The following is a 288358-nucleotide window of genomic DNA, read 5'->3' on the forward strand; positions in this document are numbered from 1 at the left end:
TTTTTGCCTACTGCCAATCATGTAAGGTGTTACTTGCTCCTCCTTGTCTTCCACCATGATTGTGAGGCTTCCCCAGCCACATGGAGCTATAAGTCCAATTAAACCTTTCTTTTGTAAATTGTTCAGTCTTGGGTATGTCTTTATCAGCAGCATGAAAGCAGACTAATACAGAAATAAATAAAAAATTAAAGATAAATCAGAGGTAATTCTCAGAAGACAGTGGCCTAAATACTTGCTTCTTTCCTTAGCCAGGGTACAGCTGAGGTGACTCAAGCAGTAGGAGGTCTGTAGGACAATTGGGGAGGAGGTGGAGGAAGTGCAGGATACTTTTTAAGCCTGAAGAAAACCCTGCAAACATCTAAGGAGATGCTCTCAATTACAATGACATAGACTTACAGGATCTCCACAACACAATGTGAACCAGACTCAGAGGAAGGATAGTGTTCTCTGGAAAAGCATGGGGCAGATCTCTTCAATCTTGAGGCCAATTAAGGGTTTCAAAAGATTGGTAATAGGATGCACTCAGTTCATAGAAAAACTATCCCAGCCCTCTTGTTCCTCAGTCCTAGAAAAAGACTACTGAAAAAATTTCAGCTATTTAGAAAATTAACTGCTTTCGCTATCCCCACTGCTTGCCAGGATAGCACTGCCCAAGATGCTGAGTATAATAACCTCAACTTACATAGACTTACATAGAAAAATAAAACACAAATTACTTAAGGAGGCTTGGTTGTTTCAAGGAAGCAGACTGTCGTAGTCCATTTTTTGCTGCCACAACAGAATACCTGAGACTAGGTAATTTATAAAGAAGAGAGATGTATTTCTCACAGTTCTGGAGTCTGGGAAGTCCAAAATCAAGAGGTGCATATCTGGTAGGGCCTGCATGCTGTGTCATCCCATGGTGGAAGGTGAAAGGGCAAGAGAGATCCAAAGAAAGAGATATGAAAGAAAATCAGGTAGGCATCAAATTTCTCATTTACTACACAAAAATAAATGAAGACAATGGACTATTTTAAACATTTTATTATTTTGTGAATAAGGAAACAAGAGACACTCTCAGACATACAAGGACTCAGAAAGCATGCAATGTAGAAATCCTTCCCAAGGAAAATCCTTAGTAAGAAATAAATTAATAAAAATAAAATCAGGCCAAATGTCAATATAAGACAAAAGTATACCCCAAAATTACAATAATTGACATTTCCACTTATTCTACCTTCTTAGGTAATTTCCCTATTGCCCAGGAGTTAAAGGTGGGGTCCATTAATTAAATTCAAAGCAGTTGTGGATACATACCTTCTTCTAGTTACAGGAATTAATTCAGAGATGGGAGCTTGACCAAGTCAAAATTGCTAAGATATGACAAGACTCTCCCATTGTCCCTGTGTCTGACTAACAGTAGCAGCATCAGGAGATCTTCAGCCACTTTACAATCAGAAGCAAGATGTGAAGAAAATGCTAACATTTTGCTGAAGAACATAAAACAAGATAAATTTTTGGAATAATGTATGACATGTGAACCCATCTTCCAGGAAAATTCAATATTGTAAATATATTAATTCACCCTAAAGTAACTCATACATGTAATTAAAATCCTAAATAAATTCCTGTGGAACCTAACACTTTTTATTGAAGTCAACAAGATGTTTCTTATAGAACTTAAAAAGAAAATTCTAAAATTCATCTGTAGAAAAAAACATGCTGGAGGATAATTAAAAAAAAAAAAAAAGAACAATGTATTAGTCTGTTCTCACACTGCTATGAAGAAATACCCAAGACTGGGTAATTTATAAAGGAAAGACATTTGTTGACTCACATTTTTTCATTGCTGGGGTGGTCTCAGGAAACTTACAATCATGGTGGAAGGCAAAGGAGAAGCAGGCACCTTCTCCACAGGGTGGCAGGACAGAGTGAGTGCAAGGAGGGGAAATGACAGATGCTTATAAAACCATCCAATCTCATGAGACTCACTCATTATCACAAGAACAGCATGGGGGAAACAGCCTCCATGATCCAATTACCTCCACCTGGTCTTGCCCAGGGGATTATGGGAGGCACATGGGCCTTATGTGGATTATGGGGATTAAAATTCAAGATTAGATTTTGGGTGGGGTCACAGCCAAACCATATCAAACAATGAGAGGCATATGCCCTTCCAGACGGCAAATATATCTTAAAGTTATAGTAAATAAAGAAAAGTGGCACAATGAGATCAATAAAACTGAGTAGAATCCAAAAACAGACCCATTTGTGTATATATATTATAGTAAATATGATGTATCAATTCACTAGAGGAGAGTTTGGATTTGTTTTGTTGCTGTTGTTGTTTTGTTTGGGGAGTTTAGGGGATTTTTGTTGTGGTTAGCATATATTAAGAAGAGTTTACAATATGCCAGACACTATTCTAAGTGTTTTTCATGTAATAATTCATTTTATCAGTCCCACAATCCTATGAGGTAGATAAAAGTGTTATTCGTGTTTTAGTGATAATAAAACTGAGGCACAGACGACACTAGTCATTCTGAACTACCAGCAAACATTAGAGCTGGAAAACAGACCGAGAATTTTGATTCCATTACATCATGTAGGAAAAGACACGTTTGATTCCTACCTATATTATACCAAATGAGAAAGCTCAGATTCCTGGCTAAACCTAAAGCCAAACTATAAAGTATTTGAACAAAATATGGGAGAAAATTCTTACAAGAATGGAATAAGGAAAAGTTTCATTGTAAAACACAAAACCCAGAAGCTAAAAGGAAAACATTTTTCAGATCATTCTATATTAAATTATTTAACAAGAAAAAGACATTATAGTAAGCTAAAAGGCAAACTGCAGAGGGAGAGAAAATGTTTTTAACTCATATGATTGCAACAAAGAATTAATATCTGTACTACATAAACACTCCAAACAAATCAGCAAGGGAAGAATAAAGATAAACAATTCATAGAACAAGAATTCCTAACGGCCCATAAACATATGGAAGGGTCCTCAACATTAGTAGTAATCAGGGAAATGTAAATTAAACCAACAATGGAGTAGCAAGTGCTTAACTGAAGAGTGAGTGACTCTGGGTTGGTGAAGGTAAGAGGAAATGACGACTTTCATACACTGTTTGTGGCCATGGAAATTGGAAAAGGACATTTTGGAGTCTGGTCACATCCAGCAAAAGGTTAAAGTTAAGCCTTAGACTGAGCAGTTCTACTTGTTATGGTAAGAGATTAACTTGTATGTATAAGGAAAACAATGATACGCACACATACACATGCGCGCGCACACACACACACAAGAAACTAAAATTACAAGTGTGAATGTAAAGTGAACAGTTCTCTAATAAATGCACGAATATTTTAGCAGTAGTTCCTGCTAGTGAGGGAAGATTGTGGAGGAAGGGAAAGGAAATTGTGATGTTCACTCTATATTCTCATATTATTTAATACTTGAATGTTTCATAATGCATAAGTGTTTATGTATCACTTGTGTTATTTAATTTTTTAAGGAATAAATCTTGGTTGTTTAACAAAATGTCAAAACTAGGTCCTCCTGTGTGCAAATAAAACTGTATTTCACAGTTTTGCCATTTGCTGTCTCAGTTTGCCTTCTCTGAGACTAGTTATATAAATCCAGACAGAGAATTAATGTAACTTTTTGAAATGTATTTACGGTGGTCCACTTGGGCCGTGTACTGTTAAGTCAAATCTAGTCCAGCTTGTGAATAGTCAAAGGTTTATTCCACCCCTTTTCTCCAAAACCCTCACTATAATTCTGGTATCTCTAGCACTGTCTTTTTAGTTGCTAAGGCCTAGCCATGAGTGCCAGGTCAGCTCCTAGCAACAAGGCCCATTGATAGCGCCAGGCCAGTTCCTAGCTGCCAGGGGCCCCTTTCTCTCTCTCTCTCTCTCTCTCGAGAGAGAGAGAGAGAGAGAGAGGACAGTTAGCTGGCATGCACCTTCTGCCCTTTGCCTTCTGCTTCTTCCTGAGGTAATGCAGGAAGTGGAGAAAATATCTTGAGATCTTCAGGGAAAATGCAAGAGGACAAAATCCATATCCTACGAGTATCTAAGGAACAGACAGAAGGCCATGTGTCCCTGATGGAGTCATGAAGATACTGTACGAGTCTACTTACCTGTGGCCTTCACATAGTGTAAAATAACGATAATAACTCTCCATGTGGTTCTCCACAGATAAACTTGGTTTTCTGTGATTTACAAACACTATCCTCACTTGTATAGAACGCTCAGTGACAATTCAGGGAAACAAGGTGGAATTGGACCAGGTAGAAGGTGTAAAGAGAAGATGGTGGCAGCTCCTCATGTTCCACAAGGCTGGCTGTCCTGTAACTCCTGTGGCATGAGCAGTTGATTCAGGAGCTCTTTTTTCCCATGGGGTAGAACAAATGAGAATAGATGTGATTTTTTTCACTGCCTTTCCCTCCTGCAATGTTCCTTAGAAAGGGTCACAAAAGAAATCCCTATACAAACGTGTAAAATGCACACATGTGGGCCAGGTGCGATGGCTCACACCTGTAATCCCAGTACTTTGGGAGGCCGAGGTGGGCAGATCACGAGGTCAGGAGTTTGAGACCAGCCTGACCAACATGCTGAAACTCTGTCCCTACTAAAAATACAAAAATTAGCCGGGCGTGGTGGCACGTGACTGTAATCCCAGCTACTCGGGAGGCTGAGGCAGAATTGCTTGAACCCAGGAGGCAGAGGTTGCAGTGAGCCAACATCACACCACTGCCCTCCAGCTTGGACAACAGAGCAAGACTCCATCTCAAGAAAAAAAAAGAAAAGAAAGAAAGCACACATGCAATTTTGACTGTCAACTCATTTTCTTTTGGGGGTATTTTCCTCCCACATAATTCCAGTAGGGCTGACCCCTTCAGAGGTCACCAAGGACCCCTTCCAGGCCTGCCAATCAGACCTACAACCATTGGGTCAAGGATGTGAATATGATCCAGACCAAGACAATTGATATCAGATCTGGGGCTTTTGCTGAAACTGTTAGAAGAGATATGCCATTTGCACAGAGTTTACTCAGATGGTAGAATATAAGCTAGAACATCTGGTAACTAGCTTCGCCATCTCCTAGGGACATGAGAAGAAAGACAACACAAAGTAAGACACACTCAGAAGATGGAAAGCGACAAGCCTGATGATACTGTGTGAAGTCCCATATCCCACTGTGCTCCTTCTGGCCATAAGCCAATAATTGCCTGTTTTTCTCAAGCTAGTGTTATTTTTTAAGTGCTTGCTTGTTTTTCTTGTCACTTCTAACCTATAGAATCCTGACCATGTAGGTATGCTACAGAATTGCCTTTCCTTGACAATTAGAATTTCAACAAACCATGAACAAGAGGAGTTGTTCCAAGGAGGAGACTAACATTTATATAATAATAATTAGATGCTGGGTGCTTTTGTATACGGTACTTCCTTTAATTCTCAAAAATTCCTGTTGGATTGGTATGAAAAGTGAGAAACAAGGAAGAGATGGAGTAAATGACCAGTCTCTGACTCTGAATCCTTACCCTTTTCCTGGGCTAATCCTTCTAGCTCAGAGACCTCCATCCTGACCTCATTCTTCTAGCATAGTAAAGTGGTTACAGAGCTCCCTGCCAATGCAGGATTCTGATAAGTCACAACAAATGTCAAGGTTCTAATTAGAAATGCTAGGATCACAGAGAACATGTTAAAACTTCCAAAGATCAAAACTGTGCCACCTTTGAGAAGTTCTTCAAAGAAATTGACTAGGCGTGGAGCTTTTATGATAGGGTTATATCCCTAGAAGACACTTTTCTACCTTCTGGGTTTTCACAGTCACCAAATTAACTATCATATGTTGGGGGCTTCACCAGGGCAAAACCTTATCAGCATTTTATTACACGTAAAAATGATCCGTATCTGTCTATAATCTCCTGTTTGTATTATTATTATTATTATTTTTGAAACAGAGTCTCTTTCTCTCGCCCAGGCTGGAGTGCAGTGGCGCGATCTCAGCTCACTGCAAGCTCCGCCTCCTGGGTTCACGCCATTCTCCTGCCTCAGCCTCCCCCAGTAGCTGGGACCACAGGTGCCTGCCACCATGCCCGGCTAATTCTGTGTTAGCCAGGATGGTCTCGATCTTCTGACCTTGTGATCCACCCGTCTCGGCCTCCCAAAGTGCGGGATTACAGGCGTGAGCCACCGCGCCCACAAGTCCATTAGAACATGTTTTCTATTAAGCTTATCTACAAAATAATTCTGCATTTCCAACATAGGTCACTTTAATCTACAAAAAAAAAAAAAAAAGAGATTTAGCAGAATTTGCAGTTTTCAACTCAAAAAGAAATCTACAGGGTTCAGGTTCAGTGGCTTACACCTGTAATCCCAGCACTTTGGGTGGCCAAGGCGGGAGGATTACTTGAGCCCAAGAGTTCTATTGAGATCAGCTAGGGAAATATAGTAAGACTCTGTCTGTACAAAAATAGAAGAAGAAAAAGAGGAAGGAGAAGGAGAAGGAGAAGGTGAAGGAGAGGAAGAGGAAGAAGAATTACTACCTGGGTGTGGTGGCACACACCTGTAGTCCCAGCTACTCAGGAGGTTTATTTAGGAGGATCACTTGATCCTGGGAGTCTGAGGCTACTACAAGCAGTGATTACACCATTGCACTCCAGCCTGAATGGCAGAGTCTCAAAAAAAGGAAAGATTTATAAATTTGCTTTGTTAAGAAAAAGAAAGCTTTTAAAAACGTTGCCTGACAAATGGAAGTAACCTAAATATCCAATATAAGGAAATGATTAAGTTAATTATAATATACCTGCTTATTTATAATAAATTGTATTAATAATTACAAGATATGTTATAATATTTCTAAAGGACCATATAAAATTGTATGTACATAATGATAATTAAGTAAAATCCTTTTGCATTTGAACAAAATAATGGAAAAAGAGAATATAAAAACAATAATAGTGTGGTTAAATGTGATTTTAAATAACATTTTTGTTTTTCCAGACTTTCTCTGTTGACTATTGTATATATTTTATAAATTTAAAATGATCGTTTTTAAGCAAAAGATCTGAACAAACACCTCACTAATGAAGACATGCAAATGCAAACAAGCATATGGAAAGATGCCCAACATGATATGTTATTAGAAAATTACAAATTAAAATAGCAACGAGATACCACTACACACCTATTAAAATGGTGAAAAGCCAGAACACTGACACCACCAAAGGCTGGCAAGGATGTTGAGCAACAGAAACTCTGATTTACTGCTGCTAGGAATGCAAAATGCTATAGCCACTTTGAAAGATTGTGTGGTGGTTTCTTGTTAAAACTAGGCATGCTCTTACTATGGGATCCAGCAATCACACATTCCTTGGTATTTACATAAATAAATTGAAAATTTATGTCCATTCAAAATCTGCACATGAGTATTTATGGCAGCTTTATTCATAATTGCCAAAACTTGAAAGCAACCAAGATGTCCTTCAGTAGGTGGATAAACAAACTGTGGATATCCAGACATTGGAATAATATTATTTGGTGCCAAAAAAAAAAAGAGTTAGCCCATGAAAAGATATGAAGGAAAAGTCAATGTATACTAGTAAGTATAAGAAACTAATCTGAAAGGGCTCTATACTGTATGATTGTAAATATATGACATTCTGGAAAAGGCAAAACTATGGAGACAGTAAAATGATCAGCGGTTATCAGGGATTGTGGGGGGGAAGGGATATCTAGGTGGAGCACAGAGGATTTTTAGGGCAGTGAAACTTCTCTGTATGCTACTACAATGGTGTACACATGTCATTATAGACTTGTCAAAACCCATAGAATATACAACACAAATTATGAACTTTAATGTAAACTATGAACAATAGTTAATAATAAGATATCAACATTAGTTCATTAACTGTAAAAAAAACTTACCACATGAATGCAAGATATTATTAATAGAGAAAACGGTTGTGGAAGTGGGAGGGTGCATATGGGAACTCTCTGTACTTTCTGCTCAATTTTTCTATAAACCTAAAACTGCTCTAAAAAAATAAGTCTATTAAAAACTCTCAATCATTTTGATGTGATTTATAAGACCATCTTATTAGTACATTTGAGTTTATCTATTTATTTAGTTTACTTAATAGTTTGGCTTTAGGGTATTTCTTTTTGTTTGTAAAATTCCTACAAATTTCCTACTTAAATTATAAAGCAAAATTATATAGGACAATAATTTTTCAGGCTTATCTGTATCTTAGAACATTTTATGGAAGACCTTCTGTTTAAATAAATTTCAATGATTTTTAACAATTTTTACTGTCTTTGCAACTGAATTTACTCAAGGTTTGCCCTTTGTTGAAATGTATAGGAAATTGAAGTGGCAGATTTTACTTAAATCTATATTTGTTGAATCTTTAAATGAATGACAAATCCACCTGTAAATATAGTGATGGCTTTATAAAGTCTGCTTTTTAAACTATGCTTTTCAAAAATAATTCCCTTTTTCCTCCCTAGAGCTGAAGTCATCTCAATCATGTGTAACTACATCCTCCACATTTTTCTCAAGTTCAGGATGCTTGCACAGACACCGAGCTGGTCCCCACTCATCACAGTCCACAGGGATCAAAACCTGTTTCCTTTTCCTTAGGCATTTTAATGTTTCCATTTTCTGTTCTTTTGTCACTGTCAAGTTCATTAGTCCTTTAGAAAAAACAATTCTTGGCCAGGCGTGGTGGCTCACGCCTCTAATCCCAGCACTTTGGGAGGCCAAGGCGGGCAGATCACGAGTTCAGCAGTTCAAGACCAGCCTGGCCAACTTGGTGAAACCCTGTCTCTACTAAAAATACAAAAATTAGCCAGCTGTTGTGGCGGGAGCCTGTAATCCCAGCTACTCAAGAAGCTGAGCCAGGAGACTCACTTGAACCCAGGAGGTGGGGATTGCAGTGAGCCAAAACTGCATGATTGCACTCCAGCCTGGGCACAGAGTAAGAATTTGTCAGAAAAAAAGAAGAAGAAAGAGAGAGAGAAAAAAAGAAAGAAGGAAGGAAGGAAGGAAGGAAGGAAGGAAGGAAGGAAGGAAGGAAGGAAGGAAGGAAGGAAGGAAGGAAGGAAGGATTCTTTCTGGAGAAAGAAAGAGAGAGAGAGAGAAGGAAGGAAGGAGGGAAAGAAAGATCCTTTTTGGAGATTGTAGGGCTTTCTGAGAGCTAGTTTAAGGATCTATTATTAACCAGAAAAGGTAGACTTCCAAGGTTAGAAGGCCAATCTGCACCCAGGTTAATAAAGACTTAGCTATTTCAACATTTAAATGAAACATAGATTTGCCAGGAAAAAAATAATTGACTCTATGGACAGGTAGTAACATATGAGAAATGAATACAAGACATACTATAATAAACTACCCTTGATTAAAGACAACTTTGAAAAAATTAATATCTTCACTTCCCTGATACCTCAGTCATACATCTGCTACTTTAATAAAAATAAAGTGAAATAACCATTAAGGCAGATGAGTATGGTTTGTTCTACTTAATTTTGAGCTCAATGGACTTGAGGTTAAAATAGTGATTTTGGGCCAGGTGCGGTGGCTCACGCCTGTAATCCCAACACTTTAGGAGGCCGAAGCAGGTGGATCACGAGGTCAGGAGTTCGAGACCAGCCTGACCAACATGGTGAAACCCCGTCTGTGCCAAATACAAAAATTAGCCGGGCGTGGTGGCACGCACCTATAATCCCAGCTACTCAGCAGGCTGAAGCAGGAGAATTGCTTGAACCCAGGAGGCAGAGGTTACAGTGAGCCGAGATCATGCCATTGCACGCCTGGGTGACAGAGCGAGACTCCATCTCAAAAAAAAAAAAAAAAGATAGTGATTTTGTAGCCTGCCATTAGCTTCCCACAAATGGGAAGATGCTGGTCCCTATTATTTGCCATCATTGCTGTGTTCAAGTTCTCTGGCTCCTTCTAAACCAATAAAGTTTAGGTGTTTGCTAAATCAGGTCCTGGCACCAGCACTACTCCCTCTGCTGGTCACTGTTCTTCCATTTCCAAATCTCTTGGGGCAGGAAGTTTATGCAAGGGACCCCTTGGAAGTGGCAGAGAACACAAACTTATTTGCTGCCACGAACTCTTCCATTTACCCATTTCATTTATAGCCTGCCCTTATCTCCAGAAGCAAAGATAGTGGATACAAGGGATCTAAGCAAATCTCTACAACTCTTTATCAACTTATCCCCGTTTAAATACATGAAATAACTTCACTAGTCTTCTCTGGGGACACACTGCACATGTGTTAAGTGTGACATGACATGACCAATTATTTTCAAAGCCATGCTTTTCTGCTTCCACTTTGATTACATAATGCTTTGGGACTCAGACCACAAAAAATTAATTCTTTTATAAAATACTTTTGTTCCTGTTCCTGGTACATTTTGAGTATAACAAACCTATTGAAGAAAACAAGAAAAAAGAAGACTCACTTAAACATATTGTACCTTCACTGTATTGTAGCGTCACTGGTATTTGGAAGGAACTCTTTCCCGTTTTAACATATAGTTGTCTCATAGCACTAATTTCATTAATTGTACATAATCCCCAAATGAACAATACCAGCTTTACCAAAATATTTTTTACAACTTCATAAAGCAATTTAGTTAATGGATATGTGCTTGCTTTGCAGTAAAGAAAAACAAGCCTTTCTGAAACTTTTACTGGGGGACTGTGAACATTGCCTTGTATTATTGGTTTCATGTTTGCATGTTGGACATAAACTAAACCCAAGCAGAAAAGCCCATCACTCCCTTTTCCCAGAGTAGACCATGGCTGTTAAAGATAGGGATTGGTAGTTTACAAAGGCCATTAGGAGAAGACCCTTGAGACTTAATTGCAAAAATTACAAACAAACAACAAAAACGCCAGAACTACTCCTCAGGAAAACAGACAATCAATTCGATCCTAAGTGATCAACTCCCCTTCACATAAGCCAATAAACAAAGTAAAAGTTGCCCCTGTCCTTTGTCCTCTTCTCTTTTTCCTTTGTAACCCTCTTCTTCCTTTTCTGCCCACCTTCCTTAGGCATCACCCCTGCTCTTTCTCATTTATTATAGTCAGTCTATAATATGTCATTCTATAATATAAAATTATAGTCATTCTATAATTCTAATATACGAAATATACAGTGCACTTTAGCTACCATTCTCTTAAAGACATATGTATGCCCTCCCTGTCTCTCTCAAGGCCTTTTTAATCCCTTAATTCTCATTCCTTTCCTTATTCTTTATTCCTACCTTTCATCTAATGCTCATTTTTTGTTTGTTTGCTTGTTTTTTTGTTTTGTTTTGTTTTTTGTTGTTGTTTTTTTCTCTCTCCTTCTTCTAAGTCCTGGCTGTCGAGTTAACAGAATTTGCATTCAAATAAAACATTTTTTCCACATTTTGATATAAACTGACTGAGGTTGTAGCCATCCCACTAGGGAGTTCAGGTAGACTTGCTTAGAATTTTTTTTAAAAAAGCATGCTGATTTCATTCCTTTACTCCCAGTGTCCCTTCAAAGAGGAAAAGGGACTACTCTAAAATTGGTTTACATTGATAAAGTATTTTGCTCTCATTTAAAGGGCTCATCTTCCCTCAACTTCTCTTCTCATTTACTAAACAGATTCTGCAGCTCTCCTCATCTGAGAAAATTGGCCTCCCTTATCTGCTTTGATCCAGAAAATTATGCTTTTATTAACACGAACATTTCCTGATCTCTGCCAATGCATTTAAAATTTTTCAAATTATGTATGTGCATCATTTATCAAAATGCCATCAGGTCCCAGGAATGCCAAACATTCAAACTGAGCAACCTATGGCCTGTATGTGGATGCGTTCTAAGGGAGGGACATGGTAATTATGATCTTAGTCCCTAAGGTAGCTGCAGTTAGCTGCACAGTTTTTATTTCAAGGAAAGAAATGTGGCAATAAACTCCAAGGATGAGCTTTCACCAAATTGTAGAATCTCAAGGGAAAACACAGATTCCCATTCACTCCTTTAAGCAATAGAAAAGATAAAAACATTTTGCACTAAGAAATGATCTGATTTTGGTGAGCGTGTTGAAAAGACCACAGTAATTTTAGTGATATTATAAACATGCAGCTATATACCAGTAACAATTTTGATGCTTGCAAAGAGGAAACACATAGTAAGTTCTTTAATCTTCATGGAAAATACCCTGAGTCAAGTTTGGCCTATGTACATGCTTTTCAGCAAAATTTTTTTCAAATTCAAATCTTCAAAATTGTCTTGACTTGTGTTTTCTCTGTTCATTCCAATCTTCTCTGGAACAGAGAAAGAACGCACTACCATAAAAAGCAGCATTTTGATCACCCAGAGATTCTTTAATTTTTATAAACTATGCCCAGAATTTCAATTTTAAAATTCTAGCGAATAAATTAACAATATATCAAATGAACAGACGACCTAGATATTGGAATTATCTGACATGGGCTTTAAAGTAACTGTGTATTCACATGTTCAAGAAAATAAAGGACAAGATGGAGGATTTTATCAGATAACTGAAATCTATAAACAAGAACAAAATGGAAATATAAGACTGAAAACAGTAACTGAAATAAATGCCTCAGTAGATAGGTCTGACAACAGACCTGAAGATGGGACATAGCTGAGGAAAGGATTAATAAACTAGAAATCAGGTAAGTATAAAATATACTGATGGAAATCTAAAGAACACAAAAGACGGAAACTACGTATAAAACTGAAAGGGACATGTGGGACATGGTGACATGGTGAAAGGTTCTAGCATGCATGCAACACCATCTCCCTCCAGAAGGGAAAACAGTGAGAACGAGGTGAGAACTACATTTATGAGTAAATATCAAGACCATTCCAAATGCTAAAAGATACCCAGCCACAGATCCAAGAATTGCTTCAAAATCTAGAGAGAGCAATTAAAAAGAAAACCCACACCTAAGCACATTGCAATAAAACAGCTGAAAACCAAAGACAAAGACATTGCAAAAGGATCCAAAAAATAAGACACTTGATTTTCAAAGGAGCAACCATAAGACTGATAGCTGACTCTTCAGCAGAGAAGATGTAAGACAGAAGACAATGGAATTACATGAATAAGGGCCATCCATTTAAAAGTCCCACTAAACTGCTAAAGATAGTTAAGTAAAATAATCTCAAAGGGAAACACAAAAAATTCAAGAAAACTAGATAGGCTGAGTATGGGGGAAAACTGAAGAAATTCTGACCAGACAAAATAACAACAATAATAGCAATAGCAATTAATATTATCTTAAGGAATAATGTTATCTTAAGGAATAATGTTATCTTAAGAAGGTTAAAATATATAGAGAGTTAACATTGCATGACAACAGTAACACAGCATTCAGGAGGTGAGGAAAGACTATCAGAGTTAAATGTTGAAGGTCTCAGCATTGACTGGAATGTAGTAACAGTACTGATTTATATTAATTATAATAACCCAAAGACACATGTTAATCTCTAGAGAAATTACTAGTAGAATAGTGAAAGAATGTATAGCCAGCATGCAGACAGAAGGAAAGTAAGTGAAGTAACCCAAAACTGATCAATCTAAAATATAATAAGGAAGGAAAAAAAGGGCAGTCATAAATCAGCTGGGAAAAATCAAATTGAAAATACCTGATAATAGGGTAAATATTAAATTAGTTTATACTCTGTACATTTTTTGAGCACTTAACAGTAGCTGTACAGTACGATGAACAAGCAAAGTCTAACTGACCTGAACTGAAAATTTTGCTATTACCAATACATGAAACAGATTTTCCCAATAAAACAATAAAATTTTTCAATAGTTAATGATTTTTGTTTGATTGTGATGTTCTGAGCATTATACTAGTACATCTCATTTCATCCTTTTAAGTGTATTAGCCTTATTTTACATATATATATGCACAGTACATACATGTAAAAAACTGTGTGTGTATTCTATGTGTGTGTGTGTATATATGCACACACAAAAAAAACTACATATATAGGTGACTGCCTCCTGCAGCTAATAATAATATATATATGTACACATATATATATATATGTACACTGAGTTTCAGGCAGTGCCTTAGTCAACTTAGGCTGCTATAACAAAATACCATAGACTGGGTGGCTTAAACAACACTTATTTCTCACAGTTCTGGAGGCTGAGAAGTTCAAAATCAAGGTGCTGCCAGATTTGGTGTCTGGTGAGAGGCCTCTTCAGAGCTTGCAGACAGCTCACTTTCTTGCTGTACTCTCACATAGCAGAGAGAGAGGAAATTCTGGTGTTTCTTCCTCTCCTTATAAGGGCACTAATCCCATCATAGAGGGTGCTCCATCCTCACCGCCCATCTAAACCTATTTACCTCCCAAAGGCCCTACCTCTTTAGACCATCCAATGGGGGTTGGGTTGGAGCTTCAACATATGAATTTAGAGAGGACACAAACATGCAGTCCATAACCAGTAGGTTCACAACCAGCTAGAAGTTACATTGCAAATAGCAGATCTGGGGACAAAATCAGTTTTTATTTGTTTTTGTTATCCTGTTTTATTTACTCACAAACCAATACATTTAATCATCACTATATGTCAGTTGCTTTGAAAGGAAAAACAATATTGCATGCATTTTTTTTAATGCAGCCACAATGAGATCTGGAGACATCTTAGCAAATATGTGAACAAAGTTTTCAAAAAGAAAAGGAATTATTACTTATATCATTTTATTTGTGGCAATTAGTCAAAGTTATCGATTCACTGAACAAACTTACTAAGCATGTACTAACTGTCAGGCATCATACCAGGCACTGATAATACAATACAAAATACAAGAAATGGTGACTGCCTCCTGCAGCTAATAATAATATTAATTGTAAATTAATTGAATTCTTTCATTAGATAATAAAAGAAACAATCATAAATTCTGATATATACTATAAAGAAAACAGACTTTTTATAAAGAACTATAAACGAGTTCTCTCTTAGGTGGTTTTATGAGGGACGATTTCTCTGAGACCGTCATATTTAAGCCAGCAGAGCTTTATTATCATCAGGATAATTCTATTATGCATTGCCCAAACAGGAACACATTCGAAAATGAAAGGGGCACTTTTAATAATTATACAGAGTTAAAGGGCAAACTATAATATATATGCACCCTACTTCTAAGCCACAGGAAGGAGTATGGCTTATTTTCTAAATGCGATAGGAAGACACTAATGTGTTTTAGCAGGGGAATGTTTATTATCTGATTTTAAAAGTTCTAACTGCCAGTTGGGAAATTAATGGGGTGAGAGGCAAGAATGGAGACAGAGAAAATATTCTAAGAATATTATACCCATCTAGGCAGGAGAGGAACTTAGAATGGTAAGTTCAGTCTAAGCAATAGCTTAGATTGATAAGGCAGTGAAGGTACAGAAATGTAGCCAATTCGAGATAAATTTTAAAGACTATCAGTAAGAACAGTGAAGTTATACAAAATATTATTTCTGCATTTTAACTCATATTTTCAATAAATATACTAGAAATTATCCTAAAGCCCTGTCAGTTGATCTGGAAAGGAACTTCTCAACCTTATTCACAGAGCCGTAAACATGAAGAAGAAACTATTCACCTGTATCAAAAACCATAAAGTAAAAAACAAAAAAAAAAAGACATTATCTTCCCTTTCTTCTCTACCAACCTCAGCTTTACAGTTTTTTTAAACCTAATGTTTATCAGTTTGTAAGTTTGCATACATTCGTTATGAAGGCTACTAATCTTTCATCTGTCACATCGGCAGTAAATATTTTCTCCAGCCTACTGATTTTGTTTTGGGGTCTTTGCCATTTAAAATATTTACTTTGTGTATAGGAAAACATATCTAACCTTATGGTGTCTGGGTTTCCTGATGTAGACAAGTTTGACCCTATTTAAAATATCATATAAATATACACAAAAATGTAATTCTAGGCCGGGCGCGGTGGCTCACGCCTGTAATCCCAGCACTTTGGGAGGCCGAGGTGGGTGGATCACGAGGTCAGGAGATGGAGACCATCCTGGCTAACAAGGTGAAACCCCGTCTCTACTAAAAATACAAAAAAAACAAAATTAGCCGGGCGTGGTGGCAGGCGCCTGTGGTCCCAGCTACTCTGGAGGCTGAGGCAGGAGAATGGCGGGACGCTGAGCTTGCAGTGAGCCGAGATCGCGCCACTGCACTCCAGCCTGGGCGACAGAGCGAGACTCCGTCTCAAAAAAAAATGTAATTCTATTATTTTCTATTATTTTATGTACTTATTTGTTCACACTTAAATCTAATATTGTCTCTATTCTCCTTGGTGTTTCTAAATGTCATAAATTTTTTGAGATGGAGTGTCCCTCGGTCACCTGGAGCCCAGTGGTGCAATCTCGGCTCACTGCAACCTCCACCTCAGCCTCCCAAGTAGAGGGGATTACAGATGCCCACCACCACACCTGGCTAATTTTTGCATTTTTGGTAGAGACGGGATTTCATCACACTGGCCAGGCTGGTCTCGAACTCCTAACCTCAAGTGATCTGCCCGCCTCAACCTCCCAATGTGCTGCATTACAGGAGAGAGCCAACACTCCTGGCCTGAATGTCATAAATCTTTACTTTCATCTCTAACCAATTCCCAAATCTCCAGTTCTGTCTATAGCCAACTATCTGCTGTACATTGTCACTGATATGCACAATTGAAAATTAATGTCAATATTTTCCCCTATTTAAACAAGAATCTGCTCTTCCTTCTTTATATATTGATTAGATTAGTGGGATATTCATTCTAGAAGCCTCCTACTGGTGAAGCTTTGGTTTGACTTCTGTCTCCCTTTACCCAACACTCTGTCCGTGAGCACCACTGGTCTAATCATGCCTTAGATATCATAGCTTCTGCCTGCAAAATGTGTCATGCATCCAATCTTTTCCTTTTCCCCCTTTTTCCTGGTGCCCATTTAATTCAGGCTTACATTATTTACAACCTGAAATATTTATTGCAGAAGTATTTTCCTAAACTCCATGATGGACCAAATCAGGCCATCGTTGTTCCATAAATTTTTCAGAGTGACCTTTTATTTTTGAAGTCAAAATTCACTGTTCTTTATTTAATGTCATTTAGTGATGAGAATGTACATATGCACTACTGTGTAGTGGACGAGGATTCAAATGTCTGTTTATTTATTCACAAGTGTATTTTAAACATCTACCATTTATCAGGCAAGAGACTCTAGATTCTGTGGATTCAACATTGAAAAAATAACATAAAATGAAGACAGTTCCTGCACTCATGAAACACATTTTAGTGGCTACTTCTGGGTTTGAACCTTGGATCCAGCATTTTAAGATTTGTGATCTTAGATAAGTTAACTTTTTTAAGCTTCTGGTTTTTTAGCCATAAAATAATTTTTAAAAGGTGGGGAGGAGGAAGAAATATAATGTATAACATGTAGACTCTTGTAAGAAATAGAAATTAGATAGATCAAGAGATCATGTGATTCATCCAATACATGTTAGCTCTTGTTTTCCTGACCTGTATGTTTTGTCCTTGTCCGAAAGCTAGACTTACCTCTCCCACATACTGGGGTTAATTCATGCTTTGGCCCTTATCACCTTTTCCAATTTATTACAAAAGTGCATGCTCTATTTTAATATTTGCTTTTCCTATTATTTTGAAAACTTGTTGAACTTGCACCTATACTTTAAAATGAAGCAGAACTTAAATAACCTAAAGATTATGAAGAAGACTCAGTACCTGGGAATAAAATTGAGAATAGGGATGGGCACAGTGGCTCACGTCTGTCATCTCAGCACTGTGGGAGGCTGAGGCAGGAGGATCAATTGAGTAAGGAGTTTGAGACCAGTGTGGCCACCATGGTGAAATCACATCTCACTAAAATACAAAAATTAGCTGAGCATGGTGGCAGACACCTGTAATCCCAGCTACTCGGGAGGCTGAGGCAGGAGAATCACTTGAACCCAAGAGGTAGAGGCTGCAGTGAGCTGAGACTGCGCCACTGCACTCCAGCCTCCAATGAGACTCCTTCTCAAAAAATTAATTAATTGAATTAGGAATAGTAATAAATATGAAAATAACTAAATTTTAGCTTTCTTTTATAACTACATAACCAATCTCAACCATTATTTTCTGCTTCCCCAAATTAGGAGAGTTTAAAATGCAGATTCTCCCCACCCTCATCTTTCCATTCAACAGAAGCTAAGAAAGAAGGATCTTATTCAGGTCTTCACTCCATTTGTGGTTCACATCCAGTGTCTGAAAGATTAGAAAGCATTCATTCCACCAATAATTATCAAGCACCTATAAAGTACCAGGACCTCTTACAAACTCTAGGGAAATCCTGGCTCCTGCTGTCATGAATTTTGCATTCTCAGGTAGGAAATATGGCTCTGATGCCTGCTGGGGCAGTGGTAGAAACCTTTACTCCATGTGAATACAGGCATCCCTTGGTATGCGTGGGGGATTGGTTCCAGGACCTGCCACCAGTACCAAAACCCACAGATATGCAAGTTTCTGATATAAAATGATGTGTAGTATTTGCATATAACGTATGCACATCTTCCTATATACTTTGCATCATCTCTAGATTACTTACAATGCCAATGTAAACGCTACATAAATAATTATTGTATTGTATTATTTAGGGAATGGTGACAAGAAAAACATCTGTACATGTTCAATACAGACACAATTTATTTTTACTCTGCTCTTGGTTGAATCCACAGATGCAGAACCCATGGACACAGAAGCCAACTGTACACTTAGAGCTACAGAGGATCTTGGAAGTAATCTAGACAATTTCCAACCTAGTATAGAAATCCGTATACTAGAGCATCTCTACCAGAACCTTTCATTCAACCCTTTTTTGGATGCCTTCAGCAACAGGGAGCTCAGTACTTCACCCTTCCCACTTGTAAAATGTTTGAATGTTAAAAGTTCTTACATTTTTCTGGCTTTTCCAATATTTAATAGCAGCTTTATATCTCTTTCCCAATTTTCACAACCACACAGCTCCCTAAATAGAGTTAAACATAACCAATCTTTCAGTCATTCCTAGATGTAACATTGTGATCAGTCATTCCTAAATGTAACATTGTTATCAGTATTGCTAATGTCCCTTCAAGATTCTTAATGATTTAAAATATTCCCTGCCCAGGGAATATTCTGACTTACCAGCTCAGAATATCATGAACTATGACTTCCTGTTTAAGCATTTTAGGATTGAAATAATCCAAAATACCACGATCACCCTACCTGGCTGGCTTACATTAAAACTTTGCCTCTTTCAGGATATTTGTTGTCATTAATATTCCGTGGTACAGCTCAACATGAGGGGTGCTAATGTGTCAGAAAAACAAGTCAGCAGGCAAGCCTAACTGGAATCTTATGTCAGTTCTTGAGATTGAGGACAGTGCTATGTGACTGATTGTCATTTAAATTAATCAAAATGTAACTATCAACTTAGAAAATCCTTCAGGCCCACAGCAAAAAGCAGTTTCAAGCTTATAGGAAACCAAACATAATCATTCAAATAATATTACTGATACTGTACTTCATATGAGCAAGGACATTGTAGTAACATTATTATGCCACTTGAAATATGATTATTTGCTGGCAGATAGGTTACAAAACCATCAGATTATATATATGTGTTTTGTGAGTTCTTAGAAAATATTTCTTTCATTCAAAGTCTTAATATTTATTTTACATAAATGGGCTCCATTCATTTGAAATAAATGTGAAAATTATTAGAAACACTTAACAAACCAGTTTTTAAATTTTTAGAAAGATCCAAAATGTCCCAGGCCTCCACAGTTTAACCAATGATCAGCGTTTAAAGAGAAAATACATACTTTTGCATCACCATATATAGAGATTATATACATAGTTTTGAAAAATGAAATAGCATAGAGTCTTCTAATTAATAATTTCTTCAAAAATACTCAGAAGCAATTAAGAAATATGTTCTAAGAAAATTATGCCTTGTTGAAACTACAAAACAAAGATAATATAAAAATGTAAGGAGGGGTAAATACTTTTTATACATCTGTTGACTACCTTTTTCAAGGATTACAGATATTGCAGAATTTAAAAAAAATTCAGAATTCAATAAATGTTTGGAAAGTTAAAATTACTGAAGTGTTTAAATTTTTGAATTTTGAAATTCCTGTTTACCCTAAAGAGAAATAGAAATCTAAAATGATAACAACAACAATAATAATTACACAATGTTTACAAAGCCTTTGGAATTTTCAATATTCCTGTGTCTCTGCGTGAAGCAGCAAAATTAAAATGATATAGTTACAATTTGTTTCTTGACTATTTTATATTCAGTAATTTTTAATGAAGCGACTAAATTAGGCATAACTTTGTACAGCTTTAACGGGGTTATGATGAATATATTTTACTTGATTAAAAATGATAAAACCAGGGAGCCTTAAATATTATCTTAAAAGATTAACTACTGTGTCAACTACAATTCTAGGAGAAAGGTATTTATAAAGGAATAACTATTCTGAACAGTAACTTCCTTTTGTTCATTTCATTTAATTAATGACTCAATCAACTTTCACTCTTAATACTAAAATTTTCCTAAATCACACATTGGTTTGCAAATGGGATGGCATATAGCAGGGCTACGTCAATTTACACACTGGTGAAAATTCAGCAGATAATTCATTTTTTATTTAATCAGGAAGGAAAAAACTACTCGGCAGTGTAGAGTGACCTAATTAACTAAATAACTGCCAATTCTACATTGTACTTTGTGTTATATGACATATCATGAATAAATACCAGTCAAAAATCAAATTATTTGGATACTTAAGTAATGATGAGGCCTGCTGTGCCAACAGGTATGCTAATGAGTAGACATCTCCCAGCCTCAAGACCGAGTGAATGAGGCAAAAGTTTTCACCTCCCAATCTTTTAGGGTGTTCAATTAACACAAGTATTTAAGAAGTTCCCTACTATTGGGAAGGAAGTAGATGTAATCATTTATATGCTTATTTTGTCAACTGAGGAGGAAAAACTTGCAAAGGAAGTTTTGATATATGTATTAGATTTTTATCAGAATACAAATAAATGGTCATAGATGACAATTTTCACCTAAAGAATACAAATAAGTTGATCTATGTTCAGTTACCAATCTAACTAGGGTAAATGTCTTCTGATAGCAACTAAAGTTAACAATGTCTTCCTTTTAAAACCTTTCTAAGAGCACCCTGCAATCACACCTTCTAGCAACAGCCATTTCTCTTGAATTAGTAAGGTGGCTACACCGCCAGTTTGAGCTATTTTCCTTCAGTCCTGTAGTCCATCTCTCCAGGGGATTCTCCAAATGCTAATAAAAATCAATTTCCCTGACAAAAGAACACATACACGAATTTTTTTTTTTTTTTTTTTTTTTTTTTTTTAGAAGAGGGTCAGGGAGCATCTGACAGACGTTTTTAAAGGAAGGGGATAGCTACTTGCATGGGACTGCATTTTAGTTATGCTAAAAGTGATGGAAGTTGGTTTGCATTATTCTACCACCAACACCCAAACCACCTGCCCACCGAAACCCCTGCCGGAGACCGAAGTTTACCCAAACAGCGCTCGGCAAAGCTCTGCCATAAATTCAAAACTAACTCTGCTGGGCCCGTGGGGGTTGCGAGAGAGGGACCGAACGTGAAACCCGGGGAGCCCCGCGTCTCTTGCCTCCGAAGGTTTTCCGTGATCAGTGTCCCCTTCTCTGCTGCAATCGGAAGTGCCTGTCACCTGCGGATCTGCCCGACTTTCCCAGTCGGCCCTTCTCCTCTGCCCAGTTCGGACAGTGTCCAATTCCCCGTCGCAGCCCCGGCCGCCTCGGAATCCCTCGTCCCCAGCCCCCGCCCCACCCCCCGCCTCCACCGCGTCCCCTCCCCGCGGTCCCAGCCTCTCCAGGCTCTGCTGGGCGCTGATTGGCGGCTGCGCTGACAGCAGGCGGGGCCTGGAAGTCGCGGCCAAGCCCGCCCTCGCGTATAAGCCCCTCTCAGCGCTCTCTCTCCATCTCTCCCCTCTCTTTCTCTCTCGCTGCTCCCTTCCTCCCTGTAACTGAACAGTGAAAATTCACATTGTGGATCCGCTAACAGGCACAGATGTCATGTGAAAACGCACATGCTCTGCCATCCACACCGCCTTTCTTTCTTTTCTTTCTGTTTCCTTTTTTCCCCCTTGCTCCTTCTCGCTCTTCTTTGTAACTAACAAAACCACCACCAACTCCTCCTCCTGCTGCTGCCCTTCCTCCTCCTCCTCAGTCCAAGTGATCACAAAAGAAATCTTCTGAGCCGGAGGCGGTGGCATTTTTAAAAAGCAAGCACATTGGAGAGAAAGAAAAAGAAAAACAAAACCAAAACAAAACCCAGGCACCAGACAGCCAGAACATTTTTTTTCACCCTTCCTGAAAACAAACAAACAAACAAACAATCATCAAAACAGTCACCACCAACATCAAAACTGTTAACATAGCGGCGGCGACGGCAAACGTCACCCTGCGGCCACGGCGTCCGCCTAAAGGGATGGTTTTCTCGGCAGCGCAGCTCTTCGCCGACCACCTTCTTCACTCGTGCTGAGCGGGATTTTTGGGCTCTCCAGGGTTCGGGCTGGGAGCAGCTTCATGACTACGCGGAGCGGGAGAGCGGCCACACCATGCGAGGTAAGCGAGTCTGCAGGCACCGAGGCTCCCCGAGTCCGGCCAACTCCAGCCAGACGGGGAGATGGGGGAGGGGAGGGCACCCAGTCTAAGGGGAAAGAGGTTGTCCAGGCGCAGTTTCCCGAATTCGCTCTCGCAGGTGGGGCTGCAAATGGCCTGGGCGTAGAAAGTTGTGGGAAGGTGTTGATGCCTTTCGGGAGTTCTGGAGGGACGCGGGAGGGCGCTTTTTTGGAGAGGGGAGACAGGCTACTTGGTTCCTACCAGTCCTTGAGTTGCACTGCATCATTTTTGCTTGTCGCTCTCGGGTGCGGAAGCGGACGCGGGATGGAGAAAGCCGAGAGAGGGATGCCTCTGGACAGGAGCAGTTTGGAAGTGCCCCGCGCGCAGTGGTCGCCGGCCGGGGTTGGGCGCGCGGGGCGCACCGGCCGGGGGCAGGGTGGACACGCGCGGGCACACACTCGCCAGATTACGAGGCCCACTAGCGTCCTAGCCAGCAGGCATGTCCCTTCGCAGGAATAGCAAGCAGAAGAGCAGTGCTGCGAGGCTGGATGCGGCTGAGGGAACAGTTAGTTCTCCGGCGCGCGCCTTCGTGCCTGCGCTGCGCCCTGGCCAGGTCCTCGTGCCCGAGCCTGCGCGGCCCAGGGAGTAGTGCGACCCTGGAAAAGTTGTAATGAGAAAGTTCTGGAGGCTTGGAAAGGCCACACTACTCACGGCCGGAGAGCCATGGGCTCCGGCTCTTTTGTCAGATAAAGGGCCAGTAGTGGAAGGAGGTGCTGGTGCACCCTCGGGCCAGGACCCTCGCAGTCGCAGGCGTTGGCGGCGGCGGGACCCCCGGGCGAGCTGGGGTCTGTGGGGATGCGCGCCAGGGACTGTAGCGTTACACCTGCTCCGGCTGAACTCTGGGCCTCTCGAAGGGGTGGCGGGTGGGTTTCGGGGAGTCACTTGGTCTCCTCTCCTGCCTTGCCGGAGACCTCAGGTTTCCTTCGCGCTGTGCTCGGCCTTTCTTCACTCTTTTACTGAAGAGCCAGGCAGGTGTCCGCCTGACATGGGGATCTGTGCAAGCTCTGGGCACCCACCCCCACCCCCAGTCTCTCTTCCTGGCCACACCGCTGTTCATCGGGGGTTCTTCTCTATCCTTCTCAAGTACCACTGGGTCTTGACAACAGAAAGTTAGTAACGGCCAGCTCCAGACCTTCCTGCATCCCAGACTCGGAGAGAGGTGGTCTAGGCAGGGAGCACTTGGGAGAGTTGGGATACAATCACTGGTCTCCTCCTTCCACTGACTGTGATCCTTTCCCACCCACTCCCCCTGTTCCCCTCGAGGAGCACCCCAGGAGGCAGCGGGTCTCACTCCCACTCCCTCCCGCACGCGGTGAGCCCCGAGCCTGGACTCAAGGGTTTGCTGGCTGGACGTTGAGATGTGTCAGGAAAGGGAAGGAGAAGAAGGAACGGAGAGAGATTGTCCATGGGGGAGGGGGTTGACTGTAGATAAGAAACAAGGACGTCCTGATGGGATGGTCTTGATTGGCCGGCTCGCTGGGAGTGGGGCACCCGTGTGTGTGCGCGCTGGCTCCAGCTGATTGTACCGGTTGGGGGTTGGTTACATGCTCCACTGTCTAAATTCTTTCAAGAAACTATACTTGGGCAATTGGCGAGTAGAGAACCTTGGCTTAGTAAGAGACGCCCAGTCTTTCGTTTTTCTTTTCTAGCCCATCTCACCATCCCATCCATTCTTTCGGTTTCACCCGTCCCAGTCTGGAGCTGCCAGTTCGTCCCTCCACTTCTTCCCTTCTAACTTTCCCCCTGTGGCTGGGTTCATACTTTCTTGGAAACCATGCTCCACCTCAACTCGGACCCGGCACTAGGACCTAGGGCATAAAAGCCGCTCACTCCTTACATGGTAGAATGGAGTGCGGCGCGGGGTGGGGGTGGGTTGTAGCTTGATCTAGCCTTTCCTGAAGGAGCAGTTTGCAGATGATTGTCCCAGTTCGCCACGGCGGTCTCTTTGAGGACTCCAGAAGCTGGAAGGATTGAAAGCCAGGCGCTGGTCCTCATGCTTACCTTGAGAAAACCAGTTTAAGCCCACAGACCTATCCCAGAGGGCGCCAGCCTCGACAGGCGTCCGAGGACCCCTTACAACTTCTCATTTGAGGCAGCTCTCAGGCGGCCTTAGGGGAACGCGCTGGAGAAAATGTAAGCTTAAAAGATGGCCAGGTCGCTCTATCGCCCTTCCTGGTTGCCCTTTCCTGACCCCTAGTGTCTTTCTTTACTACCTCTTCATATTATCTCCGGACAGTGCCCTTCCGCAGTATGAGAGGCTGTTCCATAAGAATGGGATTCAGAAAAGATCCAGGCTACTCTGACGTCTTGTGGAGTTGGGGGTTGAACCTGAGAGTGAACTTGAGAAGTGAAAGCGGGAAAAGAATCAGCTTTCGCTCGTGCGGGGCTCCTAAGCACCCTCTGTTGGGAGAGGGACCGTTTTAGACCTGGGCTTTACCGTGGGCCCACTCCATTTCCCTCATCCACACGCGCGGGCTTTCCATTCCCAGGTGGTCCTAGTTAGCGCCTGGGCTCCACAGTTTGCAGCTGACAACTGTCCTGAATCAGGGCGCTTTGCGCGGTGGAAAGGTGATCTGGGATTCAGTGGTCTCCTTCGGGGCCAATCCAGCAAACCTATTCCCACCCCCTACTCCTCCCCCGCCTAGGGCATTTAAGAGACTTTATCCCCAGGGAAGCTACGGGGAAAGAAAGGGGTTAAGAGTCCCTGCTCTTTGACGTCCTTGTCCTGCCCCACGGCTGAACTGAGTCCCGGACACAGCGCGGTGGCTTACTCTGGCCTGGGGCGGAGGAGGTTGTATTTGGTGGCGCACAAAGCCTTTCATCCTTTGTCTGTGAGAGGGTACCACAGAAGTTCCAGAGAGGCTTCTCCGTAGATTTCACTACTGAAAGGAATAACTTCTGAAGGCGGAAGGGAGGACCTTTAATTGGGCCCATCACTAGGTGAGAAAGAAGCGAGCTGAGGTGTGGGTTTCAAGGGTCCTTCTTGAAAGATCTGTGGGCTGTTTATTACACAGGGGGGCGGAAATGGTCGGATTTTTCAGTCCTGCCTCCACGGAAAACCCCGCTTCCAAAAACAGGGGCACAGATGTCGTCGCAATCAATAGGTGATTGTCGCTAGGGCGGATTAGAAATCTGGTTTTATGCTTGCTATAAACAAGGATTGGGTCTGGCTTTTTTAAAGTCTAGTATTCCTCTCTTATTTGCAGGTAGTTAATTTTTACTAAGTGCTAAACTTTAGAAAAGAGGTGGCTTGCTTTCAGAGGTATGGCAGCCCTTGAGAAGTGTGGAGCTCTGAATGTCCTGCTGGCAGAGCCTTTAGATTTCCTAAACAAGTTCTCTCCCTTAATTTCCTCCACAAGTTCCAATTAAATATTTCTAACCAACATTCCACCTCCCGCAATTAAAAAAACATTGCTGGAAGGACATCTCTGTTAGTAGTCCATTAATAATTGCTCATTAAGTAATCATCAGTACTCTGTCTTCATTCCAAGAAATGTAATTATTCAAACAGTTTAAAAGGAAATTCTGAAGCTGTATTTCAAGTATTGATGAAATAATATATAGCCATAAAAATAAAATATTTTCTTAAATGGTACCTTCTAGTGACTCTGTCCTCCTTCCTCCCCCAGCATCATGGGTGAGTTTGTAACAAGTATTATGACACAGAAGTGCTTGACATACTGGACTTCTGGGATAGGTATTATTACCACCAAGGCTTTTACTTTTCAATATTTTCTAACAATCAGAAATTGGGAAACCAGGAGGAAAATGTAGATGAAGAAATTGAGCAGCAAACTTTATAAACCTGAGGGACACAAGATTAAAACTCCTTTGTTGACATTTACTTAAAACTTACTAATCTTTGGATTTTCCGTCAACCACAATATAGCTTTTGCTCATTAAAGAATCCCTAAAAGATGAGTTTTTGCATCATTATTAAAGTGGTTTATGTGATCATTTAACATACATAAAAACATTATTTTATACTCTTAACCAAATATGAATGTTAACATTTACTTATTCTGGCAGCAATTTGATAACACCGAACTATGATCAGCCATAAAAACAACTATTCAGGAGTGTATTTGCATAGATTATATTTTAAATGAAGTGTTTCCAAGCCATGAAACCTAATTTTACAGGAACAAAAATTTTATTACACCAAAAATTTACAAAGTTTTTGGGTTGGTCTTCATGAAAATGACATTTAAATCTCATAATACCTACTTTTTCCCCCAAAAGTAGTGTATACACAATTGTCAACAGGGATTTAATATGATTTGATACACAAAGCTTTTCTACATAAAAAGATAAGTAAATTGCTTTTTCAGCTATGACATTACCTTTTATAAAACTGTATTCACCTTTTAGAAATACAAGACGGCGTATATGGTTTTTAGACCTCTCACTACAGTAGTTCTAAGATATAAAAGTATAAATCACAGCACATTACTAGATTATTCCATTGCAATGAATAATATACCTCTAATTTAAAGTACATATTATAGCATTCAATTAATAGTTTAACCTTATAACTTTAAAAATCATTAGTTAAAAAATTATATATGCATGGGTCTGCTGGGATTCTGCAAATTTGTATATAAAGTGAGGCTTAAAATTGTGAACAATAATATCAGTGCCACTGTGCATTGCTGAAATTTAAGCCTTACAAGTAAACATATTAGGAAATAAGAATTAATTCCAAAGTGAAGACTGTCAAATTCTGGCCAAATTGAAACACATCAAAGGTTCATGAGCACATACGTTGTGAGTGCAAAAGTTATTAGTGATTGAGGTGACATTGTAATAATATGAGAGGATAATTTCTTTAGACTAAACTATTTCTGTGTTTATTCTACAAAGACAAAAAAAAGTAAAGGCTTCATTTATATTGGCATTAGTTTAATTAACATTAACAAAACATTTATTGTGATGTTAAAATATATAGAAAAGTAAATATTAGAAATGGAAATTGTGCTTAATAGTTAATGTATGTTTTTTATTCTAGATGTAGTTCTGTTATTCTATCTATTCTTATCTAAAGGATAGAAATCAAGCCGACTAATGAAATAAATCTTTTGTGATATAATGAATGATGACCTTTGATGAAATAAGCACTCTAAACAAAAAGTATTATTCCTGTAATTTTTTAATCATCTTCCAATTACAGCTTTTTGCAAATATTTATCTTACTTTGAATAGAATCTCTGACTTAACAGAATCCCCAGCAGATAATAGCAGTCTTTGGAGGCGTCTGTTGATACACACTGATACGCAATATGTATATGTATGTGCCTATAACCACCCACTCAGACAAGAAGAATGAATATTTGAGAGAGAAAATCATTCTTATCTTTGCTTTCACAATCCAGACTTCCAAACTCAAACATATTTAGAGAAACAGAAGCAACTTTCCAGAGCATTCAAAGGGAAGATATGAATACACGTGGTACTAGAGTCTCATAAAAAAGAAACTGTTAATAACATCTATTTATAAATAATCTACACAAAACTCCATTATACTACCTAATGATAATTAGAGGGAAAGGGAATCAAAGAATTCAGGACTGCCAAGTAAATAAAATATTCCCTCTCAAATTAAGCAACAAATTCATAGATAACAAGGTTTATGCCATGAATTTGAAGGATGTTTCCTTTGTAGCACAAGACAAAGGAAGCATAGAGGAATAAATATTGATTGAACTAATCATCTGATGAATAGAAATGAGATTTACCAGTGCACCAATATAATAGGCTGTGTTAACTAGTTCTTTCATAGCGCATATGCTGCCCTTTCAACCCCTGACCCCATGCATTCAATTCTTAATGAGGGAAACCACAGGTGTTATAACGGCATTTATAGTGAATCAAGCTACATATAATAACCATGTGGTTAACTAATGGCACTGGGGGTAGATTCTTATGAAAGGAAATATTATGATCATAATGTGACAAAATTATTGTATATTTCAAACCACCTAGATTTTTGGCTTGCTCAGGTAACCTCTAAAATATATCTATGTGGCCATTAATATCTCAAGTCCCAGATTTGGTGGCTCTGTAATAAGTGCAAATTTATTAGTGCATATCTGAGGAGCGAGAATTATTCAATAATATTCTGCCCACGTTGTTGTACACCTTGCATAGTAAGCATTTAAAACATTAAAAAATAACACTTAGAAGGTACAGTATTTTATACTCAATATGTCATGCATGCTGCTTGGTTAGCAGTTATTTTATAAATTTTGTAAATAGATTACAACTTTATAGTAATAATTAAATGATACATTTTGTGTTAAATTTACATTAGGATATTCTTGATACAGGCAAGTTTTTACAAAAGCCAAACCGAACATCTTGCCTCTGCCAAAATATGAGGCTAAAATCTTATTCAAAAATATGCTCTTATAAAAGAACAAAAGTAATTTGCTTTGACTTAAGCATGTTCACCTCTGCGTAGTAAATATTTTATTAACTGGCTGGGTATGCTGACATTAAAATTACTAGAATGGGTATTTATTAATGTCATTTTTTGTGTGATTAGTTATGATATCATGTGGTCCTGGCTTATATTTCTCCAATTTAGGGGAATCACGGACATCAGTAAAGAAAGATCAAATTAATCTGGTTGTTTACTAAATTATGCTTTTCTTACTACCCTACTTATTACTTTGTGCTCATATGAACCAAATATCTTGGCACTGTAGAGTATATTAAAAACTCGGGACACTTAAAGAAAACTCTTACATAGTTTACCTCATAGTAAAGCTTTTTTCAATAAATATTGCAATAAATTAATTTTAAATTGTGTATTTAAAAAATTCTCACTCAATTGCTCAATATAGAATTCTGCTTTTAAAGACTGCTACACCATTAACTGAATTTCACTAGATTATGTTGTAATCATGTGACAACCAGAGATATACAATATTTTAGGACTGAATTAGATGTACAAATGGTATTCTGAATTTAAGCACAAAATTATCCTTAAAAAAGAAACAGCAAGAGCTTTTTAAAAAGGCCTTGGCATTTATAACCAGAACTTGGCATGAAATAAATGAGTATTATTAGCTGCAAAAAATGTAGATTTATTTAATTTTAATTTTCTGACCAGCTTTATTTTGTTTTGTTTTGTTTTAATATTTTCAAATACAAATGTCTCTCCTTATCTGAAACCAACTAAGCTTGATTCTCATCTGTTCTGAAAACTTTGTCAAACTCATTGATCAACTCATTTTTAGGAGCCCAAATTAAGTTATACTCTCAAGTACAAGAATGATACCATCTTCCCCAAAATATTTCAGTTTTAATTTTAAAAGGAATAAGCTCAAAGATGATGTCATCTTTTACAGTCATATATATAAAAAGAAATGTATGTGACTCACATATTTATTTACTAAAGACTTATTGGATACATCCACCCAAAGTAAGGTACAGGGCTGAACCCCAAGGATGCTCAGGTTGATAAAGCACAATCATCTGTATAGTCGAAGCTAGGATCAAAGAGAAAGCACAATGGAACATGGCAAGGACGCTACCAGAAAGTCGGACTAGCTCTCAAAGGGGAAGTGATGTTTGAGATAGGCCTCTAAAGATAAGTAAAGTAGAACTCCCTCTTTGGGTTAATTTGTTCATCGTAAATGAGGTCTATTAAATTACTGTTAGTTGTACTCCCCAGTTGCCTTATATAGTTGGTGTTATGTGAAATTGAGTTTATAGTAGAACTATCCCCAAAAGAACATAATCTGATGTAGCACAAATAATAGTACTCCTCTCAAAACTTTTAGTAGTAAAATTATTCTCAAGTGACAATTGAAAAAAAAATCCTTTAAGGTAATTTTTTAAATTACAAAAAGAAAATATATTGAAGGTGAGATGAATATCAGTGTAAGGAAGAGGGTATAGTTTGTTTTTTTAAAAGTATCACCAAGAAAAAGAAAACGTAAAAATACTTTATAATATCCATATACATTTGTTTTTATAAGGAAAATTCTTATTTATTTTTTAAAAAGGGAAATGGCGGATATATATTGAGTTTCATTTTCTTTAATGTTCAAGCTATGATCTGAAAGTAGTGATATCTGCTCTGGAGAGTATCTTAGATTACTAGATATCAAGTAGAATAAAATCCATTGAAGTAATAGAGTACGCAGGCCATATCTGAGGGCCACAATGATGTTCTTTAAACTCTCCCATTCCACATACTTGGATATAACACTGTACCCTGAAAATTAAGTTATAAAGTCAACACATAGTGTTCTTGCTGACTTTTGAGCTATTCTCTTTCTTCAGCATATTTAAAGAAGGAAAATTCTGGAGACTCTTAGTAATAAAAACCTGAGTGTGAGAGGCAAATATTAGCCAGTCCCACCCCAGCACTGTGAGTGGGTTGCTGATCAGGCTGGGAAAAGTGTCCACTACAGTCCTCAGTTAAAGCTCTGTCATTTCGAAAGGATAGTTTGTCATTCTGGTCTTAGACATTAGCTCTTGTGAACTGAGTTAACATGGGTCCTCATACTAATGTCTGATCTACTCTGAAACGCTGGTAAAATCAAATGTCTGAGACCACAAGCTGAAAAAGAGGCTCTGAGCTGGGATAAACTCACATAAGCAAATGCCTCCATTTGAAACTTGCAAGCAGCCAAATTGTCACTCTTGGCCATAACGCTCTGCATTAGCATGAATCTCATCTTCAAATTTCCACATAGTGGGCAAGACCACACAGTCATACCTTTTAAGTCTTGAAACATAAATAATTGTTTTAAATGCTGAGTATTCATAGAATATATTAGACGAAGGAATTGTGCCCCTCTGTTGTAACGATATCCATATAACATAGTGGCTGTGGTACTTCCAGTTTTTTCTTGCAAATAGAAGAATTTAAGAACTGCATGAATGATTCCATTTCCTGAGGTTTTTCCAAAAAGGCTTGGAAGGCCCCTGTAACTTTTACTAGCCTCGATTACACAGCTATTTAATAAGACAACCAGTTTTCTGGACACTCATTCCCCCACCCCTCACTGCAATTTGTCTCTGGTGTTCCTAGGTTATGTGACAATGGACACATACAACCACTTCATGTTATGCCTGGGCCAGTGTACTATTCTGGTTGGTGAATGCAGGCTAAACCCTTGGAGAATAGTCGTTTTACTTAAAGTGTTACATATAACGTGAGTCTAGTGTTTTTACTCTAGCTTTTATGTAAATATGCGTCATACTTAGTAAACAGTAAACCACTATTTTGGTTTTTCCATTAAAAAGCAATTTAAAGACAATCTTATTAAATAGGATCTAAATGTGTTGTTGCCGGTAATTAGCTCTGAGAACATGAAACGCAGACATACTATTTTTATTTGCCTAGTGTAATGAAAATAAGTGAAACCAGTTGTATTTGACAGGCTACATTTAAAAAGTGTCATTTTACCTGTCCAAGGAAAGGACCACATAGGGCTTCATGTGGGTTTGTAATTTGCATTAGTATGAAAACTCATATTCTAAGTGTCCAAAGTAAAAATTTTATCATATAGCTTGAATCAGAATAAACACTCAAATCATATTTAACCATCCAGCAGCTGCTGACTTCCAGAGTCCAGAACTAAACAATAACACACAAGTTTCAAGAACTTAGACATACTGAGTTCCTAATGAATAACTGGCTTTCATTATCATTGTCAGGACAAATAATAAAATTATTACACAGAACATTTCCTGTTAACTTGTATATAAATTGTGCCTGGCACATGCAAAGGAATTAAAGACTTTTAAAGAAAGGAGAAGAAACCTTGTTCCAAATTTCCACAGTTGTTGAGTATGAGCAAATGCCACACAGTCTGGTAGAATAGAGGAACATTTGTTCAGGAAAAACACATCATATCGTTAAGGTACATGCTTCTTGGCAATAGTTTGTTTTTGACAAAAATAAAATATTTTAAATAAATTATTTAGAATTTTTTAAGATCCCAACTTATTAATCTGTTTGCTCTAAAATTAAATTTAAAACAAACAGTTCAGTATGCTGACTTTTTTTCCCACTTAAATACTGACTACTTTTTAATAAGCTTAATTCTAAGCACTTTTATCCTTGCATATATACTTTCATTTTTGTGATTAAAAAAAAAGTTAAGAACCAAAGGAAAAGAGCTTTTGGAGTAAATTATCCCAAGGACAACTCAGAAATATCCTAGTCAGACAGCATTAATACCCTTCCAGTTGTGTTTTTACTTTGTTTACTAATATTACCAAAGATAAGTTCTGGCTGTCGCTCATGTCAGAATAAATTAAAATTTATGTGATTGGTTTTAGAAAGTGTTCTTTTGTAATAAAATAAATTGATTTGGAATTTTTTCCACCAAAATTGTACTGTATCCTTATGTTCATTAATGACTTTTGAAAGATTATCTAACATGGTTGATTTGTGTACTGATTAAGAGTAAAAAACATACTTTTAAAAAATAAAATAATGCTTTAAAAGTAAAGGGAAATATCTGACAGAGTTGTAGGTGACCCCTTCTATAGTGGAGAAGGTTTAAATGCAACTCAGCAAATCTTAACTATTGAACACTTATGATGTCTAAGAAGCAATACCCTCCAAGGCAACAGTCTCAAGCACAACAAAACTACATTTCTTATAAAAGTCTTAAGGAATTCCTTAGATAACATTTGTTTTATTTGAATTTCTCAAATGTTCAATATTAATTATGTCCCGTTTTCTTAAATGAGAAAAATCGATGACATTTGTTGAAAGAGTCTAATACCAAAATTTGACTGGAAACAAGGGTTCCTGCCTCCAAATCCAGTTCTATTTTTATTAATCTATGCTCTCTCTCTCTCTCTTGCCATACTATTTTTTGCCACCCCTGTATTGATAGTAGATATCCCTAATCAATCATGGCATTAATACTTGCTAAGTCCGAATGCAACCTCTGCTACCATTTGGCCAGCACTGGCCCTTAAGATAAAACTTGTTACCACAACTCTCACCAGTGTTTTGACCACATAAAGAATAGAGAATAATACAGTAAAACTATTATTTAATCACAAGATCCCCTTGGGTAAACCATAGCTCTCCACAGCTTTCACTCCCAAAATAATGATAATGGCGTTTACCAATCTGAGGAAAAACTAAAATAAAATAAGTATTATGGAAACATCTATAGATTCTAAACTGGATCTGTCTAGTCAAAATAATAACAAATTCAATGTATAAGTGGTAAATTTTTTATCTTTCCGTAATTATTCCCTTGAAAGTTCCAAATATTTAATTTTATAAACAAACAGATCTTCTTTCATATGGATTTCAAAATTTTGAAAAAATTGCATATTTATAGATTTTTTTCCTCACTAAGAATCTGTATCCACTTTAAGGCAGCAATTTTGTCAGAAATAGCTATGAAGACAATAAAAAAATTTATCTTCCTTCAATAGCCAACATACACTTTTAGTTTGTGATGTGAATGCACTCATTTGACCCTCAGCTTGTCAATTCTTTCCTCTAGTTTTTACGCCTGTTAAGAGGAAGGTTCTCTATCTTCGGCTATAAGCATTTCAATGAAAAAACTATGTTAATAGCCTAGCATACCACCATTTATCCACCTGAGTTTAATTAATTTTGTCTGATTGACTGAGACTGGAACTCTCATCAACACACTATTTATATCAAAGGCCTATTATCATCCTTCTATGTCATATACAAGCATAAGATGTTTTCTTAAGGAAAGAACCTTGACAACATTAAGAAGGTGCCATGTCTAATTGCGCCCAGCATTATAAAGAAAAAAAACAATTAAATTTGACATTAATTCTAAAGAAATGCAGAGTTCTGCTCCTCCTTAACAATATTGCAATTTAATTTGTTTTGCATTTTGGCTGAAACATAATATTCCTTACATCAAGCTATCATTTATGTGGTTAATTTTTATGCTTTCAAATGAAGTTTATTTGCAATTCTTTAAAGCACAGTTATTAGTCTACTGTTAGTGATTTTTCAGGCCTCGTTAATGTAAACTGTACTATAAAAAACATAGCTTGAAATACCAACCCTACCCTGTCATTTATTCTGCAGGACTCCAACTGATCGTATTATAGAATGGTCCTGACACCCACAACTTGACTCAATTTGACCACAGATGCTATTAGAAAGAAAATGAGCCACATTGGGTTTTCTTCATCTTATACTTAGTATCTACTGTGTTTAACAATATCAGGTTGAAAAGACTTCACACTTATCTCAGGTGATCCTCTTTGTTTCACGGCATGTAAAATATCTTCTTTGCTTGCTCTGTTTTAGATATAGTGGTATGTTTCTTCATATTCACTAATTCTGTCAGTCTGTGTTCTGCAGCTGCTCTTAAGGAAAATTCTGAAAACATTTAAGAGAGGAACTATGTAAACCTGAGAGGAGCTGACAGATGCAGTCTCATCTCTACAAATGTAATAGCAGTTAGAATTTATAATAATCTCTTGCCTGTGTTTCGTACTTCATAGTTCTCAATAAGCTTATGTAGCCACTGTCTAAATGACACACACAGCAATCTTTTGAGATACTCAGGACGGGTATGAATAGGAATGTGCCCAGAGTAGGCAGACTAAAGAAAACTCTAAAATATAAAAGAGCGCTTTTTAAACAGTTTTAAAATGCAGTTTCCACACTTCAAAAAATTGTACCAAATCAAAAATATAAATATTTGATTTATAAAAGGAGGAAATATAAGTGGTTAATAAACATTTGAAAAAAAGAGCTCAACTTCACTTATTAAAGAATGCAAACAGAATGAGTAGCATCTTCACCTGTCAAACAATAGCAGTTGTGATGACACCCTCATATTCTGTAGCAGGAATTTATAGTGGTACAGTCTTGTAACTTAAACCCTTAAAAATAGCATACTCTTTAGCCCAGTAATTCACCTTCCGGGATCTTTCCAAAGAACTAAACTAAAGCACAGAAAAGACTTTATAACTAAAGACCTGTTCCTAAAAACGTATTGCAGCCTCACCATGATGTTTTCAATATACAGGAAAACCTTAGTTGTAATATTCTTTACCACATACTTTCATGTAATGTGTATTCACTGTGTATACTATTATATACTCGTGATGTATTCAATGTACTTCACTAGCATTAAATATCTACATGTACTTAATCATTTATTTTAGGTACCGAGGATAAAATGGTGAGCAAAAAGGACATTATCCTGACCACTAAGCATAAAGACTAACAAAAAATAAGTAAAATGCAAAATTGTTTGTACTATATGACTTAAATTATATAAAAATCCATAAAAGAGCAATTGAAGAAAACATAAAACTGTTAAAAATCAACCCTTAATATTAACATTTTAGAAACTATTTTCTTCTTCTTCTTTTTTTTTCTATCCTTTCAAATTTTCCCACAGAGTCTCTGTAGATCAGTTGTAAGTGTCAAAGTGTGGGAGGCACAGTGGCTCAGGCCTGTGGTTCCGGTGTGTAAGAAGCCTAGGCCAGGAGTTCAAGACCAGCCTAGGCAACATAGCAAGCCCTCATCTATATAGCAAAAGAAAATTTTTTTAAAAAGTGTCAAAGTGAATGAATGCTCAATTACTCTGGCATAGTAATAAGGCTATGCTTTGTCTTTCACTCATTGTGTTTTAGCTCTTCCGTTTGCCTGAGGTCATCTAGTATGATGATAAGGTTAAAGTTGAAAGTTTGATGGCAATTAACTGATTTGATATTGGCACAACTACTCTTTCCTTCATCATCCAACATTCATCAAGGATCTATTATGCACCAGACACTATCTTAAGTTTTGAAGATACACAGGTGAATAGAATTCCATCCCATACTCTCAAGACCTTAGAGTCTGGTCCTTTTGAGAATCATATATTACAATTCACAATAGGTACTAGAAATAGCAATAATACAAGTGATAATAATAATAAGAAGAAGATGAATTTAAAAAAACATTTTCCATCATTGAGAAAAGAAGAATTCCGCCTTGTTAAATTCTTTAGCAGTGGATTAATATTGCTCTTTTTGTCTCTAAAGGCTCATAATTGGGGAAATTTATTTTAAATGTTAGAGGAAAGATCAGGATAGTCATACAGAAAAATTAGTCCACTTGCCTTCAATTTGTGTCTATTAAACTAGCTTGTATCTATCCCCTGACAAAGCTGCAAGACTGCAATTCCTAAGGATGTTAAAGAATACAAACACATACATCCCAGTTCACAAAATATAAGATGAATGATGAATTGATTCCCACTGGCAGAGTTGTGGGAATGCTTTAAATATTCCTACACTCTGTGGTAAATGAAGAATCTCAATTTGCTCATAAGACTGTTACAAACTCATCGCTATTTAATAGGGCAGAATTCATTATGATGTTCACTGCTAAAGTAGTCTTCATATATTAGTACTAACACCCCTAATGCAGTTATTCAAAACAGGCAGTGATTTTGCCCTGCAGGAGATATATGACAATATCTAGAAAAATGTGGAGTTGTCACAACTAAGAAGATGCTACTAACATCCCATAGGTAGAGGTCAGGAATGCTATTAAACATCCTGCAATATACAGGACAGCCCACAAAGCAAAGAACCATCCTGTCCAAAATGCCCGTAATGTTGAGATTGAGAAATGTTGCCCGAGGACTAGATGAAGGTTTTCTGAATAGAATCATTTTAGGATCCTTAGTTTTTTGTGTGTATTCTCTGAGAAAGCTGCTTCCTCTTTTCTGCCTCCCCCTTTACAATAATCTCACTTCCACTCCACGAAAGAAAGATTGAACTCTCTCACTCATTTCAAATCTTATTATGTACATGGTTCCCAACATGGAAAACTTCCACTGCAGTAAAAAACAGACAATTTGAAATATTGATTTTGACGTTGAGAAAATGAGTGATTTTAATGAATGGGCAAAATCGTCTTTTGCAAGTCAGGTAGTTTACTTTCAATGAAATTGAAGGAAGATGTATTCAAATTCTCAGTTATTGGTCATTAAAAATAGTTTTTGATAATAGAATGCTATGTGAATGCTATGTGATTTGAGGCATATATCTCAGAATGAGTTTAAAGAAGTGAGTTCAATTGCTATGGCAAAATTAGTTCCACTTTCCTCTGCATATTTATGTGAATACGTTTTTCAACACTTGCATTCCTAAAAACAAAACATAAATAGAATCGATGTGAAACCCCATTACATTCTAGTAGTAAATAATAGTCAAGCAAAAGTAGCAGAATTAAGTGAAAGAAAAAAACCTAGCTCTGGTCCATTAAAAGGTAAATTTTCTTTTAATATTTACTATTATATTTAGTATTAGGTTGATGCAAAAGTTATTGCAGTTGTTCAGCAAAAACTACCATAACTTTTGCACTGACCTAATAAATATAAAATTTGTAATATATGTATGTGATTTTTATCAATTGTGTTCTAGTGATAATGACAATAATTCAATCTAGAAGGAATTTTAACTCAGAACTTGTGTTCACAGAAGAAAAAAATGGTTAAATCTATAATATATACTTTTTTTGGAGAGAGGTATAACCTAGTAACTAATAAAAGATTTTCAAACATGAGAATTCAGACATTAGAATAAAATCATGTGCAGGAAGTGAAAGCATGAATTCAAGGAGAAAAGTAGATATTGTACAATCCCTGTAAAAAAGTTTGTTTATGCATTTTCTTTTCAAATGTATGATATGGCTATTAAAACATTTTGAGATTTAGATTCTATGACTATATTTAAATAGAAACTCATTAGTTCTATTTTAATATATAAAATCTAAAATGCTTCAAAAATTACATTCTTTGCAGTGTTATTGTATATACTATGTAATCTGCTTTTACAATAGTTCTGAAATAAAAAAGAATGCCGTGGGTCCCACGATTCCTGTTCCACAGTGTTCAGCCATGGTTTTTCTGGTCCATATTAACACAGTATCCTTATTACTTAGAAACTGCATTAGTCAAGTACTTGGGCAACGACTATTTCAAACTCTTTAAAGAACCCAGAATGATAATTCATTCTTCATTAACTTTTCTTAGATGACCAGGCACAATCATATCTGAGAAGCTTTGGACAACAGCTACTGCTTATTTCACTCAAGTTTTTTAAAGTGCCAGTTTTCTGCAGAAATTGTGAATAACTACCAACCTCAGAATCAGCAACCCTGAAATCAAAACAGTATCCTCCTCAAAGAGACGCTTCAGTACATTCCGCTAGACCACATATCTGCAAACCTTTATGTAAAACCCCAAATAGTAAATATTCTAGACTTTGTGGCCCATGGGGTCTCTTTTCTCTGACTTTGTAGCATAAAATGTCAGAGTAGCACAAACATAGCCACAGTCAATGTGTAAATGAACAATCATGGCAATGTTCCAATAAAACTTTATTTACAAAAACAGGTGGCAGGCTTAATTGGAGTGGGCAGTAGTTTGCTGACCCCAACACTTGACTATCAAGTCCCTAAAGACAGGTTATATGTCTTATTGAACTTAGTATTCCCATCACCTAGCACAAAACCTGAAACTCAATAAATGTTGAATAAATGAGTAGAAGCATTTAAGCCTTAAGAGGATAACAGTATATTTAAAATATGCTAAATGATATTTATATAATATATATTTAATAATATATATAATTATATATATGTAAAATGAATGATAGAGGAGAATAAGACAATTGTAAACCTCATTGAGCTTAGATATTGGCCAAGGAGCTCTATTTCTAGAAGTACTAGGCAGCTTGACCACAGTTACTAGAATGAAGCTATAGTATTCAATTATTTCAATATAATTTTGTATATAATTCAATACAGTTATTTCAATATAATATTGACTAATAATTATTAAACATAATATTGAATAATTAATTAACCCTGAAGTATAACTTCTCATATATTTGTATTTTATATTTTTGAACCCCTTGAGGTCAGACAGCCTTGAATCCTCAACTCCAACTCTATATCTTCTCCATAATAGGTCATTGAAAATTCAAATTCATTATGCATGAGGAAAGGTAAATAAAAACCTGGCCAATTAATAAATCAACAAACATCTGTTGTACCTAGTATGCTGTAAGCATTACACAGTTGTTGAAAAAGATCCAATGAAGAAAATGTATTTATTCAACAAACTAACACCATTAAAGCACTTACGTATCATGTTTGCATCTAACTTCTAATAAATATTAACTCAGTTAATCCTCACAGCAAATTTGTGATTAAACAGTGTTTATTATTAGGCCCATTTGATAGACAAAGAGGCTAAGGTACAGGAAGGTTAAGTAATTTGTCCAAAGTCACACATCTAGTAAATGGCAAAACTGGAATTCAGACCCAGGCACTCTATCTCCTGAGTCTGTGTTCTCACCATTCCAAAATGCCATCACTTTTCTTGCAAAGTGAACCTATAATGTTGCAAAATGACAGATGCAAATTGTTAAGTAAGAGTACAACATACTATGGCATTGCCAAATGACATCTGTAACCGGTAAAAGCTAGATGACTTAAAAAGAAGATCAATATCCCAGTGATTAGGAAGAACTCTATGAGAAGTCACTTGAGCCACGCCTTCAAATTGTGTAGAATTTCATTGGCAAAGAATCACAGAGAAACTTTTCAGGTGGAAGGACAGAGGGAACAAAATCTTGGCAGCAGAAATCATGTGTGTGCACCACCCCAAATGAAACAAAGCATAAGAGAGAGAAGTAACACTGACTCTACCCTATGTGTCAGATACTGTGTTTGGTCCTTGACCTCCTAGAGGGGCTAGTTACAATCCCAGGCATAGAAGTAAAGCAGTCCAGGTGCCAGTGCCACCTCTACTGCTTACCATGCTACTTAATTTCTCTAAGCCTCATTTTTTTTGTAAAGTGAAGATAAATAATACCTTCATCATAGGCTCATTGTAAGAATTAAAATCAAATTAGATAACATCATAACATGCTTAGCACTGCACCTGATATTTAGCCCTCACTAAGTGGCTTAACATTGTTCTTGAATTTTTATTGCCACACACAAAAAAAGTGAAGTATTGTTATCTCTACATTGCAAATGAGAAAGCTGAGGCTCAGACAGTCTTAGACTAACATCTATAATATATGTATAATTACCCCAGTACAATAGGCCCCCAAGGGAGTTCTCACTGGGAATTAGAGATTTGGTTATTAGAAGAAAGAATTGAGAGATGCTGAAATGTCAAAATAGGAGTTTTGTTGTACTGAGATAAATTAAAAATGTTGGGGGCCTAGCTTTTGAACTTTTGAAAAAAGGAAATCTGTGACTGTTCCTGTGTTTAAAACTTGCCTCTTAATGATTTAGGGGTCACTGAATAAAAAGAGGAGTCAAGCATGAAGCAGAAAGGCGGTCTGGGGACTTGGTTTGGCATTCAGTGACAGCAATGTCAGCTTAACTGACATATCAGTTACCTCCCTAAAACCTGTCTCATAGTAAGTGTCCTCCCTCCCACCTAACAGTTCCCAACATACCTGGTACACTTGATTTGAGTCTGGTGTTTTTTCCTTATATTTATTTACATTTGTTTAGCACAATCTGGTTGAAAAAATTTATAGACACAACATTTACCAAATATAAATTGCAATGTTTCCTCACATACCATCTCACTGAATATTATTATACCCATTGTGGTTTTTACATAGCTGTGGAAGGGGATTTGTTCTTTCAGGGGAGTATTTTATGAAGGAGTTCACCCCTTTTTCAATGGGAGCTAATTATTATTTTATTTTCTCATATTTTACACATAACTTTTGAAGATTCTTCCAAGAATCTGAAATAGCTGAGCCTTTCCTCTCCCTCCCACTAAAAAATATGCTTTCCATTAGAAAAACTCAAAATTTCATCGGAGTCTACTTTCAAATACACACCTGCAAAATGCACGTGTCATCTTTTAAAAAAACTGAAATTCTCTCATCATTTTTTTCTTCAAATGAATCAATGTTTTTCTTCATCATTTCATTTTGAAGATTCCCTTTATTCCCATGATTCCGATGGTGTTTTCTGCTGTAACGAAAGGTACTGACATCAGGAGATCTAAATTGTGAAACTTATGTAACTTGCACTATACTCAGTCCAACATCTTGTGGTCTAATTAAATACAAGCCAAGTCAGTTGGCAGAAAGGTACGGCGTGGTGGTGTGGATATTAGCACCTTGTTAGCAGTCAAAAACCTGCTTTCTCAGGCAGAACCTATTTCCGAATACAAAGTTTTATATAGATTAATGCTGTAATGTTTAAAAGGCATTTGATAAACAAACTTATATTTGAATCCAGAAATAGAAATATTTTCTTACCAGACATTTTAATCTAATTGTATTTTTTTAAAAAGGCTAGCCCCATACTCTAGTGGGCATTGCCCTAAAACCGTTGTTTTACCTTTTAGTGTTTAATTTCCAGAAAAAGAAAAAATTATATTTAAAATGTCACTATGAGAGAAATGATCTTGGAAAAAATATTACAAATGTGTAATATAAATAAAAATAAGTTATAAGGTTCACATTCCCTGGCATTAGTCTAAATCTTCTTCATCATCATAGGTAATTCTTGTTGAACACTCACTATGTGAAAGGCACTGTGGTGAATACTTCAGATGAATTACCTCAGTTAATCATCAAAATAAACCCTTGAGATTAGTAGTATTTTTATGCCTATGTCACAGGTGAAGAAAATGAAGCACAGAGAGGTTAAGTCATCTGTACAGTTACCCAGATAGTATTTGAAGGAACTGGGATTCTAATTCAGATTTTTAACAGCTCTGCCCTCCCCATTACTGACGTATGGCTGCAAGATGCTTCAAGCTGACCTCCTCCTCTGGGTCTGTCTCATTTGTCTCAGAGGTCCTTTCTGGGGTACACCTCCCTTACTCTAGTCAAGCCATAGCTAAGTGAGTGGTCTAGGGAAATGCACTCATTTATCTTCTTCTTTAAGTCATCCATAAGATGAAAGCTTCCCTCCGTGGCACCGTTAATTGAACGTGTGAAATGAGAGGATGATCGTTCAAAAACATTGGAAAGCATGTCTTTCTACCGAATGGGCATTTAAAAAATTGCCACCAATGACCACACACTGCAACTGACCCTAAGACAACCTGAATTAATTTGAGAACATGTGGCTCACACCCAAGTGCAAGGAGTATCCAACATAGTGGTACTTTGCTATCTCACCAAAGACAGATTGTCTTCTGGGGGTTCCATGGAAAGACTTCTAGAATTTAAATCAAGAGGCGTGTTGCTACCCTTAACTGTGGAGCCTGTGCAAGTCACCTCTTGGCCCCCCGACCCTCTTCATTTCTGAATGAGAATGTGGGCTGTGGTTTTCTCCAGAGTACTTTCCAGCTTTCAAAGTCTGTAAGTTCATGCCCTCTAGTATCAAATTTTTCTTACATTGTTACAAGGATTGGTTTTCAGTTATTTTAGTTTTTGAGGGAGCAGGGGCTGTTATAGACTAGGTAACCCGTCCAAAATCAAACAGATATAAGATGTGCCATTGGGATTCTACCTCAGAACCATGTAATTCCAAAATCCTGAACTACAGTGTCCTTTGTGATCTTAAAGTCTCATAGACCTGTCCCCTAAACTATGCTTTTTCCCCAACTTGTTAGAATTACAGTTAATTTTTACATAGTCTCATTAGCTTACAATACACCAAGAATACAATATTCATTAGAACTGTAGTAAGGTAAGGGTCACATATATCAAAAAAAGAGTATGGCTGTTCTTGAATGCTATGATAAAGTATATTTTATAGAGAAATTCAGCCTAGATTTTATTTATACTCCAGTAAATGAGTTTACCGAATCCTTTCCTAAGAACATATTTTCATAGGGATATGAGGAAAAAGCTCAAAGGCCTGAAAACTTGAAAGATAGTTCCATCCCCTATTGACAAAGTCGAGATGGGGCCAGAAAGGTTGTGCTGATTTCAGATAAATATCCTACCTACTGCACAATTTTGCTGAGGGCTAGTTGGAGTGTGTAGACGCATGCACGCGGGAAGTATTTAGAGAAGTCAGGGTGGGTAGGTTGTGTGGGAGACAGGAGAATTCAATGAAGGGAGATTCTTTAGCCTTTCCTTCAAGTACATCTTTCTCCTGAGTACATTTACTTCCATCACAATGGACTAGAAGAGATCCTTGCTTAGTGGTGCAGAACCCTTGAGACCTAATTTAGCTTTTATAGGAAATTCAAAAAGAGAGAGACGGCACAAGAGCAAGAGAACAGAACAAAGATATGAGTTTGTACAGAGAATATTGATACTTGTGGACTGCTTCTGTAACTCTTTTAAAAGAAATTTTCTAAGTAAATGCTGACGTAGACTTTTCTGTTAGTGGAAGGCTGGGCTCCTCCCGCCAAACAATGCACTGCCCAAATCATCTTTACAATTCCCGACAGTCTGTCGTCTCTGAAGCTCGGGTTCACTGGTTTTTATTCTGTGAAGGTCAGGAAACGTTTTGGAAAAATAAATTTTCCTTTTTAATTTCTTAAATTAAATGTGTCTTCCCAAGGATGCCCAGAAATAGGAAAGTTACATAAATGCTAATTAAAAACATGCCTGACAAGCTGTGCCCACTAGTCCCGTTGATCATTTTTTAATTCACATTTCACAGCAATTTCTAAGAACATCACCACGTCCTTCATTAACTACATATCAATTAAAATACCTCTGAGAGGCAGGTACGATAATGCACTATATATTATCCTTGAAAACTGAAAAGCCCACTTTGCTAACAGCACATAGAGACTTAGAGAGAGAAGTAAAAAAAAAATAAAGTCTGCCCTTAAGGATTTCGCAGACGATGAAGAAAGACATTTTTTCCAATGCTGTACAAAAAGAAAAGAAAGGAAAAAAAAAATCAGCGGCTTAACCAGACAATCAGTGGGAGGGATAAGACCAGACCTAGACATTCTTATTCTTTCTCATCTAATGCAGCCACAAAATCTAAACAGTCATTCACAAGCAATTTTGCCACACAAATATAACGTTGTTAATGTAAAGAGCCCATATTATATTTGTGGATGGCTGTAGCAGTGTAGTAGTAAAAGGCAGACTGACTGAAAGCAAAAAACAACTTTGAAAACCTTGAATTCTGAAAATAAGTGTCTTTCTGCCCTACTTATGTTCGGCGTCGGCTAGGATCGTTTACCCACTCCTCTTCATCTGTTTCCTCACCTGTCCAATAGGATACCAATGACAGCTACATCACTGAATAGGTGTAAGAATTAAATAAGGCAATAAATACCAAATCTACCAGGTTCTTTTTAAAAATCATTTTTGGTTTATCAAATTCAGATGATAGTGAGATAAATTGCCAGATTCTTAACTGGTTGTGTTATTATTTGATAGATAGCAATAATATACAATAGTTCAACTTTTAAAAGTTGGCTTCAAACAGCTACCAAGAATTTAATATACCTTTTATATTTCTGGGCCTGGCATTTTTTTCTGCACATGTGAACCTGCCTGTGGTTCTGTTGATCTTGCATCTTGCCTGATAACGAGCTAACCATTATGACTAACCTTAGAGTCTTATGTATTCTATAGTCTATTTCCTATCTATAGCTCCACACTATTGCAGGTCTGTTAGACATGAAAATAAATGGTAACATTCTGTGATTTGACAGATTAATTAACCAGGTCAAGGTGTTAAATTGAGTCAATCATCTTCATGTGGCTAACCCTGTATTTAGTTTATTAGGCAACCAGAAGCCAATCGGCATTCCCTACCAGCTAGAAAAATACATGAACATAGCGTCTTCCTGGTCTCTAAATCCTGCTATTAACTAAAACTTCATTGTACCACCGCATTAATCACCAAGCTTGAGCTGAAACTCTTGTTTTCCCTCTGGAAAGATAATTTATTCCAAATAATGTTTCACTTGAGGGTCTAATCATAAGCCCAGGATGATTCAGATGGTGAAGTCCAGCTGTAACAACAACAGTATCATCCAGAAAAATAACCACATGTATATTGAATCCCTTGAAAGTTTTCCATAACAGATCTGGGGGTGATAAATCATGCAAACTCATTCTATAATTAACTAAAGTGTTTCTTTTCCTTCACCATAATCCAAAAGGATTAGCCCATGACCTTTTAGTTGGATAAATCAGGGGGCCATAATTTACTCCGCTGTACAAAATTAAATTCAGATTTCAAAATCTAAAAACAAAAAAATCAAACACACACCAAAGTGAACCTTTTCTGAAACTTTAAAAGAAGTCTTCACAGTAAATAAAAGTTTGAACAATGAACAATATCTCTATAGTAAATAGCACAGCTTTCAATAATATATTTCAGAACTTTTCCATAGGATTCTCCTGCAATGTCGTGATTATGTCATCTGGAAAAGTTATTGAACAAGTGACATGGATAAACTAAGAGAGCCAGGCTTCTACAGTTTACTCCTGATCTCGGATTGTCACAGGCTAATTTTTCATCGTTTTATCCCTATTGCTGAATACAGTACCTGTCACGAGTGTCTGTTACATGAAAACACCAAGAAAATTGAACCATACCTTGTTTCCTAATCTGTAATAGTATGAAAGTACGGTTAGCCTCTTTAGATGGTTTACTATAAAATTATAAGGACTAGTGAAGCAACATTGCTGCAGACCTTTGACATTTTATAAATATGCTCCTCATGTATTTTATCCTATACTAATTCCTGCTCTTGTCTGCAACAGGCCTTGGTTCTGTTCTGATTTGGCTTTTGTTTTCTGTTGTCACACCATTGATACATTCAATGAAAATGTATTGAGCAGTCACTTAAGACTTTTTTGCAACAAAGTAGAAGATGGATGGATTAATAGAAAGATAACTTTCTCTAGAAAACATTTATAATTATTGAATGTTAGCAGTAAACTTAGTAAAATTACTGCATTTTAGCATGCCTTCAATTTGTTTTACATTTTCAGCCCTCTAAAAAATTGACTGTCTTTGGAGAATTGCATTGTGTTGAACTTATTGATTTCCACTGAGCATGCTGAAAATGCCCATTATTTAATGCATCATTAATATAATAATAGAAATCAAGCAGTTTTAGATCCAAAGTAACTGACATCAAAATCTTACAAGCATTAGAAAAATAGAAAGTGGAATTCACCTTCTCTCCAGGAACAACTAAGCAAAATTATTCTATACAGTGATTTTTATTGCATTATTGTCTGAGTTACCTGTATGTAGGTCAAATAAAGGCTGAGAAATTGAGTTCACATTATTAACCCAATAACTGATCACAAACTGGTAATACAGCAGTGGATGGGTGTTTGCCTCAATAAGGGTAAATCCTAATTCTTTGATTTTGCTAAAATAAATTATTTACAATGTAGTGCATTGTCTGTCACTTGCTTCCCTAGAGGATAGCGTTGATATTCAGTTTTTAAAAATGGTTACCAAAAAGAGGACAACATAAATCAGAATCCGTGTAGGTTATTCTTCACAAGGAACAACCTGTAAGCCAAAGTCATTGTTTTGGTGCTCCACTGTACCCAGATAATCAACTAAAGAATGGAAGGAAGTGTTTTGATGAATAGGGGCGTCACTGCAAATCACTACTGGCCTAAAAAAAGAAGCAGAATGTAAAATGCACGTGAGCTCCTCTTTTCTTACTTATAGCTCTACCTAATTCTTATTAACCTAGCACATCACACTGATTTATAGGGTAGGGATGGTGCCACTTGAGTTTAAGTGCGTAACAAGCAATAAACATTGGGTAGATATTTCTTGAGGTTTGACTCTAGTTGTTATCTGTTGATTCTCTCAAATTCCTCCCCTTTTAATTTAAAAATTAAAATTTAAATGTGGTCTTTTACTTTGCTATAGTCTTATGTTTTTCCCTTACCTTTTTTTACAAGTCTTTTTTTTTCTGTCATTTCTCAGTTTTTCCATTATCTCATAGTTCTCTCCCTTAAGACTGATTCATTTTCTCTCTTCTTTTGTTATCCTTTCATCTTTTCTTCTTTTTTCCCTCTTTTTCATTGATTTTATCTCAGTAGTCTTCTAATTTTTTTCCAATTTATTTTCAAAGCATTTGTTTGGCCTGAATCTTCCTCTTCCTCTCTTGCAACTGCCCATTTTCATGCTTTCCTTTAAAGAGCTCCACCTTTAGCAAAACTTTATCACAACTGCCATTGGATTCAGGAAAAAAAGATTGCAAAATCTTGTTCTTGTATCTTCGTTAACTGGGAGAGATGCAAAATATAAATCTGTGTTTACAGGCCATGGATCTGATTTAAAAGTATGATTGTCCCATATCTGTGTTATTGTACATATATAAACAATTCACAACTAAAGGACTCAAGCCAGAGCTTTCAAAATAAAATTCTTGGCCTGATTGTCAGTGCCCTATAATCAGAACATTAAAAGGAAAAAAATCACCTGTTATGCTTTTTCCAAACTAGCTTTAACTAAACTCTTTGTCTAGAAGATGGTTATCCAAACACTTTTTAAACTTGATTCTTTTAATAAGGATAAGTAATCTTTTGTTTCCTGTTGAATCTTCCTTCTTGAATCAATATTAAGTGTGGCCTGACTTTTGATGAACTGATACATGCACCTGAGGCTGTTTGGGTTCATAGTCAGTCTTTAATTCCTGAGCTGTGAAATGCTCTTGAGAATGAGTCAATGGCACACCACACCAGAGTTTGAAATTTGCGACATGAAAATTATTGCCATGACTTTATTCACTGAATCAACAACACATTTTTTTTTTTTTTTTTTACCAAATAGTATGTACCAAAACCTGTGCTAATATGAAGGGAGTAAAGAGGAACTAGGTAAATATCTCACCATCTACAGAAAGCCAGAGACATAACCAACCAGTAATTCCAGTACAGTGGGATATACCACGGTGGGGTTTTACGTGAGGTGCTAGGAAGTCACAGGAGAGAAGACTTCGTTTGTCATGGATGGCAAGTGAAGAGAAGACTGTGGAAAGGCTTGAAGAAAAGTGGGGTTCCAGAGGAAGGAACAGTTAAGGTCAGTCAGAGCAAGAGCAATATCCAGAAAGTGATTCACTTTTACTAGATGTTATGGATAATGAAATTGGGAAAAAACTTGCCTTGAATGATTGATACTACAGCAGAGTCATTATAATCTCTTACATGCTAAGTCTTAAGAGATCTTGAAGGAAATCCAAAGGTCTTGACTTCTGCTGAAAAGCTAATTACCTTTATTTTTTGCTGACCTTTTCGTTTCCTCTCTACAAGATGAGCTGTTGATTTAAATGCATGCATAAAAGGTTCCACTAATTTATAGCAGAATGTAATGTTTAAATACCTATCCTATTGTTTGTTCAAAATATGCCTGTGGTGTCTCCTCTATTTGCATAATGTAAATACTTTTTTTCAACCACTATTGATTCTTCCCTTGTCTGGTAATCAAAGCTTAGATCAACCATTATAATTCAAATATGAAAAACCACATTCAAAAAACTATATTTGTCTTTTTTTATGTTCAACAATGAAAGAGAAAAATAGAAGTATTATGTAGCCTGCAAAGATCACATCTGGAAACCTGATTTTTCTTTAAATTTGTTAAAATTTTTTTGAAAAATATGTCCTTGATTCTAATTTCCTAATACCTAACATTTCAAAATTCTAATAATCTAATAAGGAAAATCTTTAGAAAGGGAAATTATTATTTTCACCTGAAATCTGCCATAGCAGAGAGCTAAGAATATACAAAGTACCCAATAATTACTCATCAAATTATATTTAATCTTACTTAAAACTAAGTCCACTTAGTGACTTACATTCTTAATGCTGGTAAATAAACACAAAAGATTAACTCAAAGCTATATAATCTTTAGATCAAGAATGACAATATGAGACTCTTGATTTTCAAAAAACGAGCAATACTTCATTTTGTCAACTGAATGGAGAAAGAAGTGTGTTTTATGTGCCGTAATCACTACTGTGACTTAATAATTCCTTTGTAAGAAAAATGTAGAAGTTATAAAGAGTTGGAGGTTATATTGATTTTTCATTACTAGCTAAAGGCTTGCATGCCATATAAAATGCATTCTAAAGTCAAGGTGGGAGAAGTCATGTTCCCAAGATCCTTTTTTAGAAACCAATGGGAAACCAAACAGCTATATAGTCTAGTTAATAAAGTTAGGCAGTAGGGTGGTAAAACTGTATTGTTACTCTTTCACAGAGAAAGCTAGAGGTTTATCTTTATACATAATTGATCAAATGATCTTCCATTTCCCATCTTACATTTCGCATTTTATTAAACCAGCCAGATTTTCTTCCTGGTCCCTCTTAAAAGGACAAGAGGATGTCATGCCCACACAGAATTTTCACTCTATGAACAGCAAGTAGGCAGGTATGTGGGAAACCGGATTTAAGTTCAGATGTTCCCATGGGAAGATGAATAAATTAAAGAGCATACATTTTCAGTTTTTGTAATAAGTATAGAATTCTACTGTTTTTTGCTTTCCATCCCCATTCTAACAGAACCTCGATGAAATTCAGGAACCCTTTGCGTCCTGAAATTCCCAACCAAATGAATCTGTTTTAAAGATTCCGGTGATTTTCACATAGAGCCAAGGCTGAGAGACATTGAGAAAGCAAATGCAAATGTACTAGAGTTAATTACTAAATTTTTTTAAGTATAGGGGGGAAAATTGCAAAATGACTAGTTAGAAAATACAAGGATGGAATACAGTCACTTTAAGAAAAAGTTGTTTGTGTCGATGAATCTAATTTACAGCTTCTTCACACACGGTCTCTTTCACAATAAGAAACCAAAATGGACTATCAAAAACTCTTCTAATTTGGAATCACTCAAGCTGTAGTAGGCACTCCTGGCTTGCATCAGACTCACAAGGGAATTTATTTGAAATGCAGATTACTGAATCAAAATTTGTAACAGGGACCCAATAATGCAACAAACATTCACTTTCACTTTAACAAAACTCCCCAACATAATTCTGAAGCTAAAGCTTGAGATTCATTACTCCAGTTAACTCTCACACACTTTCCCCTTAGAAAATAAAAGGTTTACATTTAACTTGGCGGCTTGAGCAGCCAATGAGAAAACCCTAAAAGACTTATCCAGCCCCAACAGGGCAGTCAGCAACAGTGATCCCAGCATGGAGCTCGCCTTTCTTCCCCTGCTCAGTGCCTCCTCCATCACACTTTCTCCTTTCTCATCTTCGAAGCTGCTCTGCCACAATAGAATAGGTCTATTTTCATCAAATGCCTACTTCTCAGAATTTTCCATGACTTCTTCTAGCTAATGAGGATGCATCTGTAAGACATCCAACACAAACTTCCTGTCAACTACCAAAAACTCACATTTGTGCCAGAAACTTGAGGAAGGTGTATTTTCTTAGATGCCCAATACACTGTGATCTGTGGTATTGCTGCAGTGGTATCTGGTTTTTAAAATTGTGTAGTTATAACCAATTTCAGAATGCATCACATCTGCAATAATATAAAAGAGACACTTAGGGCAAAGATGGGAGATGCTCATGGCTGATCAGAAGAAAAAAGGGGGCCAATATACCTTTTAGAAATTGATGCTTTAAGAAACAAAAAGCAAGCAAAGGCCACAAAGAGAGTTGCATCAGGCTCTATCACTGGACTTATGATTAGAGAGAGCTTGGAGGGGTTGCATTTCAGGGAGGTTTACAAACATAAGCCTCCCTGAATGGAACGTTGGGATTAAAGAGCTAAATTCCATCAAATGCTAATATTATATGTTGATAGATTTACAGCTACTCTCAAAAGACAACTTGTGAAAGACATCCTTATTAATTAAAGCTAGCCAAAAGACTCATGAGAATTTAGAAACCATAAGCATGAGTAATCGACCATTATCTGTTACTGTAATAGTAATACATTTTTCAGCATGAAAGGACGTTGTTATTCAGATTTCACATTAGAAATTTATTCTCAAGCATTTTTTAGATAGGATGTGAGGAGTAGGTTTAGTTACCATACTCTACCGTGGAAAACAAGATGCTAAATTATGAACAGTTATGAATCATTCATTCTGAAGTATTTACTGAACACCTATTATGTGCCAGTCGCTGTTCCAAAATCTGGGAATCAAGCTGTGACAAAAGAGACCAAAACCCCCTACCCTAATGAAACCTACTTTCCAGAAGGGAAGGACAGACAATAATTTTAAAACAAGTGAAACTGAAAGTATTTGTGATGATAGTAAGTTCTACAAAGAATAATAAAGCAAGGAAGAGGTTTAGAGACTGTCAGAAGGATGCATTGCAGGGAATTATTTTTTATATGACAAAATTTAAACAACATACATTATTACCAAAAATGATCTCAGATTTTACAGACTCGGTATCATTTAGCTCAACCCCCTGTTTTTACAGAAGAGAGAACACAACCGTCCGCGATTCATGTTTCGTCGAAGATTTCCAAGTCTGATCACATGAAGGCCAGTGCTCTTTGCACCGTTTCCTGTGCCTGTCTTGGGAGTTTAGGAGCTGTCCCTTCAAATCCATTTTGTCACTACAAACGAGCCCAGGCTTTGACTAAGAATGTTTTCACTCTTCCAAAATATTTCTCTCTGTGTATCTCACCAGCAGCGTGTTTATAGGGTAGCAGGTTGACTTCATGCACTTGAAGATAGATGGCTGCTAACACCATGCTGTGAGTGGTGACGTAATTTCACATGATTCCAAATGGGGTTTCGGAGCTACTCTTCCAAGACAGAGATCTATATAGACGATCAACAGATGACCATAAATATAGTTTGCTATAATTTATTTTTAAACTATCTATGTGTTTTTAAAAGAAACTCCAAATCTGTCACTTTCTTTTCCCTAAACCTCAGTGGCATAAAACCAGAGATCTTTTTTTTTTTTTTACCAGGGCAAGGACCAGAGAGACCTCAAAGGAAGAGGAGAAAGAAATTACCCAACTTGAGTGAAACTGTAATCTACATAAAGGGACTGAGGGGTTCTTAGAGTCCAAGTGTTGAAACACTTTTAAAGTGCAGTTATTACTAGAAGTAACTGTGAAAATACTACTCTCCTAGCGCAGCTGCTCCCTGCATATTTGCTTTACTGAAAAAAGAAAAATGTTTATTCTGGTTAGTACTGCAAGCCTCAGGCATCAATGTCTCAAGTGTCTCCTAATCTCTCCTCGCACAGCCGTCCGTCTGGCGGTGGGAAAAGCAGCAGCTCTGGATGTTTGAATCCAGGATTGAGTATGCCAGGCCAAAGTCTTGTTACCCTTTCCACTTGTAAACTGTGAACAAATGAGAGAAAGACAGAGACAGACTGTGGATATACCTAAAGTAGTTTTCACACTCTAGCTGTGAGCATAATTGGGTTTTCAATACCGTTTAGGATAACCTGAAAATTGTTTCTTCTGGATGTAACATCTTCTTTTGTAATATTACTGAAATTATTTTCTTCTTCTTTTGTAATGTTGCGCTAGCATTTATTGAAGAGCTACTAGGTGCTATTCCATGTCCTATGCTTTAGGTTTTGTTGCACAGGCCAGAAGAGTGACCAACATTTGTTTTGTGCTTACTCTGTCCCAGGCACTGGATAGGCAATGCCATGAAGTGGATATTGCTATTAATGCCATATTTTCCATGAGGAAATGAGATTAAGGTAGGTTAAATAACATTCCTAAGCTTACATACTCACTCAATGAGTGTTGGAGCTAAGATTTCAGACCAGCAGGAATCAAATTTTTGAAGCTTCTTTCAAAAAATGGTTTATTGAACTCTCTTTTTTTTGACAGCCATTTTAAGGAGAAGTGCCCTATTCATTATCTAGGAAGATAGTTAAAGAGTAGGGAAAATATTATTGCAAGCACCAAATATTTCATAATAAAGAAAAATTCCTCCTGCTATTACAGAATTTCCAAGCATGGACTTTTAGATGATAAGTAACATTTATTTTTCTTGATACAGGGGAGAGATATTAAAACCCAAGGACTTCTAAAGGTTGATTTGTTGTAGAAGAATTAAGAAAGAAAGAAGGATAGTTTGTCATGGAAACAGGACTGAACAGAAGAATGAAGAAGATAAATAAGAAATTTATAATCTAAGAATAGTTAATGCAAAGCTAGAAAAAAAAGTAACACTGATACCAGATTTAATAATTTAGTTCTTAACCATAAAAAATGTCTCCAGGCCAGGTGCGGTGGCTCACGCCTGTAATCCCAGCACTTTGGGAGGCCGAGGCGGGTGGATCACGAGGTCAGGAGATCGAGACCATCCTGGCTAACATGGTGAAACCCCATCTCTACTAAAAATACAAAAAAACATTAGCTGGGCGTGGTGGCGGGCGCCTGTAGTCCCAGCTACTCTGGAGGCTGAGACAGGAGAATGGCGTGAACCCGGGAGGCGGAGTTTGCAGTGAGCCGAGATGGCGCCACAGCACTCCAGCCCGGGCGACAGAGCGAGACTCCACCTCAAAAAAAAAAAAAAAAAATGTCTCCATAGTTTCTGCTCCTTGTAGGATCACTGCATATTTCTCCAATATTTAAATCTTTGAAAATTGAGGTTTTCTTTGTCTCAACTTCTCATCTTTAAAATGGGCATAACAGTAGTACTTGGCTCAATGACTTTTCAGAATTAAAATAGTAAAATTTACTAATAATAAATAGTAAATTTGTGTTTATTTTAAAATATAAACAGTATGTTTAAAAGAGCTAATATAAAGTACCTTAAAAGTGCTTTAAACAGTGGCTAGTACATAACAGCAGGCAATAGATGTTGGATACTGTCATTTTTATTATTACATATCTTTGTATAAAAGCATGATACCTAGGGAAATGAAAACTAGCTCCCTGGTTTCTGTCCTAAATTATAGATTTTTAAAGTTAAATTGCTATATTAGGGTGATGGGTGCACCAAAATCTCAGAAATCACCGCTGAAGGACTTATTCATGTAACCTAACACCACATGTTCCCTAAAAACCTATTAAAATAAATAAATTAAAAATAATAAATTTGCATATTAATTTAGCAACACTTCACAGCTATGTCAAAAAAAAAAAAGTGCATCAGACTGATGGTGTGCCCACTCAAGATTCTGTAGTATAAATATCCTGTCTCTCATCCCAAATGTATAAACACTTCATGTTTTTTCTGAAAATTGATCCTCCCTTTCTGTTTCTACAAATCTCTGAGATAAATCCAAATTCCACTCCAAGTAGGATGAAAGGTCACATTAGCAAAATATTTTCCAAGTAGAAGTAAAATTGTATTCCCTATTAGATTTTGGTGGTTGAGGAAGAAAACATAATTCTATTCATTTCTTTTGGGTGTTGACTGAAAATTCTCCACCTTTTCTTTAGGTTTAGCAAAGTCAAATCTATCATAGTTTGTATACCCTGAATTTGAAGCCAAATACAGCCCCAAGATTAAAGTGAAGCCAGTATCTGTAAAGGTGACACTGGTCGTGTTATGGATGCTGCTGTGAAAACATCGCAATGCTTTCTGCAAGTAGAATTGGCCATATGGCCACCTAGAGAGGAAATTTGGTCTTTCTTGTCATGTAGATCGAGGGACGATGGACCAAGTAGAAGAAAAATTGTCACTCTGACATTTATGCTGATAACCAAAAGGAACTGGTCTGTAAATCAGACCAACACCTATGGCTTGTGGTTTGAAATTACTCATTTTCCTTTGTGTCCTTCCTGGTAGGTATGAATTAAGAACATCGATACTTCCACGCTGGCCTCAAGGTGGCATTGTTTCTAATGTAGGCTAATTGTTTATTTCCCAATGACTGAGATATTTAAAAAATTTTTTTTTCTTTTTTATCATCTTCATTTGTTAAACATTATTCTTATCCCAGAAGTGAATTTATTTATAACTCTTTATTTTTCCTTGTTTCGTAAGGCACTAGGCTATAATATCGTTAATGATACTATCCTGCAATATAGTACTCCCCTAATGATGCTATTTGTATCATGAAAAAAACCTTCAGTACCTGAGAACATTTTGTTAAGGAGGCAGTTTACTTTGAAATAGTTATCAGTCAGTATAAGTGAGCTCACATCTTTGTAAAGATGTAAACTGATGGCCTAAACACTAGGATTTCACTGATTATTGTATCAAAGTGACAATGATTGATCAAAGTCAATTGTTCTGCTTTTTAAAATGCATCCATTACCCAAAAGCTGCCTACCCACAATGGGTGCAAGATGCCACCTTCAGACTAGGTCCATGTGCACAACCAAATCAAAAGTGGCCCCAAAGCTTCCAGTTTTCTATGTATTATCTCCAAGATAAACTGAAGATCTGGAAATACTGAGAAGCTGAATTTCCCCTCCTGAATGAATGGCATTCCCACTTCAGAAATACCAAGCTTGGGGTTTTATACCATTTTATCCCTCTGTGAAACGCAATTCTATTATGAGATCCGTTTAGAGACTCAGACATCTTAGGTTCAGACATCTGAGCTTAGGATATGTATAACCACTGCATAATTGCCTTCTTTAAATAGAATGACAATCAAGTTTTATTGTTATTTGGCTCCTTTAATATACAAGAGAAAAAAATAAGCCCTACATTTTTTAATGATATCTTCTTTTGAAAGAAACATAAGTACAAATGAACTCAGAATAGCTTTTCTCTATCCACCCTCCCCTGGTAAATTTTGAGTGTAAACATACTAAACTTTACATGAGAAATTTTGTATAAAGACTGCTGTCTTCTTGCAGATGGGGTGCAGTTTATCTGGAGGGGTGATGAATTCCTAGTCTTGAAATTCACAGTGTCAAAATCATTGCCATTTAAAGTCACATCTTGAAAATTTTTCATCAGAATTAATGCTATGTGATGTCTGAAGCCCGTGAAAAACCTCCAGTGTTTCTTTTTATCTAAGCTGACACACTGTCACTGTGAATAAAAATAAAAGAACATATAATGCTGTGGAATCATTTGCAATCAGAAATTTTGTTTCAAGCTTACCTGTCCTTGATCAGCTATCTATGATCTCTAGAGTCAATATTAGTTTCTAAGAAGTAAACGACTAATATTTATATAATTATTTCCTATGCTATTCTATACATAAGGGAAGTGGCTAAATGTAAATGTAATCCTATTTCAACAACAATCCTGTTTCAACAGTCACATCACATAGATGTGTATATCTTTGAAGATCATTCAAATCTAACAGATTCTCCAGCTCTCCCCACTTTTGCTTAGTGATCAGTTCTGATACCCAGCTCCAAAGTACCACTCTAAGTTTAGTTTCTATTTTTCCCTTCCCACTCTCCTTCACTCTTCCTGATCTTTATTCCTCAAAAGCCTATTTTAGTCTTATTACTGCTACTAATCAGAGTGAAGAATCCAGTACCATACTGTACATTGTTACTTTCCTTATTGGTTCAGCTATACATCATACTCTTTAGGAGTAAAATTCTTGTCTTCAACATAGCCAACAAATCTTTCAGATCATAAGTAGTGATCTTTATGTTCGGGAGACCCTTAGTAAATGTGGATAGTGTGGTAGCATGTTCCAAGAGCTAAAAATGGCAACTGGTGTGATGAATTCCATATATGTGTGTGTATACATATATAAAATACATATATGTATAACATATATATTATACATATATGTTTATATACATATGCGTGTTTTTTATACACACACACACACAAATATATATATATATATATATATATATATGTATGTGTTATTTTTGGGGGGGCTCATTTTGAATAAGTGACCTTCATTTTAAAATCAGGAAATTTGCAAAAATTCAGATTTCCAGTTTCTCTTTTAAAAAGTTAGGAGATTTGGGCCCCCACTCCCATAAGGCAGCATATCTGGAGCTGAGAAGAGGCTTCCGTGTTGAAACAGGCATCACTTTCTCTGTATTTCCATTGCCCACTGAACTTGCTTTACTCATTACACTACCTGCCTGCATTCTCTAGGCATTTGTGTTTGCTACCTCTGCTCCACATAAATGTTGTTCAAAGACTTTCTAATCCATTTTATGGAATTTTCTCACAAATGTAACTTCCCCATGAGGAAAATGATAGATGCTTCCCCACGAGAGGATCCAGTCAGTGTCAAAATGTTTTTCCTGGGGCTTTCCTCATATTTATGCAAAATTTTGCAGGACTTTATAGTTCCACAGGAGCCCTCATTCAGCTGCTCCCATTCTGGGAATTGATGAGATCCACACTTTTGAAATGTTCTGTAAAATGTCCTGAAAAATTACTCACAGTGGCAGTGACAGCAACATCCCCAACCTGGAGAAGTACGAATGATGATAAAATAGAAGCGGAGTCCCTTCGACATGTATGTTTTTCATCACAACGTGGTTCTCCGAGAGCTAACCAGCTCTAATGCATATGATTTTATTGTCTTTTAAAAATCTACCCCCCAACACACACTTTTTTGAAAAATTAGTTTAATCTGGTTGGACCCGGTCAAGCTTATTTAAATTTATTGCAGGGCTGAGCATCAGTCCAGAGAGATGATGGTGTCAGTTCTCACGTGTTTGGCTTTGTTATTATATCCATCAGCTATAGTAGTTATGATTCCTTAATTAGGAGGAACCTAGAGAAATGTCTAATTCCTTTTTACTAAATATATTCACGCTGAAATTAGACTTTTAAGAATATTGAACTTGTTCTCTTACTGAAAAGTTAAAAAGTTAATGCCATTCTTGAAAAAAACTTGTGCATTAGGGGTTGGTAAAGGGGTCATTAAAGAAGGACACTGTACTATTGCCTTGTTTCTTTAATCTTGAATTGGGGAGAAAATCTCTCCAAATAGTGGATGGCTACTGTGGTGTCAGGATAGCTGTTCTGTTGACTAAATTATTTATATCTCTACTCGGTGTTCTTCAGGACTGAGCCCACGTTTAGGTTTTCTGAAGCCGTTCCTTCTACTATTTCATAATTATCTTTTCCTTCCCTGTTTGATATTTTCTTCCTATGGTTAAAATGGCAAGGTTCATATAGGGATAAAAATAAACTAAATGCCTTTTAGCACTCCCTTAAGGAGCTAAGAGGGTTCTGAGAAAGAAGTTTCTCTCAGATACGGAATCGTGAATGGAGGTTGGTAGTTAAAGGGCACTGGTTAAATATGATTGATAATGGCCTGATATTATTTCTTTGATCTTATTTCTTCTCCCCTCTTTAATCCACATGAATAGTAATGAACACAGCTGAGTGAATGAACACAAAAGCAGATAAGCCACTGTGTGCATTTTATACCCTCCAATCTAATGAGTGCATTGTCTTCAGCATCATTAATGAGTTTTGCAAAATCTGTAATATTTTCATAGAACACCATTGCAGCTTGTTTAAGGGTCATTTGACCATATTTTGCCCCTGGCACCAGAGTGATAGCTTCATTTTTAATGACAGATGCTAATTATAATTAGCAGTCTGGAAAAAGTCAGACTGAGTTCTGGGTGAGCCTGCCTGTCTACCCAGGTACACACTAGATGCTAACTTGAACCCCAGTGCCACCATATATAAATTCCCTCTGCAATGCCTGAGAAAAGATGCTGACGTTGCTGCTGCACCCCCTACGGTGGATACAGACGAAGGGAATATTTTGACATAATGATCACAATAATATTTTCATTCTGCAGCTAGTGTACCCCAAAGTGGCTATGTCAGGACATTACTTCGTCTTTTTCTGTTTTCTCAACCACAAAACCAGGCTCACAATTGGATTTGGCAGCTGCCAAGCTACCCTAATATAGCAGCAGACGAATCCAGGCAAAGAACAGATCTATCACTGTATCTGACTGATCTTTCTGCTTATGCACAGTGACAAATTCTCACCTCTCCATATAGATCAGCGGGCTCTGTAACCAGTCAGTCACGCATAAGTTGTGACAGCGCATCACAAGATTGGCAATTTGAAGCCCTGGAGAACAAGGTGAAACATGCAGTTATTTTACACGAAAACTGCAGTCTTTCCCAGGGCAACATAGGGTTGTGTGTGTGTGTTGTGTGTGTGTATGTGTGTGTCTGTGTGCACAACATTTCACAAAAAGAAACAGATTGTTCTATTCACTATATTAAAATACACAGAAAAAGGAGATGAAAAAACAAATCTTTGTGTTACAGGAGAGGGATTTACATTGCCCATTGAATAAAGACCAGGCAGATCTTTTTCCCACCTGCTTCTAGGTTACTCAGAATGGCTAAATCAAGGGAACGCCCAGCTAATGAGAATATGTGTATGTGTCTCTGGGATTCCAGCGCTGTGCCTAGGATGGCAGAATGGAAAAAATCCTGGAATACATTTTCCAATCTTCCTCTCCCTAGTTCTAGTAAAACACAATCACGGGAGGCTTCTGTTTACCCTAGTAAAATCAACGCCCCCACAGACAATTTTCTCTCTCAATTTAAGAACTCTGAGAAATGGTTTTGATATTTGATATTTGCAAGGATTTTAGAGAAACTTCCTTTGCCATTTTACGGTAAGCATATTAACAAAAGAAGATGTCTGGCTGCTTCAGAAATGTTTCAGGGTATGAGGTGACAATAATTCCCATGAGCTATCCAAATTCAGAAAAAACTTCGGGGACTTGCTAAAAAAATCCAGTAATAATGCATGCGTGTTGGAATTTATAGGTTAGTAGTATACACATTAAATATAGTTTAACATTACTCATTTTTAAGAAGCCAAGTGTAAGAATAAATGACTGGAAAATAAAATGACATAGGATCTTAAGTGGTTGCTGTTGTTGATTATCTATAAATTATGGATATAAGGGATAGTAGGTCCTGGTCTTAGGACATTCTTAGGTCATCGATTCAACAGATACCGCCAAATGGAAACAATAGTCATATCTAAAAAGTAAATTTATTACAAAGTCTCATAAAATATAATGCATTTCTCTGCTTACAAGAAGTATTCTTCTGTTCAGTTACTTCCACCAAGAAAAGACAAGACTTTAGTCAGTTTATGGTTTATCATGATTTAGATAATTAAAATAACATCTTGTTTTTAAAAGGTTTAAAAAACAGAGGAGTCAGTTGCTATACTTACTGTGCTAAAAAAAAAAAAAAAAGCAGGGGGCTAAAATACTGCATTAAAACTGAGTAGGATTCTGATGATGCTGAAGAGGAAGAAGAGGGGAGGGAAGAGGAGAAGGAGAACGAGGAAGAAAAGAGGTAGTAGAAGAGGAAGAGGAAATTAGCAAAATTATATTAACTCTGATGTATTTCTATAGGATAATAGAGAGGATCCTTGCTATGTTAACTAGTTCTTCAAGTTCATCTAAGTCTTTGGAAATACATTAACTAAAATCCTTCACCTCTTTTTGGGACATGACAGAGCCATTAGTTCAAATATTTGTTAAATTAATTATAAACAACTCTAAACCTCCCTTCTCTCACTTTCTAGGGCAAACTCAATTGACTATATTATTCTAAACCAATTATTCACTCTGACTTTCCCGTCGCAATAAGATCAAGTCAGTAACTTCAAGGTTCCAGAAATGGACTGTGTATCTGGAGTCATTTGTTAAGTTGTTTCCATAGCAAGAAAAAAAACATTCTGAAAATGTAAGAACTCCAAAAAGAAAACATCAGCTTACTAGCCCACAGTCACCTGGTGAGACAGCAATAAAGACAGTAGTTTAATCTGTGCCATTCAAAAAGCTTTTAACTTGCAGAGAGAGAGAAAGAAAGAGACTTTTAAAACTTTTCTATAATGTTTTAACTATTCCCATGACCCACACAAGGGAGAATTCTCTCTTATATTAATGCTGCACTTTCATCCTTTGCTCATGCAGTTTACTTATTTGAATTTGAATTGATTCCTGCAACCACTTGGTAATATATATAAGGCAGTGATAAGACCCATTTTACAAATAAGGAAACTGAGCCCACAAGGTTAAGTGACTTATTCCAAGTTATGGAGCCAGTTAAGAGCCAAGCTGAAAATAGAATGCAGCTCTTTATTATCTGAATTTAATGTAGTTTTCTAGACTGTCATGGTGCCTCCTTCATCATTCATCATTGTCTCTTCCCCATGGTTCCTGGCACGAAAATCTGTTTTTGCTTGGGAACTTGAAGAATAAAGACTGTGTATCCTCTTATGTAGTAAACAGAGGTGAATGAAGTAATAATGTATTAAGCATCTGAAAGCAAAGACTTTTTCTGCATATGGCTTTCTAGTTCTTAAAGTTTTTATTTTTTTTCTCTTACTCACTTTTGTTTATTCAAAAGAAAGTCCCCACAGCATCTCCTGAAACTTAAAAAGGCTAATTTGTTTCCCCCACATGAAACCCTCAACTCTAGTTTTTTTTAACAAGAGTTGAAAAAAATCATCAAACAGGTGTTTGTTTTCTTAAAAACACGAATAACATTTAATTTGATTCATTCTGCTTTAAAAATAAGCATTTTATTCATTAATCCAAAATTAAACATTTTCAAAGAGCTTTGTTGCGGACTAGTTGCATGCCATTTGAAGTTTTAAATGTCATTTGATGAGTTTTAGCAGTACAGACATAGAAATAACAAAAAGATGTATGTTAACTAATGAAATACATAATACAGTCATGTGCCACATAGCAACATTTTGGTCTGATGAGGGTATCATCAGACTTTTATTTGAATGAAAAATGGAGCTGAAAAATACCTATCTCCTAGTTATGTCATAGCAGTTGTAACATTGTAGCACAATTACTTTAAAAAATATATCTGGTATAGCCTAAGTGTAAAGTGTTTAGGAAGTCTACAGTAGTGTACAGTAATGTCTTAGGCCTTCATTCACTCAGCTCTCACTTACTGACTCATCCAGAGCAACTTCCAGTCCTGCAAGCTCCACTCATGGTAAGTTTCCTACATAGGGATACCACTTTTATCTTTTATACTCTGTTTATGCTATACCTTTTCTATGTTTAGATATGTTCAGATGCACAACTATTTACCATTATGTTACAACTGCCTACAGTATTTAGTTCAATCACATGCTATGCATGTTTGTAACCTAGGAGCAATAGTTAAACCATATAGCCTAGCTATATAGTAAGCTGTACGGTTTAGACTTGTGTAAGTACACTCTGTGGTGTTTACACAACAATGAAATCACCTAACATGCACGTCTCTGAACTTATCCCCCAAGTTAAGTGATGCATGATTGTATTCTTGTTCTCAAGAAGCACTCTTGGATAATTTTAAAATAGTAAAAGAAATGTTAACAATAAAGAAATTTATTTGGTTTTGTCCACTGTTCACCCCCTCAGTTAAAAAACTAAAGATGAATGAAAGAAATAACACTTTAGGATTTGAAAAGCAGGGAAAAATTTTCAAGAGATTATCTGTTTTGCATAATTTATTGTGAAAGTGCTTCCTCTGTTGGTATTTTGCTTCAGCAATACTATTATAAATGCTGTATACCTCAATTATTATTATTTATTTGCAATTATTAATTAATCAACTAATATACAAATAAAATCAAAAAAATTTGGGAGACATTTATTTATATATGTATATGTATGTACAGATTATACCTGATCTACTTCATAAAGTAATTTTTAGTAGCTTCCAGCAAAAGACAAAGATGCAAAAAAATAAATAAATAAACAGAATTAAAAGGAAGGGTTAATCAGTAAAAGGGAAATAGTCCAGTCATAATTAAGAGCATTGTCTTTAGAGTCAGATAAAGCTGGCAGTTTGGCATTTCTAATCCAAGATTGTCTGGCTGTGTGACCCTGGACAATTCACTCAACTTCCCTGATCCCCAGCTCCTTAATTAGTCAAACACACATCATAATGCCCACCTCAAAGAAGATGATGGTGGCGGCTGTTGTTTTCATTCCTGAAATGCTTTTGCTAATGAACTCTACACTAATTAAATACAAAAACAAAATTCTGACCTACACTCCCTGCCCCACTTACGATTATATAGAAATATATATTTAAAAAGCTAAACTAAAGTTCATGTTTTATGAAGGTTAGAAACACCAAGTTAAATTTTAAAACAAACGCTGTAGAATGGTATTCAGGAGTACACCTCACACGTTGAGGAATACCCTGTGGAAGTAAGCAATCAATTAAGAACCACAGCAGAAAATTGTAAGCAAACATTAGAGATAATGACATATATTTAGTTTTAAATTTATAGGCATGTTTTGCATTAAGATTTCATTTAGACGTTGCTGGTTTCTCTTTATAACACCCCTTGAAATGCAGTCTCTTTAGAGAGACTACTTCTATCATGCTGTAAAAATGAGTGCACAGCTTTCCAAGATTGGCTGTTGTTCGCATGAGAACAAACAAAAGAAACAAAATGTCATGTACAAAATTGCTCATTTCGAATATAAACTGGAACTTTCTATTCATAACTTTCATACATATTTACGGAAAGCAGGCCACATTTGAGACACTGTTTTAAAGTACTAGGCTACAGCATTAAGAAGCCGGACAAGGCTCTTGCCCTCACAGAGTGTTTTGTTCATTTGTAGTGAAGAAGATCATGAACACGACAAGAAAAAAAATGATACAAATGGCATCTATACATAAATGCCATGAAGAAAATAAAGCTGGATAGGGAATAAAGAATGGCAGGGAAGCCAGGGGACAGTGAGATGGGGCTAGCTTTTACCATGAATTCCATGTGTAGGTAGAAGGAAAGTATTATTTCAAGCCCAATCCAGAAAACCTTAAGTTTTGTGGTTAAAGTACCAAATCACCTACCCACCTTAATCTCTCCAAAAAAATTTTTTTTTCCAAAGAAACAGAGTAATTTTGCTCCTTGCCTCAGCCCTAAGTCATCTCCCAGACAAAAAAGCAATCATCATTTTCAAATCTAAAAGGGAAAAGGAAAGACTTTCATTTGAATGAAAAGGTTTTTTTCAGTGTGATAGAGAGGGAAGACTGAAATAAACAAGATTTACAATCAACTTTCGCACCTTTGCACCTTCCTCTACTAGCAATATGGCAAACTAAATAACTTGCACTGAAAACAACTAAAAAGGCTGTATACTTTTTAATATATATATATATATATATATATATATATATTGTTTGTGTCATTGATCCACCCAGTTTGAAGAAAAAATATAACAGGGAATATATTGAGGGCTTTTGCTCCCACCCCTGCCCGATCGGCTCGCTCTGTGCCCCGACCTGCTGCCTCTATCTTATCATTTGTGTTACTTTCTTTTGCATCCTTCCACATCACAGCTGTGTAACCTCAGTCATGTTACTTAACCCCTCTGTGCTTCAATTTCTGCATCTGCAAAAATTAAGAAAACAGTATCCACATCGAAGGGTCTCAATGAGTATTAAGTGGTTTAATATTCAGAAAACACATCGAAGAATGTGCAAGCTATCTGTTCATTAAGTAAATCAACACATACAGCAAATAAGAAAATCTATTGGTAACTTCCTCCTCAGTTGTACAAAAGGTAGAATATAATACCCTCTAATTTGTGATTTACATTTTTTACTTAAAATATCTCATTATTGGTACAGAGATCTTTCTCATTTTTTTTTTTAAGGTGCATCGTATTACACTGAATAGATGTACCGTATTTAATTTAAATGCTTCTCTGTTAATATTGGGGATGCTTCCAGTCTTTTGCTTTTAGAAACAAAGCTTCAGTGGAAAACCACATAAATATATCATCTTGTAGGTATGCAGGTAAATCTGTCAGACAAATTTTCAAAAGTGAGATTGCAGAGTCGAAGAGTTAAATACATCTGTTATTCTATATACATTTCCAAACTGCTCACTGTAGTGTTTGTATCATGTCGTCCCCCACCGGCATCTATGAAGGTGCCTGAGAAAACATCTTTTAAAAATACATTGTTGAGCCGAGCACAGTGCTGCACGCCTATAATTCCAGCACTTTAGGAAGCCAAGGCAGGTGGATCCCCAGACGTAAGGAGTTCGAGACTAGCCTGGCCAACATAGTGAAACCCTGTCTCTACTAAAAATATAAAAGTAGCCGGGTGTCGTGGTGCATGCCTGTAATCTCAGCTACTCAGGAGGCTGAGGCACGAAAATCACTTGAACCTTGGAAGTGGGGGTTGCAGTGAACCAAGATCGCGCCACTGCTCTCTATCCTGGGCAACAGAAAGAGACTCCATCTCAAAAAAAAAAAAAAGTAAAGGCTTTTGAGAAGCAACCAACCAACCAACCAAACAAAAAAACACATGACAAAGCTAGAATCAAGAGAAGTGGGCTCTATATTAAACAATTATATTTTAAAAGACAGATTTATATAATAAAATTCTTGCCATAAAAACTTAGAGTGATGTGCATAATGCAAAAGAACATCCCTCCCCTGTAAACAGCCATCTTATCCTCCAGCCTCCCTTCATTTTCTTAAACTGACTCTATTTAACCTGTGATTGATTCTTTTCCTAAACTATGTGTTGAAGTTTTAGAGATGATGTAGTTCTGGGAACAGGGCTATTTATAAATTGATGTGTGTTTAAACTGTAAGAGATTTGCAAAGTTTAAATACAAAGGTTTGGGTAGAAAAATAAGCTTCCCTTTAATAAACTTTCAAACATACCTAATCTAGAAAGGAGGAGGGCATTTAAGCTTTTATTTCTGAGCTATCTACCAACCCTCATGAGCTTTCATGTCAATAGCTGCGGGGAGTACAAGAGACAGAATAGTAATCTTAGGAACTTCTCCTAATGGAGATTCTAATAGGAGACCTCCATGACGTTTGATCATTTTTGAGATTTAATGGCTACAAAAACATTCCTAAGAATTAATACTACAAAGTTGTCCTCCTGTGGATTTTCAGCCCAAATTTATACTACCTATGTGGGTGAGAGGGAGCCCAATCCAATATAAAAATTTACCTTAAATAAATGACAGTACCCTTAGATACCTACCTAGAAGCAAATGCGATCCTCTTAAAAAAAAAATGAAACTTCAATCCAGACTCCAAAGAATTCACACAAAGTTCTACACAATATAAATTTACAGTCAAAAATGACAAAAACACTAAAGTAAACAAAATACCCTAACTGAAACACAGACAGAAAATCTAGATTCCTTAAAACTCCAGATACTAGAATTACAGGATCCAAATATGAAATTAGTATGCTTCCTATGATTCAAGAAATAAAAAGTGATACATATTATGTAAGTAATAAGCAGGAGACAATGAATAACACCAAACATATTTGCAAAAAAGCAAAAACATTTACAGAAATGAAAAATATATTGATTGAAATCAAATTTCAGTGGACATTAAATTGCAAAGTAGGCACAACGGAAGAGAGACTTAGTGAAGACATTATCCTCGATGCAGCACAGAAAGGCAAGGAGCTAGAAAATATAAAAAACAAAGGAAGAGAAATAGAGATGGAGGTCTAATCTAGAATCACAGAAAGATAGGGAGAGAAAATGAGAGGCAATATTTAAGAAGATACTGTGCAGTTTTTCACAACTGATAAAAGATGTTACTTCTCCGATTTAGCAAAATCATCCCTTTCTTGCTTCTTATCCAGTATCTTTTTCCAAAAATTATGGCTAACTCTACTCAAGATGCTCATAATTCCAATATTAATTATCTAAGAATTCTTCCAAGGATCTCCCAAGAACACATTTCTCAATCTTGTTTCTCAGGGCCCACTTAAAAGGTAGTGGGGTATTGTGGAAAGCCTCTGGGAGTACAAGAATCTGGATCAAGGTCTGGTCTTTGCACAGCCTATCTTTGTAGTGCCAGGCAAGGTACTTAAGCCTTCTGAGCTTCAGCATTCTCATGCTTAAAATGGGAATAATGGAATCTACCTTAAAAGACAGGTTATGAAAATTAAATACTGTAGCATATATAAAATGCCCAGTATACTGCCTGGCATATTTTAGGTACTTAGCACATGTTCATTCCATTTGCACATCATTAATTCTCACAGTCCCTGATTGTGAGAGCCTTCAGACAGACGGGCCCATCAAAGCCCTTCTGTCAGGTACACTCACACCACTCAATCATTCACTGATTTTGGTATTAATCACACCAATGAGCCTGGTAGGCGCCAGCATGCTTCTTTCCACCATATATGGCAACCCATCCTCAAGTGAGAATATTTGTTTTCACCCCTAGCAGTATCTACAGGCTTCAGGTACAGGCAGATATATGAGCAACAGGACGGTGTGGAACACCCCTTTGAGGAAGAGCTGCATCACATGCCACTCATTCAACTCATGCATTGTGGGAAAACAACAGAGGCCCATTTGCTCTTTTAATTTCAAAGAATCCTCTTTGTTCATTCTTTATTATTTCATTCCACGAAGATTTGTTGAGCCCATTTTTGGTGTGTGCCAGACACTATTCTAGCCCTGACTTCAGGACCACATCAATCCCAGAAATCATGAGGCTGTTTTTAACAGACCACTCTAGGTAAATCCAGAAGTTCAACGAATTTGAGTTTAATTTTTTTTTTTTTAATCTTCAATTGATGGAGGAGGAAGCAAAGGAGTTGGAACTATTTTGAAATAACGCACGTATGTCCAAATGAAAGCAAATTGAGTCAGTAAATAATATCTCCCTAATCACTTCTATCAAAAACTAATATAATCCCCTTATCAATGATCTTTAAAAGAGAGTTGGGAGTATTTTTCTTTATAGTAATGCAAAGGAAATTAATGTCACTTCATCAGAGCCTGGGAGGAAATTACTGTGAAACACAGTCTCAGCTAAATGCATATAATATGAAACCTAGTTTCATATATAGGTGTAAACTAGGCTGTGATGTGGATTTGCAATTAAATAGAACACCTTGAAGCTAGACTCAAGCTGCTAGAGGGTTTTGTTTCCAATCCCTTGACCTAGGGTTTAAATTGGATGAAACCTTTCAAGATATTGTACCAGTGACTCTCTTTGGTGGAGGAGAGCCAGTGAAATGTACTGTCAGCAGACACAATACCTTTTCAGTTTCTTATTTTGTCTTCATTACTCGGCCTCTGTTACCCGCCTCCTCCAAACACTCTCAGGCTTGCCGCTTGCCTCGGTGCCTCTGTTTGCTCCATTCTCTATCATTATCCTTCTGATTTGAGGACACAGCTATTGATGTTGATTGCTATCCGGTCACATGACGGAGGCTGAAAAGGCCCACACCGCTACAGCAAGCCCTCATTTCCTCACTCACACACCCGCAAAGATTGTTCTTCAGGTTCCGGAGACCACAGGATGTCTCCGCGCAATTCAGTACCGTACACTGTTAAAGCCAAAGGTAGGGGGAAGGGATGTGCTCCAGTGATTGCTTATAATTTTCTTATTTGCATACAGTGGGGCTAAATTAATAAATAAACGTGCTCTGAGGCTGCAGGCCTGATACAGAGGCCTAGTTCTGTGCTAAATTGACATTCATCTTCAGAGCCTGAATGTCTTCACCTGCCTCCCTTCTTGCTTATTCTTCTCCCTCCAAACACAGCCTTACTGGGCTGTCATGCAATGCTGTAGCTCGTGGAAGTCCCTGACTAGGAAACTGCATCACGACCAGCCCTCCTCTATGCTTTTACCACACGTGTCCTGGCAGAAACAAGTGCACAGATACTTGTCTCCTCTGTGTGCACAGGAATCCTGAGGGGAAAACCCTTCCTCTATCCAGCCAGCTCGATCAGCTGAGTCCACCCCCACCTGCAGAAGGAAACAGATGTCACAGTCAGGTCCCCATCACCTCTAGAGGAATAAACATAAACTTTGAAAGCAGATCTTTAGAATTTGCATTCAGCATGGCCACTGAGTGGTCGGGCACAAATGGGGAGGCCATTTAACTCCTTGGAGGCTCGTTCGCCTCATCCTAAAATCGGTATTAGCAATATGGGATATTTCAGCACTTGAAAGTGGGAACGTATTGACAGTCCTGTGGAAATTGCTATGTACTACAGAACTGCAAATTTGCTCTTCCCTTCTATTTCCACTGAGAGCAGGATTTTTTTGCAGTGCTTATTGGGGTTGAGGGTTCTTCCTTCTGTTTTTGCAAAGTGATTGCTATCTAGTTAACTAGTATTAAGTTGCATGGAGTTCATGGCTTAATTTACTCACAGGCCCTCCCTTCCAATTTTGTGCCTCAAAAGAGATCTTCTGGTACAGTGTTTAACCCAAGGTTACTGCAGGCGTGGGGATTTGGAGCACATTGGTAGTTCTAGTTGGAGTAAGATTGTGCTGCCTTTTATTAGGCATCAAATCATTCCATTATTTTACACAAACAACTAGCCCACAGGATTTTTTTTTTTTTTGAGATAACCCAAGTCATTTATAGTAAATATATCTAACATTATCATAGCTAACTCATTCTCTGTTTCAGAAATGAATGAATCCAATTTCCCAGTATAGGTAATCAGGAGAAGTGTTCGTAAAATAGGTAATGTCTGAGAAAAGCCTTTGAAAATCAGAGAAAGAAGCAGAGTACCCTCAAGAAGAAAAACAAGCAAGGGTGAAGACAGAGAGATGAGAAGGTTGGAGAGAGGTTGTGGAAAACTAATCTGATTAGGCTGGGGAAATTTCTCAGGAGAGAAAGAAGTTCCCAGGTCAATTACATTTAGAAACACTTCAGACACTCTTTTTGGAGACTTGCAGTGCTCCTTAGAATATTAACCTGCAATATGGAAATTACAATTGAGTAACTCTTATTTTACCTGAAAGTTTGTTTTCCCCCCCCCCCCCCCCCCAGAGGACGTATACCTATTATCGTTGGCATAAGCCAATAATTGATGGACCTTTGGTAGAGTCTTTAAATCAGGGCAATGACACAGGCAACATTTTATTTCAAACATAGTCATCTAACAAAATGCAAAGGCATAAAAATAAAAGGAAACTAACTGGCAATAGAGAAATAAGTACAGGTTGTTGTATTAGTCCAGAAGAGTGATACTCATGAAAATTTTTATAGTTATAGACAAAAGGATAAATATAAAGACATGGCAGAAGGAAAATATGTGAGCTTTGGCATCTTATCAATGGGGATGATCTGGATAAAGCAATCTAAAAATGACGAAGATTTCAAACTGTCAGGATGGGAAGCAAAAATTGATTTGATTTTAGATAGAGAAGCTTGGAGATTCCTGTGGGAAAATGGTGGAAATCTGGGTTTACCACTTGAAAGGAGAGATGTGCCAGGGTTTAGGGAATCATCTTCAGAAAAGTCATCATTGAAATTGCTGAAGCAGCTGTATCTCTCATAAATGATATAGTAAGAGAAGCGATCAGGGTTGACATGAGACCTTGGAGGATTGTCTGGCTTTAGGGGGCAGAAAGAGGAAGAGGTACTAACAAAGAATGCAGCAAAAAAAAAAGAAGAAGAGTTAGTGTAGAACACTGTCACCGAAGCAAGTGAAAAAGGTTTTAGAAAATTTAGAAGAAGGACATAATCAATGGCATCATAAACTGATGAGAGTTTCAGGAAGAAGAAAGCTAAGAAAAAGCCATTGGCTTTGATGCATAGAAGTTTAATCACAGACAGCTCAGAGGGAAAAGTTCTCAGAGAGAAGTGGCAGATAGACTGCTAGGAACTGAGACTGTGGTGCTAGGTAGGTCTAGACCCTGTTGTGCATTTGAATCACCTGTAGATTTGATTGCTGTTGTTGTTTAATGCATGTAATCAAAGCCCACCTAGAGATTCTGATGTAGTAGGCTTAGGATGGAGCCTGATTATCTCTTGTGAGTGAGTTTAGAGGTGATGCAAATAAAGGACTATGTTTTGATAATACTGACAATGGGAGTGAAGACAGAAGAATATCGGGATCAAAATTTAGGAGTTTGAGACCAGCCTGGCCAACATGATGAAACCCTGTCTCTACTAAAAATACAAAAAATTAGCCAGGCATGGTGGCACGTGCCTGTAGTCCCAGCTGCTCAGGAGGCTGAGGCAGGAGAATCTCTTGAACCCAGGAGGCAGAGGCTGCAGTGAGCCAAGGTCACGCCACTGCACTCCAGCCTGGGTGACAAAGAGAGACTCCATCTCAAAAAAAAAAAAAAGTTGTTAGATTGTTTTGGTTCATTTTATTTTCAGAGGAGAGACCCAAGTATGTGTGTAGGTTGGTGGAGAGAATTAAAACTAAAAGAAAATATGCACGAGAGAGATCATTGATGAAGCATGGCACAGAGCAAGAAAGGAAGAGATGGGATCTGAGGTATTAGGAACCTGGCTTTAAATAAGGAGGTGGTTTGAACTTGGAGGGAAGCAGGATGAAAAGAAGAAGGATGGTAAAGCCTACTAAGATGTAGAGCTAGAGAGGAGGGAAAATAGGTGATGATTAAAAATCTGTCAGTTAACCAAGGACCAAAGACCTTCTGTCAATATTGAAGGAGATAGAGTTATGATTGGGGAACCAAGATGGGAGGTTTATCACAGACGATTTGGGAAATTCTAATAGTAAACCCAAGAGGCTTGCAATTTTAAATAGAGTTGTCAGGGAGGCCTCACCAAAATGATGATATTTGTACCCAGATCTGAAGTTGGTAAGGGAGTAAGGGATGTGGATATCTGTTCAGTAGCACCCCAAGCAGAAGGAATAGCCCATGCAAAGGCCCTGAGGATGAGGTCACAGAATTAATGAGGGGAGGAGAGGTAGTGACTCCTATGACCCATGGTTACATAAGACCTTGTACAACATTGTAAATAATTTATTTTTATGTTAAGTGAAATAGGAATTCATTCAAGGGTGGAATGGAGAGTGATATTATCTGACATGTTTTTTAAAAATCCTCCTGGCTGCAGAAAATCGGCTGAAAGGAGGCAAGTAAGAAACCAGAAAGACCAACTACCAGGCTACTGTAATAATCCAGGCTAGAAATAAGAGGGACTTAGACCAGAAATGTAGCTCTGAAAATGGTTTAAATTTTTTCTAATGTTGAGTTTTCAATATAGTTTTTAAAGAAAGAACAAATAGGTTGCTGATGGATTAAATATGGAGTATGAGAGAGCACTCAAAGATGACTCCCCATGTTTTTTAGCAAGAGCAGCCAGGTCATAATGTTACCCATAACGGCATGACCGTGTGGGGAGAGGGTAAGGACGGGGCAGATCAAGAGCTAATGAGTGTGAGCTAGCTGTTATTATTGCAGCTTGTCTTATGATCACTTTCTCTTATCCTGGACATTATCTTTTTTTCATTGAATAGTATTGCCTTCATTGAGATTATAAATTAGGTAATTTTTATATTTGGAAAGATTTTCACAACTTCGGCTTCTCTGAAGCAGCAGTTTCTGCTGGCTGAGAAGTATAAGAAAACTGTAACTTCAAAATAATGCACGGACAAACCCTACACTGGAAATGAGCTTTCTGGTTAGAAAATATTTTCTTTATCCCATGGAATTCACTACTTCTTGTCCAGATTAATTCTTTTTAGTGTTTCTTATTTTGCAATTTACTTTTTCAGAATAAGTGGATTTACAGCATAATCTGGGTTTGCTGCACAAACAGTACACTGCACAACTTCACTTACGTTGCGGCTTCTTGCTCCCTGGAGTGGCTCAATGCAGCTACCCTGAGAGCAGCGTGAGCTTCAAAAGTGATAACTGGGCATTGCAGAGAATGTGGAAAATGCAGAAACATAAAGAAAAAATAAACATGTTAAAATATGTCAGTGAATTCTTTTCCAACCTTATTTTCTAAACATAATACCGTAAACAAAGTTAGTATTCTACTCTTTTCATTTAAAATATTATAAGGAATTTTTTTATGTTTTTTGTTATTTTTCATGAACTTTCATGGTGATCCATAATATGGATAATGAATACCTCATATGTGTTTAATAGCTGCATCATTATTGGATATTTGTGTTCTTTTAAATAAAATATATTAAAAATAATGCTCTTTCAATCTTTTATTTAAATTGTCAATCCTTTATTTAAATCTTTGACCACATGAAAATGCAATATTGCATCAAATGGTATCAGTATTTAAAGACTTTTGAAATATGCGTACTGCTTAGTTGCTTTCTGTGAAAAGTTGTACCTGTTTATATTCTCATCCATATTGCTTAAGACTGCTTGTCGACCAGCCGCAGTGGTTCATGCCTGTAATCCCAGTACTTTGGGAGGCTGAGGCGGGTGTATCACCTGAGGTCAGGAGTTCGAGACCAGCCTAGCTAACACGATGAAACCCTGTCTCTACTAAAAATACAAAAATTAGCTGGGCATGGGAGCAGGCGCCTGTAGTCCCAGCTACTCAGGAGGCTGAGGCAGGAGAATCACTTGAACCCGGGAGGCGGAGGTTGCAGTGAGCCGAGATCGCATCACCACCACCACGCTCCAGCCTGGGCGACAAAACAAAAATCCCTCTCAAAAAAAAAAAAAAAAAAAAAAAAAGAGAAAGAAAGAAAGAAAAGAAAAAAAGACTGCTTGTAGCATTATGCGTATTTTTTGACTGTTGCAGGATTATGTGTCTGTGTTTTTGAGACAGAATTTTTCTCTGTCACCCAGGCCGGAGTGCGGTGGCGCAATCTCGGCTCACTGCAACCCTCCGCCTCCTGGGTTCAAGCGATTCTCCTGCCTCAGCCTCCGGAGAAGTTGGGATTACAGGTGCGTGCCACTACGACCGGCTAATCTTTTGCATTTTTAGTAGAGACTGGGTTTCACCATATTGGCCAGGCTGGTCGCGAACTCCTGACCTCAGGTGATCTGCCTGCCTCAGCCTCCCAAAGTAGGATTACAGGTGTGAGCCACTGCGCCCGGCCGACTGTGTGTATTTCTAATTCCCTTTCTTCTGGCCACACTAAGCAATTGCATCAATTTAAAAACATGAATTCAAAATGTTCTTATCAATATTTTCTTAAGTATTGTAAAATATTTTATGTTGTCCCACTGTTAATTAATTTGATATTTTTAAAGTGGAATGTGTTTTTAATCTCTGGCATTTTTTCACTTAAAGAAGAAAAAACCAATCTATGTATGAAAATATAGATTGTTTAGTCACTTGCAAATAGCGATCTAGATGACTTTAGAGAGCAGAACTCACTCTTTTGGGAAAGACACACTTTTTCAGCCCTAAATGACTATAATAAGTGGTTCTTAACTTTGGCCACAGATCAGGATAACCTGAACTCTATCTCCAGAAATTCTCATTTAGCAGACCAGGGTGGGGCTTGGGTAACAGTAAGCTTTGAAAGCTCTACAAGTGGTCCTATTGCCTAGCTAGGGTTGAGAAATACTTTTCCATTAGTTTCCAATGTTAGAGAAGTAGTTTTTATTTCGAGCTCTGTGCAAGTTTCTCTTAATTGGCCAGTGCCAACTTTGGTCCCTTCCACCTTTCAATTACCACTTGACAGTACATTTGACAGAAAAGGATGTCACTTAAAACCGTTTGCTCTTTCCTTATACAGCTACTCTGGAAGAAAGCAATTGTCAGGTTGATGCTATATACTGGTAATCATAAATAGCAAACTCTAAAGGGCAGCCCGAAGAATAAATATCTGCCAGGCATTATCTCTTCTATGAGCATTTATAGCTGCATTGTCCAATATGGCACCACTAGCTGTTGGGCAGTTGAAATGTGGCCAGTCCAAATGGACATGTTCTATAAGTATAAAATGTACCATTGATCCTGAAGACTACCAAAAAACATTAACTATGTTATTAATAATTTTTATATTGCTTGCATGTAAAAATAATATTTTAGATATATTGGATTAACCAAAATACATTTTAAAATTTTATCTATTTCTTTTTACTTTTTTAAATGCAGCTACTAAAAAGTTTTAAATTGCATGTAACATTTGCATTCTATTCCATGGAACAGTGCCGATCTAGAGATAATGCATGTGCACTGACATAAATTAAATTTGTTGTTTTCGTATTATGGTATTCCTCATTTATCTGAGGGGGGAAATATTCTAAGAACATCAGTGGATTCCTGAAACTTTGGATAGTAGTGAACCCTATATACAGTATGATTTTTCCTTATTGTAAGTCAAAACTTTTACACTTTTCGCTTAAAGAAAGTGCTTTATGGCTTCTTTTGGCATGTGTAAATCGCCAGCAAATGCACTGGGGCCATTTTTAAATGAAAGAAGGGTGACTTGAACACAAGCACTGTGATATCACAATAGTTGATATGATCACCAGGTCAGCTACTAAGTGACTAAGGGGCGGAGGGCGTCAACAGCATGGATACAGTGGACAAAGAGATGGTTCATGTCCCAGACGAGACAGAGCGGGATGGCGAGAGATTTCAACACACTACTTAAACCTTATGAAGTGTTCATTTATGGAATTTTTTATTTAATATTTTTGGACCAAGGTTGACCACCAGTAACTAAAACCACAGAAGGCACAGATTGGGGCAGACTACTATACTGGAAATTAATTCAGGAATCCCAACTTATACAATATAATTAGAGACTTAACAGTAGGTAGTTTCGTTTAACTTAATCTTAGGTTTTTTCACAGTGTATATGGAAATCTCTCAGAGTAAACTGGAATGTAAAAGTTCATCCTGGGAAAAAAATTATAGTGGTCGCCACTCGTTTGATTTTCAAAAGTTTATTATAAAGTACTTTTTCACCCTTTTTTGTTGACTGGATCATACCAAAAATATGGTATCCAATGCGGGGACCAAATTTTTAAAGGATATACACTGGATGGAGCATGTTCAGGAAAGAGCAGCCAGTATAGTAAGAGAGCTAAGGTATCACTACACAAGAGGCCATTGAAAGAACAAGGGATGGTCAGTGGAGAAGGAAAGATTCAAGGAGGCAATGCTGAGTGGCTTGCAACTGCTGGGGGGCAGGTGGAAGAAAGGTTATAGTTGTTCTATACGCCTCAAGGAGTGAAGCTGCACCTAAAGGGTGGCGGTAGCACTGGGAGAAATTTGTGGTCAGAAAAGGGAGAATTTCTCATCAGAGCTTTCACTGTAAGAAATGGGCTAATTCTGCCGGGCACGGTGGTTCACGCCTGTAATCCCAGCACTTTGGGAGGCCGAGGCGGGTGGATCACGAGGTCAGGAGATCGAGACCATCCTGGCTAACAAGGTGAAACTCCGTCTCTACTAAAAATACAAAAAACTAGACAGGCGCGGTGGCGGGCACCTGTAGTCCCAGCTACTCAGGAGGCTGAGGCAGGAGAATGGCGTGAACCCAGGAGGCAGAGTTTGCAGTGAGCCGAGATTGCGCCACTGCACTCCAGCCTGGGCAATAGAGCGAGACTCTGTCTCAAAAAAAAAAAAAGAAAGAAAGAAATGGGCTGATTCTAAGGTAATGAGAATCTCATCAGCAGAGGTGATCCAGTGTTATTGGGTAATCGTTTGGCAAGGATATGTTTTGTGGGGAGGATTTTCAGAATTTCACCTTATCATCTATAACCTAATGATTAAGAGCACAGTCTCTGAAAACAGACAACCTAAGTTTGAATCTTGGCCATGTACTTCCTGGCTTTCTGACTTTGAGCAAGTCAAGTAACTTCTCTCCGCTTCCATTTCCTCCTTTGTAAAATGTGGAATATAATAATGGGACTACATCCTTAAGTATGTTATGAGAGTTAAATATTAATATATTAACAAACAGAGAACTTTAAAAATGCCTAGCATGTAATATGCACAGTATAAGTGTTTAGCTATTAATCGTTCAATGTAGGGTCATGTTTCTATACTGAGCAAAAGGGCTTCTTCCATATCATGTTTATAATATCACTTATTCATTCACTCATTCATTCCATAAACTAATATATTGAGCACATATCCTGCACGGTGCACCCTTCTAGGCTCTCAGTATAAGGTGGTCAATGCAGAGAAGATTTCTGCCCTCACAGAGAGACAGGCAATAAAGATATAAAGACATAAAATAATAATAATGGTAAGTGCTATGCCGTTAAAACAGGGCAATGTAATGGAGAAAGATTGGCAGTCACGGAAGAACTGTCTGAAGATCTGAATCAAAGGGCAGACCTAAGCAAGAGAGCATTTCAGACAGGTGTTTTTGGTGGAAAAACCAGGAGGAGGAAATAAACTTGGAGTGTTCAAGGATCAGAAAGAAGGCCACCGTGGAGTTTAGGAAGCCACGGGAAGCTGACTTAGGACGGATGAGTTTGGAGAGGGGAAGGAGCCTTGATATAGAGTTTGGGTTTTATTCTGAGAGCAGGGAGAAGCTGTTGGAGGATTTTACACAGAGGGGTATGGAGCAGAAGTGGAAGCAGGAAGACCAATTTTGGGTAGTCCTGGTGAGAGCAGATGGGTTTTAACAATTATTTTTCTTCCTGAATCTGGAGCCACCAGATGAGACTTACGTAGTTTGCCTCTTTTTTCATTTGCATTTTGGTTCTGTTTCAGGAACCAAACATTTCATCTACTTACATATTTGAAAATTCAGAATCATAAATAAATATTAAGAATTCCGGGTAAGAATGCTCTTTTTATCCATAAGAATTTTGAGACCCGGAGTAGTAAAATTACTTCTCAAAGGCTATATTTTATCAGTAACAGAACTATAACCAGAATTGGCATCACATACCTTACCAGTGACTAACAGGTTACCACTTATGTATCAGGCACTGAGGGTAGTATTCAACAGTGAGGTGAAGTTTATGTCAAAAATGTGATTTTTAAACGCAAGGAGCAAATGGATTCAAAGAGAAAGCACAAGTTCTATAAGCATGAACTTTAATGAATCACCAAACCTATCTTTGCAGGCCAATTTGTACAGCCACTAATTGATAGATCATTTACCTGTTTGAAAAAATTACTTTGCATTTTCAATTATTTTACACCCTCTGTTTTAAATATCAAGCAAATGACTTCAAAGAAAATTGGGATCTTATGATTTCCTACTAAAACCAGAGTAGGCTGAGCTGTGGGGCCAGTCTTTAGTTTTTTCGACCCAGGCGTAAACAATATGCAACCATCTAGAACTGACATGAAATGATCTGTAGCACTTTAGAACTTGAAGATCTCTTGGAAATCATCTAATTCAACAGTTCTCAATGAGTGACTCCCTGACCCACAGTGTCAGCATCACGTGGGAAATTGTTAATTTCCAATTAACAGTTGGAGATCGTGAATTCTCGGGCCCCACCTGCTGAATCAGACCTTAGAGATGGAGTCCAACAATTGGTGCTTTAACAAGCCCTTTTGTTAGGAGCTCTCAATCCACACTTAAGTTTGATAACCTCTGATTTACTCCAAACTCTTGATTGCACAGGTGAGACAACTGAGAACCAGAAAAGTAAAGTAATTTGCTTGGGGTGATCCAGCTTAGCATCAAAATCAGGACCAGAACCCGGACCTCCTGACTCCTAGTGCCATGTATTTGCATTTTGAACTGGACTTCCTTCCTTTCTCTGCCATTGCAACCTGAGAAGCCCAGGTTAGGTCCAATCATCATTGCTTTTTGTCTGTGCCCTCCTATCCTACATCAGGGAAAGTTATGCTTCACCGAAGCACCTGGGCTTTTCATTTCTTTTTGGACAGTTGCAGGAGTTTGTTATTTAAAAGCTGCATAAATAACAAGCAGACACAGCCAGCCCTGTTTAGCCACAGCTAAACCTTAGAAGGGAGTGTAGAACAACCCAAAGTCCAGCCTCTTCCAGATGTAATTTGAATAACTTAAAAAAAAAAAAAAACAGAATAGAAGGCCACTATCTATCTTCACAAGCATTTATCTGATCATAGCTTCAATACAAGCTTTCTGTTTGTTTGTTTATTGAGGACTGAATTAATACAAAGGTCTCAGTAAAAGTGGAAAGATAGTTGAAATACTAGCCTGAAAATTCACATGACCAATGAATATTTGGTAGCACCAGGCCACAGCAGCGTGCCCCCTGCTTTCTCTGCTAGTAAGATGGCATTAAGAATTCAGTCCCCACTAAAAAGATATCTTGTCATCCTAGAACGTTGCCCAGCATCTCCTTTCTATAGTTGTGAATATAGCCAAATACGATACAGTTACCCAAATGGTTGGGTGGTGTTTCTCTCAATCAGAATGTGTCTGTGTACAGAAGAGGAGAGAAGGAAAAAAAAAAAAGACCTAGAGAGAAACGTGGGCACAGAAGCAAAATCAACACTGGGAATTGGCTATCTGAGGAAATCAGTCATTAAAACTAGGCACATGCTAATTGCATGGCCTGGCCCCCATTTTTCTCCCTCACAGCCCCCCTCTCAATTCAGTTTATTCTCCTAAGCACTGAGGCTACAGCCTGGCTGGCCTCTTATGTAAGTCTGAAATCAGATCTGGCATGCGGTTTGTTTTAGCCTGTCACAGACGCAGGGCACTGTGTTGCCCTCGACAAGGCTGTTCAGCATAGCATATGACTGTAAATCTTCTTTTTCATGCACCACAGTGGGGACCTTTGTCCTAGCAGTGATTTAGCAGCTTTTATTAGCCTGAGAAGCAGCCAGTAATCAGGAGACATTTAAAGTGGGAGCTTGCTCTTTTCGATGGAGAAGAATCCAGAAACCAACGGCTCTTTGAAAATTACTTTTGATGGGAGAGAAATAAAACCTTAACACATATAAGTATATGGTACGTTTCCATTTTAAATTTGTTATTGCTCAAACAAATCTATACATAATTCAGCAAAGACTTGAAGTCACGTATCTTTAAAACTCTGCATTCATCAAGTCATGAAGTTCAAGGGTTTATTTAACTTTGAGTTTTCAGAAGTATGCATTTTGAAAGAACGTGGGTCTTGGATGGCAGCTCCCTGTACGTTATTCAGATCCTGGAGTGTCCACTGCTTTTAAATTCACTGTAATTCCAATTAGAGCTTGGGCTCAGGGGTTGGCAGCAGCTGCAAATAAGAACTAATAATGTTTCATTCCACTGCTTATGTATTCTGCAAATGCGTTCTTGACATGGTAGTTTGCATATGATGTCAGCGTGGGAAAATAAGAAGGTATTAGCATCTGTAAGCCCAGCAGAAATTTCTCAGAGAAGTCACTTCTCGAATTCATACAGCTGATTCCACAATTTAGGCAGTGTTCACATTTTTAAAATATATTTTGGTGATTTTTTAAAATTAATTGAGTCATAAAATATCAATGGTTCCTTATTTGCATGTATTTGCAAAGTTTAAATTCACTTTTTCTGAGATGGAGTTTTCTATTGCAAATTGTTGACGTTGTTACTTTCTGCCTTTGTAATTTTGGTGCTGATATAACATAATTATTGTTAGAAATTTAAACATTTACGTATAGCCATCAATGTGAAGGCTAGTGGTTGAAATAACTTCTGTAAGTCCCTGGAACTATTTGTGGGAAGACAGAGCATTATATGAATCCAGTTCGTTTATATACTTATTATTATTCTTATTACTGAGATATGTTATTGTAGAAACACAAGGGCCTCTGCTGTAGGTCGTAGGACCCTCTGGGATGGTGAAAGAGTGTCATATGACACTAAAAGAGTAAAATGAGCCTTTCAAAAGGAACTCTTGCTTTTAAAATGTGGCATAAATGATCTTATCTCTACAGCAAGGAGTTTGATCCTGATTCACAAAGAACTGGAGTTATGCAGCCAAAGAAAAGTGGAGCCCTGTCCATTTATCTGAGGATTTGGGGACCATCCACAGCGACCAGGCAGATTGTTCAGGAAACAAAGCCCACCCTTCCCTGCATTATCTGATGGCATAGATGGTCTTATATTTCCCAGATAATTGCACCACACACTGTTTTACTTTGCTGGGTCATAGCAACTGGCTGATCTGCCATAAGATAAATGGCAACAACAAAAAAAAATTCACCAGGAAAGTCATTCCTTTAAAAGTATTTACCTATATGCTGTAGTGGGTGCTTTGTGTGCTGGGGAGCAGGCAGCCAGGATGGGGGCGGTAGGAAATGAGTAATGATCTGATAATGGAGCTGAATGGGGCCATAGAAATATTTTCACACCATCCTGCTATTGCTACAATAGCTGAAACCCAGAAATTTTGTGGCTTTCTTCACAGTCAAATGATGTGTTAATGTCAATAGATTCTGGTTGTCTTGACTCATTTCTTGATAATTTTTTTTTTACTCTGACTATACTATCGTGTAGTAGATATGTCCTTGCCTATTTAGTGTTCATTTCTCCTTTTTTTCTACCCACTAGTGCCTCCCCTCCCAGCCGTTCTTCCAGGAGCAAACTCCCCATGTAGCTCATAAGATGCAGGTGAAGTTGATCCTATTCTCATCCCCATTATCAGATTGAATCAGTCTAAATGAATCAAGGTAACCTCTTCTCCTTTGCCTGGGATTGCTCTGGGAAACAGGCTTAAGCCAGTCATCACATGGCATTCTCTAACATCATTGTTGGCTCAAATAAATAGATGAGAAAACTACCCTTCTATACTTGAGACAGAGCTACTCCTGCCCCTCCACAGACATGAATGAGGAAGCAGGTAACCCCTGTTGCTGCTGGCAAACATCTGGAACCATGCAGAAAGCCAGCTTGAGGAACAAGCCTTACACACAGAGGAGAATAGTGCCAAGAGAACAATCTGAACCTTAATTGCACCTTGAGCTTTTCCTGTCTCTGGATATTTTAAGGGAGTTAATACATTTTTTAATTGTTTCAGCCAATTTGAGTCAGGAGTTCTGTGACCTGTGGTTGAAACATCCAACCTCATGCGCACTAATGTATTCAGGTATGCAAATATACCAATACTTATGATTTGGACTAAGGAAATGATTTTGCTTTTACAGAAGATCCCACTATCATTGTTAACATGGTTTTCCACAACTTTGGCCTTAATTATGTAATGGCTGAGGATTTTTTATAATATCCCTCACAACTCAAGTAACCAGGACAAACTTATTAGGGCTTCAGCACAAAATTGCAACAAGCAGAAGCATAGAGACTAAAATTCTGTCTTGTTCCTTTTTTTGGTTTTGCTTTTGACTTCCTAACAAGGAGGAAACATCATGTTTGATTTCTTTCTGGTTGCTCGTATGAGGCACATTTATTGGTTCATGGTGTATTTTTCTATAAGTTTTAAGTTTATACAACTTAAGATATGATAATCAATTACTGTGTAAAACTTAGAAAATATTTAAACAACAAGAAAATAAAAATGACCTGTCATAGTCTTATCCTCCAGAACAATTATTAGCAGATACTTATATATGCTTCATTGTGTACACATTTTCATTAATATTTACTTTATGTAAATATTGCTATTTTTAAAACTACTGTATTTTTCCCATACTGTGAACATCTTGATTAATGTTATATTCCATTTGAATTCTCACAACCCTCAGAGCTACCCTTCCTTTTGCGGCTGTTCCTCAAATAGCTACATCCAGCCTGTGTGCCTACGGATTGAAAGGATATTCAGTTGAGCTTGAGCAGGACGGGTGACTGTCAGAGCTGGGGACTGTTATTATTCATCATTCAGAATCTGTTGTCCTTGTGTGGGCACTTCTTTGAGATAGGCCTATTACTTCTGCCAGTTTTCCCTCTTTCACTACCTTTTTAACTTAGTTCGCCTTCCCATTTTAAGCCTATATTAAACAGATACATATGTTGACTTTAGAACTCAAATGAACGGAAGATTCACTTGTTATCAGAAACTGCATCCATTCATTCGCCTGTTCATCCAGCTCATATTTATTGAACACCCTTGTAGGGAGTGAGTGGATTATGGTACCTGACCTTCAGAATTTCCAGTGTATTTGGAGAGACAGAACTTTAAAAATATCACAGTAATGCAACGTAAGAAGAATAAGGACAAAGTGCTGCGAAGAGATAGAGGGAGAAACAATGAGAATCTGCAAGCCCTGCTTGTCTTCAGGAGCTTTGCAATCTGTATGATGTCATTTTACATAAGCCTTAAGCCTGGTTATTTGCCAGTTATCCTGGGACTTTTAGCTGTAGAAAGGATATAAGTACTTGAGTGCTATATTAAATATCCCTCTTGAAGAGAGTCTATTAAAATCAGACACATGTAAGTGGTCATTGCTAGCAATAAATATGAAAAGAAAATTCTAGGGAGAGTGTAACTGATCCATTTAATTAAGACTTCAGTCTCTTGGACTGGAGCATGGTTGTCCACTTTAAAATGTGGTATTTGGTAGCCATATTTTCCAAACTCTGTGCATATGATTTGATAACCACCATGGGCCCAGGGCAGGGGGCAAAATATATGAAACTACTACTGTTTCGAAAAATCCAAGGCACCAGATCTCTATAAACAATATTGCCCAATATTTCCTTGTATATTTGTGTCTTTTTAACAAATCATTTTCTTTACCGTATATACCAGAATGCCAGCCTTCTGACACCCTGGAAGAGGTGGAGTGAGTCATTAAACATTGCCTCCCAAGCTCCAAGGTACAGAAATTAACGGAAGGCAGACACGTTAGACCTAGCTGCTCCTACCAGAATCTGAAAACGAGACTGGTATTGCGTGGAGTTACTGGATGACAGCTCCCTCAACCCAGACCCATGAAACCCATTTCATATAACCTTAGCTACCATGATTCCTTGCATGTTTTTAAACCTTGGTGAGTTGTTTTTCTTTTTAATATAGCTACGGTTTCACCTTTGACTTTGCACATTATTGACAGAGCTAAAAACCTGATGAAATTTAACAACAAATCCAGATATTTCAGACTGGATTTTTATACACAAAGACAGGACCTTTGGACTTTAAAGATCACTCAGGCTAGACAGGATAATAATAGTAATATTCTGGTTTTCTATGACATTTTCCTACCAAAGAGATGAATGCACCTTGATAGCAATATTGAAATATTCATAACCTTCTCATACAGTAGATGTAATACTGTTATCCTCCCTTGTTTATGAAAAAAACAAGGCCTGCTTTTTTTAAAGGCATTGTTCAAGGTCATATAGAAAGTATTTAAGTTAGGACTCTCAGGATCTTTCCAGCAAGGACAGTAAGGAAACATCTAAGAATTCCACATAAATGTCATATGACCACATTGCAAATCATTTGCAAAATGTCATTTGAATGTATTAATATTGAATAGTCATATGGAATGAATCCTGCTTGAAATTCACATCTCAAAAAACTAAAGCAAAGGTATTCAGAAAATGCCAAGAGAATTGGAGCATTTGTTTCCTCTACAATTTACCCATTTCTATTCACTATTCTTCAGTGACATGTGAGAACCTCAAGGTTGTCATACAATATGTCGTTTAGGAGTAAGAAACCGTCTCTAGAAGCATCGTTTGGGTGTTTACCTTACAGCTTAGTCTACAAAGTTCAAATTGCAAGTCACCACTTGAAGTGCAAAATGTTTTTAATTTGTTGTGTGCTTGTCAGTGTGGCTTAATGAAAGTACTCAGAATTCGAAGTAGGGTGGAGGGCTCAATGTGCCACATCCCTTAAATTCTCTAGCAATGTAAGAACGTCATCCACACAAAGTGTGTTAAAGAGCACTGTGTCTCCATCTGTGAACAATCACTTCCAACTCTAAACCAGGTTATTGAACTGAAAACATCAGGGAAAATGGCATGAGTAGGGTTGCTTTTTCATAGATCTAAGAAAATACATATATTCTCAGAAGTTTTTAGATTTGGTAGAAAGATTTGATATCTTTCCAAAGAGAGACCAAAAGTGGTTGGGTTAAATTTTAAGGCAGATTCCAAAGATCTTAGTCATTCTTTTGAAATTTTTCTAATAAAGTTGTCTAATAATAATTTATATAATAAAATAATAAATTTATATAATAATAAACCTAAACGTATTTCAGTATAGATAAATGGTATGTGATTATCACAGTTTATTTGTAATTTCATAATTACTTGCCCTCACTGAAAATCAAAAGTAAAACACATAAATGGTTCTTTCATACAACAACATGGGTTTCTGTTTCTGTTCCACAGTCCAGTTAGAGCCATGGGAATATACACTGTTTGCCTTCATTCTATCTGAAAACACATTGGTTATCAGGATTAAACCTTGAAATCCAGCATGAGACTGTAGTCTTTGCTTTCATTCTATAGTGTGGATAAGAAGCAGTTATTCCTCCCAGCTCCTGAGTCAAATGAAAGATGATGTTGCTGCCAATAGATTCAACTTCCCTTCTTCTGTAAGAGAGTAAGCCACACTCTTCTACATACTCCCAGAGAATTGAATGAGAAGAGGAAATATTAGAATCAAATTGTAGGAGTAGAAATCTCCAACTTCCTGAGAGGCCTTCACTGAGTCTCTCCCCGAGATGGGAGGAATGGACTATTTCAGCTCATTAAATAGTCATCGCTGCATTCTATGTTTCTCTCGTTCTTGTTCTAAATGTCAATCAAAAAGAGGAGTGAAATATCAGGAGAAATAGTTAATAAAGAAATACACTCCCTTGAAAGGTACTAAAGTAAATATCTTTTTTTTTAATAAATAACATAAGCCTATACAATCATGTTTTGACATCTGTCTCTAAGTACCAACTACATGAAATAAACAATAGAAATAAAGCAAATCTTTTATTTCTAGTATAAAATAACATTTTAGGATTTCATGTGCCATGTTCATCCACAAAATTGGAAACATTCAAACTAGAATTGTGATAGTTTTATTAGGAAGAATGAGTCCTTAGTCATATTTTATTTTTTATTTTGAAATATCATAATTTCAGACTTACAGGAAAGTGCAAAAATAGTACGAGAGTTCACACACAGCCTTTACTCAACTTTCGCGGTTGTTAACAATTTATATAACCAGAATACTGTGATCAAAACCAGGAAATTAACATTGGTAAAATAATACTAATTAAATCACAAACATTTTTCAAATCTCACCAGTTTTTGCTCTAATGTCATTTTTCTCTTCCAGGATCCAATCCAGAATTCTGTGTGCATTTAGTTGATGATGTGTTTCTCTAATCTATGAGAATCTCTCGGTCTTTCTTGTCTCTCATGACCTTAGCACTTTTGACGAGTACTGGCCAGGTATTATGTAGAAGGTCACTCCACTCAATGTGGGTTTGTCTGATATTTTCATGAGTAGATTGCTTATATGCATTTTTAGCCAGAATATCATAAAACATTGTATGCCTTTCAGTGTGCTACATCAGAGGATGGTGCATGTTGTCAGTATGTCATATTGCTGATGGTGTTTACTTAGACCATTTTCTTAAGGTGGGGTCTTGCAAATCACTAGTAATCTTGACTCTGTTACCCTTGAACCCTTGAAAACTTCTATGCCCAAATGCACTATATATTTCAGTCTACTGTCTTATCGTACACACAATTATATGTCAGGTGTGACTCCATATCTTTCCTATAAGGATATGCTCAAATATTATTCTTGGTATCTCAAAGTTAGATCCAATGAAGTAGGAATTCAAGTAAAATACTTTATAATGTACTGTGATTCCTGTAATCTTCTCTGTGTGTATGTATGAATAAATTGTTGTATCTCTAATATATAATATTACTGCAATGCATTTTTATACCAAGGATATCAAGAAATTTATACATTTTCATTTGTTTGGGAATCCCATCTGAGACCAGAGGTGGAGCTCTGAATGCTTTGGAAGCACTCCAATCACTGTCTTGCTAGTTTGCCTCTTCTTAGACCGGATGTACTAGGAAGCTCTCTTATATTTTTCTCCCTACTCTTTCACCATGACCCAGTGTTGGCTCATGTACCTCTGAAGCAATAAAGGAGTTGAATGGTGGGATCATTATTTCTTAACAAACATCAGTCAACATGGACATTGGAATCCATGTCAGTGAGGAACTTAGTAAGAATGAGACAGCACACAACTAGGATTTTTGAAAACTCTTTTTAAATGTTTTTTATTTTGAAGTGCTGTCAAACTTACAGAAAAGTTGCAAGAATAGCAAAAATACTCCCATGTTCACCTCACCCAGATTTCCCAATTATTAACACTTTATCACTGTTGCTTTCTCATTCTTGCTCCCTTTCTCCCTCTCCCCCATCTAAAAATCATTTTAAGGCAGGTGGAGACATGTTCTTTTACTTCGCTAAATACTTCAATGTGCATTTCTTAAAATAAAAACATTATCTCATATAATTACACTACACTAATCAAAATCAAGAAATTAACAATGATATGTTGCCACTACCTAATGAACAGACCTTATTTATATTTCACCTACTTTCCCAATAATGTTGTTTTTAGCAAAAACTAAAAATCTTAAGTGGAGTCCAATCCAGGATCACGCATGCCTTCAGTTGTCATGTCTCTTCAGTCTTTTTTTTTTTTTTTTTTTTTTTTTTTGAGACAGAGTCTCGCTCTGTCACCAGGCTGGAGTGCAGTGGCACAATCTCAGCTCGCTGCAACCTCCAACTCCCAGGTTCAAGCGATTCTTCTGCCTCAGCCTCCCGAGTAGCTGGGACTACAGGCACCCACTACCACGCCTGACTAATTTTTGTATTTTTAGTAGAGACAGGGTTTCACCATATTGGCCAGGCTAGTCTCGAACTCCTGACCTCATGATCCACCTGCCTCAACCACCCAAAGTGCTGGGATTACAGGCATGAGCCACCACACCCAGACCTCAGTATCCTTTAATCAGAACTATTTCCTCAGTTCGTTTTCTTCTTTTATGACATTAACATTTTTTAAAGTGTAAAGGCCAGTTATTTCATTGATGTTTCCTCCGTATGGATGTGTTCAGTGTTCCTTTGTGATTAGATTGAAGTTGTGCATTTTTGACAGTCATGTGTCTTGAAGAGACTTGTAATGAAGGGACTACCTACACAGGTATGGGCAGGGCTAAGGGATGCTGAGGCACACAGAACTAACAACAGAGGAAGTGGCTACAACTCTAGGGGAGCCTGTTTCCAGGTAGAACCTTGGAGTGAGTGGGTTAGAGACTGAGGAAAGCAAGTCTTAGAGGGGTGCAGACACTGCCACAGCTGTGCCAAAGACAGGAGCGGAAATAGATGCCTTCCAATGGTGACTATAACGCGAAGCCAGAAGGCAGGAAAGACCAGTGATGTCCGTCATAAGCACCAGCCTTCTGAGGCCCAAAGCAAGACAAACAATGGCAAGGGAATGCAGCTGTAGGTAAATGGAGAATAGCCACTGCAAAATTTAATATGCCTGTTTCTCATTTCTCTTCTTCGACACATATCATCAAGCTGTCATGTGCAATGTCCTACACAAGAAAATATATAAAGAATTCTAATCTATGAATTAGAAAACCTGGTCTTAGTTGCTGGTACCACCTGCTTTGGGCCATGTTACCTTAAAGGAGACACTTAGCCCCTCTGAGTCTCCGTAAAGATGGTATTCTAACATCTGTCCATCTCCCCCATGATGTAGCTGCAAAGATCATTATCATTGCTATGTAATAGGCATAAAACTAGGAAGTTAATCACAATTCATTAACTTACAGAAAAAGCAAATGAAGCATAAGGATTTGTGTTTATGCCTCATGTTCAAAGTAATAATGCCTATGCCTCTGTATTTGAATTGTTTTCCAAGAAAACCATTTTCCAGTGTAGTTTTCCTTTCCTGCATCTACTTCCTTGTGAGTTATGTAACTGCAAATTACTGTAACTTGCAAGCCCACCATTTTCTCCCATTTGGGTAGATTGCTGAAAAGAATTGTACTTTTTTGGCTGCTGTATCTCTTGGTTGCTCTGTTTTCCTTCCCCCTTTGCATTTCTGCAGTCATTACTTTGTATAGCCAACTCTGGTTCTTTGAGTAGTCAGTAAATATGCAGCTGGTGAAAGGTAGGTAGAGTTAATGTAAACATGGTTTTTATTTAAGTCTCCTTTTTAAAAAATATAGCATTCACTAGGATTCAAAAAACCTTAGAAATGAAAAAGAAGATTTTAAAAAAGAAATAGACTAGGAGAAAGCACTGACAGGTTGAGATTTAATGGGATCTCAATTTCTCAGTTTTAGTTTTAGTTTTTTTTTTTTTTTTTTGAAAGGTGTAAAGAGGCCAGAAGCTTAGGCTTGGGTTGGTGGCATTGAGAAAGTGTGGCTTTCTGATTGGCAGCAAACATTCAGAACATCTTTCTGCTTACAAGTTCTCAGCATGGGTTGAGTAAATATTGGTTCACTGGCATTTTTGAGCAGTGGCGACTATCACAAAGAAGATCTCTTTACTGTAATGGGCACTTGTCAGACACAGAAAAAGAAAACAAGCATCTCTTTAAATTTCCTATTGTGTTGTTACATCTCTGTCAGTGGTGGTTCCTATTATGTGTTACTTGAATCTGGTATTCAGTAACTAATGACATGAATACCAGATATCAGGATAACTCTGAGCTAAAAACACCCACTCTTTGCAAAGGCACACTCTTTGCAATATACTCACTCAGCAGAAAGGGCCCTGTGCAAAAATCCATTTGTTCACAAATTTATACAAATAAAATTACTATTTGAGAATTGCTAGGCAGAACCAACAGGTGGATTTCTGACTGTTTCTTCTTTGGTTGAACATCTAGTGACTTTGAGCAGAAGAACAATGAATTTTGAGACATAGTAACATCAAAATCAATATGTTGAGTAACGTCACATATATGATGTGTTTCGTCACTGTTCACTGCCAGCTCTCATTTTTGCTGGCAAATATCAGCATCAAACTTTTTTCATAAGAGTTCTGTACCTTAGAGATCAAAGTGGTTTTGTTTATTTTTAGTTTGATAGGCAGACGCATGACCCCTCAGTAGTTAAATTTTTCAATTGTGAAGATGAAAATTATCTATCTTTACATTTATTCAAAAAGTGAAATGTAAAAATGTGTCTTAATATCTTAGACCATGCCTTTCCCTAAAAAGCATCTTTTTTTTCATATATTTTAATTTAAACTTTTCTGCTTGTATGTTGGCAAAATAAATCTTTTTCAGGTTATATGTGATTGTCCTATGGATACGCTGTTGAGTGAGATCTCCTAGTTTCATCGTCTGTACTTAGACTTAGGTCAGAGTCCCCTTCATGTCTCTTACATGAATATCAGAATTGCCGAATTCGAATAAAACTTCCCTGATTAATGACAAGTGCTCTTTGAAGATGTTCTGATGATCTCCAATCCTAAAATTCCTCGTTCAAAGGGTTGTGTAAAAATACTTCATACATTCCAATGTTGCTCTTAGGCACTGACAAAGGGTTAATATAGGTGAAAAAGACCATAGTCATCAATGTATGTGCTACCTATTGAGGGCAATGGTAAATCTGCTTCCTTCCTCTGCTGTCCTTTACCAACCCCTGTCACCTCAAACGATGAAAGGAAGAGTGAGGAAATGATAAAATCCAAGACCCGACAAATTCATTAGGCCAAATATGCTCTCCATTAATGCCTTTCATCAAAAGCTTTTACAGCAATTCATTTTTTTTCTGGCTCTGTGAAATCTAAACTTTTTAAGTTAGAATCTCAAAATCATTCTGCTTCATAGAGTTGTTGGGAAGATACTAGATAATGCATGTACATTTCTTCTCATGTCTTGAGAACACATTATTTATGTTATTTTCTATTATTTTGTTAGTTGTATTTGTTGTATTATTCTGTCTCTACTACTATCAACAGTATTGTGTTTCCACAGTGGTTCTTTATATCTTCTTCTCCAAATCTTCATCTTTTATAAAATAAGCCCTTCTGGCTGGGCACAGTGGCTCACACCTGTAAGCCCAAGACTTTGGGAGGCCAAGGCGGGTGGATCACCTGTGGTCAGGGGTTCGAGACTAGCCTGGCCAACATGGTGAAACGTCGTCTCTACTGAAAACACAACAATTAGCTTGGCCTGGTGGCCTGTAGGCTCAGGTACTTGCAAGACTGAGGCAAGAGAATCGCTTGAATCCAGGAGATAGAGATTGCAGTGAGCCGAGATGGTGCCACTATACTCCAACCTGGAAACAGAGTGAGATTCCATCTCAAAAAAACAAATAAATAAAATAAAGAAGCAGGGTAAGATGCAAGGCTGATAGCCCCAAATAAATCAGAGATGTCATAAGTTTATCAGTTATTCAGCCATATTGACATTGTCATTTGTTTATGTGGGTGTTCTTTCTATGTAGGAACCTAAAGTAACCCAGAAGTTTCTGTGGGTCTTGGTTTTCCAAAAGCTGTTGTTTGCCTACCTCATTTGGGGCAACAAGTGCCCCCTGCCAACCCTTTTTTTTTCCTCTGAGACAGAGGCTCGATCTGTCACCCAGGCTGGAGTACAATGGCGTGATCTCGGCTCACTACAACCTCCGTCTCCTGGGTTCGAGGGATTGCCGTGTCTCAACCTCCTGAGTACCTGGAAATACACGCACACACCACCACACCCAGCTAACGTTTTGTATTTTTAGTAGAGATGAGGTTTCACCATGTTGCCCAGGCTGGTCTTGAACTCCTGTTCTCAAGTGATCCACCCACCTCGGCCTCACAAAGTGCTGGAATTATGGGTGTGAGCCACCGCGCCTGGCCGGAATGCCCTCTACTTAAGAGGACACTCTCTAGTGCTAGGAAAGCTGGATGGATTCCAAAGGAAGGAAACAGAGATTGACACAAGACAACATTGAATTGGACCTTCACATCTTCTTCTTGGTTACTGAGCTCACATAACCAAGATCGGGAAAGGGGTAGGAATTCAGAGTAGGTAATGGCGAGGACAGAGAAGTTGAGTTCTTCACAGCTCTCAGGAACAAGAACATGATAAATGTGGTGGGAAATGATGATTTCCACAGAAAGCATAGTTTTAATAGATCCTGTGGTTTAATAGAAACCATAGTTTTAACAGGATCTGTTAAGTTGAATTGAATTCAGCACCATAGTCTCCCCTCATTCTGAGACTTCGTTCCCAGTCATAAGGAAAATGGTACCACTTACGACAGACAAAGATGGCAGCTCCATTTTCAAAACTCTGAAGTGTTCCTCTCTCTGAGCCAATGGTTCCTTTCATTCGAAGACATTGCATGTATGTGTGCTTTCTTTGGAATGGAAGTGCCATGAAAGAAAACACATTTTGACGAATTCCAGAGCAAGCGTCAAGAACTGCCAGGTGACTTGTCATAGAGCTTTTAAGCCTACTGTCATTTTATTTTTACAACCCAGGGTTTTAGCAACTCAAGAGGCTTTTATATGTGGTGTTCATTAACCATAAATCTGTAATTTAAATGGACAAATTATCCTGGTTAATAAGCTAACATATCATCCCCAATTCTTCCTGCTGTCAATATTCCAAACAGAATTCAATATTCCAAATTTTTATAACACCTTTCACATGTTAAGTGTGTGCAGTTTTGACACACAAAACAAAATAAAATAAAATTCAGTACTGGACAACACTCCCAGAAGCTGCTTGATTCAGGTGAAAAGTATTTTGCTTCCATATCGGCCTAGAGCATCTATTTATGTATTTTTTTTTTTTTGAAAATAGAAATTCAACAAAATTATTGTGGTATGTTTTAGGTCATTTTATAAGGGATTGAGAGAGGTCACCTAAAATGATGAAAATTAGCACAGTAAATGACTATGAGAGGAGCAATCAATTCTTTCCTTAAGAAAATTAAACTGGAGCCGGGCACGGTGGCTGACGTCTGTAATCCCAGCACTTTGGGAGGCTGAGGTGGGTGGATAATGAGGTCAGCAGTTCAAGACCAGCCTGGTCAAGATGGTGAAACCCCGTCTGTACTAAAAATACAAAAATTATCTGGGTGTGGTGGTGGGCGCCTATAATCCCAGCTACTCGGGAGACTAAGCCAGGGAATGGCTTGAGCCCGGGAGGCAGAGGTTGCAGTGAGCCAAGGTCATGCCACTGTACTCCAGCCTGGGCAACAGAGAAAGACTCTGTCTCAGAAAAAAAAAAAAGAAAATTAACTGGAAGTTTGTCTTTAAAAATGTTACAGTGGTTTGTACTAGCATTATCACTTAGAGTGAAATGAACATTTAAAATCTAAACCTAAAATCATAAGTATAAATATATATTAAAATATTTGCAGTTTCCTCAAGATATTTATAGTGTCACAGTTACAAAGTTATGAAAATCTTTCATCTTTTATCAAATATTGACAATCATACACTTGAAAAAGCCCTTATTAGAAGAACTCTTCTAAGAAAACATAATGTGTTTAGCTAGACACATTAGTGTGAATGTACCAATGTTAAGGTTTTTGTTAGCTGAGCAGGTTGTTGCTAGGATAAATATAAACCATTGATATGTTATTGTGTAAATAACCATATATGAATCCACTTCAGTCACCAGACACAAGTGGAAAAATTCTTAATAGATCATTATAAAATGGAATAATTATTACTGTTATGCAAGTCCAAATTGGGAGGTCATTAATTAATACAATGGTATATCTGTCATTATTTCAAGCTTTATTTTATAAAGCTCGTGTTTATTTTTCTTAGTTTTTATGAATACATGAGATGCTTTTTTAACTTTGTTGTTAAAAAGACGGTACTCAAAGACATTAGGAATGTATATGTATATTAAAGTATATAGTGTATAGTGTAGCCATAGGCAGGTTTATTTATAAATGTCAATGGTATTTTTTTGTGAAAGTTCATTATGATGACAGTTTTAAAAGTGAGGTCAATTCAGGAGTGTTTATTACATACCAAAAAAAGTAAAAAATATTTACCTTGTATTTTTTGATGTCTGGGGATAAGATTAATTTGTAAATCTGACGTGTTGCATTGAAATAGCAAATGTAAAAACCAATCACAAATCCTAGCCTTAAAGGTAAAATGTGTGCTGTTTTTATAAGCCCCTGCTCATCACTGAAACCAGGTGACTTTAAAAATAATCCACAAAATTAAAAAATTTGAAGTTTGGTTTATGATTTTTAAATACCTCAGGAAAATAATAAAAAGAAAATTACATACTCCATTTTTCACAGATCTATCTATCTGACAACTCTAATACAAATATACATTTCTCTTTCTTTGATTGTATATAAATAAGGCCAAATATCTAGCTTATTAAATTGAAGATTCACCTGCATGTTTTCTCCACTAAATATTTAGAAACTCTTGAAATTTTTATTCTGTTTTTTTAGATCTCATTAAAGTTTTTGATTAAGATCTTTTTTATTTTCTCCTCCCCTCCTATGTTACTTTAAAAATAACAGTATATCCATTTTAACAATATAAAACTTCAGTTGATATTTTTTAGAGCGAGTAAAACTGTCACTCTTACAACACTAAAATTCTTCCTTCTTCAGAAATCTTCTTTGGAATGACATAGAGAATAATCCACACAATACATTTAATTCCTTAGAGGTTTGTTTTTAATGGAAGGACGTTTTCCATAAGCATTCTTCAAATAGCTTTGTTCCATACCTTCTCACTTTTTAATATTTGTATCATTACATGTATCACTTTATTTGTAAATTAATTGAATTCTGCATACAGACATATATGTGCTGAATGTGTAAATGAATATGTATTTGTCATCTTTAATGTATTTGAATTTGGCTGATGCATCCATAAAAAAAGCCTCCAGCATATTTGCATAATTAAGCATAATATTATGATAAACCATTTCAAGGGAAAAAGTTGGTCTTACAATCACAATATGTTTTTTTTTTAACCTTGCAAATTCAGAATACATTTGTGGGAAGAATTGGAGATAGAAAAGATTGTCTTTACCTTCATGGAAAGAGGTCAAATGTTACTTTAATTAATATTGTGTTGTGCCAAAAAGAATAATTATAGAACACAAAAATATTATGTGGTACGGTTTCAGGGGTGCAAGAGTCTTCTATTCTTTCTAGCTTTCACATAAGAAAAGAATTCTAGAAGAATTCTTGATTAGGACTCAAGTGTACTACAGCTTATGAATTTGTGTGTGCACACGTGTGTGTGTGTGTGTGTATGAATGTGTCTCACCACAGAGCCTGAAAAATAGTGTTCAATACATGCCCTTTGATTAATTCTTATTATACTTCTGAGTTATAGCATCAGAACATATGTGAAGGTGACTAAGCAAATGGATCTTTTAAAAGGATATTACTTTTACATTTTATTATTAATATTTTTAAAAGTAAACCTCAAAAATTGTAAATTCTGGGAATCGCACTAGTGGTATAAATTAATAATAAATAATATAAGTAATATTAAATGCTTGTTAGTTTTATAGATGGAAAAGTCATGAACAAAATAGAAAATAATTTAACCTATGGAGAAATGTGTGCATTAGTTTCTTCCCAAGGCTGTCGGTACTGCAGTTATTGGTGACATCGTGTGGTTGATGTTGGTATCGACAGCAAAGTCAGAGCATTTCCTAAAAAATGGTTAAATTACTATAAGCAGAATTAAAATCTTAAAATGCATGTTGTCTCGATTAAATTTGAAACAAAGAATGTCACCTAAACCATGAGTAAATCATTCATCCCTCAAATTCTAGACTTCGAATTTGGACGTTAGAGTTTAGAAGGCCTTCCCCAGGTAGAGAAAGAAAGTTCCCCAGAGGTCTCTGCATTATGCAATATCATGTTATGCAGAAACCAGGTAAGAGCCTCAGGAGGGCGGAGGGAGGTGCATTAATTAATATTAAATGCTTGTTAGTTTCATAGATAGAAAAGTCATAAACAAAATAGAAAATAATTTAACCTATGGAGAAATGTGTGCATTAAAGTTTCGTGGTATGCACGAAATATTGTGGTATGCAGACACATGAAAATTGATGCATTACAGTACTACACAGTACAGAGTACTCTGGAGCAGTATTTTTCACGACAGCACGTGCTACTTTCCTTTAAAAAAAACAGATAGTTTTAATTACTAGAGTTGGAGAACAGTTGTTCTCTCCAAAAAAAAAAAAGATAGAATTCTCTATTCACTATCTCACATTTTTACTTGAAAAAGGTTATCGTTGTTAAAAGAATTTTAAAAACTAAATTTGTATCCTGTTTTTACTTAAATTACCTCTGATATTTTAACCAAATAATACCACTGCCGGAGAGCATCTAATATTACTCAACATTATTTTTTCATAATAGTAAAAGGTGAACTAATTTCTTTTAAATTTGAGGTTAATTTTTTAAATGAGAGTTCTGGTTTTTAATATGGTAACTTTGACCTCCACAATGTCATGCTCCTATAGTTTGATAAAATGAGAGGTTGCAGATGTTAAATATAGCCCTGTTCTCGTAAAGGAAAGGCAAGGCTGCAAGGCAGGATTTCCAGCACAGGTTGTAGTAAATGCTTTCTGAGCCATCTTCTTCACACAAAGAAGCAGTGATAATTCCTTCCGTGGACATTCCCAGTCGGTGCGCATCTCTGCACCTCCCTCCGCCCTCCTGAGGCTCTTACCTGGTTTCTACATAACATGATATTGCATAGTGCAGAGACCTCTGGGGAACTTTCTTTCTCTACCTGGGGAAGGCCTTCTAAACTCTAACATAATATCACCTGAGATATTAATTTTCGACTCTTGCTAGCTAATTCCCTAGAGTAACTATTATTGTACCATGCGATACTACATGAAAAGTTCCATCATTCTGTCTCTTTTTAAAATTCAGACTGCTAAATTCAACAGGATAGGGAAGCACAGATAACATTTATTAATATAGACACTTTTCACTGGTTTTAAAGGAAGATGGTTATCATAGGTACCGATAGGAAAAAAAAAGTATTATGGTCAGTTATGTCTCAAGACCAGTCACAGGAAATATAATCCTTATTTGACTATGAACATGTCCCAAAGAAAGCACAGGTGTGAAGTTTTTTTCCTGAGCTTAGATGACTGAGGAAATCTGGGGTTACCTGGCACTGCATGCAGGCTGTTTTTGGAGACAGCCAAGATCTGCTTCTCGTCAAGAAAGATGCCCCACCTTGATAGCTGGTTATTGAACTGGTAGCATTGACAATTGATGAGGTGATGGTATCACCCTTGAAGTGCGGGTCACAGGAGGGAAAAAGGGTGCTCTTGAGGGTAACAAGATACAAAACCAGCAGAATCACACTGCCATTGCCCAGAGCTAAATTAAAACTGGTAAGGAAAACCCCTTGGAATATTTTTTCTTTCTACACTTGATTCAGCCGCAATCCCTGTTTTCCTCAGTAGGTTTCACTTAATTACTTTATATGTTTCCTCATCCAGGTGTAACATGACAATATAAGTTAAAACAATTCCCAGTGCCACCTTGTGAAAGATACTCCCAATTTTCCCTTCACGTGTGGCACAAGGGGTAAGAATGTGAGGAAACTGCTTATCAAACAACTGTTTCAAAATTAGCAAATTGTAGCTGAATTTGAGAGGGTAATTTTTCACCCTTCAGAATCTTTTAATTGTAGATCACAAAAATCTTATCTTCTTTGTATTAAACTATTTCGGTAATTTAGTCAGGTGCCCATTTTCCCAACCTATCAAGTATGTAACTTGAGGTAAAAGTAACAAAAGTTTTACACATACTTCAATTACTGAAGACTAGAGAGTTTTTCAATGTGCTTTTTTTTTCTACATCTTAACTCCATGGACCTCACTTTTTTGAACACAGTATGTGGTGCCATTTTGGACATTTCATTAACTGGTACATGTTGTAAAGAATTCAAGCATGATCTGTAACTGTTTTGAGGGGGTTGCACATCAGATATCAGTGAGGGGCCACTCAGCCACTTGTGCATGTCACTTGTACAAGTGTGTTTTCGCATTCAGTTTTGGCTCCACTCTAAATGACAACGTCAGTGCTTGAATTTTTTCCATGGAAGGCCAGGAAGCACTGCATTCCCTGAGCTTGATGTGACAACCTTCAACCAAAGGCCGAGCTTTTGTTATTTAAAAAAAAAAAAAACTAGGCCTAATGATTGCAGCAAACAGCGTTGGGATTTTATTGATGCACTCTATGTGACTGTGACAGTGTTGACATGAAATCAAATTCAATTAGCAGGGGCTTGCTAATGACTTACACTGCTTCAAAAACTCACAAGGACAAAGCACTTGGCCAAAAATCTCCCGGTTACTGTCTGGTTTCCAACTCCTTTTGGTTGCTTTTCAGAGCAATAACCAACTGCCAGATTGTCTCCATAGATTAATGTTAAAGAACTTCACTAATGAAACTCTTGACAACATCTGTGTGTGATGAGAGGGAAAGGCTAGGGAAGGCAGAGGGAATTTCTGTCCTCAGGTGCTCTTGAAGCAGTTTCTAAAACCACTGTGGAGCACATCGAAAGAAACAGCAACTGTGTCTCTGGAGGATAACTTGGCTGGACAGGGTATCAAAGCTGCAAGGGGAAATAAGGTCTGTGGTCAGGATAGGGTTTCAGTAAGGCTAGAGGCACCCTCTCGGAATGCGTGGGAGGCCAGGCCATTATCTGAGCAGTATTTTAAAGGAACAGAGGCGCCATTATGATGCCCGCATCAATCCAGCAAGATGAAGACGATGTCCATTCTAGATTTCCACAGCTTTTATTGACGGCCTCCTCATTGTGTCTTTCCCAATCATCTGGCAGTCTCATTATCATACCCACTCCTTCCCCTGAAAAGGAGCAGGAACAGCTTTGATTCACACATACAACCCCCACTACCCGATTAGCAAACAGACCCAGCCCTGAGTCGGTTGCAGAGTCCTCTGTAAATACAATATCAAATAAATAAAGTGTGATCTTAATTAACAGAAAGTTTACGAGGGGAAATAAGCCAGTATTCTGCTGTGTTGTTATATCACTTTGATACTTCAAGATGGTTTACTTCAATGTTTGTCCTCAAATTATCTTCTCCATTTTACCTCATAGATATTTTCCCTTAATATTTCTTTCTTTATTAATTTAAATATGCTGCTAACAACAATTGCATAAATAGTAGTGTTAAAGAGCTCTAAGAAATAAATAAGTAAAGCATGGAATCTGGTAGAAATATGGCTGTTTGTGTGTCCTTAGGCCTTCACCACCAACCACATTATAGTGCAACCAGATTATTGTCAAACAACAAAACCTTGCAGTCAGAATTGGGCACAAACTCCAACCTTTTGGGATCTCCCATGACTCATAGGTAAATTTACCATGTCAACCTGCAACTTGAAAACGTCATTAAAAAACCATAAACTAGCCATACGATTGAGAATCCAAGCCACTAGTGATATGATTTTCACAAGCAGGAAGAAATCTTAAAATTCTAGTGACTTCTGAGATTATAAAGAGGAAAAGACAGAAAGCAATGCCTCAGGAAGGAGTTTTGTGGTTTTTTTTGTTTTTTTTTTTTTTTTTTTTGAGACGGAGTCTTGCTCTGTCACCCAGGCTGGAGTGCAGTGGCCGGATCTCAGCTCACTGCAAGCTCCTCCTCTCGGGTTCACGCCATTCTCCTGCCTCAGCCTCCCAAGTAGCTGGGACTACAGGCACCCGCCACTTCGCCCGGCTAGTTTTTTGTATTTTTTAGTAGAGACGGGGTTTCACCGTATTAGCCAGGATGGTCTCGATCTCCTGACCTCATGATCCGCCCGTCTCGGCCTCCCAAAGTGCTGGGATTACAGGCTTGAGCCACCGCGCCCGGCCAGGAAGGAGTTTTAACACAAATGAGAGCCCCTTCCTACCATCAGTCCCAATCACACTGCTCAGTGCTGAGTGAAGCTTCTGTGAGACTGAAACTTAGCACTGATGGGAGCCAAAAGAGTATTGCATAGGAGGAATATGGAAGTATAAGAAATTGAAATTACTATATGGAAGTATAAGAAATTGAAATTACTATAAGAAATTGAAATTACTTCAAGTGTGTCCTAAACCCTTGAAAAATGGCTTGTGTCATGTTGACAATGAGTATGGACACCTTGAATACCTGGACTGATACAACAAAGGTAGACCGTGCCTCTCTCAATAACAACAACTGCAAGACTATAGTTTTTTGCCCAGACGTATAACAAATCACATTGTTTACCCTTTAAAATGACTCTGGTAATTTTACATTACCAGGTATTACTCTTCTCATTTTACAAACAAGGAAACTGAGTCTCAGCCTCCGTGAGGGCTCCAGAATTGCTCAGGAAAATGTCCATTTGTTGGAGACAGTCCCGGGACAAAGGGAAGATGGAAGACCTGCAGGGCTTTGCATTCGCTTCGCAGTTACCTTCTTTTCACCCAAGTCGATTGTTCATTTGACACGGCTTAACACTGCCATTCTCTCCACCTGAGCGCTTGAGAAACTTTTCTGAAGCCCCCGGAGCAGTACAGGAAGTGGTAGAGCCAGAATGATTTGTATTCACCTGCCTGACAGGAAAGCCTGTGTTTTTATGGATTGCCTGCAAATTTTTCTAACTTTCATTTACTATTATTATCTTCCAGGACAAATGTATATGCCTGGACACTCACCAAGGAATAGGCTCATTATTTCAAAAGGCCCAATTGTTAAAAAATCTGACTACTAGAGCTCACAAGGCAGTTGACACAGAAAAATGTTGTGCGGTTTGCTGTATAAGTTAGAGATCTGCCTCCTAAAATCTTGCATAGATTAAAAGTCAAAAGGAGGAGGGATAAAAGTCTCCTTATAGAGTGGCACAGGGAATATTAGACTCCACAGAGTAGGAAGGACAAATCAGACACAATGTTATGAAGATCAAATGAGATGATGCATGTAAAAGCACTTTGTAAATGAAAAAGCGCTGTGAAATGTGAGCTGGTGTTATTATTAATAGTATCACGCAGGATTTCTTTGCCTCCTTCTTAATAAAATAATGGTCTTCTTCAAGGTCTCTCGAAGCCAAACCAAAGGAGCGTGTTTCCAGAGAAATGAAATGTAAAGGTAATTGTGGGTGTTCAATAAATATTAAACAGCCTCGCTATTTGTGGGAAGCTTCAAGTACATGATTAAGTTGCAGGTGATAGTAAAGGAAACCAGCATGATCTTTAATTATAAAATACTTGTTAGGTTTGATTCCAGTAAAATGCAATTACCTTGAGACTTCTGGTAATATCTCACAAGAGGCTATGTTCTCGAGATGAAAGCTTTTGTGGATGCATGTTAGACTCCATTGTTTGGGACCATGTACACCCATCCTGGCTCCTGTCTGTAACAGCTAATCACTATTAACTTGACGAGCCTTGCAGGAATTCCCAGTTGTATGCCAGCCATTCTGTGGCCTGCCTTGAAGTATGGAAACATCACAGAAGTGGGGATAAGGGCAACAGTGGCAGACCACAGCATTAGCTAGGCTTAGGGAGAAAGAGACTTGAAGGGAATTCAAGATTTCATAGGGGACAAAAGAGGGCTCAGTAGGAGGGAGAAAATGGAATTGTCCTTGTACATGTCACGATGATTATAATGCAAACAATTTTTTTAAGACTAGCGGGGAAACCTCTGGATTTCATTTTGGAAAATTATCCATCAATCTTTATAGCTTCATTTTAAAATGAAATTTTTAATCAGTGTATATTTTTTGAACCTGCCCGGGAAAGCAATTGGTGGGCTTAGAAAATGTTATTTTGAAAGCCTTTTTTAGTTTCATGCTGGTAGGGTTCCAAAAGCCTTTTTTAAAGAACATTCTTATATAATAATAATAGCTAACACTTCACTAGTGGGTCCTACGTGCCATGTACCGGCAAGTGCTTTATATATGTTAACTCTGTCAATACTCATAATGAACCCATGGGGAAACCGTGGCAGTAATGCTCATTCGTCTACAGTCGCACAGCCTATAAGAGGAGAATCCAGTTTTCATGTCCAGGCAGTCTGGATGCAGAAATAATGCTCTACCCCACCAACACTGCCTCCAAGGCCAGTGCTCTAGAGGTTTCAAGTATATGCAGGTTGCAAGAAAGACTGCTTGTGTGTGTCTATGTATTCTGCTTAAGTGAGATGCTTAAGATGAAAATGTTTACCCATTAAAAACTATGTTTCTTATCTTCTTACACACTGAAGCAATTGAATTTTGCTGGGTTTTCTTTTTTTCTCTCTATGTTCATCAGTTTCTTCTTGTACCATCAGTTCTATGAATTGGATTTAATTTCTTCTCTAATGTCAAAATGGTTCTGTAAAAGAGTCCCATCCTCCTTTTAAGAATGATCTTAGTGTCTTTCCTTTGTCTTCCAAATTATTACTACCTCCAATTGTACTCAAGGGCTTTAATGCAAGTCAGTCTACTTTTAGGAATCTACTTAGTTTCCTTTGTTCTTCCTCACCCTAAATTTGCTCTAGGGAGCACTATCGGGCATCACAGTACATGACTCTTCAAATGGAAAATACCTCTCTATAGGCAAAGTAATGTGTATCTTTCTATTTGGAAGAAACTGTGAGCTATGGGCATGCAATTGCAAGGTGAATGATAGATGGCCTCCAAAAACAAGAGCAAAACACTTCCGGAGAGAAAGTTAGCAGAAGGTGACACCCATTACGGATGCAAAGTGAAATGGGGCAGAGACACCAAAACCAAATAAGCGGGTTTGCCCCAGCTCTTTTACTTCCCAGTTATTTAGCCTCACTGATCCCCAGATTCCCACCCTATAAAATGGAGGCAAAAACATTGGCTCTGTTGGTTTGTTATGAGAACTAAATGAAAACCTGTATAAAATGCCTGACACACTGACAGATTAGTTATGGTGCCAAGCAGTGATTGCTTTTGTTCAGTTTGGTTTCTTAACTAAAAGGAACCTTGGGACCCTCCTTGAGACTGTCTCCACAGCTCTCGGGTCCCAACTCAAAGAATCCTAAGTAGCAGAACTGAAAGAAATCTGAAAATATTATGCAGCCTAACTGGATAAAGTATTAATCCCCACCCACCCTCCCATTTTACAGATCAGGAGACTGAGGACCTGAGAAGCTAAGTGGCTTGCTCAAGGTCATACAGGAGCAAATGAGGAAGATAAAATTGGGACTAAACACTCTGCCTCCTTATCGGGCATTTTTCACTAGGCTTGCTGTTTTTCTTTGTACTAAAAGTCTTAGGACAGTAGGGGTCATCCAAGAGCAATCCTCTCTAAATTTTTAGTGTTTCCAGTCACCAAGATCATATGATAAAAACAGGGGTCTAGGAAGGGGACAAGATAGTGATTATATTAGGTCGTTAATGGCTCATGTGAGAAAGAAAGCAATAAATGTTTATAGAGAGCATTAGGAAGATCCAAACTGAACATATTCCTAGAGATGGTCCTATTGCCACATTATTTGGTTGAGTGAAGTTTGTTTAGGTTTAGGGAATGAAGGACTTTGGGAAGACAGAGACAACCACATAAAAACACCGATGACACACAGTTTACCCATGTAACCAACCTGCGCGTGTATCTTCTGAACCTAAAATAAAAGATGGAAGAAAAAAAATTTAATGAAATTAAAAAAGACAACCAAGTGATACAGTTGCCTTATCAAATGAATTCTTTAAATTGTGACATAAAATGCTGTAAAAGATATTTTATTTGGAATTTTAAGGTTTATTTGGGGTAGAAGATTCTTTTAAGCATAGCTTTTTAATACCATATACCACCAGTGTAGTTAAAATGGTACAAGACTTTAGTCTTTGGCACTGTTTCTATATGAAGTATATTCTGGTTAAATTGCTACTGGGGTTCTATCTTTCCACCCAAGTCATTTGCACGAGTTCTGATTACCAATCAGGTACTCTGCTGGTTGATGTGTTTCAGCATGTCCTCATCCCTCATCCTCTGCCTGCCCTGCTGTACTCCAGCTCGCCAATCAGCAATTATCTGCAAGTGAAAAGAGAGCACTCACCGACCTTGATTTTATGTATATGAATAGACGAATGTCTCTTCCCGACGAACCAGTGTTTATACTGTATTAATCCTATGTATGAAGATTTTTAGTTGATCATTAAATTATATTTTTGAGATTTTCTAATGTTTACTCCATTGTTTCCTCATCTAGACTAATAAGCAACAATTTACATTTAGTAAGTAATATTTAGTCTTATAAGAAGCATCCCATTTCATAGGACTTTCAGCAAGTCAAGCAAATGAACATAGAACTTTAAACTAAATAGATATTAAGTGCTGGACAGTAGCAAAACTGCTGTTTTATTATTTATTAAACACATTAATTAATTAATTAAACACATTAATTAATGATTTACACACTGCAAAGTGTACTTTCACAGTTTTATATTTCTTTCTTTTTTTCAGTTTGCCTGTTTTAAGTTGCTGGCAGCATCTTTGAGCATTTTAAACAGGCTGAACTTCCAAAGGCTTTCCTCCAGGACAACAGAATTAAATGAATTCTGAGGGGTGGGTCACTTTTTTTTTCTCCTGGTTTTGTTAAAAGCTACAATGTTGCAATACACAAAACTTGGATTGACACAAGATGAAAATATTGATGGTTAACAAAGCTTCTGGATAACCAGCTTATTTGCCTAAGAATGTAAATTGCAAACCTGAACTTGAGAAGCCCTTTCATTGACTTTTCCTATGGTATCACACTCACCACAAAGGAACTGAGTAACATAGAAAGCCCCAGCAATATGAAATGGAAAATACCAGATTTTTATTTCAATTTGTACCACTCAGCCTTGGCTCTCATCTGTCAGTGGACAGAGTTTCTTTTGGGGAAGCCTTATCTGACCACAGAACACTGGGAGTGCAGGGGTGGCATTTTCAGAGAAGCCTTAAAGGGTTTTACAGTAGTGCCCTCTTATCCACGGTTTCGCCTTCAGCAGTTTCAATTATACGCAGTTAACTATCATCTGAATATATTAAGATATTTTGAGAGAGAGATAAACCACATTCATGTAACCTTTTACAGTATGTTGTTATAATTGTTCTATTTTATTATTGTTGTTGTTAATCTCTTATTGTGCCTAATTTGTAAATTAAACTATCATAGGTATGTGTGTATAGGAAAAAACATGGTATTTAGAAGGTTTGGTGCTGTCTGTGGTTTCAGGCATCCGCTAGGGGTTTAAGAACATAACTGTTTGAATAAGTGGTGACAACCGTATTTAGCAGGAGTAAAACCTGGAAATGGCACAGATATAATATACCTCAACAAGAGTGTAACTGGAGGGATGAGGAAGTCATCAGCCAGTGTAAAATAAACTTCCCTGTGGCACAAAGAATCTCCAAAATATGTATAAAATACAGTTGAATGTTTTTCTGCGGTAATTTGCTAACCCAGTGTTACCTTTTGCCAAGATTTGCATGGATACTTAAGAAAGTGAAATTATTCTAATAGATCTTGTTCCTTGATTGGGATCCAGAATCATCTTTCTGCGAGATACTGCCTAGCCAACGGTGTAAGACCAAGAGTAAAGTCTTGCTGGTACACTAATTGATGGTGGCTAATGGGAAGACTAGAGAGAGATTATCCCTTCTTGTGTGTCACTGCAGTGCTCCAAAAATAATTCTATAATGATTTTTGAGGAATATACTATTTTTTCTGAAAAGAATTAAGGCCATCAAAATATGTCCATCAGGGATAGTAAATCAGTTAGTTGCATTTTCCTTAAACTGCTGATCCCAACCAATTCACAGAAATCAGCCCACACAGGTGACAAGAAAACTCAGCTAGCCAATGTTTTATAATGATGTCATCTTACCTTGAGGAAGAAACTGAAATAAACTGTGCCTTTGTTACTTTTACTGCATAATGGGAACGTTTATAACAGCAAAAGTAGTAACAGGAAAATTTCTCTAGAAAGTCCACAAGTAAATAAGGGGAAGTCATAGCTCGCTCAGAATCCAGTACTCCATTGAATCTCCAGATGTGAATGAAGCTTTGCCCCATCCCGCTGTGGGGAGGAGCCAGAAGTTCAGATGGGGATGCAGTCTGATTTCTTCCCTCTCAGGCTTATTCCTGAGTAGTCCCTGAACTTGGTTGCACAGAATCACAGACATCTTACATAATTTCTCTGTGTCCCTAAGTTGAAATAAGAATGTATTTCCCAAAACCACAGTGAGATACCATCTCACACCAGTCAGAATGGCAATCGTTAAAAAATCAGGAAACAGCAGGTGCTGGAGAGGATGTGGAGAAATAGGAACACTTTTACACTGTTGGTGGGACTGTAAACTAGTTCAACCATTGTGGAAAACAGTATGGCGATTCCTCAAGGATCTAGAACTAGAAATATCATTTGACCCAGCAATCCCGCTACTGGGGATATACCCAAAGGATTATAAGTCATGCTGCTATAACGACACATGCACACATATGTTTATTGCAGCACTATTCACAATAGCAAAGACTTGGAATCAACCCAAATGTCCATCAGTGACAGACTGGATTAAGAAAATGTGGCACATATACACCATGGAATACTATGCAGCCATAAAAAGGATGAGTTCGTGTCCTTTGTAGGGACATAGATGCAGCTGGAAACCATCATTCTCAGCAAACTATCGCAAGAACAGAAAACGAAACACCGCATGTTCTCACTCATAGGTGGGAATTGAACAATGAGATCACTTGGGCACAGGAAGAGGATCATCACACACTGGGTCCTATTGTGGGGAGGGTGGGGAGGTATAGCATTAGGAGATATACCTAATGTAAATGACGAGTTAATGGGTGCAGCACACCAACATGGCACATGTATACATGTGTAACAAACCTGCACATTGTGCACATGTACCCTAGAACTTAAAGTATAATAATAATATAAAAAAGAATGTATTTCCTAGCTTCCTTCTTCCCTCATGAATATTCACCAGCCCCTTAAGAACCTCAACCCTTGAAACCTTCTTAAAGATCCTAAGCCCCAGAGAAAAGGCTCCATGCAATCTCAGAGACCAGAAAATGCACCCATGACATATACAACAGATAGTGGGAAAAGGTTAGGAAAAGGTCTACTCTTTCTTGAGCTGTAAACAAACATTCTCCATGTGCTCTACTGCTACATCAGCTGACTGATAAACTAAGACTAGTTTCAGGGGGAAAACGGGGAAGAGATCATTTACTAAGGAAACCAGGTTTGTTTTGTTTTTCATCTCTTATCCCAGGAACTTAAGACCAAAGGAAGGCTTCTATTAACAAGTGAGGGTTGCCAGAAATGAATTGATTGCCTTCACAACCTCACCACACATTTGGAAAGTGTCTCCACCTGCTTGAGCAGGAAGTCTGCAGACCTCAGACCAATATACAAAGGAGCAAGAGACATTAACCATAAAATGTGACCCTAAATCTTCCTCTTTTAATCTTCTACTCTCCCTACAAAAGTCGGGAGATCTGCATCCATCTATTCAGAGGCTCTGGTCTGCAATGAAATTCTCTCTTAATAAACTGATTACCCCCTGAGAACCAAGCATCATTTGTTATTGAATTCATGAGTGCAAGTAGGCATGAGAACACAGGGCGTTCCTCTGATGGATTATTACATTATATATTTTATGCCACAGTTTCTATAGGGCTTCAGAAACTCAAAGGTGCCTGCTATGTACTTTATACATGTGTAGATTATTATTTTATGTTCTAAAAAATAGCATTGTTATTTTAGCTCTTAAAGTCTATACTCATGAAGTGAAATGAAGAATTTTCATCTGTATCAATCAGTTCAAAGAAAAATCAGATTCCTTGGGTTTGTGGTGACAGTATAAATATTCTATCATCTATTCAATGTCTATTTATATCTCTTCTTGAAGTTACCAGCATGGATGAAATAGTGCATTCTGTCAGGAGAAATAACACTCAAAATAGCATTGTGCTTTAAGTGGAGTGGGAAAATTATAAGACTAAAAAGTTTATAACCATATTTAGTTGTTTAGGCCATGATATTAATCAGACCAAGATTTAGGGTTGAATTTATGAGCCAGTTAACCATTCTAGGGTAATTGACTTCCTACCTTTCTCGATTATGAATTTCCAGCTGGCTTTTGCTATGTGTACAATAAAGAACTAGTCAAGATGGCAAATGGGCCACTGGAAGATTTCCCCCATATTAGAAAAATGGCTCAGAGCTCATGCCCCATGAATGGCAGATAAGGAATGCCATTGTTACTCAAAAATGTGAGCAAATTATTAAATTGAAGAAAACCTTACAGAAGTTACAAACTGGCAGATTGCATGCCAAATACCCTTCACAGTGTTGTTGTTGTTGTTGTTTTTGACCCTTACAGTGTCCTTAAAACACTAGGATTAGTTACCAACAGTACAAGATTGGAAGATGTCTGAGTCTGCATACTTGCTTAGCAACAATCAGCTGGATCTGAGCAGCCACTGCTCCTTTGGACAGAGCAGGTACTTACTAGTTCACCTCAGCCCACACACCCTGTAGTCTTGTGCCCATCTCCCTTCAACTGTGTCTCAGAAGGCACTTTAGCTTGCAAATTCCTAAAGATCCTGTATGCATGAGACAAGCAGTAGTAGGATCTGAGCAGTGTATCTTGTAAAAAAGAAAAAAGATTTTGGTAGGCGTCAAAATTTTCTTTGTAGGAGGGATAGAAAAGTGAGAGCTACTAAATGTTCAAGAGATGACCCATGAGCTTGGACCTGCTCAGGTGTCTGTATGGGATCATATGTCCTACTCATGAATAAGGCAGCAATGTGGCACATGGACTGGCCCCCATGTACACAAGGGGAAGGTTGGGGAATGCGTACGTTGCTCCCTGTACCCACCCTCTTTCCCCAAAAGTCTGCAAGGCATACCAATTCAAGGACTGACACAAACCTACTTTTTAATGTAGCGGTCATGTAAGTGTTTCTTTTTACCAACTTACTATTGCCTCAGTAGATGCCTATAAAGCAGCTGATAGACTAAAGAGGAACTGCCACGTGCCCATGCAGACAACTCTCAAAGCTGCACGTGCCCCCAAGCACCTTCCCCGAACACCCAAACAGTTCCTCCAGAAACAATGGATCCATTTTCTGTACAGTCATGGTAATTCTGCAAAACAGACACTCCTTTACCTCTCTCTTCAGGATTGTTTCTATTTCCGAATATTTATGATATCCTTAATTTGGGTTACTAATTCTACAGGCAGTTATTTGTTTGCCAAATGATTGTTTTGTCCAGGGAGCATTTTCAGTCAAACAGATTTCCAAAAGTTAGCCCCAGGTTGATGTTCTGTCAGTTGTAGAAGATGAACAGTTCAGACCAGAAACCAGCTCTATCCATCCTTAGAACTCAGGCTGGAGTGAGGATATTGGCATATGGCTGAAGTATAACATCTAAGGAGTAAATATTATTTAGCACTAACCCTCTCAACTTTTTTGAGATTCTCAAAGCTGAATCCAAATATGCTCAGTGTTAGTTCTGGTGGGCCGTCTACTAGTAAAAGATGTCTCTTCCCTCTATGAGGCAGAATTCAGCATTTGCCAGCCAGAAAATCAGCTCACTACGAGACAGACTGAGTACTTTGATGGTGTTGCTCAAGCTTATGCAAATGTTGTCTTTGTGTAGAACTGGTACAAAAATGCAACTTTTTCTGTGAGATAACATTTCAGAGGACTTAGCTTGCGCTCTCTCTGTGTGCCAGTCTTGACAGCCACAAACACTTTCTCTAACCTCAAGACTTTGGCTGGAGAAGCTGAGAATTAAAAAATGTTAATATCATGAAATAGGCTATTACTGGTAGACTCAGTGCAGCAAATCATACAGAATTTTATTGCTATTCCCTGTGCAGTCTTACCAATTATGTGGGTTTTGTTGTAGTTTTTAAAAAATACTGCTGTGTCATTACTGCAGCATGTATAGATAGTATGATGGAGTGGTAGAGAGTTTCTTGGGAGCCAGTCTGTCTGGAGTTGTACCGGCTGCATAATCTTGGGCAAAACATTTATCCTCTCTATGCCTCTCAGTTTTCTTATGCAAAATGGGTATTATGATAATATAATTACTTATAGGGTTGTTGTGAAGATTAAATGAGATAATAGATAAAACAGGACTCGCTACAATGTTCAGCTTATAGTCAGTACTCAGTTAAATGTTAGTTTCTTATTATTTCTGCAGGAAGGGTGGTCTGCTTTGTTCTAAAGAGCAGGCTGGGACTTTCACCATGCCATTCATTGCATCAGAAAGGTTATCTGTTGGTTCTCAGAGCCCAGAGTCTACTGTTCTTCATTTCAGCCCAGTATCACAGAGGACAGAAAGCCATTAATGGAACACACCCAGGAAGACTTTAGTTTATTCTATTTAAAGTCATTGTTCGTTGCTATTGGAGATACATCATTGGTAATGGAGACAGTAGCTACTGTCAAGACCCTCAGACTCATGGAGCTATTGGAAAAAGGGAGGCAGGAGCCACAGAATGAGTCTGGGAGCTGCCTTCAGAGTGGATAGCCAGTTACGCTAACCAAAGCTTCCAGCACTAGCACTGGCTCTCAATGGATGGGAAGTTGGGTTGTTGGAGACAAAACAGCCATACAAAAACAAATGCTATGGAATGTGTTGAAAGTGATGATACACCCAGGGCTCTGGTGGACTGGGTCCCCATCCCCCTTTCAATCTCAGCCCTAACGCAGTGGTCCAGCCAGAGATCTTCAGGGTAATGGCAGAGCCACCCAACCTATACCCACACCAAGTGTTGCCTGCAGACTAAATAACTATCATCTCAAATAGATAAGTATAGTCATTTTTCAAATGTAGATGTCTTACCGAGGGCATTGATAGCATTTTATAATTGTTAATCCTCCCCATCGACAGCTTCCAAAAGTACGACTCAGGATGGGTCTGAAAACGTACCTATTCCAAAGCAGGCCTTTTTATTCCAAATTTTGGAAACTACTCTCCCTAGCCTAATTTCAAAATATATTAAGGACTGAAAGAGTAAAAATATATGAAAATGCAAAAGGAAATGGAGTTCTCCAAAGGTTGAGTAACATATTCTATATGAAACTCCACACTTTTATTTTCTTTTAATGTAAGCAGGTGTCTGCTATCAAATTTTTTAACCGGTTTATAAATTATTCTGAAGTGGTCAAACTGAAAATGTAGTGTCTTTTGGTAATCTTGGTAAAGTCTTCTCCTCTTTCTGAATTCTGTGTTAGAAAGAAGGCAGCTGATAGCTATAGTCCACCTTTTGCCTTGCCCTGACCAATAGATTATGAAGAACAGCCTCATTGGTACTATACCATCAACTAGTCCCTTTTTTCTCCACTATAAAAAGCTATTCACATGGTTTGTGCATATTGCCACTCAACTCTAACCCTATGTAAGCTCATGAGCATTCAGCTATTTTAAAAATCTACACAGCACTTTTTTCACAGGGGATATTTAAAGAGCATAAGATACTTATAAATTTACCAAAGTGTTAATGACCCGCAGATGTTAATGGCATAGAAAATCTAGAGCTAACAGATATATTGTAGAGAATTGTATTTTGGGCCAGGTGTGGTGGCTCATGCCTGTAAACCCAGCACTTTGGGAGGCCAAGGCAGGTGGATCACTTGAGTCCAGGAGTTTGAGACCAGCCTGGACAACATGGCAAAACCCAGTCTCTACAAAATATATAAACATTAGACAGGCATGGCGGCACATCCCTGTAGTCCCAGCAACTTGGGAGGCTAAGGCAGGAGAATCATTTGAGCCTGGGACGTGGAGGTTGCAGTAAGCCAACATCGTACCACTACACTCCAACCTGGGTGACAGAGTGAGACCCTACCTGAAAAGAAAAAAAAAAAAAGAGAGAAGCGTGTTTTATTTATTTGTATTTGTACTATTGTTTTGAAAACAATAAAATTGTATGCAAATGAGTATGTACGTAATGTCCGTGTGTGTGCGTGTGTGTGTATTTTCAGAGTATTTTATTTGGGAATCATTGTTCCTACTTTTTATGCTACTCCACATGGACAAAGTTGGAACGTTTTCTCTAAATCTGGCAAATGTTTTTGTTTGTGTTTTGCCCTGTATTTGAATTTAGAGTAGAACAGGGATTACCAGAGCATGTGCTAGTATCACTCAGGAGGACAATGAGATTGAACAAAATTTTTTTAACTTTGGTTTAATCATGTAACACTGTAGCCTTCTCCTGTCCATGTCAATGTGGATGCATTGTTCAGTTTTTTTTTTAACCTCATGCTCCATACTAAATGTCATATCTGATACCCAGTGAGCTCCTAACCAATCTGTCCATTCTCTTGGTACAGATGTTAGCTGGTACTGCCTTACAGATCAGATTGTTTAACTTTGAATTTTAACTTTCTCCATCAACAAATTAAGCAACTTCATCTAAACTGAAAGTAATACTATGAATGATATAAATACTTATGAATTAATAATGATCAAATAATTAAAGAGGTCCAATATAGTCAATCCACGGTGTTCTGAATCGATAGTTTCAGGATTTGAGCTTTCATTGGTTAGAGCTTTATTGCTCCCATCAGACACGATACATAGCATGTCTTTTCCTAACCATCTTCCAGTGGAATATGTGAAATTCTTTATCAGAAGTTGCTGTAATATGCAAACTTCTGTCACCTCTAAAGATAAGAGGCATTGGATGGTTTTTATTTTTGGAACTATTGAAGATTGCCAGACTACATGGATTAACCTGGAATCGCCCTCTTGCCTATTTTATATATTGTTCTCTATGTTTTTCAGTCATAGCCTTACTGTCCCCCAAACTACCCCAAAACTTAAGAACCTGTAAAACAAACATGTATTATTAATTGTGAGTCTGTGGGTCAACTGGGTGGTTTTTCTTGTCTGAGTCAGTTTAGCTGATCTCTGAGGTCAGCTGAGGACTCAGCTAGGGATGGATGATCCAGGATGGCCTCACACACATGTTTGGGGTTGGGAGGATGGTTGGTGAAGGGAAGGGAGCTTCAGCTGGCATGACTTATCCTCCAGTAGGCTAGCCTGGGCTTTTTCACATGTGATGTTAGCATTCCAAAGAGCAACAAGTGATGGCAAGGCACAATGTATGCTCACATGTCAATCTCTGCTACTCTTAGGATTGCTATTGTTCCATTACCCAAAGCAAATCACATGGCCAATTTTAAAGGCAGAGTGGGAGGCACTACCAGAAAGTGTGGATATAGGGAAATGTGCAACATTGGGAGCCATTACTGCAATAATCTACCAGATTAAACTGGCGTGAATTTAGTCTAAAAAATCCTTCCAATATAAATGTGCATGATTTGTCACTAGATTTTGATTCTTGCTCCCCTTTCACACATGGCTCTTAGGTTATAGAATTCTATATTGCTCATAGGAGTTTTTTAAACAGTAAGTTTTCTCTGCGTTTAGAAGACACTTTTCAAAATATTTAATGAAGGTGGGGGAAATGGTGGCAAGAAGAGTAGACTAAATTTAAACAAGCATGCTTTTCCACCAGCGTGATAGTGGGGCAAGCGTAATAATTAGGGCAAGTCTCTCACTCTCAGTGAGACTCAATTTCCTCGTCTGGAAATTGAAGGATTTGAGCTAAGCTTCCTTCTGACTCTAATATTCTTTAACTATAAGACATCTGGAATATGTAGAACAGTACAAAAAGGGATTCTGTGGTTCAGTAAACATATGGATATACTGTCTTATGAGGAAAATACTGACTTTTACAAAGTCAGGTCAATGAATTTTGATGTTTGCCTTAAAAGAAATCAATACCTATGTTTTTAATCTACACATAAAATAATGCTTTTAAGAGCCAAAGTTATTGATGGAAATAAGTCTACCTCTCATCCTAATATATGCCTTATATATGGTGTAATATTACTATAGATCATCATTCATTATGGTTGAGCATTCTTTGATTTAGAACAAGGTATTATACTCTTAATTCATCACCCAGTTAACTTTTCTTCTGAAAGTAAGATAAAAAACATTTCTCATTCTTTTCGGGCCATTAGTACATGAAATAGTATATTCATTACATAAGAACCGGAGCTTTTAAGCTATCAATGGAATCTTGTTTAGTCAGCTAAAGCACATGTATTACCTTGTTGCATGGGTACAAAGTGATTCAAAGCAAGATATCTTTTAATCCTCTGAGGAAAACAGTTGTATATTTTTCTCTGGCCTGCTTTCCCTGTTAATGTTTCTTATTTCTTTTTGTTCTCCTCTGGATTTGGCTATGACTATTAAATGATGATTTTTTTAAAAAAACAAAGGGCACAAAAAGAAGTGAAGGCTTCATGTTCATGCTTAGGAAAATCATTATTGTAATCATAACTTTCCTTTAAAATGAAACATGATGTTAACATTCACAGCATAGTACAGGGAGGACTTATTAGACGTCCAATTACAGAGCGTCTCAGAAACATCACTTGAAAATAATTGTCCATGTTTTAGGTCAGAATATTCCTTGGAATCATTTGTCCACAGTTAGAGTCAATCTAAGGATTTAGTAATTTTGCAAACAGACAGGAAAGACAGAAAGTGGAATGAAGGAAGTAGAGAGTTTCAATGTTTAAATAAAAGAATTTGTGGCCCTAAAAGAACAAAAAACTTTAAGTGCGTTCCTGTGTCTTTCTATTTCTTCCATTCCGGAAATATGACTACACAGGTTCCCACCTCCCGCCCCCAACACACAAACCATGGCCCCAAATTTTCTCCTCAAATAGGGTCCCCACGGGTCAGTGATAAGAGCCCAGACCAGAACTGGATGCAAATCCTAGCTTCAACCTATGAGACAGTGGGCAAGTCACTTTGTAAACCTCATTCTTAAAATGATGTAAACCTCATTCTTAAAATGATACCAAGCCTTATCTCATAGGACAGTTATGATAATTTAAAATAATTTATTGTACAGCTGTGGCTAACAAAGTGCCTAAAACTCAACAAATATTAGTTTTCTTTTCCACTCTTAGATGTTTCGTCTCCACATTCATGTAAACAAAATTTAAAAAGAAAAGGAAAAAAAGCACAGGATGAGTGTCACTGGAGGCTCCTCATGTGCCCTCACATGAACCCCACGGTCTCCTCCCCCAGGGGCTTGCTGGCCTTGCGTGTTCTGCGCTCCACCCAAACCACAAGCATCAGGTCTTCCTCAGGGCAGTCCTTTCTAACCACAGACACCAGGTTGCGTCTCCAGTTATACATGCCCTATTCTTTGCCGCAATTTGCACACTTGCTATTAATTAATTTATTATAGTTAGTGGCTTTCTGTGGTGGATAAGAACATAGACTTTGGTGTCAGACTACTTAAATTCACATTCCACCCCCTCCATTCACTACCTGTGTGACCTTGGGCAAGTTACTTAATATTTACCTGCACTTCAGTTTTCTCATCTGTAACATGTGGATAACAGCATTACCTATCTCAATGAGGCAATGTATAGAAAGTATTTAAAATCCTGCTGAGCACATAGTAAGCTCTCAGTAGTGAAAATAATTGTAGTAGTAGTAGTAATAGTAGTATTAGCAATAATAGTAGTAGCAGCAGCAGTGCTGGGAGTACTAAGACCTCTAGGAGTAGCAGTACTGTCTACTGGACTGAAATGCAGTGTCTTTTGTTTACCACTCTAAGTGCCTAGGTTTGTGCCTGGTGCACAGTAACCTCTCAGATACATTTGGTGACAGACTGATTGCTTTCAGAGCAATTATGAGTCTTTGTAAATTATAATAGAAATACTTTATTACTTATATAATCATCTGGGTTATAGTCTAAGAGTTGTAGTGGTTAAAATGCTGTACCACGGTCTCAGTGTAAGTCCTGTTTCTGCCATATACATATTGTGTGGCTTGAAGAAATTCACTAAGCCTCTCTAATCTTCTGTTTCCTCACCTGTACATGAAAATCATCATGAGGATTGAATAAAATAATCCATATAAGATGTCAAGCAGGTTGATTTGCACACAGCGAGCTCTTTCCACAATATGCTTTCATATCAAGTGAGACCTCTGGTCCAGCCAAATAGCGGTTCTGTATGGACCTCACAAGGCCCCAAGGGGGATTTTAGATTTTGCAGACATACATCGTTGCCCTTTAGGAGATATTTGTATTTTCACTTCAAAAATCTTCCTAATCTATTTTTTTGTTTTGTTTTTGAGACAGAGTCTCGCTCTGTCACCCTGGCTGGAGTGCAGTGCAGTGGTGCAATCTTGGCTCACTGCAACCTCCGCCTCCCGGATTCAAGTGATTCTTCTCCCTCAGCCTCCCGAGCAGCTGGGACTACAGGCGTGTGCTATCACACCCGGCTAACTTTTTGCATTTTTAGTACAGATGGGGTTTCACCATGTTAACCAGGATAGTCTCGATCTCCTGACCTCGTGATCTACCCGCCTCAGCCTCCCAGAGTGCTGGGATTACAGGCATGAGCCATCATGCCAGGCCAATTTGGTTATTTTAAAAGAAGCTTCAGAGCAGAGCCAGCTGAATAGAGTGAAAAGGGGTAACGATGAAGATCCCTTCTTCCAAGCATTAGAAAGCACTGAAATTTCTAGTTGAGTTTTTGTAAAAAGGACCTTAGGGTAGACTGAAACTTCTAAAATTCAACTAGCTTTATATTGCCTTTTAACAACGGCCCCAGTCTAGATTTGGGACTGTGATATCCTATGCATGTGAATGAACCACTTTCCACTGTGTGAATCGGTGTCTATTCAGCAGGTAAACCATCACGGTCTCCTCATTAACTCCTTTTTCAAGATGGAGTCCCTTCGCTTTGAAAACATTCTAGAACACAAAAGTTACACACACTGTAGTTACAAAGAAAAGAAAACTCCAGATTTATGGCAAATAATCTAGATAAAACAAAGCCATAAACACTCTAATTTACTGTGGATAGCTGATACTACGTGGACGTAGATAATAAAATCCTGGAGACTAGTCTGATTATTTATTTTACTGCCCTAGTGTGATATGATTGACATAATAAGTAGATGCTTTCATGGAATTTGGAATTGTTTTTCACATAAAACATGTTTTTCTTAAAGCTGGATTTACCTAAATTCACTGACAGCTGGAAGCCAAATGTATTCACACTAAATTGTTTATATCACAGGGATTCCAGTAGATAGATTAAATATGTTTTATTTATTAATGTACAACAGGTAGAAGAGACCCTGGCTTTCATATTTTACCAAACATTTTTCTCATTATTTCTAAAGTTTAGAACGCTACTGAAAGCTCGTATGGGGTGTGTGTGCATGTGAGAGTGAGAGAGAGATTGAGAGAGAGAGAGAGAGAGGATAATTGCTTGTTTTGACAGTGTGCCATTTTTATGGAGCGTTTTCTCTTTTTGGTTTTGCAAAATAGGAAGTAGATGACTGTTTACAATGGCTCAAATTTTGATAGTTCAGAAACTGACCATAGCCATCCATACTCACTTGGATCTTCTTGGAACCCTCAATCTCCTGCTTCAGGATTCTCACATCCCTAGAAAAATAAACAGTGGGAATGCAGAACTTCAGGAATGATAAGACAAGAATTTGCTTTCTTGCTACAGAAAGTGTAGTACCTAGAGTGGAAGGATTTATTAAAAATTCAAGTTCTCAGGCCCCATCGCATACCCACTGAACCAGAATCTGTTTTATAAAAGTTATTTTTACATACATTAAGTTTGGGAAGCACTGCCCTGGGAGATTTCCTACATGGCTGGCCACCAGGTACTTTGGAATATCCTCATGACATTGCTATAGAACTGGATAATAAGAAACAGCCAAGGGCATAGAGAAACCCTTCTTTTACCACCCATTGCCTCGGAATAGATGACTTACATGCTGATGAAAAGAAGAGTACTTCAGAGAGAAAAACAAGTACTACCTGTACATGATCTGAAGAGCCAGACCCAAATGGCTAGTAATGGTCAGCAACACGTCTCAAAACCTGTGGTGGGTGATAAGGAGGCACTGGGAGTCTATCAAGAGCATTCCAAACACCATGATTCAGGGATGAGGAGAGCTAGGGGAAGCCGTCAGGAGGCCTGCGAGGAGCTTTCTGATCCTTAGGAAAGTCTTCCTTGTATCTATTGACTGTTTCTTGGGCTGATGAGAATCACAGCAGCTTTCTACTCAAGGTGTCTTCAGGTACAGCCCTTTGTCCATCCATTACTGAAACATCTAGTGATGTTTTCCCAAGATACATACCGTAAGTTTTGCTTAATTCAACTCAACAAATTGTTATTGATGGTAAGTCAGGCACCATAACCATGACTTGATTAAAACAGAAGAGGAAGAGGCCAGGTACGGTGGCTCACACCTATAATCCCAGCATAGGGATTATATGGGATTATATATAATCCCATATATAAGGGATTGGGAGTCCAATCGGGCGGATCACGTGAGGTCAGGAGTTCGGGACCAGCCTGACCAACATGGTGAAACCCCATCTCTACTAAAAATACAAAATTAGCTGGGCACAGTGGTGCACGCCTATAATCCCAGCTACTTGGGAGGCTGAGGCATGAGAATCACTTGAACCTGGGAGGGGGAGTTTGCAGTGAGCCAAGATTACGCTGTTGCACTCCAGCCTGGGTAACAAGAGCCAAACTCCATCTCAAAAAAAAAAAAAACAGAAGAGGAATAAGAACTTCTAAATAACCAAAATAGATGGCAAAGTTCATTCCTAAAGCTCATCACTCTTCCGGGATGTAAAATCAGGCTGGGCCTATGCTGAGTCTATTTTTATTTTTCCATTTTATTCTACATTACACATAATTCCGGCAAGCTTGGATATCTGCTTTCCAAGTCCTCCATAAGAAGGGGTGAATTGGAGTCAATGGAAAGGAAGGGACAGGACAGTGGATAATGTTGCTGCAGGAAAATGCACTAATCCAGCCAGAAGAGCAATAGATTCTCAGCAAATAGAGGAACAGAGACCTACAAATAGAAGACACAAGAGCTTATAAAGCATGACCATCTGGTGCCATTTTTGTGTAAACACCAACGTTTCTACATACCTCAAAAGACCTGGGTCTTGATATATTACATCAGTGCAATGGGTTCTGAAAAGGGAGCTGAGTCTTCACAAAAAGTTAACTCATATTCAGAATACTATAATCAGAAAAAATAAAAATTATGTAATATATTTTAGAAAGCACTCCATGCAAAGAGCCTCCAGTAGAAAAATAATGGTGCTTGAAATAGCAACCACAGTATTTTTGGGGAATTTGCAAAGGCTCCATCTATAAAATTCTGGATGGCTGAGACTTCAGTATGTTTTTATAAGAATAAAACTTACTTAGCATAATGTCAATTGACTGAAATAAGGAACATTCACCCTGATGGACCCTGAGTTATCCATATGCCTTTTGCACGAGTGAGACCTTTGCATTACCTGCACCAGCTGTGCAGGTATAAACACTGCATAGCACTGCCCATGATGCATCCAAGCACTCACAGCTGTCAGCACACCCCTCTCATACTTCAAACCAAATTTCCAGGTCCTTGATAGTTATTTCAATCAAACCTCATGGAAGCTCCAAACAAAAGAACCACAGTCCTTATTTGCCTACTCCTTAAGGCATATTCAAAACTGGGGCTATCTGCATCCAAAATATGAAAATCATATACACAATCTATATGTAGTATATATGTTGATATAGTATACTTAATACAATTTTTTATATCATCACATTCATATATATGAGACACAGAGACAGAGAATAAAACAGAAAGTTGGGAATATGCATAGGGAAAGTTCATAAAAATATATTCTAAACTCTTAACAGTGATTGTTTTCTGGGAAATAGTATTACTTGCAGTTTTACTTTCTTCTTTACATCTCTGGCTGCAGCCTATAAAGCTTTTGTAAAGAATACACACATGCACACGAACACATGCATATAAAATTCCACTATTTTCATTTGAGAGGAAAAGAAGAAAGAAAAAGAGAAAAAGGAGGGAAGGAGGGAGGGAGGGAAGCTGCTTCATTGATATCCCAATTTTCTTCTATCCTATAGGTTCCAATTCATCTTTCTCGACACCAGGATATCCTTCCCTTTTTACGTGTATGTCCCTATCCATGCCATTGATTATTCTATACATCCAGTCCCTGAGGGTGTCCCTTTTTGGTGGATGATAAAACCCAGGCCCTAAGGATAAAGAACATCCTGAAGCCATAAATCCAGCCTTGGACATAGCCAAAAACTGGGGAGCCTTCACCAATTGAGTCACTCTCCCAGAGCCATAAGGTATGCTGTGACCCTCTGCTTCGGTTCCATAATGCAGTCAGGTTATCTTCCTATTCAGAAACATACCTACGAACTGAGACCAATCCTTGGCTCAGAATGACGATCATCCTGTCAAAGGTTAGTACACATGAGGACAGGCAGTAGAAAGTGACAACTTGGGAGACAGGCTCCCTGAAGCTCATGGCTCACCAAAAGTAAGCAGAGCTTAAGTAACCTAACAAAGCAGTCTTACTTTATTCACTCCTGACCATGCCCTTTCTTTGTATGCTGTTTAAGACTAAACTGTATAAAACAAGATTGACATTATGTAATTACTTGCCTTTTACACTGTGCTAACTTAATTTGCTTTTCATTCTCAAGTATTTAAGAAACCATTACTTTCCCATCAGACTTCACTGTCTGCCAATTAAAGCATTAGATCGATGAGGTAGAGAGAGCACAGCGTTTGGCAAGATTTCAGGTGGAGCAATTGAAAACAACAGCTTGGTATCCCTTTCCTTTTGTCAAAGAAAGAATTGTTTTGCCAGTTTACCAGTTTATGTGACACCCTCTGTTCATCATATGTTGTTTTTTTGGTTCCACTTGCAAGTAAGGATGGTCTAGCCATCATCTAAGATTTACAACTAAATACAAACTAAATTTCCTCTCTATGGGAAGAGTAGGTGGGTGAGGATCAGGTTGAGGAGCTGGAGTGTTTTGGGGGTCATATTTACTCTTTTAGGGGCACCTAATTTACCAAGCATGTGGCAATGGGCTCCTCAGAGGTCCCACAGAACTGTGTGGTCCCTCTGTCTTAGTTAGTAAATTTCCACAGGAGCTACATCCCAGCTCCATAGAGCCCACTTCAATCTCATGATCAAATATGATTTGTGTCCGGGGAAACTCAGAGTTTGAGTTGGTTTAAGTAAGGCATGATGACCTGAACAAAAAATGTAAGTCACTTTTCTTCTAATTCACTCTTATTTTGAGTAATAAGAGCTGTAGCACTGAGGGCTTTCTGTCTCATCCTCATCCCTTGAAATCCAGTCATTTTCTTTTTCTCTATGTCATTATGGAAAACACCTGTACTTTAGAAGCACAGGAAATCATAGTAATTGCCCCCAAGAACAGCAGAGGGATGAAGAGTCCAGGGCAAAGGTAGAGAGATTTGTCAGCTCCAGAAAGCACTTTTCAGAAAAGAGAATTAACAAATAAAAAGGGTCACCATCAGCACAGCCAGATAGCCTGTGTCATTAAAAAATTAATAGACTTCCAGTTCTGATAACTCAGGGACCAGGGGATGGGAACAGCTTGTCCAATCACTAAATACAAAATATGATTATTGTGTATCGTGGCCTCCTTGTGAGATTTCATGGTTCTTCTGCTGACCTAGAAAATGTAAGTCCACAGGTCTCGATCAAACAATGGGCTACGGGTTATTTTGATTACCCTAATCCTGGATTTGGAACACACACTGATTCAGTGAATCCATTTTTTTCTCCATTCTCAGAGAGTATCCCTGGAGAAGACAGGGCTGTTGCCTCAAAGATTCTGCCTCAGACTTAACCCTGAGCTCACTCCAAGTTTGGATTGATGATTCCTCACTACAATTACTGAACCCATGCTTTCCCCACTTGTTGGTAAAAGAGGTTAATTAGATAGCCACTAACCACATGCAGCTCTCTAAATTTATATTTAAGCTAATTAAAATGAAAGCGAATTTACAACTTAGTTCTTGATTTGCATTAGCCACATTTCAAATGGTCAATGGTCATGTGACTAGTGGCTACCCTATTAGACAGTGCAGATATAAAACATTTCCACTATCACAGAAAATTCTATCAGACAGCACTGCAGAATGAGAAGCTCTTGCTCTCTCGGCATCCCTTCATTCCCAGGGAAAGCCCTAGGGAAAAGAAGACTTGTTTAGACCTACAGCAGTAGTTCTCACAGATCACTGGGGCCAACCGCAAGAGTTTCTAGCTCAGTCGGTCTGAAATTAGGTCCCAAGGATTTGCATTTCCTACAAGCTCCCAGGTGATGCAGATGCTTCCACAGGAGACAACGCTTTGAGAACCACTGCTCTATAGGAAGTAGGAGAAACACCAGATCATTGGTAACTGGTACATCTGAAAAATGAATTCGAATACCCAAGTTTTAGTCTCAAGTCAGTCAAAACTCATTTGTTGAGTTTCTCCTGTAAGCCAAGCACCAGACTGCAGATATCAAGTCTTCACTCTATAACGGAAAAGGAATATTATGTAGAGAGGCACCAGCAAATACAGCAGCCACAGGGCCACATGGGGCGAAAGAGCCCTTGAAACATGCACAGAATAAATGAAATTTTTAACATTATTAAATTTACATATCAAAGCGATTGAAAATATTTTCCATTAAGCATAACTATATCATTTTGGCAGAACTATGTCTCACTTCAATCTTTGAAAATTTAACGTTAAAAGAAATTGAGAAAATTCAAATGAAAACAAGTTGAGATGTGGTCCAAATGTAAAACACATACTGGAAATACAGTATGAAAAAAGAAGGTAAAAAGTCTCAATAATTTTATATTGGTAGCTGGGCGTGGTGGCTCACGCCTGTAATCCCAGCACTTTGGGAGGCCGAGGTGGGTGGATCATCTGAGGCTGGGAGTTCAAGATCAGCCTGACCAACATGGAGAAACCCTGTCTCTGCTAAAAATACAAAATTAGCTGGGCATGGCCCCAGGCACCTGTAATCTCAGCTACTCCGGAGGCTGAGGCAGGAGAATCACTTGAACCTGGGAGGCGGAGGTTGTGGTGAGCCGAGATAGTGCCATTGCACTCCAGCCTGAGCAACAAGGGGGAAACTCTGTCTCAAAAAAAAAAAAAAAAAAATTATATTAGTTACATGCTGAAATGATAATAGTTGGTATATAAGATTAAATAAATTACATTAATGAAATTATTTTCAGCTGTTTGTGCTACATTTTTAACGTGGCTACTAGAAAAAATTTGAATTCCATGTATATTTTGCATTATGTTTGTATTGGACTGTGCTCATCTGCAGCTTGAACTCACTCTCTTGGCGTGGCATGTCAATTGCCCATCAATCGATTGGGGCCCTGGGTGTTGGAGGTGAAGAGCAGTAGATTAATGACCTCTAAGGCCACTTTATCTCAAAATCTGTGATTCCTAGACAACCTACTAGGAGATTATCTTTTTTAGGTTCTGTTTTTCCTCCAAACACTGGGCAAAATCTACCATTCCTTCCCCTCTGAAGATCATGACAGCGCACTCTCGATCTGCAGTTCAGAGAAAAAGAGCAATCATAACCGAATCTCCTTCAGCCACGGAGTGGGTCAGCATGTTGGACCCACACACATTTTTCCAACTGGGCTGTACTTTTTTTAATTTTTTTTAAATTATGTATTGACAAAGTATGGTTTATAGTTGTATATATTTGTGGGTACAAAGTTGTGTTATGATTTCCAAATACAACGTGGAATATTATACTAATTCACAGTTTTGTGTTGAGAACATTAAGAAATTTCCTCTTAGCAATATTGAAGTATACAGTACTCATTTGTTAACCGCATTCAGCATGCTGTGCAATTGATATAATAATAATCAGACTCATTCCTCCTAATTGAGTGTCCTGTTTAGTGTCACTACAACAGAATACCTGAGGCTGGGTAGTTTAAAAAGAAAAGAGGTTTATTTATTTCATGCCTCTGCAGGCTAGGAAAGTCAAAGGTATGTCCCTGGCTTCCGGTGAGAGCTTTAATGATGTATCATAACAGCAAAGAAAGTCAAAGGAGAAGCAGACACACGCAAAGACAGGACCAAACCAGAAGAGGAACCTCACTTTACAACAATCCCCTCTCTCATGAATAGTCTATTCCCTTAATAACTTGTTAAATCTCTCTCACGACCATGAGAACAGCACCAAGATATGCATGAGGGATCCACCTGCATGACCCAAACACCTCCCACTAGACCGCACCTCCTGACACTGCCACAATGGAGATAAAATTTCAGCCAGAGTTTTGGTGGGGACAAACTCAAACCATAGTACAGAGGCTTTGTACCTTTTGACTACTATTTCCCCATTCTCCCCACACTCCACCCTTTGGACCATACTTCTTAAACACATACTTATGTAATTAAGTAAAAATAGGCTTGTTGTCTTGTGTATAGCAAGACATTGGACTCCCAACTCCAGTCTTTCCACCAGAAAAAAATGCCACAAATTGAAATGCTAATTATTATTCAACGGCCTCTAAGGTCAAAAATATGGAAATTACTTCAATCAGAATGAATAATATAGACACATTTAAAAAAATTAAAACAAGCCCACAGATTTTCTAACATTTTGAATGCTATCTACTATCTCCTTTCCTCTGCTGTCCCCAAAGAGCACTCAATCCCAGAGAATCCTTACTAATAGTAGTAATACTAACAATAACATTCATTCTAGAGTTGTGTTGTATTTAGCATGGTCTTTTAAAAGGCTTTGTAAATGCTAAAATGTTTACAAAACTTTTAAAAATACAATATTTCAATTTATACCACCAACCACATTGTAACCATGTAGCAATACATAATTAGCTACATTGAGGAGTAAGGTTCAATGATGTGCCCAAGGTCATAAGGCTGAGTCGTGGCAGGGCCAGAACTGTGTCTCCATGCCCTGGCTCTTTTACCTGCCCCGTACCTGACCTTCCTCTGGGGTGCTAATGACTGCCCAGGTATAGTGATTGAGCCAGACCATGGGATGAACTTTAAACATTCCAGAAATTCTAGTTATTTTACAAACTACTAGCTGTGGAGCCGCTAAGAACCAGGTAAGAAACTTGAGGACTAGCACTAGACAAATCATGAAGTTGAGATTTTTCTCTAGTGAATTTCTACCTTCCCTTTTTATGCTGCCATCTCCTGCCCAGACTTATGTCTGCCTCTCAAATAGCCAACAATTTAGCAGTCTTATAAGGACTAGTTTCCAATAATGACACTTAGGGCAGCTCTGGACATGTCCCTCTCCCCAGCTACATTAAAACTTACCCATCCTGTGTCTTAGCAATAAGCTCCAGACTCGTAAAAGACTAATTCACATTCAAGATTGCAGTATTTCTCCTAGAGGTGGTTTTATTCTTGAAAGTAATTCCTGGGCAAAGACAATGTCTTAAAGGAATAAATGATCAAAAAATCTTGGACACTAGACAGACCAAAAGTATTTACAGACTTGATGGTGTCTTTAATCACATTATGGAAACATTTTTTTATAGGTGAAGGTCATATTCAAAGTGAATTAAATTAAACCTCTCTGTTCATCACTGAGGTGCTTTGGCCATCTTGCTGAAAGTTAATGAAGATGCAGAAAAGTTCATGAAGTTCTTCTGAGGCGATTGGTGTTTCTGGGATCACTGATGGGCTGCACAGTCCATCATCCCCAACGGTCATTTCAGATCATCCTCTGAGTCACAGCTGGTCCCAACATAAACTACGGAACTGAGTTTATGGTCTCCTGCTAGATTTGGTATAGTTTTCTTACTGAGATAGCCTCAGATACCAAGATATTAAAATATTTCAAAGGCTTTACAGTTAACAACATTAATATACAAAATTTTTTATTGAAGTATAAGTCCTATTTTATCAGTACATCTTCTACATTGATAATTAGCTCTATTCTTTACCCAGCAATATCTAAAACAATGCATAGTTTACCAAAATTATGGGCAATCTACAGATGACTTCTATCTAGCGTTGAGCAGATTTCCCTTTAAAATTATAATTCTATTAGACTAATGCTTGATACAAAACATATAAAAGCCAAAAATTCATGTTAAATGGCAGGTAGAAGGCAATCCGGAGTAAACTATGTTATTGTATTATAACATGAAGTTTTCAAGAGGCCATTGTTCACCTATTACATTAGCAATTACTATTTTTTAAAAATAATAATATTCAATGTTAGTAAGAGGCATAAGATAGGCATGCTCATGCAATGTGCAATGTTTCAAAGAACTTTCAAAATAATTATGCTCCTTTTCTTAGCTATTCCTCTTCTAGGAATAAGAGAAGTAAACAGACATGTGCAATCTATAGTAGAGAAAAGAAGCTTAGAAACAACTTAAATATTCACTTATGAAAAAATTTGAATAAATTAAGGCACATTACATGAAGAAATATTACATATCCACTAAAAGTAATCTTTTAACAATTGTGGTTTTTTATTTTGAATTTTAATTTAATTTAATTTTGCATAGAGAATATTTGAATTATATATATATATAAAATATTTTAGTAGTACAGAAGGTTTTCAATTATATGTTCCCCTCACATGCCTAACCATCTCCCCAAGGCAATCAGTTTTACCAGTTCCTTGTTTATCATATCAGAAATACTTTATGCATAAACAACTTCTAACATGTGTGAATAAAAGTTCTCCTCAAGGGCACCACATTAAATTTGGAACTTTAAAAAAGATTACTACTCAATTCTCTATGATTTCTCACTACAAAGCTTCCTGTGAGATTTCCAAATTTTTCCATACAGAAGGACTTCCTACCGTGGGACATTGCTAGAAATCCTATTTGCCCACCTGTCTATAGAGACCTTCTGATTAAGAGCAAAAGAAATAAGGAGTTGTAGTCATGCGGGCACTTGCCCTCCAAATTCCTAGTCGCTGGTTGTATTTTAGGGGGTGAATGGAAGTGAATGAGTTTTCCTTTTTCTCAGCCTAGATGAGATTCACTCACCCACTAGAAGAGATGAGTTGAACAAGCAAAGCAGCTTCTTAATTTTGTCACTGGCTACAGTGACAAGGAAACACCTTAAAAGCAAAAGTAGACCTTGAACTTAGCTTCTCACACGGTCAGCAGAACGGTGTGCTGGCCAGTCCCACGCCGACACTTCCTGCCCTCCATCGTGCTGAGCCAGGGTCCCCACTATGTCATCATGGCACATTTAACTTCCATCCAGGTCCTCCACCAACACCACTGCCCTCATTGTGTTTAGAGGAAACATCACAAACCTTGGAAGACAACCCTCACGCACTGTCTCCCCAGGCTGAACAAAATGTCTTCCACAATGACCTTTTTGCCAAAACTTTGTGCTTTTCCCTCAGATCAAAATCCCAAGATGTAAAACTTGTTATAGAAACTGTTTAATGAGTTTCTGGACCGGAAGCATTACAAGCACTTAATAATTTTCCAAGCAATGACTAAATGAAGGAATCCTGTCTTGTTTTAAAGAATAAATGTTAAAGATGCATGCATGATACCTTTCGGCACTGTGTATGGTACTAAATGAAAACAGCAGAGGTGGACATTCTGATAGTGAGAAAAGGACTTCTGGATTTGTATTTGAGAAATGCTTGATGCAGTGTTCGGTTCCAAAGCCCTAATGATAACAGGATACACATGATGACAAGTGACTATCTGTCCTTGGCAGCTGACCTTACTAATGGACTGTTATGTCCCTAAGCTATTTTGTTTGAACTGAGCCGTACCCACAGAGGAGAAGAAAATTAACAATTCTTGAGTAATATAGCACCTTTCTCCCCCAAAAGAAATCCTGTACTTAGTTGGCAATGTCTTTCCCTATATCTGGCTATTGAATGCCTTTCTTTCTGCTCTGTAGAGAAATTCTTCACTGTATAAATTGGTTTCATTTATAAATGGTGAAAAATTTTAAATTAAAAATGTACAGTGCCATTTAAATATAAAGTATTATTATTTATGGTAACAATTATTGCTGTTATAATTAGTATAAGAATGATAATGTTTATAATGTTCTCCCAAAATAACAAGCAACTTGTTAGCTGGATAACTAGCTAGTGTAAATGAGTATAAGCCCAGGCATTTAGTATGCATTTGGTAAGAATTTATTGCTGAATTAATCAGTAGGTGTGATTTTCCCTGTCTTGGAATTGTAGGGAATAAGAACTAGCTTCTAGGGGAAGGAATGCATGGTCTGTCGGGACAGCTGTATTTGGTACATGATCTGCCAAGTCAGAAGAGTTTCAGGTACTCAACCCCAAAACATGCACAAGCCCAGTAGTGGCTCTCAGAGAGGATGCCCAGCCTCCGGTGATGAAGAAAACACAGGCACTCATCATGTCCAGGCTTTTGCAGCTCTTTTTGATGCAGTGGCAGTGAGCTCAGCTATAGGATGAGGCTCAGTAGTGACCACCATCTATCTGCTCACCGCTTTCTATTTGCCAAACATGAGGAAGGAATCATGGCACCAGTTTGATAAATGGGGAAAGTGGGACACAGAGAGGTTGATTCTGTTGACTAAGGATGCATCTCTTAAGTGGACTAGTCATAACATGAGTACAAGTCCAAAGCTCATGCCACAAACTGGTGTTTCCCGAAGATTCAGTCTCAGTCCACTGGGAGGATCATGAATTCCTCCAGGCAAGACTCTAATTAGCTATCACAAGTCCTTATCGCAGGTCTTATAATACACAAATAATTATTCTGCTGAGTTTCATTTTTATATAAGAATAAGGACCAATTCACTAGAAACTTACTTAGTTGATTACTAGGAGTTATTAAAATGTTGGTATTCACAAACTAAAATGAACATGCTATTATATAGTTTATAGATGCTCTAATACATCACTCTACCAAAGGTTCAGGCTAACATAACACATTGTAAAGTTGCTATTTCGCCTGTGTGACACACAGAGAGCTAGAAATCCACTAGACAGTGATAATTGGTGGGGTAGGCAGACTGTGAGGTCTTTGCCTTGCTTAAGTGAGCTGTAATAATTTTTTTAAAAGGTTGAGTGTCATCATCCTAACCATTATGCTAAAAGGAAAGAGGAGAGAGAAGTTTATTCCCTTCCATGTGAATGGAGCAGTGCACGCTGGTACTATGTTCTTGTATATGTAAAGGTAGCTTAAGCACTAAATATTATTTTATTTTTCTCATATCCCTATAATTTACATAGAACACAATTCTTTTAAAAATGTTCTATTATTTTCTAAACTAATGATCTAAAATCTCAAATAGGGCAAGATATATCCAATGCTGATGAGGTCTTAATTCACAGGTTGATTCATTTTTTGAGTAAATATTATTTGAATCTTTACCTGTTTTGAGGTATGCTAAGGAAGCTGTCTTTTTTATACTCTAAGCAATATAAACTCCTTGGCAAGGCCATTTAATCTCTTTTCAGAAAATCAGAATAAGCACTTTTCTAAAACATACCTAAGGCAGCTGTGCATTCAACACATCACCCATCAACTGCCTTTAGCAAACAGAAGATCATTTTTACATTCCCAGCATTAACTATTCTTGGACCCATTAGTTGCAAGGGCATGGGCAAATTGGGTTATTCATTCTATGAGTGTTTTTATCACAGAGTTGAAAATATATATTGTTCTTTAGTAAAATGTTCCTACTCATCTGAAAAATTCTTTAGCCATTGGGATACAGCCCTTAATTTTCAACCATAAGACAATAATTCAACATTTATTTATCTAGATCACCCAATTATTATTTGTTAGTAAGTGTAGTGGTGTTAAATAGCAATTATTTCTACTTGGCAATTTTTATCTCAGCTCAGGAAAAAATAAATTGTTTAAATAAGGTAGAAGAAGAAGTCTTTTAAGTCTTTGATATGACATTTATCACTGAAGATTCCCCAGGCTTTGTTGACCTCCAAAGCAGCTATATTTTAATAATGCTTTTCAAGCAGTTTGAAAATAATTTTCATTTACCAGTTAAGGGTACTTAGGACAGCAACTTGAACAACTGGTAAGTATTAGGGATGCGAAACAAAAAGTAAATAAAATGGAAATGCAAACGCTACTACATTCGGTAAATTGTATTCACATTCAGTACTTTTTCATTTGTTCTGATAAAATAGGGTAAGCCCCCAAGTTTTATGTAGTAACCCTCCATACTAGAAAGAAAAGGAGAGAGATCATTGTGCATATGTATTTCTCTTTGTACTTTTTTCTTTCTTCAGGGAAACCAGAGTTTAATATGTTTTCATTCAGTCCCGAAATAACATTCAACATTAAGTATAGCATAGGTATTAATGATAATAAGCAAAAATGGTAATGATGAAAATGCCAACCCAGCCTAATGTCTGTGATTAAAAGGTAGAAAGAAAAAACAAGTGACAATTCTCATTCGGAAACACGGATTTACGGCAGGCAGTCAAATTTCATGAGGGTTAGGAGGATTGTAGATAGATTTTCAAACCAAAAACTCATGGTATTTTTGGTCAGTAACCTCCTATGGACAAGCAGTATCCCAACAGAGGCCTTTTGGGGAATTTAAACTTCAACAACAGTGACATACTGTATTTTCCACAGTATAGGCGGTGTGTCTACCATGGTAGCCACCAAACTTCTCCTAGCAAGGGGGTGACCCAGTGTCCGTCTGCTCCTTAGATTAAAGAGGAAAAGGCTTGTGTAATATGTAGTTTGTCTTTGTTGGCAAAGATCACCTAGCCCTACTGAAAATATGGGGGTTGGAAGCACAATTCTTCAAGACTTCCTCAAATAGAAGAAATATCAATATTTAATACTTAAACATTAAAAAGTATGTCTTTCTTGAAATGCTCTAAATTCACTCACCTTTGTAAACGAGTCTATATATAGTGTACGTGATTTAGAGAACGGGCTTAAACGCTCAAACAGACATGGATCCACCTTATTAATTATGTAATATAAGCCATTCTTCACAGATGTTAGCAAGCATTAGAATCAGGCTGGAGATGTTTTAAGACACAGATTGCTATAATTTTCGTTCCTAGAGTTCCTGGACCACATCTCAGTAGGTTTGAGGTGGGTCAGGGAATTGACATCTCTAACAAATACACAGGAGCAGGAAGTGGTACTGATGCTACTCATTGGAGGAACACATGTGGAGAAGCACCAGTCTAAAGTTCCATTCCTTAGCCCTGCTGTGCCTCAGTTTCTTCACCAATTACTTGAGAGTACTAACATCTACCACCCAGAGTTGTTGTGATTAAATAAATGAGATAATGCATTTAAATATCTTAACACAATGCCTGGCACCTACTGTAATATGTTCTCAACCCATGCTAGCTATTACTACTGTTTAATTCTATGGACCCTGGAGAGATCAGAAAATGAAGACAATGAATGGCATGATATATTTGCCTTTGGTTGCCTCTCTGAATTTTCTGCTTTTACCTTTAAGTAAACTAAACTCCTGTTTTCACTTTTGAGTTAGAAAGATGTAGTTCTTCAATGACGCTAAGTCCGTATTTAGTTTGGCAATGTGAATTGTTCATATGGCTTCACATCCCTCATTTGTTTCTCACTCTGTTCAGTAAAATATTCATGATTTTGGTTGGCTGTGAGATGTCCCAGGATGAGTGAGGGAAAAGAACCGTACACAGTTCTACCTTGTAAGATACCTCAGGGACAAATTTCTTTCAACGAATGCAAATTTGGGCTGCACACAGAGATAATGCTACCATTCTTGGACTTTTCTACATTTTTAAGTAAATTTACTGTAGTTGGTTGTTAAGCTGTCTCCTGGTGAATATGTTCCTTAGAAGATATAAGATGAGAAACTCAACTCTCTTGCTCGTTTTGGAACAGAGCTGAGGTGGTTTAACCTTAATGACTGTACTTGTATTCTTTCTGACAGGATTGTTGTGTTCTTATGTAAATGAGTACATGCTGTTGGTGCCTTTGTACAGAAAGAAAAAAAACAGAATGAGATCTAAAGAATAGCAATAAATGAACCAAACCTACACATTTAGGGTTAAAAAGTACGAATGTTTATAAAGAAGCAGCTATTCTATTTGTTGTTGTTCTTGTTGCTGTGATAACCACAATGGAAGACCAGACTCATGAGAGATAGGAATGGTTTTGGTAGAAAATTCTGAGCTAGCACGGATGAAACCCATGCACGAATGTGTAATAATATAGGTCCCGGGTGCAGCAGCTTATAGCCATGTATCCTGGATTAAAACAATCAAAGCTCATCCTGTGATGCTGCATATTCAGCACCATGCAAAATTACTACCTTCACCCATGACACCAAATAACAGAAGTCTTCATCATATATGGGCTTCTGAAGGGACTTATCTGAAGTCAACTTCCAAGTTAAGATCCCCTGGGAAAGATTCTTATGTTATCAATTTCTTTCTCTATTTTTTTGAATGGTTTCTCCTCCTCTCAGGGAAACGACTTCAGATTGCAAGGAGGTAGAACAAACATCATTAAGGCAGGACTGAAGCTCACCACTGAGGTGAGGGTTGTAACGGTGAGGCTTGCCACTTTACTTAAGCATAAGTGTCCAGATGAAAGGTATATTGGGGGACTACAGATGTGTTTCTTCTTTGATGGCAATCTTTGTGATTCCTGGATAAATGAAAACGTTTCAGAAGTTAGAAATAATTGAAATGTCCTACATTCAAAACAGACAAAGATGCGTTTCACATAGATACATGTTTATACTGTATATATATTTATTTGTATAATACATATACACACATAAGTGTATCCATATGTACATAAGTATATATACATATATACATGTATTCATATAGACACACATGCACTACAGACACTATAGACACTCTACACCATGGCTGTAGGACGAATTACTGACTAGAGCCTTACGACTTGGGAAGTAAAGTGGTATCATTGGTAGTCATCTTGGGCGTACCAGATATTACGTAATGACAAACTCATCTCATAGCATTTCTGATAGGGTTTACTATACTGATAAGATCAACGAAGCAACACAGAAATTGTGTTTTTATTTTAGCAAGGTTTATGGGCATACTACCTACATATGGGCTGGAGGGAATCGTAATTGGTTGCAGGAGAATGCAACAGGGGAACTTGTTTTGCAACGTGCTGAACTCCCCATTGTTGAATAGATGCTGAATGAGAACCAGGAAAGTCTATTTCTCTTCCTGCACAATAAGCTTATGGGCTGAAAGTTCCATGAAGTGAGGTACTTAACTCGGGTACTAGAATATCCACTCAACAAAGAGGTATTTGGTAAATGAACAAATGTCAAAATCTAAGAAGTGATTGTTACAGTCTTTTTCTAACATCCAGATTTCTATTCCTAAATAGCTTCGATTTCTACTGAGTTAGGGGATGCTTACTTAATATAAAAAATGTTTAGCACTTTTTATGCAAACAAAAATTATTCCCCAAAATCTACCTTACATATTTTATCTATCTAATAACTTATACAATATAATGGAACAGAAAGACTCTATTTTACGTGATATTGTGAAGTCATTCTTGTTTTCTTATGATTTAAAATAAAAAATATTGGAAAGAAGCTGGGAAACATATTAGTAAATGAGCAATCAGGGCGCAAGATTTCTGCTGTTTGAATTTTGGGTTCTACTCCTAATGTCATCCAATAAGAAAATCGCTAGTTTTTTTGTTTTCTACTCTATTATCTGTGTAACTTTCCCTTTGATGAAAAGTAAATAGAAGTACTGTTGGGAAAATACTTGAAACTGTGAATGGTTTTTTATAACATGGATTTGAATCAAACTTAAGATATTTGCAAACCCAGTCACCAGAATAATTTTACTACTAATTAAAGCAATAATCCCTATTCTACATTGCACAAAAATTAAACTGCTCAAGTTTCTTAGTGAATTGTAAAAAATAATTAGTGCTGAATAGCACAAATGATGCGTTTACCAAACTATAAACAGATTAACCCATTCTTTTAGCCTTCTAAAGAATTGACTACATTAATAATACTGAATTTTAGTAAGTACCCTTCAGATACATTTTGCCAATGCAGATTTGACAGAACAAAATGCTGTCATGATTGAAAAAAATATTTTTCACTGCTTACTCATCAATTCAGATGAAATGATGTCATACGAAGTTCAGAAAGACACAGATACACCCACATTATTCCCACACTGTTTCCTTCTATGCTCTCATCTATAATTTTAATGGAATTAAATGTTTAATGAGTGCCTACTATATACCAGGATATTGGCTTAAGTGCATTCACATATATTATCTGATTCAATTATCATAACAAATACACAAAATAGTAATTATTTGTCCTAATTTACAAATGAGGAAACAATGGTTCTGAGGAGCTGTAACTTCCCAGCATTGCATAGCTAGAAAAGTGTAGAAACAGAACCCTTTTCTAATTCTGACACATCCTTTCACCCTTGCTTTTTTCTTTGTCACCTACCAACTGTTGACCCTAGGAGGTAATGAGTAGTTGGTATTCTGATTCTCAACTCAAAGGATGAATTAATGAATGGACTCACAACTTCTTTTTTTTTTTTTTTTAAATGACCCATACTGCCTCCAGAAGGATACATGGCTTCAATGTAAAGACTTCAGGAGAAGATTTTTTTCAGTGAATGGAATCAAAATAAGACTATCAATAAACATATAATTGATAGCTGATATTTACTGAATATTTACCATGTTCCAGACACTGTCACCTGTGCTTCATATGCATTTTCTCTTTTATTTCTCAAACAGCAAAACTGAACTTTATCAGTTGGGTATAATTTTCATCTCTACTTCACAGAAGAAATTGAGGCACAGAGGGATTAAGTAACTTGCACTAATCATACTGTTACATAGTAAAGCCTGGATTTGGGTCGAGGCACTGAAACTCTAGAACAGTGGTTGTCATCTGGGGCCTATTTTGTCCCCAGTGGGTATTTGGCAATATTTGGAAACCTGTTTGGTTGTCATAAGTGAGGGACGACACTGGCATCTAGTGGATAGAGGCCAAGGATGTTTAAAATACACAGAGCAGCTCCCCAGAAAAAAAAAAAATATCCAGTCCAAAATATCAATGACAAGCATAAGAAACCCTGCTCTAGAACCTGACTTTCGGCATTTCTCTGGACTTCTGTACTACTGAATTTGGGCAAAATCATGGAAATAATGAATACAACATCTCACATTATTGATGATTAATTCTCAGCTGCTTTTAATCTCATGACACTTTCTCATGACAATATTAATTATAATACATTGCAACAGCAGATTTTACTGTATCTCATAATGATCTTGGTATCTTCTGTAAAATAAAAATGCCTGGTTTCAATTCCCAAAAATTCTTGCTAAATTAGTCTGATGTAAATCTCTTAGGAATCAGATATTTTTTTAAAAAGCTCCCCAAGTGATTTTAATGTGCAGCCAAGTTTTGAGAAACGTGTAGAGAAAAATAACAGAGATTTTTAAAGTATGGAACACTTTCTATTCTCCACTAAAATAGTATTCTAGTAATGGCTCAAAGTTATTGAATGTTTATTATGTGCCCAGGGCTGGACTGACTGCTTTGCAGGAATTATCTCACTTTAAATTCTTCAACACTTCTATCAGGTAGGTGTTCTTACCACCTGTCTTAGTTTGTTTGGGCTGTTATAACAAAGTACCATAGACTGTGTGGCGTGTAAGTGACAGAAATTTATTTCTTACCGTTCTAGAGGCTGGTTAGTCGAAGATCAAGGTGCCAGTAGATTCAGTGCCTAGGTCTTGCTTTCTGGTTCACAGTCTTCTCCTCGGTCCTCACATGATGGAAGGGACAAGGCAGCTCCCTTGAGCCTCTTGTACAATGACACTAACCCAATTCATGAGGGCTCCGCCTTCATTCTCTAATCACCTCTCAAAGACCCCACTTCCTAATACCATCATCTTGAGGGTAAGAATTTCAACACATTAATTTGGGGAGGATGCACACATTCAGACCATAGCATCACCATTTTACAGATGATGAAACGGAAACATCTGAAAATTAACTTATCCAGACTACACAGCTAGTGAGTAACAGAGCTGTTTATTAAATCTAGCTCCTTCTGACTAGAAAACCCATGGTGCAAACCAGCAGTTCTGAAACATGAGCATGCCTCAGAACCATCCAGAGAGCTAGTGAACACATAGATTGTTGAGCTCAGTCCCAGAGTCTCTGATTCCGTAGGTCTGGAGTGGTATCTAAGCATCTACATATTTAACAAGTTCCCAGTGATGCCGCTGACTTTGCTGGTCTGGGGACTACACTTTTCAAGAACCACCGTGGGATGGGTTCTATAAAATCAAGCTATTTTTTATGACATTTCTTCTATTTAAGGGGATTCATCCCTCATTTCCCCCTGAATCTTGGCAGCAGTGAGTGGTTGGAGTTTCTGTCCCTCCAGCGTAATGTCTTCTGATACTAGGGACGGCTGTAAGCACCATGTTAGTGTGAAAAGTGCATAATAGCTGCTGCCTACTCTGAGATGGGGTCAAGGGAGAGCTACCCAGGGGAGAAATCAACTCCCTCTTGCCTCTAAAGTTAAGATCCCTAACGAGACAAAATGAAATCTACCAACAAGACAGAAACAGACCTAAACCATTGGGACCAACAGTTCAAAGTGACAATTAAATGCCAGATCAAGGGAATGAAGGGACAGGTTGTATATTAAGGGAAAACAGGAAATCAAGAGAAGTTTTTTTTGTTTCAACTTCCTTGTTCCTACACTTAGAACCACCTATGATTAAATTAACAATAAAAAGAGGCAAGTGCTTTTCTTTTTAAACTATCTCTCATCCCCACTAAACATCGGCAAGCAAGCAAACAAACATATCCCAATCTCCACCTCCCAGGTTCAAGCGATTCTTCTGCCTCAGCCCCCTGAGTAGCTGGGATTATAGACACCCACCACCATGCCCAGCTAACTTTTTTGTATTTTTAGTAGAGACGGGGTTTCACCATGTTGGCCAGGCTGTTCTTGAACTCCTGACTTCAGGTGATCTGCCTGCCTCAGCCTCCCAAAGTGCCCAAAGTGCTGGGATTACAGGCGTGAGCCACCACGCCCAGCCAACTCCATATTTTATCGAATCCCTTTGTTAGACACTGGGAGACACATAAAGAGAGGGTTTTATCCCTAAGGAGCTTATAGTCAAGGTGAAAGAGAAGCATATAAACAGGATTATTGAAGAGTACCAGGACCAAATGAGTGGTGGGGACATAGGATCCCAGGGTAAGCAGAAATTACTGTGGGTGAATGGTCAGGGGACACTTTGCAAACGTGGTGGGAGTTGAGCTGGGTCTTCAAACTCAGGTTAGGTGCAGGTGATTGGAGCAGAGTGGAGAGAGGCTGTCAGGAAGTTCAAGGAGGAGATAGAGGTGGCATGAAAAGGCAGAGACGTGAGGCATTTGGGATGGCTCAGGTGAATGGATGGCTTTGGTCTAGGATCAGAGGTGAGTGCCTGAAGACAGAGCTGGCCCAGGTTGTAGAAAGGTAGGCCAAGGAGGAGCTTAGGTTTGTTTTGGGGAACCTAGAGGGCTGAAAAGTTTTTGATAAGGAAGGTGATGTGATAAGACTGAAACTTTAGAGAGATACCAGCCATCCTCCTTTTTACCTGAACACAGGCTAGATCCACCCCTCCTATCTGAGCTCCTATCTCCAACTCTGCCCTTTGTTTCTAGGCAACGAGCATACTGTGCATCAAGATGCTATTAATTCTCCTTTGATGCTCTTTTGTACCCACTTCCTGGTTGCAAGAGCGGGAGTTGGATTTTTATCAAGGCTCAGGAGACATAAAGATGTATAAGTTTCTATGCCTAATATTTGGCTTTCAGCACCCTGTGAAGGGTGCCTACTAATTTCATTTACTCAAGTTAATATTTAATAACCTTTAAATAGTTCACAGGGAACAATTCTGTCTCCACATTTGAACTATAACACATCAAATATTTGATATCCCCCAAATCGATTTTCTTTCCGACAAAAAAAAAGAAGTTCTTAAATGGTTTTCTTACTTATCCTCATTACCTACAGATCTTCTAAGTTAGAATGTTATTTCTTGTATAATACAGAAAACTAACAATTACAATGAAAACAATCAAATAGGATTAAATCCATAGGATTTAAATACACACTGGACTGTGAGCTTCCTCATATTTATTTCCAAATACAAATGATGGGAGTTACTTATGAATTAATTAATAAATATTGAATGAATGAATGATAACCAAAGTCAACAGCCAAAATGCATATCGCCACAATGAGCAAAGGCATAAAGATTCATATTGAACTACATTTACTGATTCCCAAGTGTTTCAGACATAATATTAAGCACTTTCACATTTACTCCTTTTATGATTTAATAAGTAAGTGTTACAATCCTATTTCAGACATGAGTAGCCTGAGGTACAAAAAGTTAAGTAATTTACCCAAGAAGTGACAACCAAATGTGTTAACTCAAAGCCCAAGATTCTTTGCTAAAGTTTTTACCAAATGTATCTAATCATAACGAATACCTAAGTGCTTATGAATATAGATCCCCAGACCCCCCCTCAGATTCTGACTCAGTAGTTGCTGGGGTCAGCAATCTATGCCATATGTCTCCGGTGATTCTGAGGACCATTCCAAGGGTCTTCAGTCCCTGCTGCCCATTAGAATTACTTTAGAAGTGTTTAAAATTCCAGATGCCTTGGCCCAGCTCCCCCCCACCCGCCCACCAAACAAATCAATGAGAGTAAGAAGGAAATCCCTGGACATCAATATTTTTAAGCTCTCCGGGTTATCCCAGTGGGCATCCACAGCTGAGAACCACTAAGTTCAGCTCTACCATGCCGAAAATAATCTTGAATGGATTTCCCAGCCTCCTGTCCACCCCTTGCCTTTCTCCCCATCAAAAAGCAGTTCTACTACAATGTAAGCCAGGAAAAAGTGGAGACGTTTAAGAGAAGACAGGAACAAAAGGAGGGTTCATAAACCATTTGTTTTCTGTTCCTGTGTTAATTTACTTCGGATAATGGCCTCCAGCTGCATCTACGTTGCTATAAAGGACATGATTTTATTAATTTTTATGGCTGTGTAGTATTCCATGGTGTATATGTACCATATTTTCTTTATCCAAGCCACCATTGATGGGCATCTGGGCTGATTGCATGTTTTTGCTATTCTGAATAAAGCTGTGATGAACACATGGGTGCATGTGTCTTTGGTAGAATGATTTGATTTCCTTTGGGTATATACCTAATAATGGGATTGCTGGGTTCAATGGTAGTACTGTTTGAAGTTGAGCAATATCCACCTGCTTTCCACAGTGGCTGAACTAATTTACACTCCCACCAACATACATGGTTGCATATGCATAGACTTGCTCTGAAAAAAAAGCAAGGAAACATCAGTCGGTAACTCATTGGGGTAGTACTGAGGGCTGAGGGTGGGGCTCATGCAAAGAGATTAAAATTTTCCCTTTATACCTTTTTGTATGTTATGATTTGTTTCATATCAAATACCACTTTTTTTAAATTAAAGACAATCTCTTTTTAAAAAAAAAAAAAAAGAAGCCATTTGTCATAATAGTGTATTGTATTTTCTACTAAATGAGTAGTAGACTAAATGCTCTTGTCACAAGGAGGGAATGGGTAATTATGCGAGATGATGGATATGTTAACTTATTCCACTATAGTAACCATTTTACTACATACACTACATGTGTCCTATAACATCATGTTGTATATTTTAAATATACATAATAAAATTTATTTTTAAAAACTTAAGAAGAAAAATGTTTGTGATAAGTGATTAGTGGAAAGAAATCAAGAGCTGTCAAAGGGGGTAGGGGATGAGAAGAGCAAAGAGAAAGATCTGAGATTCATCATGCAAGCAATTGAGCAACCCTAAGTAAAGTTAAATAAAGCTAATACATATGTAGGCATTTTGCTTTCATATAAAGAACATATTTTGTTCCCATGGAAGTTAACGCAATTTTTACCTATTCATATATTTAGCCTTCCTAGCGAGGATCAGAAATTTCTGTCTTCGTTTCTTCATCATTCTTGCAAGTGGGAGCACCAGGGCACACTGGGGAAATGAAGTTACTTTAGACTTCAGGTGTGGGGCCGGGTGAGGTCACCTGGTGGTGTCTCTACACTGGTGTTCACGCTTTCTTGCTGCTGCTACTCCTGTTAGGTACGCGTATTTTCTTAGACTCTAAAATGCTCCTCTGCTGTATTAACTACTTCATAGACAACTGTGATCCAATATCTGACAGGATAGGAACATGGTAATACCTTGATGCAATCCTTCATCCAAAATAATTTGAGACAAACTAATTCTGAAGAAAATTTATGTTGTACTTTTATAGTCACAGGGATAACTTTTGTTACATGCCATATGCATATCAAATCTGTTTCCAACAGGATGAAAACAAAGGGGAATTTAAGTGCAGAAATTATAGGGATCTGTATAATTTGGGGGTGGGAACATCTTGAAGCTGCTGATTGCTATTAAGCAAATGCTGCATTCTTTAGCGAATAAGTAGCATCAAAAAGAAAAACCGATATTCTCCCTCCCACCTTCAGCGCCTGAGCAGCCTTTCACCCTTACTTAATGAAATGGAGCCGTTGATGCCTTTAACTCCTCTTTCATTTAATCTCATTAATGCAGTCTGTTAGGACTGTAGTTGTGGGTTAACGCAGGGGCAGTCTTCAGACCTCCCCAGTGAAAAGTGTCACATTTTTCAGTTAGACTTTTTTCATTGCTACGTCAAAATGTGTGAGAACCAGCTCAAAACTAAAGCTGACGCCACTGGTGAGTTTTACATTTTCTTCTCTCTTCTGACATTTAACTGTATGGACCATCCCCCAGGCAAGGAAGTAAGCATTTATAAGCTCTCAGCAAAATAAATTGATAGCTAGGTGTGGGAACAATACAATATTTTCTGACTCAGGAATGTATATAGTGAAACAAGTCACTCAGGCTTAATTTTACACTGGAGAAGATATTTATATATAAATACTGTCATATCCTGGAGTGAACTACCAAATGCATAAATTTTGAGATTAAATTCAAGTAGTTATCCACCACATTATACTAACATTAGGTTAATCATATGAATATCTTTCTCACAGTTTTGTAGCTTTGATTTTGGTCATCGGCATTGCTATCATAGTCATTTTACTCTTTTAAGTTTTAAAAAAATCCATTTGATTTATATATATGATACCAGATGCTTTATCATACGTAAGAAACATATTTTCAAACATAATAGCTATTTGGTTGAATGATTATTAACAATGAGATGAATTACATTTCAGTTTTTCTCCAAAATTTTTTACAAGTTAGTGCATAATTCCCTAGACACACATTATCTCATAACATAGGCAAATTTGGAGCACTGGTTTTAAGAATATTTTAGTGTAAAATGATTTATTGTCATTTCCTTGCTAGTACTAGATAGCAATGCACCACAGTTGGAAAAATTAAAATGTAAATTGATAAAATTGTTTCAAATAATATAGACACTGCATTGTTCAAAAAAGATACTTATCAAACTAGAACTCCTTTAATATATAAACTCAGAATCACATCTTTTCACAGTGCTTATAGCTTCCTGGCGCTTGTATTTGCAGGGAAAAAAGTAAATACTGTTTCTATGCAATTACCAATTTCAAAATATATGCATTTAAAGATTTTATTGGTGAAATAAGCTATAACCAGCAGATTGCATTTCTGACATCAGTGGAGTCTTTAAGTACTTATCCTTGCTACTGACAGATTTACTCAGGATATTGTTGCTGCTATTGTTTAGAAATTAATAACACTAGACATACTAACGTCTATGTACTTAATCTTCTTTGGATCTGAATTACAATAAGCAGGGGCTCAAAGGTGAACAGAAATGTTTCTTTCTCCTCTGATTTTGCATTTAAAAAAACATGAAGTTATCTTCTACTGTAAAATTATATAAAACATAGTGGTCGATTTTTGGGATTTATGTACACATACACACACACACACAAAATTCACTTTTTAAATGAACTATATGAACAAATGAGTTTTTGCTTTTTGCAAAGAGAACCAGATATTTCTCTTTCTCCACTTAAATTTTAGTAGAATTAAAATGAGTATCCCAAATGAAAGCTGTAGTTTAAAAAAAAAAATTCCTACAGTAGAATACCTGGTGTTATGCTTAGTAATTCCTAGTTTTCGGTAATGTTTTCTCGTCTAATATTGCCCCCCAAAAAAACTCTGCCTCTTTAGAAGTAATTCAAATGTCTAAAAAATGGAAAAGACATGTTTTGTACCAATCCAATTTACATGGTAGCATCAACATGCCTTTGCTACAAATTAACGTATAAGAAACATAGCTAACAAACGGAACAACCATAAGTATCTCCGTTCAAATGTTAGTATAGATCACCAAAAGATCATTAGATTGTTCTACTTGTAATAAAAGCAATTTGAAAGACGGAAATTTGTTAAAGTGAAATTTGAAAATTATAATATCGTTTCTCACTACTTTTTGTGGCAATTATACACAGTGATGTTGTCTCTGGGAATAAGGGACAGTCGACATGTTCATACAACTTCACCAGCTTACATAAACACTGAATAAAGCTGTTAGGGATTAGGTGCAGCATGCTGGATCTGATGCGCTCAAATATAAGATATCTCGGGTCCCATAATATTTAGGATTATGTTGGTAATCTCTTTAGAGAAAGTGTGCAGTATCAGCAGAACAGACACGTCAGTCTTTGAGGGAGCTATTCACTAATTCTACATTTGCTGGGTGACTAAACCTCCACCTCAGTCCCACACTGACACCGGGCCTTTGTGACATTTCGCATAGGGTGAAATTATAAGAGGGAGCTTCTAGAGTAGCATTCTAAATTATCATTTTGCTCCTGAAGCAATTTCTGGTATGGCGTGCAAATGAGAATACTTTCCTTTAAATTCTGTATGTCTCCTTTTCAAAAAGACCCCGTGGGTAAGGATAAACTAAACTCAAACTTGCCTTTCTCTGACCTCTAAAGTCATTCTTATCTCTAGAGATGAAATAAGAACTAAAATTATCTCTTTAATTCTATAATTTCCTTTTATATCAAGATTCAATTCCGAAGCAATGGAGGCTAAATTGCAAATTTGCTGGAACATAAATTATGTAACAACGTCATTTTCAGTGCAGAAATTGACAATATAGTCGTAGCATCATCTATGTTCAAAAAAAGTCAAAGCTCTTTTAGATAATCCAAACAATCACACACACACACACACACACAGACACACGTGCGCATGCCAGTAAATATCTCACCTATGTTCTATAGTTTGTGTATATAAGTATTTGGGGCATCAGTGGCTAGAGGCACATTAAAAATCAAAAGTGTCTGTAAACGTGAAAAAGGGACAAATAACACTACAGGCAAATTGGTAAGATGTTATGAACCAGTTAAATAAAGTTACTATTAGATTAGGAAGAGAAATGTTAATAGAGTCCTAACATTCTAATCTTACATGGACATTATCTCAGTGTGGGGTGATAATCCACTCACACACCTCATGAGAAGATATGATGTCACTTTTATTTTACAACGTTTCTTTTTTCTAAAACAAAGGCATTGAAATTGGTTCTGACCACTATATTTTAGAACATAGCCTCCTTCTTTTCTCTGCCGTCCTGTCTCGTCTCTTTTTTTAACACACTCAAGAGATTTAGTCTTTCTTTGCCACCAACCAGAAAAAGACATGTTTTGCTTATTTTCAAACTCTCTGAACAAGTGCTGAGAACTTCAGGAATGGTCTCTACTGTGTCTATCAATGAATACAATGAGAAACAGCATGTATGCTTTCTACACCAAACTTTAGTCACTTGACTTTTGCTCGTGTGTGTGTGTGTGTGTATGTGTGTGTATATTGTGGGGGGTGGAGGGCCAAAGGTTATTGTCCCAATCTTTGAATTGTCTGACTCCAAGTATCTAATTTAATGGCTTTATATATAGAGTTAGCAAGCATGCATTAAATCCTTGGTCTTTTCAAGTATTCTGGAAAACAATGCAGTACAGGAATTACATCTCAGAATACAGTGAATAATACTTGGTCGAACTATATGAAATTGGCAATATTAACCATTTTTTGCACAAAAAGGTGGCAATTTCATATGATTCAACTTGATATATGGTTAGTGACTACAGATTAAGGCATGATTGATAATTCTGGAAGCATTCTGCTACTAGTTACTTTTCATTTAACCCCGTTAACTAAGTCTCCAAAATAAACATGTCATCTGGAATTTTGTTCTTGTTATTAGATATTCCTTTTTCACTTTTTAACCACCAACTTTAAGATTGCCCTTTCCCATCAGTATTTACTACTTGAAACTTGCTCAATTTCCAAGACCTGGCTCAAAAGCCACCTCAGCACCAAAGCTTCCCAGCTTCCCCCAGTTCATATTAACATCGTCTTCTTCCAGGTTTATTTAGCAGTCATCTGTCTGCCCTGCATTCTGGTGACATAAACGTGTGTGGCTGTAGAATTATAGTATTAATTGGGAAGATAGAAACTTGGTTTTGCACATAACTGTGGTCTAAAATAAACAGATGTTGGCTGAGTTGTTTTTGTTCTCTTGGGGTTTTTTTGTTTGTTTTTGTTTTTGAGACGGAGTCTCACTCTGTCGCCCAGGCTGGAGTGCTGTGGCGTGATCTCAGCTCACTGCAACCTCTGCCTCCCAGGTTCAAGTGATTCTCCTGCCTCAGCCTCCAGAGTAGCTGGGATTATAGGCACACACCACCATGCCAGGCTAATTTTTGTATTTTTAGTAGAGACGGGGTTTCACCATGTTGGTCAGACTGGTTTCAAACTCCTGACCTCGTTATCTGCCCGCCTCAGCCTCCCAAAGTGCTGGGATTACAGGAGTTGATTATTCTTAGCATGAAGGGCTGTTGAATTTTGTCAAAGACCTTTTCTGCATCTATTAAGATAATCATGTGGTTTTTGTCTTTGGTTCTGTTTATATGCTGGATTATGTTTATTGATTTGCATATGTTGAACCAGCCTTGCATCCCAGGGATGAAACCCACTTGATCATGGTGGATAAGCTTTTTGATGTGCTGCTGGATTTGGTTTGCCAGTATTTTATTGAGGATTTTTGCATCAATGTTCATCGGGATATTGGTCTAAAATTCTCTTTTTTTGTTGTTGTGTCTCTGCTTTGGTATCAGGATGATGGTATCTAGATGATCAGGCTTTGGTATCAGGATGATGTTGGCTTCATAAAATGAGTTAGGGAGGATTCCCTCTTTTTCTATTGATTGGAATAGTTTCAGAAGGAATGGTACCGGCTCCTCTTTGTACCTCTGGTAGAATTCAGCTGTGAATCCGTCTGGTCCTCGACTTTTTTTGGTTAGTAGGCTATTAATTATGGCCTCAATTTCAGAGCCTGTTATTGGTCTATTCAGGGATTCAACTTCCTGGTTTAGTCTTGGGAGGGTGTATGTGTCCAGGAATTTATCCATTTCTTCTAGATTTTTTACTTTATTTGTGTAGAGCTGTTTATAGTATTCTCTGATGGTAGTTTGTATTTCTGTGGAATCGGTGGTGATATCCTCTTTATCATTTTTTATTGCATCTATTTTATTCTTCTCTCTTTTCTTCTTTATTAGTCTTGCTAGCAGTCTATCAATTTTGTCGATCTTTTCAAAAAACCAGCTCCTGGATTCATTGATTTTTTGAAGGATATTTTTGTGTCTCTATCTCCTTCAGTTCTGCTCTGATCTTAGTTATTTCTTGCCTTCTGCTAGCTTTTGAACGTGTTTGCTCTTGCTTCTCTAGTTCTTTTAATTGTGATGTTAGGGTGTCAATTTTAGATCTTTCCTGCTTTCTCTTGTGGGCATTTAGTGCTATAAATTTCCCTCTACACACTGCTTTAAAAGTGTCCCAGAGATTCTGGTATGTTGTGTCTTTGTTCTCATTGGTTTCAAAGAACATCTTTATTTCTGCCTTCATTTTGTTATGTACCCAGTAGTCATTCAGGAGCAGGTTGTTCAGTTTCTATGTAGTTGAGCGGTGAGAGTTGATTGTTCTTAACGTACTCCTTACTTGTCTTTGCTGGACCATCTCAGATGCTCCTCACTACCTCCAGCAAAAGAAGCACCTCTGTGCAATTCACTTTTTTGAAAAATTAATAGACATTTTTAGCACCACTTTAGATTTACAAAATAATTGAGCAGATAGTACATAGAGTTCTATGCACTCACTAACCCCCAGACACAATTTCCTCTATTGTTATTTTGCATAAATATAGTATACTTGTTACAATTATAAATCAATACTGATACATTATTATTAACCGTTTATTCTTCATGTTGTACTGTTCTATAGGCTTTGACAAATCTGTAATGACGTGTACCTGTCATTACGGTACTGTACAGAATAGTTTCACTTCCCTAACAATTCCCTGCCCTTTACCCTTCATCCTCTTCCCCCACTCCAAACCCATGGCAACCAGTGATTTTTTAAATTATCTTTGTAGTTTTGCCGTTTGAAAAATATTATGTAGTTGGAATCAAACTGTCTTCTTTCACTCAGTGATATCCATTTAAGTTTCCAACATATATTTTTCTTGGCTTAATAGCTCTTTTTATATTGCTGAATAATGTTACAATGAACAAATGTACCACAGTTGGTTTGTCTGTTCACCTGGTGAACGACATCTTAGTTGTTTCCAGTTTGGGGTAATTATGAAGGAAGTTGCCATAAGTATTTGTGTGCAGGTTGTCATGTGGACGTAAGTTTTCAGTTCAGTGGTAAATACCTAGGCACACAATTGCTGGATGATTTGGTAAGACTATGTGTAGCTTTGTAAGAAACTGTCAAACTGCATTCCAAAGTGGGTGTACCATTTTGCATTCCTATCAGCAACAAGCAAGCATCCCATTTGCCCTGCGTCCTCTCCAGCATTTGGTATTATTGGTTTTTTAATAGGTTTATAGTGGCACCTCATTGCTTTTAATTTGCAATTCCTTAATGACTTATGATATTCAGCATCTTTTCATATGCTTATTTTCCATTCATAAATCTTCTTTTGTGAGGTGTCTATTCAGATATTTTACCCACTTTTTGAATTTTAAGAGCGCTTTGTATATTTTGGATTCAAGTACTTTATTACATACATGTTTCACAATATTTTTTCTCAGTCCTGACGTCTCTCCATTCTCTTAATGCAATTTGATTTTCGACATAGAAAAGCTGTATTTTTTTTTTTCATTTTCTGAAGCGACATTTTTTGCTCTTTTTGAATTATTCTCCAAGGAATAAACTCTGCCTGGTCATTCTAAATTATCTCTGAGACCTGGTTTTGTGGTATGCCATATCCCTGTCCTTCAGTGAAGGTGATGCTGTATAATCACAAGCTTCCTGTTGAAGGTTTTAACTAAAAGTAGTCTAGAGAAAGGAGTTTAGAAAAAGAATAAGGAACTAAAGAGAGACGAGTTTTATTTACTGAAGCAAATAATTCTGTTTCTTCTTTTCATAACTGGATAAAATGAGCTATCAAGTAGAGTACATGTCTTCATATAGAAAGCAAGAGATAGATAAAGTTCTCTTCACAGAGAGGAGAGGTTTGGGAACAGAGATCCTGAGGGGTAAATTATAGAATGTATTGCTTTCCTCTTTTTTAGAACCTCTCAAATGTTATCGTGTATATGAATCACAGAGATGCTGTTACAACCCAGATTCCTTTTTTTTTTTCTTTGAGACAGAGTCTTGGTCTGTCACCCAGGCCAGAGTGCAGTGGCATGATCTCAGCTCACTGCAACCTCCACCTCCCAGGTTCGAGTGATTCTCCTGCCTCAGCCTCCCGAGTAACTGGGACTACAGGCGCACACCACCACACCCAGCTAATTTTTGTATTTTAGTAGAGACACAGTTTCACCATGTTGGCCAGGATGGTCTCCATCTCTTGACCCGGTAATCCACCCACCTGAGCCTCCCAATGTGCTGGGATTACAGGCATGAGCCACTGTGCCCAGCCACAACCCAGATTCTTATAGGCCCAGGGTAGGAGCAAAATGCTGCGTTTCTATCAGGCACCCAGGGAAGGCCAATGCTACTGGTCAGGGACCACATTTTGAGTCAGCAAGTCTCAGGACAGCACACGACAGATGAGAGGAATGCCATGAATATCCATCATGACCACTGAACTCCGCGTTAACTAATCTGCCTCAATGAGACAGGACAGCTTTTCAAATGTTGCATTTCCAGAACTACCGTGAATCGCTAAAATGAGTTCATTGCTTGGTTTCAAAAAACTGCTTGATCTCCCTTACCTTTATCAAAAGAAGTAGACTTTGTACCATTCAATTTTCAAAATAGAAAGACTGTATGTTTTTTAACTTTCTCAAGAGAGCCTTTGTCAGTACTGAGTATCCAAGGAGCGAGCTAGTTGCCACAACCACAAGAGTGAGTGTACAGAAGAGGGAGGTGTCATTACCAAGCATTGCTAGAATGTGGAGAAAATGTGGGTGCAGGTAACAATCATTAAATCTGCAAAGGAAGCCTGGTACACTGGGTGTTAATTACAGTAACGCAAGATATTTCAGGAGTATGCTGTGTTCTCTTTTTTCTGCCTTGTCAATTAGTGACCAGAGTTTTCTCTCTTTTTTTATTTTATTTTATTCTAACCTTTCACTTATCCTACTGCCTTTATAATCCAAAGGAAATGCCTAAAAGGCAAAAGCAGAAACCACTTTTCTAGAATCTAGGAAAATTTAAAATGCCATCAGTTCTTACATTTGCTAAAACTGTGGCTACCTGGACATCACAGAACAGTGCTTCTCAAACTCGAATGCTAGCCTCGGGATCTCATTCTAAAGCAAATTCTGATTCAGCTGGTCTTGAGTGAGTCATGGTAGTCTGCAATTTTACCATGATCCCTGGCAATGCCAATGCCACAAGTCTGTGGACCACACCTTGAGTGATCATGGAAGACATTCACTCAACCTGAATAACGTCAGGTTCCACGCACAAGTTACCCCAGTATAATTAAAATGTTGACAGGACAAGAGGAATTTAATGGGAATTAATTCCTAAAGTATGAGTTTAAAGCCACTGCAACTTATAAAGTGATTTACTTTGTTTACAAGGGGAATATTTAACTTATCAGTATTTTCTCTTAATGATTATACTAATTGTTGTCGTTATTTGTTGGTCTCGTGTTCTATTGTTTCAGTCCTCTGGGGAGTGAGCGAACAACCTTTCAGGGGTAAATGTTCACGTGTAAAAGATAAATCAGCCTCTATTGTGATAATCCTATACATGATGCCTTTGAAAATGATCTTCTTTTGTCATTATCATACGGTAGTAATTTTTTTCTTAATCTAGCTTTCAATGATAAATGGTATAGGGAATTAAAGTAATATAAAGCTAATATAAAACCAAATGTATCTTTTTTTTTTTTTTTTTTTTTGAGACGGAGTCTCGCTCTGTCGCCCAGGCTGGAGTGCAGTGGCCGGATCTCAGCTCACTGCAAGCTCCGCCTCCCGGGTTCACGCCATTCTCCTGCCTCAGCCTCCCGAGTAGCTGGGACTACAGGCGCCCGCCACATCGCCCGGCTAGTTTTTTGTATTTTTTTTAGTAGAGACGGGGTTTCACCGTGTTAGCCAGGATGGTCTCGATCTCCTGACCTCGTGATCCGCCCGTCTCGGCCTCCCAAAGTGCTGGGATTACAGGCTTGAGCCACCACGCCCGGCCAGCCAAATGTATCTTTAAGTTATTTAGGAGCTATCAGCCATTGGAACAGAAAATTCACACAGCCCACCACCCAGAGTATTACAGAGAAGACCCCAGGTGCTGATAGACGTGAGAGTGTTATAGTAGAAATTAGAGTGCACTGAATTTCATGCACTGTATTGCATATTTAGGCAGGAAGCTGATGTTGAGATGCACTCTGCACTGATGAGATACACGTGGGCACAATCCAACGACAGGAATCTTTTAGAATCACCACCTTCTAGCATGGTATACGGGCCGAAGTTCAAGACTTTTATATTTGTCCTCTGAGGATCTTATTTTTCCAAGTTCCTATCGCATCCCAACCTTGGGGCTACTGTCTGATGAATCACAGTTACAGTGGAACTGGTTCCTAGGGATACCTGCTGCATCACAGACCTTTGGGTTTGTTATTAGGTGACATCAGAATATTTTGTACCTAATAGAGATACTTATCAGTCTGCCAGTGAGAGAGGGAAAGAGTACAAACAGAGATTTTAACTTGGATTTGTCGCAGATGGTAGATGAGATACAATTTGGGTAGATGAGATACAACTTGGGCTACTGAGACCATCTGCAAAAGGATTTTTAACCAAAATAGTCATCTTTATTGGAAATTTCTACATGTGTAAATTGTGCTTTACTCAGACATTAAGAGATTTAATTGCACTGCCCACTTTTAGCATAACTGTAAAAGTATGGGAAACAGAAGCTGACAGGTGAATCCAATGTTCAGGAATGTAGTCTGTGTCGAGGAATACAGTGTCCGGTGTCCAGGAATCATAGCTGGGTCAGATGTCCTTAAGGCAAAAAAAAAAAAAGAGAGGGAGAGCAAGAGCAGAAAACAAAGATGCTACAAGTATAGCCCCAAACCAAAAGTGAGAAAACATAGAGAGAAATACTGTTGACTCTTTAAAATGTTCAGATCTGGCCTGTCCCTGAGTTTTTCCACCTTCACAGGTGATTTATATGGTAGAGAAAATTCCTAGCTAATAACTTAACTCATTTAATTCCCAATGGGAGCCTTCTCATGTACAAGAATCACTTGGGGGCCTTTTCCAAAATATATATCTCCCACAATCTCTGGTTCATTCTCTTTACCCCAAATATGAAAAATCAGATCCAGCATGGTGGCTCATGCCTGTAATTTCAGCCCTTTGGGAGGTCAAGGCAAGTGGATCACTTGGGGCCAGAAGTTAGAGATCAGCCTGGACAACATAGAAAGAGTCTATCCCTATGAAAAAATGTAAAAATTAGCCAGGCATGGTGGTGCACACCTATAGTCCCAGATACTCAGGAGGCTAAGATGGGAGGATACCCTGAGTCTGGGGATTTGAGGCTGCAGTGAGCTACAATCACACTGCACTTCAACCTAGATGACAAGGTGAGACCCTGACTCAAAAAAAATTAATATTGCCTCTTGCCTCTTTTATAAGAAGGAGCATATCAAATCTTGTGGTTATACTGAAATAAATAAAACATTTAGAACTACTTTAAGGAGTTATAAAAATTCTCCTTTAGACACAGTAGAAAGCAAAGTATGATCTTGTCTCTGTCTTCAATTGATTTAAAATGCCCAGAATATAGGAATGGGCAAGTTGAATTGTAAGAGTTGGAATGGTGAGAATTGGGAGCCATAAGAACAAACACAGTAAAAATGTTTCCTCCAAGCAGAAAGTACGTGAAGAGTCTATTATTATTACCATTCTTAATGGATGCTTTTAAGAGTTAAGGTATTTTGTTGCATCAAAGTGATACATATTCTAGTTAACTAATTAGCTGGATTAGTTTATATAATCTTAACACCTGCTGTTACTAGCAGAGGTTCTGAGGGGGCAGAACTAAAAATATGTGTGTTTTGATACGCAGAAAGAAGTGAAAACATGGTAGATTTGTGCGAAGTTGTGGCAAGGAACTCTAAACAAAGAAGGAGTTTTCAGGGGGAACTCGGGGGAGAGAAGTGCCATCTTCAGAGGGGGAAAGAAATTTGGTTTATTCCATAGTTGTTGAATAGGCTCTGCCTGCCAGATCGCTAGACAGTAAACTAATTGTACTTCATCAATTGTTCTAATATAAAATAAAGCAGCAAATTATTTTAAATTTTTCACGACACTCTTTGACACTGTCAGAATATTGTTTCAAAAAAGATAAAACTATATAGCATTGATTTTATAAACAAAAATATTAGTTAATACATAACATTTTAACCATAGCCTCCACAAAGGATTACCAATAGAAAAATGTAAGTGAAATGAATATATAAGAAATTGAAAAATATGAAAAATGAATAAACTTCACTAGAGCCATCTCTCAGGGCATTTCATTTCCTCTAAGTTTGTCTCTTGGGGAATACTATTGTTGAATAAATCCATGAGTCAAGCAAAAGTACAAAAGTCAAACTCTTTCCTCAGTTTCCTTCTATTACCTTCATTGTAACAGCTGGTGAAGTCCAAACAACCGAATCCTCCCAAGATATTCAGTTGGAAACCACAGTCAATAGCATGTCACTAGATCTGTATTAACCGCAAGACAATTCCACCAGAGGCTATGCCTGTTATAATGGCAAGATATTTAGAAATGGCAGGCATTGAAGCAATAATGGGATTTGTTGTTCCAATCAGTTTGTGAAATGCTGTCTGGAAGATGTGCTTTATAAAATACATAGTATAGGCCAGGTGTGGTGACTCACGCCTGTAACCCCAGCACTTTGGGAGGCTGAGGCAGGCAGATCACAAGGTCAGAAGAGCGAGACCATCCTGGCCAACACGGTGAAACCCCATCTCTACAAAAAATACAAAAATTAGTTGGGGGTGGTGGCGCACACCAGTAGTCCCAGCTACTGGGGAGGCTGAGGCAGGAGAATCTCTTGAACCAGGGAGGTGGAGGTTGCAGTGAGCTGAGATTGCACCACTCCACTCCAGCCTGGCAACAGAGCAAGACTCTGTCTCAAAAAACAAACAAACAAATAGTATAAACTATAAAACTGTAGCTCAGAAGCAGTTTATTTCCTTACAAGAGAGAAAAGAATTAGTACTTTAAATGACTTTAATCTACCTTTACCTATCATAAACCTCAGATGATTTATTCTATTGCAATAAGTTAAAATGGTCACAGATTTCCAAACTGATAACCCCTTTCCACACACAGCTGTACACATATACCATTTTGAGTGACTTACTTCTCTTTAAAAATGCTGTTAAGATGTTTATAGTTCTTCAGGATTACATGTTGAGCCAGGATTATAAATATGTATAAATATGCAGATGCTCTATCGAATGTTCCTTATCTCATTTGTATTTCCAAAGTTGTGTAAGATAACCTCTGTGGCTTTCAAAAACATCTTGTCACACCCCAGGGGGCAAATTATCTCTATTTTCATTTCCTTTAAAGTTAGATCATTTTATAATTAAAAACGTATTGAAGCAGATTCTCCTCACGTGTAAGCTACTCCCTGGGGAGTAATTTATGCAAAGAGAACCTTTGACTTAATATTATATAAGCCAAAAACCATACGATGGATACCTGAGGTTTTCAGTCAATTTTATAATCGCTATAAACAATCCAACATTTGAAAAGTTATTGCAAAAAAAAAACCTGTAGTACAAATGACTTGCAGTGTCATTCATTAGATTATTTTTAAATGAAAAGATCTGTGATAAAGGAATAATAATGTGGCTTGTCATATTTTGTGTCCAAAAGTTTTAGAAAACCAGTTAACAAGGATGATTGATGTGATGATGATGATGATAATGAAGACTAACATTTCCTAGCTCCTTAACCATTTTACAAGGTGCTTCACGTAAAATATCTATCTGATCCTCCCAAATCTATGAAGTTTGTCAGTTATGCTTTACAAACCAGAAAACATAAGATCAGATATTTTATCTTGGCCGTGGCTCCAATCATTAGCAGACTAAGGACTGGAGTCTGGAAGGACAGAATAGAATAACATCAAATCTCATAGTTTTCTCCTATCACAAAATCTTGAAAACAAATACTAGCTCACGTAATCTAAAAGCTAAAATAAAAAGAAATGAAAAGAAACGTATACTTAGTCTCCTAAGTATTTTAGGTGACTTTGTCTCTTCTGATGCTGTTTGTCTTTAGCTCTTTAGCTGGAGCTATTGGAGAAATACAGGAATTTAAAACTGTAATCTTTTTTTGTCTGTGTGGAAGTCAGAGAATGGTTACTGAATGAAGTATCAGGATATTTAGCTAATTTCTGGTTGTCAATTCCCAGTTCAACTCAGCAGAATTTAACCTGTATCCTCAATTTTTTCACATGAAAAATAGGCACATAACACTGAGGTATTTTTGCTTACAAAGATGATTTGAAATTTCTGTGAAATATTTACTTTTAAAAAAATGTAATGTACTACCCTAAAGCTAACTATTGTCTTTTTTAAAAAATGTAAAATAATAAGAAAAAGAGGGCAATGTCTTGCATTTATTTGTTTTGTATATTCAAGAGTGAGAAACTGTAGAAAAGCATCCAAGTGGCAGATTGATATACAAAGCATTTTGAAGTATATTTTGCATAATTATTTTAAATTGGAAGAGGAAATAGCAGATCTTCTAGTGTGTGTAATTTTAACAACTCTTAGAATACTATCAGACATAGGAATCACTACATTCTAAATAAATTTTATCTCATGGATTCATCCATAACCTGTGTGCTGATTATTTAAAATCATCTTACCAAGAGGTTCTATATACAGGACATTACACCAAATTGCACACATAGAAAATAGAAATCCCATGCCTCACCGTATTCCGCCAAAGTAATTGCCTTACCAACAACCCCATTTCTGTCAAACCTACTACTTTATCTCAGCCTCTTGGCTAGGAAGCTAGGAGTCACCTTTGACTCTCCATTTCCACGTCTGTTCCCTTTTTCAATTATATAATCTAGCTTTTGCCTTTGAACCATCTTTCTATTTATGTCTTCCTCTCCATTTATCCTGCCACTGATGTAATAAGCCATGTTTTTATCTCCTAACACACAAGTTAGAAGTAATCTTTAGTTGGTCTTCCGCTAGTTTATGGGTAGCCTGCCAAACTCACCTTTCTAAGGTGAGTTACTTTCATCATTTATTTACCCTGTTCACTTCATTGATTCCTTATGGCCAGTGAGATCAGGTGAAAACCCCGCTGCCTAACCCCAGGAACTCCATAATCTGGCATCATCCCTCTAGCCAATCATCTGACCTAAATTTGCATTATAGCCAAGTTATTGTCTCAATGATCACAATCCACAATCATCCCAGGCCTCCAATCTTTTTTCATTTCCCTTCTGCCTACAGAAATGCCCTTTGCCTTTCCCTTCAGCCTAACTAAATCCTTCAGAATCAACAAAAATCTTCAGAATCAACGAAAATGCCTTCATCTCCAATGAAACGATTTCAGTTTGTATTGAATTCATATTTAGTACCCTCATAATTCATCCTGATTTCTCCTTGTATTAATTTTATTTTATTAATTAGATTATTTGTATAATTAGCATATCTTATCCTCCATCAACAGCCTTTATTATCTTAGAGAACATATACAGCATGCTCAATAAATATTGGACTGATTTATTATTGGCATTTTTGTAAGTAAATATCCAGCCACACAATGTATAAAGCTACCATGCACTGCCCCATCCCATAGTTTTGCTTTATTTATGTATTTATTTTAAATATCACTGAGATAAGGCTATGTGAAAGCTCTCAGTAACTTAATGTTTCAAGTGCAAAATAAGAAAAGAAAACCCGTGGGTTCAAAGGCTTTTTGAGTCCCACTATTTTTAAGGCCAAGTTCACAAAGGAGAAAACAGTGAATGCAAGACTTTGGAAAACTGGTTCTGGTTATATTTTTTTAGTTTGAGAAAAACAAAGCAAACAATGGCGGAGAAATGTGCTTTGACTTAGAAGAAGTTTAGGACAGCCATGCAAATACTAGTGGATGACTCCCATACCACCGCCCACACCCAGTATTTTCAAATACAAACATCAAGGCAGAGATAGATGGGGAGATAGGAAGAGTGAAAGGAGAAAGAAAACTTTTGTATGCTCAAAATGTGTATTTTCTCCTTTCAGCACAAATTGAAGTGATACCATGCAAAATTTGTGGCGATAAGTCCTCTGGGATCCACTACGGAGTCATCACATGTGAAGGCTGCAAGGTATGGGACTTTCAGACCGCACGGTTCTGTATTTGCCTCAGGCATCTGTGTACCTCACAAGACGAGGTGACACCTTTTTCAGGAAGGCTTGCTAAAGGATCCTTCTGCCTGCTGCTGACATTCAGGAATTCTCGCATGGTGGGTGGGAGGGTTGATTTTCTGTTCTTTCGCCTTTTACCTTTTTGTTATTGTCTAACTGGTCAGCAGCTCTTTGAAAATGGATTCGTATTTAAAACCTTGAATTATTCACATTTACAGAGATATAAATACTGACTCTTGCTGTTTTAGCAGTATTGTCTCCAGTAAATTCCAAGGCACTTATTACTATATGAAAAAACTAAAGGTTAAAATAAAGATTATAAACTAATAAGTACATATTTATCTGCTTGAGAAAAGGAAGTGAAGGTTACAGCTACAATATGCATATGGCCATCCTTTATTCTCACATTACAGAAAAAAAAAAAGAAAGAAAGAAAGAAAGAAAAGAAAACTGGAAGCATGGTATGTTAGAAGCCAACAAGATTATCTCTAAATCAACTAAAATTCACCTACCCCCACCCACCCCTTCATTTTCCAATGAGGTCCTGAGGTATAAACAAGATTATGTCATCTGATCAACATCATTGATTCAGACAGTGAAGAACAGAGCATGGCCAAAAACACAGGATTTTTCAGTCTCAATCCAGCGTTCCACTTCCAGACAGATTCCACCCACCCTTCCAGTGGCAAACTAATTTCTGTAAGCAAGTTGCTCTCTTAAATAAAGAGCTGGAGGAATAGCAGTAAATGTAGACCGAATCTGAAATAAAAGAACTTTGAAACTTAACAGTAAGTTTTAATAATGAATCCTTAGAAGGAAAGAAAGTGAGTGTGAGAGACATAATAGCCAGGGAAAATCTAAACAGTTCTATAGCTATAGTTAAAGCACCATGTGTAAACAGAACAAATAAAATGCAGCCACGGTCTGGGAGGGAAAGGTAATATGCTGGTAAAGTTATTGGCAAGAGCAATTGTGTTTTTGATCAAAGATGCAAGCAAAGTGAATTATTCTTTTAAGATCAGTAAACTGAAGGAGGGGTAGTACAGTCATAGAGTCTAAGATCTAATCTTAATCTTAAACAGGTTTTCAAATGTACACAAGGCAAAACATACTGTAACTGTCAAATACTGGTACTGTGTGATAAATTGACAGTGTCTTCATAATACTCTCAAAAAGGCGTGAGTCCTGGAATTAAAACCGGAGTGAAGAAAAGGAAATAAATAAGAATAAAGTGGGAGAGGGAAGAAGAGGGAGCGTATTAACATACTAACCTGTTAACACACTGCTGTACTTTAAAGATGATTAGTGATAATCTATTTGTGAATATCATGAGCTGTTCTTTGCATTCTGTTCCTCTGCAGCCCTATAATTAAGAATTGCATGTTATCCACTTTAATGCAATTTTTCAACTCATCAAGAATAAACAAGAAAGCAAAATTATGTCAGCAATTTTTTACCCTCCTTGAATAAGTTATTACATCCTCTAGGCAGAGACACAAATATTTTTCTTCATAAACAATAATAACTTAGGAGTCAGAATCTTCTCCATTGAAAGTATTTCTACCATTATATTGGCTTGTTACGCAATCTTGAGAGCTCTGGTTTACATAATAGCTACTAAAACTGATTTTTAGATCAATGTCAAAATGGAGATGTTTGGCATTTGATTGTGTAAGCTCTATTTGAAAAATGTGTGATTTCAAAAGATGGGGATATGTACAGGTTAAAAAGCAAAATATTTTAAACAGTAATTTCCAAAAGATATAACTAATGTGCAAATATAACCCAACAGGCCAACAGCCAAGAACAAGTGTCATCTTTTCTATGTAAAGGAAGAATCCACAATTAAAGAAATTATGTTGTTATTATGAAACATACTCTGAGGTTTCAGTTAAAATGGCACTATACACCACACTATTTTTTTAATTCATGGAAAAACTCACATTTGTATATATGCTACAATTTTCTGCAAATAGAAAACTTCAAAATTGTCTTCAGAATTTGATGTCAATGTCAGCACATTCAGTATCAACCTCTGAGTTTTCATAATGCTGTTTTCAAGTCAACATAAACAACCCATTCTGAATAACATCAATTCAGCTTGTGCACTTATTCAAATTTCTATTCATTCAATAAAATTTGGAACACAATCTCTCTTTCATGCCAAAAACCTCATTTGCAATAATGAGCAACAGATAAGCAAGAAACGTGTCGTAATTAATGTCAAATTGGTCTTAAATTAGGGCTGTAGCTGTGACTTCAGAAAAGTCTTTTCTGTCCTGTCAACTCTTTTGCTAAGTAGCACTAGAGTATCCAAAGATAAAAACCACACAATTCTGTCTTAAAATGTAAATTTCAACTCATCTTTAATCAAGACTGATGGGCTGAGGTTATGCTTTCTGACAGTTTTCACAGTATATAAAGTACATCATTTCAATCCCTGGGGGCTTACGTTTGATCTCTATTCTAAGATGCTCCATGAATTCAGTCAAACTGGACAGTCAGGTGTCTCATTCTGCCATCACTGGTTTATTAAATAAGGAACGCACGTGGATGTATGGGGATGAAACTAGTCCTTGTTGTTGAATGGCGAAGCCAGTTGGGACTCTCTCTGAGGAGATCCTCGACCACACCTCCATGTTTGAGATTCCTCACAGACTGACTAAGCTCTCTTCACCAGTGCCATGCTGAGCCATATTGGAGCTCAAGACAAAAGGAAAATCAGTAACACAGATCCTTTCTTTAAGTTATTGGGTATTTTTGCATTAATGTTGATTTTTTAACACATTATGTTAAAATATTGTATTTTCTAATTACAAAAATTTTAGGTGACCTTTAAATGTTGTGGGCAAAGTGTTTGCCTCACTAGGCTCACCTAGCCCTGGCTCTGCTTCTTCCTGTAGATAGTTGAGGAAACAAAGAAGTTGTTTGAGGGAAGTCAGAGGATCTATTCTAGGCTTCTCTGCAAGAAAGGCATTGAATCTACCATTCCTGAACTTTTCTAGACTTCCTCCTTCCAAAAGATGATGCTGTGGGATATCTTTTCCCAAAATTTGTCTTAGAAAGCTTAATGTAGACCATCATTTTGCTCATGATACATTGCACTTTTCCTTTTTTCTCTAGACAATTCAAGAGCAAAGAGTGATTAAGGAAATCGATTACATGAGTCAATGAATGGATGAATGATAACTTAATCTATCTCTGGAGAAAATGCTTATTTTCCCCAATAGAGTTTTCTATAAGACAACTAAGGAAAAATTTTTTAAAAAATCAACTCAGCTGTGGATTTATTTAGAGAAGCAGTGTGTGGTCACTGGCAGTTCATTTTGTACCTGATGAACCCAAATGTACTTGCATGAAGACATCTTACACCGAGTAACCTGAGGCCAAGTAGAGACCATTCATTCAGTTTTTACTTAATACTTTTTGTTGTTGAACAGCTTATATATAATATTTTCTTTTTTCAAAAGTATGGTTGATTATTAAAAACAACTTTCCAGACCCAGCCACAGTGCACACACACACCTGTAGTCCCAGCTATAGGTTGAGGCAGGAGGATCACTTGAGTCTAGGAGTTTGAGGCCGCAGTACACTATGATCCTGCCTGCAAATAGTCACTGCACTCTAGTGTGAACAACATAGCAAGACACCTCAAAAAGGTAGAAAAATAAAACACTTTTCAGCTGCATTCTAGCCAAATTCAAAAAGTTTGTGGTGGGGGAAAACACATCTTAGAAACTAAGAAAACAGTAGCACATACTCCTCAGTGTTGCTTTTTCTTACCAATACCTCAAGTTCCTCACCACCACAGCACTTGATACAAGCCTATGTGATTGTCCCCACCAAGTTCTGTCATGTTTGGTTTAGAACTCTCCTTTGCTACTCCTTTCCCGCTGCTCTTTGCGGGACAGAAACTTCTATTTATTTCTGCATAGAATAGCACAGCTGCAAATGTCTTTAGCAAACATTTATTCAAGGAATGAATGAATGAGTGAATGGGTAAATGAATGATACCCTCATATCTCTGCAGATAGCATCTATTTTCCCCAGCAGAAATATCTGCAAGCCATACGAGAAGAGGTATCCAAAGAGCTTTAAAAATTAAACTCAGTTATGTTCACTGCAGAAAATGTAGCAAATGTATATGTTAATGTTCTCTGTTTCCCTTCTTATAAATCTGTTTCTCTCCCCTTCTCTTTTTCCCTCAAGGGATTCTTTAGGAGGAGCCAGCAGAACAATGCCTCTTATTCCTGCCCAAGGCAGAGAAACTGTTTAATTGACAGAACCAACAGAAACCGTTGCCAACACTGCCGACTGCAGAAGTGTCTTGCCCTGGGAATGTCAAGAGATGGTAAGGCATTATTACATTCCTGTTTCTTACTTAAGCCCTTTCAAATGGATGCTTTGCTGGAGTCTATTTAAGCTGCTGGAAGAATTCTAGACGAGGGAATTGGGGATAAGAAGAAAAGAAAATCATCGCGCTGGTAGTGCATTAAAAGGAAAAGTAAGAATATACAAAAAGAGAGCATTGCCTACGAAATAAGAAGAAAGCAAAGACTTTACTGTAGCTCATGGAGCAACTTGTGCTAACTAGGTTTAGCGGAAGCCACATAGGCCTAGGTTGAAGGTGACCATCTGTCTAGGTTTGACTGCAAATGAGGGATTTCCTGGGACATGAGACTTTCAGAGATAATGCCCAAAAGTCCTAAGCAAACCAGGACCACATCCGAGAATGTTCACTGGGTAGGTCTGACTGGGCTTGCTTACTGTGTGGAGACACTAAGGAATGGCATATGCTTCTATGGGAAGCCTGGAAGTCCTGCTGGCTGGTCATAGCTACCCAGAGGAGGAACTGGACTATCTGAGCCCATAATGAAGTTTCCAAAGACTAGAGCGAAGTCCAAGTCTTGGAAGGGCTGTGTAGGTGATGTCCTCCTCAGAATATGATACCATCTGCACTCCAACTTCACACCTACCCACACTGAATTGCTTGGTTTCCTGAGGGAACATCTTAGAGTAATGAAAGAGGACAAATGAACTCAAACAAGATGAACGAAGAATTTCACCTAGCTTTGTTTCCATTTTCAGTCATTCATCCAAAGTAATTCTTTCCCTGTTGACATTGGACACATCACCCCTGTGTCATACAGTGAGTGGTCCTGAGTCCTGGGGCCATTTCTGTCTTGTTCCCACTAAAACATCAGGCTCTGCTTAAAAGCACACACCTAAATGTTTATTGAATGAACAATGGAAATCCCTTCTACCTAGAGACTAAGACATAGACAATGCCCCGACACCTTCTGTTTTTATGTCAATCACCGTGGATTCTGCGCATCTGGTCGCACTCCCTCTGGTGAAATTCAAGGCTGTATAAACGCACACAAAACAAGAAACTTCCAAATTTTAAAAAGATGTGAATAATTGGCATGCATTTAGTATAAAGGGATTTCATGAGTGATTAGATTCTTTACCTTTTCTCTAATTCCCAATCCATCTAAATTTGTCCTGCACAAAAGTACACCTATAAAATAAATTTGACCAAAAAAAAAAAAAAAAAAGAATCTGACCTGAAACCCTTCAGTTTATAGGTAGCTTCTAAAGCTACAGAGATGAGGTTTCCAAAATTTTTCTATTAACTGACTTTTTTGTTTTATTTGTTTTACTTGACTCACTAACCACATGTATTTACTCCTAAGATAAATTTATAGCAATGGATACTTCTCTATAATCAAGGCAAATAAATTAAGAGAGAGGATTGAGTAGTTTCGGATACTTATTTGGTATAATTATATGGGAATCTGAGTTGATGATTTTGTACTTCATTTCTACCATATGGCAGTAGGTAACACATTAATTCACAGTGTCCTAAAAGCCCCATTAATAATTGTGCAGAGATAAGCCATAGGGTATTTGTTTTTGTTACTTCTTCCTACACTAAAAGGAAGTATCTTTCTGGAAGGGCAAGTCTGTGTCTGTGCTGGTGAACAGAATTATGGGCAAGAGATGAATATATGACCCAAGGCAGATTCAGCAGATTTAGTGACATCAGCCCACAAAATCTAGACGGTCTGAATCCCATAACATAAAAGAAATGTGTCAGGAGGATGGGAGGGTCATTTGACAGAGCCACAATTTATGCTCAATGAGGAAGGAATTCATTGCAGCACATAAACCTCTATGCAAATAAAAGCAATATAGTGTCTAAGGACACTGAGGATTAAGAATGATTCATTTCAACTTTAGGTCCAGAGACAATCCTGAGGCTGTCTGGGACATCTTCAAAAATGCCTCCTAAGCACATCTTACGTGAAATTTATCATGAGGAGAAATGGTCAGGGGTGTGGGTGGGGTGGGGAATCTGGAGAAGAAGGGGCTCAAGCAGATGGGTGGGGTGGGGAATCTGGAGAAGAAGGGGCTCAAGCAGAAGAGAAAACAAATGATTCTCTATAAGAGAAAAAGCTGCCTCTTCACTATATCACACAGAGAAAGTTTGGTCTGAACCTTAATTAGAACGGGTGCCTCATGCCAAGTAAATTATGCTAATACCAGGGAAGCCGAATAGGTTTTCTCTCCTATTGATAAGTATTGCCTAGTATGTAGTACTGAACGATTCAAAAGCCCTGAAATTATGGTTGATTACCTATGTCTAGTAAGGGGTCAAGAATGAAAGGCAGGGTTATTTCTGAATCAGAAGAATCCCTACCTTCTTCTGATTCAGCAAGTATTTTTAAAGTACTTTAGAAATTGTACCAATAGCCAAAGTGAGATGCCCTCATACCTAACCGCTTTCTACAGCCCCCTGCTTCCCTCAGAGATAAAGTGGCATCTTCATTTTGGTATATGCATTTGCTCTCTGTCGATTAGGCTCCAAGAATGTTTATTTCACCATACCTGGCTGTTTACTGTGGCCCCTAGGAGACAGCTTAAAATAACTGTTGAAAACACTGGATTTTCATTCTCTCCTGAAATTTCACTGCTATATTGGTGTATTAGCTATCGAAAATATATCAGTAGTCATCAAATTTATCAATAATGAATTTGTTCAAATTTAGCTTAAGCGAAGAATCAAACATCAAATCCACTTGGAATACACATACATGTGTCTTTATGCGTATAAAAAGGTGAAGGCATGTGTGCATGGGTGTGTGTGTCTGTGTGTGAACTGGTAGCATGCATAAGCCCACTGAATCTTCTCTGTCATTTTATTTTTTTTCTTTTTCCTACACCCTTTACAAAGGAATCTTCAGGATAACTGTTTCCAGTTGTGCTACTACAAATTGATACTCACTAGAATATGTCCTCCCGAGTGGCATGTCTCTACAAAAAGACAGAAATTGCCCTAAAAGGACAGGTGTCACAGATTAAGCTGCTTCTATCCAGAACTGCATTGCCCAATCCACATGTCACTATATAAATAATTTAAATGTAAATGAATTTAAATTAAATAAAATTTAAAATTCAGTTCTTCAGTCACACTAGCTATATTTCAAGTGTTCATTAGGAGCATGCAGCTTGCAGCTACCATATTGGAAAGCACAGAGAACATTTCAACATCACAGGGAGTTCTGTTGGAGAAAAAGAGGAAGGAGAAGAGAGGGATTTTAAAATAATGAATAGGTTTAGCTAGATTGAATCAGACTTCTAATACAAAGCCTACAGCACTAAAAAAAGGGTGGCAGAAGAGGCACATCTCTGAAGCTGACAAGAGTTAAATTAAGACCAGTTTCAATGGTAAGCAGCAAAACGTAAATATAGAGAACTTTACAACCAAAGGTAGTAGATAAAATAATTTTAGAAATTTATAGAAAGTCATAGATGACAGTCAGTTGGGCTCTCTTGAAACCGAAAACACATGTTCATGTGTTATGTAAATAGAAATCTTTGAAGGAGCTATGACTTTATTTTTCAAATATCAAAAACTTCCATTCCATTTAGAATACCACAATTCAAATAAATATAAAATGATTTCCAATATTTTCACATAAAATTGTTCTTTGCTATTATGGGATCAAAAGGAGGGTTAAGAGCATATCATGAGCAAATACCATCATCGTTGAATATTTATAAAGCACTTGCAATGTATACAGAATTGTGCTGGTTTCTTTAAGAGGTAGCAGTTTAACAAGAGGCTGTCTTTACAGTCAAGTGAATGTCATTAACAGAATAATTCAAGTTTGAGAGGGGCAAAGAGTTAAAATATATGCCAGTCTGATTAATATGTAGTGATAAGAAGAATGCTAATATTTGAAATATTAACATGGCCTTTGTTAAAATAGTTCTATGCATTCAACAAATGTATTTACAAATAGTGAAAATGAATTATGTTAAGAAAGTCAGTGGGTTTATTTTGGCCATGTACTGTAATTTTTTCCCAAATTTGTCACCACTGTTATTGCAAGAAGGGGCATAAAACTGAAACACTGACTCATCAATGTTTCTGAAATAAATGAAAAATTAATCATAGAATAGCATTCTAGTCATTGTCAGTGAAGTCTTTGATTTAGGATTACACCTGAAATAACTCTAAAATGTAGTAGTTTTAAGTTGCTTCTTTGAAAGTATTTCAGTTGCTCAGTGACCTGATAAGTCCATTTTGTAAAAAATGCAGAGCTTTTCTTTGTTGAGTTTTTAGATGTTAACCATGGCAGAGGTCTTCACAACATACTCTTTTGACATTGTTAGCTTGTGATTATGATGTCTGTAGTTAACAGCAGATTTCTGCGTACATCAGCGGCAGGTCAGTTCTATGGCTCTGCTGATTGTAGATGGCATTGCCTGATATGACCAAGGAGGTTTGGCTCTGCTTCACATATCCCCCAGTAAGTTTACCCTCCAACAAGATAGCTCAGGCATGTCCTTGTCATGGTGAGGTCCACAATCACACAAGCCTTTTTCAAGTCTCTGCTGTGTCACATTTGTCAATATTCCATTGGTCCACAGTAGGTCACATGACCCTGGGCAGGATGCTTGCAAAGAATGAAAGAGCACTGCAAATTGACATGTGGAAGGGCGTGGAAAGAAATAGATAAGAGGAATCAGGGTCATTAATGCAATCAGTCCTCCACAAAGTATATTTCACCTAAATATAGAGTAAACAGAAATCTAAAGCAAGGATTAAATGGAAAAAGGGTTTTAAAAAAAAAAAAATAAAACACACATTTCTGTAGGTATGTTAGAAGAGTTTCTTATTCTCAGTCTTTAATTCCTATAAATTTCAAACCAATAAAATGCAAAATTACTATACTAAAATAAATCAGAAGGTAGATCTACCCTAGCTAAAACAAAAAATCCTGATCTATAGCAGTGGATACAAACCTTGTATTCACTTCCACAACTCTACAACAAAGAGCTATTCTGAACCTACCCAAATGCAAAGGGCAGAGGGGCAGCAAATACAGAGCCCTCCTTTCCTGGGGGAAAAGGGGAAGTTCTTTCTTAATCAATATTTATAGTTGTTTATTTTTTCCTATACAAAAGGTGTTTTTCCCCTAGAGAATAATATGTAATAAATTGCTTAGAAAGATGTAATATAAAGATACAGAGGAAGCTTGCCTTACAAGTTACTGTAGAATTCGGTACATAGACAAACTGGAAATGTCACCTCAATTAGTAAGCAAATAAATTTGTCTCTGAGAATGAGAATCTAATAAAGGTAGTGTCTCTACAAACAAAGTTAAATACAATGATCTAAATAATTCAAGACCATATAAAACCAACCACTAAGATGGAAAGGGGAGTTTAGTCTGAATGAGTCAGATTGTTTGTCTTCACACAGAAAAAATTACTAGATAATTATCACTTTGTTTTCCTACTTAGGCAGCATCAGAAAGCCAGAATGTACGGTTTTTTGTTTGTTTGTTTGTTGTGTTTTGTTTTGTTTTGTTTTGTTTTTTGAGATGGAGTCTCCCTCTGTCGCCCAGGCTGGAGTGCAGTGGCTCAGTCTTGGCTCACTGCAACTTCCGCCTGCCGGGTTCAAGGGATTCTTCTGCCTCAGCCTCCCAAGTAGCTGGGACTACAAGCACATACCACCATGCCCACAAGCACATGCCACCATGCCCGGCTAATTGTGCGTGTGTGTGCGTGTGTGTGTGTGTGTGTATTTTTAGTAGAGACGGGGTTTCACCATGTTAGCCAGGATGAGCTCGATCTCCTGACCACATGATCTGCCCGCCTTGGCCTCCCAAAGTGCTGGGGTTACAAGTATGAGCCACCACGCCTGGCCCCAGAATGTAGGTTTTTAAGAAGGATTAAGAAGATACAGAAAGAGTTTGGCTTCTTCAAGCCCAGCCCTCACATCCACAATCCAGCAGGCAAGAAGGAGGAAAACATGCCCCAATACCCACAAGTGAATGCGACACTTCCATTTACTTCCCGTGAATCAGAACTTAATCACCTACACACCTGCCAGTGAGGGGGATGGGGAAGTACAATCTCCACTCTGATCAGCCTATGCTCAGATAAATATGGTAGCTCTGTACCCAATGGAAAAAGAAAATGAATTTTGGAAGAATATTGGAGGAGAAGGGTGAATGGCAGCTCTTTCAGACTGTGGGAATCTCTTCTGTGTTCCCTTTGTGCTAGAGAGTTCTTAAGCACTTCACCGTTTAGATATTCTCAGAAGAGCATCAACCCTTGTGATTGAATCCAGGAACTGAACCTTTTTCTAAACTCCATTTCCTTCTTTCTCCATTCTCTGAGCTCCTAGCACCAAGAGGTAGTGGGCATACCATCACAAAAGAACAGAAAACAGAAACTCAGACAGGAGCCTCCAAGTTCGCCATAGCCCCCACTATTAACATGAGCTGAACAATGCTTGATAATTCAAAGAAAGTAGGCCTGTGACTCAAGATGTTCACATCCTAAAAAGGCAGTTGACAACCTGTGAGGAGAAATGTCAATATTCACAACAGTTCAGGAGGTTAAGTATCTGAAGAAACAACACATTGAAATGAAAGCACCTTGATATTACTCTGTGACTACTTGCAGCACTTCTTCCTTCTTTTTCCTCAGACTGCCTGAGAATATTGCCAGAAGAGATAGGAAAAATAAAACTTGGGAGTGGTAGAACGAGAAAAGATAGTTACTGTTTTGATCACTTGCTGGGCATCGGATGACCCAAATTGCTATTTTCCAAAGATTCTTATCATTTGATCCCAAAAGCCAACTGAAGGCAAATGATGCCGTCACTTAAAATTATGTTTATCACCCAGCCCCATGCCTTTGGTCTTACCCAACACACTATTTAGAAAATCGACCTGGCCGGGTGCAGTGGCTCACATCTGTAATCCCAGCACTTTGGAAGGCCGAAACAGGAGGCTTGCTTGAGGCCAGGAGTTCAAGACCAGCCCGGGCAATGTAGCAAGGCCCCATCTCTACACAAATTAAAAAAAAAAATAGCTGGACCTGGTGGCAAGCACCTGTAGTCCTAGCTACTCAGGAGGCTGAGGCAGGAGGATTGCTTGAGCCCAGGAGCCCGAGGTTTCAGTGAGCTATGATCATGCCATTGCACTCCAGCCTGGGCAACAGAGCAAGACCCTGTCTCTTAAAGAAAATTATTGTAAAAAGTAAAGAGAAATTTAAGAAAGAAAACAGAAAATAGATTTGAAAGTGAAATACTAGGGTCCTATCTAGCGATCTAGTAATCCTAATGAATAAAAGTTAGTTGGTTAACATTTTAATAGTGGGTACTATTGCTAATTTGGTATTTGGTTTTTTTGGTAATTGGTATTTTGGTTTTTTGCGATTTTTTTTCACAGGTAAGGAAAAAAGAGGAAAACATGCTTTCTATCTTCATGGCAATGAGAAATACATACATACGTTTTTATATTTCTTCCTGGCTTAGATTTATTTCTCACTGTGGGCATCAACCAGGACAGGAACCCTCTGAATATAACCTTCCCCAGATGTGGAGTGCAAACGAATGGGTTCTTAAGTGATGGTGCTAGACGTGTGTGCATCTGATGTTGAAGGGACAACCATCCCGTGACCCGTTGTACCTGAGGTGGTTAACACGAATGATAACCACAAGTGCTGTTTTCTGCTTTTCTCTCCAACCCAGCTGTGAAGTTTGGGAGGATGTCCAAGAAGCAAAGGGACAGCCTGTATGCTGAGGTGCAGAAGCACCAGCAGCGGCTGCAGGAACAGCGGCAGCAGCAGAGTGGGGAGGCAGAAGCCCTTGCCAGGGTGTACAGCAGCAGCATTAGCAACGGCCTGAGCAACCTGAACAACGAGACCAGCGGCACTTACGCCAACGGGCACGTCATTGACCTGCCCAAGTCTGAGGGTTATTACAACGTTGATTCCGGTCAGCCGTCCCCTGATCAGTCAGGACTTGACATGACTGGAATCAAACAGATAAAGCAAGAACCTATCTACGACCTCACATCCGTACCCAACTTGTTTACCTATAGCTCTTTCAACAATGGGCAGTTAGCACCAGGGATAACCATGACTGAAATCGGTAAGTGGAAGTCTCCTCCCAGTGGCTTTTTTTGAGATTCTGCTTTGAATTTACCTTGGTCCTATTTAATATGGTCATTTTCTTAGATTTAAATTGAATTACTTGGATTCACAGCTTCAACTGAGAAAACAAATTTATTTTAAAATATATTCTAATAAATGTCATTTTTCCCCGCCCCATAAAAGTTTATTTCAAGCAAAGGAAGAAAGAAGAAATTATAAATAGAAAGATGCTATCTGTAAAGAACAGATGCTATCTGTTGAATTTGGGTTCTCACTGAAGGGAAAATGTTATTGGTATAAACAGGGAAATTTCGGCATGTATTCAAAGTTGATGCTATTCAAAGTGAAATTGCTGAAGGATATAGAAAAAGTGGGAATAACCAAACGAACAGGGGCCCAACTCTTCCTCTAAGATAAATGGGGACAAACTTTAAGCAAACAGTATCTCAGCTTCCTTCTTGGTGAAGTCAGGGCGATAGACCAGAAGACCGCCAAGGCTCTTGTAAATCTGAATTCAAGAATTCCATATGGGATTCTGAATTACAGCAATGAAAAGAGTGTAGTCTGGAATGTTACAGAACATGAGAGTAACAAATAAGCTAGTCACAGGCATGATTGCATCAGAAAGCTGATCCTCTTTCCTTCGATTCCTAAGGAGCGATCTTCAAGAGTGCCCTGTCTTAGGCAAGCTCTCTTCTGACCCGCTGCAACTTTGTTTTACTCCGTCAAACTCAGGAGTCTATTAAATGTTTAACCAGTTAATCTCATCAACTAACTGCCATAAAAATATCGAAGTAGGTTTAACACATTACTCTCCTGGGTAACAGGGTGGCATGTTAACAGTAGCCTAGAAGAGCTAAGCAAACAGTGGCGATGTGATCCCAGGCTTCACTGCAATATTTAGTGTACTAGAGAAAGCAGGTTAGAGCTCAGGAACCTTCGAGGGCTTTTGACACGTTACCCAAAGAGGTGGCGGAGCAGAGCGATTAAGAATTGTGCTGCCTGAGGTTAAATCCTGGCTCTTTGGCTTATTATTTAAGCTGGAGCAAGTTTCTCAATCCCAGTTCCTTCATCTTTACAAGGGGGAAAGCATGAGTTTGTAGCTCACAGGGACATTGTAAAGCTTAAATGAGTTAATACATGTAAAACATAGCAATGTGTGGCACTCAGGAAGTGCTCAATAACTCTTAGCTATTACTGTATTATGCTGCATGCTCAGTCACCTTCTCTGTCTAACCTGCAAATAGGAGCCTAAAGCCTACAAGTGTTTTAAATTAAGCTTCTGTGAACACATCATGAAATACATGGCCATATTCTTGGCTACTTGTACCATCTGGTTGAGGAAGAAGCGATGGTACACAGTTATAAACCTGAAGTGTTGTTTCTCCCTTTTAGCGATTCAGCAGGTGACAGTGAGTAACATTGTTGACAAAGCACCTGTAATGACTTTCACAGCTGAGAGACATAAAAAAAAAATCAACTATAATAACAAAAATAGTCAATTATTACTGTCATCCTTAACCTTGTTTCTACTATATCATGGGCCCTTCACACATTTACTTTTCATGAACATCTTAAAAGATAAATCAGAAGAGTATTTCTGTTATACAGATGCTGAAACCAAGGCTTAGAGATGTCTCATAATTTCCCAGAGTCCTATAGTTACTAAATGACAGAGCCAGGGTTCACCTCAGACAGTCTGATTCCAGAGTCCCTCCACTCCTCTGTTAACCTGCTACCTGCCATGGGTCTCAATTCATAAACTGCATTGTCAACTAATAGGGATGGTCATTTAAAACAGTCATTCGATCTTTTCAAGAGGGAAAAGGCACCTTCCTTTGCATTTATACTACTTAATATCTAAGTTCCTGAGTCTACTATTAATTCGGGAGACATGTTTGAATCCTTATAAAACAAAAACTCGCAACAGTGGAGCGATCTTCTGCCCTACATTCAAAAGGGGAGTCTTCTAAGAATTCAGAAATCACAACTTTTTTGTGATTTAGCAACCATAGGAAATATTATGGAAAGAGAACTACAGCCAAACCATCAGGTCTGGGTTACCCTGAACAAGTCATTTTTCCCCTCTGACCCTGAGTCTATTCTGTGAACTGATAGAAGACTAGAGAATCTCAAAATTTATCCAGATAGTCTGCACAGACATTGACATGCAAAATAAACTCACATATATTTTTCTCAATTGTTTCAACCTCTAGTCTTCAGATATCTTTAAATATGTTTCAAATATTGGAGGATTTTTTCATCAGACATTTAGGGATCCAAATGTACCGTCCTGCCAGTGCTCTCAAATTTAGCAGACCCCTAAGCCTAAATATTGGCTTGGTTCACATTTCGTTAAAACAGCAATGCCACCTAGTGGACACAAACACATTCTATGAGTGTTGAATCTAGGTACCTATGAAGAGCCACAATAGTATAATATACTATCTTTCCTGCACCGTCCAAAACATTGACATTCATTTCACTAAAATATTAAATCCTTGACAGTATCACTGGGCAGGAAGGCATCTGTGGTATAGTGTGGTGGCTAAGAACTCTGCTTCTGGAGTGAAAGTGCCTTTGTTCAAAACCCAATTGTGCCCTTTCCCTTAAACAATTTACTTAACTTCTCTGAGTCTCAGTTGTCAACCCAGGGCAGTAACAGTCTTTATCTGTGTGTGTGGATTAAATGAGTTAATATTTATGAGTTCTTAGTACAATACCTATCATGTGTAAGCACCATTATTATTAATAATATAACTGATATTTTATTGGACTATTACTTAATATCACTGGTTATTGCAGATAATATAATTACCTTTGATCGAGCACCTACACTGTGATGAGCAATGTCCTATTTTAATCCTCATAACAATCCCATTATGCCTGTTATGTAAGTATTTGTGTATTTATTTTACTGATGGAAAAATCGAGGCTTAGAAGTTATATAACTTGTAAAAAACAAAGAACACATATGAGCCCATATCTAAGTAACATCAAAACCCATTCTTTTAACCATTATACTATATTTCCTCCCACCAATGGCAGCTCCTCACAAGCTGACTGCCATTCTCACAGCAAAACAGGTTTGGTGTTTGCTGCCTACCTGACCTCCTTCTAGGCGCTGCAAACCGGAGCCTTCAGAGTACGCACGCTGACATTTTGACTTGATTTGATTAATGGGCATCTAAACCAATCTGGTTGGTGGCAACTTGCCATAGAAAAAAACCCTATGCATATAAAACTGAAAATCTGATTTTGCCACATCCCGACTGGGTGAATTTGAGATTATGTCACACCAAAAAAAAATTTAACATCACCCTTGGCTACCAGAAGTCCTGATCTGCTTCCTCTGGATTCTAAGAGAATAATGAAATGTGTGCAACTAGGTCACTATGCTTCTGATATCGGGTCATCTTAAAAGCAGATCGATTTTAAAAACCAGTTTTTAGATCAGTCCATATAGAATAGATATCAAGAGTTTAAAATATTTGATAAAAACACACATGTAAGAACCATAACACAACTGTATAAGCAACTGCATGCAGATCCCAAAAAGTCAGTTTTTGAATATTAGCAGAGTCAGGAATATTCTCCCAAAAACCAAACTTGTCTTGCTGAAAGTTCACCAACGAAACTACAAAATTCCTAGGTTAAGGCCCCTCATGATAATGTTTGATATATGGAGAAAAATGTAGAAAATCCTTTCACGCATTTTAGTGATTTTGAGACTCACGCCAATTCCTTCAGGTGAGCAGTGAAGAAACCATTTCATTGTACAGATGAAGAAATTGAGAGTCTGAAACAGTGAGTGATGTTCCTAGGATACAGAGTTAGTTAAGCCATAAAACTTAAATTCTAAGGTTAATGTTAAGTCACTGTCTTACACTGCCAGGCATTTCTTCAAATACCTATTTTTGAAATGTGCCGTACCCTCAGGAAGAGCAGAACAAGGTTTCTGCCCTCACCATCTAGGAGATACCATGAAAATGAACAGTCATGGCAATTCACCACATCCCATAGAATGCGTTCTGGGCAGGATGCTACCACATTCTTCTGGAGGTGAGGGAGATGGCAGGTATTGATCAACCTGAGCCACATCTCTTATCAGGAATGTTTTATTCCCCTACTTTTGAAGGGAATACAATGTGGGTAAGCAAACAGAAAACCATGAAACATTTCAGGAGTTACATTCTTGGGTTTTTCTAAAACTGTAGGAAAAATAAGCCATGAAATAAAAGAATGGCAACAAGTAAGCTGAAAATTAATATTTAGACAGCAGTATTAACTGGGTTTAGCTGGAATTTTACTTCAAGCTGGCGTGATGGATGTGTTACATCTTTAGGGATGAAATTTTGCAGTGGTTGGTGGCAAGGAGAGGAAGCTAGCTAAAAGATGCTCCGTAAACATGCAGAAAAGGAAAGTAGAACATCTTGTCTTTGCTCCACCACTAACGAGCTCAGATGAGCTGGGGAATTCTGCAGGACTAATACTCTTAATGAAAGCTCATTTAAGCTGGAAGTGATTGACAATGTATCTACAAGATCCCAGATAACAAGACAATTCAAACAGCCAAACAACACGCTTTTTTATATTTAAAAAATCCATCAAATTAGCTACAATGCTAAGGGTATACATTGCCTTTTACAAACATTGCCTTGGTTTGCTCTTCTATTCAGTAATTCTCTCTCCAGATAAAGACAATGAAATGTGAATTAATTGATCTCTTCTTGTATAGTCTTTACCATAGACTTATTTTCATATTGCTTTTGTGTTCTATTTATAGAACCTGGAATGTTAAGCATCATAAATAAATATAAATCTCTTTTTAAAAAATTCACCTATTACAGAAACTGAGTATTAATAGTTAAAGGAGATTACAAAGAGGTATTGGCCTAAAAGCAATCTAGTCCCTGTAATGTACTACTTCATTCTATTAAGGCTACATAAAAATACAGAAGATTTTACTAGTAGTGTTTTATTTTGCAGAATTCTATTAAAAGTGGTGGTGTTTCGATTGTGGCTTATTAAGAACCCCAAGAAGATGCTTTGGTCTTAAAGCAGCACCTTTAATGGCATATGCTTTTAAGGATAAATATCTTATACTGTTTAAATCTATTATGCACATCTAACTACCCATGCAGAAACGGTGCAGAGAATAGAACTTAACTCTCGCTATATATTTCCTGTGTCCTGTGATAGAACCTGTATCAAATACAGGTAGGCATTCCATTTAGAAGTAACTGTCCAATACATCATTAAAACAGATAGAAGTAGACCAAACTAGCAAGAAAAATTATTTGAACAATATGGGGACAGGAAAATTCAGTGTTTAGCTCTTTCTTCCTTGCCTTGAGAGGAGACATCTTGTGAACTTTCATTGTCATCTAACCCTTCTCTCACCCCCACCCCAACCACACACCCTTTGCAAGCAATTTAGGGAAAGTACATTGAGACTGGGGGTCCTAACTCTGCATACTAGCCACGTGAACGTATTCAAAATTAGTCCAGCTGTCTAAGATTCTGTCTCACGATCTGAAAAATAAGACAATTGGACCAAATGACTTTTAAAGACTACGGTTCTCTCACCTTCCAGAGAGCTTTGGTCGTGTGCACTAATATTCCCCCCTTGTTATAGCCACGGACACAGATAAGAATAGGGTAGAAGAGAGGAGGTGACTGGGAAGCAACTAAGCAATTCCGAATGATGCTGAATAACTTGTCTATGGCAGTAGCCAGCACACCTCCCTCCTGGAGAGCAGGACGATGCTCGGGGCTTTCACTGAGTGAAATGACAAACATGCAGTTAACAACCCACTGCCAAGTCAGAACTGTACACCAGCCTCTTCTCTCCATCCACCCTCCTGAAAAAAAAAAAAAATCAGATTAAAATGAATGTCAAAGACAACCAGGAGCAGCTCAAGGAAAGGCTTGTAGCCAATCCCAAACCACTCCAAGTTCATGTACAATCCAGTTAAAGAGTGAGCTGCTGCACAGATGCAGCTTTAGGGCAAACACACCTGTCCCCCCTAGTTCACTACAACCTGATCACTTCCAAAAGCACATATGTTCATAAAATGAGGATAGGTTCTCTTTTTTTTTTTTTAAACCGAGTCTGCCTGTCACCCAGGCTGGAGTGCAGTGGTGCAATCTCAGCTCACTGCAACCTCCGCCTCCCAGGTTCAAACAATTCTCCTGCCTCAGCATCTCAAGTAGCTAGGATTACAGGCCTGGCTAATTTTTGTATTTTTAGTAGAGACAGGGTTTCACCATGTTGACCAGGCTGGTCTCGAACTCCTGAGCTCAGGTGATACACCCACCTCAGCCTCCAAAAAGTGCTGATATTACAGCTGTGAGCCACCACACCTGGCAGAAGATATGTTCTTGACTACTAAGGAACCCACCTACCTGGGTCACCTGGGTCATTGGAGAGGGGCTTACTTGACTCTTCTGAAATTTTAACACCACCTTGTTCTGTGCCAACCCCAGAATATCTCCCAAAGCCTGCTTAATTTCAAAATTCTGCTTTCTATCTCAAAAAAGAATTCTTCCAGTTTGGGGCCAGTTTGTCATATTCCTAGGACCCCTATCATGGTTACACCTATAGTATTAACCAGTCTATGACCATGAGTTATTGTAGACGATACCTAGAACCACGGACTCTACAGTTAATCCCTAGGGTTATATGAATGCATATCTTTCTAGATATCCTCTCATAACCCTGCAATGATGGTCTACAATCACCTAATAACATGTGCAGTGCTTCCCCACAACTGCAATAAATGGTAGAATGTATACAAAGCACTTTGTAACCAGCTAGTTTCCAAACAAATATAAATATGATTTACGTCACAAATAACACACACATATATACTCAATTCAAGTACTCATGGACATACATATCTACTTACAGTACATGTGTGCATATCAGTCACTACATGCTTGTGCCTCTGTTAATACAGTTTTCCCAATGTGCTAGCACTTCACTAGATTACATTAATCTTCGAAAACACCTTTTTTATTTTGAGTTGAAATTGTGAAAAATTTATCTTCCTCAGTGTATTTCTCCTGGAGATAACTAGTTTGGGATCACATTTTGTCTTAGAATTCAGAACCTCGAAAGAAGATTCTAGAATCTACCAACAACAACAACAATAACAAAATGTTATTGAGAAGCTACTGGAAAGCCAACTCCATTTTATACATTCAATTTCAAAAGCCATAGTAATTATAAAATCTTCTACAGTAAGCAAAAGGAAAGGAGATTTCAAGAGGTTCTGCCTGTGACTTGGAGGAGTAGGAAATGTTTCTATTTATGAAGTGACCTCAGAATCAGTCCCTAATGACAGTTTCCACATTGAATCGTATTTCAAGATGTTATACTGCAGAGAAGCCATACTTTTAAGGCATTGCAGGGTTTGACATTGGCTCTCAGAGCTCTGAATTACTTTTCCACTGGTGGGGGTGAATGTATTAGCCACATTTTCAAGCACCCATTTTTGGAAGAGCTGGTAAGGGTTAAAATACCACATGGGCTATGGAACACAGAAATGCCAATGGATCACAACGTTGATGGAGATTAGTATACTCTGGTGTGATTACCATGGTATGCAACCAATGTAACGGGTGCTCTCTGCTAACCGATACAGGATTTATTTCTGTGATGTTTGCAAATGTGGGGAAACCTGTTGGAAATTGTCCCAACTGGAAAAAAAAATTTTGTTTGTTTTATTTTATTTTTTGTTTAGGTAAGCTTTCTCTTGACAACATCATCTTAATACTGAGGAGAGTGAATTTGCTGTTTATATTTGAGGCATGTTTATGAGGCCTATTGGGAACTGCTATGTGGTTTTCAGCGAGGTTTGTTCTGGAACAATTTGACACAATAGGAACCATAAAAAACCCACTATTTTAAAGCATTAGTCAATTAAATGCATTATTTAAATTACCAATGTACTTTTTAAAATTTAGGATGTTTGAAAATATAAAAATGGCCTCCAAAGATTACCTCTAAATTAGTTCTTCGAAAGGTCAGAAATGAATTGGCTAAACCTCCAAAAGGGTGGCGAGGTGGAGGAGAGATTGCATCTGTTTAAATCAATCCATATGTCAACAAAATTCAAATGGTGAAAAATCAATCCTAGTGATGGCCCTAAGCAATTTTCATAATGAGGTTTCATCATCTGTGACCCATTTGTTGTCCTATGGTTGCGTGTGGAGGTGTAGTTTTTAAGGAGACTGAAGGAAGATTTTCATGGCCTCTGGATTGTGCTGTTTTGGTTTGTCCTATCTAAGACTCTTCAAGTGCTTTTAAGCCTGTAAACTGTACTCTCACCCTCTGTAACTCTGCAAGGCTTCTCCCTCATGCGTCAAAACAAAGAAAATTCTCATGTCAGCCAGGCACCGCGGCTCATGCCTATAATCCCAGCACTTTGGGAGGCCGAGGCGGGTGGATCACATGAGGTCAGGAGTTTGAGACCGGCCTGGCCAACATGGAGAAACCCTGTCTCCACTAAAAATGCAAAAATCATCCAGGTGTGATGACATGTGCCTGTAATCCCAGCTTCTTGGGAGGCTGAGGCAGGAGAATTGCTTGAACCTGAGAGGTGGAGGTTGCAGTGAGCCAAGATCGCACCACCGCACTTCAGCCTGGGTGACACAGTGGGACTCCACCTCAAAATAATTGGAAGAAAATTCTCATGTAGCCTCTCCAGACTCAAGTTGTCGAGCTTCACACAGCGCTTAGAAAACATCGCCGATGCCAAATCCTCTTGCAGATGGAGGATCAAACCCCAAAAAATGGAGTTAAATAGGTTAAGCGACTTCCCCAAATGCACAAACTAAAAGACTGAAAGGGGCCATGTTGGCTTCCTTGGTCTTACTATAAAACTCCCTTAAAATTCATCAACTGCCGGACATTTAAGTAAATTCATCTTTCTGATTGTTCTGTGAAGGAGATCTTTTACTGTAAAAGTTCACTTTTAAATGTAATCTTTTTATAATAGATTCTTTCTCAATTTCGTCACCGGATTTCAAGAAAGGAAACTCTAATTTCCCAAAAATTAGACACACACTTGCAATACAGCAAAATGCTTGTGATCCAAAACAGCTTTCTCTTATTAAATAAAGAAAGCACCCTCTTAGATAGTTAACTTGTTTTTGCTGCTTGTGCTTTTTTTCCCCTCTTTGGATATACTCTGTTTAAACACAAATGCTATGTAGATTCTTTCAGCTTTACTTCCTGCTTTCTTACCTTCTATTAGAAAATGCTGTCTTACTTGAAGCCAGGCATGGTGGCTCACTTTGGGAGTCTGAGGCAGGCAAATCACCTAAGGCCAGGAGTTCGAGACCAGACTGGCCAACATGGTGAAACCTCCTCTATACTAAAAGACACAAAAATTAACCAGGTGTGGTGGCTCGTGCCTGTAGTCCCAGCTAGTTGCAAGACTGAGAAAGGAGAATCCCTTAAGCCAGGTAGACAGAGGTTGCAGTGAACCAAGGTGGCACCACTGCACTCCAGCCAGGCGACAGAGCATGATTCCAACTCAAAAGAAAAAAAAAATGCTATCTTACTTCAGCTTCCTAAAATTCGAGGAAATGTTAATTACTTTATTAATCTATTCATTCGGTTTTTGCCCAGCTATTACTATTACTTGCATCAATCTGATTTTTTAATTTTTTTCCATTTCATAGTTTATTGAACTGTATTTTATTATACTTTTATCGTTTTTAAAAGTTAACAGCATAATCTTACATTTTGTCAACATATTTTTTTCTGAAGAACTCTAGGAGCAAATTGGTTTCAGAATATTCAGGTCTGCTTGAAGTAAAAATCAGTTATGCCATTCTCTGATATGTGAGTTGGCAATAGAATTTGCATGTAAAGGAGACTGAAAGCTATCCCGATTAATTGAGGAGGAAGTAATGAGCGGCTGGACCACGAACTGAGCCAACAAATAAGTTAGAAATTATTGATGCCCCCAATTTCTGCTTAGAAAAACTTGAGGAAAAGAAATTCTAAAGCTACTACTCTTCCTTTGAATCTAGAGATCACTAATAGATTGCTGTTTTAAGCTTAAATATATTGATGGTTTTATTCTGACAGCAGAATTCTATTTATGCTAAAAATAACGATCTCTAGGGATTAGAAAAATCAGAAAGGTCTTTAAATGACATTGTCTTTTCTGACATTGCCATCAGTGACAAACCACTAGACTTGTTCTATATAACGACAGAAAACAAAACTGACAGTCTGTTTTGACAAAGGAAAAATGTGTGTGCATTTGGTTAAATGTTTCACCTTTCAACCAACTGTTTTTATATGTTTTAGTTACCGCCTAAGAGTACAGATTATAAGAAATCTTGATATTATGAAAACCTAATGTAGGCACTTAAAACATGCCTTGAGCAAGTCCATAGAGATATCCTGCCACTAATTCAAAGTGAATCCCCTAAGAATTCCATTTTCGCACTAGCAGTATAAACTAAACAGAGAATTCAGTGGTACTCTAGATCCTTAAGGCAAGTGACAAATTAAAAATTCATTAATCACTTCGATTGAGGCTGAGATACGGTACTTTAGGAAGAATACTTAAAACTTAAAAAAAAAAAAAAAAAGTCCCTTGTGGAGAAAAATGAATAGAGGGTATAGTTCACCAAGAAGAAACCGTTCTTTCTCATGAGGAAAAAAAAATGGAGGGAGGAAGTGGGGGTAGAGAATTAGGAAGTTCAGGAGCAGCACCCTCTAGCGCTATATATAGCTCTGAGTCTCAGCTTTCTCGCCTTGCTGCAGTTGGGCCTCGGGTGCTGTTGGCAATAACACTGAAAGCAGCAGTTTTTAAAGATATACTCAACTTTCCCCACTCCCAGGATGTGGGATTCTAATGAAACTACCCGTGCAATCCGTGTCTGAGACACCGTAGCCTTTGGAGAGCGCCATTTGCTGAAATGTCTAGTGAAGCTAAAATAAGCCGCTTTGGTGGAAAAAACCCGCTGAGTGGTTGAAATCAGAGCTACAGAAGGTCACTTGCTATTTTAGTAGCTGCAAGCTGGTCCTCATTTTATAACATCACAGTTATAAACAAGACATTGTCACCTTGCTTGTCAGTTTACTTCTTTCTCACCAAAATAAGCAGATGTAGGCCTTTTTCTTTCTACATAGAATTAGGTAATTTGGATGACTTGTTTCCAAACTTTGCTTAACTATGTGGATCAATATGTAAGAGAAGTTATTTTTCATGTATTTCTTTAAACATTGCTTCAAAATATTATTCTTACACCTTTTTACATCGTCTGATATAATTGACCTTTTAAAACTCTATTTACCTGCCTGTATAAACCTTATCACGCACATCTCAATCATGCTGTAAATCCTAACATTGGACTTTCTTCTTTGATTTATTAATAGATCACAATGAAGAGTATTGAGGATGGGATAGGATATGTAGAAGTCCTTTACAGTCTCAGGGAAAGACAGAGAGAGAGAGAGAGAGAGAGAGACAAAGAGAGAGACACAGAGAGAGAGAGAGAGAAAGGAGAGTCAACTAATTTCTAGGATTATTTAGATACAGTCCATTTGCAAATGGAGGAAGGAGGTTAGTTCCAGCCCCAGGGTTCTATAATTACTGCACACACTATTGAGAATTGCCATCAATTTTATTCTAGTTTTCCCTTCAAAAATTTAATTTCTCTCTTCTTATTGCCCACATCAAAAGTAAAGATTACCCTTAAGACTTCTAGGGAGGTGTGACAATTTTAACAATATTTTAAAATATTTTTTTCATCAAAGTGATACAGAAGTATATTTACCTATATCAATTATTTTAACAATTTCTAAGACTTTTTTTTTTCATTTGAATCACACATTGCCATTTCTATCCCATAAAGTTGCTTAATATATAAAGTTACAAATTCTGTTAATTGAATATAACTCTTGGATTCAAATAAGCCTTCCACAAAGAATAGTATCAGGGCCAAAGTTGAAAACAAAACAGCAGTTTTGCAGAGGGGGAAGTTTTACGTGTTTATACATATGAGAATGTAGAAGGGAAAGGAAGAGAAAGAGAGAAAGTGATAGCAAGTGATTGTTCATGAAATTAACAAATAGAAAATGAGGAATGTGGACTTAATATTAACCTGTAATACACACCCAATTTTTCCTTGCCTGCATCAATGTTCACTTTTTCCTTATCATGGTTAAAGGGAATGACTGGACAGACTGAGCATATACGATTGTTTTTCTCTTTCCTCTACATGATTATATTAACTATCAAAGCAGCCCACATACTCTTAGTAAACTGAACAAACCTCTGTCTCACTGAACACATGTAGGGAATCTTAACTACTGAGAAGATGTAGCTGCATTTTCATTACAAGTTTTCCTTCACACCCACTTAAGAATTCTCCAGCCTCATCTCTGGTCTCAGGAATCGCAGAGCGTAGGGTTTGTGTGCATCTCCTTTGGAGGTGGTGGAATTTCCCATCAGTTAGTTATCTGGGCAATATTCCTGTTGGACTTACTGTTCCAGCACAGAGCATGCTGACTACTTCTTCGACATGTACCATCTGCAGCCCAAGCCAGTCAAAGAATCCAACAAAAACTGAGCTGAAAACAGCTGCAATCCAAGTTAGGGTAACGGATGAAGGATGTGAGATTGCCCAGAAAGATTCCATATCCTCTGCTCTTTTACCTCAGTCTCTTTTGTCTGGACTTTCTCATGTGGCTGGTCCCTAGAGAGGACTACATTTACTTTTACGTTTTCTACTTTTCCAAGCAAGGACTCTTGAAAGTTCCTTTGGCTCCCAACAGGAACTTTGCATACTGTATTCATTGTCTCTCCTTTGGCCTTTCTTTTTAAATCCTTCTCTTTTCACAACTGCAGACTCTCAGTCTAAGCAAACCATCTCCTTGGACATTCAAGCATCTTTCTAATTGACAGAATGAGCCCTCCAGCCTTGCTCCCATGAGACTAAGTCTAGCTGTACCGTGTCTTGTATCAACCTGAGATTTGAGAGGGTCAAGTTGGCTTTTGCACGTGGCTCACCTCTGCACTGCAGAACAGTGAGAGAAAGTGGGGGAGGAATGTGTCTGCAATTGCTGCTACTGTGCTTTTGCCTTCATTGCCATTCATAATAAGTCTTATGCTCAAAAGAGATTTGACTTGTATTTCCCACCACAAGGATATGGAAAATAATTTTGCATGCTTGCCATTTGACTTCAAAGCCATCTGAGTGCTTAGGCTTTAAGATCATCAAACAAAGGATCAATCTTAACTCTTACAAGTCCTTTGCAAAATAAAGCAGACAATTGAAGGAAGGAAGAGGGGATGGACGGATCATCTTTCAGCATTATCTTCCCTAACTCAACATTGGTTGAGCACCTACTATATTTAACATTTTCTTTCAGTGCCACATCTGCTGGTCCCATGTATTCTCCTTCAAAATTGTCTTGAATCTAGCTCCTCCACTCCACCTCTGTCATTATGACCTAGTCCAGACCTTCCTCAGAGCTTGCCTGAATTTTCGCAACAGCCTGATTAATTTCATGTACTCACTAATGCCATCCCATCTTTACCATGACCAAAGTCACCTTTCTAAAACAAAAACCAAAGCCAGGCGTGGTGGCTCACGCCAGCAATCCCAACACTTTGGGAAGCCAAGGCGGGCAGATCACCTGAAGTCAGGAGTTTGAGAACAGCCTGGCCAACATGAAGAAACCCGGTCTCTACTGAAAATACAAAAATTAGCCAGGCATGGTGGTGTGCACCTATAGTCCCAGCTACTCGGGAGGCTGAGGCAGGAGAATCACTTCAACCCCAGAAGTGGAAGTTGCAATGAGCCACAATCACGCCACCGCACTTCAGCCTGGGTGACAGAATGAGACTCTGTCTCAGAAATAAATAAATAAGCCAAAAAACAGATAATATTTTACAACTTTGGTTGGTTACCAGTTATCTCTGAATTGGTAAAATTCAAGCCAGGAAACACAGACTCGGTTTCAAAACATTGCTTACTAGCTCCATAGAAACTGGTCTAGACTCATTTGGTCTTTTTTTTTTTTTTTTGACAGAGTCACGCTCTGTCACCAGGCTGGAGTGCAGTGACCTGATCTTGGCTCACTGCAGCCTCCGACTTCCTGGTTCAAGGGATTTTCCTGTCTCAGCCTCCCGAGTAGCTGGGATTACAGGCACCTGCCACCATGCCCAGCTAATTTTTTTTTTTTTTGTATTTTTAATAGAGATGGGGTTTCACCATGTTGGCCAGGATGGTCTCGATCTCCTGACCTCGTGATCTGCCTGCCTTGGCCTCCCAAAGTGCTGGGATTACAGGTGTGAACCACCGCACCCGGCCCTCACTTGCTCTTTCTACACCTCACTTCTCTCCTCAGTAAAGGGGAGGCTGGTTGTAAAGAAGTAAAGGTTGTAAATATATAAGATGTAATGTCAGAAATTACCTAGCCTACAGCTAGCTTTCTATCATTCCCTCTACCTGGGATGCATCTTTCTCTTCTCCATGTGGCAAACTGTGCTCATCCTTCAAGACCCAGGCATCTCCTCTATGGTTATTTTCCTGCCCCTACCCCCAGACTAAGTGAGCCACTTTCTTCTTTGGGCTCCCACAATAACTGTGGGCATTTATTGCATCATGATATGAAATTATATTGTTGTAAAATACTTTAAAACAAAGGCAAGAGTAGGGGATGGTGGCTCACACCTGTAATCGAAGCACTTTTAAGAAGCTGAAGCAGGTGGATCACTTAAGGTAAGGAGTTCGAGACCAGCCTGACCAAGATGAGAAAACTCTGTCTCTACTAAAAATACAAAAATTAGTCAGTCATGATGGTGGGCACCTGTAATCACAGCTACTCGGGAGGCTGAGGCACGAGAATAGCTTGAACCTGGGAGGTAGAGGTTGCAGTGAGCCAAGGTTGTGCCACTGCTCTCCAGCCAGGGCAACAGAGTGAGACTTGATCTCAAAAAAAAAAAAAAAAAAAAAAGATAAAGAAAGAAAAGAAAGGAAAAGAATAGAAAAGCCAAAATCTTTGTTTCTTAATCTATACCTTGACCTGATATAGAGTACCTTCTCAAAAATATTTGGTGAATGAATATATGAAGGCATTATACTGGGATCTGCTATCCAGTTCTTGAAGAGCTCATAATCTTGAAGGGTGTGGGACAAACATAGGGATTCAAATAACCACAGTAGGAGTCTCACTGGAACAAGGGTTCAATTAAGGCAGAATCAAAGTGTGATGGCAGCCAGCCCTTCTTCCTGAGGACATGGTTGGCAGGGAAACTTTCACCAGGCATGGCCAGCCGGGTTGAGTCCTGAAGCATGCATGTGGATTTAATTTCCTATTTCCTTAACCTTCCCACGTATTTATTGTACCTACCCTTCCTCGTAAACCATAGACTCCTATATTTTGATATCAGAAGGCCAGAGAATTCTTAAGCTTCGGCCAACAGTTCCAGGCAGATATCATAAAGGAACAGATAGAGTTTTTCATAATACAATTGTAAGTGGCAATGATCGTCTTGTTTAAAAACCTTGAAGCCCAACACATCAGCATGTCTTTGAAGATGAAAACAAGCTACACCAAGAAGATAATAGTTTGAAAACTATAAAGCTATAAAATCTTCTGTTATCATTATATACCTACTGGAGAGCAAATATGTTTTCTAGATTCTAAGTTATTAGACTGCCCCAGTGAAATTGAAAAATGATGAGCCATGACATACCAATCTATTTTAATATGATGGATAGAGGAATTTTTATCCCTTTTATACTATAGGAGAATGTTCAATAAACTTCGAATACAGGATTTTCTAAAGAAAGGATTTTGTAATATCATAAGCAATGCAAGTCTTGAAATGCTCAATGCTGAACCCAATAGAGTAGAACTATCATCAGAAGTTAGCATTTGGTAGCATCTTCTACATGCATTATTTTATTTTGATTGAAAAACTCTAATAAATATTGAAATATCTTCCTTCAGTAGGATGGATTGCAGAATTAAATATATCCCCTGAATTTTATCTCCATTGGAGTCATCATATTGCTCCCCTGAGGACAAACTCTGTAGACTGTCCTAATAAGGATAACGGTGGCTACCATTTATTCAGTGTTTCCAATGTGCCGGGTGATGGTCTATAGGAGATTTTTATTTAGAAAATTTATTAGAAGCTTAAATTTACAAATTTTTGTTTTTTACCTCACTAAAATGTAATTTACTTCATACCCTGTATACCAGAAGCTGAGTGAGATAGAAAGGAGACACCCAAATGCTGCTTTGAGGGCTGTCCTGGAGAGATGGGGTTGGTCATTTAGAAAGAACAGAACTTACGTTTGAAATGGCACACCCTGAAATACAAGAAAATTTTATTTTAAATAGCAGGTGGGATGACAAGGGACCACCTCCTAGCTCCAGCCGCCTTCAGGGGACTCACAGCAGGCTGGTTTTGTTTTGTTTTGCTTTGTTTTTGAGACGGAGTCTTGCTCTGTCACCCAGACTAGAGTGCAGTGGTGCGCCCTCCACCTCCCAGGTTCAAGTGATTCTCCTGCCTCAGCCTCCTGAGTAGCTGGGATTACAGGAGTGTGCCACCACACCTGGCTAATTTTTTGTGGGTTTTTTTAGTCGAGATGGGGTTTCACCATGCTGACCAGGAGGTCTTGATCTCCCACAGCAGGCTTTTTTTAAGGACAGCTCTTTTATCTGGTTCTATTGCTCAACTTTCATGTCTCAAAACCCAAAATGATTGGTATTTAAGATACAATGTGAAGTACAATTTGATTGAGATAAACTACCCAAAACTGTGCTTGCTACTAATTTTTGTGAATATAATCATTTAATCATTTTTAAACTTTTTTAAAAAAAAGATTATTATATAAAAAATTAAAAAAGAGAATATAGTGGTCCCTATGACCCAATTCCAATCATTATCAACTCATAAGCCAATATTGTATTGTGTATACCACCTCTCCTATTATTATGTCAGATGTTTACATTGCCCCAAAGTCAAATCTACAAAAATATTATCAGAAAATTTAATTTCTTTCCTTGTCCCTGCATTCTATTCCCTATTTCCTCTATACATAGCCTTTCTTTTAGTTTATTCTTTAATGCTTCCTTTTAAAAAATATATAGGCAAATAAATTTATATTTTAATGCCCCCTTTCTGAGATAAACAATAGGGTTCTAGTGATTTTCAAAACATTTTAAAGTGTTTTGGAGTACAAGTGTTAAGACTGTTAGTTGACTTTCAAGCCAAAAAGCAAGAAATATGATAATTTTATGTCTTTTTTAAAAATAAATACCTTCGAATGGTTTACAACTTGTAAAACCCCTAAGTTGTGATCAAAAGATCTGGGGGAAAGCAGTAAATTTTGATTAAAATACTGAAAGTTGAAAAAAGGCAATAAAGAGTTTGTCTGAAGATTTTAAGATAGATAGCAATGTTGAAGACACTTTAATACAGTTGGAGTATCTCCAAAAGGCATTCTTATAGTAAACACATTAAAAGCTAATGAGCAGAGTGATTTTATTCACAAAACTTTGACTTGATATCTTTTCTCACAGATCGAATTGCACAGAACATCATTAAGTCCCATTTGGAGACATGTCAATACACCATGGAAGAGCTGCACCAGCTGGCGTGGCAGACCCACACCTACGAAGAAATTAAAGCTTATCAAAGCAAGGTACTCTGGGCAACCATGAGAAAGTTTTTCTGTGATTACCCTATTGCTGTCTTGCTCAAACTCAGCACTATTGGCACGTTGCGCTGGGCAATTCTTTTCTGTAAGGGCATCCTGCAAATTGTTCGATACTTACCAGCATCCCTGGCTCTACCCACTAGATGTGGCATCGCCCTCACACACACTTGTGACAACCAGAAATGTCTCCAGATACTGCCACCTGTTTCTAAGGAGGCAAAACTACCCTGATTGAAAACCACTGCCCTATTTGAGTGACTACAGAGACTGTGCCTTCATCAAATGACTTTAGGACATCTCTTGATGACTTCTTGGGTCAAGGCAAGGAGCAGGAGCAATGTAATAATCACAGCAGTTGTAACTGTCACAAACTTACACAACAAATATATAGAACAAAGCTTTCTAAATTTTCTTCTTGCCCTATATGTTAAAAAGAGTCCAAAAAAAAGGAACAACTCATCCCGTATTTTTATTATTACACTATGTTATTTCTTTGGGTTTATTGAAGAAGTTTTTAAGAGGAATTTATTGTTGCTTTTCAGCATTTACATTATATTACTTTGGGATAGAGATCCCCAATTACAAAATCTACCAGTAGATGGAACTTTAATAACTTTAATAAAATATATAAGTATGTGTATATCTAAATAAATGTTTACAATATGCTGATTTTTCTCCACCAGAACAATTAAATCTTAGTATTTTTATATAAAGAGGGAAACAAAGGTATTGGGTCGCTATGGTCAATACAAATTAGAATTAACACATTTCAAAAAATAACCCGAGGACTAAAATATATCTGGGGGATTCTATTGAACTTAGGAGAATGATTTGATTTAATATAATGCCTTTTTCCTCGGAATTCTTTTTATGCCAAAAAACAATCTCTGTAGGTCTGGAAAAAAGACACAACATAAAAATGTTACAAATTTAGTGTCCATCAGGTACCCATGAAAATGACGTCATGGAAGCCTGTGAATGAAACCGCTATCCCTCAATGCAAAGCTTTGCTTTTTATATTAATAGTATATTAAGATAGATCTGTTATTTTCTTTACAAACTCAGGCTTCGTTTAGGTGAGAAGGAGGAAAAGGAGGAAAAAATAGTAAAGAAAATAACAAAGCTATCCTTACATACTATAAACAATGTTGCTGTTATTTTAGCCTCAGTACTTTGATCATTTTGGCCTACTGAGGTCCAAACAGGTCAAAATGTTATCTTAGGGGGAAAAAAAAAAATAAAAGTAGTGCCGTCTTCTTTTAAAGGAATCCTATAAATTCCCTCCTTGGGCCCCAACTGACAGGTGAACACCAGGAAGGCAAATCTGAGTGTTCTGTGGACTCTCCATAAGTCGTTTGCCCTCTTTACATTGCGTGTCTTCTCTCCTGAAGTCCAGGGAAGCACTGTGGCAACAATGTGCCATCCAGATCACTCACGCCATCCAATACGTGGTGGAGTTTGCAAAGCGGATAACAGGCTTCATGGAGCTCTGTCAAAATGATCAAATTCTACTTCTGAAGTCAGGTAAGCAAGAAGATTCATGAGGGGCCTATTTCAGATAAGGATGTGGTCAGCCCTTAGCACTGTGTTGGTTCTAGAAAATCCTCCTTCCCATATGCAGCTCGTTTCTGCCACCCACATTGTCAGCCAACTCCCCGAGGAAACGCTCAGTAATAAAAATGCCCTGATACTCATTCAGTTCCCCTTTGAAGTCAAACACAATTTTGCTTATTGAAAGTGAAGCTATTAATTGCAGAGGTTGAGATACGCAGCTTGACAGGCAGTGCAAGTAATTAGCGTGTCAAGGTGGCTGAATTGCTGAGCCGGCGCTAAAACGTACTCCTTGCCTTCTGTGAAAGGAAAAAAAAAATGCAGGCTAGCTGAGTTCTGCCTCTGTGGTCATTTCCAATCATTTTAATGAGGATAGCCTGCAGCCAGTATACACCAGGAGAAACTCCACGGTACTCTAATCTTTCCCTACCCTTCCCTCACACACTCTCTGACACACACAAATTTAACGGAAGTAGCTCAAGAAACTCTGCATATGATTGACTTTGCAGATGTTATTACCAAACAGGAAAAAGAAATTATTTGTCTTTCTTGGGCCCCTTTGAAAACAGAAAATAAGAACCACGATGGTGTTTATGTGAATTTTCATAGACCTAAGCCATGATAATAATAATAACATACTCATATGTAAAATAACACACATATATGTTTATGTTTCCCTATGATATCTCAAGTAATCTTGTGAGATCTATATTATTATTTCCATCTTACAGAGGAGGAGGAAAAGATTCAGAGAAGTGAAGATCTATGTTCAATATTACAAAACCAGTACATGGCAAAGTTGGCATTTGAACTTGGGCCAAATATAACTGTTATTCTAAGATATTGCTGCTTCTTTACCCAATGATGCAACTTGATGAAAACCTAGACTTAAGTGCCAACTTGATGTACCAGTCATCTAAACCACTGCAAAATTTAACTAAAACAACAGGAATTATTTATTCTGCTCTCAAAGCTACAATTTGGGCAGGGCTCAGCAGGGATGACCTTATCTCTGCTCCATGTGGTATTCACTGAGTCAGTTCAGCTGAGGGCAGAGGAATCCACTTTCAAATTGGCTCATTCACATGGCTGATGAGTTGTGCTGGTTGACAGCCTGGAACTGGGCTAGGGGCCTCAGTTCCTCTCCATGTGAGACCCTCCATAGACTGCTTGGATTTGCTCACAACATAATCACTATGCTCCAAAAGCTAGCACCCCAAGAGAACAAGGCAGAAATGCATAGATTTTTCTAACTTAACTTCAGAAAGCATATATTGTTATTTCCATTATATACCATCAGTCATGAAGGCCCACCCAGATTTAAGGACAGGAGACATGGATTCTACGACTTGATAGGGGAGTAGTAAGATCCTAGAAAACATATAGGATGGAAGATATTTTTTCTGACCCTCTTTGAAAAGTGAAATCTTGATATGTGACCTTGAGCTAAACTCTCTAGATAGCAGTTTCTTCATTTATAAAATAAAGAGATGGACTAGAAACAATGAATTCCAAACTCGGAATTACATCAACAACATCAAAGGAGACTGTTGACAGTTCAGAGACATGGGCACTGTGAGTCCCATGGAATCCAAATCTCCTGGAGTGGCACTGTGAGTCCCATGGAATCCAAATCTCCTGGAGGGGAACCCAGTTCACTGCATCTCTAACTAAGACTCAGATATAGCCAATCCATGGGCTGACATTTGGGAACCACTGAACCATATAATCTTTAACATCTCTACCTGGTGTAAAAATGTTGACTCTAGTCAAAAAGGTAGGGTACTTAATATTTTCAAGCCTCGCGTAACTCCTCCATAAAATAGGGCTAATAAACTCATCTGAAATAGTTACTGTAAGGAGCAAAGATAAAAAATGAATGTAAGAGGCCAAAGAAAGTTCCTTCCATTGTGTAGATACTCAATAAATGGTACCCATCTACTGTGTGTGTCAGAAAAGCATTCCTTCAATTAATACTTGCAAATCCTCCCCATGTATAAGCCTCTATGCTAGGTGACATACCAAAGACAAGCAGAGAGAAATCAGCAAACATATTTACAGCAAAGGAAATAAAACAGAGACACAAAGATAAAGTGGTGGACTAAGACAGGTACCAAAGTTGTAGGCTAATCACCAGTATGATGCTCTCATACAAATCTGTGGCTGCTGAGTCTGGCTGTTAATTTCAACTACACTGTGGGGCAAAAGTCCATTTCTCCAAAACATGGAGAGGCTATGCAGCAGTATTTCCTCAGGATGTTAATAGTGCTCAAAGGGAAAAACAATGGTAGTAAACAAATTCATTCAATAAATATTTACTTAGCAACTACTATGCGCCAGAAAATTTTCTTGGTCCTGGAGATGCAAGAGTGAATACAATAATAATGGCTGCCTATCACTGCAGACAAAATTCTTGCCCGCATTTCATCAATTGTGAATTCAAGAATCGAACTAGCTTTAATATTAGTCAAAAAATAGAGAGAAATTTATTTTCAACAAGTAATGTCACTGCCCTCCAGCTTAGCCACCTGTAAAATATATTTTCTCCTTAATTCTTCATGTAAGTATCAAGAAAACTTTATTTCTAACATATTAAGTTGGTGCAAATATATTAGGTTTTTGCCATTACTTTCAATGGCAAAAACTGCGATTATTTTTGCACCAACCTAATAGTTATTTTAGGGGAAGGAACTTAAGGGATTTCTGCAGGTGTGTGCCTGTGTGTCTGTATGTGTCTCTCTGTGTGTTTTAAAGTTCTTGAAAGTCTCTTAGCTATATGCAGTAATAACTTCTTATTATTGGATATATATGTATATTTTTACTTTATTTTTATTTTTATTTTTTACTCATAGGTTGCTTGGAAGTGGTTTTAGTGAGAATGTGCCGTGCCTTCAACCCATTAAACAACACTGTTCTGTTTGAAGGAAAATATGGAGGAATGCAAATGTTCAAAGCCTTAGGTAAGTTTCCCTTTGATGAGGACACAATTTTATTAGCTACCATCAGTTTCTCCACTTAGATTGAAATTGGCAAATGAAATGCCTTGATTCTTTGATGTGAACTAGTATCTCATTATTCGATAAGGGATGGACCAGGTGAGCTTCTAATTCAGGTGAGCCTCTCCTGATCTTGTAACTGTGGCCTCCAATACAAAAGAAAGAGAGAACTGAAGACCCTCCTGAAAACAACCCTATTGAGACATGGGCATGGTGGCTCACGCCTGTAATCCCAACTACTCGGGAGGCTGAGGCAAGAGAATCGCTTGAACACAGGAGGCGGAGGTTGCTGTGAGCCGAGATCATGCCACTGCACTCCAGCTTGTGTGACAGAGCAAGACTCCATCTCACATAAATAAAATAAGTAAATAAAATTAGCCAGGCATGTGATACACACCTGTAGTCCCAGCTAGTTGGGAGGCCGAGGCAGGAAGAGTGCTTGATCCTGGGAGATCGAGGCTACAGTGAGTGATCTTCACACCACTGCACTACAGCCTGGGTGACAAAGCGAAACCCTATAAAAAAAAGAAAGAAAGAAGGAAGGAAAGAAGGAAGGAAGGAAGGAAGGAAGGAAGGAAGGAAGGAAGGAAGGAAGGAAGGAAGGAAGGAAGGAAGGAAGGAAGGAAGGAAGGAAGGAAGGAAGGAAAGAAAGAAAGAAAGAAAGAAAGAAAGAAAGAAAGAAAGAAAGAAAGAAAGAAAGAAAAGAAAGAAAGAGAAAGAAAGAACCAGAGACTGATGCTAAAAGAGCTGGGCTGAATTACAGATCATTCTTTGTGAGATCAGCTTTTTTTTTTTTCAACTTTATTGTATATTGCGTAGACCCCTGGTCATCCATGGGGGTGACCTCTTAAGTTTCTTATGTCAATTTATCATCATGAGTTAAGATAGTTAATTCAAAGAGGAGCTCCTCTACTTGTTTCTCACCCACAGAAGTTAATTCACAAAGTTCTGGGAGCACAGAGAGTTCATGCCAACCTGTCCACAATGATCCCAGACCATTCCTGCGGGAATGCACTAACAGAGTCAGTCTTTGTTTGGAAGTGTTGTATATCATCACATCCAGTCATCAGTGCATGGCATGGATAGGAAGAACATTAGCAAAGATGGGCTGATGCCAGGAAACGTTTTAACGATTGATAGTGCCATTTGTTCCATATCCTGCCCGTGGACACCAAAGAAGGCCACTGCCCTTTCACCTCTTGTGCTGTTAGTTGATATGGCAGCCAACAACAAGTCCATCAGGGCTGGCAATGTTTCCCTTCTACAGTTGATACACATCCATGTCATCTCCAAGGCTAGATTTTCAAGAAAGGAGGAAAAGCCTTGGCAAGCAACCTCAGTATATTTCCAGCTTCATCAAATAAACATTTACCAGGGATCAGTGTAGAGATGCAACATTATTTTCCAAAATTCACAACAGCTAAGCAACTGACCTGTGAGTCATTCATTAGAAGGTAATAAGAAATGAACTCTAGCTCCTTAATCAAATTTCCAAGGAAACTGCAAAACTGAAGTGTATCTCATTCTGTTCCATAAGATATTTCTAACGTCTCAGTTTAAAAGACCAGAATACCTTACATTGCTAGCTTCAAGTGCTACGAAGACTGACAATTCTCAGCCCCTATATGTAATGTTTTAGGTTTTCTATGAATACTATCTCTCTTGTAAAGGATCCCCAAATCACTTATTTTATATTCTTTAATGTGAAAGCATTTCAAATTTATAAGGATATAATCATAGTATGGACTCTTAGGCAGATGTGACACTGCTCACGCACCAAGTCTACTTGCTTGTCGTTGGTAGGTAATGTTAACTTCGATTGCCTGGCCAAGATGTTGCCCAATTTTCTCATTCTTTGACTAGTGTCAATCACTTTTTACAATTAGAAACTTAAAAAATATCTTTTCTAGAAGTCTAGTATGCACCTCCTTGGATAGCTTATTGATTATGAGATTTTTCTTACTCTTGCCCCATTTCAAGTTCAAGTATTTTTATTCCATTTTTCTTCTCCTTTATAGGTTCTGATGACCTAGTGAATGAAGCATTTGACTTTGCAAAGAATTTGTGTTCCTTGCAGCTGACCGAGGAGGAGATCGCTTTGTTCTCATCTGCTGTTCTGATATCTCCAGGTAGGGCAGTCTCAGTTCTCTTACCTTTTTAAAAAACTTGTTTTACTATTTTTAACATTGATGACACCTGCCTAAGCCAAAGTGTTCAGGAGAAACTTTAACAGAACTGTATTTTCTTTACCAAGCTTTTGATATTTTTGGACAGTGTAAAGGGAGTAGCCTCAAGTTTATTAAAATGACCAATTTTGGCCCAAAAGCAAGAGTAGAGCATGGGGTAGGGGTTATTCCAGATTCAGATAAGCAGAATCATTCCTTAACAAATAAAGGAAGACAAATAGTGGCCTGAGTTACAGCCAAGTTCTATTTTGACTTTAAGAATAAAGTACCTAGAAAATAAATGTCCAGTTGGATGAGACACAGTAGAAATGTACCTACATGAAAGCTCCAGAATGGGGACCTACATAAGTAAAAGGAACACTTACTACTCTTTAAATACCTCTTGTGTTGGCATCTTTGCCCAAATTCATGTTGATGTGCTCACTTCAGACAAATGCTAGTGCCTATTTTCTTAGCAATACATTGGACCTTGAACAATGCAGGAGTCAGAGCATCAACCCCCTGCATGCAGTCAAAAATCTGCATGTAACCTCTGACTCCAAAAAGTTTCACTACCAATAGCCTACTGTCGACCAGAAACCTCGCTGATCACATAAACAGTTGATTGACACATACTTTGCATGTTAAATGTATTGTATACTGTATTCTTACAGTAAAGTAAGCTAGAGAAAAGAAAATGGTACTCAGAAAATTATAAGCAAGAGGAAACAGATTTCCTTTTCATTAAGTGGAAGTGGATTATCATAAAGGTCTTCATCCTGGTCATCTTTATACTGAGTAGGTTGAGGAGAAGGAGGAGGAGGAGGGTTTGGTCTCGCAGTCCCGGGGTGGCAGAAACAGAAGGAAAATCTTCATATAACTGGACCTACACAGTTCAAACCCACGTTGTAGAAGGGTCACCTGTATCAGGAGTTTTAAAAGGAGGTGAGGACAGCAGAGGGGAAAATTACTCATACTGAAGACTGCCCGGTAGAAGAGGAAAAACTTCAGACATGGAGGTGGACATTCTGGTACCAGCTCTGTCACCATGTATCTGTGTGATATTAGACATTTGACCCCTCAGAGCCCTAGTTTCCTCGTCTATAAAGTAAAAAAGATGGACTCCATAATAACTAAGACCTCTGCTGGCTCTAAAATGCACCGAAATGCCAAGTTTTCAAAGAATTCAAGGTATGACAATATTTATGGATCGACTAGAACTGTAGTGAGTGAAATACTTTTTAAAAGTATATGCTACACCTGGCGTGGTGGCTCATGCCTGTAACCCACACTTTGGGAGACCGAGGCCAGCGGATCACCTGAGGTCAGGAGTTCAAGACCAGCCTGGCTAACATGGTAAAAAACCGTCTCTCCCAAAAATACAAAAACTAGCTGGGTATGGTGGTGGGTGCCTGTAATTCCAGTTCCTTGGGAAGCTGAGGCAGGAGAATCACTTGAACCCAGGAGGCGGAGGTTGCAGTAAGCCGAGATTGTGCCATTGCACTCCAGCCTGGGAAACAAGACTGGAGTCTCAAAAAACAAACTCTGTCTCAAAAAAAACAAAACAAAGCAAAACAAAGTATATGCCAGCTTAAAATATAATAATAAATAATATAATCATAATAATATAACGACAATAATATAGTAATAAATACATGGCTCTTTAGCCAAAATGAGAATTCAGTTACTTACTCAGCTGTTGTTTTGTTACATTTTGAGTTAAGGGACAACAGCATCACTGACAGGTCTCTACAGAAAGAAAAACAAATTCCTGCCTAATTTTTAAGGCAAGAGACTCATTTCTTCTGTTAGCCATTTATCTGTAGAGACCAGAACTCTTTTCTTATATATGCCCTATTATATTTTTCAGTGAAACTGAAAGAAATTAATCTTACCTGTGATGTAAGATTACACATTATAATTTTTAACATGCCATTGTAGCTATATTTTCCAGTAACACCAATGTCTACAGTTTTTATCTGTTAGGCTTTATTATTCCTAATACAATTCGTGATGGTCTTATCAGGATATTTTTAATTTGCTACTGTTTTTTATTTAACCACTTTATCAAAAATGGAAATTAGTTATCACATAGAGTGTTTTTACTAACAGTTTCTTTTATGGCTCTGTCTAAAATCAAGCTGTTCCTCTAGGCCTTTTTTTTTTTTAAACCCTAGAAAGTTTCCCAGGCTTGGAAGCACAAAGATAGATGGAAGAAGTGACAAGAATACTTTTCTCTGTTAGCAGCCACATGCCAAATAATTTTCCTTCTACCATTTTCTCATTGCATTTGATTATTTCCATTGAGAATAGTTCAATAGAAAACGAAATCTAAGCCAGTGGATCTATAGATGAGGGAGATGGTTTTCCTCTAGTTCTTGTGTGCTCAAAGGAAGCGTTAGAGTCACTCTTCTCTTTAGGTATATTTGTAGCAAGTCAGTAAATTTTAAGCAGCAAATATTTAAGACATGAAATATTAAATATATTAAATATGAACGATCTGTGAAAATGATCACTCCAGAAGAAAAGCTAGCCTCTTCCTTCTGAATTAGAAATCTGCTGAGCTGTTTGGCCTTTTTCTAGAAAAAAAGACATGCTATCATCATTAAATTCTGAGAAGTTTGGAAGCATGCAATTTGGTTTACTCTACCTAGTGGGGACTCTTCCAGTGCTGCTAGCAGACCCACACTGAGAGGCTTTACGAACTCCAAATACCTCATTTGCCACCCTGGCTTAGTGCCATATTCAAAAAGATTTCCAGCCTATGTAGGCTCCATCTCCTGCCAGACAGCCCCCTATTCTTTCTCCAGGGTCCTGACATAAAAGCCACTGTTTATTCAGCTCCAAACAGCTTAGGGAAGGGAGAGGGAGGGGAACTTAATGTATTCTGATTGACAATTGTCACTGAAAGCTTTTGTACTCACTTACGTAAGGGTTTGCTTAACTGTTGGCTAGACTTGTCTTCATCCTGTCTAGGGTTACAGAATTGAGTTTCTTACCTGACCTGAACTGTGTTCAGGAAGATCATGTTCGAGTTCTTTTCCATGAGTATTTGTTCGGCATTTGAAGATTTGGAGTGTCTCTTCCACAAAGGTCCAAACTAAGGCACTGGGCTGAATTTTGTCACCACGGTGTATAAATCTTCTAGGAAGGAAGGAAGGAGAGAGTGAAGGAGAGGGGGATGAGGGAAGGAAAGAAGTGTGGGAGGGAGGGAGGAAGGGAGGGAGAAAAAAAGAGAGGAAGAAAGGAGGGAAGGAAGGAAAGAAGGGAGAGAGGGTCTGAGGGCAGGGAGAAACAGATAAAGAGAGGGAGGAAGGAAAGAAGGGATTATCCTATTCACCATTTAAGAATTCAATATAGGAAAATAGAACTTAGAAGTGAATTTTTGAAACTGATTTATGTTTATGCTATATAAATTCTAACATAGCTTCAGCTTTATATCTGATGAGAAAATAAGCTGAGAAAAGGAAAAGGGATCCTGAACACCAAAAATATTCCTGTGATTTTCTTCACTTCTATAATTCTTCTTCACAAATCGCTAACTTCTACTTTGAAAGAAAACCTAAGCATATGTCCAAAGCAAAGAGTGAGAGATGTAAATTGTCACAGACAATAAGAAACAAAGAAGCAGATCATCTGAACCATTGTGTCCTTTTCTGCAAAGTGATTTCCTGTGTCATAATATTGTGCATTCCTGGCATCATGGTATTGCCTATGAAATACTTATGTTTTATGTAAATAATGACATGTCTTCAGAAGCAACTTAGAACTAAATAATATGAAATGGGTCTGAAGTTTGGCACTTATATATGTGGGTGAAGCAAAATAAAGTTGATGTTCCCTCCACTTATCTACTCTTTCTTTCATCAGACCGAGCCTGGCTTATAGAACCAAGGAAGGTCCAGAAGCTTCAGGAAAAAATTTATTTTGCACTTCAACATGTGATTCAGAAGAATCACCTGGATGATGAGACCTTGGCAAAGGTAGGTCCCCAGATCACAGAGCCACCACAATCAAAAGAGAGCACAGTGAGCAAAAAGGCCTGCTTATAAATCAAGGGAAATTTCTCAGCAGCAGCAATTTCTGAAAGTCACCAAAGACTGCATAAATTTTGAGGTATGCAATTTAAAAGAGAGACTAGTGAATTGTAATAGATTGCAAAAAGCGCTTTCTTGTAGAGGGATGATATTGACAGATCTGAACCCAAGGTGCAGGAAGACAAATCAATGAAACCAAGGGTGTTTTATCAGAAGAACAAACACTCGAAGCAAGGAAACAAGTCTTCAAAATTCATATGTGAAGAAAGAGAGGGCTTTGTGCTGGTTCAGGAGCCAGGTCTTGGACAAAGTTAAAAGTAGGTAGATTTTTATTCAAAATAAGAACCATCAAATGATAAGAATGGTTGCACGGGGGGATGGACTACTGTGTAAAGCAGTGAGCTCCGTGTCATAGGTCATGTTCTAGTAGGTACTACCTAGTCACTTCTCAGGTATGTTATAAACGACATTCCTACCCAGAGTGCAAGATCAGACTGATGACTTGTAAATTTCCCTGCAACGCTGATCTCTTCATGCTGAGAGGTTCTTTCAAAATGAGCAAGTTTCCCTGGAACAAAATTCATGCCACATGCCATCAATTTCTTGATTCAGCTTAATTAAGAATGATCTTTAATTAGAGTACTGAAAAAAAGTGTTTACCAAAGTAAAATAATCCCAAAGGAAAAGGTAATTCTCAATGATTGGTATTCAGCATTATTTTATATCTTAAAGTACCTTTGATTTCTCAAGAACTGAAATTTTTGGGCAGCCAGAATTATCTTAGATTTTAAAGTATCTTTGATTTCTTAAGAACCAGAATATTTTAGAGGGTAAGAAATTAAGAAATTTGAGCTTATTCTTCGCTAAAGATCATAGGAATCCTACTCTTTATATTTTTATCATTAAAACCTTCCCACTCTGCCCTTGAAGTTCTTTGTTTTAAAAAGGGGGATGGTAAAGACTCTATTTGGAAACACCATCAGATTTTACTTTGCACATACAGAGTACTGCTATAAAAAACCTCCATGAGTTAAATATGCTGCTTCATTATGGCAACATTTTGTTAAAATTAACGCATCACTAGCAAGAACATTTCCACATTATAGAGCAATAGTTCTCTTTGACGTAACTTTTCATTTATTAGGTGGTCAAGGACAAATCACCTACTCTCTGCACCTGTATTCTCCCAGTCAATAGCAGAACTTCAACATGCTTTCTTTCAGATTCACTGGGCAGAAAAGACAATAATGTAAATATATGCGTGTGTCTCTATAGTTGCCTGGTAGCGTATCTGCATAAATACATCTTGTTAATTAATGTGGAGGGATGTTTTCTGCATTTGGGATCTCCTGAAGACTTTTGTCCCCATATTTACCATCCTAAAATTAAAGTCTTGAAAAAACACAAAGTTAGATGAAAATTCTTGCTATTCTGCTTGCTTGGGAGGATTGTCTGCTTGTATGAAAACCATGGTCTCATCATCTAGAAAATGAAGATTACCATTTCTTCTCCTGTACAGATGTGCTGTGATGTTCAAATGAGATTCTAGCACGTTGTGAAATGGTGATTATTGCTCCCCTAGGAGGGTAAAATGTTTGTGCTTCACCACTTTCTACCTCTCACTGTCCTGGTTATGATTTGAGGTATGTGAGGTAGGAAGAAGACAGAAATTGAAGAACAAAAGATATTTGAAGGCAAGAAAGAAAATTATGTCAGCTGTAGATCAGATTAACTTCCCTTTCTCCATCTTTATTTGGAAAAGTACACAATTCGGTTCTTTTCTTATAGACAGGTAATGTTGCAAAGTTGAAAAAGCATTGGAAGAGGATTATTTCTTGGATAAAATTGGCTAGAACCAGGTGACAAAGCATTGCTTCTGTAGGCCACATGCAGATATTGGGTCTTTGTGTGGCTCCTTTCTTGCAACAGTTATCATTTTAACAGGGTGTTATCTGAACGAATGCGGACTGACCGTGAAATTGAATGAGAACTGAATTTTCATTTATCGCAGCTCTGATCTTTGTGGCTTCCGATAAGTCACTGCATTTGTCTAAGTCTCAAATGTCCATTATCAAATGCTGGAGGGTTAGGAATAGGGAGCGAGCCCTGTTAGCTCCTGGCTGCTTTAACACTCCGGATAAATGTACTATCACTGTCTAGGATGCCCTCTCAACAAATTCCCAGAAAGGAATATTTTATTTAAATGAGAGAGAAACTGTTTCATCCCACCACAGATTCTTCTTATCTTTTCAGAAAGGCTCCTTATGCCATCGTAGTCATGGAGCTCTTCTGCGTTCCACAATACCTCTAAAACAGGGCCATTCTTAATATTTGTTATTCATAGATCCCTTGGGGACTCCAGTGAATTTTGTGAAACCTGTCTCTAAAAAAATGCACATGTGCCCAAAATGTTGTGTTGAAATCCAGGGGCTCCAGTGAAATCTCCAGTAGGTAGAGGGTACATCTGCCTTCTGTGACGTGTGCACAGATTATTTCTACCGCTGACGTATTCAACCCTGAATAGGTGTTAACAGACACCAGGTTAGAGGTACAGGGCTCATCCACAATCACTGAACTGCATCCTGCAAGAGCACACTTTCCAACACACTTTCCACATGCCTACTTCCTGAAATTAAAGTTCAGGTAGCAGTGCCTTCTACTGTGGGCCAAACTTTAACCTTAGAAGGTTTGAAAACGTGCGGATTATGTATCCTAATATTAACTAGAAGATTTCAATCCCCATGTGTTAACCTGTATTTTGGTTTGGGGAAAAGAGAGAGTTGATTAGGGGGAAAAAAACCCTATTAAAGAATCTAGTTTCTCCTCTTTATCAGCATAATTATGGTACATAGCATATTTATAATAAACCTTCAAAGCCACTTGCTAGCTGAGTGTCCCTGGACATGTGACTAAAGATATACCCAATATATGGCTATTTTGAGAACTAGATGAGATAAAATGTAAGCAAGCTGCCCAGTCCATAATGGGTCATATGTAAGTGCTGTTGCTGTGTGGTAGCTGTTGTTGTTGACAGAAAAAAATATTATTTCACAGAGAAATTTTTATCTAAGAGATGGCATATTTGAGCTAATCACTGATAGATGAAAATTATTGCAAAAGATGGAAGTTGGGAGGTTGGAGAAGTGCAGGATGACATTCCAAGTGATGGGGGCAAAGGCATGGAGGTAGGAAAGCATAAGGTATATTCAGTCTATAAATAATAGATTTGGCTGGATCTTGGATTTGAGAAGCCAGGAAATGAGATAACACTGGTCACTTTCACTAAAGCTCATGGAAAAAAAAAAAAAACATATATATATATATAAAAAATAAATATACATATATATTTTTAATCCCCATATGACTAGAGGAGGCAGCCCATCTGTTCTCTGGGCTTCACTTTTCTTGTCTGGAAAATGAGTAGGTTGGGCTGCATGGTCTTTAAGGTCTCTTCAGTATTATCTTCTTTGACTCCCTAAAGAGACAAACAAAGGTTCTTCCTGACATCTTGTGCTGCCTTCCAACATCCAGTCCAGTGGGATTGTTTTAAGGACTCTTTTGATATTTTCCTGTTATAATAAGTGAAGAAAAAGACTGATTTTGCCAAGTCTTGTGGATCCAAATTAGTACTCAGTGCACTATGGTCATTTAGTTGAGAGCAATACTCCAGCCTCAAAGCTGCAAAGCGTCCAGGGTGTGCAAAGCCCAGGTCCAGAGGTCAGCATGCCCGTGAGGCTTCCAGGAAGAGCTCCGTGACTTGTGCTTTGGATGTCGCCATGACTCACTTTCGGAGGTTTACTTCCTCAGTGAAGACAGCTGTGGGGATTAGGAACCTGTGATGCTCTTTCCCCACTCAGTTTAGCACAGCAGGACCACTGCCAGTGGTGGAGACAGGGTGAGAGAGAGGGCAGTAAATGTTTGAACTGTAAAGACTGTTGATGCTTCCATTCTAGGGCTTTCTCTATTAAAGTCACTGAGTCTGCCATTCTTGTTGCCCTGACGGGAGGTGCAGAGGGTGGAGGATAAGGAAGGCCAGTCCAGCTGGGACCAGGCTGTGGCAGTGTGCTCACAGCCAAGGCCAAAGCTTGGATCTGTGGTGTCATGCTCACATCTTGTCCTCAGATGCATGTGTCCAGCCCTTTCCCAAATGCAGCCTCCAGGTCAGGCCCATAGCTGGAGCCTTGCTTAATGTTGGCCTTCCCCAGTCTAGCCCCTCCTTTTGTGCCTCCTGGTTAATTAGAGTCATGAAATATTGTTAGATAGCATATTTATTTTTCCCAGCACTCCTGAAAATAGATACAACACTCCTGGAGGTGTGTTCTTGCCCAAAGCTGTATTGAGAAGTTTGAAAATAGCTAACTTTATAACAACACATATATCCAACAGGAAGGCATGGAGAACTGCTGATATCCCTCAGAGGCAAAGCCCACTCAGCTCACCATATGCAGGCTTAGAGAGAATGTTGCTTTTTATTTTCTCACAACTAACATTCAGCGAGTACCATGCCTTGAATTCACTTCTGAAAACATGTTCAAGTGCCTGTGCCTCACCATGTGCTTTACATGCAAGCTTTCCAGGAATCATGGGCCACACCACACCTCTGGGTGGTTTTAGGCCCATAGCTCTATGCTGATAAATCCTTTCTAATTCTCCTAGGATGTAGAGGAGTCTATAGTTACTTCGCTGAAGTTCACAATCTCCCTCTCTCTCTTCCTGTTTCTGGCTGGTCAGAAAGTTATATCCTGTCCCCCACGGGGCTCTCTCTTTTCCCGTTATTCTTTCTAAGCTCCTGCTAACCATGTAGATGTCCTAACCACACACCTGCATCCACAAGGAATTAGTGTAGTCTAAGGTTATGTCATGTTAATGAAAATGCAGTGGGAATCTAAGGGTAGCCATGGAAAGAGAATGACTTAGAAGAATGACTGAAGCCTGTGCTAACTTTGAACTTTGAAGTTCATCTCCTCAAATAGTTTGCTTGATTCGCTGCCATTGCCACGTGGGCCACAGAGCAGGCAGATCCTCCCTCACACAGCTGAGCCCCAGAGTAAACACTAGGCCTTTCCCTGGGTCCCCCACAGACTGCTAAGAAGCCAGACTTCTCAAAAAGACGTAATCCATACAGGCTACAACATAGAGAGAGGAGATTGGTCTAACTCCGGATAATCAAGTGTACAAAGTCCACCTTTCCCCATCACGCACCCATCCCATTCCAACAAGGTGCAGAAAGACGAGAAAGGGAGGCATTCCCTTGATTTCCTGACTTCTGACCTACTATGCCATGGCCAGCACTACCTTGGGCATCTACGGTACAAGATTCTCCTTCCTAGGCCTTTAGACTTATATATACTAATTTCAAAGAGTTCAGATTTAAAACAGAATGGAAAATATCTCATTCATACTTTTTATGATTCTATGTTGAAATAATAATGTTTTAGGTACTTCAAGTTATATAAAATAGATTATAAAATTAATTTCCACCTGTTCTTTCTTTTAACTTTGTATAATGTGGCTGCTGCAAAGTTTTAGGTTACATCTGTAGTCCACATTTTATTTTTATTGGACATGGCTGATCTAGAATCTCTGAGGTTCAGACAAGAGGGAGATTCACCTGCCTACTCCAGACACATTCTCTTGCTTCCATCATTCTGTCTGAGCAAAATCCTCTTATCCAAGTGAGGAACCTGAGCATTACCTTCAGCTTTCAGGTGAGACACTATCTAGAGTATGCAGCCTTCACTTTGCAGGATATAATGATAGTGTGATATATTAATACAACATCAGAGCCACGGCTTTCATTTTGCAAAAGAAACATTCACGTGGAAATAGGGCAAAGTAGGAAGTGTTTCTAAAATTCATTTTTATCATTTTTGTTCACTCAATAAATATTTACTGCAGGTCAAATATGCCAGATAAATAGACATAGATGAGATACAAGTTCACATGCTGTGGAGGAAAAAAATAAGTGCCTCACTGACTACAGTGAAAAGAAATACACGGTCAGAATCACATGACGGATAAAAAAGAATGGCAAAAGTTGAAAGGAATTGAGCATTTACTTTGGGCCAGGCACTGTGCTGATAGATTCTAAATAGATTAACATTTAATTCTCAAAACTATACTCTCATTAGTTGAGACTTCAGGTGATTACATATCTTGCCTAAGGTTAAGCAGCTTCTAAGTGGGAGAGCCAGAATCTGAACCCAGTTAAGCTGCTTCCAGCACCTGAACTCTTAATGTTTTGGCAGCTACTCCTAAATGTTTGAGAGGCCCAGAAAAAGTCTCTTTCCAGCTCAGACCTCTGCACGTTCCCAGGGAGAATTGCAGTAAGCTGAGCTGGGAAAGGTACATGCCAACAGATTCACTAACTTCTTAACTCCTATGTTTGTTTCTAGCATAAAGATGACAAAACTATATCATCAATATGAGAGAGAAGCTTGTCTTCCTGTTATAACAATGATGAATTACTGAAAAAAAAAAAAAAAAGCTTAAAAGATGGAAGGCTTAAACAATCCTATTTTGCATGTTAATAATTGAAATTGTACTTGAAAGAAATCATTTCTGGTCACATTGGTAGTGCATTATCATTCAGATTTGGGGAAAACAATCATGTTGATTTGCAGATGGAGTCTATGGACCAGTGATTGAGAGATCAATGAAAACTGCAAAAGATCATTTATAGGCCGGGCGCGGTGGCTCAAGCCTGTAATCCCAGCACTTTGGGAGGCCGAGACGGGTGGATCACGAGGTCAGGAGATCGAGACCACCCTGGCTAACACGGTGAAACCCCGTCTCTACTAAAAAATACAAAAAACTAGCCGGGCGAGGTGGCGGGTGCCTGTAGTCCCAGCTACTCGGGAGGCTGAGACAGGAGAATGGCGGGAACCCGGGAGGCGGAGCTTGCAGTGAGCTGAGATCCGGCCACAGCACTCCAGCCTGGGCAACAGAGCGAGACTCCGTCTCAAAAAAAAAAAAAAAAAAAAGATCATTTATAGTGATTTTTATCACTTTCTCACTGAGATCAAAATAGACTTCACTATGATTAATAATGGGATGGGCCAGGCACCATTGCTCATGCCTGTAATCCCAGCATTTGGGAGGCCGAGGTGGGCGGATCACCTAAGGTCAGTTCAAGACCAGCCCTGGTCAACACGGTGAAACCACATGTTTATCAAAAATATAAAAAATTAGCTTAGCATGGTGGCAGGCGCCTGTAATCCCAGCTACTCAAGAGGCTAAGGCAGGAGAATCGCTTGAACCCACGAAGCAGAGGTGGCAGGGAGCCGAGATCGCGCCACTACACTCCAGCCTGAAAGACAGAACAAGACTCCGTCCCAAAAAACAAAACAAAAAACAAAACAAAACAAAACCTGGGTGTTATATTAGAATTCCTAGCAGGTGTGACTAGAGATTTGGGTTCACTTTCATCTTGAACAGCATAGTCTGTCTAATCAGCACTCAAAGAGCCCTTACCCAGACAATGTGACTCGTGGTCTCAGTCTCCCCATTCGCATTTCTATTTGGTCAGGACTTTGTTTTATATTTCGAAATGTCTATACTTTAAAAAAGTATAACACACATAGGGAAAAGTTCCCAAGTCGTAAGTACATACCTTAGTGAATTATCACAAAGTTAGCATACCCGTGTGACCACTGCCGAGGTATAAAACTGGCATCCCCAAAGCCTCCCTCACGCTTCCTCCCAACAGTAAATATACTTTAAACAAATGCAAGAATAGGCAAAATTATAGAAAACAGTTCAACAGATCCCCCAAGTTTTTAAATTTCAAATCTAGACTGAAGAAAGCCAGCTCTCTCCTGGGATAGTTTTCTGTTTGAACCTGCATTTATTAGGAATAGGTACTACGTGCCAGGTGCAAGGAGACAATGGTGAATAACACATGGTGGGTTTCCTTGAGGAACTCCACTGATAAGCCAGATTATTTCAATGTATTTTAACTGTTTACGGTTTGCTGGCATATACTATAGGTACAACATCCAGAAATTCCAAGGGTTGTCCATCAGATTAATGGCCTGTAAATGAGAAGAAAGCTTTTGATATTACTCCTCATTCATCAAATTGCAAGTTGATGTATTCATTAAGACTCTTTGGCCTGTAAGTCCAGCACTTTGGGAGGCTGAGGTGGGTGGATCACAAGGTCAAGAGATCGAGACCATCCTGGCCAACATGGTGAAACCCCATCTCTACTAAAAATACAAAAAGTAGCCGGGCATGGTGGTATGCACCTGTAGTCCCAGCTACTCGGGAAGCTGAGGCAGGAGAATTGCTTGAACCCGGGAGGTAGAAGTTGCAGTGAGTCGAGATCACACCACTGTATTCCAGCCTGTCAACAGAGCAAGACTCTGTCAAAAAAAAAAAAAAAAAAAAAAAAGACTCTGGTTACAAGAGGAACCAACTCCAACTAGGTTAAGCAAAAGTATAAAAAATAAAAATAAAACAAATAATGAAGCAATATCTCACAGAACCCAAGGTTTAAAATGCAGCCATCAATCAGGAAAGTACTGGAATGATGAATTGGGAAGCCTTCCAAATTATTCATCTTACACACTTATCTCTCCATAGGTATCTACTTCATTCTTCTCCCTCTCTGAGTACCAGTTTTCTGTGCCTCCCTGGTTCACGTGATGAAATATGGCTAGTTCTTTGCTCCTTAGGTTATGGGTAGTTTCTGCTACAATTAGACAGCAGCTTGCTGACTCTCAGTCTGATTTCCTATTCCAGCCCCAGCTGAGTCAAGTGTCCACTTCCACTTTGGTCAGCCATGCCCAGGGTAGAAAGTACAGGCACTGCCACACAGATACTAAGGATGGAGTCAGGATGGTGGGGGCAGGGCTTATGACCTGGAAAGATATCTCAAGTTTAATGTTATAATTCGAATCCAACTAGATTTGGCTCAACAAAAACCAAAAACAAAAAAGAAAAAGAAACAAAGAAAAGAAAATCAAATGGACATGTGAAATTGATGTGTTCAGCTTCACTTTATGTGTCCTGTTTTCATTAGTGCTCCTGAAGCTTCTTCCAATTTGATCAAACCATTGCTGGCTTCCTGGTTTAGGTTGGAGGGCACTTGGTGGCCTGGAAGCCCGCATGAACAAGATCACTAGTTTTACCCTCTGCATGTTCCATTTTTCTAACATCAAATGTACCAGTTAGAAAATTGTGAATTTTCTCATAAAACCGCCCTCTGGAGAGAAGCATAGGATTATTATCTCTTCTCAAACAGCTGCTTTTTCTTCTTGTAGACCCCTGTAGGTAGAAGCTAAAGCTCCCTTCTCATAAGAAATGTTTGTCATAAGAAAGAGATGGGTGTGAAAATGCCTTTTGATAGACCCTCTGTCTACTTCTGCTATGGGGATTATTTAAACATGAAGGAATGTCACGATGATTTAAAATTGACTACCCCCTCCATCTCCAAGTGCTTCTGGATCACTTCCCCAGCTGTTTAAAAAGTTGTTGAGCTATTAACTGCTGTGGAGGCTGCTCTGAGCTCCCTTTGAAATGGGGGTCCCCTGGCTGCAGTGCATAATATTAATGAGCAGTAAGTGATTGCCTGCTGCTCTCTACACCAGGCTCTTCTGGGCTCTGACAAGTGCTGCTGCCGCCTCCGCATGGCCTCCTGGCCCACCATGCCTCAGAGTGATGGATGCCCCTGTCGGCACTTCTGTTTCCACAGCTGACTGGGTGCCTTGCAGTCAGCCTATTCCGAGAGCACGGACGCTGGGAGAGCTCTTTGCCTTCTCGGTGCTGTTTGCTGAAGCGGTCTGGGTGCTCTTTAACAGAAAGCAATTCCCACCATCCGGCCCATTCTACAGATGAGCAACAGGAACTAGATCCAAATTGCATAAAAGAAGGCAGAACTGGGTCCTGAACCAGACTCTTAAATCCCAGTTTTCTTCCAGGAAAGGAGGAAGAGTCCATATTAACATCCCAAAACCAGACACGTAATTCAATATTTCCAGGGCAAATGAGCAACTATAAAAGGGTTTCAGTCATCCTCTTATACATTTCATGTCCCACACCACCCTGTCACTAAAGGAGCCAAAAAATGCTTCAAGAATTGTTATACATAGGATTCTACATTGTGAGTCACAGTTAGTAAAATAAGCAACTTACTTGAATTGCTATAAGAGAATGAAAAATCAATATGATTTTGCTTTTTCATTTCAATAAACGTCAATGGCTGACTTTGCCATGCATTAACTTTTGGTTAATGACTCCACTTTTGGAGTTTGGTTCAGAGCTAAGCTGGCTTCCTGCCCTCCATGTCCTTGGACTGAAAAGCATGGCCTTGACTCTTCCTCTCCTGAAAGGAAGAGAGCTATCTCAGACTGTGGGAGTGGAAGCATGACAGCTACCACACAGATCACCACTGTGTGTCAGGAACCACTATAAAAAAATTTTTGTTGACTCACTTAATCCTCACAAACTCCCTCTGAGGCAGGGACTGTTATAATCGCCATCTGATGGATAAGAAAGCGGAGAGGTTAAGTGACTTGCCCGAGATCACATAGCTGTAAAGGACAGAAATAGGATTCAAACCCAGGCAGCCCAACTCCAAAGCCCATGTTCTTTATCAGCAGACTAATCCTCTCTATGTAGTATTTGTGTATCACAGGGAACTCAGGAATTTCATTACTTGACCCCCACCAAACTAATAGCTCTAAGCACATGGAACCTTCCCTCTCTACATGTGAGAACTTCCATGTCTGCCTCCTGGAAAACCAGCTAATTCTACACATAGTTCATAGGACTGTTTCAAATTCAATGTATAATTTACTTTTTAAAAATGTTTTAAGGTACAAAGTCTTGCTATGTTGGCCAGGTTGGTCTCGAACTCCTGGCTTCAAGCTATCTTCTTGCTCGTGCCTCCTGAGTAGTTGGGATTACAGAACTGGGCCACTGTGCCTGGCTCAACTTTTCAATTTTGAAAACCAGTTGTAAATTTATAAAATTTGAACCCCGGAAGCCGTGTTTTTCAAAGTCGATCCCATGAACCCACTGCATCGGTGTCTGCAGGGAATGTTTGTTCCAAACATGGAGTCTGAGCTTCACCCAAACTCACTGCAACTGAATCCTCCAGGAGTAGGTCCCAGTAATCTGAATTTTTAAGAACTCCTCAGTCACTCTTATTGACAAGATTGACAATAATTATAGAGTTGCGTCTGGAAGTTTCAGGAGCTCTGCACTTCATCAATTCAACTGCAGATGATTGTAGAAAGCGTTCAAAGCCACTCTGCATTCAACAGCTATTTCTGGGAGAATTACAATGTACAAGAACTGTTCCTAAATTCTTGTAGTCTCCTTCTGTGTGAGCCAGCTGGTTAAGAGAGTTTGAATAATTTCCCAAGTGACTCTAGTTAAGTGGACACTTGAACACTGTGTACCTATGAAAATATAGAAAAGACACAGTTTTCCACCCTGGACCCAAAGTGAGCCTTTCAGAATGGGACTCTGAATCATCTTTCTTTTTTGCTTAAAACCCTCTCAGAGAACATAACGTGAACTATGAGGGCTTACATAATCTGGCCATGCACACCTCTCTGGCATTACCTCACCCACTGCTCCAGCGACCCTGAACTGCCTTCGGTTCTTCCAGAGTGCCAAGTGCTACAGCATCTTTGCACGTGATCCTAGGGCATGTTATGTATGTACCCTCTGCCCCAGTTCCTAATTAGCTCTCTCACTCTTCCATCAGAGCTCAGCTTCAATGTCACTTTCTCAGAGCAGCCTTCCCGCGCCTGCCACAAGTCAGAGCACCTTCTTCCATCCCACTTTTCCTCCCGCTATTCTTCCTTGGCACTCACCGCAGTTTTTCAGTCTGCTTTTGACTGTGTGGTAAACTTATTTCATCAGTCTCATCAAGTAGACTGGAAACAAGAGTCATAGTGTTTTGTGCATTCTAGTGTTTAGCCAAGGTGCCTGCTACCTATTAGGCATGCAATTCCTTGTGGTGTATCAAGAATGAAAAAAACATTCATAATGTTGGAGATAAAGTTTTGATTCTCAGTCTAAAATTTAGCATCCATTCTATTGACAAAGATTCCTCATTTTTCATGTCTATCCCCGTCTTTAAATAGCAGTGGAGATGGTCAAGATTGGAAAGTCTGAACTCTAAACTTCTTTACATGTTCCTGATGCTGTTTTTAAATTGCTCCTAGTATGGTTATATAGTCATTAATTGTTAAAAGGAAAGTTAATGAAAGAGTGGAAGTTACTGATTTTTAAAAACCACAAGGCAACTAATTATCTATTTCCTCTTTTATTTCAAAGGCTGAAATGGATTCTTGTTATTGAACAGGGTAGGGAATATGATGATGAGCCTAACTGGTGACGAGAATAGGTTTTGTTTAAATGTATTTTTCATCACTTTCGAGTGTGTCTTTAGTCAGCTATATGAGCTATCATGCTTACCTTTTATAAGAGTGTTCTCTACACAAGAACATTTCTCTCACAATAATTTAATCACAGTGACTTTTGTTTAAGCTAATTTTGACACGAAAGTGATGGATTCGAAGTGTTCCTATGCTATAAGTGTGTTAAAAGCTGGAATTGTTCATCTCCTAAGACCCACACAGCATTTAAATTATTATTAAACACTGTCTTCTGGGTATCTTAACCCCAAAAAATTACATCTTACATGATACGTATATCAAAACCTAACAAGTATAAGTGGATATCCTTCCACTCATTTTTAGAACACCTTCCTAAGGAAGCTGAGTGCCAGTGACCTCCCAAATTCTCCATGTGTTTCATATTATGCATTACAGTGGAAATGGATTAGAGAGCCACTATACAAGTGGGCTAGTGAGCTTGATAGCCAAGCAGTCCAGATTATTATAGATTACACCTCATACAGTTTGGTTGTATATCCCTAAATATTATCATCTTCCAAAGCTACAAATTCATGTCGCGAAAATCTATGGGAAATTACGGGTGATAATAGTGTTCACTAACAATTACACTTCACATCTCCAGTGTTCTTAACACTTTTATAGGAATTACCTCCCTCAGTCCACACAACAACCCAATGAAGTAGGTACTGTTAGTAAGCCCATTTTATGAATGAGAAAACTGAGACACAGACAAAGTGACAGCTACGCCATTACTAAGCTCTTTTTAGAACTCAGGTTGCCTGCCTACAGAGCACCCACTTGTAACTATTAAACTGGAAAACTATTAAACTAGAAAACCTCTCATAAATACTTATTTAAGAGCAATGAATCAGGGATCTTGGTCCTGTTTTCTTGCTTGCTTCCTTACTCTTTATTTTTCCTTTAGGAGATGGAGTGGCGAGGGGCAGGGAGTACATTTTATTTTGTTTTGTTCTAAGAGAAAAAGCTGAAAGTGAGCCTTCTTTCTTTCTGAACATCTTTTTCCAAAGCCGTTTACCTTCATCTGGGGCCAGAAAGGACACTGATTCCACTAATGAGCTTCCCTCTCTATCTCCCTCTCTGTCTCTCCGTTCTGCAGTTAATAGCCAAGATACCAACCATCACGGCAGTTTGCAACTTGCACGGGGAGAAGCTGCAGGTATTTAAGCAATCTCATCCAGAGATAGTGAATACACTGTTTCCTCCGTTATACAAGGAGCTCTTTAATCCTGACTGTGCCACCGGCTGCAAATGAAGGGGACAAGAGAACTGTCTCATAGTCATGGAATGCATCACCATTAAGACAAAAGCAATGTGTTCATGAAGACTTAAGAAAAATGTCACTACTGCAACATTAGGAATGTCCTGCACTTAATAGAATTATTTTTCACCGCTACAGTTTGAAGAATGTAAATATGCACCTGAGTGGGGCTCTTTTATTTGTTTGTTTTTGAAATGACCATAAATATACAAATATAGGACACTGGGTGTTATCCTTTTTTTAATTTTATTCGGGTATGTTTTGGGAGACAACTGTTTATAGAATTTTATTGTAGATATATACAAGAAAAGAGCGGTACTTTACATGATTACTTTTCCTGTTGATTGTTCAAATATAATTTAAGAAAATTCCACTAAATAGGCTTACCTATTTCTATGTTTTTAGGTAGTTGATGCATGTGTAAATTTGTAGCTGTCTTGGAAAGTACTGTGCATGTATGTAATAAGTATATAATATGTGAGAATATTATATATGACTATTACTTATACATGCACATGCACTGTGGCTTAAATACCATACCTACTAGCAATGGAGGTTCAGTCAGGCTCTCTTCTATGATTTACCTTCTGTGTTATATGTTACCTTTACGTTAGACAATCAGGATTTTGTTTTCCCAGCCAGAGTTTTCATCTATAGTCAATGGCAGGACGGTACGAACTCAAAAATAAGTCTACAAAGGAATAAACATAATGTGTGGCCTCTGTATACAAACTCTATTTCTGTCAGTGACATCAAAGCCTTGTCAAGATGGTACATATTGGGAAGGGGGCAGTATTTGGAGCCATTTTCCTGTTTCAAGAATTAGGCCACAGATAATATTGCAAGGTCCAAGACTTTTTTGACCAAACAGTAGGTATTTTCTATTTTTCACCAGAACACATAAAAACACTTGTTTCTTTTGGATTTCCAGTTGTGAAGGAAGCTTAATTTCAGTGCTTATTGTGTCTTCAACTGAAAACTACAATCCATGGATTATGACTACCAGCAATTTTTTCTAGAAACATTAAAAGAATAAATCAGAACCCAGGGCAACAATGCCATTTCATGTAAACATTTTCTCTCTCACCATGTTTTGGCAAGAAAAGATAGAAAGAGAAGACCTAAAGTAAAGAAGTAATCTTTATATTCCTTCTCTTTAATACCTTTATTAGGAAAAGTGGCAATAAAGGAGGAGGCATATTATAAAATGCTATAATATAAAAATGTAGCAAAAACTCGACAGATTAGAAAAAAAAGATCTGTGTTATTCTGGAGATCTAATGTACCCCAAAGGCAAAACTAATTCCTATGCAGTTTACAATTATATCATCCATTTACCCTAGAATTTTTTTTTAGCAATTTTTAGAAGTAAAGAATACAAGGATGACATTGCGATCAGAGATTTTAGACTTCCTTGTACAAATTCTCACTTCTCCACCTGTTCACCAATGAAATTAATCATAAGAAAAGCATATATTCCAAGAAATTTGTTCTGCCTGTGTCCTGGAGATCTATACCTTTGGTATTTTCTGATTCAAAATAAAACTTTAAAAAAAAAAAAAAACTAGGAGAGAAGTTTGTGTATAAGACAATGACAATTATGGTCTCCTTTAAGCATATCCCAGCCACCAACTCCTAAAGAACTGCCCTTTTCTCCTTGCTAAACACACACACACACCTGCTTTGTAAAGTTTCCATCAGTGGAAACTTTGATTATTATTTTTTTTAATCTCTGTGCTCTCCTGAAGTTCATGGTTGAGCAGCATCTCCAAGATACCACAGAACTCTTGATTGATGATCAAAACAGTAGTGTCGCCTTTTCCTTTTAGAAAACGGAACATTTTCTCACCTCATGATTGATGAATTCTAAACCAATGGGGAAAAACAAAAAGGCTTTAAAATAATGAATCTGTTTCTCAACTACTGTTATATTCAATTAATTTAACTACATTGAACCAAATTACCTTTGGTTCTAAGAAGACAGCTGTAGACTGCTTATTATGCTGCTACAGGGACTCAATTCTTTTTGGTGTAAATGTCACTCCTGCTAGCTCTTTGTATAAAGAATTAATTCCCAGAGTCATATTTCCTTCTAATGGAAAGATTACTCTACTGATTGCTAGGAAAACAGGGTAATGGAAGGCACTCAATTAAACCAAGCCATTTCCAAATGCAATGTATGTTTTATGATTGGCTTGTGATAGGCGATGCTTCATGTGTCTACTTGGTGTTTCCCTTTGAGCTTTGAACTTATGTCAAACTTTGTTTTCATTGTTCTGTTGGCCTGGTGTTTTCCATTGTCAGCCTGTAATTCCTGCTCAGTTGCAGAGGGAATTATTTATTTCCTCCAATTTACCTTAGAGGATTTAAATTGGCTCAATTGATGAAGTGGCTCAGAATTTTTTCCTCCCTTTTCCCATGGGTGATATAGGAAAAAGATTGTTCCCCACATTTACCTTGGGAGGTACTGCTTTTGAATTTGTGTTGTTTCCACTAGTGTAAGCATTTCATTGGGACAGCATGGACCTTTTGAAGCTGGGAGGAAGGAAACAGAGCTAGCATCTGAACCAGAACAAAACAATGGCAACCAGGACGTACTCAGCCCACTTAGTTGAGAGAAGAGATTTCTAGTTTGGGTTACAGTCGCCCAACCTTCCCTTAAAAGAGAATCCAGTCATGTTTTCAATGGTAAAAAGCCTTAAAAAGCTGCCCTTCGAAGATCTCCTATGACTGTATGTCAAGGTATTTTGTACCTACAATCCCAGAACTTTGTTCCTTCCCCATGAGGACTAACAAATGTTCACAACACTCATGATCAAGTGTGCACTGGAAGAAAAAAATCCACAATCTGGGCTTCTCACTTCGTGCTTCATAAATGACAATCACTGCTCGATGCAGATGTTGCACTGTGTCCACTCAGGGATGTTTCGTTAAAAAAAAAAAATACATCAAGAAGGAGGAAAAAATTAAAAACGGGAAAATGACAACAAAACGTGAATGGCATACATTAACTATGCCGCTGAGAGCACCTCTCTGACAAGGCTTTCAGGCCAACAAGCAGTAACTTCATGTCATAAACTGGACTGAATTATTTGGACTTGCTGAAAAGTTGCACCCAAGTAAGGACAACTTGGTCTCATTTTCTAAACTCCGCTAAGAGCCAAATAATCTAGCTGTCCCATTGAGAGGAATTTTTATCTCCCTGCAAATCCAAACTTTTCTGTACAAATCCTGAACAAGGAAATTACAGAAATCTAACTGGCATTAGATAAAATGGACAAGGGAGGTGAAACTGGGTGAATTCAAACTTCAGTGTATTTGTGGTCCATAAAAAGAAAGGGAAATTTTGGAGGGAAAATAGAACAGGAAAGGATTCCAAATCTGGGTTGACACCCGCATATACCCGTACTGTCCATGACTCAGCTAATCTTTGTGCCCCTTGTTCTGTGGCTCCTTTTCTGTTTTGAGACAGATCTTGTTCAACATGTTGCTCAGGCTGCAGTGCAGTGGCATGAGATCTCGGCTCACTGCAACCTCTGCCTCCTGGGTTCAAGTGATTCTCCTGCCTCAGCCTCCCGAATAACTGGGATTACAGGCACATGCCCCTACACCCGGCTAATTTTTGTATTTTTAGTAGAGATGGGGTTTCACCATGTTGGCCAGGCTGATCTTGAACTCCTGACCTCAAGTGATCCACCCACCTTGGCCTCCCAAAGTGCTAGGATTACAGGCATGAGCCACCCCGCCCTGCCTTCGGTGGCTCTTTTATCCCCCAAAGACTGAAAGCTGAAGGTGGAGACGTTCTCCACAAACATACCCTTTCTGAATTTCCCTTGTTTTAGCACTGCGTTCAGGGCTCTGGACTAAAGTACCTCGGAGTAGGTAAAATCAGAGACTATAACGATCTCCTGAGTGATTAGATTTCTTTGGTAGATTCTAAGAGATCTTAAATCATCATAAACTCTGCATATTAACAAGAGGTCCCAGGGAGGTGTCAGTACATTTCCTATCGTAGCTGCCTTGTTCAAAGCGTAACTTCACAGCAGTCAAGTTAAACTGTTTGTAGAAAACCACAGAGATCAACTCATGCTCACTCTCTACAATGCAATGTGTCCCAGGCTTGAAGGCAAAAAACAAGTCTTGGGTCCCAAGGACAACCTAAAACCTACCAGCTTTTTTCAAAAACAGCAATCAGATGCAAATAATGGCAGTGTTGTTCTATGTTCTTTGTTTCTGTTCATTATAGAAGCAAGGAAAAAGTCTACTTCTATTGGAAATTAGAAGAAATAATTTCTTCCTGACTCTTTTTTTTTTTTTTTTCTATAAACTTTTATTTCCAAGGAAGCTGCTACAATTGACAGTCAATTCAGGCCATGGATGTCTGTGCCCTGACAGAAGCACCGTCCAACAGAACAGCAATAATTTTAAAGTGTGCTTCTGTAGTGAAACTCTGCACAAAGTCCCCTGCATAAAGAAGAGGGGAAAGCCTACCATCTGCTTTAGACGAAGTGCTATTTCATGTTCTGTTTCCAACTGCCAGTATAAGCAGCAACTAGAGTAAAGACCTGATGTGGGAAACTATGGGGGTCTTTCAAAAAAAAAAAGCTGACACTCTATTCATTTTTGGCTCTCAGGACCAGAGGGTACAGGGTAGAGGGTAGTTTACCATTTAAAGCAGGGGCTGAAAATTCGAAAGCCTAAAAGGGCCGGGGGGCTTAATGCAAATGGGTGAAGCAGCCCAGTGACAAGCTGGCCAGGAAATGCCCTGTGGAAAAAGGGACATCCACGATTTAGCTGAAGCTGAATGCTGCTAGAGCTTCCGAATTTTATAAAGTCTCTGAAATTATACATAATGGCAGTTGATTCAGAGCTTAGTGCAGACCAAACAAATACATCACTGAGCAGAAGAGGGCCCGTAAATGGTCAGCTTGCAGCCTCTGGTTTAAAGCAACATCGCATCTGGGACCAGCTCAACGGCAGCAAGTCCGGCCAGATTCAACCCTGGGTGATATTAGAACGATATTAGTTTTGGAAGGAGGGGATGGAGATCTTCCCCTTCTGATACCTATTTTGTTTTCGTATGTAATTGTCACAACTAGAGGATATAACAGGAGGTCAGTTTACAAAATAGCCAACAGTCTAAAAATGAAAACAATTCAATTTAGTGATGGCTTCTAAAAGGCACTTCAACTTGTCCTGCCCACACTCCCTTCTTCATAGAGCCAGGGGGCTAGATTTCTTGCCACTTTTTCTGAAAGGCAAATACGTGACTTTGATTCTTTTGGGTCTCGACGTGTTTCTTTAACTGTGTGACTTCAATATCTGTGACAAGTGTTTCTTTTCCCTTCGTCGTATGTGAAGAATCTATTCTATAGTCGTGATCATGTAGTCCTCCATTGTTTGGAAGTGCAGACCATGGACCTATGCAGCAGATGGGGGTTTTCTATTTGTGCACTTTTTTCCTAAGCTGCTGAAATTCCTCCGATGTGAATGGGCCATAGCAATCTTTGCCTCCTGCGTGACCATAAGCATGGCCTCCAGTGGATCAGAGAAAGCAGCTCAGTGATTGTTCTCATGGCCAAAAATAAAGCACAAGGGTTACCGGAATTGAATGAGCCCCGCTCAGGGCCGCACGGGGCATCTGCACCCCAGCTGGGCAGCACGATCCTTGTATTCAACTATACTCTTCTGGCGGTGGTTGGTGGCAAGCATTCGCGTGCCTCTGTCACAACCATACCGTAGACACACATTAGGTATGTCTGGAAAGCTACAAATCCCACATCCAAGCACAGTGCCGTCTGCTTCATCTGATTAACACACACACAAGAAAGAAAAATTACACCCACAGAAAACTGAGTATGTATTGTAGAAATGTAGAGGAAAAATAAAAATATTTTTTCAAATGTAATTACTTTTAATATATGCTTGTGGAAGGTCTAATACAATGTATGCTGTCTCTGTAATTTTTGCTGTAAATAACTGGAGACAGTGAGTACACTGATTTTTCTATGTCTCTGTTTAAGCATAAGACTTTGTAACAATTTTTTTAGAGGGGGAAATCAACAAAGAGCAAATATGTACTTGCTTCCTTTCTGCGTGTTACGTACTTCTCAGTTTTTTAATGGAAACTGGTTGTAACAGTTTAAGCATCTTGAGGGGTCATTGGTGTTAAGTGTATGCTTCTTTTTGTAATATGACTGAGAAAGGGACAGGGCTGTCAATTAAATCTGCTCCAAAGAGTTTGTATTGAAGATTGGCCTAAGACCTGCAAACTCCATCTCTAACTAGACAATATGAAAAAGGAAAATTTAAAAAAAAGAAAAAGTTGCCTGAGTTAAGTCATCTTTCCTTGTAGCAAATGGCTTTGTCCAAATCCTTTCTGCATGGAATAGCTTAAAGAAAACAAACTCCGCTTTCTGATGAACAAAATATTTTTGTACACATTTATTTCTTATTAATAACCTGAGGTCAGACCACACATTTGCTGAAGCCATAACTGACCTTCACCAAATAAATGTTGTAAAGAACCTGGGGGAGGGTTGGGGAGAGACTGAGAGGGAGGAAAATTCAAGGTGTCATGAGCTATAGCAACACAGGCAGGAGCAAGTTGTTGAAACTGATGCTTTTCCTGCATCCCAAATATGACTTTAAAAGGCTAGTATTTTATGATGATCGATTTATAATAATAAAAAGATATTTAGATTTAAATGAGACATTCCAATATTTTTGAAATCCCTGACAATGCTTCCTTGCTTTTAGGATTGAGAGAAATGATTTTCATATACTTCCAACATTCAGAGATTTAATGTTTTCACCTCAGCTCCAGCCTACACTTGTAAAGTCAAGAGCGACTCTAAGTCCTGTGAAACCTTGGGCTGCCTGGGGCTTGGCTGTGCCCATTAACCTACTGCGCCTGGGGGGCAGCATGGGAGGGGTACAGTTTGCATCTCATTAGCATGCACACCACTGTTGGCAATGCATAAAAGTTGTGTTGCCACAAGTATGTAAAATAAAAATATTCACTCTAAAAAGCATAATAATTCTACTTTTTTAAAACAATAATGTCTCTTATAGTCACCATTGATTTTTCTGGAGTTTAATTACATTATTACCATGTATTCTTATTGGCCTGTAGAGGCAAAAGGCAAATCACAAATAAACCCAGTGACAGATATAGTTTTAAAATCTACAATTTTCTGATCTCTCTCTCCTTGTTTAATATATAAGCCCTAATTTCTGTGTATGTGAGTAAAACTGCAGCCTGAGTCATTTAGGAAGTAAGCATTGAGTTTTTTTAATTATAAATATACTAGAATAAAACAGCACTCCCTAACAATTAAAAAAGAGTTTTATATTACTTTAGAATGTAATAGGTTTTTGTCCTTATTTTATGTCCTGTAAATTATTAGTTCAATACTGTTAGCATTCCTGGATAATGCACACATGATTTCTGAATGTTTTCTGTAAATGACAATCAATGTTTATGAAGTTCCCTCCTTTAATGCTGAACAAAATTAAAAGAAGAAAAAGAAAAAAGCACTTGCCTAATGGTTTTCTTTCCTCCCCTCCCCCCAATTCCCACTCTCACCCCTGGGAACAACGAATGGGTAGAAAAGATAAGATTCAGCTTTGAAAACATTACCCCATGGGTTCTTACCTACAGAGTTCTCCTTTTTCTAGTAAGTAATGGTTAATTTTTTTTTTTTTTTCAGGAAATTCTTGTGTCCTCAGGGACCTGGCCTGTGTTGGAAATATTCATTGAGAAAAGACTCAGAGTCCATGCTAGCCAAATAGCTTACCAAGTTACAATTAAAATGAGAGCAGCGTCTCTCAAAGATAATAACTCTCTTTTTCTCAGCACATTAATAAAAGGAAGCCCCAGCTAGCAGAACCATAAGCAACTCCCTCGCAAGCACTTTGTTGAAATAACGTGCAGCAGGTTTGAAATGGATGTGACAATCCCTACATCTGATGAAAGCTTTCAGATAATTAATGATTAAGTCTCTGGGTCTGATTTTTTTTGTTTTGAATCAAGCTGCTCCACTACCAAAATCAATGCCCACCAACATATGAATGCTCTGAATCTCATTTGGAGCTGGATTAGGGAGCATTGAGGATAATCACAGACTCATAGTGATGTTGAAAAAGGTAGCTCCAAGAGAGGTCAGCAATTTTTCAGGTGCTTGGAAGTTGCTGCAGATTGGGGTCCCCAGAGCTGAAATGCTCCAAGTACAGTAGTTTAAAGCAACATTTAACAGATTTTAAAAGTAAAAGCACTGATGCAAGTGACAGGATGAGCCCTGGAAACCCTTCTGTAAAGTTTCTTCAAACCTTTGCTGGTCTTTGGAACCAATGAAAAGATTTCCAGTATGTTTCAAGCCATATCTCTACTCAAGACATTCAGATCCCATGTGGCTCTGCTGAGAGATTACAGAAACAGAGAACTGCACTGATGGTTCTGTGAGAGCACCATGTAGGTCCCTTGGTTTATAATGAGGTCTTCAAGTGTCTAGTCAGAGATGGCAAACATGTTACCTCAACCTATCCCAGGCCCATGTCAATTGTCGTCAATGACTGGTCCTAGAACTCTCGGCTAAAAAGTCATCTAAAGGTTTTTCAGAAACCTAGATCTATGCAGCATTGCAATACAAGATAAAACTTATCATTTTAAAATTCAGCTTGGACCATATAGCATGATAATTATTAGCTTTTGATAGAGTTATCAAAAATTATAAATTAAGCCCATTTTGTGCACAAAGCTTTGTTCTGTTCATAGATCCTCTTCTTTACTTAAGAGCAAGTCCTGGCAACACACTCCCACAATCACACTAGGCTAGTGTGCATGAGGCATGGCAACTATCAAAGGTATAGCCCGGGTGTGGCATATATTCCAGGTGGCAGCAGCTCCTTGATCCATTTAGAGAAGAGGCAGAAGTGAAGTGAAACTTCTAATAACATCTTGGCAGTGAGGTGCCTCAGATCACAAAGCCACCATGCTATAAGTTTTCTCTCATTGTTTTCTGAACTTGAACTTGCTAAGCTTAACTGGTTGACTCAATATTATTCCAAGAGACTGTAAAATTCTTGACAGCTGTATCTCAGAGACCTTTAAACCACCCGGGATCATGAGGTAGGCCATGGCATGGTGGCACTCAATAAATGTGTCAACTACATTTATTGGAGTCTGCTCTCCTTTTCTACTTCCAGCTTCCCAACTATTAGCTGTGATTTCACTGATTTTGCCCTTGAGAAAATCACCCTCCAGCAGAGTCATCAGACATAGACATGCTTTTCACCACAAGCAATGAGAAGGAAAGTGGTGGCCCATTGGCAATGGACATTGAAAGAATGGTCTTTCCCTTTCTCCAAAGATTTAGCCAAAAGCAACAAGAGAAGGAGCTTGATATTAGACATATCTTCTCGGATTTTCACAGAAGACTCAGCTGGGCAGGAAACAAGAAACAGAGAGATCTGGGAGGCTAATGTGTAAAGCAAATTCGGAATCAAAGCCTGGTATTGGCATGCCCTTCTCCAACTTTCCAGTCTGGTTTGATCAAATCACAAAATCTCAGTCAAAAAGTAGAGAATCTGGATAACTGATTACTTACTGAAGTATATCCCTGCCCAGGTAAGAAATTTTAGAAAAGGTCCTACTTTTTAAGAGATGGAAACCATTATATCTGTGATCATATGTTCTGTTACAGCAGTCAAAACAGCAGATCAAATGTCATTTTAGATACCTATCTAGTCGCTAGATGCCTTGCATGTGGCTAGAAGATGAAGGAAGCAAGAAAGAACATGCAGGATTACACAGCAGATTTACATGGGCTAGGCCTACCCACACTTCATCACCCAGAATTAATCCCATAGCACCACAGCAGTGGAGGGGGCTGAGATACATAGCCTAGTTAGTTCTGTGTGCCCACAGAGAAAAGTAAACAGGGTTTAGGGAACAGTTAGAAGTCCTGACCCAAATATGAAAGAAATTCAGGAAAGTCTCTAATTTCATCTTCCATCAGATACTGCAACAAACATGTATTCAACTTATTTATTCAACAAGTATTTATTGACCCACTACAATGCCAACCAAGTCACTGATAATGCAATCGTGAAATATGACAGGTACAGACTCTGCCCTCATGGAATCTATGGTCTGGGTCAAAAAGATATAATATAAATAATTATAAAGAGTAACCCTTATTACAACTGCTACACCAGCTACAGACAAAATCATAAGATGTCACTACAGATTATCTGTTATTTTCTATTTAGCTCTACTCTTGAACTCGTTATCACCCACCATAGCCCATTTGGTTTTTTAATAATGTTAATTGTTTAATTAGTTTCTTAATAGTGAGATAAAATCTTTCCTCTCATATCTTTTCCCCAGGTTATAGCTAGTTCTGCTCATTGAGACTAAGCAGAGCAAGTGCATGTCCAAACCTATCTCTGTCTTATTAACTCACATGCCTGTCGTGGGGTAGGGGGGAGTGGGGAGGGACAGCATTAGGAGATATGCCTAATGTCAATGACGAGTTAATGGGTGCAGCACACCAACATGGCACATGTATACATGTGTAACAAACCTGCACACTGTGCACATGTACCCTAGAACTTAAAGTATTTTAAAAAAACCTTCAATAAAATTGATACATCTTTCAGTCCTTGCTCGCAGTCTGGCTGTTTGCACAATAAAAATTCTCTCTTATCCCTGCTATCCCTCACAATTTAATCTGCTCATAAAAACAAGTTGTGTTCATTTGAAGAACATCATCAGAACAACCAGGAACACAGATTCTTGACACGGAGACCAATCAGGGACCCTGTCTATGTCATCGATGCCAGTCATACCCATTTAGAACACGGTTTTTGCAGGCACTTGTGTTACAATGTAGGTTTTATTAATATTCAGGTATTGTGAAGCCAGGAGATCAGGAGACAATTACCATTGAGAAGATAGTTTGTTACTCACAGTTTCCAAGAGAAGGGGACACGCCACACCACACGGGGCACAAGCGGAAGCACCGGTGTAAGTGCCAGGAGGCAGAGGGAACAAGGGGGACATGTGGGTAAGACCCTTTATTGTGGTTGTGAAAAGGAACAGGTAAAGTAGACTAAGGAGGTTTAGGATTGACTAATTTGAATAATTTCAGTTGACTCTGTGGTGTGGTGGCTGTCTCTAGTTGTTTAGTACTTGGCTCTAGGCGATTAGGCAAGGGGGCTAATGTCATCCTGTGTGAGAGCTCAATAAAGATGGTGGGGAGTATGGACTCTGGATTGGTGAATTTGCATTCAAAAAGTGGGCTCAGAGGCAAATAATTAACTGTCTCAAGGAACCGAGTAGCCCTGGAAGGGGCAGTCTTTCCTGCATCAGTGAGGCCCACGATGTCAAAGCACCAGGATAAAAAGATGCTCAACACAGATTGATTTGTGCATGTTGGCCCACGGTGGGAAAATACCTGATCTCAAACCTTATGTATGAAGAATAAAGGAATATCTGTCCATCATGGAAGAGAATTTTTTTGAGAACTTCATCTGTACTTTTCTCCCTTTATTTTCCTTCCTCTGACTCATACCTAAGCCTCTTTGTACTTCCTTTCCTCAAAGACTTTTACTGGGTAGAAAGCTGACTCCCAGGCTCCTGAGGGTTTTGCAAAGATTACTGTGTCTCACACTGGGCACCAAAGAGAAGAATTTTCAATCTGCAAGGTTTGGATCATGAAGGAATATGCAGTGATTAAGATGACTCTAGAACACAGGCACTTAATCTCAATTTCTAGATACCACAGAGGCCTCCGATGTGAAGAGGGTATTTGTTTATTAACTCTTGCAGATTTCCCAGGGATCGAATGACCCACTGTGTATTTAAACATGAACCAAAAGAATTTACAACACCTTCTCGCAGCAAGGTAAAAATATTTAACCAGGAGGATGAAGAAGGCAATTAAGAATTCCTTTACAGCTCCAAGTGGCAGCAGAAGAGACTCACCAAATGGCAGGACAAGTTCTACCCGAGCTGTGAGCCATACTGAGCTACCACCTGGTATCATCTAGACTGTTAACAACTTCCTCCTCTGTACTTTCCATCCTCACCACATGTTACAAGCCTAAAGTCCTGCAGTCTTCAAACTTGCTTGGCTTTAATGCCATTTGGATTTTCCCCCTTTGGAAAGATTAAACATTATTTTAAGGTGGGATGGGTTGGAAGTAGGCGAGTGGAGAGAGAAGAGTCAGGAAAGACTTTCCCAAAATAAATAGCAACTCTCACGCCCCTCAGTTGCCGGAAACTTTTTCTTCTCAAACCACACATCCACATCATTGGCTAGAGAATTCTTGTTCATTACACCTCAAAATTCCCTGCACACATAGTAGACAATCTAAAAACGTGACATACACAGAAACTTGATTTTTTTGTCTTATGCTTAAAGCCATTAAGCCCTAAAATGTTTCTAGTCTTGAAGAAAAAAGTCATAAAAACGTTTGCTATTAAAATAATCCCTTGGCACAGATCTTAATTCTACATCTTCCAACTAAAAGAAAATCTTCACGTTTATTGATTTTTTTAATCAAATGAATTATTTCAGGATAACAGGGAGGGGGCTCCAAGTTTTCTCTATTTAAATTCTCCTTTTGAAAATACCATTCCTCCCTGAAGTTAGGATTTTAAATTCTAAAAGTAATTTTAATCTAAACTTGTGGAGACCTCAATTCTCAGATGGTTGAATGACCATCTGAGAGTATTTTGGGGGAAATACTAATTTATTCCTTAGTAAAATTTAAATATCTTTTTTACATAGATTCAAGGTAGCAGTTAAATTGCTCTATCTAATTCACATTCCAGAAAAAAAGAGTTCCAGATGCTTACAGTTTCATCCAGCTTCCACCTTGTACCTTGCTCACACATTCCCCCCCACCCTGGCAAGAACAAATGCCTGCCCAATCGCTGTCAATAAACTGCACAGGAAAATACTCTTCAAAAACAGACTTTTCAAGGAAAGAGCCCAGACATTTGATCAATACAACCAGTAAGTTTTTTTCACATTAGTTTTCCACATAGATTGTGTCAGCTATTTGTTTTGCTTGCCCCCAAAGATTAGGAATAACAATTTTTCAAAGGCAATGTACATTACACTTGATCACAATGCCTTGCCTTATAGCAAAAAGAATTTGAGAGGTAAAGCAGAAAACAGATCTCAGGTCTCAGATCCCAGAATCACGTCTATTTCCTTCATGCATTCAACAAATGTTGAGAGCTTACTATCTGCTAAGTACTATGCCAGATTCTAAGGATGAAAGGATGGTTAACATGGTCCCCATCTTTAAGTTTTTCACAATGTAGCAAAGCAAGCAGACCAGCAAAAAAAAAAAAAAGAAAAAAAAAGAAAAAAGAAAAAAATGCCGTGACACATTTAGAAAGAGGTATTTGAAGAGATAATTCTGGGAACCGCAAAGAAGTACCAGTCTGATCAACATGGCAAAACCCTGTCTCTACTAAAAATACAAAAATTAGCCAGGTGGGGTGACGGCGCATATCTGTAATCCCAGCTACTCAGGAGGCTGAGCCACAAGAATCACCTGAACCCAGGAGGCAGAGGTTGCCATGAGCTGATATCATGCCACTACACTGCAGCTTTGGTGACAGAGCAAGACTTGGGAAAAAAAGAGAGAGAGAGAGAGAAGAAGGAGGAAGAGGAGGAGGAGGAGCAGAAGGAGAAGGAGAAGAAGTAGTAGTGGTGAAGAAGTGCGTAAAACTATTTGGGAATATCTATAGGGCAGAATGACAAAACAGAGAAAAGGGGCCATTTGAACTGAGCCCTGAAGGATGCCAAGATGTTTGTCACAACATGTAGTGAAAGAAGCATGTTGAGACAGAGAGAAAGGTCTAGAATATAGAATAACTGGCAGCTGCATTCTAAATATTGCCCCCAGACATGTTTTGTTAGGCTTATACCTAATTAGAAAATTTTGTATCAAATCAAAATTTCTAGATTATTTTGTAAAAACCAGAAGATATGGCAACATGGTTCCCACATTCCCACATGCAAAAATTGATGAGAGCCCAGTCAAGGCTGTTCCCTTTAGAAAGGACACATTTTCTCTGGTTTTCTTCTTGTAAGCATTTGCTACCTGCTTGGCTCCATAGGCAGTTGAATACATGGTGAGCAATGATGGAGGGAGAGTGGAGGAGGAAGGTCAGAAGTAGGCTGGTTACAGAGGCTCAGTATACCTACCTGAGAAGCTTATTTTTAGCCCAGTGTTTCTACCACTATTCCCTCACCAGACTGGTCATCCACAAGCTAGATAAACCGTTGATTGTTCTCTCTTATAATTCTTTTTTAAAACATTGGGACTGGATGCCACTCATCTATATTGGTGAACCAGGAAAAAATATCTGTTACTTAAAATCACAACTACCTGCTCAGAAAGACAATGTCCATTGAACATAAAATGTTCCATTCTGTCCATTAAGTACAAAGCCATTCTATATGGCTTTGTACTTAAAAGTTTAAGAGAATAATTCAGTTTCCAAGGCTCTCTAAGACAGAAGAAGTGCATAAAGAAACCAGGGGAGGAGATACCAAGAAAAGACTCAATGAGATCATGCAATTTGGGCACTGATGAACCAACAGGTCAATGAGAAACTCTTGGTGGCAGAATGACCCAGAGGATTTTAAGAACAGGGATGGCTCAGGTATAGTTTTTAAGTTGTTTGCTGCTCAGTGAACAATGTCATTCCCATGCACTTTCAATTTTTTTTAAAAACCTCAAAATGATTTCTGTGATGCTGAGGATTTAAATACCCAGAAACTCACAGAAATCTTGAGAAGAGTTTTAGCTGTCCGTGGGCAAGGAATTGTGTGTTGAAGCTAGAGCTCATAAAATAAGAAACCTTTGGCTAATATTAAGTTTATACTAGAATTTAACCACCCATGAAATAATATTTAAAACCAAAATGTTTATTAAATTATTTTATGACTAATAGTAATATTTGATAATGAGGTATTATTTTTCTGCAAGGAACATGTGACTCCCAGGAGCTCTGATACCTGAACACATCTGATGACCACAAAGCGGAAGAAGACATTCTGAGGTTCTTTACTTGGGAAATGGCTCATGAAACTCAACCTAGGAGAAACCACAGGGAATATTTTCTAAGTCTCCACTTACCTTGTGGAAAGATATTTCCCTGGTAGGTAAAGACTCTGGCAAGGTCTATGCCAGTTTGCCTGATTGCCCTCTGTTAATGAATGCAGTTCTACCTGCATTGGAATTGAATTGCAAAGTCTCACCAGCTGGTGAAACAGCTTTAGTCTATAATTCACCTTCTGGCTCCTGGTCCTTGTGCCCGATGGATACAAATCCCCAAGCTTCCCATTTCATTCCGAATATAAATCCCTATAGTAAACCTTGGGTCTCACAGCAAATCATCAACACATAATCCTGCCTTCAGCTGGAATGAAATGTGTTCTTCAAATTTCCCAGCCTGGAGACTCTTGCCAAGTCAACAAAGGCCTGCCAGGTGGTTGGAGCTCAAGCATGCATCTGCTCAGCTTCATGTTTGACCAAAATGACCACTGGGAAGCATGTATTTCACAGATGTGTTGTCAGCATCGACTGTAAAAACAAGCCCCAAAATCTGCCTTTAGAAAAGGCTTTATGTTGTAACTCATCTGTAAGTAAACAATTCCTACATACCTAATGCATCCCTGGGCACAGGATCACGTATTCCTTTTTAAAAGGACATAGATCATTGAAAAAGGAAATATGCTGTTAAGGTGGCCAAGTTAGGTATCAAACTGAATTAACAGATACTGACTGAGTACTTAGTATACTAACAGTGAATAACCACTGCAGAGTTCTTTATATCTTATGACATCTTTCACATATATTTTTATCTGAACACAACAGCCCCTTATGAGAAAAACAAGTATTACAGAAAATTAGTATTTGCAAACAGTACTTCCAAAATCCAGCTTTGAAGTACAATTTCCCACTATAAAATGAAGTAAAGTACAAATGAGAAATATAAAGACCTTGAGATCTTTAGATTACTAGAAATTTAAGATTAAGATCATTTATAAAGTTATTAAATTATACCATTAAATAAATGATACATCACATTGTATTATTATTGTAGTAATATTACCTGCTTTATTGTCTGCAGATGCTGAAAGGAAAGAAAAATGATTCCTAAAAGCTATAAAATAAACTTTCCACATAAAATTTAGGTTGAAATAAATGTTATATAAGAATTGATTAAAGAAGAAGAGCCTACAGTTTTACTAATAGCCTCCAAAAAGACATACTTCATAAAAAAACCTCTGACTAATATATGAATAGAAGGAAACTATATATACCTGATAAAAAGAATTATATATTTGGAATAAATATCAGAATAAAAGAAAAAAATCATCTTTGTGTTATAAGCAATATTATTGTATATCTACAAAACACAAAAAGACTATTTTCCAACAATCTATTCAAAGTAAAAAGATAATTTTATTAGATAGTGGCATTGATGAAACATACACAAAAATCTACATTTTAAAGTACTGTATCAGTAAGAAATGAAATGAAGAAAATTCACTGACTACAGTAATAAATACCATAAGGTACAAAATCTCATATGATCACACTTACAAACTCTTATTGTAAGGTGGAAAAAAAAAAATTGAAGTACATGGAGAAGCATACTACATTCCTGGAAAAAAGAGAAACAATAGACAGCATAATGAACAGAAAACATATAATAAAATGACACAAAATAAATTTATACACACTAATTTGTAACAGATATGTTACTTACCCTTTATAGAGTTTTATAGCAAGGCAAAGAATGAAAAAAAATTAAAAAGAAAGAATATATAGAATCATAAATCAGGTTGTTGTTTTTTTTTTTAATCTAAATATGTGTTATTTTAAAAGAGAACCTTAAGAGAGAAGGCGGAGCAAGATAGTCTAAGAGAGCCCTCCAGTGATTGTCTCCCTGCAGGAACACAAAACTGAACAATTATCCATGCAAAAAGCACTTTCATGGGACTAAAAAAATAAGGTGAGCAATCACAGTACCTAATTTGAATATAATTTCAAGGAAAGAGTCATTGAAGAGGGTAGGAAGGACAGTCTTGAATTTCTGCTCCACCCATCTCCCAACCCCAGACAATGCCACACAGAGAGAAAATCCGTGTGTTGGGGGAGGGAGAGTGGAGTGAGTGTGGAACTTTGCATTGGAACTTAGCATTTCCCTATCACAGAAGAACACAGCACAGGGAAGAGTTCTGCAAGTGCTCACTGGGGAAGGATTTTAGCCTGGAGGATAATTCCCTGCCCTGGTAGGAGGAGCTCAGTCCTAGCTGGCTTCACTACTAGCTGCAGACCAATATCTCTGGTGAACATAGATGTAGAAATCCTCAACAATATATTATCAAACCAAATTCAACAGCATATTGAGAAGATCATTCATCATAATCAAGTAGAATTCATCCCAGGGATGCAAGGATGGCTCAACATATGCAAATCAAGAATTGTAATACATCATATCAACAGAATGAACAACACAAAAACCATATGATCATTTCAATAGATGCCAAAAAAGCATTCAGTAAAATTCAACATCACTTCATGATAAAAACCCTTAAAAAACTGGGTATAGAAGGAACATACCTCAACTTGATAAAAGCTATATATGACAAGCCCATATCTGGTATCATACTGAACGGGAAAAACTGAAAGTCTTTCCTCTAAGATTTGGAACAAGACAAGGATGCCCACTTTTACCACTGTTATTGAACACAGTACTAGGAGTCCTAGGCAGAGCAAATAGAACAAGAGAAAGAAATAAAGGACATCCACACTGGAAAAGAAAAAGTAAAATTATCCTTTTTTGAAGATTATATGATCTATATTTTGGAAAAAAACCTACAGACTCCACAAAAATCTATTAAAACTGATAAATTCAGTAAAGTTTCAGGATACAAAATCAACGTACAAAAAATCAGTAACATTTCTATATGCCAACAGTGAACAATCTGAAAAATAAACCAAGAAACTAATTCTGCTAATAATAGCTACAAATAAAATACCTAGGAATTAACCAAAGCTATAAAACATCTCTACAATGAAAACTATAAAATACTGAAAGTATGTTTTTCATATCATGATTTCTTTTCCTCTGGGTAAATACCTAATAGGGGATTGCTGAATCAAATGGTAGATCTACTTTTAGTTCTTTAAGGAATCACCACACTGTTTTGCACAGTGGCTGTACTAGTTTACATTCCCACCAACAGTGTAAAAGTGTTCCCTTTTCACTGCATCCATGCCAACATCTATTATCTTTTGATTTTTTATTACGGCTATTCTTGCAGAAGTGAGTTGGTAGCACATTATGGTTTTGATTTGCATTTCCCTGATAATTAGTGATGATGTTGAGCATTTTTCCATATCCTTTTTGACCATCTGTATATTTTGAGATGGAGTCTTTCTCTGTCACCCAGGCTAGAGTGCAGTGGTGTGATCTAGGCTTATGGGCTCAAGCAATTCTTGTGCCTCAGCCTCCTGAGAACGTGGGATTACAGATGTGCACCATCACACTATGAAAAACAGACATAAAAAAGGATACTTGCACACGCATGTTTATAGCAGCACTATTGCAGTTGCAAAAATATGGAACCAGCTCCAATCCCATCAGTCAACAAGTGGATAAGGAAAATGTGGCATATATATACACACACACACACACACACACATATGGCACATATATGTGGCACATATATATATATATACACACACATACACACATGTACATACACACACAATGGAATACTACTTAGGAATAAAAAGGAATAAAATAATGGCTTCTGCAGCAACCTGGATGGAATCGGAGACTATTATTCTAAGTGAAGTAACTCAGGAATGGAAAACTAAACATCACATGTTATCACTCATATATGAGAGTTAAGCTATGAGTATGCAAAGCCATAAGAATGATACATTGGACTTTGGGGACTTGAAGGAAAGGGTGAGGGGTGGAGAGGGATAAAAGACAACATATTGGGTACAGTGTACACTGCTCAGGTGACGAATGCACCCAAATCTCAGAAATCACCACTAAAGAACTTATTTGTGTAACCAAACACCACCTGTTCCCCCAAAAACCTATTGAAATAAAAAAATTTAAAATTGTTTTAAATGTTTGTGCTATCAAAAGCAATCTCCAGATTAAGTGCAATCCCTATCAATGACATGCTTCACAGAAATAGAAAAAAAAATCCGAAAATTTATATGGAACCACAAAACACCTAGGATAGCCAAAACAATACTGAGGAAAAAGAACAAAGCTGGAAGCATTACATTACCTGACTTCAAATTATACTACAAAGCTATAGTAGCCAAAACAATATGGTATTGGCACAAAAAGAGACACACAGACCAACAGAACAGAACAGAGAACACAGAGATAAATCCATGTATTTAAAGCCAAATCATTCTTGACAGAGATACCAAGAACATATATTAGGGAAAGAACAGTCTCTTCAGTGAATGGTGCTCACAAAACTGGATATCCAAACACAGCAGAATGAAACTAGATGCCTATCTCTTGTCATATATAAAAGTCAAATCAAAGTGGATTAAAGACTTAAGTCTAAGACCTGAAACTAAAAATATTTCTTGAGAAGAAAACATTGCAGAAACACTTCAGGACACTGGTCCGAGTAACGATTTTTTGAGTAAGTGTCTGTTCATATCCTTTGCCCACTTTTTGATGGGGTGGGTTGTTTTTTTCTTGTAAATTTGTTTGAGTTCTTTGTAGGTTCTGGATATTAGCCCTTTGTCAGATGAGTAGATTGCAAAAATTTTCTCCCATTTTATAGGTTGCCTGTTCACTCTGATGGTAGTTTCTTTTGCTGTGCAGAAGCTCTTTAGTTTGATTCAATCCCATTTGTCAATTTTGGCTTTTGTTGCCGTTGCTTTTGGTGTTTTAGACATGAAGTCCTTGCCCATGCTTATGTCCTGAATGGTATTACCTAGGTTTTCTTCTAGGGTTTTTATGGTTTTAGGTGTAACATTTAAGTCTCTAATCCATCTTGAATTAATTTTTGTATAAGGAGTAAGGAAAGGATCCAGTTTCAGCTTCCTACTTATGGCTAGTCAATTTTCCCAGCACCATTTATTAAATAGGAATCCTTTCCCCATTTCTTGTTTTTGTCAGGTATGTCAAAGATCAGATGACTGTAGATGTGTGGTATTACTTCTGAGGGCTCTGTTCTGTTCCATTGGTCTATATCTCTGTTTTGGTACCAGTACCATGCTGTTTTGGTTACTGTAGCCTTGTAGTATAGTTTGAAGTCAGGTAGCGTGATGCCTCCAGCTTTGTTCTTTTGGCTTAGGATTGTCTTGGCAATGTGGCATCTTTTTTGGTTCCATATGAACTTTAAAGCAGTTTTTTTCCAATTCTGTGAAGAAAGTCATTGGTAGCTTAATGGGGATGGCATTGAATCTATAAATTACCTTGGGCAGTATGGTCATTTTCACGATATTGATTCTTCCTATCCATGAGCATGGTATGTTCTTCCATTTGTTTGTGTCCTCTTTTATTTCACTGAGCAATGGTTTGTAGTTCTCCTTGAAGAGGTTCTTTACATCCCTTGTAAGTTGGATTCCTGGGTATTTTATTCTCTTTGAAGCTATTGTGAATGGGAGTTCATTCATGATTTGGCTCTCTGTTTGTCTGTTACTGGTGTATAACATTCATACAGCCAACAGAACATGAAAAAATGCTCATCATCACTCTCCATCAGAGAAATGCAAATCAAAACCACAATGAGATACCATCTCATACTAGTACACCAGTTAGAATGGCAATCATTAAAAAATCAGGAAACAACAGGTGCTGGGGAGGATGTGGAGAAATAGGAACACTTTTACACTGTTGGTGGGACTGTAAACTAGTTCAACCATTGTGGAAAACAGTGTGGTAATTCCTCAAGGATCTAAAACTAGAAATACCATTTGACCCCGCCATCCCATTACTGGGTATATACCCAAAGGATTATAAAACATGCTGCTATAAAGACACATGCACATGTATGTTTATTGCAGCACTACTCACAATAGTAAAGACTTGGAATCAACCCAAATGTCCATCAGTGACAGACTGGATTAAGAAAATGCGGCACATATACACATGGAATACTATGCAGCCATAAAAAAGGATGAGTTCGTGTCCTTTATAGGGACATGGATGCAGCTAGAAACCATCATTCTGAGCAAACTATCACAAGAACAGAAAACCAAACACCGCATGTTCTCACTTATAGGTGGGAAGTGAACAATGAGATCACTTGGACACAGGAAGAGGAACATCACACACTGGGGCCTATTGTGGGGAGCAGGGAGTGGGGAGGGATAGCATTAGGAGATATACCTAGTGTAAATGACAAGTTAATGGGTGCAGCACACAAATATGGCACATGTATACATATGTAACAAACCTGCACGTTGTGCACATGTACCCTAGAACTTAAAGTATAATAATAAGAAGAAAAGAAAAATAAAAACAAATATTTAAAAAAAAATTTTTTTTGAGTAAGACTTCAAAAACACAGGCACAGAAGCAAAAATGGATGAATGGGATCATGTCAAGCTGAAAAGCTTCTGCACAGCAAGGAAAACAATTGACACAGTGAAGACACAACTCACAGAATGGAGAAAAACATTTGCAAACTACTCATGTGACAAGGGATTAATAACCAGACTATATAAAATATCAGTAGTTCAAACAACTCAATAGCAAAAAATTAATAATCCGATTTTAAAATGGGCAAAAGATTTGAATAGATATTTGTCAAAAGAAGACATACAAGTCAGGCACAGTGGCTCAGGCTTCTAATCCCAGTACTTTGGGAGGCCAAGATAGTGGGATCATTTGAGGTCAGGAGTTTGAGACCAGCCCGGCCAACATGGTGAAACCTAGGGTCTACAAGAAATACAAAAATTAGCCAGGTGTGGTGGCGTGTGCCTGAAATCCCAGCTACTCAGGAGGCTGAGGCATGAGAAACACTTGAACCGGGGAGGTGGAGGTTGCAGTGAGCCGAGATCGCATCGCATCACTGCACTCCAGCTTAGGCGACAGAGCAAACTCTGTCTCAAAAAAAAAAAAGAAAGACATACAAATGATTAACACGTATGGAAAAAAATGCTCAATATCACTAAAAATCAAAGAAATGCAAATTAAAATTACAATTAGATATCATCTTACTCCAGGTAAAATGACTTATCCAAAAGACAACAATATATCAAAGAGATATCTAGGTCAGGCACAGTGGCTCATGCCTATAATTCCAACACTTTGGGAGGCTGAGGTGAGCAGATCACTTGAGACCAAAAGTTCGAGGCCAGCCTAGCCAACATGGTTAAACCCCATCTCTACTAAAAATACAAAAAGTTAGCCAGGGATGGCAGCGTACACCTGTAGTCTCATCTGCTCAGGAGGCTGAGGCACGAGAATCGCTTGAATTCAGGAGGTGGAGGTTGCAGTGAGCCGAGATTACACCAGTGCACTCCAGCCTGGGCAACAGAGTGAGATTCTGTCTCAAAAGAAAATTAAAAAAAAAAAAAAAGAAATATCTAGACAGCCACACCACCATATTTATAGCAGCACTATTCAAGATAACCAAGATATGGAATCAATCTAAGGGCCCATCAGTTGATAAATGGATAAAGAAAATGTGGTACATATGCAAGATGAAATATTACTTAGTCATGAAAAAGAACGAAATCCTGTCATTTGCAACAACACAGATAGAACTGAAGGATATTATGTTAAATGAAATAAGCCAGGCACAAAAAAAAAAAAAACAAATATTGCATGTTCTCACTAATATATAGGAGCTGAAAAAATAAATGAAGGTAGAGAGTAGAACAATGGTTACCAGAAGCTAGGAAGGGTAGTGGGGATGGGGAGATAAAGAAGGGATGATTACTGGGTACAAAAATACAGTTAGGGAGAAGGAATAAGGTCTAGTGTTCAGTAGCACAATACAGCAACTACAGTTAACAATAATTTATTGTATATTTCGAAATAACTAAAAGAGTGAAATGGAATGCTCCCAATTCAAAGAAATAAATATTTGAGCTGCTGGATACCCCAATTACCCTGATTTTATCATTACACATTGTATGTTTGTGTCAAAATATTACATGTACCTGTAAATATGTGTAACTATTATGTATCTATAAAAATCAAAAATTAGGCCGGGCGCGGTGGCTCAAGCCTGTAATCCCAGCACTTTGGGAGGCCGAGACGGGCGGATCACGTGGTCAGGAAATCGAGACCATCCTGGCTAACCCGGTGAAACCCAGTCTCTACTAAAAAATACAAAAAATTAGCCGGGCGAGGTGGCGGGCGCCTGTAGTCCCAGCTACTCGGGAGGCTGAGGCAGGAGAATGGCGTGAACACGGGAGGTGGAGCTTGCAGTGAGCTGAGATCTGGCCACTGCACTCCAGCCTGGGCGACAGAGCGAGACTCCGTCTCAAAAAAAAAAATCAAAAATTAAATATTGTAAAAAATATCCCATAGGTTTCCACCAATGGAGAAAAACCTCTTCAAATATCTAATTGGTATTTGTGTTGACCTCATAATTTACAGAAATTAATGGAAAAAATGTCATAGACAAATGCTAGCAAGAAGATTTTTTTAGTATGCAGAAATAGTAATCAGACAAAAAAATCAAGAAAATTGTAGTTTGGATTATTTAGCATTTTAAAAAGTTAAATTCACCTATAGTCATTTACTTTTTTTTTTTTTTTTTTTTTCCAAGACACGGTCTCACTCTGTTGCCCAGGCTGGAGTGCAGTGACGTGATCACGGCTCACTGAAGCCTCGACCTCCCAGGCTCAGGTGACCCTCCCACCTTAGCCTACTGAGTAGCTGGAACTACAGGTGCACATCATCATGCCCAGCTTTTTTTTTTTTTTTTTTTTTGGAGATGGGGTTTTGCCATGTTGACTAGGCTGGTCTTGAGCTCCTGGGCTCAAGTAATCCGCCCACTTCAACCTCCCAAAGTCCTGGGATTACAGGCGTGAGCCACTGTGCCCGACCATTATCTACTTTTGCTGTGTACCTGACGGGCGGATCACGAGGTCAGGAGATGGAGACCATCCTGGCTAACACGGTGAAACCCCGTCTCTACTAAAAAATACAAAAAAATAGCCGGGTGAGGTGGCGGGCGCCTGTAGTCCCAGCTACTCAAATCTATTTGCGTTCCAAGGGGAAATTGAAAAACCCACAAAAGACAAAAATCATACAGTTCTCAGATCCTAGATCAAGCAGGTTTTTTTTTTTAATAAAATTTAAAAAATATTTTAATAACACAGTTAACAAGTTTAATCTACTACATAAAAATATTTAACTCTGTACCCAATAAACAAAAAATGGACATTATTTTCTTTTTTTAAAGCCCTGGGAAAAATGCACATTATTTTCAAACATATGGAACATTCACAAAAATTTACTTTGTATTGAGTCACAAAAAGTCTCAATAAATTTCCAAAAGCATGAAATTACCATAATGGAAAAATCAGAAGTTAAACAAGAAAATAAAGACCCCATCATCACCACCACCAACAACAAAAAATCAAAGCACCTAGAAATTTAAGAATAAATTTCTAAGTAATTATTGGATTAAAGGAGAAATCAAATTACAAACGATTTAGAAATGAAAATAATGTGAGTTCTAAATACCAATATTTATGGGATGTAACCAAGTGGAACTTAGTGGAACATATATATATGTGTATACAGTTTAGAAAGCAATATCTAAACTGAACTAAGTTTTCAGCTCAAGAAGTTAAAATAAACACAAATAAAATTGAAAAAGGAAAATAATATAAAGAGCAGAAATTAATCCAAACTATGTAGAATTGATCAATAAAACAAAAAGTTGACTGAAAAAGCTGTAAAAGAAGCTTCTGACAGATCAGATTATTGGGTACAGTGGGAGAGAGCTACAAACAGATATCACCAATTAGTATGAGAATTTAATTACATATACATCTGTGCTGTTGATTTTGTCATTTTCTTCCTCTTGGGCTTCTAAGCAGCACAGCTTTTAAAATAATTTTTTTAAAAAAAACTCCTAGCAACTGAGTCTGCTTGAACCCTGTTTGCTGACTCAGAGAGGAGAATCTATGGGATCAAGCACTATCTTTGACAGGTAAGCATGAACTCTCCTTGCTGCTGATCCCGTGTTTCCATCTGCCAGGATCCCTAGGCTTGAATGCCCTCCATCTGCTGAAGGTTGGGGCCCTCTGTTGCTATCTCCCTCCTTGTCCCCAATCACAAGACTGCAGTCTACCATGTCTCAGGAGTGACCACTGATCTGACGGTCTAGCCATGGATGCATCCCTTGGGACTGCAAAAATGTCAACCCCTGATTAACAAAAGAAACCAACAAACAAAATAAGAAACAAACCTGAGAAGCACTTAGGGAATGCAAAGAAAAGAATGAAGGGATAAAAATGATTTGAGAAAATAATAACTGGATAAAAAGAACAAGTCAGAGGGATCTAGCCAATTAAGAAAGAGAATAGAAAAAAATTGGAATAGGAGGAATAATTCAGGCTAAATCAAAAAAGATGTTTCAGATTGAGAAGGGTCAGTGTGCTTCAGGCCAATTACTGAAAAAAAAAAAAAAAAGCATGCCTAATTAAATGCAGTAAATGTTTACATGGTAAAATGAGGAAGCTTCAGGAATCTAATCTATCAGCAAATCCTGATTGTTCTTTTCTTTAAAATATACCAGGTCCACTGTAATCCAAGCTACTCGGGAGGCTAAGACCAGAGAATCACTTGAACCTGGGAAGTAGAGGTTGCAGTGAGCCAAGATTGTGCCACTACACTCCAGCCTGGGTGATAGAAGATATTCCATCTCAAAAAATTTAAAATATATATATATATTCCATATATATATTCCATACATATATACACACACACACATATATATATTTTTTTTCTGGTAAAGTATCCACCCACTTCTCCCATCTTTTGTCCCATGTCAGCTCTGGGACATTATAAATTATGTTTATTACTATAAATAATTGTTACATTGACTGCTTTCTATATTTTTGTTTTCTATTTTATTCTACATAGCTGTCTTTGGGTCCTGTTAATCCTAAATCATAATATATTAGCTAGAGATTCTCTTATTTTATGTTATGTCTTTATCCAGTGTTTTTAGATGTCTTTCGTAGATATTTGATCTGAATTATAGCTAGATATTCTTTTAAATATTTTATGAGTGGTTACAGTAAATCTTTTCTTTAAGAATGTGCTTAAGCCTATATTCATGTAATCATCAATTTCAAAGTCAAAACAATTATTTTTTATTTTTTGTTTTAAGCCATATATTTAGTATCTTTGCTTAAAAGATGAGTTACTCTACTTCCTTTGTCCTTATTATTTTTTTCTTGGGTTTTGCAGCATATCATTTAGAACAAAAATATTTTTAGCATTCAGTTTTGTAAATAATAAGTGAGGTAATAATTCAGAATCATCAATATTAATTTCTGTGATCATGTTTAAAGTCTTATTAGGGGCAGCATAGTGTCAGGGTTAAGAGTGCAAAGTTTGAAGCCCAAAATACTGGGGTTCACATCCTGGCCCCACCTTTTATTGGATGGATGGTTTTGAGCAAGAAAGTGAGCTTCTTTATGCCTCAGCTTTCTCACTGGAAATGGGGAATAATAATAGTAGCTACATCTCATTGGTTTGCACAAGAATAATTAAATAAATTAATATATGTACCCAGAAGAGTGCCTAGCACATAGCAAGCACTGTTAAATATTATATTATTTCCTCCTTTCTTTGCATTTGATTCATCTTTCAATGGTCTGACAAATGTCTTTGAAAATAGTCTTTTTTTTCATTATCTAAGAAAACCATGTAGTTACTATTCTTTTGCAATCCTGCTTATTTGGATTTTTTTTTGCATTTTCACACAGTAACAAGAAATTAGTGGAATAGAGGATTCTTGGATAATAAATTTTAACTTTTTCCCTGAAAGCTGGTAAATAGCATTTTATCGTCTTCTAACACTTACTGTTGCAGAAGTCAGTGAAATTTTTGTCCCTGGATGGGGAAATGTTTTATCTTCTTGGATTAATGAATCAATTCAATAAATATTAATGGTGCTGATTCTTTGTATAAGACAGCCAAAGCCTGTCTATGGAGTAGGTGTATATGTGTGTTATATATGTAAGTTTCTATGAACGTGTGTGTCTGCAATCTCTAAGTTTCTATGAACGTGTGTGTCTGCAATCTGTATCAGGACTTAGCAGGTGCCTTCCACATCAGTGCTATATGGCATCTTGCAAAAGAGCCCTGCCTTTTAATGAGTTTACCTTTAAAAAAAAAAATTGGGACACTGCCTGGTTCCACAGTGTTAAATGAAAATAACATTCAGAATTGAGTTAATCTGATTGCATGGGATCTCTTTTCCCCCTTGCTGCAAATCAGAGCAGTTTTCAGCTAACAAGAATGGGTGCCCTACTTGAATGGGCAGCAGGCACGGCTGCTAGTCAGAGCGGCACTTAGCATGGCATTGCCATCATTACATCCCCAGGTTCGCAGCAATGAAACTCCAGGAGTGGCAAAGTCAAATCAGTTCAATTGTCTGATTGTTCATACTCATAAAGTGGGGAAGCTGGCAGGGGTCCGGCATAAAACTTGGAGTTCTGCAGTGGAGCTCCTTTAAGGTAATTCATTGCCCTCTGCAGTAGCTTAAATCAGAGGGGCCAGCATGGTCACAGTAAATGCAGCTCCCCATACTGCTTGAGAGCAATATCGCAGATAGCCGGCTGCTATGCCAGATGTCAAAGGTGCACTAAAAGCACTTGGTTTTGATCTACCCCATTCCTGAGAAGTACAATGGATGGGCCTTTAAGCGCTGCCATAAAAAAAGATTGTGATTAATGAAGCAGCACAACTTAATAAACCAAGTTGACTCCCGCTTCCTTCTCCTAGGCATTTTCACTGTCCACAAAGCAGTTCTTTTACTTAGCAGCAGGGACATGTAAAATGTTAATCATCAATCTGTGGGCCATTAAAGAAGTTGCTTTCCCTTTCTCAAGTTGAAAACCAAGGGGGAAAGATAATAGGTTTGGTTAACAGAGCTGTTCACATAATGGAGATGTGCACAGAAAAGCTTTGATGAAGTCAGCATGGGAGCCCTTGAGCACTAATCCATTCTGCTCTCGGGACCATGAGTTCAAATCCTAGCTGGGGCTGGGAGGCTCAGGATAGAGGCTGGGGTGAGTGTCTTGATCACAGCGGGACCAGCAGGAGGTTACTGTAACTGAGTGAGGCCAAACACAAGATGAGAAGGCACAGAAGCTTTCTGTGTCAGCGGACAGGGCAAGAGCTTGCTGGTACTGCCTTAACCTTATATGGCCTTCTTCCTCCCAAAGAATGCCAAATCTTCCCAGGTAGGCAAGTGGCCTCGAGCAAAGCCCTGGGCAGTTAAATCCTCCCTCACCCAGAGAACAGTGCAGAGTTTTTGGCTAATTCACCAAAGCCTATTGAAATATTTTCTCTGTGGACTCAAAAGTACATCAGTCAGAGATACACAATTTTATAATCTACTCATCATTTAGGAATTGCTTTGAGCAGGGTCAGGGGTCAGAGGCCTGAGGAAATTCTACTTCCCTGCTTAGAACTTTTAACATTTAGTTGTCTTTCCTTACTCTAAAAGTATATAGGGGCAAGGCCATTTTCTATCTTTTAAAATTATGCACACCTGCAGGCCATTGTTTATTTGTTTGTTTGTTTTTGAGACAGAGTTTCTCTCTGTCAACCAGGCTAGAGTGCAGTGGTGTGATTTTGGCTCACTGCAGCCTCCGCTTCCCAAGCTTGACCGATTCTCGTGCCTCAGCCTCCCGAGTAGCTGGGATTACAGGCATGAGCCACCACAACCAGCTAATTTTTGTATTTTTAGTAGAGACGGGGTTTCACCATGTTGGCCAGGCTGGTCTCGAACTCCTTGACCTCAAGTGATCTGCCCACCTCGGCCTCCCAAAGTGTTGGGATTACAGGCGCGAGCCACCACATGTGGCTCTGCAGTCCTTTTTAAGTGTTTTTTTTTCTCAGCATGCTTCTCCTGAATGTCCAGGTTCAGACTCTCTGGTCCATTCAAAATCTATCACTAATCCAGGCGGTTCATTCAGTCCAAGGGAAACCAAGCAAAGTCAAATATGTGACGCTCAAAATCTCAGAAAAGACAGGTCATATAAAAGATGCCAACAACCTTAAAAACTAGACTATGGCAGAAGAAGTGTTTGGTAGTTTATACTAGGGCCATGATTTTCATTGTTTCATGAGATTTCTTGAAGCAAGAATATGCACTTATGGGAAAGCTTTGTTGAGTCAGTAAGAGTGTTTCCTTTCTCCCTCTCACATCTCTCTTGAATTCACTGGATGGCCATAAAGGAAGAGACGTTGGTCAAATGAACCTGAGCACTATCTTTAAAATCTTGTATTTATTAAGATGACCACATCATTCTCCCACTTTCAGCCTCTAATCTCTCCTCCATGAAGCAAACAAAACAGTCGTTCTGAAACATTTGATGCTCCAGTCAAAGCAAACCACTCCTTTTCCCCAGACATACCTTCTGCTCAAAATGTCCTTTTCCTATCTTCTTCCGCAATACCTTCTCCAGGAACCCTCCGCATGCCCCTACCCCCAACCCCGGTTACACATACTACGTGCCCACAGAATAGCTTCTGATGTACCTTGTCTCTCTCTCTACATTTACCACCTTGTGCCAGAACAATTAATTTGGGGCTGTGTATCCCTCAGTGCACACATAGTTACAGCAACTTGTTGAGGAGGGGACAACCAGATTGAAAGGGTGGATGAGGGATATTTTTCTTGCTTGTACATGAAGCACATTGTTTTCACACAGGGTTTACATTATAGATAAACAAGATAGCAGTATTTTCAAAAACGCACATGACAAAGATTGAGGAAACTTCCATCAGCCACATAAAAGTTAATAATGAGATTAATGGTGAAATCAAATGCATTTGGAAGAGGTTGATGATATGAGCAACTAACGCTCTTCCCAAGAAACCTTAGAACCATCTCTGCTGGTTGTAATCATTCACCAAACTATAAGTTCCCATGGGCGGAGTCCACATCTTATTCACTGTTACACTTCTAAGGCCAAGCAGTTTGCACTCAGTGGACGATTCATAAATGTTTGCAGAAGTAATTAATTAGTAAATTGACCTAGAATTAATTATGCTTAAAACATTTGCTAACTTCTCTAACCTGCGTGACAAAACTTAACTCCTTATAATTACATAAAAGGCTTTTAACACATTTACCCATTCTTTCCACCTTCATCTTTTGCTATCTTCTCTACCTTATCCCAAGGTATGCCCTATGAACTAGCCACACAACTATTCACCATTCCCTAAACATCTCCCCCAGATGCTGTTTCCTCTACCAAGTAAACCGTTTATCATTCTTTGTTAAGCCCTCCCTTCCCACTTGAAAAAGAAAGTCTCTCCTTAGCTAAACTCCAATAGCATTTTGCAAATGCCTCCACTATAGCTTTTGGTGCAAGGAGATTATTTTATGTCTGTCTTCTCATGAACCTATGAGTGTCCACCTTACTAATCAGGGCATAGTGCCTCGCAAATACTAGGCACGAAATTGATCTTAGTTAAATCATAAGTCAATAATTGAACAAATAAAAACCAAGCAGCCACCAGGGAGTTATGAAAAGATCACATGCTCTGTCTCAGCTATGTTCTGTCATCTGTGGTTCTTGGGGCTTAAAAAAAAGGTAGATCATAAATGTTCTTTTCTTTCGTTTTGTTTTTTTTTTTTGAGATGAAGTCTCACTCTTGTCCCCCAGGCTGGAGTGCAATGGTGCGATCTCGGCTCACTGCAACCTCCGCCTCCCAGGTTCAAGCAATTCTCCTCCTCAGCCTCCTGAGTAGCTGGGATTACAGGTGTCTGCCACCATGCTGAGCTAATTTTTGTATCTTTAGTAGAGATGGGGTTTCACCATATTGGCCAGGCTGGTCTCGAACTCCTGACCCCAGGTGATCTGCCTGGCTCGGCCTCCCAAAAATGCCAGGATTATAGGCGTGAGCCACCTCACCCGGCAGATCATAAATGTTCACAATAGTACTCTAGAAATGTCTCCAATTTTAAAATTTGATGAATTGTAACATTTCATTATAAGATTTCAATTCCCCACCCATTGCCCTTCAAGAAATGATCCAAGCTTAAAAATCATTTTCAAGCTTATAAATACAACCTTTAAAGTTGGAGCGCTCTTTAAGGTCTTCTACTGTATGGAAAAGGTACATGATCATTAACTCTCTTTGGCAGGGTGTGATGGCTCACACCTGTAATCCTAGCACTTTGGGAGGCCGAGGCAGGCAGATCACCTGAGGTCAGGAGTTCGAGACCAGCCTGGCTAACATAGTAAAACCCTGTCTCTACTAAAAATACAAAAATTAGCTGGGTGTGGTGGTACATACCTGTGATCCCAACTACTTGGGAGGCTGAGGCAGGAGGATCACTTGAACTCAGGAAGCGGAGGCTGAAATGAGCTGAGATGATACCACTGTACTCCTGGGCAAGAGAGCAAGACTCCACCTCAAACCCCAAACAAACAAACAAACAAAAAAACTCTCTTTATAAAATTTAGTCAATTACCATCTCTTACGTATATCCAAGCTTTCCACTTCCATATTAGGTCTTACCATGGTGAAAATTTACAGTGATCATGGCCATTCAGTATAGGAAATGAATAAACATTCTCCACAGGACCCTCATTTGTATGGTATATTAATAGGATCCTTATGTAAATTTCTGCTTTTACCTCACGGCCTATTTGCCTGCTAGCTGATTGTATGCAATTTAGAAAGGAGGACAAGAAATGTTTGATTTCACATGATGTTGCTTAGAGGGATGGGGAGGCAGAGGGTACAGATAGGTGTCAAGCAGCAAGAGGACAGTTACAATGGAAATATTTTATAGCTGTCAAAAACCAACAGTACTCAATAAAGCCACTCTCATTACAATTAGATTTTACTTCCTGGATCCAACAGATTTGGCCATTATAAGTGAATTATGAGAAAATAAAAGGGAATATGTCTCATGAGATTTTGAAGATGCCTAGTGCAAGAAGACATGGAGAGCTAATAGAAAGGGTATCATGTTCCAACTAAGAAAAACTCTGTGTTCGGTACTTCTGAACAAAGAAAAAACCCACTTGGAAAAGCCATCCCCAAAAAAACTCCAACTTCCAGAGCCACACACAATTAAATGAAGAATTAGACCAGAATAGGTAATCCTTAATTTTGCAGAGATTGCTAACTGTTCATTAAAATCATTTTTCTCTTTTTCTTGGACACACTGCTAGAAGGCATTTTTTGTGGGTGGGCATGGCCTTCTGATTGAGTTCTAGCCAGTGGTATGTGAACAAAAGGATGTGTACTACTTCTAGGGCTGGCCCCTAAAATTTCCCATGTGTGTTCCTCCATGTTCTTTTCCTCTTCAGGTGACTGGGCTGAGAAACCCCAGGGCCACCTTGAGATCCATCTGTTGAAGACGGCAGAACCCTGTCAGCCTGGATCCCAGAAAGACTGTGTGGAGCAGAGAACCCAATGACTTGCCACTGCCCTGGACTTTTAAGTAGGCAAGAAATAACTATTCACTGTGTTAAGTCTTCACATTTCGGTGCCTATTTATTATGTTGCCTAGCCCACATCATAGAGAACCATTTCAATACTGACATACTAATATCTATGTCATGAACTATTTAGTCTTTGAAAAAGAGAAGCAGCTCCAGCTTTACCAATCTTGGATTTGAGATAGCTTTGGTGATTTAAAAAATAACTTAAATAATAATTCATAATTTGGAAATAAAATTATTCATCATATGACATTTTTCATAATTTCCCATCATGCCTATTTGTGTGCCAGACACTGTACCAAGTGCCTTATGTACATCATCCCTAATTCTAGCAATAATCCTGCTTGTTAGACATTAAGTTACACAGATGAATTTGCTTTATAACGCTCTGTCGCAAGAAATGGCACACTACCTTATTTGTCTAAATCTAGATATAGGTCCCCTATGATGAGAGAATTACTGTCTGTCAAATTTGGGTGAGGACAAAGGTAGTTCACAGGAGGCCTGGAAGATATGGGAGGGTTTCTCACCTTTAAGTCATCAGGCCTACGGTTCAGGGCCCCGTAGTTGATTCCCAGGCAAGTGACTCCATCTGCTCCATGATTGGCATGGACATTATCGCTTCCTATGACTTCTTAGGCTATAGCTATGGTCAGTCCTCCTGATATCTATGCACTAGCCTACACTTCTTACCAAAAACATCATCGTCTTCCCTATCTCCGTAAATGAATCTCTCTTCTCTTTCCCACAGGAAGGCACCTTCTGCCTCAGCAACTCCAATAACAGCTCCATTCCATTTCCAGAAGTCTCGGAGGGAGGTTGTCATACTGGGGCCTTGCCACCTCTGTGGTATGCCATTAACGTCCTGAGGCATGACCATCCACTACCTTGTTGGGATAGAAAACAGCAAGAAGGAATAACAATTCAGTATATTTACAGATTTTCCTGCCACGTTCAGATAACAGATTGAGGTTCAGAGAGGTGAAACGAGTTGCCTAAGGCCACAAACTACTCAGCGGCAGAGCTCAGCGGCAGAGCTTCATTTCAAACCCAAATCCATCTGGCTCCAAGGCCTAGAGAATTTTCTATAATCCCAGTTTTTCCCTAGAAAAACTCAAGGTACCACAAGCCTAATAGGTTTTTTTTTTTAATGACAATGGAAAATAATTATAAATGATTTAAATAAAATGAAATATTTGAAATCCAAATCTTACAGGGCTTTTTCACTTGAAAAATCACCCAAATAGTTTACCTTTTATTTATATGCACACACACGCACACACACACACACACACACACACACACAGAGGCACATACAAATAAGCAAAGAGAATTGGTAAAAATCATTAATTTGTAATATCATTTTGCAACTAGAGTTCTGAAATCACATATCTAATGAATTATCCTCATTAAAAGACATAGACAACTAAAATATCACTTGGCCCATCTTAATGACAGTCTTAAAAAGATCTCCAAGTTTAAAATTTAACTATATACATATCTGAATATTTTCCAGGAAAACTAAAATTTTAACACAAGAGAAAATTATTTGCTTTAACATACAAATGAGGCTATTATTAGACTAAATAAGGGTGACTTAGGAGGCCTGAGTTATAGTCTGTCTTCTAACAATAGTTATAGAAATTAACTTGGGGTAAAACACAATTTCTTTGGATTTAATTTTTCTTATTTATCCTTTTAGCTCTCACATTTTCTGATTTTACATTTTTGGGGAAATTGGTATCTCTTAAAATCAGTGATGTTTATTGATCCACATTTGTAGCCAATAAGTGTAAAAAGAGGTAACATAAAGAGGGCATCAGAGAAAGAAAAAAGGAATAAAGAAGGGAGGAGAAAGAGACAAAAAAGAGAAAGAGTGAGAGAGAGGGAGAAAGGTGAGAGAGGGTGGAAAAAGAGAAAATAAATATTTTCTTATCACAGTCCATGTTTCTCAAGGCTGATATAAGAGTTGCTTGAAATTCTGTTGCATCCTTTGGAATCAGTCTGAAGTATTCCACTCCCACTGGCAGGCCCATTCTTCCAGAGAAGATGAGATGAAACAGGATGTCTTAGCCTGACACCAGTAAAAATTTGATTTATTTACCTCTCTTTGTTCTGATTCCATGCACTTCAAGCAACCTCTTGATTATAATCCAGCTTCCATGGCCTCCAGGGACACCGTATGATGGTCAGGCTGATAAAAGTTTTGTAACTTGCATAGGTTCTATTTCTCACTATAAATTGATACACTGCAGGTCACTAAATGCTTTCAAATGGTAAGTATTGTTGTGTTGACCAACAAATTGTCTAAGGAGCCAAAAAAAGGAGGGGAGGGGCAGACATACAAATGGAGGCAGAAAAATTCACCAGCTGACAGTACCAGATTCAAAAGAACCCACCCATTCCCTCACGACACGCCAAGAGGGACTGGCTTTCCCGTGGACTCACGGGGTCCACAGATGGCCATTAACTGTGCAAGAAAGGTTTTCCTGACATGACAGGAGCAGAGAAGACATCGGGAAACATTCTATAGACTTCATTTTGTTTTTTCTCTTCTGATAGCCTAAGTTAGGTCTTGATTTTCAAATCTATCGTTCAAACCATCATAGGGATTCATGCTCTAGTACTTTTAAGTGTGCTGGCTAGCATTGCATAGAATTCTACGTCATCAATTTGATCTAGCTTCAAATCCCAGCTCTCCTTTTGGTAGCTGATTTAGTCAAGTTACTTAATTCATAAGCAGTATTTTAAAATATTTATAATGGGAATAATAGTCCTGGCCCATTAAGTCATTATTCAGATTAAATGAAATTATGTACAGTGCACATTTAGCACAATGCCTAAGACATAATGACTGCTCAATACGTATTACAACCATTATAATGATCATGGCTGAGCAATGATGAATCAGCATATTGTAAACTCCTTATTTGTTTTAGAGATCCTTAAAGGCAGAAATGGATCTTATCTAATACGTTTAATCTTAGTGTCAGTGCCTAACATGTGGTAATGCTCAAAAAATATTTCTTAAGTAGGATATACAGTGAACAGTTGCACAAAACTAAGGACCTAATCACAGATCACCACCACACCTTTCTTTCCACCCCACCTTCTAAGATATCCCCAGAAGCCCTTTCATGGTAGGCAAACATCCCATCCCATGAAGCCCAGCCTATATTTGTTTTCATCTGCAAGATACATGTGATCTTCCAGAACACACCACGCCCTACTTTCCCAGTAAAATAATTCACCAATCCTGCCACCATCCATGGCACTCTCTAACCTCACCCATAGTAGACACACACATCTGATGACCGTTTCTCCTCCTCCTCTTCATCGTTTTTACCAGCACCTCTGCTCCCCAAGTCCTCATCGACAAAATGTCCAGGCTGACTAGGGAGTTCTAAAACATGGCAACATACCAAGGGTTTCTTTTGGTTACCAAAGCATCCTGAAGTCCTGTGACCTGCTGGGGGGTGACCATTAGGATACAGAAGAAAAGATTTATTCAAAGCCAAAGTGCAGTCACGAGACATCACTGGTGCTTTCCCCAAATCCCTCCAACCAAAGGCAATTGTTATGTCCACATTGGGAGAGCCATTAGCAAAAGAGTCTCCACCATAATATTTGGAAGAACTTTGTGACTAATTTAGCAGATGGAATTTTTTAAAATGACAATGAAAAAATGCACTATAAGATGAAAATCCTAAAGAAAGTCAGTTGCTAAAAGCAGATGCCGGTAAGTTATAGACCAGAATTTTCTTATTCCTAAACAACCCAATACTGACAAAATTTAAATCACCATTAAAATTAATTTTTTGTTTGTTTGTTTTTTGAGATGGAGTCTCACTTTGTCACCCAGGCGGAGTGCAGTGGTGTGATCTCAGCTCACTGCAACCTCCGCCTCCCGGGTTCAAACAATTCTCCTGCCTCAGCCTCCCAAGTAGCTGGGATTACTGGTGCCTGCCACCACGCCCAGCTAATTTTTGTATTTTTGGTAGAGACAGGGTTTCATCATTTTGGCCAGGATGGTCTCAGCCTCCTGACCTCCTGATCCGCCTGCCTCGGCCTCCCAAAGTGCTGGGATTACAGGCGTGTGCCACTGCGCCCAGCCAAATTTTTTTAAACCTTCAAGTTTTATACGTATCAAGATTCTGAACCTACTCTCTTTTCATGCCTCAAAATGCCACCAATGATGGTGCCAGCTTGGCGCTTTACTTTTTCTCCTGGAATGCTTTCTTTGGGCAAAGGATGGCAAAAGAAATTAGCTGAGTAAACTCAAATCCATCAAAAAGCAAAATAAATAAGACATACTGTGAAGTGGTGAGTTTTCTTATCTTGAACTATTTAATTAAGTTTTAAAACAAAAAGGCAGCAATGAGCTCTTTCCCCTTGGAAAGGGAGAAATAGCAGAAATCACTTGGGTTCATGCTGAAATAGGTCCACCGAGCATCCTCTGTAAATATTAAATCACTACCACATAATATCAAAAATGAAAACCTCTTATTATTTATTGAACTGAATTCCATGCTCACAAGAAGCCTTTTAAATGAGATTCTCAGAGAACTTCATAAATGGTCTCTCATTATCACTCACCTTCAATTGAAAAAGTATCTTCATCTCCATTTCAGCATTAGGGGTTAACAGAAAGGTTAAATGAATTATATAAAGTTATATTAAATGCTTGAGAACAAGAGACCAAGGTTTATTATCCCTTGAGAACTAAAAGTCTTTCTTTGAAAAATTAAGCAACTTATCTAATTATTTTTAGGAGGATGTTTCACAAAAATACAGTACTTTATGTCTACATCATGGTCTATAAAGAAAAGTCACAAAATAATAACCATGCTTAATGAAAAATCAGTGTGGTTTCCAGAATCCTTTCTGTTCTGTGTACCCACCCATGTGGCTAGAGATTCGAAATGCTATTTAAGTCTCATTTTCCTTCAGAAGTTAACCTCTGTGGAATAAAATGCTGTTAAGGGGGAAAAATCCTTTCTGTCATTTGACTTTAACTTATGATAAATTAGCTTCAACTAGTTTCTTAGAAAATTGCCCAAGAAATGACTACAGAAAATTAAATACCAAGACTTCAAAGAGGCAAACACACAGCCTTCAAATTCCGACCTCAGAGAATAATCCTCCCTTTCTCATGCTTTAGAGAGATGTGAGTAAAGAAATCATACTAGGGTATGGTAATGAACCATCTTTCAAATGACTTTTCTATCAATCTTCTTTTCAAAAGGTAATAAAGTGATGATTATTTCTAGGCAGTTTCTGGAAAGTTATCATCTCATTTCAATAGTCACCAGTGAAGGACCGCACTCTGGTATGCTCACCAACAGTGATAAGGGCAAGAACTGGGTGAGAATTCAATAGACAAGGTGTAGGTTGTTAAAAGCTATTTCCTAGAAAATTAAAACAGAGAAAGATCAAAAGAATTGTGTTGGGTCTTAAGGAATTGGTAATTACTTCCTTCTAGATTAAAAGTGCAAATCTGGTTTATTACCTAGTGAATGAAATCCACTATTATTTGAAGATTTTTTTCTTTCAACAAATATTGTTGAAAGCATATTATGTGCCTTCCTTTGTGCTCGATGTTGGTGACAAATTGAGAAGGACAACGAGAGACAACAAGGGAATCTGTGTCATGATTTCTAGAACCAGAGCAATAGATCTCATCTAAAACTACAGTAACAAACAACAACAACTCAAAAAAATTCTTTGAAAGCATTGACTAAATGGTTGCTGGGAATTCTTAGTCACCTGGTATTTGTTTTGCAAAACTGCAGAAAATAACAACAGGGCAAAAAACACCCAAAATTATATCTGATTCCATTCCCCAGAGCTCTAAGAAGCTTTAAGATAGCATGGGGCAGGAGTCACTCCAGGACCATATGGCCTTGTGCAAAGAAAATCCTATGCACTGGATGCCTTCAGGAGCGGTCTCTCTGGAACGTGGCTGTTTCTCTTGTTGCCAAAGTCAAATTCAGATCCCGTCTGTGATATGGCCTTTGTGCTCAGACAAGGATTATGCGGTCTGCTTTTCCTCAGTAGATCCTAAAACCAGCCCCAGCCATGGCTTCTTATTTGTCCTAATTCTCTTACCCAGTCCAAACCTACTGCCCACTGGCAGATAGGATATGAAACACATTTCTGAATTTGACATTTGGCCAGAAGTTAAATTTCTTTGCTTAGAAATCCAAACGTGGAACAAAACAAACAAACAAAAAGAAACATGAGACAAAGCTTTCTGAGGACAAAAACATGCCATGTGCACCACCACATCCTCATCACTAACACAGTACAGAGAAGGCACTTAATATCTGTTGAATAAAATCGACTGACTGAATGAACACTCCACCCTTTTGTGGTCATGGACCACTCAAAGTCAAGACTGCTGCATTGGTATTTGCATTCATGTATTCCCACAATGACTTTTGCTCAGCAATTCATCTTTTAAAAATGTTATTCTGTTGATTTTTCTTAAAACAAACAAAAGAAAAAGCACACCACAGAAATGTGAAATCCAAATGTATTTGCTTTCAAGTTCCATTCCAGGTAACAAATATTTGACCAATGCACTGATGTCTTTACTTTGGCCATTGGGCAAGCAAACTCTGCCTTTTTTCATAGTTGAGTGCAGCACTGAGGTGAGTACCAATTGTTCCTTTACTGATTTGTAGAATGAGATAAAGTTGTTAAGCCCCTAAAAAAAATTAACATTTTATCCTCATTGCCAATCAATAAATCACCCAAATTTCCCACCTTCCACCAACCAAAAACCCAAGTAAAAGGGGTATAAAGTAACCCTTGTGGAACTCAAACTTACAAGAATCAGAGGCAATCATTGGCATACTAAATTCTTGGTTTTCCACCCTCCTATTCAACATTTCCCCTGTACACCTAAGAATGTAGGAGTATAGATTTTTAAAGCAAGCTCAGTAGCAAGTCAGCTAATGTCAGGATTAAAGATAAAAATAAGTTGGAATTTTTCAAACCCAGGAGGTTTGCTGCCAGTGGACTGGGGCACCTTATAATAAGAAAGGGGATGCAATAGGATGTGGAGAGGACTCCCAGCCCCGAATCTCTCCTTATGTGAAAAGTTGGTGCTTGTTCGAGGTACGGCAACCAGGCCCAGCATACAAGAGGGATGACTGATCCCTCAAATACGCTACACAGTGTGGCTTCCAGGAGTCCTTCACCTTGGGCCTCATAAACCAATGACATGTTCTCAGCCGTATTTCAAAATATATATACATTCTTTACTCCAGGGGAATAGGGACTCTGCCCTGGAAGGAAGCAAACACCTGTGAAACATGTTTTCAGTCTGAAACCGTATCTTTCTTCATAGGACCTGACATAGAGTAATTTAACCTTCAATATTATATATACAACTTTGGAAAGAGGAGTGGTGTTTTACAGGCTGAGCTAGTCAACTCCTAACTAATTGTACCCCTGCGCTTAAAGGAAGGGAAACCCTTTTTTAGTAATTTCCAGTTCTTCATATTCTTGTTCTCTTGTTTAAAAAAAAAAATAGGCCAGGCGCAGTGGCTCACGCCTGTAATCCCAGCACTTTGGGAAGCCAAGGCAGGCAGATTACCTAAGGTCAGGAGTTTGAGACCAGCCTGGCCAACGTGGTGAAACCCCGTCTCTACTAGAAATACAAAATTAGCCAGGCATGGTGCACACCTGTAGTCCCAGCTACTCGGGAGGCTGAGGCACAAGAATCACTTAAGCCTGGGAGGCAGAGGTTGAAGTGAGCCGAGATCGCACCATTGCACTCTAGCCTGGGCCTAAAGAGTAAAACTCCATCTCAAAAAAAAAAAAAAAAAAAAAGAATATATATATATATATATATGTGTGTGTATATATATAAAACGTATACCCCATGTATACTGTATATATTATATATGGAAGGGTATTTGTTTTAAATTTCCCTTTCTTTTACAGAAACCTGAAATATCCAGGCATTATATGATTCACTGACAATATCTGAAACCCATCTAGATTTCGCCAGTATACTTGGTAGTTTGTGCAGGAATGTGCTCCAATCTGTGCAAATCCACCCTCATTCCACTGTTTTTCCTATCATTGCTATTCAAAGTCCTATGCCGTGGAAAAGACAGAGGAGGAAATCACATAACTTTTTATGAACATATATATAGATATAAATACAATCTGTGGGTGAGGTGACAAACAGTAGTAGGGGGTCCGGTCTGCACACATAGTAAGAAAATAAAATAAATGTATCTCCCCCTCACCCCATCCTTTAATGTGCAGGATTCTGCTCCAAGGTTCCAAGTGACCAGCTAAAGCAATGAGGTATACAAGAACAATATTCCCAGCTGACTCATCCAAGCGTCTTCATGTGGAACTTGAGGATGGAGTTGCAAAGTGCCCTGGACAGAGGTCAGTGTCTAGGAGAACCCATTGATCATATACCAATGAGGCCTTTGGACAGAAGGAGATGTGAGGCTCAGAAGGCGTGTTCCAAGGAGATGCTGATGTAATCAATGTCACATCAATCAATCTATGCTATCACAGAGTTCCTGGAAGGCAGGGCAAGCACTGGGATCTTCTTGCTCCTCCCTTTTTATAGTTGCATATCATCTTCTGGGGAATTTCTACCCCTCTCCCTTGCTGGAGGCTTCTCAGCTGATTCTATTTTTACCTCAAGTCCAAAGGTGGAATTTATCCTTTCAGGGGAATAGTCATTTCTTTTTAAATCTGCAAGGAGGACAGGTAAAAAGGTTATAGTGGATCCCCAAGAACCTACTGCTTATGAAGAGAAATGGGACTTTAGGCTTTGCCAAGTGTTCAGAGCGATCTCCTCTTCCTCAGACCATAGATATGTCGAACTCAAACCCTTGACCATGTCTAAATTAAGCCTCCTTTCCCACCCCAATATCCCCTTTCCCTTCCCTATGCTGTTTGGGCGCTGTTTATGGGGGCAGGGAAGAAAGACTTGCTTGCTTGCTTCAATACACAGTGCCCTATAAGGCATAATCTGGCCAGAGTTAAGTGAGACCAAATGGGAAACGGGGCATTTTACTGTTGAATGACAGGCAGAGGCAGAGAGGTCAGCCAAGAAGGCTGACTCCTCATCTCAGTGGTCAGCTTTCTGTGACAAAACCTGCACCTCAGGTTTGGTACAGCCAATAAAAGTTCCATCCAGTTATCAGATCCTATGCTTCCTAAGCCCTCCTTCCATTTGAAAAGAAAAAAGCTAAAAGAAAATATTAAGAGGCATAACCTTTGTAAGATAGGTATGGAGGAAAATGGGGTTAAAATGTTTGTGACCTTTTTGTGCTATACTGATTGTATTTGCTAGCCTAGAACATGTATTTCTTATATTATTTTTAATGCTAAATGAGGATTATGTGGACATAAAACTAATACATATTATATATTAATAATAAAACAATCAACATTTATTGAACATGTATGTTGATATGGTTTGGCTGTGTCCCCTCCCCAAATTTCGTCTTGACTTGTAACTCCCACAATTCCCACATGTCATGGGGGGAATCCAGTGGGAGGTGATTGAATTATGGGTATGGATCTTTCCTGCACTCTTTTCGTGATAGTGAATGAGTCTCACAAGATCTGATAGTTTTAAAAATGAGAGGTTCCCTACACAAGCTCTCTCTTTGCCTGCTGCCATCCATGTGAGAAGTGACTTGTTCCTCCTTGTCTTCTGCCATGATTGTGAGGCCTCCCAGCCATGTGAAACTGTAAGCTCATTAAACCTCTTTCTCTTATAAATTGCCCAGTCTCAGGTATTTTCTTTATCAACAGCATAAAAACAGACTAATACGTATACTACATAATTCAGTCTTCACACAAACTTTATGAAACAGGTGCTATTATGCCTGTTTTACAGATGAGGAAACTGAAGCCCAAGGTCATATAGCTGGTAAAAAGCAGAACTGAAATGTGAGTTCAGCCTCTCTGGCTACAGAGCCTATGCCCTTTATACTATCCTAAACTGCCTCTCATATAAAAAAAAATATGAAGGGAAATGTAATCAAACAAAAATGAAAAATTACCTCTAATCCTATTTTCCAGACAAAACTCTTTTTTTATTTAGATTAGTAAATGTCTGAATAAACAAGGATATTTCTTATTTCCACTTAAATGTTGGTCAAAAACTAAGATTTTGAAAGAAAAGATGAATTAGGACTAGAGATGGTGGAACTGCTGAATTACTCAAAACCTACCAGTCTATCATGCCTGTAATCCCAGCACTTTGGAAGGCCAAGGCAGGTGGATAACCTGATGTCAAGAGTTCGAGACAAGCCTGGCCAACGTGGTGAAACCCCATCTCTACTAAAAATACAAAAATTAACTGGGCGTGGCGACAGGCACCTGTAATCCCAGCTATTCGGAAGGCTGAGGCAGGAGAATTACTTGAACCCGGGAGGCAGAGGTTGCAGTGAGCCGAGATTGCCCCACTATACTCCAGCCTGGGCGACAAGAGCAAAACTCTGTTTCAAACAAACAAACAAAACACCTACCAGTGTAATGTAAAAAAATTATCTCAAGCTTAATCCTACAGGACTACTAACTGAGCTCAAGGATTGGAAGCAGTGAGTTCTGTCTCAAGTCTCCCTGTGTCCTGGCTCCTTAGATGTAGTCCTACATCTAAGATGTATTCTACATCTCCTTAGATGTAGAATGCAGGCTACCCTTCCAGGGTAAGAATGAATCAGACCTGGGAAAAGGACAGTACTGGAGGATGCTGAGTGAATGAGCCGGACTCTGGCCTGCCATCAAGAAATGACTCTGATCGTTGTCAGCTCCTGCCTTCCAGAGGGCCCTTACCTGGAGGTCCTGATGACTCTCAGTCCAGTCCCAGTCCCTTCCTGAGCTCCTTTTGACCAGAGAAGCCAGTGGGCAGTTCGGTTGTGCACAATCTCTTTGCCACGTCAGGTATGTGATTTCTGAGAGTGAGTCCTGGCCAGTTGTGAGAGTTATGGCCCTTCCCTCTCTGACTGCTGCATTTTGATCTCCCCATCGCTGACTGACCACTATATTGCCAGTGGAACTGGAAGCCTGCTCCAGCTCTGTCTCTCTATGCCTTCACCACAGGAGCTCCCCCTACCTCTAACTCCAACAAGATTAGAAATCACCCTTGTGGCTGGGCACAGTGGCTCATACCTGTAATCCCAGCACTTTGTGGGAGGCTGAGGTGGGCGAATCACGAGGTCAGGAGTTTGAGACCATCCTGGCCAACATAGTGAAACCCCATCTCTACTAAAAATACAAAAAGTTAGCTGGGCGTGGTGGCGAGCGCCTGTGGTCCCAGCTACTCAGGAAGCTGAGACAGGAGAATCGCTTGAACCCGGGAGGCAGAGGTTGCAGTGAGCCGAGACTGCGACACTGCACTCCAGCCTGGGCGACATAGTGAGACTCCGTCTCAAAAAAAAAAAAAAATCACCTTTGTTTGTTGTAAATTTACACCTGTCCCATCCCAGGTTACGATGGATGGTGCTCTTTCACTGACTTCAAATTCAGGGTATGATCATTTATTATAAGGCAAGAAGAGCTACTCGCTTAAGATATGTGAAATCCCACTGTAAGGACAAGTTTGGTGTGACCAAAAGTAGTGGGCAAGCTGAGGTACACATGATGCTTCCCTTCTGGGACAAAATAAAGGAATGCAACAGGGCTGGGACTGCCCATTTGGAGGGCACAGGCCTCCAGCTGCTTGCTTTTATAGTAGGAATTTTTAAGTATGTCATGTTATCAAATCAGATTTTTAAAAATACATGTTGCAATGTGTGTTTAAAGTAGCCGATTTTTACAGTAAAAAGTACTACTTTGATTGAGGGTGTCATTTCCCTCCATACCACACCCTCCCAAGTACCCAATGGGTAAATTAGAATAGAATAGAAATAGAAAAGCTGTGGACAACACCCTGAGGCCATCGGCAGCTGGCAGGACCCAAAGTGGGGGGTGGGGAGGGCAAAGACCTGCCTCTGTCAGATTTCATCCCATTTAAAGTCAGTGGAACTTTTCCTTTGGAGTGACTGTGACAACTATTGGGCCCCATGTTGTTTTATCACATTTTGGCAGAACCCAAAGTAAATCCCTGTCCTTTTAATCCCTTTAGAGACTTGAAAATTTTGCAGTCAGAAAGTCAGGCCCTGCGAATGACTGTGAATGAGATAAAAATGTGATTATAATTCTCTACTTTATCCCAGGTTACAAAGGATGTTGTTCTATGAGAGATTTACTTAGAGAAAAACAGAACTGTTAGTGGCATACCCGGGAGTTTGAGCTTCCGGCAGCAGGAGTTACAATTATGTTTTGCAATGAAGTTTCTAATTGCATCTTCCCCCAAATTGGCCGGTCCAAACACCATTCCTCTTGATCTAGAGGAAATATCAGAATATCAATTAGATCACAGCTAAGAAAAAGGAGCTCAACTAGGATTCTCTGAGATACCGAACAGTATCCCATAGTAACCCAGTAAACTTGAAGGAGCCAACAAAGAACAGAGCACTTTGGGGAAACAACAATGTTAGGTTTGCAAATTTAAAATTCAAATGCACTTAAATCTTTGTTCCCAACTCCAAGACCTACTGTGAAACGCATTTCAACGCTAATCTGATAGAAGAGTGCATTTTCTATGTACCACATTAAAACAAAATACAGTGAAATCCTTTTTAATGCATATGGGGTGAAAGAGTGGCATTCACTACCAAATGTTCTACTAGAATACCCCAAAGGTAAGATATAAAGTAAAACACATTTGCTTTTGGGACACGCCTTCTAAAACGATGCATAGACATTGCTTCCAACCCAAATACTTTTCTGAAAATAACCATCCTCAAAAACAAATACCCGACTAAACCCTAGATCCGTACTCATGGCTCTTTCAAAGCCACTTGCTCTCCGGCAAACTGCTCTAGTTGGGCTTTTTGTGGAAAGACAAGACTATGACACAATGTGTTGGTGGAAGTAAAGTACATATGCTCGATGTAGGTGACAGAGTTACAAATAGAATCAGTATATATAAGGCACCTTTTGAATACTCTATAATCATAACAAATCCCCAGCAGATTCTAAGATCAGTGTTCATCCGTTATCATATCAAAGGCGACCATTATTCTTTGGATGTTGACACAGCACACCACAGAGCAGAGCACACCAGAAACATTTCCCAAGAAACTTTATGAAAGCTAATATTTTATTTTAATGGCATGCAGAGTGGAAACAGCACATTTTAAAATCTGAACTCAATTACCGCTCTTAAATACCACGTCTTAAGAAAAAAGAAAAGCAAACTATCACAAAAGGAAACAATAAACTTCGCTTCTAAGGAATGCGGTTTTTCAAAAGGGACGTGGTGTAAAAATGGACTTTTTTCCATCCAAGGATTGAAACATTTATCTCAATTTCCACTTCCTTTTGGCAGAATAACAGTAGCTGCTCTGAAGATGTGCCAAGCTCAGAATGAGGGCTGATGTCAATTTGATCTCAGATCGCCTCTTTGCTCTGAGGCGAGTAGGTGGAGGAAATCTCTCGGGAAGACCAAGTGAACAGACACCCAGGATTAACTTTCCTGGCCACTCAATCGCTCTTACAGAGCACAGCTCTGGTGGTATTTACCTGGCTGCATAAGCTGCCTCTTGTTAACTATTCCTCTCTCTCTGTCCATCTGGTAAGGTACCACTTCAATAAGGTGAAACTGAAGGTGGCAAAAAAGTCAAAGCACTCAGCATTTAGACCGAGATTCTACGATGCCAATAAAGTGAAACAGTGTTATTTTAGTCGTTTACATTGAAGAATGCCTTTTCATAGTCTCTCCAACATGACCCTGTTAGAATATTTCATTCATTTGCTTTCAATACCTGCCATTTCTTTCTCCCAGTAACACACAAAAATCCCCAACTTAGAGATGCAACACTAAATCTCAGATAAAAGCTGTAAGTTACATGATTTCCCTCTATGAGCTCTGGGAAAGTTAAGACAAAAGAATCAAAATTACTACAAAATGCATATAGCAGGAGTTCGACCACTCCCAGTGCAGGGGAGAACGAAGGGGAGTCGTAGGGAAATTCATTTGCATCTACCCGCTACAGCACGCCTAGAGCCTTGCAGTCTTAGATAACCAGGTTTTTAAAAAAATACAAGTAGCTGTTTTCCAGATTTTTCACAACACAGGAAAAGCAGGTGGTAGCTTGGTTCCACATGCGAGGAAACGCTAATTAGTGCCATCTATACATAGATTTACTAAAGAACATCTCATCATCATTTCATACTTGTCAAATGCCCAAAACTATCAAAGCAGCAAGCTAAAAAACTGTAATCCCAAATGACCAATAACCAAGGCAGAAGGTTAGGGAAAGTTAAGAAACAATAAGCACTTGAAACGATATGAGAATTTCCACCACAAGAATATCTTCTCTTTTGGTAGAGGGTTGTCCTTTCATTGACCCCTTCTCCTCATAGGAAAGTTACCATCTTCACTGAGCCTAAGTTTTCTCATTTGTGAACTGGGATTGAAAATGCTTCCTTTCATTGTTGTTGCAAAGGTTAAAACAAATAACCTGTGAAAGCACTTGCTTAAATCAGTGCTTCCCAAACTTTAATTCACACCGGATCACCTGAGGATCTTGTGGAAATTCAGATTTTGATTCAGTATGTCTGGGCAGGGTCCTGAGATACTGCATGTCTAACCCTCTTCGCGATGATGCTGACCTTGTTGGTCCATGTCCCGTGCTTCGTGTAGCAAGTGCTTCAGACACGTAAGGCATTCGAAATGTGAGCCCCATGGAACTAATCGGACATAATTCCTCATGAGCATGAGAAAATAGTAGTTCTTGTTATCTTGACCATGAAGGCCAACTGCATCCAAAATTGGGTCACCCCACAAAACCAGGCAGGCCACAACGAAGCCGTCCTATCAGTTTCCAGAGTTACTATCCTTAAGTCATAAAAAAATAAAGTTGCCAGAAGACAGTTTCTCAACCCTGGTTGCCCGTGGAATCACATGAGGAACTTAAAAAAAATACAGATATCAGAGCCCTATCTTCAGAGATTCTAATTTGATGCCAATCCTTGGCAATTTTTTTTAAGTTCCCCAGGTGACTTTAATAGAAATTGAGGCCCACTGGCCTATAGCATGCAATTAAATACCTACCTGTCAAGGGGGATAATATAATCTTAGAATTCTAAATGATAGAATATTCAGGTCATATTAAGTGACATATGCCAAGGTCAAAATTTAATAAATGATAGATGGGGTATACATAAACTTGGTTCATTATATATGCAAAAAATTTCCACTGCAAAATTATAAAGTACTTTTAGTATAAGATTCCTACTACTAACTCTTAGGCATACAGGGCTACTGAAGAAATAATATTCTTAGCTAAAACACTTTAGCAGAGCTTAAGTGAAAAATAATAAAGTCTTTACGTACATAAGCGTGGTAACATGGATGCCACAGTCAAATAAATATCATAGGAATTAGATGTGTATGTTCAATACGGATCACCTTTATTTTCTCTAGTTCACCTAGTCCAATTAAATATCTAATACACTTTTAGATGGGCCTCTTTGCATAGAAGCCTACATATTTAGATTAAATCACTCAGTAAAATAACAGAGCACTAAAGCAGTGAATATTTATGAGTTCTTGGAGAGGGAAAGTAAAAATTTCAGATTTTATTGATTGCCTACTTACGTAGTTATATACATATAACTACTACCCAGGGGCCAAGTGTACACAACTATGACAACTAAGAAGTAAAAATGTATGCTGGCAGTTCTCAAGAGTGGTCTCTGGACCAGCAGCATCATAATTCCCTGGGAACTTGTAAGAAATGCAGATTATTTGGCCCTACCCCAAACCTACTGAAGCAGAAACTCTGGGAGTGGGGCCCAGCAATCTGTGTTTTCACAGGCTCTCCTGGTGATTGTGATGTAAACTCTTATTTGAGAACCATTGTTGCCTGCCATATTGATCAGTGTTTAACCCTCACCATCACTTCTTTCTACCCCACCTTTAATACAAGAATACAACCTGAGATCCTTTACTGCCAAGTCTTCCCAAAAGCCTGCTTCTGGGATAAAATTCCATGAGAATTCAAGGGACAGGTTGAGTCATCTCTCTATAGAATTTAAAATTCAGATCTTAATTAAGTCAGATTATCTGATGGTTCATATTTAAACTCCATTGTTTTGTCCTCTCATAAGATTTGCTGTTACTAAATAGCACACTTTATGCCCTCAGCTTTCATTTTATAAGCACATGATGGAAGATGCTGCCCATGATAAGATGCAATGACTCCATTGTGAAGACAACAAAGGAAACTGTGCTTCGGCTATGACATTGTTCTCATATCAAACCCACAGAAGCTAAACTTACACATTGGAAACCCAGTCGAATTTGCATTAGTCCTTATAATTTCCATTTATGTGTACAAATCTAACTGCAGATTTAATATCATTTTACATATTTCTGTATTTTCTTTTTACCCCCATTTCCTAACCTATGCTTTTTTATAATCATATTGTTTTTGGTCTATATACATAAGCTACCTAAAAACCTTTCTAGAATCTAGCCAGGGAACATATATGTTTGTAAATTATTTTTAAAACCATTTACTATGTGTTAAATGCAATTTTCTAAATGATAACACATGACTTACTGTTTGACTTCAGGTTTTATAACAGATGGATCTGTCAAATTTTCTCCAACACCTCAAAAGAAGAAACAAAATTCATTTAGCAAATGGAGATTTCATTTTCTTAGAAATTCAAGAAAATAATAATTAAATTCTAATTTCTTAATTTAAAACTCACAGTCACTCTGTAGTAAATCAAACATCATGAGCCCATACTTCACCACTAAGCAATACTGGCATGTAAGAAATTTGGCTGGGCACGGTGGCTCACAAGTGTAATCCCAGCTCTTTGGGAGGTGGAGGCAGGCAGATGACCTGAGATTAAGAGTTCGAGACCAGCCTGGCCAACATGGTGAAACCCCATCTCTACTAATAGTACAAAAATTAGCCAGGTTTGGTGGCGCTTGCCTGTAATCTCAGCTACTCGGGAGGCTGAGGCAGAAGAATCATTTGAACCAGAGAGGCAGAGGTTGCAGTGAGTTGAGATCACGCCACTGCACTCAAGCCTGGGCAGCAGAGCTTAATTCCACCTCAAAGAAAAAAAAAAAAAGCATGTAAAAAAAATCTGTACTTGTACCCCCTAAACATATAAAGATATATAAAAACCAAATATAAAAAAATTAAATATTTTAATTCTCAAAAAAATCATGTAAATTAAATGCACTATAAAAATTGTTCAGAAATGTTTGAAAATTTTAGTTAATGCGCTGTTTCCCACAAACCCTCTGTTATAATAAACTTCTAGGCCGTAAATGATTGTTTTAGTGGTGTGTTCACAGTTACTGATAGTGGCATCTGTCATTCATTTACCACTTGCATATACCAGATATTCTAATTTTATTTTCTCTAATTCTCAGCAATTATAAAAGAAAAGTGTTATCCTCATAGCCTCATTTTACATTTTATCCTCATTTACATCAATGAGTACACCAATGTCCAAACCAATTATGTCATCTGTCAGAGGTTGCACAGTCCATACACGGTCATAACAGGATTAACGCTGAGCCAAAATTTGTGTTCCTAACATTGGTCTATGGTCTCCTTGGATGGATTCCATCAGTGCTCAGCAAGGTGCATGGTGCTGTGTGGTTTTGCAGGTACAACCTCTGCTCCATCAAAGAGACACACACTTACACTTTTTTTTTTTTTTTTTTTTTTTTTTTGAGATGGAGTTTCGCTCTTGTTGCCCAGGCTGGAGTGCAGTGGCACCATCTCGGCTCACCACTACCTCCGCCTCCGGGGTTCAAGCAATTCTCCTGCCTCAGCCTCCTGAGTAGCTGGACTACAGGCATGTGCCACCATGCCCAGCTAATTTTGTATTTTTAGTAGAGACAGGGCTTCTCCATGTTGGTCAAACTGGTCTCGATCTCCCGACCTTAGATGATCTGCCCACCTCGACCTTCCAAAGTGCTGGGATTATAAGCCTGAGCCACCACGCCTGGTCACATACTTATACTTTTATTCTACTTATAAACAGTAGAATAGAAACTGCTAAATTATTGATCTCGGTGATGGTTACAACTGTGTATTCAGTTGTGAAAATTCTTTGAGATGTATGCTTATGCTATGTGAATTTTCTAAATGTATGTAAGTCTTCAATAAAATTTACCTTTGAAAAAAAGATGACACTAAAGCCTAAAAAGGTAACATAGGTGCAATGTAAAGTTAAAATTTATCAAAACAGGAATCAGCACCTAAAGTGAATATCTTATAAAATACTAGTGGTGAGGAGGCTGATTTCCACTGGTGGAAATGTTCCAAGCCAGCCAGTAAGATTTGGGCACAATCCAGTGATTTCTGAGATCATTCTCTAATCAGCCCTGCTTCTCTTTGCTTGAAAGCAACTAATCTTGTGGGAAGATTATTTTTAACATTATATAAAATTTGTAAATTTTAGTGTATTTCTACTTGTTGAGAAAACTCATGTTTTCTAGCCAGTATGTTTTAAAAAGATTTTTGCTATTGTCTGTATGTTTTACAATACACTAAACCTTTCATAAGAAAATGTAATCCTTATAGACTTTTACCCTATGAAACTGACTTCCTTAGAAAAATAACCTAGAGCTTGAAATTGGGTGACCTGGATAGCTCCCTTAATCTCTCTGAACCTCAGTTTTGTCATCTGAAATTGTGAATAATAATGGGCCTTATCTTACAGGGTTACTGAGAGGATTAAATGAACTACTGGACACAGACTGTTTAGCAAAGTGTCTGCCCCCTAGGAAGCTGAAAAAATGTTCACTGTTACTTGTATTATTTTTCTCCTATCAAGAACTTCTTGTGAAGTGAAATTTTATTTCCTTACCACTAGTAAAATCACGTTTCTGATTGATTATCTCATTTCCCTAAAGTACTATGTTCCCAAAGGAACAGAACTCCTTATAAGAATGAGGGTAAAGAGTATCCACAAACCTTTATACCCCTAAACCCAATCTGACAGTCCAAAGATTAATATATACATAGTTTGGGGCACACAAATGGCAGAAGGACCTTTCAATGTGTGAAAATAGAGAATAGACCAATAGAGAATAGGCCAGGCACGGTGGCTCACACCTGTAATCCCAGCACTTGGGGAAGCAGAGGCAGGCAGATCTCTTGAGCCCAGGAGTTTGAGACTGGCCTGGCCAACATAGTGAAACCCCATCACTACACATACAAAAATTGGCCAGGTGTGGCAGCACACACCTGTGGTCCCAGCTACTCGGGAAGCTGAGGTGGAGTATTGTTTGAGCCCAGGAAGGCTGAGGCTGCAGTGAGCCATGATTGTCCGACTGCACTCCAGCCAGCCTTGGCTACGCAGGGAGACCTTGTCCCCCCGCAAAAAAAAAAAAAAGAAAGAAAGAAAAAAGAAAAGAAAAGAAGGTAAGGGAAAAGAAAGGAAGAGAAGAGGAGAGAAAAAAGAAAAGAGAAGGAAAAAAAGAAAAAAGAAAAGAAAAAAAAAAAGAAAAGAAATGAAAAGAAAAGAAAAAAGAGCAGCCCCAAATACCAATCTGACTTCAAGAGTAAATGCTGATGTCAGGTAATATGTGGCATGCCTTTATGAGGAACTCAGAGATTGACATTCTGATCCCAACCACCTTTGAGTACATCAATGAACTTGTACATTGGTGGAAAGGAGCTACCTTTTTTGTAGTAGCAGAATTTATGATGATGACGACGTGGATGCCAATGCTGCCATTCTGGAAACCGCTTTGTTGAATAGAAAATTAATAACTCTAAAACAATATTAATATCTCCAAATTAATGTTGAAAAATACAGTGAGCTAAAAAATCCTATAAACCACTGGAATTTGAAATATAATTGTTTTCAATTTCTGTTGCTGGGAACTAAATGTTGGATTTTAATGATGATGATTCAGGCCCTCACATGTAGGATTTTTTTAAGTGGAGAGAGACCAAAAAACTTCGGCATAATTACAAGTGATTGGAAATTGGTCAAGTCTCTCCTTAGAGTGCAGTTTCTGGCCTGGTGTGGCAGCTTCTGGGGTTAGTTATTGGTACTCCCTTGGAAGAAAGCGAAGAGGAGAAGAAAAGAAACCGAAAGAATAAACTCCTTGAGTGTTTTACACTCCTTCTCTCTCTCAAAGCGGTAGGGAACCACAGCACACCGAGCAGGGCCTTCTTCTATAGAAGCAGAGGCTGCAGTCTCTCTGCAGCACCAACAGGACCACACAGCTAAGGGCAGACTGCCTGCAACTGCAGATTAACCTCCATATTAAAGAGTCACACAGAGACTAATGCTAACAGCAACAATTACTAACATTTACTGAAGGCTGTGTGTCAGGAACTTGTCTCAATTCTTGCCCTTAACAACTCTATGGCTTAAGTGCCTAATATTATTTTCCCCATTTACAAATGAGGGAAGTGGGACTCAAAGTGGTTGCTCCTCCATGTTATGCAGCTAATTCACAGCGGAGCCAGAAGTCAGACTCTGGCATTGCAACTCCAGAGCCCCTCCTCCTAACTGCTGCTGGTGAGCCTCCGTCTCCACTTACACCACCCAGACAAGGTGCATCATCTCTCCAAAGACTAGAAATACAAATAAACTAAAGACAATATAAAACTGAACCGAAAACCATTAAGAGATTTTAAAAATTACATTCTATTTTCCCTTTTCAACCTGGTTTGGATTAAATATAATAATGCACATAAGCCTTTAGCCAAGTGCCTGGCACAAACATAGTAAATGTTAGCTAGTAGTAGTAGTGTAACTGTTCATAATTACTATTATAGGATTCACATTCTTCCATAAATCCAGGTCTAACCAATTGACCAAAACTCTCCGATAAGTATCTCAAATTTCATCACACTCATTCTATGATGTCCACTCCTCCCTTCTTTGAAGGTCAATGTTTTGACATCGTTTATTTGGAGTGGCCTATTTCTGCAATTCACATAATTGCCCAGTAAAAGAATAAAGTTAATTCTCTTTTTCCCTCAAGACTGTCAACACAGCATTTGTTCTGTTTAATGTTACTTCGGATTACTAAGAGACATAAAAATCCCCAAACATAAACATCATTAAACAAAAACCTATTCAAGTGGAATACAAAACACACTGAAGAGTCATCATTAATTCCTTAAAGTTTTTCTTTGGTTGTTTTGTTTTGTGTTTCTGTTTTTCTTTTTTAAACAACTCCACCCAAAACTCAAAGCACAGTCAAACACAGATGAAAACAATCAACCTCTCTCCAATTTGAGCTACAAAAATAGATGCCTTGGGCATCAGTGCTCTGGGTTTATATGGATCAAGTACTTGCTGGTTTAAAAGCTGAATCAACTTGGTCATTTTAACTTTGTTTATATTGCTTCCTAAAATATTGGGTTTGAATTGAATTAGAAATATAATTCAACTCTGTGAGCAGCATCAATCTGAAAGGACAGAAGCGCTTATATGTCATTTTAAAAATGCACTTGTATGTAGTTTAAAAATTTGTGTCACATCCTTGAGCATGTGACACAAGTTTCAATCAACGTGACTTTGCAGTCTTAGCAGACGTGGCTCACGATGCCCCAGGACTGTCTGCTTATCTCTAAACTCTCCAACCTCCAAACCCGGCTTTCAGCATAGAATCCCAGAACCAGAGAGCTGGGAAAGTCAGACAGGACAAGAAAAAGGCCCAAGTTGTTCAAAGAAACCATAAGATGGTTATACCCTCTACATATGAAACTCTTAAAAGAAATGAAAGAGCAGTGAAAAGAAAAGAACAGGGATGTCTTAAGAATAGCTTAAGTCTGCATCCTGGCTCCCCCTTAAGTAGCTGTGCAACTCTGGGCAAGTCATTAAGGTTTCTGGGCCTAAATTCCCATAATATTTACCTCAAGGTGCTGCTTCTAGGATTAAATGAGGTAACTTCTAGGAAACTTCCTGGACTAAATCTCTTATTTAAAACCAAAGCCCCAGTCAGTGAGCCTAAGGACTAAACTTTGACCTCAATACATATTTTGTTCTGTCCCTGCTAGGAAAGCCTGCTGGAGATACTCTGTTTTGTAACGCAGGATTATAAGTCACATGTGAGGTGTTGATAGTCAGGAGACGTGCTGATCAAAGGCTTCCATTAAATAAGAGTGTGCTTCGTTGCCTCTCTCAGTCTGTGTATTTTCATGAACAGTTATAACACAGCAAAGAGAGCAAGCTAAATTATAAATTGCTAAAGCAATAAGCTCAAAATCATGAAAAACACTCAGAATTTAAATGTTCCTATGCGTATAAATGCATGCCTAAATATTAACATAAGACTAAGGTGAAATCATAAAACTGAAAAATTTGTTACAAAAATCATTTCTCATTTTGCTCAAAAATTTAGATGTCTTTACATTTTAAACAGATAATCATCTGCCTACATTTTTTCCTCTACCTAAGTGGGAAATAACATAGCAGATTCCATGATTATCACTTTACAATGTCTCGAAATAAAGGTGCCCACCTCCCTTCAAAGCTACACAGAGCAACTCCATATATTACCCATCCTGGCTCTTGCAACATCTCTTTACACTTTGCCTCATGCTTGTTGTATCAAATCCTACATCATCAATCACCTTGCAAATCTAAAACCAGCAGCTCTCCCCGAGTGTACTCATAGGTCCAGTGAGAGAAAGCCAACATCAGCTCCTCCAGGGTGCTTGTGGGGGTGATTTCATCACCGTTGTTGTTGTTGTACTTCCGGAACTCCCCTGTCATATATTTCTCAATGGTCAACCACTGGTTGGCTGAATGGCAGTAGATTAAGAAAACTTCCAGGAACCTGTTAGGGAAAAAGAGGCCATTGATCCCCACAATACAGCAAAAGTGGGACTTACCTTACTGAGCAGTCATCAGCAGGAAAGATTACCTAACCCTGGTATGATGCAGCCTCAATGCACATGCCCTTGCCCTTTCTATGGAAGGGATAGGATGCAAATATTGTTAATTTTTCTTTCCATGCTTACCCATCTCCCTTCACTTTGAGGAAACTTTCCAACTCTTTCATGAGTACCAGACCCAACTTTTCTTGCTGTGCTCTATAAAGTTCCTTGTAAATCAAAGAATGAAGCTTTACTCTAAGTCCAGCACCAAATTATGATCTGTGTCTCAATAAATGAATCCAAGCATATAAAGACACTCAAGTGAAAGTAACAAGAGTTTATTCTTACAAAATTCCTACTTTTATAAGATATTGGGGGAAGAGACCATGCTTACAATAAGAATAATTTTTCTGCCATAATGCCCCTGGACATTAATAATAACACCCAAGATCTGTCTGTTTCCCATAACTGAAATCTTAGTTATAGCCTCTGAATCTCTTTTTTCCACTCATGTTTATGTCCAATGATCAACACCAAGGTATCTCCGGGGTCTCTAATTCTCCTTTTGCCAGTCTCCGAAATTATGGAAGGAAGAATCCAAAAATAAGATCATGGGGAATTTCCCCATGGATAAGACTTCTCATGAGTAATGGGCTGAGAAGAGATAGATAGAAATTCCTACATAAAATAAAGGGCCAAGATGCCAAGATTTTCTTACCTTGGTGTGTAGGGAATGGTTTGTGGTTTCACTTGGTTGAAGGTATAGATCAATTTTTGAGCAGCTCTTTGTTGTTGAATTTCCTACAAAATAGGGAGCACTGATGAAAATACTGGTTTACTGTGGTACAGCTATGATCATGAAATTAGGACAGGCTATCCAAATGTGATTTTTAGCCTTATTCAACTCCCACCACTGCCTGTCCCAAAAGCAAAAGTCCTACAAAACAATACCACCTCTAAAAAATAATAGGCTCCCCTTTGGGTGGAAGATAACGGCCTCAGATAAGGATGTAACCAGATCTCTTTTCTTTGACCTGTCCCTCTGGGCTATGGGTCTCTGAGTTTCAGACTTACCCTGAGGCAAAGATGAAGCACAGTACTCTCCTGGAACATTTTATGCCACATCCGCACAACCTCAGGAAGAAAGGACTTGACAATGAAAACCTGTCCTGGCTTGAGAATGTCATCCTCAGACCAAGTGCTGACGACTCTCATAGCTTTACGGAGGCCCCCATCCATCTCTTCTCGGGACAACACCTGTATCATTGCAGCTCTCCCACGCTGAGACCAAGAGGACACGCTTTTATCAAGGTTTAAAGGGGAACTCTCCTCCAACCTGTAAACAGTTATTTCTTCTCCTGCTGCAAAGAGAAGTGAAGGCAAGGAATTCAGTAAGATTGCCATGTCTGTGACGTGGATAGTATCCTAAATATCAATGCAGAATCAGTTCAGTTACCCAAATGACCAGAGGAAGATGGGACTAGCAGGGAACAGAACAGAATAAGGACATGGATCTGGCCACGTTTCCACGTTATTTATTGTCTAGTAGATGTGGGGAAGGGGAGAAGGGACAAGTATCAGAGGATACAAAAGAATTAAGCTGTTCATACTGCAGACTATAACTGGACAAAAGCAAAGTAGTAAGGATATGCTGCTTCTGTTAAAGATAAATCCTTCTAAAGAGACAGTTTAACCTGATGGTGTTGCTCATTATCATCCCCCTAAGGAGCCTAATTAGACATTCTTTTCTAATTGTTCTTCTCATGACCTATTAATACAGGTTGCATATCCCTTATCCAAAATGCTTAGGACCAGAAGTGTTTCAAATTTCAGGTTTTTTCAGATTTTTGGAATATGTGTATATACATAATGACATATCTTGGGGATGGGACCCAAGCCCAAACACAAAATTCATTTGTTTCATATACACTTTATACATATAGCCTCATAGTAATGGTATACAGTATTTTTAATAATCTTGTGCACGAAACAAAGTTTCAAAAGTGTCTTGACTCTGACCTGTCACAGGAGGTCAGGTGTGGGAGTTTTCCACTTGTGGCATCACATTAGCACTCAAAAAGTTCAGACTTTGGAGCATTTTAGATTTCAGATGCATTTCAGCTTGAATTTAATAACTTGTATTAAAAATATTCTGCATATCTGCTTATGTGTACTCTATGTAGATCTGTGCTTTATATCATTTTAAAAAAAAAAACCTTATTTTTTTCTAGGGGTGATAATACTCCATTGAAAATGCATGGTTTAACTCAGCTGGAGTCAAATAGTACCAGCGTCATATCTCAGAGCCTCTCCTTCCTTCCTTTGTGCCTTTGGACAAGTTACTTAAAACCTCAATTTCCCCATCAGAAAAATGGGAATGAAAATACTGTTTTCATTGGGCTGTTGTAAAGGTTAAGTAGGCTAACATGGCCAAAGTGAATTACAACCTCAGATACAAACTCAATCCCACTGAAAGGATTTTAGACACAAAATACTACTTAACTGCTACATAGCTTCCACTTTTAGGCTGTTGAAGAGGGAAAAATTCCTATTGAACCTAAATGCTACCAAGTCAGTGTTTAATGTTTCTTAACAGAGCAACATACTCTATATACAACTTCTGTCCAGTTTCAGCTGGTGTTTCACTTCCCCCTTACGCCTTTGCTTCATTTTTTTTTTTTTTTTTTTATGAACACGGTACTGGTTTACCAAGGAATCCAATCCCTCACTCCTGCATCTAATTCCTCACCAATAAACACATCTAGGTAATGCTCAGTAACAACTTTTCAAACCTTTCAAATATTTATTCTTGGTGCCCAGATAAATGCCACTGAAGATCTCTTTGAAATTCTAAATCCTTAGAGGCTTTAGAGCAGAGCTATTGATTTGCAAAGCCAGCCGTGGGGCCAAATGGAAGGGGAAGGCATCTGCATTAACAGTCAGAAGCCAGGCCGGGTGTGGTGGCTCAAGCCTGTAATCCCAGCACTTTAGGAGGCTGGGCCAGGTGGATCACCTGAGGTTAGGAGTTTGAGACCAGCCTGACTAACATGGTGAAACCCCGTCTCTACTAAAAATACAAAAAGTAGCCGGGCATGGTGGTGCATGCCTGTAATCCCAGCTGCATGGGAGGCTGAGGCAGGAGAATCACTTGAACCCAGGAGGCAGAGGTTGCAGTGAGCCGAGATCCCGCCATTGCACTCCAGCCTGGGCAATGAGAGCGAAACTCCATCTCAAAAAAAATACAAAAATGAAAATAAAAAAATAAATACAAACAATCAGAAGTCAACCTGGTCTGTGCCCATGTGAACAGTGTGAGAAGAATCAAGCTCAAGGACACTTTGGGGACCCTTGCTATATTGTCAACTTGCTCATGCCTTATCCTGCCAGACAGAGAAATTTTGGTAGGCTTCGCCAGTGTGAGCTTGTTTTTCTTTACTACTCCAGACTTTTAAAATGACATTTGCAGTCTGAGGTAAGAGCAATTAGTGTACACAAAACAAAATAAACAAAAAAAATACACAAAACATTTCTCCTCAGATGCCTGTTGGCTTTCACCATATTGACATTTATCGCTTTCTCCTGTGCTTATTATAAATGGTTGGTTTGTTCTTTTCTTCCCTACTTACTTCCAGTCTTGAGTCAGTGAATGCCAGGTGCAATATTATTGCTTTCTTCCCAACTGCTGCTCATTATAGGTCTTATTCCCATAGTATTAGATTTTGTCCCTGAATGCTGGCCATGACAGTTAACAAGAGTTTCCATTTTAGGAAATGAATCTCACTAAATTACAACCATCGACAAAATGAAATGTTCAACTAAAATAATTGCAATGTAGACCTTTGATTCACTCAGATTTTATGCCTCTGTCCTGGCATAACCTCAAGAAGGTAGAAATGCTACTCACCAAACAGTTGGATTGGTGTAAATGGTATGGTCTGAGAAAGCCTCATTAAATTATTCCTTTCAATGGCTGCAAACAAAAACAGATTTTCTATTTTAAGTATGCATCAGTGGGCTGAATTTACAGAAAGCCTCTCCACATCAATATATTCATATAATGCTATTTAATTTCAAAGACCTCTTATTTCTGCCATTATCAAAAACATAATCTATAATACAGTCTAAAAAATAAACTATGCCTTAAACAGGAAAGAAATCCCAATTTTAGAGGCATTTAATGTGAGATTATGTCACATGGTCTGAGGTAGGACTGTCACCTCCACTCTCCTGAATACCAAATCACATACTAATCCATACATACGTGGAACTTTCTTTTAAATGGCATTTTAATCTGTGAACTTTGGTTTTCCTTTCCAAAGCAAATCCAAAGCACAGTGGACTGTGGGGACACCTATTGTTCACTTTGCACAGTTCATCTTCTTTTTCCAGAGAGAGCTGAAGACCGATTTTAATTAGAAGCGAGTGATCTGCATTTTCCTGTTAAGAGCTATAGCCTAACAGATCAGAGTCAACATGAGTTACAGTATTCCTCACTAGAGACTTTCTTAAGTTGACGGCTGGAGTCAAAATAATAGATTACTGCCGAGCTGAAAGACTCAGTTGTAAGAGCCCAGATTGAGGAGTCTGGAATCCACTGCAACCCTATTCACCACAAAGGAGAATTCAGGATAAGGCAATCTATTACTAGACCCTGAACAAACAACCTCATATAATTATAACAGTAATTATCACACCAATAAGTTCTTACTCATGTATTGAGCTTTAGATTTGTAAAAGGCTTACCCATGTATTATCTCGTCCAACGCTGAGAGCAATGACTCCCAAGAAACCACCCAATGGCACCAGTCCAGTTGGTTTTTATATTGCTTTGCATTTCAAAGTGTTTTCCTCTTAATTCTCAACTAGCCCTTTGGCAGACTGTTCCTCAGGAAGGGCAAGTACAATTATTCCCACTTTGAAAGAAAGACAACTGAAGCACTGTGAAGGGATGTTGCTTAAGAGAGTCAAGACCCTTGACATCTTTGTTTAATAACATCTTTGTTGAACTCACTCCGTGGGGTTGGCATTCATTCAGTGATCATATTCACTGAGGCCCCACTGAGGGTACAAAGCCCTCCCTCAAGGAACTACTTTCAGGTCTGCCTTTTCCCCAGTCCAAAACATTGAGATCTCTGGTTTGGGGCTGGCTTTGAGCTTGCAAAGAATTTTTAGATCTCAAGGTCATCTTTCGACTTCGCAATCTGGGACTTGAGAATGCAAGCATTTTGCAAAAATCCAAATTCTCTTAAATTCTGAAAACTTGTTTTCCCAAGTCAATGGCAAAGTTAGACATTGCAATGTTCTTCCCATCAAAGCAAACAATAACTTTTCAAGTTGGAAGCCATGTCAGTAACACGGAATTTGTCAATGTTTCTGTTTACAAATGCAGAAGCACAGACATTTAGCTCAGCTGACATGTCTATGTGCACATGCATCCTACCTGAATAATGATGGTGAGGCTCTTGAGGGCTTTTTAAGGAGGCTGAGATCTCTGAAATTAGAGAGAAGATTGGCATTTTAATTACGTGGCTGGAGATAAATACATGCTTATGAATATACTGCCTTCAAAGTTATTATTGAACAGTTAATCAGAATGGCTTCTCAGTATTCGAAAAAGCTTGCCTAATATCTTTTAACCACATTATTGCGTGTGGTATCCTGACAGCTTCCAATCATCAATGTAATATCTCCAAACATATTTATATAGGGAACTGAAGAAAGACAGGTAATATTAGCCTCAAAGATGTATTTCCTCTGAACCAATTACACCTCTGGGTTGCAGAAGGCACTCAGCTGCCCATCATACTTCACGACATCCCAGAAGCATGATTCTCCGAGCTCCCTACCAAGATGCAGTACCCGTAGAAAGACAGTATTAATACCAAGTTATTAACAGACTACTTCACTGACCTAAAATAACAACAAAATGCTGAAAACACATTAAGAGCTACATACTGGAAACAAAGAAGAGGGTGGATAATATAGCACCAAGAGATTGGTTACACAAGGACTATGTGTTGGGAACACCTCTTCCAAGTTTAACTCATTCTCTTCTGTCTGCTGCAGTCCTAGATTACAAGGCTCTAGAGAAATCCCTTGCAACAGTTTTGCTATTTCATAAAATCAAAATTAAAGTGGAGAACTTTGGTCTCATGATGGCAACTGCTTTATACCTAGTAGAGTAAGCAGCATAATGAGCCCAATTTTGCACATCTCTCTGGGGTTTTGTTGCTGGATAAGGAAAGGAACGAAAATCACTTCCTTTGGGGAGTGTTGGCAAAAAGTAAGATCAGCAGAAAAGACGGCTCCTTTCTGAAGTCATCAATAAAAACAAAAAGTATTCCACTCCCACTATGGATCATATTAGGCATGAGAGATATGGGTAAGATGTGGTTCCCACCCTACAGAAAAGCAAATGTATTAGGACAGAGAGACAGGTAACTATAATCACAATACACTTAAAGTAATATACGTAATCAAGGTATATACAGAGGTTTATGGAACACATTAATTCCACCTGGAAGGTAGGGCCTTCATAAACTGTGTGAAATGCTTAAAGTGTATGAGTATCTGAGTCTGATAAAACTGAGTTTCAGTCTTGGCTTCACTACTTAAGGAGTTGTGAGACCATATTCATATTTACTCATTATACATTTATTGAGTACCTACTATGTGCCAGGCACTGGTCTATGCTCAAGAGGAAGAGCAGTAATTAAAACAGATAAAGTCTCTAGTTACATTCCAGTAAAAGGAAATAGAAAATAAATATATAGTACATATAGTATAGTATTGTGTGTGTGTGTGTGTGTGTGTGTGTGTGTTTATGCATCAACTTAAGAGTTAGAAAGCATGGGGAATAGGAAAGTTCCTGTTTTATATAGGATGGTTAGGCAAAGCCTCTCTCATAAGGTGAAATTTGAGCACAGAGTTGAAGGAAGAGAGGGGCAGCAATATGAATAAATGAAGACTATTCCAGTGATAGGTAACAGCAAGTGCAAATGTCCTGGGGCAGGTCCATGCTTGTCATGTTTAAGGAGGAGGGTGTACCCACAGTGAAATGCACTGAGAGAAATGAGGTTGGGGGGTGGCTGGAAAGCAGAACAGGGTGTTGTAGACTCTGTTTGGACTTTGCTTTTGCAAAGTGAGGAGGAATGCCATTTAAGCAAGAGGGACTCAGTTCAACTTTCAGTTTAAAAGGATTATTCTGGCTGTTTCTGGAAAAAGACTACTAGAGAGCAATAGTTTGGAGGCCATACTATAATCCAAGGAAGAGATTATGATTGCTTAAAAACCGTGTTATGTGGAAGTAGCAAAACATGATCAAAGTCTTGATATATTTTAAAAGATTTACTGATAGATGGGATGTAGGGATGTGAAAAAATGGAGGACAAGTATTGCAAGACTTTAGCCTCAGGAACTGGGAGGACAGAGTTGCCATTTCCTGAGATGAGAGAGGACAGTGTTGGAACATTTTGTTTGAGACACCTTTTAGACCTCCACACGGAGGTGTTACTATGTGGTCAGTCATATTCTGCAAGACAGAAATAGTGAATGAAAGAGATCATGCCTATAGGCCTGGAAATTCGAACTGAGATCCAGCTTTCAAGAATATTGAGGAAAAACTCAGGGGTTTGCAGTCTGTCTTTGGGTAACAGGAAGTCATTGAAGGCTTCTACCTGAGTGATGATTTAGCATTCATAAAGATAATTCTGATAGAAACATAAGAAAGTTTAAAAGGAGACAAACCAATCAGAATGCTAAGACAAACTCAAGGGCAAATGAAAGTATACACTTTTGTTTTGGAAAATAAATAATGGTGGTTTTAAGGTAGGAGCAGTAGGCTAGACCAAACAGATCGCTTTGAAGATGTGGGGGTGGGGAATGGCTGGGGAGGGACGGAGTTAGAAGGCAAGGTTAATAATAGCTAAGAGCAATGGGGTGGGAAGGAGATTGTAAATGACTAAGATTTCCAGCTTGCATGAAGGAACAAGAGGCTCTCAGAAAGACCAAAAGTAAGTCAACAAAGAAGTAGAACAGCCAAAGAAGAAGAGCCTCAAGGAAACATAGAAAAGAGAGGGTGTCATGAAGGAAAAATGGTCAATATCAAATGCCATGAGTTCAGCGAGAACTGAGAAGAGTCAAGTTAGTTAGCAGTTGTAGTGGAGTTTCAGGAAAGTGATAGGGCACACTCCATGGGCTGAAGATCAAATGTTAGTTGCTCTTTCAATTAATCTGGAGGTGAAGGGTTGGAGTGGCAGCTTGAAATCTAGGCAAATCAAGAAAAAGACGATTTGTTTCTTTTGTATAGAAAACAACCTAAATTTGTTAGTAGGCTGAGGAGAAGGAATCAAGTGCAAAGCAGGTGGGGGAGTACTGGAAACCCAAGAAAGTGTGATGGAACAAGAATACAGAAGATGAAGGTGCCTTTACATCAAGGAGTCAAGAATATGGAAAGGAGTTTGTAAATTGTAGTCAAGTTTGAGAGTAACTATAGTGGCTTTACTAGGGAGCTATCTCACATGACCTAGTTCTATTTAGCCATGTGGGGCCCCAGATCTTACTAAAACCCTACAGGAAAAGGCACCCATATAACAATCTTATAAATGGCTCTGAATGAGTAATGTGTGCAAAAACAAAAGGACAGTAAGAGTTGGTGAGCAAAATGAGCTCAGTGCTTACACTCTCATTCACACAGAAAATGGGGAAATGACAGCCAGAAACAGGTCATTCAAAAAGTTTTAAACCAGACATCAATCCCAATTTGTCTGAAGAAAGATATTCAAATTTCTACTCTTCTACTGAACTTTCTACATTGCATGGTGGACAAAAATCATAAACACAATTTCAAGAATGACAAAAGTATCAGCAGGACAGTGAACCCCAGCATTAAAAAGATGAAAAAATAAAAAATAAAATGTTTAAATAGAAAAACTTACTGTCAACTCCATTTGAACTTTTCAGCCTGTTTGAAAAAACAATGAAGTTGTTTAGATAATGCTGCCTTAAATCTTACAATTATGAAAAAAAAAGGAAACAGCACGTGAAACAGTAACAACACAGAGTGTATATTTTATACACATGTAAAATACATATACAGTCAAGCACTGCATAATGATGTTTTGGTCAATGACAGACAGCATAGATTACAATGGTCCCATAGATTATAATGGAGCTGAAACATTCCCAACACCTAGTGACATCTTAGCCATCGTAAAGTGACAGTGCAATGCATTACTTACGTGTTTGTGATTATGCTGGTGTAAATAAGCCTGCTGTGCTGCCAGTCATATAAAAATAAGTACATGCAACTGTGTACAGCACATAATACTTGATGATCATGATGGATGACTATGTTACTGGTTTATGTATTTATTGTATTATGCTCTTTTTCATTCTTTTAGCATGTACTCCTTCTACTTGTGTGTTTTTTTTTTAAGTTAACTGTAAACAGCCTCTGGCAGGTCCTTCAGGAGGTATCCAGAAGAAGGCATTGTAATCATAGAAGATGATAGCTCCATGCATGTTATTGCCCCTGAAGACCTTCCAGTGGGACAAGATGAGGAGGTAGGAGACAGTGACATTGATGATCCTAATCCTGTGTAGGTCTAGGCTAATGTGTGTATTTGTGTCTTCATATTTTTAAAAACTTTAAGAAGTAAAACTAAATAAATAAATAATTTAAAAACAGAAAATGGCTTCTAGAATAAGGATATAAAAAAAGAAGATATTTTTGTACAGCTGTACAATGGATTTGTGTTTTAAGCTAAGTGTTATTGTAAAAGAGTCAAAAAGATTTTTAAATTTTTTAAAGTTATAAAGTGACAGTAAAGCTAAGGTTAATTGATTATTTCAAAAAGAAAAAAAACTTGTATAAATTTAGTGTAGCCTAAGTGTATGCATAAAGTCTCCGGTCATGTAGAGTAATGTCCGAGGCCTTCACATTCTTTCACCACTCATTCACTCTGACACCCAGAGCAAGCTTCCAGTCCTGCAAGCTCCATTCATTGTAAGCGTCCTATACAGGTGTACCATTTTCTATCTTTTATACTGTATTTTTGCTGTACCTTTTTTGTGTTTAGATACACAAATACCATAGTTTACAGTAGTCAGTACGGTAACATACTGTACAGGTTTGTAGCCTAGGAACAATAAGCCAGACCATATAGCCTAGGTGTGTAGTAGGCTAGACCATCTAGGTTTGTGTAAATGCACTCTATGATGTTTGTACAAGTATGACATCACCTAATGACACATTTCTCAGAATGTATCCTGTTGTTAATTGATGCATGACTGTATATATATTTGAAAGAGAAGTATTAGTTACATCTAATCCTTATTGTATCAATAAAGAAGTAAGTTTTCAGCGCTGCAAGTGTTTTTATAGAAAAATGAGCACCAGATCTGTATGTAAGTCATTTACTGTGTACACCCTCAGCTAATTGAAAAGCAGTTGTTTTTTAATTAGCTTTGTGATCACACAATATATATAAGATGTAACTGTGTTTGTATTCTTCTGGATCAATTAAACTAAAAGGTTCCTGAACTACGCAAAGCAGATGCCTACAAATGAGTCTGTGAATGTCTCTGGACAAGCCTACAAATCAGTTTCATTAGCCCACGTGGCCCCTAAATGTTCACAGGCTGAAATTAGTTCTCTTTAAATTGTTACTTGCCCTGCTCAAATGCACAAGTGGCCACAGGCGAGTCTGAACAAATACATTCAAATAATATCTTCGGTATTTAAGGTCCTTAGGAAAGAAAGTACAATTACGATTATTGTTCAAGTTCATGCTGCAATAACCCACTACTCTGCATGAGCACAAACTACTGAATCTTTGGGAGAAGAAAGTCACGTGTCCTTTAAGTCTGGAGGCAGGCTTGCACAGGGTCCATGACGGGAGGCCTAGAGAAAGACCATCTCTAAACAGAGCTGACTGCAAACTGAAAGTCACCTTCTACCTGCTGGGTATCAATCGGCACTTCCACAGAGTAGATGGTTTTGAATTCTACCTGTATGAATAGCTAATTTGATGATGCAACTAGGAAAGTCCAGAAAATACTACAAATAAAATAGGATAATGTTTGCTTGGTTGGTTTACAACTTTCCTATCTCTAAATATATACTAATAAAATTCCAGGAAGATACTCAAGTCTACAACCACGTGAGTTCTCTATATTCTTTCTCCCCCCATCCAAACTTCCTCTCCCTGTCTGTCTCAACCTTTCTCAGAGTTATTGCTTTGGTGATTAGGATGTTACTGAGCAACCAAAAACAAAAAAGATATGCCTTATAAACTAAAAGGAAAAAATAATTATTTTAAAAATTAAAGAATAAATGTAATCAGGTGTTCAGTCTAAGTCTGTTTCTTGAAGCAAGACAGATTTATTTCTACTCTTTTATGCAAATTCACAATCTTATCTATCCAAAAAGATATGATAATCATTATTCCATGTGTGTTTTGACACTGAAAAGGCAAACGTTTAATTTGTTATAGGAGTATGTGTTTCGTTATATTCTTAAAAGGCACTCAGGTGAGATCTTGTTGCCAGAGACAGGAAAACTTGGAGAAGAAATCATTTTCATTCTGCTAACAAAAGAACAATATTGTCATTTGACACACACTTCTTTTTCTCCCTTTCTGACTAAATTAAACCTTTGTTTCTAACCAAGTTAAAAAAAAAAAAAAAATAGAAGCCAAAGACTCTCAAAGATAAACATTTAGAAATACTCACAGGGAGTTCCTATTGAGGTTGGTGCTCCTGGAATTCCACAAAGCATTTTTGCTGAGATCCTGAGCAGAAGGAAAGGCCATTACGTGTGTGCTCAACATAATCCCACCCCAAGTTTCTAGGAATGATCTGCCAAACACGCTTCTTGGAGAATCTTTCTTTTTTCTTCATCTACCTGAATATTCTTCTTTTAAAAAACATACTAAACCCAAGCCAGAAAGATGCATAATGTTAGGGCAATGTCAGAGAACTCAGTGTGTCGATGGACTTTAACAGAATGAAATTACCTTTAAGGAGATATCAAACAGAAAATGTAATATGTGAAATTTTTTACAGACCAAACACAGAAAATCAGGACTAAACATACACAGTTAATGAGGATTGAACATACACAATCAGCTAATGACATGGAGAAAAATGAAAGTACAAGTTGACAGACAACACGGATCGTCACATTGTTATGTCTTATGAAAAGATTCTCATCTCAGGTCATGATGATTATTTAAAATAACATTACCTTGGATTTATCTCATTTGATTTCCTACTCAAATTCAATTATTTCCCGAGACCTAGTATACTCCAGGCATTACTCTAGGTAGGCCTTTTCATAGTTGTCATTTTTGCTGTCCGTTAGCAATAATCTCATAAGGATGGCATTAGTCCCACTTTAGAGATACAGCCAATGAAGCTTGTAGGTTAACTGATATACATAGCTTTGAAACGTAGAAAGTGGCAGAACCAGAATTTGAACACAGGTCCCTGCTTCCAATTATCCTCAAGTATTCTGACATTTTACTTTGAAAATCTTTCACAGATCCTATTCCTATAAGAATATCTAAGGTTGTTAGTATACAGTCATGTCCCAACAGTTCTCAAGTTCAAACAGGTAATATTCAAACAAAGACTTAAAATTAGGTTTCTTGGGTTAAGCTAATTATTCACACTTCCCACATGGCGGATGGCACAAAACAAGGCCCATATTTTTAGACAGCAAGAAAAACAGACTGCAAAACCAGAGAATCTCAGCACTGAAGAAACACTAAGGGTCCTTTACCCCGCAAGGCTTGAATCCCCTCCATCATGCCTGCGAAGAGGTTTGTTCAGCCTATGCTTGACTGATCGCACTAGTGAGGGACTCACTACTTCCAGAAATAAATCATTCCATGCTTGGAAAGCTCCAATTGCTAAAAATTTCTCCTCAGATTGGGCTGAAATCTGTCTCCCAGTAGCTTCTATATGTTGATTCTAGATCTACCTCTTAAAAGAGTATAGAAAATAGCTTATTTTTCTTCCACATGACAACTTTCATATATTTGAAAACAGTTTCAAAAACTGAATTCTTTCATGCTAAACATCCCCAGGATACATTACTGAGCGGACAGGTAAATTGCATAAAGAAGAATGTCAAAGAAAGAATAACGTGTAGGGGATTGAAAAAATAGAACAGGAATTCAACTGAGCATAGCTTCAAAACAAAGATTAAACAGACTGTCAATAAAAGTAGAAGCCAATTAAGGGACATAAAGGTAAACTGGGCATAGTCAAGAGAAGCACTGCATGCTCGAATGTTTTTTTTAACTCCTAAAATATTTTTTACCTCTTGAGACTGCTTTAGATAATCGCTGACTTGTACAGCACATTGCCCAATGTCTTTAGTTTTCGTTTTCTGATGTATGTAAGGTTTTACACCTTGTAAAGAGGAAGAGAAAGATTAGAAAATACATGAAAATGTGTTACATTCAAATCACAGTTCCCAAATAGAAAAATCTGAACACAGTACATTCATTTAAACTTGGATATAGTTTTCTCTTTCTGTTTTTAGCAAGTTTTACCAAGTTTCCTTTATCCTTTTTTTCCTCAAGAGGTTGAAAACTATATATTCTATTTCTATTCTTCTATAGTTACTTTCGCATTTATAACAACTTACACTTCTCTATCGAAGTCGAGAATTAAATGATCCATAAACTGTCCTCTTATAAGACAACACCTTTAGTAATTTTTATATCTACCTTGTCCCTGCACACTATTGCACATGCTTTATTTAAAATATGTGAAATTTAATTCCATTCCTAGTCTAATTAGGAGTCCTTCCTTAGCAACTGCATCAAACATCATAGTAGGCTACTTAAAAACAACAACAACAAAAGAATGATAGAGGCCAGGCGCCGTGGCTCACGCCTGTCATCCCAACACTTTGGGAGGCCAAGGTGGGTGGATCACCTGAGGTCAGGAGTTCAAGACCAGCCTGACCAACATGGAGAAACCCTGTCTCTACTAAAAATATAAAAATGAGCCAGGTGTAGTGGCACATAACTGTAATCCCAGCTACTCAGGAGGCTGAGGCAAGAGAATCGCTTGAACCTGGGAGGCAGAGGTTGCAGTGAGCCAAGATTGTACCACTGCTCTCCAGCCTGGGCAACAGAATGAGACTGTCTCAAAAAAAAAAAAAAAAAAAAAGGAATGCCATCAAATAAATAGATTTAATTTTTAGCCTTTTATTAAAAAGGATGATGAGGATCATTACTGTTATTCTTTTTGTAGCTGGTACCTACAGAGTTACTACATACAGTAGATGCATAATAAATATTTAATGAATACTTGGTCGGATTAATTCTGAGAATAATACTTATTAGGAGTCCTGACTAAAAATAGGAGATAACGGTTGTATTTTTCCCTAATGATTTTGTGCTGGAAAAAAAAAAAAGTATACAAGAAGTGTAAAAAATACTATTTGAAGGCCAAGTGTAGTAACTGGCACATGCCTGTAATCCTAGCACTTTAGGAAGCCAAGACAGGAGCTCTGCTTGAGGACAGGAGTTTGAGACCCGCCTGGGTAACATAGCGAGACCCCCATCTCTACAAAAAATAAACACAATTAGCCAAGCATGGTGGCACACGCTATAGTCCCAGCTACTCGGGCGGCTGAGGTGGAAGGATCGCTTGAGCCCAGGAGGTCAAGGCTGCAGTGAGCTGTGATCACGTAACTATACTCCAGCTTGGGTGATAGAGCCAGAACCTGTCTTTAAAAAAAAAAAAAAAAAACAGAGAGAGAGAGAATGCTACCTGACAGGGCATCTGCCTATCCACAAACTGTTATTTTTCAAATTCTTTTTCAATTAATTATTAAGTCAGACACGTTTCAAAAAAATAAGGCTCCCAACTCCGGATGTGGTTCAAGGAAGACAGTGGGCCTCGATACTCACTCAGATTAGCTGGGCACTCGGATCAACCTATTTCCCTAGCCTTACCTCCCCATCTGATCATCTGACTTAATGAGATTCTTTCCCAGAAACCTCCTGCCATTTGCATCTCTCTACGTTTGAAATTCATTGGAAAGAACTTAAATGATTTAAGAATGATATATAATATCCTAAACATAAATTACACTATTTATAAAAAAATACCTAATATATATATAATATAAATATATGACATTTATAAATAAAATGAATCTATTTATAATTGGTCCTGGAGTCAAGTCTTTAGGTGTGGGATTTGATTTATTCAAACTTATGGTCTCTAGTAAACGGTATGATTAAAGTCAAGGCAAATTAAGCTCTCAAGCTAATCTATAAATTGAGGGGGTGCTGACTAATTTAATTTCTAAATGTCTCTGTCAGCTTAGAGTCCACTTGATTCTCAGTGATTTAACAGACAAGTGAGTATTTTTAACATAAAATCAGGGTTTCTCCACCTTAGCAATGACATTTTGGGCTGGATAATTGTCAGGAGGACCTATCTATCCCGTTCATTGTAAGATGTTTAACAGTATCCCTGTCCTCTACTCACTGGGTGGCAAAAGCATTCCCCCCCATTTTAGTTACGAGACAAAAATATCTCCAGACATTCCCAAGTGTCCTGTGGGGAAAGTGAGGGGAATGTGTAAAATTACCCCTTGGTTGAGAACCATTTACCATACGAACAAGCAGATTTTTAGAAAAGTCTGACAGCATAAATTTCAATACAATGTCTACTTGTACCTTAAGTTTAGTATTTTAAATATTTTTAAAACCTATGACTCCTTAATCACTTAGTCCTTTCTGTTTATTGGTAAAGGTCTCTTATCTAATGTAAGAAGTCCAAAGTTCTGATCATTGCTATCTTTTCTGTTCACAATCTGCCCTCATCTTACCTGTCCAGACTTATTTCACTGTCCAGGCCTAGCCCATAGTATTCATTCTTGGCTGGTTGATCCATCTTCTCTCCTCTACAAGCACCATTATTAAGCTTAAGAGATAATTTCAGTGTCACAGGTACTTTAAGAATTTATAAGATTAAACAATCGCCTATCCATAAATCAGACTAAATGAATACTGTCTGGATAAAACACTCTGAGTAAGGTTCAACAGCTTTGAATACAAGAGACTATCTAAATCTTAATTTTTCTTTTCTGGAGTCCTTTAGGCAAAAAGAAATTTGTCCCTGTCATAAAAATTAAAAGCAGAAAAATGCTATTTTCCTTACAGAGTGTAACTACCTTCTCTTTCCCTCATCTCCATGTGAAAGAACAGGAGGGACCGCCAATGGTCTAAAGACTGGACCCTGAGAAAACTCCACCAGGTATTTTGGGATCCAAGAGTGTAGATGTTACATACTTGTCTGACTGCATTTGGACACTGTGAACCAGTTCTTGCTGTACTCCTCCTCAGAGATGCTGTTTTCTCCTGGCTCTGGATTCAATTGGTCACTCTGAGAGCAGGCATTAACTGTTATGATCTGGAGATAAAGACACTTGTTGGAACACAATGACATTAATTCAAAAGCACAGTGAGTCACACTAATAGAAGAACCATGGTGAAGGGCGGTGTCTGTTAACACTGGCTGCATATTACAATTGCCTGGGAAGCGCTGACAAATCCCATCACTTAGGCTGGCAGGACACAAGCATCCACGTGATTTCTCTTTGCAGTCATGACTGAGAACCCCTGCTCCACACCTTAGTTCTTAATCTTGAGTGCACATCAGAATCACCCAGGCTTAGGGGCTGGTTTAAGCCACAGGTCACTGGATCCCACCCCTGGAATCTCTAATGCAACAGGTCTGGAAGGAGGGAGAATTTGAATCTCTAATTCCCAGGTGATGCTCATGCTGCTAATAGGAGATCATATTTTGAGAAAATGTTTGAATCCAAAGAATTCGTGTTGGAATTCTAGCTCTGTCATTTAGAAGCCATGTGAATTTGGGAAAATCACGTAATGTCTTTAGCCCCTTTTCCTTCATTACTAAAACAATAGATAGCCAATAATATGACTGTTCTATATATTTCCGAGCTGCAGAACAAACGGGGTAAATTGGTAACTCAAAAGCAATAAATAAATAAATGCAAGTTTGAATTACTGAACTCAGTTGCAATTTCTAGTTGAACACTGGACATGTGAACTATTCCAAAAATAAATCTACTTAAGTGCATATTTCTTGGGATTGCAGAAACTCACGGCATTTTCCCTGAAAGAATAGCCTTCCTTATCTCTCCCCTAAAAGGTGCTTTTACATAATTGTCTCAATACTAATCTCTTTGCTTCTGCTTCTCATTCTAAAAAAAGGCTAAGGTATTTTTTTTAATGCATCCAGATTATTATTTAGAAAAATAAGTGTAAAAATTTTTTAAATAAGGCAGAGCATTAAGATCATGAAAGGTGAATTCTTACAGAATTGCTACTTGAGATCTAAAACTTCCTAATGATATATAAAAAGACTCACTGAATGAAAATAAAAACAACACATCAAAATTTGTAGGAAAGAGCTCAAACAGTGCTTAGAGGGAATTTTATAACACTAAATGACTACATTAGAAAAGAAGGCCGGGCACAGTGGCTCACACCTGTAATCCCAGCACTTTGGGAGGCTGAGGCAGGTGAATAGCTTGAGTTTAGGAGTTTAACAAACAGCCTGGGTAACATGAAGAAACCCCATCTCTACAAAAAGAAAAAAAAAAATTAGCCGGGTGTGGTGGCACACCTGTGGGTCCAGGTACTCGAGGGCCTGGGGTGAGAGGATCACTTGAGACTGGGAGACAGAGGTTGCAATGAGCCGAAATGACAACTGCACTCCAGCCCGTGTCAAGAGTGAAACCCTGTCTCAAAAAAAAAAAATTTAAGAAGGAAGTCTCAAATCAATGACCAGAGTTTCTACCTTAACAAACTAGAGGCCAGGCGTGGTGGTTCACACCTGTAATCTCAGTACTTTGGGAGGCCGAGGCAGGCAGATCACCTGAGGTCAGGAGTTCGAGACTAGCCTGGCCAAAATGGCAAAACCCCGTCTCTACTGAAAATACAAAAGCTAGCCGAGTGTGGTGGTGTGTGCCTATAGTCCCAGCTACTTGGGAGGCCGAGGCAGGAGAATCACTTGAACTCAGGAGGTGGAGGATGCAGTGAGCCAGTATCGTGCCACTGCACTCCAGCCTGCACTACAGAGAGAGACTTTGTCTGAAAGACAAACAAACAAACTAAAAACCTAGAAAGAGAAGAGCAAAGTTAAACCCAAAGTAAATAGAACAAAAGAAATAATAAAGATAAGAGCAAGCATGAATGAAACAGAAATCAGAGGCTAGGCGTGGTGGCTCATTCCTGTAATCCCAGCACTTTGGGAGGCTGAGGCAGGCGGATCAATTGAGGCCGGCCTGGTCAACGTGTCGAAAACCTGTCTCTACTAAAAATACAAACATCAGCTGGGCATGGTGGCACAGGCCTGTAATCCCAGCTAGTCAGGCCTGTATTACCTGTGCCTGATTACAGGCACAGGCCTGTAATCCCAGCTAGTAATCCCAGGCTGAGGCAAAAGAATTGCTTGACCCTGGGAGATAGAGTTTGCAGTGAGCTGAGATTGCGCCACTGCACTCCAGTCTGGGCGACAGAGAAAGACCCTGTCTCAAAAAAAAGGGGTGGGGGGGTGCGGAGGAAGGGAATTAGAGAAAAATCAATGAAAACAAGAGCTGGTTCTTTGAGATGATCAATAAAACAGATAAACCTGTAGCCAGACTGATTATGAAACAATGAGAGAAAATCCAAATTTAAAATGTTAGGAACGGGCCGGCCGGCATGGTGGCTCGCCCCTGTAATCCCAGCACTTGGGAAACCAAGGTGGGCAGGTCACCTGAGGTCAGGAGTTTGAGACCAGGCTGGTCAACATGGTCAAACTCCATCTCTACTAAAAATACAAAAATTAGCCAGGTGTGGTGGTAGGCACCTGTAATCCCAGCTACTTGGGAGGCTGAGGTGGAAGAATCGCTTGAACCTGAGGCAGAGGTTGCAGTAAGCCAAGATCAAGCCATTGCACTCCAGCCTGGGTGACAAAGCAAGATTCCATCTCAAAAATAAATAGACGACTAAACGAAATAAAATGTTAGGAACAAAACAAGTGATGTCACTACCCACAGATCTCAAAGACAATAAATGAATAATAAGAGAAAATTATGAGCATTATGCCAATACATTAAACAACTTAAACAAAATGAATAAATTCTTTGACACACACAAAAAAAGCTCATTCAAGAAGAATTACATAACCTAAATAGCTCTATATCTATTACAGAAACTGAATTTGTAGTTAAAAGCTTTCCCACAAAGATGGTTTCATTGGTTAATTCTACCGAATACTTCAGACTGAAATAATATCAATTCCTTACAAATTCACCCAGAAAACTGAAGAGGAGGGAATACTTCCCAACTCACTAAATAAACCAAGCATCATCCTGATACTAAAACCAGACAAAGATATTACAATAAAAGTGAACTAAAGACAACTATCCCGGCCGGGCGCGGTGGCTCAAGCCTGTAATCCCAGCACTTTGGGAGGCCGAGACGGGCGGATCACGAGGTCAGGAGATCGAGACCATCCTGGCTAACACAGTAAAACCCCGTCTCTACTAAAAAATACAAAAAAAATAGCCGGGCGAGGTGGCGGGCGCCTGTAGTCCCAGCTATAGGGAGGCTGAGGCAGGAGAATGGCGTAAACCTGGGAGGCGGAGCTTGCAGTGAGCTGAGATCCGGCCACTGTACTCCAGCCTGGGCGACAGTGCGAGACTCCCTCTCAAAAAAAAAAAAAAGACAACTATCCCTCAATAATTGATGCCAAAAAACTAATGAAAATTTTAGCAAAATGAAACAATATAAAAAAATAAAATCATGACCAAGTGGGATTCATCCCAGCAAAGTAATTTAATATTCTAAGAATTCTAACATTATAAAATTAATTAATGAAATTCGCTGTAAAATAACACAATCAAAAGGAGAAATATCTGATCACCTAAGTAGATACAGAAAAAGCATTTGACAAAGGCTAATATCCATGAATGATAAAAACTCTCTGAAAACTAAAAACAGAAGGAAAGTTTTCAGCCTGATAAACAGCATCTATAGAAAAACCTGTAACTCACCTCATTCTTAATGGTAAAGGATTAAATGCTTTTCCCCTAAGAACAGATACAGGAAAAGATATCTGCTTTTATCACTTCTAGTCAATATTATATCAGAGGTTCTGGTCAGTGTAATCAGGCAAGAAAAGGAAATACAATGTGTCCAGATTGAAAGGAAGAAGTAAAACTATCTATGTTTGTACATAACATGGTCATGTATATAGAAAATTCTTAAAAAGCTACACAAGAACTACTCAAGTAAGGACGCTTAGCAAGGTTGCAAAATATAAGACCAGTATCAAAAAACTTCTATATACTACAAACAAATAATCAGATATTAAAATTGTTAACTAATTGCAGTTATAATAAAATCAAAAATATGAAATAGGGATGCATTTAACAAAATATGTGCAAGATCTGTACTCTAAAAACTATAAAATATTACTTCAAGAAATCAAAGAAGACCTAAATGGAGAAATATATCATGTTCATGAATCAGAAGATTCATTATTGTTAAGATGTCAACTTTCCCCACATTGACATATAGATTTATGGCAATTCCATTCATAATCCCAGCCCACTTCTCTATAAAAATTGACAAGCTGATTCTAAATTTATAAGGAAATGCAAAGAACACAAAATAGCCAAACTCCTTGAAAAAGAAAAAAATTGACCTTTAATATATGACTCAAAAATTATCATAAAGTTGTATTCAAGATAGGATAATATTGGCATAGAGATAGAAATTGATCCATACATATTGTGATCTATATGGTCAACTAATTTTTGACAAAGATGTCAAAGCAACTCAATAGAAAAAAGATATCTTCTATTATTGTTAATATGGTCAAGAATAGAATTGAAAAAGATATCTTTTTACCAAAAAGTAGTAGAAAATTTTGATATTCATATTCAAGAAAGAGGAAAGAAGAAACTCAATTCTTAGCTATCTTCATATACAAAAAATTACCTCAAAATGGACTATAGACCTACATGCAAGAGCTAAAACTATAAAATTCCTAGAAGAAAACATGAGAATAAGTCTTAGTGATCCTGGCAAAAATATTTTAAATGTGATACAAAAATCACAGACTATAACAGAAAAGAATCAAACACTTCATCAAAAAAAATATGACTTCAAAGGACATTTATGAAAATTAAAAGGCAAACACTGAGACAAAATATTTGCAAAAATGTCTACTCAAAAAAGGATTTGAACATATATTTTAAAATGCTCACAACTTTATAATAAGACAACAACCCAATTTTTTAAATGGGCAAAGATCTGAACAAACATGTCACCAAAAAAGATATACCGCCATGCCCCTCATAACAATATTTCAGCCAATGACAGACCACTAATACAATGGTGGTCCTATAAGATTATAACGGAACTGAAAAATGCCTGTCATCTAGTGACACTACAGCTGTGATAACATGTAGCACATTTTTTAAAAATAAATTTAGTGTAGCCTAAGTGTATAGTGTTTACAAAGTCTACAGTAGTGTACAGTAATGTCCTAGGCCTTTGCATTCACTCACTGCTCACTCACTGACACTCCTAGAACAACCTCCAAGTCCTGCAAGTAAGTGCCCTATACAGGTGTACCAATTTTTATATTTTATACTGTACTTTTACTGACTCTTTCTATGTTTAGATACGCTTAGATACACAAATACCATTGCGTTACAATTACCTAAACTGTTGAGTACAGTAACATGCTGTACAAGTTTATAACCTAGGAGCAACAGGCTACATGGTACAGCCTAGGCATGTGGTAGCTTAGACCATCTAGGTTTGTGTAAGTACATTCCATGATGTTTGTGCCATGATGAAATCACCTAATGACACCTTTCTCAGAAAGTATCCCCATCATTAAGCAATGCAAGACTGTACAGAAAGCAAATAAACACATGAAAAGATGTCTAGTAGCATTCGTCACTATGGAAATACAAAGGAAATCGTACCATGAGATACCACTACACATTCACTAATATGGCTAAAATTGAAAAGATTGAGTATGCTGAATTGGTGAGTGCTATGATTTGAATGTTTTTTCTTTCCAAAACTCATGTTAAAACTTACTTCTCAGTGTAATCGTAT

General features: G+C 38.2%; 2 protein-coding genes across 5 annotated transcripts in view; one reads left to right on the forward strand and one right to left on the reverse strand.

Annotated features, from left to right (window-relative positions):
• The first annotated feature begins 22017 nt into the window (after positions 1-22017).
• RORB (RAR related orphan receptor B) lies at positions 22018-213494 on the forward strand. Of its 2 annotated transcripts, none has more exons than XM_025359722.1 (10): positions 22018-22683; positions 155827-155912; positions 160162-160303; positions 168011-168412; positions 185990-186111; positions 187518-187650; positions 190530-190637; positions 192692-192802; positions 196709-196821; positions 210367-212076. In XM_025359722.1, exons 1-10 carry the CDS (start codon positions 22677-22679, stop codon positions 210520-210522), a joined length of 1380 nt encoding a protein of 459 aa, XP_025215507.1. In that variant the 5' UTR covers positions 22018-22676; the 3' UTR covers positions 210523-212076. The 2 variants fall into 2 exon arrangements, with proteins under 2 accessions (XP_025215507.1, XP_025215505.1); XM_025359720.1 differs by lacking the exon at positions 22018-22683 and adding an exon at positions 140710-140794 and having other exon boundaries at positions 210367-213494.
• Positions 213495-251447: 37953 nt separating this feature from the next.
• TRPM6 (transient receptor potential cation channel subfamily M member 6) overlaps positions 251448-288358 on the reverse strand; it is a 162327-nt gene continuing 125416 nt past the window's right edge. For all 3 annotated transcript variants that reach the window (XM_025359443.1, XM_025359445.1, XM_025359444.1), the window contains exons 28-39: positions 282497-282617; positions 279499-279590; positions 277905-277963; positions 275108-275133; positions 271612-271662; positions 270076-270141; positions 267246-267532; positions 266890-266972; positions 265926-266131; positions 259911-259962; positions 255517-255623; positions 251448-251973 (exon numbers count right to left, since the gene is read on the reverse strand). In XM_025359443.1, the coding sequence (XP_025215228.1) occupies positions 251840-251973; positions 255517-255623; positions 259911-259962; positions 265926-266131; positions 266890-266972; positions 267246-267532; positions 270076-270141; positions 271612-271662; positions 275108-275133; positions 277905-277963; positions 279499-279590; positions 282497-282617 (1284 nt within the window). In that variant the 3' untranslated portion in view covers positions 251448-251839. The remainder of the gene's footprint in view (positions 251974-255516; positions 255624-259910; positions 259963-265925; positions 266132-266889; positions 266973-267245; positions 267533-270075; positions 270142-271611; positions 271663-275107; positions 275134-277904; positions 277964-279498; positions 279591-282496; positions 282618-288358) is intronic.

The sequence above is a fragment of the Theropithecus gelada genome, chromosome 15 (genome assembly GCF_003255815.1).
Source record: "Theropithecus gelada isolate Dixy chromosome 15, Tgel_1.0, whole genome shotgun sequence".
Taxonomy (NCBI): Eukaryota; Metazoa; Chordata; class Mammalia; order Primates; family Cercopithecidae; genus Theropithecus; species Theropithecus gelada.

Coding starts and splice junctions, on each gene's coding strand:
- RORB (XM_025359720.1), top strand. CDS start 140,755: ATGTGTGAGAACCAGCTCAAAACTAAAGCTGACGCCACTG. Junction 155,913..160,161: donor TCACATGTGAAGGCTGCAAG/GTATGGGACTTT, acceptor TTTTCCCTCAAG/GGATTCTTTAGGAGGAGCCA. Junction 192,803..196,708: donor TGCTGTTCTGATATCTCCAG/GTAGGGCAGTCT, acceptor TTCTTTCATCAG/ACCGAGCCTGGCTTATAGAA.